Source organism: Silene latifolia, chromosome 7 (genome assembly GCF_048544455.1).
Source record: "Silene latifolia isolate original U9 population chromosome 7, ASM4854445v1, whole genome shotgun sequence".
NCBI classification, from domain to species: domain Eukaryota; kingdom Viridiplantae; phylum Streptophyta; class Magnoliopsida; order Caryophyllales; family Caryophyllaceae; genus Silene; species Silene latifolia.
Genome location: NC_133532.1, coordinates 37,594,836 through 37,883,193, shown reverse-complemented (window position 1 = coordinate 37,883,193; position 288,358 = coordinate 37,594,836). Strand labels below are relative to the sequence as shown.

Sequence of the window (288,358 nt, the reverse complement as noted above, 5' to 3'; positions counted from 1 at the left end):
TCATTTTACCTTCCCAAAAACCGTGTAAGAGGGGCTTTAGGGTGAGCCAATGCATGGAGAAATTGTTCTTCACAAGGAACAATAGGCTTGCATGGCTAGGTTGCTTTATAATCAATGTGTTTTCCACTAATTACACACAACATATAATTAGCTCAATTTCCTTCTAATTTTCGGCCCACTTAATAATATGGATTCCATATTATTTTTGTCAATTGTCAATATGTTACATATCATATGTCACATATATTTGTCATGTATTTTTAACATATTAAAAATCAACGTATTAATAAAAATACGTCACATACAAAAATCGACTTAGTAATTTCATAATTACTTGTGCCAAAATATTTTACCATTTATAAATCACAACAGATTGTATTTATAACAATTCATTCAAATTAATTGTTACATTAAACAATTATTTCATCCGAGTAATGATACAATTCAATTACTCAGACCGTATCTTATTAAATCACATTTCAATATGATACGTAAATTTTACTTCCAAAATCGTCCGTCAATTTTCTAGTAATTTAATTAACTCGTAACATTATACGATTAATTAAATAATCAATTAAGAGTATTGCCCTTTAGGTATGACCTAGGGGTCAACTGATCACCACCGTCACACGACGTAATGTCAAACTCTAGTCGACCAATCATTACCGATATATGTTGACCACTTGATGCGAACAATATTACTTCCCAATTGTATTCATTTAATGAGACTTAAACATGTGATCATCATGATCAACAGTCGTGATCGCATTATTGTCGGAGGACACATATTCCAACAATCTCCCACTTGTCCTCGACAAGTGTGCGTCACCAATTCTCTTGTCCTATTACTATCTCCCACTCAATGCAAGGTGTCTTTCAGGTCGTACTTGCAAGTGATCATATCGAGAGTGGTTTCCTCGATCCGGAGAATAACGATTGACCGGATTTATCCACTGGATGCCATCCGAGCGTGGCCACGCATTTCCAGTTCATTACTCCTCGAGTGGCCCTGAGATATTGTTATAACCCTGACAAGGGGTGGACAATTCCTATCGCACTCATTCCCTTCGACTAGCCACAGCCATCATAACCCAAAATATGCCCATTTGACCCCATTTACGAAGGTCGTAGTAACACAAATCAAAGTTAATCGAAATCGTGCCATCTTAGGAGAATAGTCTTTAGTCAAAAGAATCGACTCATTCGAATACTATAGTAGCTCTCGCCACGACCAGGCTATATAAATTTGCCAGAACTCTATAAGCGGTCATAAGGCCCGACAGAAAGTTCCTAACAATCTGCCTATGTGATCGACTAGTCATCTCACATGACTCTATGGCACTTGAACTTGCCATCAATCGCATCACACTCTAGTCACTTCGAGACGTCACCTCATATAAGTAACTATGGGCAAAAACAATGTTAATCCATGTTCACTTTAACGGGGTTCAATTGTCTCTACAACCCGTTTGGATATAACAATGTTCAAGGTGAGTTAATAATAACTCAAACGACAAGTGTCGACATCACACCCGGGTAGTCTATATCATATTACAACCATGTGATGTTTATCATAAGTGTAAACACTTATTGATTGCAATAGAAGTTTAACATCCCATGTGTCCATGTGTTCAAACTTCTTGCACTTGCAATTTCCTTCACATTCATGTTCTCATAGCATGAATCTTACCAAGTACACATTAAGGTTCTTGACCTTGGTTTTGGTTCTTTAACTTGAAAGAACTTTCTCATCGCTCATCTCATAACGAACGAATTTGCGATGAATAATACAACTTGTACCGATCAAGTATTCCATCCACACACAATGCACTAAGTATATGTTTTGTAGAATCTTGTAACAATTGACAAGATTATTAGCTTAGTACTTCTCACAAGTCCTAGCTTTATTAGGAAAGATTGTTTTTGAATAACCTCTTATTCAACCAAGCATCTTTCCAAAGCTTCTCATTTCTCTTTCTAGCTCGAAAGTTTTAGGATTCTCATAAATCCTTACCTGTGTTCGGATTTCATATATATGTGCAACCTATTGTCACATAATCGAGTATTCCGTCAAACACCGAAATCGCTCATCGGATTCTACTCGAGAATTCATGACGTTTCTATTATGGCTCACCAACCAATCATCATGCTCTTATGCATATGATTCATAATTGACATGTACATGATTATTCTAATGGCGGAAACATTAGTTACTAATAATCATGAGATCAACCGTTCTCAGGTTCAATGAACTACCATGACTGCTAATGGTAATCCCATTTTCATTCATATGAATAACCTATGTAAATGTTGATACGATGTGTATCTCTTTAATACTAATCCAACATCCCATGATGTAATTGGATTCATCATTGTCCATTTTCATCCTGAATTGAAAACTCAAAAGCTTCTTTATGAAAGAAGGTATTAGCTTCATTCTTTAATGAGTAATGAGTTTTATACATTCAAGGATGATAGCTCCCACTAAATTCTATGTCTTCACATGAGAATTTCCTAACTCCCACTCAATTCTACATATTTCGAAATTGACTTCTTAATCGAAATTTGTCAAGAATATAAATATAAATCGCTTTGCCAAGTTACTAGGATAAAACCATATATGTTCCCATCATATCCTTTCAAAATGCCTATTTTGAAGTGGTCTCATCTCAACCTTATGGAAAGAGATTTTAAATCTCTAACACACTCATGTCATAATGATGTGTAGCAATGTCATTATTCAAATACAAATAATATTTAGAATAGGTCCTTTGGAATACCCTTTCGGAAGGAGGTTTAACCATTTCATAGCGAGGTTAAACAATGACATTTGCGTGGTTAAAACGTTGGCTATTGAAGATATCGGAATATCAATCTTTGCAACTTGATCATAACTAGTACGTTACTATGATTCATTTAGGCTCTTAAGTAAAACTCATGATTGAAACTATTGGTCAAATGATTCATAACCTTAGTCAAAAGCTTGTTAAGACTTTACATTAGTCATTTTTCTACCAAAACTTCTTTTGGTCTCCTCGTGTAGTTATCTTGAGAATAAACTCTTATGATTACTTCACTTGGTCTCTTAAGTCATTTAGAACTAACTTGAGACTATAGATCTCATCTATTTGGTATACTATGTAAATAGATATACCTTCATTCAAATCATTCTCTCTTGCGTAGATCTTCATTTACACAAGTACACAATTATATCTTGCCTTGTGGGTTGTGTCCTCATTTTTCTCCCACTCTATCTTTAGAATGAATACACTAAACATTCAAAGATAGCATATGAGACACAAATTAATGATGTTGAAGTATAAGGAGGACTACCTCATAGGTTGACTAATTGTTATTGATTTCATATGTGTACTTGGTGGTTGACATACCTTTAAGAGAGTTCATAGACTCAAAGTCACTTTATAAATGATCATACACAAGCCTTAAGCATGTGGACATATAATGAAACCCGTCATTATAATTGTCTATTAGATCACTTTTAGTGAATAATCTTATGTTTCAAAACGCAAGCATTTAAAGATGAAATTTTTAGAACATAAAGGATAAATGATAAAACGGGTGACTTGGGTTGTAAACCAAGTCACCATCATCCAAAATACAAACCATTATCCAAAATACCTTTCCATGTCGAACACGGAAATTCAAAGTTCTAAAAATTCAAAACATAACTTAAAATAAGACAATGAAAAACAAAGCTCCATAAAAGCTATCCTTAGCTTCTCCATGGTTTCTCATGCTTGTTTTTCTTTTCCCTTGTCTTTGCTTGGTGGAGGCCCTATTTACAATAAAAAGGGAGATACATTATCACAACTTTGCATCATAATACCATAGTTGAATTTAGAAACATAAAAGAAGGTTAGTCATCTACCTACTGGAGTGATCTTTCCAGCTTTGATATCACCAAGGTATTTGGAACAATTTCTTTTCCAATGTCCCATGCCATTACAATAATGGCACTTATCAAGAGGACCCTTCTTGACTTTGGATGTGCTAGCTTCACAAGACTTAGCTTTGGTGAATGTGGGAGCTTGCTTCTTGCCCTTTCTCCCATTCTTCTTGAACTTCCCCTTACTCTTTGTGCTTATGTTAAGCACATCCTTGGGAGGGTTCACATTTAACCCCATGTCCCTCTCGGCTTGCACAAGTAACTTGTGCAACTCCTCAAGAGACACATCCTTGTCTTGCATATTGAAATTCACCCGGAATTGCACATATGCCTTGACCTTAGACAAGGAGTGTAGAATCCTATCTACGATGAGTTCTTTGGGGATTTCAACTTTTTGAATCTTCAAGGTCTCGACAAGCTCCATGAGTTTGAGCACATGAGGGCTAACTTTTTGGCCCTCTTTGAAGTCGAGATCAAAGAATGCCGCGGCCGCCTCATATTGGACGATCCGCGGAGTTTGTGAAAACATGGTCACAAGCTTGGAGTAAATCTCATTAGCATTGCCCATTTTGAAGGCTCTCCTTTGGAGTTCCGCCTCCATCGCAAATATCAATACATTTTTCATTGCGGCGGACTCCTTTTGGTAAGTCTCATAGGCTTCCCTCGTGGCCGCGGTGGACCTAGTGGAGGGTTCGGGTGGAGAGGCCTCGGTAAGGTAACGAAGCTTGTCGTCACCTTCGGCGGCTAATTTGAGTTGGGCATCCCACTCGGAGAAATTTGACCCATTCTTTTCAAGTTTACATCGATCCATAAAGGATCGGAGCCAAGATGAAGTAGCGAGTGGTGTAGCATTAGGAGTTGGTGTTGCCATTTGTTATGAAAAAGAAGTGGTCTACAAAAACAAAATATAAGGAGTAAAACAATTGTCGTTTTAATAATACTCGTAAAAGTATGACTTAAACAAGTTATATGCATTTTTCTAGTGACCTCTACCCAACTAGATAAATGATTCCAAGACCCAAATTCATATCAACTTAGGCACGGGATAGCCGATGCAACCTTTATCGATATAACTCGGTGGATTAACCTTTTAATCGATTCTACTTTTAGAACTCTTGGTCGATAAAATTACTCTAATGTTTATCAATAGCCCAAAACACATCAACAAGGGCACGGGATAGCCGATACAACCCTTATTAAATACTTTTGTTGAGTTCAATCCAAATTTCGAATAAATGTGTCCATGATCCAAACTCATATTAATTTGGGCACGGGATGGCCGATACAACCCTCATTAACACGAATTCGGTGAATAAACATTCATCACCCACTTCCCCTACGTAACAAGGTTTGTACCCCGGGATGGCCGAGTGCACTCCCTCGCGAAATAGGTTTTCATGGTTTCTACTATTTGGTAAGGCTATGTCTCAATTAATTGTTTTAGCGAGAGGTCATGTCAATTTATTATCTATCACGTTTTAAGTGAACTAAAGCGGTGAACTACGATAATTCTAATTGACACGGTCGATAAACTCGATAAATAGACAATGCATGTTTAGTTATGGCGATTTAGCGATGCATGTGACATAAAATAAGATGCAAGCATAAAATAAATAAATCCTAGTATGGCCTTTCCTATAATAGAAAAACTCTTTAACTATTACAAATTCGGAAACCAACTCCATTGGTCCCTTGAACTTCGGTTGTGGCACGCATCTCGAGGTAACACCGTCTTTATGTATCGCCATTCTTGAAGAAATCCGTCTTTAGGAACTCCTAATGAATAAAATTACATAATAAATTACATAATTTCCTATTATACATTTGTAACTAAAATAAAATAAATCTATTAAATTACAAAACGGTGATACGAGATCACAATAAAAATTACAACCGAATCGATATTCCCATACATTTCGGGAAATACCAATTAAAATCTAAGGCCATACTAAGTAAAATTACATAATTCAAAATTACATAAATTAAAATTATGACAATCATAAAGGAAAAATGCAGCATTATAATATGTATGAACATGCTCAATTTTTATGCTAAATCGCCTTTAAATTGCCAATATCGTATATTACTCGGTTTTTACGGATTTGCGTGATTTCAACATTTTATAATCACAAAAATACATAAACTCATATTTATGCATAAGTTAATTACCCTAACCTCTTAGGACTCAAAATATAGTCTTCACTAATAATTTGACCATAATTAACTTTTATTTACAAATTTGTTCATAAATGGACCAAAAATACAAAAATAAGCTATTTAACTTCAAATAAATCACAAAATTCCAAATAAATTCAAAATTTGAAATTTAAATTCATGAACATTCTGGAAAAATTCCATGACACTCATAATTTTCAAAATCTTAGGTTAAAAATTTCGAAAAGTTTTCGGAAAAACAATGTTGCGCTTTATCGATATTTAATAAAATAATCATAAAAACATGGAAAAATTATTATCATTAACTTTTCAATTTTAGATCAGAAAAATATAATAAAATGCAACATTAGACGTTTTTCCTAAGTCATAGATTATGTTTTATTAATTTTACACTAATAATGTCACTATTTATGCTAATTTTTCTTCAAAAATTCATAAATCATGCAAAAAGACTTCTTTATAGCCAATTATTTTACACACATCTTGTAAAATTGCATGTTACAACATATTAATTTTCTATGACCAGATTCGAAATTTAACTCATATTAACCTATTTTTCTCTTAAATCCGTATTTAATAATGAAAAATTCATTTTTCGAGCATAACAAGTGCAACAATTATGAAAAATTACAGGTTATCTCAAAATAATATATGTGATAACATATCCAAAGATCAACTTAAAATTCGAAGTATAGCTAATTTTCGACCAAAAATGACATTTTTACTCATAAAATCACATTTAAATGCCATTATTGTAAATTATGAACAATAAAAATCCGAAAAATTAACCAAAATATCCTAAAACACTTTAGGACCAGAAATATTAACATGCATGTAATAATTTCGTGATATATCATAATAACACAAATTTTACAAGTTTTATTTGTTATTCATATAACTCGGAAAAACTTTTAACCAATTTGCATGCAAACAACCGTGGCTCTGATACCAATTGAAAGAAATGTAGATTCATATACATATTAACATACTCTTATATGTCTAAGTAATTTGTCATAAAATTAAAACGGATCTTATGCATGCAAACAATATAATAAAATAGAGGAGAAATCATGTCCTTACATAGTAGATTTCGGCTAATAGGGCACAAGAGAGATCACCTTTCTCTTCTTGTTCTTGAGCTTTTCCAATGGAAGAACAAAGATCTAAGTGTAAGATCTCTCCCTATGTAATATACCCAAGGCTCCTCTTAATTTAATTAATATTACAAAACTAGTATAATATTAATTATAGTAGAAAATTGAACCAAAAATATTTATAAAACACTTAAGTATTTTCGGTTTGATGAGAGATAAAGAGAGGATTTTATTTCTCTAGAACTTATGTTTTTGGATGAGTTGAATGAATGAATAATCTAAAACATTTTAGAGTATTATTAGGTAAAATTATAAGAGAAAACAATGATCATTTTACCTTCCCAAAAACCGTGTAAGAGGGGCTTTAGGGTGAGCCAATGCATGGAGAAATTGTTCTTCACAAGGAACAATAGGCTTGCATGGCTAGGTTGCTTTATAATCATTGTGTTTTCCACTAATTACACACAACATATAATTAGCTCAATTTCCTTCTAATTTTCGGCCCACTTAATAATATGGATTCCATATTATTTTTGTCAATTGTCAATATGTTACATATCATATGTCACATATATTTGTCATGTATTTTTAACATATTAAAAATCAACGTATTAATAAAAATACGTCACATACAAAAATCGACTTAGTAATTTCATAATTACTTGTGCCAAAATATTTTACCATTTATAAATCACAACAGATTGTATTTATAACAATTCATTCAAATTAATTGTTACATTAAACAATTATTTCATCCGAGTAATGATACAATTCAATTACTCAGACCGTATCTTATTAAATCACATTTCAATATGATACGTAAATTTTACTTCCAAAATCGTCCGTCAATTTTCTAGTAATTTAATTAACTCGTAACATTATACGATTAATTAAATAATCAATTAAGAGTATTGCCCTTTAGGTATGACCTAGGGGGTCAACTGATCACCACCGTCACACGACAGTAATGTCAAACTCTAGTCAGCCAATCATTACCGATATATGTTGACCAGTTGACAGTAACAATATTACTTCCCAATTGTATTCATTTAATGAGACTTAAACATGTGATCATCATGATCAACAGTCGTGATCGCATTATTGTCGGAGGACACATATTCCAACAGTTTATGCTATATTTCTCCCTATTTCCGTCTACTTCCGTATTTTGTACTTTATTGCAGAAATGTGAGGAATTCAACGGGAAATCAAGCCAAATCCGCCCCCAAGTAATCCGCATTGCAAATGACATAAAGGAATCACGTAAGGAACAAGCTTGGTGCGCAATTCAAGGCCCAAAAGACAAACCCACGAGTTTAAGAAGTCAAGTAGCAGCTTATCCTGTCGATCGACTACCACTTTCAGTCGATCGACCAATGCTCGGGTTCCGAAGCTACTTTATTGTTGAGGAGCGATCGATCGACCACTGATTAGTCGATCGACCAGATTTCTATTCCGGCATTTAGATTTAGAAGGTCGTGAATCTCAAAGCCCGTGAAGTTTAGGTTTTAGAAATAAGTTGTTACGTTGATTGCTATATAACGTAACATCAACATCCAAGTTTGGCATCGAATAACACATCACATACTTTATCAGTTTTAGTTCTATTTCATAATTAGGGTTCTTAAGACTATTGTTCTTCCGTTAATAAAGTTCGGTTTACAGTTGGTTTTTGCTCTCTTCTTTACAATCCTTTACGCGTATTCTTCTCGCTCTTATTTCGGTTTTACTACTTTATTGTCATTCATAGTATAGGAATTGCTAGGATAGTCTCCCGAAAGCCAACTTATCGTTCTTTATTAATTGTTTATTTCCTTGCTTTGATCATGAATTCTCCTGTGTTATTAGTCAATTTTATTGCTATTGATATTCCCAGTATGAGTAGCTAATTTCATTGTGCTAGGATGTAGGCGATTTATGGCATAGGCGGCATCAGTTAGGGAAGGTCATTTTTTCGCGTGTTGGTCGATCGACTGACCTTATCAGTCGATCGACTGACCTCGTAGGGTTTATTTTCGTTTTAATTGAATTTAATCTTGTATTTAACGAATCGAATGCATACGACTAGTTAGATACCTATTTCGTGACTGACCCATTAGATCGAAAGGTAGGGGAGGTTACTAGACCATCAATTAATTCGACTAAACTGTGCTAAGATCGAAAGATAGGTATAGTTTAGACCGTTAGTCACTTTTCAGGACGAGAGTTAGTATTAGTGACATTAGGGACCTATAGCGAGATCGAGAGATGCTATTTGTTAAGAGTGGACCGAGAGGACCTCTTTATTTCCCGCCTTACCTGTGTTTGATTCAGACCGACTTAGTTCGCTGCCGCCGAAGCTATAATGACCCAACCATCCTAGTACCCTTCTTTTATCTGTTTATTTCGTTTATTTAGCTTATTATCTTCGTTCACTTTAGCTTTCGACCAAATCAAATCAACCCTCATAATAGTTACCTCAGACTGAACATAAATCAACTAAAGTTTACAACTGCCTCCTTGTGGTTCGACCCTGTTACCACTAGCCTAGGTTAGTCTTAATAGGAGATTATAAATTTTATCTTTGGTACTCACAACGACGGGTATCAAATTTTGGCGCCGTTGCCGGGGAGGCAATAGTCCTAATTTTAGTTGTTTTTATTTTTTAGTCTTTCTTAGTTTAAGGGACATCCGTTCCTTAAACTCTTCTTATATTCTTTTTGTAGTTTCTTCTTATGCGCAGGTCACAGGGTGGAGAATTAGTACCATTGAACCCTGAGCTTGAGAGATCCTTGCGCGAGTTGAGACGAACACAAAGGGTATTACCGACGAGGAAGAGCCGAGTACTCAGTCAAGCTATCACGAGAACGATCTGTCAAGAAGACCCACAATCTTCACCCGTTTCAGTTCTTGGTAGAGATTACTTCTCCGGAAATTCCAGTCATGGCCGAGGAAGCAAGTATAGCTAGTTTTTCTGAGCCGACAGCCGACAATTTATACAAGGGGTTCGAGTTACCGGGAGATGCCAGGAAATTCGAACCAAAGCCTGCTTACATTACTATGGTCGAGAGAAATCAGTTTGGGGGAGCTGCAAATGAAGATGCAGCAAGGCATATGGAGACCTTTATTGACTCATCACGCTCCATTCCCCACCAGGGGGCGTGGCCCGTGGATCAAATAAAAGAGACCATGTTCATCTTCTCCCTTCGTGATGCTGCAAGGGAGTGGTATAGAGATTTGGACCGGACCGCTCAGGAGATCACTGATTGGAATACATTGGCATTGGCGTTCTACAAGAAGTACTTTTCTGCTTCAAGGACGATCGCTATTAGAGCTCAAATCACGGGTTTTAAACAAGGGCCAGATGAGAATTTCCACGAGGCATGGGTCCGATTCAAGAAGTTAGTGCGAACCATACCGCACCATGGGTTCGAAAAGTGGAGTTTGTGCAATCATTTCTACAATGGGTTGTACGACGATCAGAGGGCCATTTTGGATGCTGCTGCCAATGGAAGATTCGCTGAAAATTTGGGAGCAACCAAGGGGTGGAAGATCATTGACGATCTAGCTACCCACAAGGCCGAGTATGGGAATTCGAGAGGGAACCAGAGGAGAGCTGCTGAATCCTCTTCTGTTGCTGCACTTGAGGCTCTCACCGCGAGATTTGACAAGTATGAGCTAGGAGGAGCCTCTAAGGGTGGGATATACCAAGTTAATGCCGTGTCAGACGGACCCTTCATCTGTGAAAGGTGTGGAGTTGAGGGCCATGTCTCGAAAAATTGCCCCAGCCCCTTTGAATCTTGTGTTGCCTTTCAACACTATAGGCAGACAAACACCTACTACGAGCCAAGCCACCCAAACTTGAGTTGAAGGAGCCAAAATGTCCAAAATCAAACCCAACATCCGCCGCAGCAACAACCCTATGTCCCGCCTCATCAAAATCAACAGCAGTATCAAAAGCCTCCTTATGTGCCGCAACAACAACAATCACAGAATTCTGAGTTCTCCGAGCTTAAGAATCTGTTGCTAAAGGAGTCCCAAGCAAGAGAGGCCGGGATGAAGTTACTTGAGAGCCAAATTGCTCAACTGGCTAGTAAAAGTAACACTCGAGCTCCCGGACACTTACCCACTCAACCCGAACAAAAGGAGACCCTAAATGCCATCACTTTGAGGAGCGGGTCCACCCTTGATGGTCCTGCAATGGTTGAGGATGCTGTTGAGAAAGATGAGCCGAAAACAAGTCAAGAGAATGCTTCAACGAACAAATCAAAGAAAAAGACGTCTGCCAGGCATTTCAGTCGATCGACTGAAGTACCTAGTCGATCGACTGACTCACGGGTTACGAGCTTCGAATCAGTGCAACCCAACGATCGATCGAGGAGGTTGGTCGATCGACCAATATCACTGCTGATGTTGAAGAATTTCGTCCTTTAATGCCAAATAATCTACGAGACCATTTGTTTCGGGGAACCACGGTCCCGAAGATTTCAGGACAAGACCCGAGTGCTGATGGGTCAGTCCCGGCTCCGAAGTTCGATCCAATGACGGTCAATGGTTCTCATTTGAGACGGTCTGAGGAGGGGTCCAGCTTCAACAAAGAGAAGGTGACGGACTTTCAGCCTAAGTCCAAGGATACCGGCACACGCGACTTAGAGGAGAGGGCTAAGGTACTCCTTACAGCCCCATATCCGGAGAGACTCGTGCCGACGAAGGAACAGGTATCTTTTAGTAAATTCGAGAAAGTTATTCGTAGCTTGAATGTTCAGGTACCCTTCCTTGAGTTAGTTAACCAAGTGCCAGCATATACTAAATTTATGAAACAGTTGTTGTCAAAGAAAAAATCGCTTGAACATGTTCACACTGTTGCGTTAACTAAAGAGTCTTGCTCCTACTTGTCTCACACTGCGCCCCATAAGTTAGAAGACCCGGGCAGTTTTTCAGTTCCTTGCAGCATAGGTACCTTTTCTATCGAAAAGGCATTATGTGACTTAGGAGCTAGCATAAGTGTCATGCCCTTGAGCCTAGCTAGAAAGCTTAAGTTGACCAGGTTTGCAATAACTGAGATGACAGTTAAGATGGCTGACCGATCTGCGGTCGAGCCTATAGGAGTTCTAGAGGACATACCCGTCCAGATAGGGAAGTTTTTCTTCCCTGTTGACTTTGTTGTCCTTGACATGCCTGAGGATGACCATATTCCCATTATTTTGGGTAGGCCATTTCGCACACCGCCGGTGCGATTATTGATGTCGGTCTAGGAACCTTGACCTTCAAAGTGGGAAAGCACTCTATTGTCTTTGCCCAGCCGGCTAAGAAAAAGGATCCCATGTGGCCTGTTACTTGTAATACGGTCTCTGAAAAGAGATCGTACTTTGTGCTTCCTGAATCAACTGTCCCTATTACTACTGCTGTGTTAACCCCTCCGCCCCAGATTGGGAGCAAGAAGGAGGAAGAATTTGTTGTCTCAGATAATGCAGGAGCTGGTTTGGGGAAGGAAGTGCTACAAGTTATGCCAGCTGTAAAGAAGCCTATCATTCAAAGAGGAGGTCTTGGGTGCCTAAGCTATGGGACCGATGAGGAAGTGGAAGATGAGCCAGCCAAGGTGAGATGGTCAGATTTGGAGTCTGACGATCCCAAGGAAGCCCTTGATTGGGGAGGTGACGAAGCTGATCAGCTGAGTTCTCCGACTGCTGAAGCTAAGAAGGGTGCAACCGATAAGATGAGCACCATTGAGGCTACCTCTAGTAGCCAGAAGCCGACGAAATGGGCCATACCGTGGTCCTTCTTGATCAACTATTAGTTGATCAAGCTCGTTTTAAACTTCTCTTTATTTGCTTTGTTAAGAAAATTTTATTGCTTTTGTGTGCGCGAAAACTTCGCTCTTATTTTATTTGCTTAGGATTTTTAAGTACTTTAGACCTCGTTCTGGGTTTTGCGCAATTTTGGCGCGTATTATTGTGCTTTTGCAGGTATTTAGAGCTTATTAGCTCAAACCATTGGGCAATTACGAAGAAATAAGACATCTGCAAGAAGATGTTTTGATCGATCGATCGCACCATTGGTCGATCGACCAATTGCGGTTTACAGGAGCTACTGTTCACGTCCACCTGGTCGATCGACTGATCCCCATGGTCGATCGACCACTGCTGCTGCTATATTCGTTCACGACCTCTCCCCTGCTGTGTTTGGTCGATATGCGGACCTAAGGGAGTCTTCTACTCCACTTTATTTTCCGTCGAATTATCCATTTCTTCTATTGTCTCACTTGTGCACAAATTTTTACGCTTCAAAATTGTTTTCTTCGGTCTTATGCGTGGTTTTTTAACTGTCTTTTCAGGTCCTTATTGGTAGCACTGCTGGCTACTGAAACCTCCTAGCTCACGCTGGTTTGGGGAGGTTTCCTTTGCTGCGCTTAAGTCTTGTGAGTTCCATATCTTTCTTTTATGTCTTGCTTAGTTGTTTTCTCGCAAATTCCCATTTCTCTTTTCTTCACTACATGATTTTGCACAATGGGGACATTGTGCGATTTGGTTTGGGGAAGGGTTTTGCGTCGCATATCATTTGCTTGCATTCACGTTTATATTATGTTTTTGCATTGTTGTTTCTTTATTCATATTTACACAAAAATTCAAAAAATTGAAAAATTTCAAAAATTCCATAAAATGCACGTTTATTTTTAGCATATAGGTCGAGTCGGAACGGTAGTATTTCTATGATGATTTTGCATTTGCACCTGTTTTGCCTGAGCCTTGCTTGATTAACATGTTATTAGTAGAATCGTATAAGTGCATACCTACGAGTTTTCGTTGAATTACTTGCTGAACTTGAGACTTGACTTTGAAAATTGGCAAGCTACATCATATTTCTAAGAATTAGAGCCTATAACTGGTGGCATTCATGACCAGTTCATCTAGGAATGTGAGTAGTACTCCTTATGAGACATGTTTCCTTAATTTGCATGAATATGAATTTGATCTACTTAATACCTGTATGCATTCGGTCTGTGGTTTGTTGACACATGTGGTAGAGGTTGCCTTTTCTCATTTTACCCATAAGCTTCACACTGCCAAAAATACCCCTTTTTGTCCCATTACTACATCCTACATATAGCCTGCCCTTGTCAAGCTAGTAGTCTATGTTCTTGGGATTGTTATTTCATTTTTGGTGGTATTTGCTCGATTGAGATGATTGTTGGGAAAAGAAAAGAAGGAAAGAAAGAAATAGAAAAAAAAAAAAGATGAAAAAATGATTCGAAAAAGAGAAAAAAAAAAAAGAGTTATGTACTATAGAAGCAGTCGATCGACTGCCCCTATAGGTCGATCGACTGCCAATTATAGTCGATCGACTGTGATTCGAGAAAAGAGATCAATTCGCATAATTTAATCCTTATCTTTTGGCGATTTTTGCTCCCATGTTTCATTTGTATCCTATGGGGAGTTTTATTGATTTGATAGTTTGGAGATTGTGAGTTTTGTGCTTGCCATAGCACCGTTTCATTTATTTATGAGAAAGAAGTTGGATGTTGTCCTTTGGTCCCGTTTTGGTACTAGCTTGATCACCTGTACCTCCACTTTACCATAAAATGTTTTGCCTCTTCTTACCCATACCTCACATATCCCATATATACCTCGGCATGTGTCATTGGTCATCTGTTCGGTTGAAATGCGTATGTATGGTCGTAGAGGTCACTTTCATATTTTATTGCTGGCATGTTTTCATAGGTCGTAGTTAGGTGAGAGTCACTACAAAATTACTTCTCTCCATCTTACAAATTTATCACCTGTGCTTAATTGAGTGATTTGAGCGACCCGCGAGAGTCCAATTTGATAGGCCTCTATAGTCAAAGGTTCAGCAGTTTTTGACGACTTTATAATTCGTTTGCATGATTCACATTACTAATTGATTGTTGGTTGTGCATTAAATCGGTTTAGGCTTAACAGTTTGCATTTCGCTCTGAGATTGAACTCGTTCCATTAGGTCATTAGATCGAGTCTAGTTCTTGCTTGGGGACAAGCAAGGTTTGGTTTGGGGAGATTTGATGCGTGTCATTTATATGATGTTTTACATCCCATTTTACACGCATTTCAGAGCTCATTCTTGTAGTTTATGCTATATTTCTCCCTATTTCCGTCTACTTCCGTATTTTGTACTTTATTGCAGAAATGTGAGGAATTCAACGGGAAATCAAGCCAAATCCGCCCCCGAGTAATCCGCATTGCAAATGACATAAAGGAATCACGTAAGGAACAAGCTTGGTGCGCAATTCAAGGCCCAAAAGACAAACCCACGAGTTTAAGAAGTCAAGTAGCAGCTTATCCTGTCGATCGACTACCACTTTCAGTCGATCGACCAATGCTCGGGTTCCAGAAGCTACTGTTGCTGAGGAGCAGTCGATCGACCAGCCTGATTAGTCGATCGACCAGATTTCTATTCCAGACGAGATTTAGAAGGTCGTGAATCTCAAAGCCCGTGAAGTTTAGGTTTTAGAAATAAGTTGTTACGTTGATTGCTATATAACGTAACATCAACATCCAGTTTTGGCATCGAAAAACACATCACATACTTTATCAGTTTTAGTTCTATTTCATAATTAGGGTTCTTAAGACTATTGTTCTTCCGTTAATAAAGTTCGGTTTACAGTTGGTTTTTGCTCTCTTCTTTACAATCCTTTACGCGGTATTCTTCTGCTCTTATTTCAGTTTTACTACTTTATTGTCATTCATAGTATAGGAATTGCTAGGATAGTCTCCCGAAAGCCAACTTATCGTTCTTTGTTAATTGTTTATTTCCTTGCTTTGATCATGAATTCTCTTGTGTTATTAGTCAATTTTATTGCTATTGATATTCCCAGTATGAGTAGCTAATTTCATTGTGCTAGGATGTAGGCGATTTATGGCATAGGCGGCATCGTTAGGGAAGGTCGTTTCGCGTGTTGGTCGATCGATCGACCTTATCAGTCGATCGACTGACCTCGTAGGGTTTATTTTCGTTTTAATTGAATTTAATCTTGTATTTAACGAATCGAATGCATGCGACTAGTTAGATACCTATTTCGTGACTGACCCATTAGATCGAAAGGTAGGGGAGGTTACTAGACCATCAATTAATTCGACTAAACTGTGCTAAGATCGAAAGATAGGTATAGTTTAGACCGTTAGTCACTTTTCAGGACGAGAGTTAGTATTAGTGACATTAGGGACCTATAGCGAGATCGAGAGATGCTATTTGTTAAGAGTGGACCGAGAGGACCTCTTTATTTCCCGCCTTACCTGTGTTTGATTCAGACCGACTTAGTTCGCTGCCGCCGAAGCTATAATGACCCAACCATCCTAGTACTCTTCTTTTATCTGTTTATTTCGTTTATTTAGCTTATTATCTTCGTTCACTTTAGCTGTCGACCAAATCAAATCAACCCTCATAATAGTTACCTCAGACTGAACATAAATCAACTAAAGTTTACAACTGCCTCCTTGTGGTTCGACCCTGTTACCACTAGCCTAGGTTAGTCTTAATAGGAGATTATAAATTTTATCTTTGGTACTCACAACGACGGGTATCAAAGCTAATGTCACTCTGCTCTTGCATTTTGACAAATTTGTCATCCTCATATCATCGAATAAACTAAACTGCACCTTCAGAGTAAGCAAAAAGCTCGTGCCTTTTTTTCTAAGTTCATTACAAGCTCTTGCTTAGAACAATTATTCTTTTACATTTACTCGAACTACGCGCAAGGGTTTGATTTCAGTTTCTAAATGAATACGTAGGCAATCCTTCACAGGATACAACCCATTATTTCAAAATGTAAATAGAAGGACATTTGCATTGCATTTGGAATTCGACAAGAATAATAAATGGAAAATCACAACGGTTTCATAACCAATTAACCTTTTTATTTCATTCATTTTCTAATAATAATACGCTACATAATAAAAATAAAAATAGGCTAGGATTCTAAAAACCCCACCTTTTTATTACAACAATAATAATAATAATAATAATAAATAATAATGAAGACTTGGGCTATTCCTCCATCTTCCCTTTGCCCTTGTCATTTTTGTCATACTTATTGTCACGACCTCGAGCCGGACGCTCTTGCGCCACTTCGGACCTAATCACCAACGGTCTTTCTCGAGGCCTAGACTTCCCATTCTTGTCAATCACTTTATCCACGACAGGAGAGGTCTTCGGTTTCTTCGAAGGATGAACGACTCGAAACTCGGCTTCTTCCTCTCCCTCAGTCAGATGCTTCTCTTTCTCTTTTTCCACCTCGCGCACCTTGTAGTCAACAGGCTCGCGCTTCCTCAATCTCTCGCGCTCCTCCGGAGTAGTAGCTTTCCTCCATCACAGATAGAAATCCGACACCCATAAGGCATTAGCAGAAGAGTTCAAGAACCACACGTTTCTTTGGGCCCATTTAATGGCCCACTCCCTTCGACTCTCAGTAGTAAGCGCCACGGCAGTCTGCGGGACGGTGTCAAGCTTCGGGATCGTCTGCTTTAGTCCAACGTGTCTCATCAGCCTTTCCGGGAAGATGCACACCATGAATTCCAAGCCAGGAATGCGCACAGATCGAGTAGGATCCAAGGAAGACACTCCAGTGACAGATTTGAGGTGCCACCATGGTACAATCCACCTAATCAAGGGGCCATCATCACTCTTCAGTTTGTTCCCCCAATAATTACAAACTCGAGTGAAGTCCACCATGTAAAGCCTGGTCCTCATTGCAATCGAACGAGCATAATAAGAAGGAACATGAACTGGGGGCTCGATCAATCGAAGACGCTCCATAAGCCAAACCTACCAAAAGCGGGTATTAGGACAAAGAAAAAAAACAAAAAAAACAAAAAAAAACGAAAAAACAAAAAAAAAAACGAAAAAAAAAAAGAAGAAAAAGAGAAAAAGTTCTTTTACCTGCAAAATAACGGGACTTCCCAAGTACGGTAGGTCGCGATTGGCTTTCCTATTATCCAAGCCCAACATGATCTCTCCTAGGCATAAACAAGCTGGGCTCCTGCGCAGCTCCATTTGCTCAACTAGGCCCAAGAGACGGGGATCACCTCTCTAATCTTCATCAACATGCCCTTGAAGGACATACACATGCAACAAGCAAAATCCAAATGCCCTTCGCCTAGCAACATAAGAAACGGTGGGGTCGGCCCTGTTAATGAATCGATCAATGAAGTCCAACATTCGCACTCCCTTCGAGGTCACTAAACGGTCCACCTCAATTCTAGTCAATCCAAGCAAGTCTCTAAATTTGCTCTTATACCCTTGCGAAGTAGAAGGAATGGCAGGTAAGTATTCTGGGTCCCACCCACCGATCGCAGCAATTTCTTCAGGAAATGGGCAAATGTCGCCTCCGGGAAACGCAAAAACATGATAATTTGGGTCCCAGTAATCAAGACAAGCATCTAGGAATGGTTTGACAACCTTGATAAGCTTCAAACTCAACAAATATCCAAGATTAAAGGCGCCCATGTCGTGCTTCTCCATATTGGAAAACTCGTTGGTCGACTCTTTTAGGCGAATCTCCAAAGTATTCATGATGAGTGCTTGTATTGAGAGTTTTATGTAATAAGACGAAGATGAGACGGAAGAATTGTGTGAATAAAAGCTCTATCGACGTCTCTATTTATACTAAACTCTGTTTCCAAAAATCGCGAACGGAACGCTTTGGGAACAAAGGCGCAAGACCTGCGCCTCTTCAAAGGGACGCAGCTGATGCTGCGCCTCTTCCTCAGCTAGGTTTCTGTTATTTTCCGCGTTGGATCTTTCCTAAATTCCTTGACGAATAATTTCCTATTCCTACGGGTTATTATTTTGGTAAATACGAGGAAATTACCATATTCCATGTTTCCTAATTCCGCGGGCACGCATTTCGAGGCGATATCAACATTTTCGTCATTTTACCACACTTGTATATTTCCATTTTAGGAAATAATTTTCATTTTAATGTAATTCATTTTAGGAAATAATTTTCATTGCAATTTAATTAATTTCAAAATTTATATATTTATGTCATTTATATACTTATTTCTTTCTTAATCATTTCATTCCTAAATTATAGGTTTCTTTTTTCTTCTTTTTTTAGGGGTAACCCTCCCTACCGTCCGGTCATTTCTGGTAAATTTTTTGCATTTTTGCATTTTTTTTTGAGTCATTCGTTTTGCGCTAATTCAGGCCATGTGTATATACAAATGTATGTTCTACATGATTTCTATGTAAATTTCGGCAGCATGACGGCATAAACCGTCATCTACCAAACCTATTCAAAGCTAACCTGCAGATACAAGCAACGCAACCCAGCAGCAAAGGCACTCAGGCCATCATATATACAACAAAAAAGGGAAATGTACAACAAACTGTGGGCTCGAGCCCCAAGCAAAGTCCAAATGTCCAAAATGAAGGTCCAAAATATACAAATGTACAAGATACCAACAACAACAAAACAAAACTACTGTCGGTCGCCCTCTAGCTCCGCAACTCTTGCCGCGAGAGCAGCAACCTCGGCGTCGCGAACCTCGAGCTCCCTCAACAAGCGAGCTGTCTCCTCCCGAGACTGAGCCAACTCTCGCTCCGGCTCACGGTCTCCCTTTAAACAACAAAATTGGCTCATGTCAATCATTTCAAGCAATTACAAGAAAAGTCGGAAATTCAAAATTCAAAAATGAAATAGACAGAAGGTTCATACCTGACGACCTCGACCGCCGACAAGTGCCTCGATGGCAGTAGCTCGCAGCCGGTTGGCCACCCTCCATAACGCCACAAACCGAGACGGCGCAACCTGCATTTTCAAAAAAGAAGTTCTCAATAATTGAACAAGTTCAATCAAATGTGTTCTTACACAAAAATCATGCGAATTAGAGGCTCACCCTCCGAATCGGATCTTTTGCCGCGATCGTCCGGGCCGGATCCGTCACAGCCACGTCAAAGTCACGCAGCTCGGAGATCGTCGTCCTCCCGGTCGCGTCAGTGTACTCAAGGGTCTCGGGGTACTCTGGGGGCTCGATGCCCGCCGCCTCAACCTCCTATAAAGTCAAATGTTTCTCATTAATCGATGATCTTTCATCGTATTCTCAAAATCAAGAATAAAGGAGAGTAAAGATGCTCACCACAACCGGCCAGTACGCCAACCTCCCATAGAGGAACGCCGAGTAGTCCTCACCAGGAAGAAGGAGGGCGTCACCACCAACGCCAGCCAAGTCAGCCTCCCTCTCAGCCTCAGAAGGCTTCCTGAACATCGTCCTAGGAGGATCGATGGGAACCGTCAACACATCCCGAGAGCACTGACGAGCCAAGCGCTCGCCCAAGTACCACACAGGACCCATCGACGTCCTCAGCAGCAGCCGGCTCGAGCTCCTAGGTCGAAGGACCTCAGCCACAAAAGGAGGCGCTCCAGCGTACTCCACCCAAGGCCTGGGCACCCATTGGGACAAGAAAAACAAGGAATCATTCTTATGATCGGTTAAAAGAAATCAAGAAGCAAAATGAAAATAAGTAAGATGCTCACACTGTCCAGCCGAAGGGCGTTCACGTCCCGCCGGTAGACACCGAGAGAGGAACGCTTGCTCCTCGTCCTACACATCACCCAATCCCTCACCACGGGATAGGCCTTCTCCAGCGGCTCCGTCCTCTTGGGCGAGAGGCTCGAAAAGTAAGAGTACACCCATGCCTGTGAAGCAAAATAGTCAATAACGATCTTTCGTAATTTGATAAGGAAAAGAATTGATTTTAGTCTAAATGAAGGTTCATACCTCCAACAGTAGTCCAGGGCCGACATCACCAAGAGAAGTCCCCTTCTCCATCAACTCCGGACGAACCATGGCCCTCATGAAGCGGATGAGGACCGCAAAACCAAGAGACCCCCCCAACGCCCTAGGGAGCTCAGGTCAGAAAGGAAGGGAAGAAGCTTCATCGACAGCCTCTCTCCCTTGTCTCCGAGGTAGATCGAAGACAGAAACCACCAAAGCCACAAACGAGCCCTCTACTCAGCTGTACAGGGAGGAGGGGTCGTCTCTCTCCCGTCAATCGTCACCAGCGCCGGGGTCTTCCCCGCAAAGTAGTCTCGGACATAGGAACTGGGCACCAAACCAGGCACTGTAACAGCCTTCAACGACAGGTTCCAGCCGATCAGCCTTCTAGCCTCGGCCGAGTCCACCCTCATGGCAGTCTCCGGCCACTCCACAGCCTCAGACCCACACGGCAGACCGGAAATCATGCCGTAGTCCTCCAACGTGACTCCCACCTCACCAAAAGGCATGTGAAACGTGGAAGTCGTGTCCCAGAATCGGTCCAAGAAAGCACGGACCAAGCTAAGGTTAGGCCGCAGCTTCCTCTTCGCGATATCCCTCTAAGCCTGCACCAAGGCACCAAACGCTCCACGCTCGATCATGGCGCGCTCCTCCGCCGACAGCCTCTCGTAGCACTCCATCGCCGTCGTATAACCCGAGAACGGCCTGATGTTCCCGACCTCCTATCGTGATTTGAAACAAAAGCTATCTTTAGTTTTGAACAAAAGTTGGATAAAATATGAGCAAATGAAATGAAAAAAGATGAGTGATGAGTAATGAATTCAAGATTACCAAGCTCTTCACCGTCCTGTAGGACAGGTGACCCTCCGCAGCCCAAAGCAAGTGCCTGCTGTCCCAGGTCTCAGCCCACGCGGGTGCTCCCCTCAGCTGACGACCTCCTCGTCCAACGTTGGCCCGCCTTGGGGCCTCCTCGTCCTCAACGGCCTCCTCCTCGTGGACCTCGTCCCCAGCAGTCATCACCGCAGCGGTGAAAGCCTCCTCCAAAGCCTCCTCGATGACACGAGAAGGGTCAACAGCATTGTCTATATCCATGGGAGCTCTCCCAGAAGTAGAAGCCTCATCACCTGCAACGTTAAAGTAAATTAAGGCCGCGTCACGTGACGACAAGCCTTAGTTAAGGGATTTTCGAGCCTTCGGAAGCCCTGAAATCGCTCTTTTCTCGCCATCTTTGGCCATATTCTCACAAACCCGGTCACTCATGTAGTAGTTAGGGTCAATTCAAGTCTAAGTTGAAGCCTAGTTCCGGGTTCGAGTCGAAATTTCGGCAGCATTTCGTTATAACGACGATTATGCCCTAGAAAAGTGTCCTGAAAAAGCCGTCACAAACCGAAATTCCGAGATGGTAGGAAGTTTACCCATCATCCAAGGATCCCAAATATCAAGTATCATCGCAAATGGGCAATCCTAAGGCTATTTTCGAAGCAATTTACGGTTTAGCTGTGAAACCGTCTCAATTTCACTCAAATGCTCAAAACTCAACGAAAATTTGAAACAAATACATGGTTATGTTCCTTATATTACCAATTATCCGTTTCTAATACCAATTTTACAAGGCAAATCCATTTGGGGGAAAAGCCCCAAATTTTCGAATTAATTGGGTTGAAAACCCTAATTTTTTCGATCCAAATTAAGCAAAATATAGAAGATTGATGCAAGAATGAGACACATACCTCGATTAGTCATGATAAATGCAAGCTTTTGGATCAAATTTTGGCGGAAATGGTTAAGATTTGAGAGAGAAATTGAGGAATTTGTGTTTCGAACAAATGAATTGAAATCCCTCTGTTTATCGCGTTTTTACGCAGAAAAGACACACTCAGGAACAGACGCATCAGGCGCTGCGCCTCTTCCAAGAGACGCAGCTCTTGCTGTGCCTCTTCCTGGTATTCCCTCCATATGAGTTTTCAAAAATTCGTTATGAGTTCGTTATTTGTGGGCCCATCTTTGGTGCGCCTATTCCCCGATGCCATTTTATCTTTTTTGGTCCGTTTGACGATCATTCTTCGTTCAGACCTGCATTTCTAAGCCAACAGCAGACTATCATACGTTATTTATCGCTCCCAAGACCTTGTTTGTCACAACGAGCAAGTATCCCTTCACAGCTGTTTCGACACACCTCCATTAAGTTTCCCCAGCGAGAGTACACGGATAGACTTTCCCTCTCGAGACATGGAGATTAGTTCCCGATTAAGTTCCCCAACGAGAGTTCATGACCGACAGTCACTTCCTCTCGAGACATGGAGATCAACATCGACCCCGAATTCTTCCGAAGTTTGTTTGAAGCTGAACACAAACAGATTTCTCCCAGCGGTTCCAGACTGTGTCCTGCTGTCTTTCCCAAAACCTTCATATCTTTTAGGTAACCCTTTTTCAGAACAAACCCTTCAGATCTTTCAGAAATTTACCTTAATCCTTCAGACAACCCCTTTCAGTCCTTTAGGGTAATCCTTCCTTTCCTTTAGTGAGAGATAGCCTTCAGAGTTAGCCTTCAGAAGTATTAAGAAGTTTCTTCAGAATCCCTGTGACCCCCCTAATGCCTTCAGACACTAAGTAATCTTCAGACCGAAGAGTTTTTGCCGAAGCGTCTTCAGTCCCATTTCACCCAGGGGTATCTCAGGTATGATCTCTTCTTATGGCTGGCGAGCCTCCTTACGTAGTCTAATGGACTTTAAACGACCTTCCCCGATAGTCGACAGACTCTAAAATGTTCCCGACGACAGGTCCTTGGCTCAGACCCATTGAGCCGCCTCGCGTCGCCATAGTCGTCAGGTTGTAATCTTCGATTGACCTGATGGCTATACTTTGACTTTCGCCTTGTCCAAGCCTCAGTCAAAGTGGGGGCTCTGTAGATACCTCATTTCTGCACCTCCCGCAAACCACCCGGTGATGATTGGGCCGCATGTTTGGTACGCGGAACGATTTGTGACAGTTCATAAGTCTATCGTCAAGTGATTGCTCAAACACTAATGTCTACCTCTTAGTTGTCATCTACGCACCGATACGGTCGTTTTGACAGTAATTAGAGTACATTTGGAGTCCGGGCCTAAAACCGTCTTCATTTTCTGATAACCGTTAAATCCCGAGTCAGAATGTTCTGGAATGTTCCGGATATTTCTTTTCCATATTTTATGAATATTTCACAATCTTTATTCTTTGGTAAACAATTTCCCGTAATATTCATACAAAATATTAAGGAAAACCAAATTAATCCGTTATTCCATAACTTAAACACGGAAATCTTTCTTCCGCAGGAGGAAACCACTTGGGAACAGACGCAGCAGGTGCTGCGCCTCTTCCAAGAGACGCAGTGACTGCTGCGCCTCTTCCCAGGTCCTTTTCTGCATATTTTTCGTATCTCTTTTCATATCTTTCCGAGATTCACTTCCAAAGTCTCTCCGAAAACCCTATTCCTTCACGTGATTAGTATAAATAGGAGCCTTCGCTCCTCATATTTCTCACGCAAGTGTCCGCCCTTCTCTTCTCCCTTTGTATTCTAGACCTTTGTTCTTACTTTTTGGCGTCTACGTGCTTGAACATTCGACCACGTAAGCTCGGATCCTTCTGAGTACCAGCCTCGTTTGCATGACCGACCAATTTGACCAACTCCACAATCAATCAACTTAATTAATCTAATCGTTTTCCTCTTACGAGGGCACTTTCATATTTGCATTATAGTTCGAGTCGAGCATCACTAATCGTAAACTTAGTTCATCTCGTTTCGTCAAACATGTAAGTCTGAGGGTGTAAATCCCTATTTTATTTATTGTTATTTACTTTTTGTATCACAATTGTAAGGTTTATGTCGAAAATATCTCTTAAAACCGATTTATAAAACCGTGCTTTAAAATCCTTTTTACGGATTTCCAGAAGACAAACCGTCGAGAAAGGACGCAACAACTGTTACGCCTCTTCGAAGGAGCGCAGTGCCTGCTGCGCCTCTTCGTGAGGCTGCCGCAGTTCCTGCTTCCTTTTTTCTTCCTTCGTCCTCTGTAATTCGTCTTCTTTATTTGTTTCGTTTGTTTTTGCTAATTCTTTGATACGACATCATATTAATTTCACATGTATATATTGTTCATCATTAACAAGTTTAATTCATCATTAAAATCCGACTTAAATCCCTTATAATCCAATATTTGCGGGTTTTCGTCATTAAACTCAATCCGGGTTGTAGAAATTCGATTCGTTCATATTGAGTTTCTGGAATTCGACCTTTGATATATTTCCATCTGTTTATTCATCATTAATTCGTCACTAATTTGTCATGTTTAAACTATTTAGTTCACCTATGTCACTAATCAATCATTTAATCATGTAATTAATTCGTTTACATTCGTTTCATCCATGTTTTATTGCTTTTATGACTCATTCGTATGTAAGTAATTAACGTGTTAATCACTTTCATCCGAATAAATATATTAATTAATCCTTAAATTCACCAATTAACATTAACGATTTGCAGTTCCGGCTTCACAGCCAGAACTCACCCTTGGAACAGACGCAACAACTGTTGCGCCTCTTCCAAAGGGCGCAGTCCTGCTGCGCCTGTTCCATGTTGATTTCTGTCTCTGAACTTCCGTTCTGCCTTGACCTAGTTTAGATTATATATATAATTAACTTTTATCCGTGTTATCGCCTACTGATCTGTTCGTTTATTCATTCCTTTAGTCTTTTCTTTTTTCTCAAATTATCCGTTTTAAAGGTATTTTCGACATAAATCAATCAACCCGATGTAATTATTTTAATTTTCATTGTTGTAATTTTTATTTATTATATTTATCATATTTCTTGTATCATTTGTATGCCTTCACATGTAATTGAGCATTAAATTCTACTTCGACATTAATTGTATGCTAAATTACGTGTTAACCGACTTAGTCTAATCTTCACATGCTAGGATCAAAACTTGGATGTTGCATTGCATGCATATAATCGACGATATATCGAGTATAAATGATGTCCCTAATCATTAGTAGAGGCCGCTATCGAGGCGGGCGGGATTAGGTGTTCGATCAAAAGAGCTTCCTAATACGTACCCTCACCCCTTACTCCAGATCTCTGTGAACATCCGTGTTCATTGGCATCCACGAGAGTCATTCTAGACAGAGAATGCTAAGGGTAACGATTGCTTGGTGTTCATGTCTCTACTTTGTGTCTTGACATGGCACGAGGTATTCGAACGGTTCCAATTTCCCATAAAAATTGGTGGCGACTCCACAAAATGCAGACGCTTGTTCTCTCTCCCAAGCGCCCCCGTGGGCCCATTGTCCACAGATTGGAATACCCGGATTCTTTGGGACCCGCAAAAGTACCTTGGGATGCATGAGGAGACCTCAGGAACGGTGGGGAACTACTCGGAAGCAAGGGATGACAGTATACAAGACCAAGTGTGACCTAGACTAGACCTAGTGGGGTAGCAGTTGTGACACCCCGCGATAACGCGAAAATATAACTAATAAATTATAGCGGAAATTTATGAGATTTTAAAAACTTTTAAATTACTAGATAAAGAATTACACGCGGGTGCCAAAAATGAAATGAGATAAATACAACAATAAGCCAATTTAGGTTATTACAACCCAAGTCTAGAAAGCGGGGAAAGGATATCCCACGAATAAACATATAAGGGGTTTCTAAACTAGCAAACTAAGGTCCAAGGGTTTAGTTCTCGCTAGCCCACACGTCTTCCCCACGTAAGCATCTTCACAACCTGTCATTCATGTAAACATGAACGCCACAGTCAGTCGGGAGTAACTCAAGGTTCTCCCAGCCACAATATGTCGAAATGCAAGTAAACAAACACCAATTAAACATATTGATCATGCAACAAGTTCGAACAATAAAGAACAAGGGAATGTAATGGATAATCATGATGAGATAGGCATAATACTTTCTTAAATGAATAGGCATGATACAATAGAATAAACATGCAATCAAGGACATAGAATAATCAAGTCAACCAACTCATATTGACACGACTCACAAGTGTAAGACCAACACAAAGTGTAGACGGGGTATCCGACTCAGAGGCTACCTCTAAAGCATGTCCGAGATACCACACACAAGACTACATCCTAGACTCCAACCTCCTGGTAGAACGACGATCATAATACGGTCCTAGTCTAAACCTGGATCCAGACTCTCGGGATGGACGACACCCGATTCGACAAACGATATACCAATCGTATCTAAGACTCGAAACATGGCACGCACTCGTAACCAAAGGTCGAGTAACCTCTAATCGGAAACATGGCACGCACCCGTAACCAAAGGTCCGAAGAATGGCGGAAGGATATCCTAGTTCGGAAACATGGCACGCACTCGTAACCAAAGGTCCGAAGAAGGAAAGATAACCCAATCCGGAAACATGGCTCACACTCGTGACCAAAGGTCCGAAAGGGGAAAGATAACCCAATCCGGAAACATGGCTCACACTCGTGACAAAAGGTTCGAAAGGGGTAAATAAGGAATGTCAAGTCGTCACACAATGTAAAACGTCACACTTGAGTCACAATAAGAGTAAGAAAGATCATGCAAATATAAACACGATAGAATGTCATATGACACGGGATCACTAATGTCACATTCATACTTATGGCTTGCATCTCACCATAAGTACGGATGGAACATCAATCCCGAAGATCATATCGCAACTAGAGGGCTTATAGCTCACCTCTAGTATCCGATAGGACCTAGACTCTCACACTGAACAATACAAGACATTATCAAGGATACGACTCTTACAATTACTTATTTATAGTGAATGTCTCATACTTATGTTATATTACCAAATGTTCCACTTTACAATTTAACACGCCGGTTAAATAAAATATAATACGTGATAATGAATAATTTACGTAAGGTGAAATTTACGAAATAAAATGAAAATGAGCACAAGGGACCCATTCATGAGTCCACCACAAAACATAAGATGGCCCAAACTAAAAACATGTGACAAATCCAACAATGAGACATGGTAACCCAACAATTAATTCAAATTAGCCCAACTTTTAAATTCAAGTGAGCCCAACTTTTAAATTCAAGTGAGCCCAATTTTGGGTCCTCATAAACCCGTCACAAGCACCCATTTTGAGACCCAAAAGTTTAGGATGGAAAAATAGTTAAATGACGGGATTCCACGATTATAAATCATGACAGAAAATCTATGTAAAGAAACAATATCTAACGAATTACGTTATATAAAAACACGACACGGAAATTTAATTAATTCAAATGAACCAAAATTGCGCCAGGGACAAACGATAATCACGACCCAAAGGGAGCCTTTTGGGCAATCCTTCCACGCCACAACAACCACCCACAACCAGCCAGAGTCAGTCCATAAACGGCCTGTAAACAGACCACCCACGCACCCGCCCACGACTGCCAAACAGTCAGCTCAACCAAACAGTCAGTCAATATACAGGTGACGATATTGACACGAGGAGGACAAGCACGGAAACAGTTCGAAAGGCATATTTGGTCTGTCCAAAAACAGTCCAATAGTCACGGTATAACCCACATCCACCCTGTTTTCGATTCAGTTTTTAGGACACAACTAAGAACGGGGTTGGGGCGAACATGAGCAAGCTTGAGACATGAATAAGACCCTCATTTACAGCATAGATAAACTCAGGAAAATCCAGCAGTACGAAAGCACAAATTACTCAGCACGTAGGCAAGTAGCTCTCCATTTTCGAACTCAACCGTATAAAAATGAGAGGTACGCAGTGAGACACAACAACCATGAAAGTTAACCATTAACACCCCAAATTTAACCACATACATGAGTAAGACCAAAGGACCAAATATTATGACAAATAAAAGTGGAAATAGAGTAGAAAAGGCGAAATATCGACTCATTGTCGAGTAACCTATCACCGTTACCTTAGCTCTCGAATTCCCGAGTAAAAACATCCAAAAACATGAGCCTTTCTTCAGTCTTCAAGGTCTTCAACTAAAAGGAGGAAAAACGAGTTGTTTTGAGTCATAAAACCGAGTTTGTCATAAGATGCCTGACACGTCTATCGCGTACCTGTTAAAAATACCAACTGGCTCTAACTAATATAGCTAGGGAAGTCGGGTCGAATCCACAGAGAGGTAGGAAATTGTCAACTTAATCTAAGTTCGTCAAGGTAACCAAATGGGGGGTTTTTAATTGTGATATTCTAAACTAATAAGAAGGCAAGGAAGAGAAAATAAGAGAATAAAGATTAACCAAGAAGAGAAAAACAGCTAGGACAGACGGTTCACCATAATCATCCGGTCAAGTAATCTAGGTCTCAGGTCAATGCGAATACGGTCTAAGGGGCAGCGAATATCTCCTTTCGGTCTCAATTCGCCCTAAAGCGTAAATAGCTTAGCTTTCGCCCTAACTACAATACCCTATTGTTCACTATTAGTCTCGCCTTTTCCAACCTTTCGGTCCAGGTCAAGGATCACTAAGATACAAATGTCTAATTGCGTCGACTCAATTAGACAGATACAGATAAATGCAGCATTTAAACAACAAAGATTATACCAGCATTAACCCAATAAATCGATTACTATCCCTTCATGATTATGGATCCCCTATAGTCTTAGCAGAAGGAAATTAGCTACTCATTATTATCGAATTAACAATAACAACAAATAAATAATTGAAACTAAACATAATGACAGAACTAACAAGAATCGAATTAAAGCAATTATGATAAAAATCAGAGAGAGAAGGAATTAAAGCGATAAAAAGGATCAAAGGATGAAGGAAGAATAATAGTACCAATACAATCTTAATCCGAGTAGCAAAAGTATATCAAGAAAAACAAAATCCAATGAACAGTAGCCAAGTATAGAGTAAAAATGAACGAACGAAGAGAAGAGACAAGTAACGTAGTCCCTCTGCTCTGTCTTATACGAAAAATCCATCCTAAAACCTAATCTATGGACTAGTTACAAAAGCCCATAAAATAATTAGGCGGAAAATAACTAGAGCAGGACAAACCACTCAATCGAGTGGAAATAAACCACTCGATCGAGCAATTATGCACCAATCCTCTCGATCGAGTAGAAATAAACTACTCGATCGAGCACTTCTTGCTTTGTCTCCTCTTGTGTATACTTGAAAGTGGTCGATCGAGCATCCTTAGGCATATAAAGCATTCGAGCGAGTATAAAATCTACTCGATCGAGCTGTTTAAGCACGTTAGACCTTGAATCACTTCCCGAATCCAGCTCACGCGTCTTCCAAGTGTTAGATTTCCAAGCTTCGGCTCCTCATCCTCCATAAATGCATGCAAATGGGACGGATTAAGGCTCGGTTTAGCTCCTCTTTGGTCAATTCCTGCAAATTACAATAAACGGACCAAAGTAGACTATTCGGGGGTATTTGTAGCTAGATGCTACATAAAAAGTACAGAAATGCGTGTAAAAATGAGGTAAAACCCTTATATAAAAGACACGCATCAAATCTCCCCAAACCAAACCTTTGCTTGTCCCCAAGCAAATATGAATGCAACTAAGAATAAACAATGGAACGGGACCAATGCGTCAGCTACAAATCACCCACTAAAACCAATTTAATGCAACAGCTGACAAAGTGGCAAAAGAAAAGTGCAAACGAGTTAAATCAAAGTTTCAAACTTACTGAACCGTCGACCTTGCAAGACTCAAAAGATATCGGACTCTCACGGGTCGCTCGTCACTCAAAATTAGACACAAGGTAAGTATAAATGTGAAAGATAGAAAGGAGTAAGACACTCACCTAACTCGACCTATAAGAGCATGCATGCAGTTAACATAAATAAAGTCTCTACAACCGTGCATATGCATTCCAACCATACTAGTGACCAAGACACATGCCGAGGACTTACATTTGGGTAAGTGAGGTAATGGGTAAGAAGGGGCTAAAATGAATTTGGACATGTGGTGTTAATAGCCAGGCTAGCAACAACGAATCCAAATATAACTGCATCCCATCTTCATACTAAAACAGTGCAAGTTCCATGCACTAAACTCACTAAACACCAATACTTGTCAACTCCCCATAAAGTATAGATAGAACATGGGAGTGAAAATCATTATCCAATTTCCTTTTTTTTTCATATGACTTTTCTTTCTTTTTCTTATTTCCATGTTCCGTTCTCTTTTTTTTTCTTCTTTTTCGTTTCATTTTTTTTCGACAATTCTTTTCTTTCATTCCCCTCAATTCTTCCACCATCTTCTGAAAATCAGACAAAAATAACCAAACTGCAGTAAAACATTCCAAACGGCTACTCATCACTAGCTCGGCTAGGGTAGGAAGTATTATAGAAAGTAGTTAATAGGACAAAAAGGCAATTTGGCTATGTGAGGCTCATGGGTAGGATGAAATAAAGGGAACTGCCTCTCCTAACATGTGTCACCATCCACAGACCGAATGCATACAGGTATTAAGAAGACTAGACTCATGCTTATGCAAATTGATGTTACATGCCCTAAAGAGAGTACTACTCACATCCTAAAATGAAACCGGTCATGAATGTCACCAGTTATTAAAGCTCTAACCTCAGAATGTAATGTAGCTTGCCGATATAATGAATCAAGTCTATTCGTTCAGATAAGAGGGAAACAAAAACTCGTAGATTATGCACATAATCATGCCAACTAAATGTCAAGAATATGCAAGGCTCAAGTAAGGATTCAATGTAGCGTCAATGTTCAAACGTTCCGACTCAAATTAAACATGAAATTTTCGAAACTTTTTTTGAATTTTATGGTTTTTATATGATTTTTGGAATTAAAAGCAACAATGCATGCGAAAATAATTAAACGTGCAAGCAAAAATTCAAGAAAAACATGCAGACAGACACAGATATGGATGCATACCTCCCCAAACCAAACCATACAATGCCCTCATTGTGCCTAAAATAGGGAAGGAAAAGCAAACTGAAGAGAAAAGGAGGAGTGGAGTCGGAAAACTTACAAAACGTCATATAGAGGGACCTCCCCAAACCGACCATGAACATGGGAGGTCAAAGAAAGTCAAGCAGTTGCTCCAAAGACGTAAAACAGCCGCTGGAAGACATAACTACTCGATCGAGCAACTTGGAACAGCTCGATCGAGTAAACTGGTATATGGAAGGACTCGATCGAGCAGAAAACCAGTCGATCGAGTAAACGTTTTTATTGCATTGGTCGATCGAGTAGAAATATCACTCGATCGAGTGAATTCTACACAGAAAGTGCTCGATCGAGTAGAGAAACTACTCGATTAAGTGCTTGGACCTGCAACACACACATTAAAAAGCAAGGAAGGCATAGAAAGTTCGTAAAACAGCGTCTAAAGTTCAACAAAAAGCTAAAGAAAAATAAAAAGTTCAACAAAAGTACAATAAAACAGTCCGGGCTGCCTCCCGGAGAGCGCTGGTTTAAGAGGTCCCGCACGACCTTTCTGGCATCAATTAACTGGCGCGTCAAGCGTGTCGAAATACAAGACTTCAACACGATTGTCTGTTTCAGTCGCCTCGTGGTAATGCTTCACATATTGGCCATTCACCTTGAACCTATGACCTTCGGAATCTTCGAGCTCCACGGATCCAAATTTGGTAACAGCTGTCACCGTATAAGGACCACTCCACCTGGACTTCAGCTTGCCAGGGAATAATCTCAATCGGGCATTAAAAAGCAACACCTTTTGCCCAACATGAAACTCACGAGGTAGAATCCTCTTGTCGTGCCATCTCTTCGTCTTTTCTTTGTAAATGCGCGAGCTATCATAGGCATTAAGCCTAAACTCTTCCAACTCATCTAGCTGCAAAAGACGATTCTGAACACAACTTAGGATCATAGTTAAGCTCACGAATTGCCCACCAAGCCTTACATTCCAATTCAACAGATAAGTGACATGATTTTCCATAAACTAGCCTATAAGGTGATGCACCAATTGGTGTCTTAAAGGCAGTTCTGTAAGCCCATAATGTGTCATCTAACTTAAGACTCCAGTCTTTCCGTGATTTAGAAACTACCTTAGACAAGATCTCTTTCAGCTCACGATTAGAGACCTCAACCTGACCACTAGTTTGGGGATGATACCCCAAACCACGCCGGTGTTGGACACCAACTTTAGACAGAATAGAAGTGAGTTTCTTTTCTTTAAAATGCATTCCCCCATCACTAATGACGACCCTAGGGACACCAAATCGGGGGAATATGATCTTTTTAAACATCCTTATCACGGTCTTAGCATCACAATGAGGTGAGGCAATTGCCTCAACCCATTTTGACACATAGTCTACAGCCACTAAGATATACCTGTTACCTTTACTGGATGGGAACGGTCCTTGGAAATCAATGCCCCAGACATCGAAGACCTCAACCTCTAAGATGCCGTTTTGTGGAATCTCGTGTCTCTTTGAAATGTTCCCTGATCGTTGGCAAGCATCACAAGCTGAAACAAAAGACTTAGCATCAATAAACAAAGAAGGCCAGTAAAAACCAGACTGAAGTACCTTAGCCACGGTGCGCGATGGACCGTGGTGACCACCATATGAAGAGGAGTGACAGCCTTCCAGGACTACTTTGGCCTCCCACTGCGGAATACACCGTCTGTAGAGACCGTCTGCACATTCCTTAAACAAGTAAGGATCATCCCGGAAATGCTTTGCTTAGCGTTATACGTAAAACGCTTCCTCTGCTGATGAGAAAGGTCGGGCGCGACTTGCCACTGACAACGAAGTTAGCTATATCTGCATACCAAGGTTCTTGGTTAACAATAGACGATATAACAGCAATTAAAGTATCATCAGGAAAGGAATCATCAATAGGTAAAGAATCTTCCCCTTCTTGTCGCATCAGTCGCGACAAGTGATCAGCTACAACGTTCTCAACTCCTTTCTTATCCTTAATCTGCAAATCAAACTCCTGAAGAAGGAGTATCCATCTCAGTAGCCGTGGTTTAGCCTCCTTCTTAGCAAGGAGATGCCTCAAAGCTGCATGGTCGGTAAAAACAAGAACTTCGACCCAACTAAATAAGTACGAAACTTCTCTAAGGCATAAACTACAAACTTGCTAGCGACTTTTCTCGATAGTAGTGTACTTCACTTGAGCCTCATCCAGAGTTCGGCTCGCATAGTAGATAACATTCAAAGCTTTGTCTTTCCTTTGGCCTAGCACCGCTCCTAGTGCATAGTCACTCGCGTCACACATAATCTCAAACGGCAAGTCCCAGTCGGGAGGCTGTATGATCGGCGCAGAGACTAAAGCCTGCTTTAACCTGTTAAAGGCAGAAAGACACTCATCAGTAAACACAAAAGGGGCATCCTTAAGTAGCAACTGTGTAAGTGGTTTAGCGATTTTTGAGAAATCCTTGATAAACCGGCGATAAAAGCCGGCGTGACCAAGGAAACTCCTCACCCCCTTAACATTAACAGGAGGTGGCAATTGCTGAATTACTTCCACCTTTGCTTTATCAACCTCTATTCCCCTATCAGAAACAAAGTGCCCTAAGACAACTCCTTCGTTGACCATAAAGTGGCACTTCTCCCAGTTCAGCACAAGATTAACCTCAATACAGCGCTGCAACACTTTCTCAAGGTTAGACAGACAATTAGAAAAATCACTTCCATATACACTGAAATCGTCCATAAAAACTTCCATAATAGACTCAATATACTCTGAAAATATCCCCATCATGCACCTTTGAAAGGTGGCAGGGGCATTACACAAACCAAAAGGCATCCTGCGATAAGCAAAAACGCCCTGAGCACAAGTAAATGTAGTCTTAGCTTGATCGTCTGGGTGGATTGGGATCTGAAAGAACCCTGAATACCCGTCTAAATAGCAGAAAAATTTATGAGAGGCTAACCTTTCTACCATTTGATCAATAAAAGGAAGGGGAAAGTGATCCTTCTTGGTGGCGGCATTAAGCTGTCTGTAATCTATACACATCCGCCAACCAGTCACTACCCGAGTAGGTATTTGTAGACACCTCATTTCTGCACCTCCCGCAAACCACCCAGTGATGATTGGGCCGCATGCTTGATTCGCGGAACGATTAGTGACAGTTCGTAAGATTATCGTCAAGTGATTGCTCAAATATAAATGTCAACCTCTTAGTTGTCATCTACGTGCCGACGGTCGTTTTGGCGAATTAGAGTACATTCGAGTCCGGTCAAAAACCGTCTCCATTTTCTCGATAGTTGTTAAATCCCGAGTCGAATGTTCGGAATGTTCCGGATATTTCTATTTCCATATTCATCAAATTTTATCTTTTGGCAAATAATATCCCGTAATATTCAAAAGATAATCAAATAAATCCGTCCTACCATAACTTAAACGCGGAGATTCTTTCTTCAGCAGGAGGAAACCTCCTGGGAACAGACGCAAGCAGTGTCTTTGCGCCTCTTCTTCCAAGAGACGCAGTGGGCGCTGCGCCTCTTTCCAGCCCTTCTTTGCATGATTTACGTATTTTTTCATATCTTTCCGAGATTCACTTCCAAAGAGTCTCCGAAACCCTATTCCTTCACGTGATTAGTATAAATAGGAGCCTTCGTTCCTCATATTTCTCACGCGAGTGTCCGCCTTTCTCTTCTCCCTTTGCATTCTAGACTTCGTTCTTACTAATTGGCGCCTACGTGCTTGGACTTCCGACCACGTAAGCTCGGATCTTTCCGGGTACCAGCCTCTCCGTTGCATGACCGACCAATTTGACCACTACACTCAATCAATCTAATTAATCAACTTGTTAAATCGTTTTCCTCTTACGAGGGCACTCTTTCTTTGCATTCGCGTCGAGCATCACTAATCGATCTTCTTAGTTCTTCTCGTTCCGTCAACATGTAAGTCTGAGGGTGTATAATTCCTTTTGTTTATTGTATTTTAATTATTGTATAACAATTGTAAGGTTTATGTCGAGAACACCATTAAAACCGATTTCTAAAACCGTCTTTAAAACCCTTTTTTTGCGGATTTCCAGTAGACAGACGAAGAGAAAAGACGCAGCAACTGCTGCGCCTCTTCGAAGGAGCGCAGCGTCTGCTGCGCCTCTTCGTGAGGCTGCCGCAGTTCCTGCCTCTTTTCTCCTTCTTCGTCCTCTGTAATTCGTCTTTCGTTTATATTTACTTTCAATTGTTTTCTGTTGATTCGTTCACATCATCATTAATAATTCATATGTATATTATTCATTCATCATTAACATGTTTAATTCATCATTCATCCGACTTAAATCCTAGATAATCAATATTTATGGGTTTTCGTCATTAATATTCAAACCCGGATTTTAGAAGTTCGATCCGTTCATATTGAGTTTCTGGAATTCGTTGTTGATAAATTTGCATCTGTTTATTTATTGTTCATCACTAATTCGTCATCATTCATCATGTTTAGTTAGTTAATTCGTTCGTTAGTTTAATCATTCATTAACATCGACCCTTCACATGTTTAATCCGTCTTTGTTTCCGTCTCATCCATGTTTTGCTATTTTATGACCTCAATCATATGTAAATAATCTGTAAATCACTTTCATCCGACTAAATAATATCGATCAGTCCATTAAATTCACCAATTAACGTTAACAATTGCAGTTTTGGCTTCACAGCCAGAGTTCGTCCTTGGAACAGACGCAGCGTCTGCTGCGCCTCTTCCAAAGGGCGCAGTGTTTGCTGCGCCTGTTCCAGGACGACTTCTGTCCCTGAACTCCTTTTCTGCCTTGACCTAGATTAATTAGTTTACGTATCAATTAATTAATATTCGTAATATCGCTAATTCCTGTTCGTTAATTTGTTATTTTACTCTTTTATTCATTTTCTCAAATTATCCGTTTTATTGGTATTTTCGACATAAATCGCCTAATCCGTTGTAATTAATGTAATTCTTTTTATTGTAGTTATATTGATTTATTGTATTCCTTTCATTTATCATTTGTATGTTTTCACATGTAAATCAACATTAAATCCTACTTCGACCCTAATTGTTTGCCTAATTAATTGTTCACCGACTTAGTTAATTCTCACATGTTAGGATTAATCTATGGATGTTGCATTGCATGCATTATAACCGACGATATATCGAGTATAAATAACTTCCCTAATCATTAGTAGAGGCCGCTATCGAGGCGGGCGGGATTAGGTGTTCGATCAAAAGAGCTTCCTAATACGTACCCTCACCCCTTACTCCAGATCTTCGTGAGCACCCGTGTTCATTGGCATCCACGAGAGTCATTCTAGACATAGAATGCTAAGGGTAACGATTGCTTAGTGTTCATGTCACTACTTTGTGTCTTGACATGACACGAGGTATTCGAACGGTTCCAATTTCCCATAAAAATTGGTGGCGACTCCTTACAAAATGCAAACGCTTGTTTTCGAGCACCCCTTCGCTCCCGAGCGCCCCCGTGGGCGGCCCGCTGTCCACAGTTTGGCGACTCTGCTGGGGATCATACACTTACGTGTAGCTAGGGTGAAACTTGAACAAGGTTAGGGAATAAGTTTGTGCAAGACAATTGTCGGTTTTCATAACTCGGTCTTCCTAGATCGTTTAATTCGGCCTTCCTAGGCCCAACCCAACCTATTCGACCAATCGTCCCGTCTAAACGGTCCTAATTCTTATTTGGGCCTAAGGATGGATAGCGATTGACGTCATCCATACCATGATGCTTACTCTTGTTTGTATCAAGGGCCTTCACTACTTGAGGAAATGGACTAGGAATCGGCCTTACTCTTGTTTGGCACGAGCCTCTCCACAGACTTCGGGTTTGATGGTTCGGTATGGCAACCCACCCTTTAAACCAAAACCTTTCTAAATGCACTCAGCATCCCGTTATAATGCTTGTATAAATATGCAAAACCTTATGTGATCACCATTTCTAAACAAAACCATGACGAATTTTCAAAAAATCAAAACCCGTTTTCAATCAAGAATTTCGAAAATAGGGCCTTTAATTAGTACAAAGTCCAGTCAAAACTCCGTCCGTTTGTCGTGTCAAAATTCGGGCCACAAGCCCATTTCAAACCTCACTTCGAGTCCACTCCTACAACTACACTACAGTTGGCTAGGACACACATTTCCAAAAACCTTGTCTTTCTTCAAAACTCACTCAACACAAGTGGCACACGCCCACTTCACGAGTCAAAACTTTTCCGCTTTTAGCAAGTGTGATAGAATGGTCGATCGTGTTTTGATTCGTCGCCGGTCTCTTATCCAGTTTCCAAGATGCCTGGGTCAAGTGATGATACGAACCTCCAAAGAAATTCAAGAGAATAGTAATCAAATCTTAGCCGCTACTGCCCAAATGCAAATTACCCAGAACCAAACCTATGACCGCCTCGAGCTCATCGAAGGCCGTATCTTTGACGTAGAAGGAAGGTTGCCTCCCATTAAAGGTGAAGTACTACAATTTTCCGATGACGAGTCTAAGGATGAGAATCCTCTCATGGGGACAACTCATAGCCTTGAGAGAAAAGACTCCAATACCTAGAGGGGCAATTGATGTACCTTAAGGGGGATGACATTTACAGGGAGAACAATCGTAAGTATGAAGCCGTCAATTCCAAATTGCCCACTAACTTTAGCATGACGGATATCCCTAAGTTCAAGGGACATGAGAACCCTTTGAACCATATCCGTGCCTTCAAGGATTACATGTCTATCAAAGGCATCAAACCCGAGATGTTCTTAAGGATCTTTCCTTCATCTCTTGACACCATCCCAAAGCAATGGTTCTACACTTTAGATCACAAAAAGGTCGCTACTTGGGAGGACGCCGCGATCGAATTCTCAAAACAATACGCGGATAATGCCGAGATCCAAGTCAACATGCGCACTCTAGAGGTTCTTACCCAGAATGACAAAGAAGGATTCACCGACTTTCTAAGTAGGTGGAGGAAGACTAGTACTCAACTAGTAGAACGCCCGGATGAGGCCACTCTCGTGGAGAAATTCGTGGACAATCTCAAGCCCATATATGCCAACCATTTGAGATATCAAAACATCAAGACTTTCAAAGACTTAACCGTGTTAGGGACACGAATTGAAGATGACATCCGCAAAGGACTCTTGTCCAAAACGGTAGGTCGAGGATATCAAGGGTCCACAAGTCGTTCATACGGCTCTACTAGCAAGACCGACGAAGTTAACCTTCTCGAACCATCCAAGAAAACTAGCCCACCAAGGAAGTTCACAAACCTTGGGGATACATACTCCAATGCTCTAAAAAGGCTAGTGAAGCAAGGCAAACTCCAACCCATTGGACCTACTCCCGAGCCCGAAAGGAAGTCCAAATTCTGGGACGAAAATTCCTACTGTGAATACCATAGGGGTAAGGGGCACGACACCGAAAAATGCTACAAATTGAAACACGTGCTTCAAGATATGATCGAAGATGGTCGACTTCCAATTCCACCAGGAGGTAAGCCCAACAACACTCAGAATCCTCTTGGAGTTCTAGTGATTACAAGTGATGAATCTACCTTAGATTGCTCACATCTCATTTCTCCCGCCGAGGATGAAATTCAGGCAATTGAGAAAGAAAGACTCTACTCTACCATCTCCCCTACCATTTCCGACTTCATCGCTTGGGCAAGGAGTGTAGATAGACAAGTGTGGGAATTAGAAAGCATGGCAATGATCTTGCGCAATCCCAATGCAACACCTAAAGAACGCGTACCATTGATCTTCTCTCAAAATGCTACTATGCAAGAAGTCATCACCACGGTCGATAAACTAGTCGATCAAATCATACAACTAGAAAGTGACATCATGAGGATGAGGGAACTAGCCGCGATCAATGGAGTTTGGGCCGATGACGATGAAGACGAATATCTCATTGAAAACTCTTTAGTCAAAGAAATAGTCCAAAATAGCGAAGACCAAGATGTGGATCACCTAACTCGCTCGGGTCGTCCATACCAAAGCACTACTCAAAACGGTCCCACCAATGTCATCACACCAAATGACAACGAAGATGACTCCACTGATCATTTGCTCAAGCAATTACGAAAAACCAAGGCTGATCTTTCGGTCCGCAACTAGTGGCAAGCTCATTTCCACACCGCCAAGCTTTACTGCAAGCTTTGGCCAAATTGAATGTGGCACATAACTCTACTCCCAAGATGTAGTCAACTTGGTCTTCCAAGAATCCCAAAACTAAGTAACCCCTGTTACTTTCTCGGATGAAGATTTGCCACCTTTTGGCGCCAAATCCACAACCTTGCTCTATACATCACCGTCATCTGTCTAAAGAAGAATGTGCCAATGACCTTGGTAGATGATGGCTCCGCGGTCAACGCCATACCCCTCAAAACGGCACACAAACTAGGCATGAGAGAGTCGGACTGGACTCCTACAAATCAAGGTGTACGTGCATATGACGGTACACGACGAAAAATGGTAGGACTTGCTAACCTAACCATAGCAACGGGACCAATCGAACGAAAGGTTAACTTCCAAATAGTGGACATCGAAGCTTCATTCAACATACTTCTGGGAAGGCCTTGGATTCATGCTTCTAAAGCCGTAACATCCACCCTTCATCAAAAGATCAAGATCCCACTAAATGGCAAAGTTGTGACAATCACTTCGTCACCCATCAAGGCCATAATCGAGAAGCAATCAAATAATCAAGTCCTTGCGGATCCCATATACGAACTTGGAGGCTTCCAGAGTGTAAATGTCATAGAAAGCGAGTTGGCACCTTTATACTATAATCCCTACTCCAACTTGGTGGTCAACCACATTCTCAAAAACCAGGGATACTTCCCTGGAATGCCTTTGAACCCAGTTCGGAAAAACACCTTCGCGCCATACAAGAAAGGCAACTCATCGAGAATACCACTTGGACTAGGGTACAAACCCACAACGAAAGAAGTTCTCGAAATGCTCGCCCAAGTCCAAAACCGCAAGTATGTAGGAGTCCAAATGAGGCCATATCTCCCTACCCTCAATGGATACTTCGTTCAAGAAGGAAGTTCGGAACCCTTTCATGGATTTCCCGAACCTTGGCATTACCTCGAGAAGAAGTTAGCCGGAATCGAGATCTTTCACGATTGCTACTTCATCCCTCCAGAAACGGTTCCTACCGTCAAAATCCGTCAAGCACCTTGCTTAGACGAACAAGCTGTTAGCCTCCTGTTTGGAGAGGACCGATTTGTTAGGGCCGCGCAGGATGAGATCATTACTACGATACTTCAAGACGATCGCTTCAACCCCACCGCTTTGATCACGGAAATCGACACAAAGCAGCAGAAAGGGTGGAGGAAATCAATCAAATGGACGAACAATCAAGGAAGACTCTTCAAGCTCACCACTGGAGAAGGAGAGATGTTCAAAGAAGAACCAGAAGACGACGAATTCGAATCGAGTCGGAGTCGGAGTCGAGTCGAGTCTAGAGAAGTCATTAGAGAGTCTACTCCTGTCGTCAACCCCACTCCCTTCGTTTCTCCTAGCTTATTTTCGAGTAGTCACAGTAGTTCGGGAAATGCCCCAATTACTGTCCCTTTGCCGCCACTATCCTTGGATCAGTTGGCTTCTTTGTTTCAACTTTACTCAAATCTTAATATGAATAAATCAGGTTCTGCTTACTCTTTGCGTTATCTTGAGTGCAATTCTGTTTATGATGATACTGAGGATGACCAAAACCCAGACTTGACCGAAATACCTCCCTACGTAGCCAAAGAAATACTACAGGAAGGGGAAGGGGGACCTGTAATCGAGGACACCGAACCCATCAATGTTGGAACCGAACTAGAACCCAAAGAACTTAGGATAGGGACTACCTTGAGCTCAACCGAAAGAACCGATTTCATAGACCTCCTAAATGAATTCAAAGACGTTTTCGCTTGGTCCTACAAAGACATGCCAGGGATCGACAGGGATATCGCCGAACATAGGATTCCGATTAAGCCAGGTTTCAAACCTGTGAAACAGAAGCTTCGACGAATGAGAACAGAGTGGGCTCTGAAGATTAAGGAAGAAGTCGACAAACAATTCAAAGCCGGGTTCATCAAAGTTTCCGAGTATTCTGACTGGGTAGCTAACATAGTACCCGTGCCCAAAAAGGATGGGAGAATCCGAGTTTGTGTTGACTTTAGGGATTTGAACAAAGCGAGCCCAAAAGACGACTTTCCTCTACCTCACATCGACATATTAGTGGACAATACTGCAGACCATGCATTACTATCCTTCATGGATGGATATGCGGGTTACAACCAAATCAAAATGGCCATGGAAGACATGCATAAGACCGCGTTCGTCACCCAATGGGGAACCTATTGCTATACAGTAATGCCGTTCGGATTGATCAACGCCGGAGCTACATACCAACGCACCGCGACTACACTCCTACATGACATGATGCATAAAGAAGTCGAGGTATACGTAGACGACATGATTGTCAAATCCAAGGAAAGAGAGGGACATATTGCGAACCTTCGCAAGTTCTTCGCAAGGCTACGGAAGTACAATATGAGACTCAACCCTCAAAAATGCACATTCGGGGTGACATCTGGCAAACTCCTAGGGTACGTCGTTAGCCAACGAGGCATAGAAATAGATCCTTCCAAAATCAAAGCTCGATTGAAATGCCACAACCTCAAACAAAAAAGAAGTCGAGGATTCCCGGGAAAAGTGCAATACATAAGTCGATTCATATCGAAACTCACGATGATTTGCGAGCCTATCTTCAAGAAACTCAAGAAAACAGACCACACCATGTGGGACGACGATTATCAAAAGGCATTCGATCGAATCAAGGAGATATTGGCTAAACCACCGGTGCTCATGCCGCCACAACGAGATCAACCTCTTGGTTTATATCTCACAAGAATCGAAATCGCCATGGGTGCTATGCTAGCTCAAATTGTAGGAAGTGAAGAAAGAGCTATTTACTATCTAAGTAAGAAGTTCTTGGAATACGAGTGCAAATATTCACAACTCGAAAAGACATGCCTCGCTCTTGTGTGGGCAACAAAGAAGCTACGTCATTACATGCTTAGCTACTCTGTCAAGATATTCTCCAAAATGGATCCAAATCAATACCTCTTCGAGAAACCCGTTCTCAACGGACGTCTGGCAAGATGGACCATGATGCTCTCCGAATTTGACCTCAAATACGTGCCACTGAAAGTAATAAAGGGTCGCGCCGTCGCCGAATTCTTCGCAGAAAACCCCATCAACGACGCACAAACCATAGATACTTGGTCATTTCCCGACGAGGATATACTTCAAACTGATGTAGACTCTTGGGATCTATACTTTGATGGAGCATCAAACCTAAGAGGATTTGGGATAGGAGTGTTGCTCATTTCTCCTGAAGGTGAGCATACACCGATCGCCGTCAAACTCGACTTCGAGGTGACAAACAACGCTGCAGAGTATGAAGCTTGTCTCATTGGACTACAAGCGGCAGTAAGCTTAGGTATCAAAAACCTACGAGTGCATGGGGATTCGTCACTAATCATCAACCAAGTTACGGGATCCTGGAAAATCCGAAGTGAAAGCCTTGCACCCTATCAGGCTAGGATAGACCAAGTGGCTCAATTCTTTGATCATGTAACCTACTTACACCTACCTCGAGAGGAAAATCAATTTGCAGACGCTCTTGCGAAACTTGCATCTTTGATAAACATGCCAGATTACATGATGGAAATGCCTTTGTGTATCGAACGACGGTCGGAGCCAGCGTATGTCCATCAAATTACCGATGAAGAAGAAATCGCACAAGAACCCTGGTTCCAAGCAATCCTAAACTTCAAGCTTAACGGTACCTATCCGCCAGAAATGGACAAAAGGGGACAACGAGCTATACGCCTACTGGCTTCCCAATACATCCTGATGCAAGGAGAATTGTACAAAAGAACACCTCTTGGTGTAGTCCTACGTTGCCTTGATCATTCACAGGCACGAAAAGTAATGGAAGAAGTCCACGACGGAGAATGCGGTCCTCACATGAGCGGGCCTATGATGGCAAAGAAAATCACACGTCTAGGGTACTATTGGACCACAATGGCATCCGATTGCATCAAATATGTGAGGCATTGCCACAATCACAAATCTTCGAACGTGCAACACGTCCCTCCTTCGTTGCTCTATACAATGACATCTCCTTGGCCATTCTCCGCATGGGGAATTGATATAATTGGGAAAATAACCCCACCTGAACAGGAGGTCACTGTTTCATCCTAGTAGCGATTGACTACTTCACCAAGTGGGTAGAAGCGGCTTCTTACACCGCTCTTACAGCTAAAAATGTGGCAAAGTTCATACAAAACAACATCATCTGTCGATATGGTTGCCCGCATGAGATCATTAGCGATAATGGGTCCCACTTCCAAGCCGAAACCGAACAATTGCTAGCCAAGTACAAGATCAAGCATCATCACTCCTCGCCCTATAGACCACAGACTAACGGCGCGGTAGAAGCAGCTAATAAGAATGTCGTCACAATTCTCAAGAAAATGACTGACAATTATAGAGATTGGCCAAGCAAAATACCCTTCGCTTTATGGGGGTATCGTACATCAGTCAGGACGCCCACTGGGGCTACTCCTTTCTATTTGACCTACGGCATGGAAGCCGTACAAACCGATTGAGCTAGAAATACCATCCTTGCGTATTCTACTAGAAAGTCAAATCCCGGAAGCCGATTGGAAGAGGGATAGATACGAAGAACTCATCCTCTTGGATGAGCGTAGGCTACGTGCCTTACATAATGTCCAAACATATCAAGCACGTATCAAACGAGCTTTCAACAAAAGAGTTAGGCCAAGAAACATCAAAGAAGGAGATTTAGTTCTCAAATCGGTTAGAGCTCTTTTACCTGTCGACCCGAGAGGGAAATTCAAACCTAATTGGGCCGGACCATATCTAGTCAAATCCATACTCCCAGGGGGTGCGGTTAGAATCACAGACTTAGATGGGAATGAGTTTTCAAACCCCACAAATCTCGACCAACTGAAACGATACTATGCCTAGGATAGAACAGAAACGCGCCTCGCGTAAACCTACGTGTCGCTCTTGCGGCGCTAAATAAACGGCCCCCGGCCTATTTGAATGTCACTATGCTCTTGCATTTTGGCAAACTTGTCATCCTCATATCATTAAACAAACTAAATTCGCACCTCCCGAGTAAGCAAAAGCTCATGCTTATTTTCTATGTTCATTACAAGCTCTTGCTTCGAACAATTATTCTTTTACATTTACTCGAACTACGCGCAAGGGTTTGATTTCGCTTTCTTTAAGTGAATACGTAGGCAATCCTTCACCGGATTCAACCCGCCATTATATATAAAATAAATGTAAATAGAAGGACATTTGCACTGCATTTGAAATTCGACAAGAACAATTAAAGAAAATGCCAACGGTTTCATAACCATTTAACCTCTTTTATTTCATTCAATTTCTAATAATGATAGTACGACAAATAATAAAAATAGATAGGCTAGGATTCTAAAAATCCCTCCTTTTTATTACAACAATAATAATAATAATCAAATAATAATAACTAGGACTTGGGCTATTCCTCCATCTTTCCCTTGCCCTTGTCGTTCTTGTCATATTTCTTGTCACGACCTCGAGCCGGGCGCTCTTGCACCACTTCAGACCTAATCACCAACGGTCTTTCTCGAGGCCTGACTCTCCCGTTCTTGTCCACCACCATCTCTCGCGGAGTAGTCTTTGATTTCTTCGAAGGATGAATGACTTGAAAGCCGGCTTCTTCTTCTCCTTCGGTCAGATGCTTCTCTTTCTCTTTCTCTCCCTCGCGCACCTTGTAATCAACGGGCTCGCGCTTCCTCGCCTCTTCGCGCTCTTCCGAGGTTGCAGCCTTCCTCCACCTCAGATAAGAGTCCGACACCCACAAAGCATTGGAGGAGAAGCTCAAGAACCACATGTTTCTCTGGGCCCATTTCATAGCCCACTCTCTTCGGCTCTCGGTAGTCAACGCCATAGCGGTCATGGGACGGTGTCAAGCCTAGGGATCATCTGCTTCAACCCAACTTGCCTCATCAATCTCTCAGGGAAGATGCACACCATAAACTCCAATCCAGGGATGCGCACGGACCTAGTGGGATCTAAAGAAGACACCCCAGTGACAGACTTGAGGTGCCACCATGGTACGACCCACCTGATCAAAGGGCCGTCATCGCTTTAGCTTGTTCTTCCAATAGTCGCAGACCCGGGTGAAGTCCACCATGTACAGCCGTGTCCTCATCGCAATCATACGGGCATGATAGGAAAGTGCATGAACTGGGGGCTCAAGCAATCGGAGCCGTTCCATGAGCCAAACCTACCAAGACAGGTATTAGACACCAAAAAAAAAAAAAAAAAAAAAAAAAAAAAAAAAAAAAAAAAAAAAAAAAAAAAAAAAAAAAAAAAAAAAAAAAAAAAAAAAAAAAAAAAAAAAAAAAAAAAAAAAAGAGAAGAAGGTGTCTTTTACCTGTAGGATGACGGGACTCCCCAAAAATGGAAGATCGCGGTTGGATTTCCTATTATCCAAGCCCAAGATAATCTCCCTAAGCATAGACAAGTGGGCTCTGCGCGCAGCTCCATTTGCTCAATAAGACCCAATAGGCGAGGATCGCCTCTCAAGTCCTCATCAACATGTCCCCGAAAGACGTACACATGCAACAAACAAGCCAAATGCTCTCCTTCTAGCAACATAAGAGACAAGAGGGTCGGCCCCGTTGATGAATCCTTATAAAATCCAACATCCGCACACCTTTCGAAGTAACAAGACGATCTACCTCGAGTCTAGTCAGCCCAAGCAAATCTCTAAACTTGCTCTTATACCCTTGAGCAAAGAGAAGGGATGGCGGTAGGTGTTCGGGTCCCACCCGCCAATAGCAGCAATTTCCTCTGGAAAAGGACAAATATCACCTCCTGGAAAGGCGAATACATGATAATTTGGATCCCAATAATCAAGGCAAGCATCCAAGAACGGTTTCACCACCTTGATGAGTTTCAAACTCAATAAGGGCCCAAGATTATAAGCACCCATGTCGTGCTTTTCCGTGTTCGAAAACTCGTTAGTCCATTCCTTCAAGCGAGCCTCCAAGGTATTCATGATGATAATTTTCTCTTGAAAATTTATTCTAGGAGTTTTAGGAGAAGCGACGAAGAAAAGACGGAAGAATTATATGATTCAAAGCTTCGGCAGCGCTTCTATTTATACTAATTTGCTGTTTCCAAAATCCGTCAGAACAAACCCCTCTCGGGAACAAAGGCGCGGCACCTGCCGCGCCTCTTCAAAGGGACGCACTCATGCTCGCGCCTCTTCCCCAGGCTCACTCCTGTGATTTCCGCGTTCGGATCTTTCCTAATTCTATAACACGCGTGATTTCCTATTCCTATGGGATTTTATTTTGGCTAAACTACGGAAGTTTACCATGTTTCGGGATTTCCTAATTTCACGGGCACGCATTTCGAGGCGACATTGACATTTTCGACATTTTATCACATTTGTGTATTTAATTGTCCATTTAATTCTTTTTGTTTTTCAAACTTTTATATATTTATTTCATTTTCTTAATTTCTATTTTTACATTTTCTAACTTATAAATTTCTATTTTTCTTTTTTTCCGGGGGTAACCCTCCCTACCGTCCGGTCATTTCCGGTCATTTCCGGCAAAATTTTTGCATTTTTGCGTTTCCTTTGAGTCTCTTTGTGCGCTAATTTAAGGCCTTATATGTATATAAAATGTATGAATCGCGTGATTTTCCATGTAAATGTCGAAAGATAACGGCATAAACCGTTATCTACCAAACCTGTTCAAAGAACTAACTGCAGTACAAACAAACAACCCAAAGAAGAAAAGGCACTCGTGCCATCACATATACAACAAAAAGCAAATATACAAGAATCGGGGCTCGCGCCCCGAACAAGTCCGGATGCACAGCAACAAGCGGGGCTTGCGCCCCGACCAAATCCAAAATCCAAGAAAACTGGGGGCTTGCGCCCCGAACCAAGTCCAAAAATGTTTCAAAATCAAATCTACAAAACTACACAGACTACTGCTGGGCACCCTCCAACTCAGCAACTCTCGCCATCAGAGCGGCGATCTCGGCATCCCGAAACTCGAGCTCCCTCGACAAGCGAGCCGTCTCCTCCCGAGCCTGGGCCAACTCTCGTCCTGACTCGCGGTCACCCTGCAAACAGCAACGAATTGGCTCATGTCAATCAACTCAATTGGAATAACCAAAAATCAAAAAAGAAGATCGAAAAATGGATATAAAGGTTCATACCTGACGACCTCGACCGCCGACGAGTGCCTCAATGGCCGTAGCTCGTAGCCGGTTGGCCACCCTCCATAGTGCCACGAACCGGGATGGCGCGACCTGCATTTCAAAAGGAAACTCTCAGCAAATTAAACAAATTCAGTCAAACGTGTTCTTACACGAAAACCATGCAAAATGGGAACTCACCCTCCGAATCAGATGCTGCCAGTCATCTAGGCCAGCATCCGTCACAGCTACGTCAAAATCACGCAGCTCGGAGATCGTCGTCCTCCCAGTAGCGTCAGTGTACTCGAGGGTCTCGGGGTACTCTGGGGGCTCGATGCCCGCCGCCTCAACCTCCTGAAAAGACGAATAGCTCTCATCAATCGACGACCTTTCGTCGCAAGTCTCGAAATCAAATCAACAAGAAAACAAAGGATACTCACCACTACCGGCCAATACGCCAACCTCCCGTAAAGGAACGCCGAGTAATCCTCGTCGGGGAGAAGAAGGTCGTCGCCACGGCACCGCCAAGTCCGCCTCCCTCTCGGCCTCGAAGGCTCCTAAACATCGTCCTAGGAGGATCGACGGAACCGTCAACGCGCCCCCGAAAGCACCGACGAGCTAACCGCTCGCCCAAATACCATACAGACCCATCGACGTCCACAACAAAGAAATGACTCGAACTCCTAGGACGAAGGGTCTCGGCAACAAAGGGAGGCGCTCCAAAGATACTCCGCCCAAGGTCTAGGCACCCACGTGCAATACGAAGACAAAGGTCATTCCTATGATCAAGTGAAAACAAAATATGAGAAGATGTGAATGAATACAAATGGGATACTCACGCTTTGCTCACCAAGGGCGTTCACATCCCGCCGGTAGACATTGTGAGAAGAACGCTTGCTCTTCGTCCGGCACATGACCCAATCCCTCACCACGGGATAGGCCCTCTCCAACGCTCCGTCCTCTTGGGCGCGAGGCCCGGAAGTAAGAGTACACCCACGCCGTAAACGAAGTAGTCAATGACGATCTTTCGATCTTTGATGAAAGAAAGGAATTTACGTTGATCTAAAGGAAGGTTCATACCTCCAACAGTAGTCCAGTCCGACAGCCGCCGGAGAAGTCCCCTTCTCCATCGGCTCGGGCGAACCATGGCCCTCATAAAGCGGATGAGGACCGCAAAACCAGCAGTGACCCAATCCCAACGCCCTAAGGAACTCAGGTCAGAAAGAAAGGGGAGAAGCTTCGTCGACAGTCTCTCACCCTTGTCTCCGAGATAAATCGAAGACAAGAACCACCAGAGCCACAAGCGAGCCCTCTCGCTCACCAGGTTGTCTGAGGAGGAGGAACCGTCTCCCTCCCATCGATCACCACCGATGCCGGGGTCTTCCCCGCGAAGTAATCTCGAACATAGGTACTGGGTACCAAACCCGGCACCGCAACAGCCTTCGGCGACAAGTTCCAGCCAATCAACCTCCTCGCCTCGGCCGAGTCCGCCCTCATGCCAGCCTCCGGCCACACCATCTCCTCAGTCCCGCACGGCAGACCAGAAATCATGCCGTAGTCCTCCAAAGTGACTCCCACCTCACCAAAAGGCAGGTGAAATGTGGAAGTCGTATCCCAAAATCGATCCAAGAAAGCGCGGACCAGGCTAAGGTTGGCCCGCAACTTCCTCTTCACGATATCCCTCCAGACCTGAACCAGAGGACCAAACGCTCCACGCTCGATCATGGCCCTCTCCTCCTCCGACAGCCGCTCGTAGTGCTCCATCGCCGTCGTGTACCCCGAGAACGACCGGATATTCCCGGCCTCCTATTAAAATTTGAAACAAAGCTATCTTTAATTTTGAAGTAAATTTGAAGGAAATTTGAGCAAAAAGACAGAAAGAGGATAAGTAATGAGTTAGGGAATTCCTATTTACCAAGCTCTTCACCGTCCTGTAGGACAAGTGACCCTCTGCAGCCCACACAAGGTGCCTACTCTCCCAGGTCTCAGCCCACGCAGGAGCACCTCTCAGCTGGCGACCCCCTCGTCCGAGGTGGGCCCGTCTCGGAATCTCTTCCTCGTCAGCAGCCTCCTCCTCGGGGACCTCCTCTGCAGCAGCCATCACCGCGGCGGTGAAGGCCTGCTCTAAAGCCTCCTCAACAACAGCGGCGTCTACGTCCATAGGATCTTTCCCAGAAGTAGAAGCATCGTCGCCTGCAACGATTAAAGCAAATCCAGGCCGCGTCACATGACGACAAGCCCTTGTTAAGTAGTTTTCGAGCCTTCAAGGCCCAGAAATCGCCCCTTTCCGGCCATCCTTGGCCATGTTCCCGCCAATTCAATCACTCATGTGATGAATAGGGTCAAGTCAAGCCCAAGTCAAAGCCTAGTTCCGAGTTCGAGTCGAAAATTCGGCAGCATTTCGCTATAATGGCGGTTATGCCCTAGAAAAGTGTCCTGCAAAAGTTGTCACAAGCCAAACTTCCGAGATGACAGGAAGTTTACCCATCATCCAAGGGTCCTTAATATCAAATTTCAGCACAAATGGGCAATCCTAAGGCCGTTTTCGAAGCCATTTTCGATCTAGTTGTGAAACCGTCTCAAAATTCGCTCAAGGGCTCAAAACTTGATGAAAATTCGAAGTAAATACATGGTTATGTTCCTAACATTGCCTACTACTCATTTCTAGCATCAATTTGGCATGGCAAATTCATTTGGGGGAAAAGCCCCAAATTTTCGATCATTTGGGTCGAAAACCCTAATGTTCGCGGCTCAAAATTCGACAAATATGGAAGATTAATGCAAGATTAAAGCACATACCTCGATTAGTCATATTTTAAGCAAGCTTTTGAATCCAACCTTGATAAAAATGGTGAAGATTTGAGAGAGAAATTGAAGGATTTATGTTTCGAAATAATGAATTAAAACCCTTCTGATTTCGCGTTTTTACGCAAGAATTGCCGAATTGGGGAAAGGACGCAGCAGGCGCTGCGCCTCTTCCAAGAGACGCAGCTCTTGCTGCGCCTCTTCCTTTTGTTCCCTCCTTACGAATTTTCGAAAATTCGTTATGAGTTCGTTATTTGTGGGCCCATCTTTGGTGCGCCTCTTCCTCGATGACATTTTTATCATTTTGGTCCGTTTCGACGATTTCTTCGTTCCGGCCCGCATCTTATCCAAAGCGACAATATTTCGCAAAGATATCGTCCAAATTCATTTTATCCCTCGCAGCGGTATTTTGCGGTATTGCTCTTTTTATCCCAAATAGATAGTATTTTGCGATCCGCTCGCTCAAGACCTTCTCTTTCGACGATCAAGATGTTCCTAATCGTCGATATATTCCCCAACGAGAGTTCGCTTGAGACCAACGCAAGCGGATTCCCCACAGCAGTTTCTACCGACGTCCTGCTGCTTTCAAATGTTTCTTGTTTCCCCGCGGAGTTCGACAGGGTGTCGCTCTCCCGGAAGTTCCTACACTCAAACCTTAGGTCGAAACTTATATTTGGCCTCCTTCCCGTCAATGCTTTCCTTTAGGGTCCCACACCCTAGCACCCATCCTTATTTATCTTTTAGGTCTTACCCTTAGCTCCTATGCACCTCCGAAAGCATCTCGAGAAAGAAGTCTCGGTATGATCTCTTCTTATGGTCAAGGCGAGCCTCCTTACGTAGTCTAATGGACTTTAAACGACCCTCCCCGATAGTCGACGGACTCTAAAATGTTCCCGACGACAGGTCCTTGGCTCGGACCCCTTGAGCCGCCTAGCGTCGCCATAGTCGTCAAGTTGTAATCTTCGATTGACCTGATGGCTATACTTTGACTTTCGCCTTGTCCAAGCCTCAGTCAAAGTGGGGGCTCTGTAGACACCTCATTTCTGCACCTCCCGCAAACCACCCAGTGATGATTGGGCCGCATGCTTGATTCGCGGAACGATTAGTGACAGTTCGTAAGATTATCGTCAAGTGATTGCTCAAATATAAATGTCAACCTCTTAGTTGTCATCTACGTGCCGGTACGGTCGTTTTGGCAGTAATTAGAGTACATTCGGAGTCCGGGTCAAAAACCGTCTCCATTTTCTGATAGCTGTTAAATCCCGAGTCAGAATGTTCTGGATATTTCTATTTCCATATTCATCAAATTTTATCTTTTGGCAAATAATATCCCGTAATATTCAAAAGATAATCAAATAAATCCGTCCTACCATAACTTAAACGCGGAGATTCTTTCTTCAGCAGGAGGAAACCTCCTGGGAACAGACGCAGCAGGTGCTGCGCCTCTTCCAAGAGACGCAGTGGCTGCTGCGCCTCTTCCCAGGCCCTTCTTTGCATGATTTACGTATTTTTTTCATATCTTTCCGAGATTCACTTCCAAAGAGTCTCCGAAACCCTATTCCTTCACGTGATTAGTATAAATAGGAGCCTTCGTTCCTCATATTTCTCACGCGAGTGTCCGCCTTTCTCTTCTCCCTTTGCATTCTAGACTTCGTTCTTACTAATTGGCGCCTACGTGCTTGGACTTCCGACCACGTAAGCTCGGATCTTTCCGGGTACCAGCCTCTCCGTTGCATGACCGACCAATTTGACCACTACACTCAATCAATCTAATTAATCAACTTGTTAAATCGTTTTCCTCTTACGAGGGCACTCTTTCTTTGCATTCGCGTCGAGCATCACTAATCGATCTTCTTAGTTCTTCTCGTTCCGTCAACATGTAAGTCTGAGGGTGTATAATTCCTTTTGTTTATTGTATTTTAATTATTGTATAACAATTGTAAGGTTTATGTCGAGAACACCATTAAAACCGATTTCTAAAACCGTCTTTAAAACCCTTTTTTGCGGATTTCCGGTGAGATGACGAAGAAAAAGACGCGGCAAGCTGCTGCGCCTCTTGAGGAGCGCAGCGTCTGCTGCGCCTCTTTCGTGAGGCTGCCGCATTCCCTGCCTCTTTTCTCCTTCTTCGCCCCTCTCGTAATTCGTCTTTCGTTTATATTTACTTTCAATTGTTTTCTGTTGATTCGTTCACATCATCATTAATAATTCATATGTATATTATTCATTCATCATTAACATGTTTAATTCATCATTCATCCGACTTAAATCCTAGATAATCAATATTTATGGGTTTTCGTCATTAATATTCAAACCCGGATTTTAGAAGTTCGATCCGTTCATATTGAGTTTAAAATTCGTTGTTGATAAATTTGCATCTGTTTATTTATTGTTCATCACTAATTCGTCATCATTCATCATGTTTAGTTAGTTAATTCGTTCGTTAGTTTAATCATTCATTAACATCGACCCTTCACATGTTTAATCCGTCTTTGTTTCCGTCTCATCCATGTTTTGCTATTTTATGACCTCAATCATATGTAAATAATCTGTAAATCACTTTCATCCGACTAAATAATATCGATCAGTCCATTAAATTCACCAATTAACGTTAACAATTGCAGTTTTGGCTTCACAGCCAGAGTTCGTCCTTGGAACAGACGCGCGGCGTCTGCGCTCTTCCAAAGGGCGCGATGTTTCTTTGCGCTGTTCGGGACGACTTCGTCCCCGAACTCCTTTTACGCCTTGACCTAGATTAATTAGTTTACGTATCAATTAATTAATATTCGTAATATCGCTAATTCCTGTTCGTTAATTTGTTATTTTACTCTTTTATTCATTTTCTCAAATTATCCGTTTTATTGGTATTTTCGACATAAATCGCCTAATCCGTTGTAATTAATGTAATTCTTTTTATTGTAGTTATATTGATTTATTGTATTCCTTTCATTTATCATTTGTATGTTTTCACATGTAAATCAACATTAAATCCTACTTCGACCCTAATTGTTTGCCTAATTAATTGTTCACCGACTTAGTTAATTCTCACATGTTAGGATTAATCTATGGATGTTGCATTGCATGCATTATAACCGACGATATATCGAGTATAAATAACTTCCCTAATCATTAGTAGAGGCCGCTATCGAGGCGGGCGGGATTAGGTGTTCGATCAAAAGAGCTTCCTAATACGTACCCTCACCCCTTACTCCAGATCTCCGTGAGCACCCGTGTTCATTGGCATCCACGAGAGTCATTCTAGACATAGAATGCTAAGGGTAACGATTGCTTAGTGTTCATGTCACTACTTTGTGTCTTGACATGACACGAGGTATTCGAACGGTTCCAATTTCCCATAAAAATTGGTGGCGACTCCTTACAAAATGCAAACGCTTGTTTTCGAGCACCCCTTCGCTCCCGAGCGCCCCCGTGGGCGGCCCGCTGTCCACAGTATTAACTCATCCTTATCATTCTTAACTACAGTTGTCCCTCCTTTCTTCGGGACCACCTGTACTGGACTCACCCATTTAGAGTGACCAACAGAATAAATAATACCTGCATCTAGCAGCTTCATTACCTCAGCCATCACAACATCCTGCATCTTTTGGTTCAGTATGCGCTGACCCTGTCTGCAAGGTTTGTGATCTTCTTCCAGCTCTATCATGTGCATACAAACATCGGGACTAATCCCCTTGATATCGTCCAATGAATAACCTAGTGCTTTCCTGTTTTTCTTAAGTACAGCTAACAAAGAAGTCAGCTGACCATCATTAAGCTTAGCACTAACAATGACTGGATATTGCTCTGTATCGTCTAAGAAAACATATTTAAGATGAGAAGGGAGAGGCTTATGTTCCGGTACCTTTACCTCAATGGAGCAAAGAGTGCTAATCATTTGTTCCACTTGCTCTCCCTCATGCTCATCTAAATCATCAACAAGCAAATCCAACGCAGCGTCATCGTCGTCTGGGCTATCTGCACACTCATCAAAAAGCATAAGGGCTTCTACAGGGTCCTTCATAAAAGAACCCGACCAGAAGTCATAAATAGACTCGTCGATAATATCAACCGAATAACAGGTATCCTCTATCATTGGTCGAGCCAAAGTGCTAGACAGACTGAAAGTGATCGCGTCATCCCCTACTGCAAGGGTCAAACGCCCTTCTCTGACATCAATGACATCCCCAGCTGTACAAAGGAAGGGTCTTCCTAAGATAATTTGGGTCCGGGTGTCCTCAGCTATATCTAAAACAATGAAATCTACTGGGATAAAGAGCTTGCCTATTTTCACAGGCACGTCCTCTAAGACACCTAAAGGCTTCCTAACAGATCTATCAGCCATCTGTAGGGTAATGTTAGTCACTTTAAGACGACTCATGTTCAGTTTCTTGCAGATAGGCAGGGGCATGACACTGACACTGGCTCCTAAATCGCAAAGAGCCTTATCAATAACCACGTTGCCTATAATACAGGTAATAGTAAAGCTACCCGGGTCTTTCATTTTTGGAGGAGCCTTATTTAAAAGCAAATTACTAGACTCTTCCATAAATGAATCGTCTCAAATTCACTTAAATCTCTCTTACGCGTCACAATATCTTTCATAAACTTAGCGTAAGTAGGTACCTGAGTAACAAGTTCGGTAAAAGGGACAGTTACCTGGAGGTTCTTCACAACGTCCACAAACTTACCGTACTGTCGCTCGATCTTTGCGTCCTTCAGACGACCTGGGAAGGGCACTCTGGTAGCTATGAGCGAACCCGCAACTTTTTCTTTACCTTTATCAATGCGTGACGTCTCCACAGCAGGGTACATGACACGGTAGCGGAATTAGATAGTAAAATAGGATCTCCGCCACTTCTGGTACTTGATCGAGTACTTTTATAACTCGATCGCCCGTTTTCTCTTTCTGTTTCACTCGATCGAGTGATTTCTTCAGCAGACTTACTCGATCGAGTAAGAATATCACTCGATCGACCAGTATCAATTTGTGCACTTCTCGATCGACCAGTATTTTCACTCGATCGAGTGATGGGATGAATAAATTCACTCGATCGAGTAGATGAATCACTCGATCGAGTGTCTTGAGCACACGCAGCAAGTAATTCGGCTAAGAATTCATCCATATCGTCCTCCGGGGTATCTTCAGCTATCAAAACCCCGTCTTCTGGTACTTTTGGCCCTTCATGAGTAAGGCCATCTTGAAAATTCATTGCACTAACTGGATTGCATGTCGGTAGAAGCTTGGCTAGGTCTTTCGCGAGTGTTAACTGCGCGACTTGTTCTTTCAACTCCGATATGACCGTTTCTTTCCTATTGCACTTTTCTTCAAAGTGTTGTGATATGCTCATCACAATGGATTTTAATTCGGCAATTTCTTCATTTGCAGAAGAAGAAACCGGTTGCGGCGCTGGCGTGGAAGGGGTAGAGACATTCTTTATTTCTTCATACAACTGAGAGAAAGGAACTCCCTACTTGTATTTCTGGTAAGCAAGGACGCGCTCTACACTTTCCATGCATCCAATAGGGTCATGCCCTTCCGTGCCACATCTACCACATGGCTCTATATGCTCAGTAATCGTAGGCATCCTGGCAAATAGTTTTTCAAAGCAACGACTAACCTGCAAAACTAATCAAAACTTTGCAGAAATGAGATCAGCCTCAAGGAATAAATTCCTTGAGACGAGAGACAAACTTAATTAAAGCAACAAAATTGCGCCACCTCCCCTGCAACGGCGCCAAAATTTGACACGTCTATCGTGTACCTGTCAAAAATACCAACTGGCTCTAACTAATATAGCTAGAGAAGTCGGGTCGAATCCACAGAGAGGTAGGAAATTGTCAGCTTAATCTAAGTTCGTCAAGGTAACCAAATGGGGGGTTTTTAATTGTGATATTCTAAACTAATAAGAAGGCAAGGAAGAGAAAATAAGAGAATAAAGATTAACCAAGAAGAGAAAAACAGCTAGACATTTGTTCACCATAATCATCCGGTCAAGTAATCTAGGTCTCAGGTCAATGCGAATACGGTCTAAGGAGCAGCGAATATCTCCTTTCGGTCTCAATTCGCCCTAAAGCGTAAATAGCTTAGCTTTCGCCCTAACTACAATACCCTATTGTTCGCTACTAGTCTCGCCTTTTCCAACCTTTCGGTCCAGGTCAAGGATCACTAAGATACAAATGTCTAATTGCGTCGACTCAATTAGACAGATACAGATAAATGCAGCATTTAAACAACAAAGATTATACCAGCATTAACCCAATAAATCGATTACTATCCCTTCATGATTATGGATCCCCTATAGTCTTAGCAGAAGGAAATTAGCTACTCATTATTATCGAATTAACAATACCAACAAATAAATAATTGAAACTAAACATAATGACAGAACTAACAAGAATCGAATTAAAGCAATTATGATAAAAATCAGAGAGAGAAGGAATTAAAGCGATAAAAAGGATCAAAGGATGAAGGAAGAATAATAGTACCAATACAATCTGAATCCGAGTAGCAAAAGTATATCAAGAAAAACAAAATCCAATGAACAGTAGCCAAGTATAGAGTAAAAATGAACGAACGAAGAGAAGAGACAAGTAACGTAGTCCCTCTGCTCTGTCTTATACGAAAAATCCATCCTAAAACCTAATCTATGGACTAATTACAAAAGCCCATTAAATAATTAGGCGGAAAATAACTAGAGCAGGACAAACCACTCGATCGAGTGGAAATAAACCACTCGATCGAGAAATTATGCACCAATCCTCTCGATCGAGTAGAAATAAACTACTCGATCGAGCACTTCTTGCTTTGTCTCCTCTTGTGTATACTCGAAAGTGGTCGATCGAGCATCCTTAGGCATATAAAGCATTCGAGCGAGTATAAAATCTACTCGATCGAGCTGTTTAAGCACGTTAGACCTTGAATCACTTCCCGAATCCAGCTCACGCGTCTTCCAACTGTTAGATTTCCAAGCTTCGGCTCCTCATCCTCCATAAATGCATGCAAATGGGACGGATTAAGGCTCGGTTTAGCTCCTCTTTGGTCAATTCCTGCAAATTACAATAAACGGACCAAAGTAGACTATTCGTGGGTATTTGTAGCTAGATGCTACATAAAAAGTACAGAAATGCGTGTAAAAATGAGGTAAAAACCTTATATAAAAGACACGCATCAATGCCATTTTCGAAAATTCAACAAAATCGAAGCTTTCTTACCTTAAAAGAATGAGGAAGGAACGAGGAAGAGAATGGCGTAAAAATTTAGGGGAAAAGGTTGAGAGACGAGAGAGAAATCTGGGATTGAAGGAAACGGTTTCAATGGAGTACGGAGCTCTGTTTGTGTTTTGTTGCTGCTGCTGCATCTTTCGAAAAAAGAAGAAGAAGATGGAAAGAGGGGGTGGGGACGGGTAGGTGAGTGACAATAATAATAATAATAATAATAATAATAATAATAATAATAATAATAATAATAATAATAATAATAATAATAATAATAATAATAATAATAATAATAATAATAATAATAATAATAATAATAATAATAATAATAATAATAATAATAATAATAATAATAATAATAATAATAATAATAATAATAATAATAATAATAATAATAATAATAATAATATATTAATATATATATTAATAATAATAATAATAAATGAATTATAATAATATACATAAAGGAGATATTTAAAGGTAGGGTGTAAGAGGGTAGGTGAGTGTGTTGTCCATATAGGATAGGTCGAGAAAAGATTAGTCTCACAAGTGGAAATGTGACGGTCTATTGCTAGACGGAAGTTGAGACGGGGATTATTATTATTACTGTCACTATTATTGTCCGACCAAAACTATGTATACATATATTCTTATATAAATTATGCCTCAAAAATATAATTTAATAATATGTATTTTTATATAAATGAGCTTTTATATATTACTTTTATGAAAATCGTGTTTGACATAAAATTAATTAAATCGAATAATTCAAAAATATGAAATAAAGTAATCAAACGGTTTAATAAATTTTAAATGTCAAAATGGGAAATTCGCGGGTGTTACAGCACTGAACCGAGTTGAGGGTTTACTTGATCGAGTGGCTGACACTCGATCGAGTGGACGAGCACTAGACCGAGTGAGTGGCACTCGACCGAGTGGACTCGGCACTCGACCGAGTTCAAGTGAACAGCACCGATAAATGCTAATTTCGGGATTTCACCTTATCTTATACAAATCATTTCATCCTCTTTCCTTCTTACTTTAAACTCTCTCCCTTCTCTCTAAAACCCTCACAAACACATTCTTATGGGATCCAAGCTTGATTTGGTGGATTGTTCATCTTCTTCCTTTCTTCCTCCTACCTTGTAAGTGAGATCTACCCCTCTTTCATTTAGTTTGAACCCTAACTTTCGGGGGTTTTGTCTTGGGTGATTAATTGGTAGTTAGTACATGTAATATGGGTAATTAGTGGGTGATAATAAGGGATTTTTTAGTGTATTATAGTGTAGGATGTATTTGTGATAGTATTGTGTGGATTGTATAAGATGAGACGGTTTCATGAGACGGAATCGGGTCGGATTCGAGTAGGTTATGAAGATATGCTAAAAGGTTGGTTTATCCTAATCGGTTTCAATAATGTGTGTGCATATTTATGTGTCTTTTACATCATTTGCATATTATGAGTTGTATTGCATCACATGGTAAGGTTTGAGGATCTTAATGAGTCTCTTATATTGTTGGAAATGCCTTATAACATGATATTGGTTTATGAGGACTCAAGGAGTTCGGATAAATGGAGAAATAGATGTCTATGGCATGTTGGAGAGTGTATTCCATAATTAGTCTTACTTTGATGTATTGTGTTGCATATTATATCATTGTTGTTGTTGTTGTTGTTGTTGTTGTTGTTGTATATGTTGAGGATATGGTTGTTGTTGAGGAGACGTAAAACGGTTGGGAGACCGTCTTACACTTGAGTCGCCTCTTGGATCTTCCCACTCCAAGGGGGATGTGCACATTAATGACTTGAGTACGGAGGGACTCGTGTGGTTGAGGCACGACGCCTGGCAAAAGATCTGAGTCGCTCTCGGGCCCGGTACCACGGACGTGTTCCGAGTACCTATTGGTGAGTTGTGGTGTCGTGGGGATGTCCCTGGCACTGGTGGTTGTGGGTATGTCTAGGCGTGTCCCAGTACCGGCTTGGTGATGGTATAACAATGTCTCGTTCATATCATTAGCATGTTGCATATTCATATATTATGTTGTGTCTTATATTTAATATTGAAACTGACGTGTTCTGTGTCTGTGTAAATTATTGTCACCTATTTCCGGGTGGCCCGTGTCGATCCATATGATATTTCTGATCATATGGGGAGCAGGTTAAGTACAGGTTGGTTTGATGTCACGCGGGAAACGAGACGAGTACCGGACTTGAAGTCGAGTAGCATAGATAGATAACTTAGATGGTAGACAAGTTGTATAATGTCTAGTTCACATTTATTAACCATTTATTTAATCATTTGTAAATCACTAAATTTGTTATTTATTTAAGTTGTTTCTTAATTGCAACTCTAATTCACCGCCTTGGGAAAACGAGATGGTAACATCCTTCCATTACCTTGGCCGGGTAAGAAAGAGGTTTTACACTAATGATTCAACATGGTAAGAGTTTTTTTATCGACTAAGGAATATATTTTTACAGATAATCCTACTGGGAGTCTCGTGCATCACATGGGCTTTCCAACTAATATACAAAATATAGGAATTTTTTTTCTTTTTTGAAGCAAGAAGTAGGAAAGTTGACTTAGTTTTTATGGCAAGTTTAAATACTATTAAGGGATATTCTACGATGTACCCCTGAGTTTTTCAGTTTTCTATGTTGTACACCTCCTTTTTTTATATTCTACATTGTACCCCTAAATTTCTTACTTATTTCTCCATCATGACCTCGTTTAACTCTTGATTAACTTTATCACTATCACATAATCGTACTTTGACCTTTATTCTGACTTATTAATGTTGTGTCACTATCCTATATGAGAAACATCACAAATCACTTTTAATAAGCACAAACTACTATTAAAAATATCTGTTATGATTCATGACACGATAATGGAGATTTGATGAACTTTAAGTTAGATTCGTATACTATTTGGTGGGTTAATTGGTAATTCGGCCAATTAAGAAATAAATAAATAAGTTATCGAGTAATTGAAATGGTAAATAGACGATTTAATCGATCAATTAAGAAACTAAGTTAGACAATAAATAAGATCATGATATAAAAAATTGATAAAATTTAGGTGTACCTAATAGAATTTCAAAAACGTAGGGATACAACAAAGAATACAGAAAAACTTGAGGATACACCGTAGAATATCCCTACTATTAAACAATTAAGTTTCAAAATTTAGGAAAGTATTAAGCAATAAAGTAAGTGGATTTAAGGGGAAAAAAAAGTGGGTCATTTTGATGTGATCAAAGAGAATTGCCCAGAAAAAGCAAGTGCTGATTAAGAGAAATTAGCGAAAACGTAAAAGCGGATTAAGTCATCGAAAACAGCATTTGGACATTGTTGAACTAATTTGTTATTTGGTCATCAATTCGACCGAGTCATTGTGAGTATAAAGGTCAATGTTGGTCGGTTTCATGTGTTGGAGGCTTTGACGAATTGTGTTGTTGGTAGGGATGGCAATGGGTAGGGTCTGGGTAGGGTCCGCCTAGATCCGGACCCGACCCGAGATTTTCCCGGACTCGTCTCGACCTGGACCCGAAGGTCTAAAATTTGAGGACCCATACCCGGACCTTATGGGTAAGGGTAGGGTCTGGGTCTACCCGTGGGTCCGAGTTTCAGCCACTTTAGTAAAAAGATTAACAGTTATAGGGTCTATAATATTAAAAAAAAAAAATCATACTACTTGTTACGGTGTAAATTCATGTTTCATATTGGTAGTGTACGGTGAAAACTCATCTTTAGAAGTGTCCGCAAATATAATAGTAAGAGGCATTTTGGGAAGGAGCTTAAGAGTAAATTCGTGGGGACTTGGCCCAAAGCGGACCATATGGTACTATTATGGGTTTTGGACACAGATGCAGCAGAGGACCCAACACAAGTTATTCACGCTTCCACACAACAAAGATTTAATGTCAAGTAAATTTTGAGTTCTATTAGATTGGTGCCTGGGCATTTTAGGTCACTTAACTTTTCCCGCACCTAATCCTAACTTAGCCTGCTCTTTTCTTTTCTGAACAATTTCGATTCATTTAAGTTAAGCTTATCTCGATTCCGTTAAGTTTAGTTTAGTTCAACTTTAGTCAGTTCTGTTCAGCTCATTTCTACACAAAATTAACTTTTACTTCAACTGCATTCACTTCAGCTCAGCTCCATTCAATTTAGTTCAATTCAGTTAAACTCCGTTTAATTCAATTCAGCTCATTTCAGCCGAAAAGAACAGAGCTTAAATGGGTCCAAAACAGTTGCGACAACTCTTATATACTTAACTCATCGACCGTACTTAACTCCTCGACCAACTTTTTCTTGTAATTAACTTTTTCGATGACTGACTACACGTGTAAAAATTAACTTTATTAAAAAAATGAGTAAATTCTCATTTGTGACGGCCATATCTGTGGCAAGGCTGTGACGGGTCAAATTCTCATTTGTGAGTAGGTTCAGTCTCGGCTCGAAATTTTTAGCTCGAGCTCGGGTTCGGCTCGAAACTCGCCGAGCCAAAAAAACTGAAGGACGAGCTCGTTTTATCATTATATTATTTTCACTTTCTCGCCATTTGAATCTAACTAAATATAATAAGATTATAAAATATTAAAAAAATATTATATTATAATATACTAATAAATGTCTAAATAACATATAATTTGAAATAAAATTAATATTATAAGTATAAAATCTTATAAAAAGAGGTCAAACAAGCTTTCGAGCCAAGCCTTGTTGAACTCGGGCTCGGCTCGTATTTAGTCAAGCTCGACTCGAGCTCGAGCTTGAGCTTGGTTTCAGCGAGCACGAGCCGATTCGGAGGGTTTGACAAGCCGGCTCAGATCATTTATAGCCCTACTTACGAGTTTCATTTTTTTTAAAAATATTTATAATCAATTACTCCCGCCAAATATATATGTTCTTCTCATTTCTCTATTATAGGTGAGTAGTATTTTAATGAAATGGGAAGAATATTAAAATTTGGAGGGAGTATTATTTTGCTATTGCTACAAGTCTAGAACTTCCACTGGGGTCGAAGCTCCCAAGTCCTTAGTACACAAACCGCCCCCGCCAAATTCCTCTCGTCCCCTCTTGGCCGCCATTGTTAAGCATCACATTTTAATCCATGTAAACTTATCTTTCAGTTGTAACCTCGAACTGCTTTATAATTAATGACACAATACTGTATACTAATTGTTTATTTATTGACTGTATATAGTTATTAATTTCAATTCAGGGAAGTGTTACACAAGATGATAGCAGCAGTATCATGGGTGCCCAAAGGGGTCGCGAAGATGGTCCCGAAAGTTCGGATCCTCCTTCTAGAGGAAATGGAAGAGATGCTGTTATCTAGTGCTCTTGATGCTCCGTATGTTCCCCTTTTTCACTAAACTGGTTGCGCTTCTTTACGTTCTTATTATGTTTGTACTTTTATATTTCCCCGTCATTTTGAAATAGTCTCTTTTCAATAGTATTAGGGCAGTGTTATTGTGCTTGTATGTTTTACATGGTTTGTCCAATTTACGTGACAGCATTACCTCAGTACCTCAAAATTAGCTCTTTTTAAGTTGGAACGGGTCATATGTACGCAACCTTAGGTTTCTAATGGATCCTTGATGAACAATGTGCCAATTGTTTACTTATAATATTATACAACATTATGTTCGTTTTCAGAAAAGAAATCTAAAGTCGTGGTGGTGTATAATGGGTTATATGATGTTTTAATGTGGCTCTCTTTAATCTTGTATTGCACTCATACAGTAGGGTAAACTATTGTCTATGTGTGGTCTAAATCGGAGTTGGGCGAAGGGGGGCCTCTTTTTTTATACTGCACTCATATGTTTCAAGCACATGTTTCTTGGGATTCAGTACATGTAAATGCTAGTGACAACATGGTGGTTGCATGCTCTTCTTTTAGACTATCTTTTTAAATTTTATGTTTAGATTGTTGTTTTTATAGAATTATCTTTAAATGGTGCATGGAACTGGTAGGTATGGGGATCATGAAGAAGAAGAAGAAGAATTAGAAGAAGAAGAAGAAGAAGAAGAAGAAGAAGAAGAAGGAGAAGTGGACATTGCCAAGAGGGCTGATGAGGTTGCACTTGCCTCAACCGCCGCAGAAGCACTAGGCAAACATTTAAATGACATAGCAGAAGCACTAAGGGAACTTGACATGGACATTCATGATGATGACGGAAATGATGGTAGATCTTAAACTTATAGGGTGTTTTGTGCATTGTACTGCTGTGTTGGTACTCTTTGTAGCTGACTATAAATTCTTTTGTCATTTAGATGAACTTTAGTATAACTTTCTCTTACCTTCTCTTTCGGTTTTCCTCTCTCCACATTTTTTCCCGCCTATTGTCATTTTACCATTGTATCTTTTTCTCTCTCTATTTTGTAATTGCATTCGCCCTCAATTTGGGACCCCATTTTGACTTGTAACTTATCATTGTTGTCGCTAGTGTGGCCTTGTGATCATGCTTTCTTTCATGAAATCTAGGCATTGAAGTATTCAGCATAAGGCTTGGTGATCCTTTCTAACCAAGTAATGAATTGGATCCATACCTAAAGGATGAGGCTGTAAGTAATACACACCATATCTCCCTCCGTATAGATATATTGTTTGCAATTTGATTACAATGTTGAATTATGTTTTCTTTTCAGCAGGATGACTCTGAGGATGAAGCGGACATTTTCAGAAAAGCAAAGGATTCTGTTATTGCTTGTGCTCGAAAAGACGAAGAACTAAGTCAACTTGAGGTATGTGGTGATCTTAAATGTTTCTTCTTCTGTATGTGCACATTCTTTAATATGCCTTTTTAGTTACTCCTAGATCGAGAAATGGGCCACGAAATATGCCTGGATTACTGGATACTCTCTGGAACTTGCATCATTTCTTTGTCATGGATCGTGGGTTATTGATGTGTAAATGTGTCGTTGATCTTTTTGTATGGTCTTAGTCGATGCTTGCTGGAACTTGCATAATTTCTTCGTAGTAAGTATTTAAATAACACCCACAAGGCCACAAGGAATGTTAGCAAATGAATTTGAAAGAGAATTGGGTTTCTGATATGGAAAATGAAAGACTAAACAAAAAACTATATATAATAGGAGATCAAGAGGTTTTAATAGTGCAAAAATGAAGACAGTATGCAAAAAGCAGCCCAGGGAGCCACTGAATTATCTAGCAAATTTTACCATTTGAAGGACCTGCGAGATCCCAATAAACCCGATGGCCTCTGGTTGTGCCTTGTGAACTCGCTGTAAGAGTGCATAGAACCCAGTGAGAACGAGTAATACGACCGGTGGTTGGGCTATACTCCCTATAGGTTTAGTGTGATTTTACCGTGCCTTGTGGTCTTCACTTATTCCCTGTTGCTGGCAATTAAGCCAGCAGACTTGTCTTCTGTTTTCACTCCTCCAAAAGGTTAATCCATACAACCTATATCCCTTGTAAGCTTCTTAATTTACTTTTACAGCTATCTATTAACTCTGCATACTTCTCTAGTTCAATGGTGACTGATTGAATGATGTTGGCTCCTATCAAAAAATTAGGCAAAGCCAAATTCTTGAGGAAAATATGCATTTGTTTACTCGAGAAGACCAATAATGCAAATACCGGCATTGAGCACACAAAGGGAATTGTGGGGCAGTTTTAGAACAGTAAGAGACGTCTAGACTCAAGGATTCAGAATATATATCAAACACTTGTATGGTCATAGTCATCCTTTAGTTGGGAGGAGTGGTGTCTTTGTGCATGCAATTAAGTGGCGTAGATCACACACTTCTTTGACTCTGTTAATTTCAACTAGTTTATGGTATCTCGACAATTGGGTTTATATCTTAGAGGAAATAGAAGATGGTCCAAATTTGTACATTCACCATGCTATCATCATCTCAGCATTCCCTTTATGCACAGCATGACTTGACTATCCGCTGAAGGGTGGCGAAAGAGGTATGACACTGATAAGTTTCTCATATTTGTTACTCAATTATTTAGTCCCAAATCTTACTCAATCACCCATAGTATTAAATCTTGGTATTGGTCATGATTGCGGAATTGGTAGCCGAAGCCTTATCTCACTGCATGCAATGATGCATGTCATCTCTCCTCAAAACCCAGTAAAACTTGTTTGCAGTACGCTATCTTACAAAACCTATATATCTCAGTCGCTTTTGGGTGTCGTGGCCGATATTAAAACATGGGTTCACCCACTGATTGTTATTTATTGGAGATGTAATTATGGGTTACTCCCTCTATCCAGTTAATTTGTTGTCCTATTCCATTTTAGGGTGTCTCAGTCAACTGTTATCCTTTATATTTTAAGAATGAAATTGATGAGCAATTTAATCATTCACATACAATGAGAATCGAAAGTGGACACTTCCAAGAGAGCTGATGAGGTTGCACTTGCCTCAGCCACTGCAGAAGCACTAGGAAAAGAATCAAATGACATAGCAAAAGCACTAAGGGAACTTGACATGGACAAGTATGACAATGACGGAGATGATGGTAGATCTTAGACTTATAGGATGGTTTGTGCATTGTACTGCTGTGTTGATACCAGGGTTACCGGATTCGCAATTCGTTCAATTCGCTTTCTTAATTCTAATTCGTGATTCGCTCAATTTAGCGAATTCAATTCGCTGGCGAATTACATTATTTTAAAATTCGGTAATTCGTCGAATCCAATTCGCAAAAGGATTATCCTTTTATATTAACAAAGCTAAAAAAAAATAATCTTCCTGTCAGAAATCAAAATCAAATTAAAGCTAAATCTACAAATCTACAATAGTGAATCAAATTATTGTGCTTGGCTTCAAAGTTCAAACTTCAAAATAACCAAGTATCTTGTCTATACTTCAATTTTTCCTCAATTTTTTTGGTTTTTAGCATAATCATATAATTCGCTCATCTCAGCAAATAATTCGCGAATTGGGGCGAATTAAGAAGAAAATGAATTGCGAATTAATTCGTTCGAATTAATTCGCAATTCGGAGGGGGGCGAGCGAATTAGGTAACCCTGGTTGATACTGTTTGTAGCTGACTATAAATTCTTTTGTCATTTAGATGAACTTTAGTATCTGTAAACTTTATCTGGCCTTCTCTTTCGGTTTTTCTCTGTCCACATTTTTTTCCCGCCTATTGTCATTTTACCATTTTATCTTTTTCTCTTTCAAATTTGTTATTGCTTTCGCCCTCAATTTAGGACCCCATTTTGACTTGCAACTTATCATTGTTGTCGTTGCCCGCTGGTGTGGCCTTGTGATCATGCTTCCTTTCATGAGATCTAGGCATTGAAGTATTCAGCAAAGGGCTTGGCGATGCTTTCTATCCAAGTAATGAATTGGATCCATACCTAAATGATAAGGTTGTAAGTAATACACACCATGTATCCCCTCATATAGATATATTGTTTGCCATTTGATGACAATGTTGAATTATGTTTTCTTTTCAGGACGATGACTCCGAGGAAGAAGCAGGCATACCCATAAAAGCGGAGGATTCTATTATTGTTTGTGCTCAGAACGACGAAAAACTCAGTCAACTTAAGGTATGTGATGATCTTAAATGTTTATTTTTATGTATGTGGACATTCTTTATTATGCCTTGCTAGTTACTCCTAGATCGAGATATGGGCCACGAAATATGCCTGGATTACTGGATACTCTCTAGAACTTGCATCGTTTCTTTGTCATGGATCTTGGGTTATTGACGTGTGATTGTGTGATTGATCTTTTTGTATGGTCTTAGTCGTTACTTGCTGGAACTTGCATAATTTCTTCGTAGTAATTATTTAAATAGCACCCACAAGGCCACATGCCCACAAGGAATGTTAGCTAATGAATTTGAAAGAGAATTGGGTATCCGATATGGAAAATGAAAGACTTAACAAAAAATCCTTTATAATGGGAGATCAAGAGGTATTAATAGTGCAAAAATGAAGATAGTTCGCAAAAAGCAGCCCGAGGAGCCACTGAATTATTTAGCAAATTTACCGCCTGAAGGACCTGCAAGAGCCCAATATGCCTGATGGCCTCAGGTTGTGCCTTGTGAACTCATTGTAGGAGTGCATATTACCCAGTGAGAACGGGTAATAGGGCCGGTGATTGGGCTATACTTCCTGTAGGTTTAGCGTGATTTTATCGTTCCTAGTGGTCTTCACTTATTCCTTGTTGTTGTGCAATTAAGCCAGCAGACTTGTCTTCTGTTTTCACACATCCAAAAGGTTAATCCTTGCTACCTACGTCCCTTGTAAGCTTATTAATTTACTTTTACACCTATCCATTAACTTTGTATACTTCTCTAGTTCAGTGACGACTCATTGATTGATGTTGGTTCGTATCAAAAAATTATACAAAGCTAAATTCTTGAGGAAAATATTCATTTGTTTAATCAACAAGACCAATAATACAAATACTGGCATTGAGCACACAAAGGGAAATGTGGGGCAGGTTTAGACCAGTAAGAGGCGTCTAGACTCAAGGATTCACAATATATATCAATCTTCTTGTATGGTCATAGTCAACCTTTAGTTGGGAGGAGTGTTATCTTTGTTGAAGAGTCTATCGATCCGAAATACTCAAGAGGGGGGTGAATTGAGTATAAAAACTTTAGCCCACTTTTTCGAATGTCTGTATGAGCGTGAATTATTAATTAATTATTTAAAGTTTATTGATTAATCATTAACTAATTAACTAAACAAATTAAAACGTAAAGAAACGAACGAAGGAAAACGAGTGACACACGTGATTTTGAAGTGGTTCAGTTTCACAAGTCGAAACCTACGTCCACTATTCTCGATTAATAATTTTAGTACCTTTCTACGGATTATAAAATTACTAACCCACTCGTACAACTAACTCTAGTTGTAACTCAATTGAGTACCGTTAAATACTTAATTTTGTCTAACTTACGTTAATAAGAAAGCACTAGATTGTTCTTCTAATTTGTTCACACAATTGAACGAGTAAGAAACAATGTAAAGTACTATTATCCAATAACGTAATCAATGAAAGTAAATGACAATATGAAGCACGACTTTTCGTAAGGATTTTCGAATTGCAAAAACAAATTAATTACTCGATAAAGCGTTTACTCGATTTGTTTACAAAAAGGATGTTTATAATTGCGAAAAGTTGTTTTTAAATATTGAAGCACTTGTGTATATATAGTAGATAGGAGAGCTAGGGTTTAGTGAAACCCTAGAGGTGTCGTGCGATCCTAATAGATTGTTTCACAAGAAACAAATCTTATCTTCTCTTACCTTAATTCAATTAATATTTCATATAAGTAAATAAGGTAAATCTATAAAATTGTTAAGATAAGAAAGTATCTTACAACAACTTTATTCTAGAGTTAATCCAATAGATTACTTGTACAAAGGGCTAGTGCAAAGTTGACGACGACTCATAAGCCTGCCGTCTTATTTCGAAACTCTATATAAAATATTAATGCGTGAATTAGGGTTTAGATCTTAGATAAATTTGAGAATTCTAGATAGCATGACAACTCATAAGTTGTTTTACTACTCAATAGGATATCCATCAATTTATTTGATCTAGTCAAACTCGTAGCTCCTTTCTAATATATTCACACATATTTTCGAAAAACATATTAAAGATTTAACCTTCGAAAATCAATTTTAAAACTCTAAAATCGTGACTTCATATTGTAGCCTAAAGTTATAGGTCAAATGACTATACCATTAAGCTCGGTAAGTAAAGTTATAGGTGAAATAGCTATAACTTTAGCTATAACTTTACCTTCTCAACATTACTTCTATAAATACCGTCAATGGACGATGTCCTATACTAGCTAATCTTCCTGGAGATCTTAAGTATACGGATCATCTCTTCATTTTGATCATAAGCTCTTCATCTTGAGCTTCTTAAAGACTTGATCATGCCTTTTGCTTAAGTGATCATTGTAGTCAACAATGCTTTTAAGAATCTTCAATGTTATAGCTCTAGCAGCTATAACATTACCTTAATGATGCTTCACAAATCGTCAATGTTATAGACATGAATGCTATAACATTTCTGGCTTATATTGTAGTCCCTATTTAATCTAACCAAGACTAAACAAACGATTACGAGCAACAGATATATACATATTACAAAGTATACTTGTCATTATCAAAACACAACATATAACTATATGGTCCAACATTTGTGCATGCAATTAAATGGCGTAGACCACACATTTCTTTGACCCTGTTTCAACTAGTTTGTGTTATCTTGACAATTAGGTTTATATCTTTGAAGAAACAGAAGATGGTCCAAATTTGTACATTCACCATGATATCATCATCTCAGCATTCCTTTTATGCACAGCATGGCTTGACTGTCCGCTAAAGCGTGGAGAAAGAGGTATCACACTGATAAGTTTCTCATATTTGTTACTCAATTACTTAGTCCCAAATCTTACTCAATCATCCATAGTATTTAATCTTGGTATTGGTCATGATCGTGGAATTGGTAGCCGCAGCCTTATCTCGCTACATGTAGTGATGCATCTCTCCTTAAAATCCAGTAAAACGTGCTTGCGGTACGCTAACTTACAAAATCAAGAAATCTTAGTCGTTTTTGGGTGTCGTGGCAGATATTAAAACATGGGTTCACCCACTAAATGCTATTTATTGGAGGTGTAATTATGTGTTAATATTTTGTACAATAAAATTAAGCATAAACATGAGGGCATGATTCCAAGTATGAGAACTCTTTGAATCCTATATTGTGTAGGACATAGGAGATCCAACTAAGAAGAGGCTAGATTTTTGAGTTGCTTATTTTGTGTTGTTGGTTAAATAAATCCTCAAATAAAAACTATTGAAATTGAAGAAACTTGGTTGCTGCCACTATTCATTGCATTGTCTAGGTAGTGTTAGGAAATATTCACCCCTGTCGACTGTCGTATAATATTTTTTACAATTCCATTGCTTGATTTGTCGGAATTGGTTTACTAATGGTAAGTAGAAATGAGACACGACTTTGTTTTGGAACGCCTTGGAGGAAGGCACATTGAGGTGCCGACAATATCCTTGCATGATGCCTGAGCGGTACTCGTACACAATATGCATATTTTCTCATCATTAACTTATGGCCCTTTTACCTTTTGTCTGTTTGTTGATTAGTAAGCTTGTTTTGAAATTAGTTTTAATAATTAACTGTAAAAATGAGTAAAAACAGAATGTTTATTTTGTTCCATAAATTACGTTCTTATATGGTTGACCTTGTTGCTCCAACTGATGTCATTCTCTAAACTTCCCTCACTTATTTTTTTTTGTCCTCGACAGGAAATTTCATTGCTGCAGCCTATCGGCTCGATGGAACCTTCAATTGAAATATGGGACCTTGATACTGTGAGTTTTATACCTTGTGCTTGTTTGGTCACCCCTAGAAATTCATGGTAGTTGAGAAATCCCATGAATTGAATAAATGTGACTTGTTTGGTTGACATTATTTTTGTCAAAATGGGTGAATTGCAAACTCATGTGATTTTTCAATGCCTACAAAATGGAGGAATTAAACTACCTACTTCACCCTTGGTCATTCAAATTTCCCATGAATTGAATGCCTACATGGTTAACTAAACAAATTTATAGAATGCACATGAAATTAGATGAAGAAATTAATTCATGTGAGTTGAATTTTCCTAGGAATTTTCATTACCTATGTCAACTAAACAAGCACCTTATGACTGGAATTTTAATGAACAGTAGGTTGTTTAAGCTAATAAGTTTATGAAGTCTGTTACATGATTATTATGTTTGTAACAGATTGATGAGGTTGAGCCCTCATTAGTATTGGGTGGTGTTATTGAGATGAAGAAAAAGAAGAAAGGAAAGAAGGTAAAATTTTGAAACACCCTCAAATCTACTGTTTTAATTATGCACTGCCTTAATTGAAACACCCTTCACCCCTTCACGTTCCCATTTGTCTGACTTTTTGCGTCATTGTTCTTCCTTTCCCTCAAAAATCTATCAAGTATGAAGAATACATCCACACTGACTCGGTTCTTGGTCTGGCATGGAACAAAGAATTCAGGTTTGCCAGTTTTTCTATTTGTTTTAGTTTAGTTTCTCTTCCATAGACTTCTCCTGCAGGATTCTTGAAAGGCAAAACGTGCTTAATTCTTTTTATTCAACACTATAGGAATATACTTGGTAGTGCTAGTCTGACAAACGAGTGAAGATATGGGATGTTGCTATCCGGGCATCCCGAGCTCAGCCCGAGCATTCTGAAGAGCAGCTCGAGTGGCCTGAAGAGCAACCCGGGCGTCCCAAGGCTCAGCCCGAGCGTCCCACACGCGGGACGGGCGTTTCCCTGAGCAATATGAGCATCCAACATGAACAGGACGTGGGGCTCCTTAGGGACTTGTAAGGCGTTAATCTTCATCTTAGGGACTTAATCGTCATTTAAGCCCTTAGTTACCCTAATACTTGTACTTAGTATAAATACTCCATTGTATTAAGAGATGAGCACCAAGTCATTAGAATAGATTAGGAATCAATTAGCTGAATTACATATTAATCCTTCCTTAATTATTGTTGAAGAATCCTTAGATCTAGTTGGGTAATTGAAAGATTATTTGGGGTTTATTGAAGAATTGACAACTCTTCATTCATCAATCAAGTTTTCTTCTATTATTCTTTCCTTTCGTTTGTTCATCATAAGTTTGGTACATTTCTTTTACTCCTTGCTTAATTAATTGTTCATTGCTTTACTCATTCATCATGTTTAGGCTTGTTAATATGATTGACACCCTTGTTAGCATGTTTCCTATGACCATGAGTGAGTAGTCTCCTAGCTAGGGTTAGTGAGGAATTAGGGGAATTAATCATGGGGGTAGATCTATACTTAATATAATATGTTTTCATATGATTGCTTGCTTGTTATAGTTCCAACTTATGCACATGTTATGCTTGATGAAATGCTTGATTGACAACCTAGCATGAATCTCTTATCCATTCAACAAGACTTGTAAGATATAAACTAACTCAACGCTTGTTAGACCATGCATATATTTGAATAGGAAGAAACTAAGTCGACTTGTAGGTGTTGTAAAGTCTTGACCGACTCGGCTCCGAGACCCAAATCTTTCTAGGAATTGTAAGACATAAACTAACTCGATTCCATTACAACAATAATTTGCTTGTATCTTTGTAAACTTGTTTGTATGATTTTCACCATGATCCCCTTATAATCCCATGACACCCTACTGCCTTTTATCAATTATTTACATTCCCATTTACTTTACTTGCTTTGTTTTTCCATTCATTTTCTTTTACTTGTTTCGTAGTTTAGATAACCATCTCAATCCAAACTAAATTGTGACACCCTAAGACATAGCTACTTGCAATCGGTAACTTAATCCAATACCCGTCCCTTAGGATCCGACCTTTACTCACCACTCTACTAAGAGTAGTTTGTTAAGTTTATAAATAGTGTTTGATAGGGAGAATAGACGACAATTCGACCTTCATCAAAAAGGGCGTCGTTGCCGGGGACGGTGTTCAATTGAATTGTTATCATTTGTTGCTTTTAGTTGTGTCTTTCTTTGCCTTGGGGAAAAACATTTCCTCAAGGTACTTCTCACCGTTTTCTCTTAGTTTACATTGCAAGATGGACCTTATAGATTGTTGTGTAGAGGACCATGCAAGTTCTACTCTCATCAAAGACACTTTGAAAGTATTGGAGGCCTTGGAAGCAAGTGAGGCCAACGATAAACATTGGGCATTGGAAGTAGATCTCCTTGAGGCCGCTCTAGCCAACAAAGAGCTTACCTATGAGAAATCCATGAGGATAGATAGCATCCTCAAAGAATCATCACAACCCATTAAGGTGGAACAAGCAATGAGGGTAGAAAGTGTGATAGAGGAGGAAAGCGTAATGGAGGTGGAAAGTATTCCCAATGAACCTTCAAAGGTAGAAGTTGAGATACAAACTCCATCCTTTAAACCCCTTCCCCCTAATTTGAAGTATGTTTACCTTGATAAGTCTAAAACCAAACCCGTGATTGTCAATGAAAAACTTGATGATAGTCAATTGGAAAGTTTGCTTGATATGTTAAGAGAACATGAAAAGGCTATAGGCTATAGTCTAGATGGCCTTAAGGGAATAAGCCCCGACTTTTGTATGCATAGAATTCATCTAGAAGAAGACCATAGACCTACAATCCAAGGACAAAGGAGACTAAATCCCCATATGCAAGAAATTGTAAAAGCGGAGGTTATGAAATTGCTTGATGCGGGAATCATCTACCCTATATCGGATTCCTTGTGGGTTAGCCCCATTCAAGTGGTACCCAAGAAAGGAGGTACCACGGTGAAGAAAAATAACAAGAACGAGCTAATACCCATGTTGGACCATATTGATATATGATTAGTTTTGATAATGACAAGTGTGTACCTTATATTATATATACTCTTGCTCGTAATCGTTTGTTTAGTCTTTAATAGATTGATTAAAGTTTATAATTTAAGCAAGAAATGTTATAGCAACCTTGGCTATAACATTGAATATTTGTGAAGCATCGTTTAAGTAATGTTATAGCAGCTTGAGCTATAACATTGAAGATTCTTAAAGCATCATAGTAACTGTAACAAGTTTCAAGTATGACGATCACTCAAGCAAAAGGCTCGATCAAGTCTACAACAAGCTCAAGATGAAGAGCTTATGATCGAGATAAAAAGAAGATCCAACCACTGAAGATATCAAGGAAGATTAGCTAGTATAGGACTTCATCTAATAACAGTATCTTAAGAAGTAATATTGGGAAGGTAAAGTTATAGATATTTCACCTATAACTTTACTTACCAAACTTAAAGTTATAGCCATTTGTACTATAACTTTGGGTTGCATTTTAAAGCACGATTTTAATAGTTTTAAAATAAATTTTCAAAAGATGAAATTCTTCAAATATGTTTTGAAATCATGTGTATATATGATAGAGGTGAAATACGGGTTGTTTAGAGTGAATAATTTACGTTATCCTATTGGTTAGTAAAACGACTTATGAGTCGTCATGCTACCTAGGGTTTTGCTAAATTATCTAAACCTAACCCTAATCTACCCCTTGATATTTTGACCTAGGGTTTCGGCCAAGGAAGGCTTATGAGCCGTGTGGAGGCCGAACTTACTCCATATGCAAGTAAATCCTATTAGGTCAAATCTATATTTTATTGCCATAAGATATTTTCATATCTTATCAATTAGATTAGATTTACCTTATTTTCATAATCAAAATATTTAGTAGATTAAATTAAAGAGAGATAAGATTTATTTCTTATGAAGCAATCTATCTTGCCTCACGGCATCCCTAGGGTTTCGACTAAACCCTAGTGTTTCTCCTCTACTATATATACTCATGATATTCATCAATTCAAATAAGCTTTTCGAAATATAAAAATCCCTTTCAAACAATTTGAGTTTAATTTCAATTAAGTATTTTTATTGTCTTGCAATTGAAAATCTTTTACGAAAAGTCGTGCTCTTTAATTTGCGTGTTATTCTTAAGATTACGTTATAAGATAATAGTACTTCATATTGTTTCTACTCGTTCAATTGTGTGAATACTTAGAGAAACAATCAATTGCTTTCTTAGTAACTTAAGATAGTCAAATCCAATATCTAGTGATATTCAAGTCGAGTTATAACTAGAGTTAGTTATACGAGTGGGTTGATAATTTTGTAATCCGGAGAAAGCTACTAAAATTATTAATCGAGAATAATGGACGTAGGCTTCGACGTGTGAAGCTGAACCACTTCAAATATCGTGTGTCCTTGCATTTTTGTTTATCGTTCATTTTATTACACTTATAATCGTTTAGTTAATTAGTTAAATTTAAATCAATAAACTTTAAATAATTAATTACTTAGACATAAAATAAAAAGTGGGCATAAGTTTTTAAAATACTCAATTCACCCCCCCCCCCCCCTCCCCCCCCCCCCCCTCCCCGGGTATTTCGACCTTGATAGACTCTTCAATTGGTATCAGAGCCTCGTGCTCTTGATTGCGTAACCGCAAAGAGGCTGATCCATCTATCTTTTTATCTTTTTATTTTATTTTAACTTCGCTGCTTTACTCGTGTGAAATGGACTCCAAATACCTTAAGTGTCCCGTCTTTGATGGAAAGAATTATGGGCTTTGGAAGAACATGATGACACACTACATAAAAGGACATGATTGGGAGTGCTGGACGATTATTAAGAATCGACCACACAAAATTTTGGTCGCATCTTCGGAAGGCACTACCTATGAGAAAAAGGAAGAAGACTATATTGAGGCTGATTTCAAGAAGGCAGAGAAAAACTCGAAAGCGATAAGCCTGTTGCAAAACGGCATGACATCGACCGAATTCGATCGTTTTTCTTCTTGTACTTTGGCCAAGGAAATATGGGATGGTCTTCAACTGGCCTATGAAGGAACGTCGGTTGTTAGAAAATATCGTATTGACCTACTAATTCAAAAATACGAACTTTTTAAAATGGAAAAGAATGAATCACTCGATAGTATGTCAGCACGATTTTCTACTACAATTAATGAGCTTAAAAATCTTGGTAGAACGTTTAACTCCGAGGATATTGCTAGGAAAGTACTTAGGAGTTTGACCAAGAAATGGCGTCCAAAGGTCACGGTTATGGAGGAAGTTAGAGATCTCACCTTTTTGCCTTATGCAGAACTAATTGGAGCTCTTATGGCCCATGAACTCGTCCTGGATGATGATGAGGCCGAGTCCAGTAACACTAACAGCATGGCTCTGCAAGCTTCTGCTAAGGAAGACGTCGATGCTGAAATAGAGGACGAAACAGTTATGTTTACTAAACGATTCAATAAAAGAATTTTTAGAAATAAGCAAGAAAAATCGTTTAATAACAACAACAAGGCCTATAATAAGAAAACTTCGGAGTCTAAGAACACGTTTGCTAATAGAGGATGCTTCAAGTGCGGAGAATCCAGTCATATGATTAAGGATTGTCCCACATGGAAGAAAATTAAAGACAAAGCAAAGCGTCAGAAGTCTAAGAAAGAGTTCAAGCAAGTAATGATGGCATCGTGCTGGGGAGATCTTGACACGGAGGACGACGAAGGATCTGAAGAATAAGAAGTTGTTAATCTATGCCTAAGCAACGTAAGTCTTGACCTATTTTAAGACGATGATAATGTTGGAGTATGTGTCCTCAACAATGGTGCGATCACATTATTGAAACTCATGATAAGAATACGTAAGGGATGATTCATTTATATAAGTCAACTGGTCAACATTAATCGGTAATGATTGGCTGACTAGAGTTTGACATTACTGTCGTTTTAACGGTGGTGATCAGTTGATCCCTTAAGGTCACTCCACCATTCCTTCAATTGTAAAGTTAATCGATTGTATGACGATACAGATTGATTGAATCCTTAAATTGAACAAATTGATATTTATAAGAGAGAATACTATATCTTATTTTAATTTGATTAAATAAGATTCAATTTAGTAATTAATATGTTATATTACTAAAATTGATTAATGTTAATGAAACATTTAAGATAAGAGAAATTAGTTAGCTATAATTACAAAATGTTGTAGATTATATTAACTAGACTTAATATGACCCATTTTATATACATGTAATTGTGAATTACTTGTTAATTTGTTAATTATAATTTATTTAATATATAATGATATTTAATTTGTTAAATATGCATTATTATGCCTAATGACATGTTACATGTCACATGTCACACAAATTACAAATGACAAATTACAAAGATAAAATGGAGGTCCATTTTATGTGCTCAAACCGATTTTATGGGGCTTGTAGTGTAATGATTGTTGTTCTTTTTCATGCAAATAGACAACATGATTACACTTACACCCTACTTCCTAGCCTATTGCATGGGTATGAAAAAAAGCATGAGCATGCTAATAAAATAAGAATAATCCACACCCACTCACATAGGGAGCCGGTTTTGGTGTGTTAAAATGGACAATAAGTTGTTCATTTTGATATACTTGATTCTTATGAAAAATCTCTCTTATTTCTCCTTCTCTCACAAAATAGTTTTATGCTAAAAACTTGTTCAACAATTCTAATAATGTAAACATATTACTAGAGTAGTAATAATAATAATATTAGAATTAAATTTAAGGTAAACTACATCTATTATCTAGTTAGTAATATTTGTAGGATTGTAGGATAGTCTTAGAGCAATTGAAAGGAGGTTCTCATACTATTGAGACAAGGGAATCATCCAATTATTTTGAGTTCAAGAACAAGTAAAGGAAGGTATCCTTGCTTGTGCCCATTACCGTCTCATCACCATTGTAAGAAAATCATTTTCTCCTCGTTCTTGTTTTAAGTTATGCATGCACTAGATTCACAAAGACCAAATCAATGGTTAATTTAGATCTAGTTAAAATGAGTTTAATTAAGGTGTTAATGAATCCTATCAAGTGGTATCAGAGCATTTGGTTGTCGCATGCATAATCGGTTTGGTTTTTTCGAGTTAAATGTAACTTAATTAAAACTAAAATTTGTGATTTATAGGGATAAAGCCACGAAATTTTATTGCATGTAATACATTCTGGTCCTAATATATATTTAGGTCATTTTGATGATTTATGGTAATTTTTGCTCATTTTAAATAATTTTTAGTGATTTTATTACATTTTAGTAAGTAAAATGGTATTTAAAATGCTAAAATTAGTTAGACTTAGTTTCTGACCTTGAAATTTTTATATGACCTCACATGCATATTTTACTTATTGTATGTAAAATTTCGTATAATATTGATTTATTTTGCATGATTTATGATTTTTATGTGATAAAAATGGAATAAATGGAGGTAAATTGGTTAAAAATAGTTAAATTTCGAAACACGCCATAAACTTTTAATATGTTGTCACATGCACCTTTTACTCACTGTGTGTAAAATTTGACATGAACACGATTCACCTTGCATGATTTATGAATTTTTAGTGTAAAAATGACATAAATAGTGACTATTTTTAGCAAAAATAGCTAAAACGAATTACATGGCATGAGAAAATTATTTTAAGTGGAATTTCTATCCCACATATCAGATCTAAACTTGGAACATTGATTAGATTAATTTTCATATGCTTTAGATGTTTTATTTGATAAAACCGATAAATAGCAACTATATTTTTCTCGAAATAAATTCGAAACTTTTAACCTTGATTTTTAATATTATGAGTGTTATGGAATTCCAGAATGTTCAAAAATTTATAATTCAAATTTTAAAATTATTGTAATTTAATTTGGATTTATTTCATAAAAGGTTATGATTTTAAGGTCTATTATGAGCATGAATGTTAAATCAAGTTGAATTATTGTCAAAAATTGAGTAATGACTAATTTTTAAGTCCTAAGATGTTAGGGTGATTAACTTGGACTAAAATTAGATTTTAGTATTATTTTGTAATTTTAATAATTTAAAAATCACAAATTTCCATAAAACCGGATTATATACGAAATAAGATTTAAGTAGGGTGATTTGGCACATTAATTTGGCATGTTATATACATATTATAATGCTTCATATTTCATTGATGAATGTCATATTTTATTTATGTAATTTTGAATTATGTAGTTTTATCTTAGTATGGCCTTAGTTTTTAATTGGTATTACCCGTAATGAAAGGGAATATCGATTCGGTTGTAATTTTAATGTGATATCGCATCACCGTCTTGTAATTTAATAGATTTAAATTTTTATTAAAAATGTATAATAGGAATAGCTATATATTTTTATTATTATTTTGTAATTCCGGAGTTTCCTAAAGACGGAGCCATTCGGAAAGGAGTTCCGATCAAGACGGTGTTTCCTTGGGAGGCGTGTCACTTGAACCTCAAGGGACCAATGGAGTTGGTTTCCGAATATGTAATAGAATATTAGATTTTCTATTTTAGAAAGGCCATAATAGGAAATTTATTTATTGCTTTGCATTTTTCCTTTATATGTTTGCATGCATTGCCAAATCGCCATAAACAACACATGCATATCATATCAAGTATTCGACCGTGTCAATTATGATTATCGTTAGTTCGAAAATTTAGTTCACTTAAATTTGATAGATAATAAATTGACTCGGCCTCTCACATTATTAAAAAATTGAGATTAAGCCTTACCAAATAGTAGGACCCATGAATCCCCGTGACATTTGGGGTAGATTCGGTTTTTCCGGGGTTCTTTCATTTATCATTGGGTAAGTGGGGTAATAAAACGTTATTACACGCGAAATTTGGTTGGACTCAACGGGACATGAAGACTAGTCTTATGTTTCGGGGCTAGAGATGAACTTAACGTAATTTCATCGACCGAGAGTTCTAATTGTAGAATCGGTTAAAGAGTTAACCCACCGAGTTATATTAGTGAGGGATGTATCGGTTTCCCCGTGCCCGAGTTAATATGGATTTGGATCTCGGAATCATTTATATAATTGGGTGGAGGTCATTATATAAATTCTAAAACATGCTAAAATGTTTTCATATATTAACGATGAATGTTTCTTTTCCCATTATTTCGTGTTTTATGTTGTTCTTTATCATTTCTCCTATTAATATATGATATAAATTCGATTGTAACACGAGTCTCCGCTAAACCACTATTACTAACGACAAAAAGGATCTCTTTCTAAATCCTCAAATGAATTGTATCATAGGTAATGGACTAGCTCCATAGGCATCGTTCTATTCCATAGAACTCCATAGAAGTTGTCCTATGTCATATAAGATTAGCATCTTAGATTCCTAACATACCTATGTATGATTTCTTGTGAAGAAATATGAATAGAGGTAAAGATTAGTCAAAATATGTTTTGATAATATCTTCTATGCATCCACGGTTCAAAAAGTCTTATTGCTCAACCTAAACACTTGTCATTAAGCACTTAAGTTGCTAAGAACATGACAATGTTAAATTGGTAAATAGATTTGCTAGAAATTTTGATTGACCAAATACCACAATAAAAGTTCATCCTTGTGAAGGATTAAACTAGGAATTTATATGAAGATAAGTCTTCATCAAGTAGAAATTCTTGAAGTAAGTGGGAGCAATAAGAAATAAGTACCTATCTTAATTGTTAAGGATGGAACTAGGCTCGAAAGAGAAGGTGTTAGACACTAAAATAGATACAAACTCCAAATAAGTAAAGATCAAGGAAGTTGGTCGTGTGACTCCAACATATTCCTTCTTGAATATCAATGACATTGACATTGCATTCTTGCGAATTATCACGTCATGAGTATTTGATACAAATCTGTGAAACATGTTAGAAATTGCCACATTTCATGATTATGAAATATGGCAAAAGGATGTCAAAACCACCTTTCTAAATGGGTATTTAGAGGAGGATGTGTTCATAACACAATCTGAGGGTCTTGTAAATCCTTAGAATAATAACATTGAATAATCGTACGACGACTAGCATGAATAAGTTTAGAAATTTGCATGAATGGAACTAGGGTAGTTGCCATTTCATCCATGAACATATGAATATTGTAGTGTAGTCATTTTAGTTTCGTATTTAGAAATGTATCGCAATAATTGTGCAATTAAAACAAGCGTTGTGCCCTTATATACCACGATTAAGTTTATGGTGAGACCATAAAAGTCAAGGTAATTATATTCAAACTAAAAATAAATGTCATATACGCAAGACTCAAGTTGGTGACCCCAATCATTTCTCAATTCTTGATTGAAAATTGCATTTAGAAACTAGTTTTGACTAGTGTCCCAAACCATTTGATTGGGAATCTCTTGGTGTGTGCGATTCTTGTATTCAAAGCAAGATTAATTCATGACTTCTTTCTAGAAAAGAATTATGAATAGAACAAGATATTTGCCCTATTTACACTTTGAAGTGTATGGTCGAATACATTTTCAATCAGAAAAGGTTATTACTTCTTCATCTCTTCTACCAACGAACTAGGTAGATACTTGGTATCCACCTAATGAGGTTAAAAGAGAAATTATTTGAATGAGTTCAAATGAATGTTTAAAAGGTATCAAAACCTATAGGTTATGAAACCAAAGTATTAGTACTTTGTTAAAATGGGGAACAATAAAGTGAAGATTTTTATCTGCACCAAAAGGAGTATGATATGGTATCACAAGTTCACCTTCATAATATTAGAAAGTGACAAAGAATCCTATACGATATGATTGAATCTTTACTATAAAGTTGGAAGTAGTTTCTATCACAATTTGTCTAAGTATTTATTTTTTCCACTAAAATAAAACATAGTTAAAGCAATCAAGTACAATTCATATATGAGAACAACATGTTTGTGGCTCGTAAAGCTGTCTTTTGACATAAGAGGATTATTTCTAAAAGACAGAGTGGGAGAAAATGTTCAAGAGCCACAAACTGAGAGCATAAGACATAGGAAAATGTTCCATCTTTGTCTAAGTCAGTTGATATTTCTTTTAAACCTAAGTTGACATGAGTCATGTTAACATTTGAAAGTAACAATCGTGCAACTTATTAAGATGCTTTATCTAGTCTCAACTCTACAAGAGTCCGAAGTGAGCATAAACATGAAGTTGTTTATTTAGCTTGGTTGATTGATGGCAAAGGGTTTTGCATGCAACAACAACGCTTCATTGTATTCGGATATGATTTGATATAATTGTATTTTAAAATCATCTTGCATGAGTTTTATAAATCGCAAATATCCTAAGGTAGGATGCGAACTTAAGAATAAATCTTAAGTAGATGCCAAAGAGTTGAATTTTATGTTTTGGTCATGAGTCATGTGATAAACCCTTCTCGAATTGTCGAGTAGCTATGTTTATACATGAAGTTTAGTGGGAGTAAGGTAGTGTTAATAGTCTTATATGTGAACGACATATTGATCATTGTGAATGATGAAAGAAGTAGGAGAAGAATAATACCTCTCTAAAATATCCAGTTCGATGGATGTTAGCATAAAGTTAATATTACAAGTTCAAAAGTATTGAACATGAAGAAATTGAATCCACTTGCTTCCGCTGCGGGATTATTTCATTACGCTAAGATGTATCGCCATTCTTAAAATTCGTATACTTAGAGTATGACGAAAGGTTATAAATCGAATTTATGTGAAAGTCACTATATAGCCATATAGTCTATTCATTATTACTCAAGAAGCACTAAGGATTTGTCATCCATGTCTCATATGTAGATAACATATTTTTCATTGAAAATGATGGACCAATACTCTCTTCCGTGAAGAAGTAATTGGGAGACTAGGAAGAGGTACAAGTGGTTCGTCGGTTTTGTTACTTGTCGTCAAAAGTTACCTTGACCAAAACAATATTTATAACTTCACAAACTACTCTACTCTTAGTAAAGAGGTAAGAAAGGTCGGATCCTAAGGGACGGGTATTGATGTAGGATTTTCGATTGCAAATGGTTGTGTCTAAGGGTGTCACAATTTGGGTTGAGATAGGAGATCAACTAAACTAATCAACAATGTAAATAAAGTAATGAAAATATAAGTAAGATGATTAAAATGAGATGTAAACAATTGATTAAAAGCACTAGGGTGTCATGGGTTCATAGGGGATTCATGGGATTTGATCATACAAACATGTTTTCTACTAGATGCAAGCACTTATTGTTGTGATTGGATCGAGTTGGTTTATGTCTTACAATCCCTAAGAAGGTTTGGGTCCCGGAGCCGAATCGATTAGATTGTACAACACCTACAAGTCGACTTAATCCTCCCTATCCAACTATATGCATGGTCTAATGAGACTCGAGTTGGTTTATGTCTTACAAGTCTCATTGAAAAGGTAAGTGATGAGTAAAAAATGCAAGGATTCATAGGCTCGCATTTCATCAAACATAACATGTGCATAAGTTGAAATCACAACAAGCAAGCAAATTAATTATGAAAACATATTAGATTAAGCATGAATCAATCCCCATGTTGGTTTCCCCTAATTCCGCATTAACCCTAGTTAAGGAAACTACTCACTCATTATCAAGTTTAACATGCTAACAAGGTTGTCAATCCTACTAGCAAGGCAAAACATGATGAACAAATGAAGATGATTAACAATAATTAAAAAGGGATTAAGAGAGAATTATACCTATAAAGATGATTTCAAATAATAAAGCAAAGAATAATAGAAGTACTTGATGATTGATGGAAGGTTGTCAATCCTCCAAATAAACCCAAATAATCTTCTAATTACCCAAAATAAATGATGAACAATAGAGAAATTAAGGAAAGATTAAGAAATGAGATTTGTATTAATGCTAAATTAAGAGTTGATTACAAGATTAAGAGAGTATTAAGATGAGATAAATGAGTATTAAGACTTGATGATAATCTAAGTAGTACAATGGGGTATTTATACTAAAGATTAGGTACAAGGATTAGGGTTACTAAGGGCTTAAATGACTATTAAGACCCTTAAGAAAATTTGATGAAGTGCTCCTCTACAAGGAGATGCTCATCTCCGTTTTGCTAGTCCCCAGTGAATATGCTCGTCCCGAGCATCTAGGCAGTAGGCACGGTGGAGTCTGCAAGGGAATCCGAGCGGATCAGGGGAGAGATGCTCGGATTGCTTGGCTTCAAGACCAGCGTCTTGGCATCGGGACGCTCGGATTGGTTGGCAGGGAGACGCTCGGATCCTAGGTCAGGCACTTCTCTTTTCTTCTTTCCTCAACGATCCTCGGGGATATTGTTGAGGATGTGTGGACGCGGGCCCACGGGGGCGAAAAGCGAGCAAGCTTTTCTTGTGCATTTGTGGAGTCGCCACCAATTTATTGTGGAAAATTGGAAACCGTTCGAATACCTCGTGTCATGTCAAGACACAAAGTAGTGACATGAACGCCAAGAATTCGTTACCCTTAGCATTCTATGTCTAGAATGACTCTCGTGGATGCCAATGAACACGGCTGTTCACAGAGATCTGGAGTAAGGGGTGAGGGTACGTATTAGGAAGCTCTTTTGATCGAACACCTAATCTCGCCCGCCTCGATAGCGGCCTCTACTAATGATTAGGGAAATTATCTATACTCGATATGTCGTCGGTTTATATGCATGCAATGCAACATTCATTAGATTAATCCTAGCATGTGAGAATTAACTAAGTCGGTTATCACGTAATTTAACATGCAATTGAGTCGAAGTAAGAATTTAAGATCGATTACATGTGAGAGCATACAAGCAATACGATAAAAGAAATACAATAAAAAAATACAATAAAGAAAATTACAATAATTACATTGGATTAATTGATTTATGTCGAAAATACATTTAAAACGGATAATTTTAGAAAGAAAGAATAAATAAACAAACGAATCAGATTATTAGGGATAATACGAGTAGTAGTTAATTAAATACGTAATTAATAAACTAGGTCAAAGCAGAAACGGGAGTTCAGAGACAGAACTCAACCAGGAACAGGCGCAGCAGAGCTGCGTCCTTTGGAAGAGACGCAGCAGACGCTGCGTCTGTTCCTGAGTGCAGTTCTGGCTGTGAAGCCGGAATTGCATCTCGTTAATATTCATTGGTGATTTTAATGCTTGATTATATTATTTGACTCAGATAGAAGTGATTTAACAGATTATTTACATGTGATTGAGGTCATAAAAACGATAAAACATGGATAAAAACTAATTAGGACGAATTATTTACAAGATTAATAAGATTAATTATGAGAATTAATAACACAAATAAAACTAACTAATCGAATTAATTATTAAACAGGTTATTAATGACGAACTAATGATGGCAACGAATGAATAACGAATGAAAATATATCAAAGATGAATTCCAGAGACTCAATATGGATGAATCGAACCTCTAAAAACCCGAATGACGAAAACCCGCAAATATGGATTATAAGGGATTTAAGTCGGGATGTTAATGATGATAAGTATTAATGAATTACAGGCTAAAATTATCATATTAGAATTATTGTGTTGAAAGAAACATGAACAATTGAAAGCAAAATAAAACATACAGACGAACAAAAGACGAAGGAAGAAGAAAGGAAGCAGGAATTGCGGCAGCCTCAGGAAGAGGCGCAGCAGGTGTTGCGTCCTTTCGAAGAGGCGCAGCAGGTGCTGCGTCCTTTCGAAGAGGCGCAGCAGGTGCTGCGTCCTTTCTCGACGTTTGTATCCTGATAATCCGTAAATAGGGTTTGAAATAAGGTTTTACAAATCGGTTTTAAGTGTATTTTCGGCATAAATCTAACAATTGTGATTACAATAAATAAAAAGAAGGATTTATACCCTCAGACTTACATGTTTTGATGAAACGAGATTGACTAAGTTAATGTTTAGTGATGCTCGACTCGAATGTACGACGAAAGTGCCCTCTTAGAGGAATTAAACAGATTGATTAAGTTGATTGATTGTGGAGTTGGTCAAATTGGTCGGTCGTGCAAAACGAGGCTGGTACTCAGAAGGATCCGAGCTTACGTGGTCGATAGTTCAAGCACGTAGACGCCAAAAAGTAAGAACGTGGTCTAGAATGCAAAGGGAGAAGAGAAGAGCGGACACTCGCGTGAGAAATATGTGAGACCGAAGGTCTCTATTTATACTAATCACACGACGAAAATTAGGGTTTTCGGAGAAACTTTGGAAGTGAATCTCGAAAAGATACGAAAAATACGCAGAAAAGGACTGAGGAAGAGGCGCATCAAGCACTGCGTCTCTTGGAAGAGGCGCAGCACCTGCTGCGTCTTTTCCTCAGTGGTTTCCTCATGCGGAAGAAAGATTTCCGTGTTTCTATTATGGAATAGTGGATTAATCTTATTTCCTTAATATTTTATATGATATTTTACCAAAGGTTAAAAGATTGGAAAATATGGAATAGAAATATCCGGAACATTCCAGAACATTCTGACTCAGCATTTTAAACGGTTATTAGAGAATGAAGACGGTTTTTTACCTGGACTCCAAATGTACTCTAATTACTGTCAAAACGACCGTATCGGCGCGTAGATGACAACTATGAGGTAGACACAAGTGTTTGAGCGATCACTTGACGATAAACTTATGAACTGTCACAAATCGTTCTGTGTACCAAACATGCGGCCCAATCATCACCGGGTGGTTTGCGGGAGGTGCAGAAATGAGGTATCTACAGAGCCCCCACTTTGACTGAGGCTTGGACAAGGCGAAAGTCAAAGTATAGCCATCAGGTTAATCGAAGATTACAACCTGACGACTATGGCGACGCGAGGCGGTTCAAGGGGTCTGAACCAAGGACCTATCGTCGGGAACATTTTAGAGTCTGTCGACTATCGGGGAGGGTCGTTTAAAGTCCATTAGACTACGTAAGGAGGCTCGCCAGCCATAAGTAGAAACCATACCTGAAATTCCTTGAGACTCCAGGGGAAGCAAAACGCGATACTGAAAAGATGGGGCAGCAGGACGTAGGCAGGAACTGCTGGGAGAAATCTGCTTGGGTCGTCTTTCAAACAAACTTCAATAAGTCTTGGGGTCGATGTTGATCTCCACGTATTGAGAGGGATGATTGTCTATCCGTGTACTCTCGCTGGGGGAACATAATCGGGAACTGATCTCCATGTCTCGAGAGGGACGATTGGCTGTCCGTGTACTCTCGCTGGGGGAACATAATCGGGAACTAATCTCCATGTCTCAAGAGGGACGATTGGCTGTCCGTGTACTCTCGCTGGGGGAACAGAATAAAGGTGTGTTGAAACACCTGTCAAAGAATATTCGCTCGTTGTGGCAAGCGAGGTCTTGATAAAGTACTGCTTCTGATACTTACCTGCATGGTTAGTAGCCACACAAGAATGCAATCTAATATATGCACGTAAGCGATTATCACATGGACCTCGAATGAGGAAACACAAAAGTTGTTTCTTTAAAAAGTTGTTTAAAACTTGTTCAAAGAAATTTGTCGTTTGTAATGCATTATGCATACTCAATGGGCTTTAGACATAGGACTTGTCATGACACAGACCTTATACGAACGTGAAATATAGACTTAGGTTGGACACAGGGATAACTTTGACAGACTTTGCTTAAATATGCGCAACCCCTAGCCAAATATGGGTGATAATGCATATCAGTTCCAAAGGTAGAAGAATTGCAAGAAAGATGAAGGCATATAAAGGCAAGGCATAAGCCATGGATCATCTGTCTACCTGGACATCTTTCACAACCGTTTGCTGTAAAAGAGAGCCCTCTTGAGGCACGATAACTTGGAGAATCGATCTAAGATTTTTGTCATTATCCGGACCGAGTACTAGCTTGACTCAAATGAGAAAGGAATAAAGGAAGGGTTGCATCTCGGAAGAGAAGCCCCAGGATGAGAAGATGACTCTGGAATTTTGGTAAAAGAGACTGGGCGACAATAAGGAGCCCTCGGTATTGAGGTGCTGGTTGTGGAAGGGATGTTAATTAAGGTTGGAAGGTTGGGATGGAAAATTTGAGGTTGAAAGTTGGGATGGAAAATTGAGGTTGAAAGTTGGGATGGTTGTGTCCTTGAGGACTGCCTACGTATTCACGTGAAGTGAAATCAAACCAGATCGTAGTTCAAGTGTGTGTCTAAGCTATGTTGTTAGGACCTTAAAGTGCAGGGGTCGCAAGGGTAATATTCCTTTGGTGACTCGAAGAATTGATTTGAGATAACTCCCTCTGATCATATACCAAAGAGGTATAATTAGGTTTGTAAAAATTTCCTTGTCGCGTGAGCACACTCAAAGGTGGACCCTAAGGATGGATATGGGTATGTCCCGTTCTGGGTAGCGAAGTATTTGAATACTCCGTGTATGGGTCAAGGTGAAACTGGATTGGATGTTTCGAATGTGAAGCTCGGAAATAAGAGGCTTTGATGAACAAATCTCTGGAGCTTGATTTTGTGGAGTTAAGGCTTGATGGGGTTATGGCTTGTAATGTGGCTTGGAAATGGAGTCTCTTGGCTTGATGTAGCCTGAGCACATAAAGGTAGGTTAAAATGACTTGGGTTCAAGTTTCCATGTCTTGGCCCTAAAGGATGGGTATATTCGACGAGCTTGAGAGGATTCTCAAAATTCCTAACCATCTCCCTGTAACGGTGTCGAGAAGGACTTAGGGTGTGTGATGTGTGGAAGGCTAAATGAGGGTGCTAGCTGACCATCTTCATTGATGTCTTGATTCTATATAGAATTCAGCATTGATTTCAGGCTTGTTCTTGATTCAGACTCAGATTCTTGGTCTAGAATATATCTCGGCTTTTTGCTCAAATTCTGGATTCAGGTTTTTGAGGATAACTTTGACTTTTGATATTGACTTGACTTGCTCGATTGAGCCTTCTTCTTTTGACTCTTTTGTCTTGGGCTATAGGCATAACTACGGCTTTGGATATTGATTTTGGGTATTTCTCTTGATTGAGCCTTTGTCTTCGTATTGTCTTGGATTTGATTGCTACCATGGATTTGGGTTAGACTAGCACCTTTTGATGTGAAAAGGGTTGGTCTTTAGTAAAGAGGTTGTTTATTGTGGGGAATGGGCTTGCCTTCCGTCATAGATTGTTAACAAGGGAGATGGTCTGGATTCGTCCTAGAATCTCTAGAGATAGGCTCGTGCTAAACTAGGGTTATATTGTGGTTTCTATTGCCAGACATGGAATAGGTAAGGAAAATGAACACGGAGTCTTAGGTCCTTTACAACATAGAACGGAACATCATTTAAGTGTACTCACATTGACTGTCATGCGTTGTTGTTCATTTTAAAATGTCTCAAATCGATTCTTGTTGTCGCAGGAAAAGGATAAAAGAAGAGATATGATAGAATATGTGGAGTGAAAATTGTATTTTTATTGAAATGAATAATGAATGTATTTAACGTAGACTCGAGAAGACATGTGACTCGTGCGACAGCCCCTAGGTTGTCACTAGAAATGGAAATTGACACGAATAAAGGCACTAGAACAAATATGAGATAGAAAGCCTAAGACTCGGACTCGGACTCGGACTTTGACGCGATCTTAGATCTAGACTCGTAATCATCGGCCCACGCTTGAGCGTTTTCTCTTCCAGCAATTGGCTTCGGTATCCGGCTTTGAGCATTCACCCATTTGAGCACCCCGTCCTCATCATTGGGAATACTAGAAGGGTAAAGGCCCAAGAGACCTTCCTGTCTTTGAAGAGTAAGACACCCATGAGGGTCATTCTTTTCTCTTAACGGATCGATGGTCGATAAAGATATCTTGCCTTGATCGAGCATATAGTGGATGGTATATTTGAGTTTGGAGCATTCTTCAGTGTCGTGTCCATTACCCCTATGGAATAAGCAATATTGAGAACCGTCCCAGAAGCGACCTCTCCTCTCGTACTTAGGGTCTGGGGTTGGACCGATTGGTTGGATCAGTCCTTTGGCAAAGAGTCTTTTAAAGGCAACCGTATAAGGCATGCCTAAATTGGAGAATGACCTCGAATGCCGAGTTCCTCTTTCTGGTGAAGGTTCTATAACCTTTACGTCGGTAATGTAGATTGCTTGATTGTTGGGTGTAGATGTGGGCGGTGAACCTCCTTGGATGACTTCATTGATACGAACAATCTCTGCCGATAAGTTTTCGACGGTTTTGATGCCACCTTTCAAATGAGAAGTGTAAACTGGGTGTAGATAGTCAATAACGTCCTCAACCAATGTCGCCTCCTTCGATTGGTCTGGTATATGTGAATCTATTTTTCTTCTTTTCACCAAATGATTGGTGGGTCGTTCATCTTTTTGATCATCTGTGAGATTGAACTCCCTATAAGATCGCTTAACTTCTGTACCCGAACATTTCAGGAGTGAGACAGAAATCCTACCATCCTTAATCCTATCTTGTATGACATGCTTGAGCTTATAACAATCTTCGGTACCATGCCCCCTACCCCTATGGTATTGACAATATGAATTGCCATCCCACGATTTAGATTTCTTTTCTGGATCTGGTATAGGTCCTATTGGTTGAAGAAGACCTAGAGAGGATAATTTGTTCAAGGCTAGGGCATAAGGTATTCCTAGATTTGTGAATGACCTGGGAGAGTTGTTTAATTTCTTTGACGAAGGCTCCATGAGGTTGCCTTTGATTTTGACTCCTGGATGAGAAGAACTAGGAATAGATCGCTCACTTTTTGCTTTCTCCTCGAGACCATGAGGTTGAGGGTTTGTCTGGACACTCTTCATCTTGAAAGAATGGTCTCAAGCTTCTTATCCATTTCAGCAAATTGATTCCCCATGTTGGAAAGTCGAGAGTTTAGAGTATCAATGGCTCCCTCTATCTTGGAAAGCATGAGAATTCCACTTTGGACATCGTCCTCCTTCAGCGCTTTGATTTCTTTGCCATCATGATGATTGAGGAGATGAGAACAATCCAGGAATGATTATTCATCGTGTTTAGTGCTGTTAGACCCAAGAGTGTCGGTCCCATCAAATTGCTCCACAAATGGTGGCATTGGAAGCTTGCCAACCTCGATCATATCTTGAATAATATGTTTTAGACAAAAGCATTCCTCCGTATCGTGTCCCCTACCTCGATGGTACTGACAATATGAATTTCCCTTCCATCTAGGCAGTATCTTTTTGGGGTCCGGGGTTGGGCCAATTGGATGAAGTTTTCCTTGGGAAATTAATCTTTCTAGAGCTACTTCATATGTGGTTCCGAGGTCAAGGAATTCCCTATGGGCTCGTCCCGGCCTTCTGAGTGGAGTTTCCAAGAGGCTGACTCCCTTGTCTTCATTGGCCTTCTCAGATGGGTGAGTCGTGTTGACGCTATAACTTGGCCTTGGGGTATGAGAGGATGGTAAAGGTTTCATCATGTCTATCTTGTCTTCCATATTGGTGACACGAGTTCTCAAGTCTTCGACGGTGGCCTGAAGCTTAATGACTGCAGCACTTAGTTCTTCGACTTCGACAGATAAACGTTCTTGAACGCTTTCATTGGAAATTGCAGAATTCCTACCGAGAAGAAAATGACGCGCATTACAACTTTATTTGACATGGGATCACGCATACTAAGGCAACAAACAAAGGATACATGGCGAGACGAGATGACTAGACTCTTGACTTGCGAATCCAAGAAATGTCGTGAGTGACTTCTCGCGTTTGGATTCAAGGTGTTTGACCTTGACCTTTAGACTCGAGTGTTGACTTTGACAGAGCGACATTTATGTGGTTGACTTGATTGACGGGATTGGCGACACGTGTTAATTCTAATTCGTGTGTTTAAGACAGACTTGACTCGAGGTTCGGGTTTTTATCCCGAACGTGTCATTAGGAGAATTCAAGAGACCGAAATGGGAATGACTCGATGTGTTAGCCTCGAGTGTGTGAGTCGAGGTGCGGAAATGTTTAGATCCTAATTGAGTTGGGGTAGGGAGTCCAAAATGACGGCGTGACGCCTTAGGACTTGACTTGAATTTGAAAAGACCCAAAATATAAAGGAAGACGGGTTCATGACTCGACGGAGTTCCGACTAGGACATAGTCGGTTTGAACTTTGACTCTAACTTAGCCCAATTGAATTTACACATTTACATTTACACGATTTGAAAATCTTTTGATTAAAACATTTTTGTTTTTTTTGGACTCTTTTTTTTTTCTTTTACGTTTTTTTTTTTGAAATGGTTTAAGGCCCGAAGTTTGACTCGACATTTGGACAGAGTTTCGACTGGTTTTGCGCTAAATTTGGTCTTTTTCGAAAATTTACATTTTAAAAGAGGTTTTGATTTTTACAAATTTCGCCGTGGTTTTGTTTAGAAAATGGTGATCACATATGATACAAACATTCATACAAGCATTATAACGGGATGCTGAGTGCATTTAAAAGGGTTTTGGTTTAAAGGGTGGGTTGCCATACCGAACAATCAAACCCGGGGTCTGTGGAGAGGCTCGTACCAAACAAGAGTAAGGCCGATTCCTAGTCCATTTCCTCGAGTAGTGAAAGTCCTTGATACAAACAAGAGTAAGTACCATGGTATGGATGACGTCAATCGCTATCCATCCTTAGGCCTAAATAAGAATTTGGACCGTCTAGACGGGACGATTGGTCGAATGGATTGGGTTGGGTTGGGCCTAGGAAGGCCGAATAAACGGTCTAGGAAGACCGAGTTATGAAAATCGACAACTGTCTCGTATAAACTATCCCCTAACCTTGTTCAAGTTTCACCCTTGGCTACACGTAAGTGTATTATCCCCAGCGGAGTCGCCAAACTGTGGACGCGGGCCCACGGGGGCGAAAAGCGAGCAAGCTTTTCTTGTGCATTTGTGGAGTCGCCACCAATTTATTGTGGAAAATTGGAAACTGTTCGAATACCTCGTGTCATGTCAAGACACAAAGTAGTGACATGAACACCAAGAATTTGTTACCCTTATCATTCTATGTCTAGAATGACTCTCGTGGATGCCAATGAACACGGATGTTCACAGAGATCGTGAGTAAGGGGTGAGGGTACGTATTAGGAAGCTCTTTTGATCGAACACCTAATCTCGCCCGCCTCGATAGCGGCCTCTACTAATGATTAGGGAAATTATCTATACTCGATATGTCGTCGGTTTATATGCATGCAATGCAACATTCATTAGATTAATCCTAGCATGTGAGAATTAACTAAGTCGGTTATCACGTAATTTAACATGCAATTGAGTCGAAGTAGGAATTTAAGATCGATTACATGTGAGAGCATACAAGCAATACGATAAAATAAATACAATAAAAAAAATACAATAAAGAAAATTACAATAATTACATTGGATTAATTGATTTATGTCGAAAATACATTTAAAACGGATAATTTTAGAAAAGAAAGAATAAATAAACAAACGAATCAGATTATTAGGGATAATACGAGTAGTAGTTATTTAAATACGTAATTAATAAACTAGTCAAAGCAGAAACGGGAGTTCAGAGACAGAACTCAACCAGGAACAGGCGCAGCAGAGCTGCGTCCTATGGAAGAGGTGCAGCAGACGCTGCGTCTGTTCCTGAGTGCAGTTCTGGCTGTGAAGCCGGAATTGCATCTCGTTAATATTTATTGGTGATTTTAATGCTTGATTATATTATTTGACTCGGATAGAAGTGATTTAACAGATTATTTACATGTGATTGAGGTCATAAAAACGATAAAACATGGATAAAAACTAATTAGGACGAATTATTTACAAGATTAATAAGATTAATTATGAGAATTAATAACACAAATTAAACTAACTAATTGAATTAATTATTAAACAGATTATTAATGACAAACTAATGATGGCAACGAATGAATAACGAATGAAAATATATCAAAGATGAATTCCAGAGACTCAATATGCATGAATCGAACCTCTAAAAACCCGAATGACGAAAACCCGCAAATATGGATTATAAGGGATTTAAGTCGGGATGTTAATGATGATAAGTATTAATGAATTACAGGCTAAAATTATCATATTAGAATTATTGTGCTGAAAGAAACATGAACAATTGAAAGCAAAATAAAACATACAGACGAACAAAAGACGAAGGAAGAAGAAAGGAAGCAGGAACTGCGGCAGTCTCAGGAAGAGGAGCAGCAGTTGCTGCGTCCTTTCTCGACGTTTGTCTCCTGATAATCAATCCGTAGAAAGGGTTTAAAATAAGGTTTTACAAATCGGTTTTAAGCGTATTTTCGACATAAATCTTACAATTGTGATTACAATAAATAAAGTACAATAAATAAAAAGAAGGATTTACACCCTCAGACTTACATGTTTTGACGAAACGAGATTGACTAAGTTAACGTTTAGTGATGCTCGACTCGAATGTACGACGAAAGTGCCCTTTTAGAGGAATTAAACAAATTGATTAAGTTGATTGATTGTGGAGTTGGTCAAATTGGTCGGTCATGCAAAACGAGGCTGGTACTCAGAAGGATCCGAGCTTACGTGGTCGAAAGTTCAAGCACGTAGACGCCAAAAACTAAGAAGGGGTCTAGAATGCAAAGGGAGAAGAGAAGGGCGGACACTCGCGTGAGAAATAGGTGAGACCGAAGGTCTCTATTTATACTAATCACACGACGGAAATTAGGGTTTTCGGAGAAACTTCGGAAGTGAATCTCGAAAAGATACGAAAAATACGCAGAAAAGGACTGAGGAAGAGGCGCAACAAGCACTGCGTCTCTTGGAAGAGGCGCAGCACCTGCTGCGTCTTTTCCTCAGTGGTTTCCTCCTGCGGAAGAAAGATTTCCGTGTTTCTATTATGGAATAGTGGATTAATCTTATTTCCTTAATATTTTATATGATATTTTACCAAAGGTTAAAAGATTGGAAAATATGGAATAGAAATATCCGGAACATTCCAGAACATTCTGACTCGGCATTTTAAACGGTTATTAGAAAATGAAGACGGTTTTTTACCCGGACTCCAAATGTACTCTAATTACTGTCAAAACGACCGTATCGGCGCGTATATGACAACTATGAGGTAGACACAAGTGTTTGAGCGATCACTTGACGATAAACTTACGAACTGCCACAAATCGTTCCGTGTACCAAACATGCGGCCCAATCATCACCGGGTGGTTTGCGGGAAGTGCAGAAATGAGGTATCTACAGGATGCAAGGATCCTTTCATTATTGCCCAATCTACTTTATTATCTACATAGGCCTTCTAGTATCGTCTTCCCTTTGATGCTTGGTCATTGAATTCGATCAATTTAGCTCCATTTTGCCATGAAAATGCAAGGTTTGCACTCCTCTCCTACCAAGGAAACAAAACCTCAAATAATATGCAAAATGGGAAGCTAAGGATAGTAAATGACCCAATTATGCACTAAAAAGCATAGGAACGAGGCTAATTCGGGGACTAAATATGCTCAAATATGAGTCACATCAAATATCCCCAAACCGAACCTTTGCTCGTCCCGAGTAAAGAGGTGACAAAACTAGGACTCTTATTCAAACTAACCTACTAATATAGCCGATGTGAGACAATTAGCGGGTCTCACTCCGCCCCTTCAACTCACCACAAGACAACCATGAGGTAGGGTGCCTTCTTGCAAGGCAAGGTGGGGCTTGCCAAAATGGCGACACATCCAAGCATTAAAGCACACAAAACAAGTAATGGATGCATCTACAAAAATGAATAGCTACTTTCCTCATCTAAGTGGCGGAAATTATCTACAAGGGAAGCAATCTAAGGGTACATATTCCATTATAGATACGGTTTCTTCAAACTACTAAGCCTAGAAGGATACCAATAAATCACCTCCAAGTTGTGTCAAGCTAGGGTACCTTTGTCCTCAATTGTTAAATGCTTTCGTCACGAGTAGACTCCCTATGGTGTTAGAAACACTTGAGGATAGCTGAATTCCACTTCTTGCCTAAACAAGAAGAAGGGTCGTCCCCTCTCTACCATGCACAAAAGTGGATACGATGGAAAAGGGATCAATAGTATTTGAGTTTCATGTGGGAGTTTGCTTTATTGTTGTTTTTTTCCCCCTAATTTGTGGCATTTGAAATTTTGAGAACATTTCTTTTGCCATTTCTTTCATGTTTGGCATTTTTAACACTTAACAATTTCAACTTTTTCTTGCATTTCTTTTGAACATTTTGAAAGTCACCCCATTTATAGTGAGGGTTCTTATTTTTGAAGCATAGGAGTTTTCATTTTTGTTACTTCTCTTTTCTTTTGATGTAATTGCAAACTTTTTGACTTTCATTTCAATTCTTTAACTCAAATTTTGAACACTTTTTGTGCCCATTCCCTATGATGACAAAAATGTGGTAGCATATAGATGATGGTTGCATGGTTTCAAGGGTCACCTTGGAATAAACGGTAGCCAAGGAGTTATCACACCACAAGGTACTCTTGACTAGGTCTTAATCCATGGGTCAAAGGATACTAGCATGACACATCCTAGGGTGTTTTACAAGTATTCTAACAAGCAAAGTCTTAAGAAGAAAAAGTATCTACAAGGGCCTTATATACACTTATCAAGCTTCCAAATAGATGGTTTCACAAAATTTTTCCTAAATGCAACTAACATTTATACAACCTAATGCATATGATTCTACTAACTAGTATGCCAAATAATCTAAATGCAATCCTAAATTCACATTGTTTATACCGCATCAATCAAAATAAAGCCACATAGTCATTAACATAAAGAGAAAAAAGGAGATTGGAAAGATCATACCATGCGGTCTTCTATATCCTCATGTCTCGGATGTGGCGTAGTCGATCAATGTGAAAAAGGATGAACAAACACAATATATACAAGACTACACTATAAAGAAAAAGAACATGTTTTTGGATTTTTGAATTTTTCAAATTTTTATGGTTTTTATGATTTATGAAATAAAAAGACATGTTTTTGTATTTTTCAATTTTTTTTCAATTTTTATTTTAAAAAGTCATGTTAGAATTTCCCATCCCCACACTAGTATGGGCATTGTGCTCAATGGCCAATACGATAGGAAATTATGCAATTTATATGAAATGCATGATTTCTAAACTAAATGCAAACTATATGACATATAAACAAGTGATGCAACTAAACTATACTATATGATGCATGAGTTTTTATTTTGGTTGGAGAGCATAATTTAGATTAGCTCCCAATGCATATGCATAAACTTCCCCAAACCAAAATAGACACTATTTCTAATGTCAAAAATTGGGGGAGTTCATGCATAAGGATGCTATGCATGAAACTACAATTGTCATTTTGGATTTTGAATGTGGGAACAATAAAAGAAACACCTCAATGGGACCGAGGTGTGAGTCCTCTAAATGATGCTAGGACTCAAAATCATGATCAAGATAAAAATTATATGAAAAACAAGAGAATAAACAAACCTTAAAGGAGGTGTAGGAGACTAACAAAGTATTGTGGCATCCTCCCAAGAGCTTGCTAATCCTCAATCATCGCCCATGGCGACATCACTAGCATCTCCATCATCATCACCAACTTCTTCACTAGAATCTTCATCAACCTCCATAGATCCGGAGTTATCATCACTTGCACTTGAACTTCCTTCTTCTTCCTCACTACCCTCTTCTTCTTCACCTTCTTCATTTCCTTCATTTCCTTCACCTTATTTTCCACCACTCTCAATAACAACCTCCTCTTCACCCAAGCTAACACCCCTAGAAGCACTAGGAAAGAAGACTTTCCTATCCGCCCAACTAGGCAAAGGACAAGATGGGTTAAGAAGTCCTTGCCTAGCTAGGTGTAAGAGAGGCGGATATTGTGCTCTATAAGAATCGACTCTATCCTCATAGGCTTGCTTGTGCATTTGTTGCATCAAAAGAGTCAAGTAGTCATTTCCCGCCTTAACATTTTCGGGTTGAAATTCATGGTAGGTGAATGGGTAGGGTGGAGTGATAATAGAGGAGGAGGGCTCGGCAATATCCTCCCTTTGGTGTTGTATAATGTACTTGGCTTCCTCGGAGAGTGGGAGAAGGTAGTTTGGCCTATGGACATTTAATCGGCAAATTTTGTTCGGTAAAGTGAAGGATTTGGCATCTTTTGTTAACCACCCAAATTTGTTGTCAAGAGTGTCATTCTTGAGCCATTTGAATTTTTGAACCATGGTGGCTAGATCAATGATATGAACTCCCTTAACCGGTTTATAGGTGTCATTCTTGTTGAAGTTCCGGTTGAAGTGTTTTGCCAAATAAGTTACCAATCCTCCATTAACAATAAAGGCCGTACCTTCCTTGCCATGATCGATATTGAGCCACCTCTTAATTAAAAGTTGAAAAATGTTGTACTTTGTGGTGAATGTTAGAAATCTATATCTCATATTTCGACATATTCATATATGTTACAATTTAATTTAGTCATAAAATTAAATACAAATCTTATGCATGCAAACTTAAATTAAAAAGAGAAGAAATCATCAACCCTTACAATGATAATTTCGGATTATTGGGCACAAATGAGTTCTCCTACTCACTTTTTCTTGAGCTCTCCTAAAATGGATGAACAAAGAATTCAAGTATAGAATCCCTCCCAAGGAATAATACCCAAGATAACCTCTTAATAAAATTAATATTATTGATACTAGAACAATATTAATTTTAAATAAAATTGACCCAAAATATTGTTTTGGTCTCTTAATTTTCGGTTTAAGAGAAAGGGAGAAGAGAAGTAATTTTATCTCTCTAAAACTCTATATTTTAGATGATGTTAGAATGAATAATACACACTAGCTTTTTGCATGTAGTGTGTGAGTGGAAAAATAAGCAAAAATAGTTTGCTCTTTTCTTATGGGAAAACCGAAAATGGGGAGAGGGAATAACCCAATGCATGCTCACCTTTTCTTCCCAAGAGAAAGCTATGTATGCAAAGCTATATGTAGGCATTATCATTATGTTTTCCACTTATAAATAATCAACACAATTTTATCCTAAATACCCCTTCATTTCGGTACACATACATAAAATGGATGAGTCCATTTTATTTGTGATTTTGTCAATATGTCACATGTGACACATTTCATGACATCTTATTTATAAAATGTATTTTTAACCATTAAAAATCAACATATTAATAAAATATGTCACTTATAAAAATTAACATAGTAATTCACAATTACTTGTACCAAAAATGGTTTATCAATTTATAAATCACAACATCTTGTATTTATAATAAATTATTCATTCCGTTTCAATTGTTTCCGTAAACAATAATTTCATCTAAGTAATAAAACAATTCGATTACTTAGACCGTATCTTATTTAATCAAATTACAATGAGACACGTAAATATTACTTCTAAAATCGTCCGTCAATTTTAAGTAATTTAATTAACTCGTATCGTCATACGATCAATTAAACATTCAATTAAGAGTGTTACCCTTTAGGTATGACCTAAGGGGATCAACTGATCACCACCGTCGCACGACAGTAATGTCAAACTCTAGTCAGTCAATCATTACCGATATGTGTGGACCAGTTGACAGTAAAATATTACTTCCCACATGTATTCTTAAAATGAGACTTAAACATGTAATCATCATGATCGACAGTTGTGATCGCATTATTGTCGGAGGACACATATTCCAACAATCTCCCACTTGTCCTCGACAAGTGTGGGTCACCAATTCTCTTGTCCTATTACTATCTCCCACTCAATGCAAGGTGTCTTTCAGGTCGTACTTGCAAGTGATCATATCGAGAGTGGTTTCCTCGATCTGGAGAATAACTGATTGACCGGATTTATCTACCATAGATACCTTCCGAGCGTGGCCACGCATTTCCAGTTCATTACTCCTCGAGTGGCCCTGAGATATTGTTTTAACCCTGATAAGGGGGTGGACAATTCCTTTCGTACTTATTCCCTTCGACTAGCCACAACCATCATAACCCAAAATATGCCCATTTGACCCCATTTACGAAGGTCATAGTAACACAAATCAAAGTTAATCTGAAACTGTGCCACCTTAGGCGAACAGTCTTTAGTCAAAAGAATCGACTCATTAGAATACTATAGTAGCTCTCGCCACGACCAGGCTATATAAATTTGCCAGAACTCTATAAGCGGTCATAAGGCCCGACAAAGTGTTCCTAACAGTCTGCCTATGTGATCGACTAGTCATCTCACATGACTCTATGGCACTTGAACTTGCCATCAATCGCATCACACTCTAGTCACTTCGAGACGTCACCTCATATAAGTGACTATGGGCAAATACCATGTTAATCCGGGTTCACTTTAACGGGGTTCAATTGTCTCTACAACCCGTTTGGATGTAACAAAGTATGAAAGGAGTGTTTTTTAGATTTAAAAACTCGAACGACAAATGTGATTATCACATATGAAGAGTCAATACCTGATTACTACTTCATATTTTTATAATCCATTTTCATCTTATGTGTAGTTGTTCATCTCAATGTAATTGAAATGACATATGACATGACTTATCATGTTAAGCCTATGAGAAGGCTTTGGTTAGTAGGTTTTATCAACTTCTTGTACCTAACTCAACCTTACTACATACTCGTTTTCCTTTGTAATGTATACATTTGCATTACAAAACTTTCTGAGTACGTGTCGAGATCCAATCAAGACATAGGCCCTCTAGCCTTAGAATAGTTCCCACCGTTTTCACAGTGTGCGGGACTCATCCTTCTTGCACATCTCATGATTGCAAGTGTACTCAATTTCCGTTGTGAGCATCCTCATTGTTCTTTATTGCTTAGAACGATTCTAACAAATCCATTTCTAAAATAACATGGCCACTATGGTATCTTAACCATCCTAATGTGTTTTGATTATGGTCTTGTCGGAAACCATGCGCAATCTCAATTGTCAATTGTCATTTGTGTAACACCCTTACACAAAATTGCTTCAAAAAAACACTTTGCATTACATCCTTAATGCTTCTGCAAGCACTTAAGGGTAATCTTTATGGCTTACTTGGTAATTATTACTTAAATTCGATTTGAAACAATTCATCATACTCAAAGTATGTGAAGTGTTATACATCATTTCCTATTTAATTGATTCGGCAGCGGAAGCAAATGGAATCAATCAAATATGTTCAACTTGATTGAACTAGTCATGAATCTTATCAACATAAGACTTCTTATTTGACGCTAATATCATGTGGATTTATCTCCATAAATCCGGATATTAAAGATGTACTATGTTTCTCCAAAGTCTAAAATCATTCGCAATGATCAATATGTCATCCACATATTAGACTAATTAAAATTACCGTAACTCCCACTAAACTCTATGTATAAACACAACTTCTCGACCTATCGAGAAAAGGTTTATAACATGATCAAAACATTGATTCCAACTCATTGATGTCCTACTTAAGACAATCTCTTAAGTTGCACATTATCTTAGGATTGTAAGAATCTATAAAACTCATGACATGTATTGAATACATTCCTTCTAATTGAAGAAGTGGGTTTTAGATTCACTCGTTATATGTATATCATCATAATGAAATACAATCCCTAAGAAGATCCGAATAGTGCAAAACACTTTGCAACTAATCAAGCTTTGATATCTCTCTTTGATATCCAACAATTCCATTCGGAATTTATTTCGGATTTTCATGGCTCTAAGCCTTGTATTGAGTTGTGACTTAAACACTCTTATGTAAGTCCTATATTCATTAATTTCCAGAAGTAACTTGAATCAAACAATTTCTTTGTAAGTTGTAAGCTATTTACTTTAAGCTCTTTACTTTCTTAAAAGTAACACTAATTCATCATCTTCAACAAGTGATGGCTTTAACCTCCTAGGTTTTGAAGAAACAACGTCATACACAAAACGTACAACGTCTTACACAAAACGTCTCATGTAGCCAAGAAAGACCAGTTTCTTGTGACATAACATTCTTTGTGGCTTTTGAATAATTTCTCCCACTCTGTCTTCTAGAAATAAACTTGTATTCTAGAAAGACAGCTTCACGAGCCACAAACTCGTTGTACTCGTGATTATAATAAGGAAAAATGAGCATTTGTTTCTTTTGAAAACTTACAAACATGGTACCCTACCATTTCATATCTCATAGGATTCGTTCTAGGTTTAGTGGAAAACTAATTTAGACAAAATGATAAAATCCCGAAAAGGATCAAGTAACATAAAGTAACTTGATTAAAGTTCAAACCATATCAAATAGTGTTTGATTTCTTTATCCAACCACACATTATCCCATAATGTGTGCTAGGAGAGATTAATTTGTGATACTTATATCACATTTCCTTTGGCTTATATCAAAGTCTTCACTTTGATAATCACATCACGACTAAATCATGATTCTTTGAACTCTCTGAACTTTTTCAAAGATTTCTCTATTTACCTTATTAAGTGAACACATTAGTGTCAACTTAAATCGTTGGTAAAATAAAATGATCAACCTATTTTGTATCAATGATTTACAACCTCGATCTCCTTTTCAACCAAAAGGCACGAGACATCTTGCTTTGAATACAAGATACGCATATACCATAAGATTAACAATCTAATGGTTTCAAGAGTACTCGATTACTCTTTGCGTTCATCATTCCAGAATTTAAGGTTTAATCTTGTGATACCAATTTGAGTCTTGCATCATCTTCATGATGTATCATTCTAATTTGGTTTAGAATATAATCACCTTGATAATGGGCTAGCCATACATCAAATCATGGTGTATAGGGTCACAAAAGTGAAACCTCTTTTGTATCTCAACAAGTTTATATTCTTATTTAGAGTTTATGCACTTAATAGTCACAATTAAGTACAACTCTAAACCCAAAACTAGATTGATTACACAATGACTCTATCTCTCAACATCATTGTTGCTAGTCGTCATATAATAATCATCCTATGTATCAAGTACAATTATGAAAACCACCACCGGTTTCTAATATTGACGAAGTAGTACTAGCAAAATTTATGTCAATCAAATAAACATTTAAAGAAGAAGGTCCCATTAGATGTCCCACAACTAACTTGTTGATCCTTCAATAATTTGGGGTAGTTTCCTTACTAGCGTCCAACAATTAAGACAATGGAAACTTTATCGGTCGGGATTGATAGGTTTAGTATTGTTATTCTCAATAACGTTACTTTTAACATTACCTTGTATCAATTCCATTCTAATTTTACTTCTTTAAAACCTTATCCTTTTCTTAACGGTTTAAGAGAATGCTCCCACTCATTTCAATTAGTCTTTGCTTTGAGAAGCAAAATTGAAATTCATGAAGACTACTCTTCAATTTATTCGTTTAGTCTTAAAACTTTCATTGAAGTGGTTGCGGTATTTTGGACAATTTTGATTTCAAACAAATCTAGTTACCAAAATGATGTAACGTTTCAAGGTACTTAACTCAATTAAGCATATGAGAAACAATTCATTGTAAGTAGATATGTTAGTCAAGAATCAAAAACCCTTTTGATCACAAATAACTTTTATCTATACTCTTCACATGAGATCCTTACAATGGATAATACGAGGTTTTACAAGAAAAATAAACTTTGTCTTTAGTTACGATGTTTTAATGGAGATTTGAACTAAAAATCGAAATGATATCGTATATGAATTGTGGTAAAGGAACAATATGATAACGGAATAGTGGAAAACTTAACATTTTATCGTTTTATTAATACTTGTAAATAACAAGTAAAGCATTTACATAGTGACCTCTACCCAACTATGATAAATGATTCCAAGATCCAAATTCATATTAACTTGGGCACGGCGTGGCCGATTCATCCCTTATCAATATAACTCGGTGGATTAACTCTTTAATCGATTCTACTTTTAGAACTCTTGGTCGATAATATTACATTAACATTTATCTTTAGCCCAAAACACATCCGACAAGGGCACGGTGTGGCCGATTCATCCCTTATCAATACTTTTGTTGAGTTCAACCCAAATTTCGAATAAATATGTCCATGATCCAAATCCACATCAACTTGGGCACGGTGTAGCCGATTCATCCCTTATCGACATTGTAACACCCGCGAATTTCTCATTTTGACACTTAAAATTTATTTAACCGTTACTTACCTTACTTCATAATTTTAAATTATTTAATTTTATTAATTTTATTTTAAATACGATTTTTATAAAAGTAATATTTTTAAAGCTTAATTTATATAAAAATACGTATTTTAGTCGGATAGTATTAATAATAATAATATTAATGATAGTAAACTTCCGTCTGAAATTATAGTAGGTTTAACACGAAATTCCGTCTAGCTATAGACCGTCACATGTTCACATGTGAGACTAGACTTATCTACTCTCGACCTATCCCGTGTCGACAACACACTCTTCAATTTTGGCACCCAACTAATATAATAATAATTAAGTTACTCTCTCTCTCACACTCCCCTGACCAATCCCAACCCATCAAAACCTCTCTTTATTTTTCAAGTTTCCCTGTGAATGCATAAAGTACCTGCAACCAACATTTGCAGCAGCCAAAAACGTAACCCAAGCAAGCTCAAAAAAAAGAAACCCATTAATGGCGACCTTAAAAACCTAGATTTCTCGCTCAATTTTCGACCAAATTCAATAATTCTTGCACCATTCTTCTCCTTATCTCTTCCTTCATCTTTTAAGGTAAGAAAGATATAGTCTTGTGGAGTTCTCGTCTCGACCCGTCTCATGAATGTGACGTTTTTAAGCTAACTCGGCTGTTATTACGGTTTCTAGGTGAAGACTTTGAGGACCCAGAAGGAAACTCGTTCATAATAGACCATTCTCTCGAAGATTGAAAAAAGTTAAGGTAACGGTGATAGGTTACTCGACAAAAATGTCGAAATTTCCGTCTTATGGGTCGTTTAGATGCCCTTTTTTTATAAAGTTTGGTTCTTTATACTTTTCTCACTTGTATGCTCGAATTTATCGTGTTAAATTCCGTCTTAAACCTTGTCTTAATGGGAGTCGAAATATTGCTAAAATGGGGCTGCTCAAACGTGATGGAGCTGTGAGACGGTCTTATACACGGTTTTTGGTCAATGTTTAGTTGGTGGTTCGAGCCAACTTTCTTATTTCCGTCTCTTCCTTTATTTGATGTACTGGTGTGTTTTGTAGTTCACTGCAAGTCCTTACTTTCGGCTGTTGAATGACAAAATTTATGAAGCTTAATACTATCTTCATAAACTAATGATGAGCGTTCATTTTCTTTCATTTTTATTGCTCTTCAATCTTGATTTGTCAAATATTCTTGCTCTTATTCATAGAAGTACATTAATGATACTTTTGAATGTCCAGTGTGTACTCTCGTTAATTTACGCTTTCAATTGAGTGACTTCTTGCTTGGTCACGGTTGGTCGTTGAGGTCGGGAAAGGGGCTGCCTAGACAGTCCTTGAGTCATGGATTTGAATCGTTTTGACGCTATTTTAATTTATTTGAAATATTTGAATTTCCGTCTCATGTTTTATAAAAAGCAATTCGTTAAATATCGTTCATTTATATATTTTCCTCTCATGATTTATAATTGTGGAATTCCGTTATTTAATTATATTATATTTCCGTCTTAACTTTGGTCCCCAAATGGGTGCTTTTGGCGCCAAGTTTGGTTTACTCGAATTGTTTAATTTCCGTCTCGTATTTTATATGACGTAATGCGTTAATATCGTTCTTTTACATATTTTTTCACATTTGGCTTTAAGTATTGGGCTCTTTTGCTTTTGTTAGTCGGGCTCACTAGAAGTTACATGTTTGACTCTTTTGGTCCTAAATGTTGGGCTCAATTGGTTTTATTTGTTAGGTTCCTTTGGTTTTATTTATTGGGCTTGTTGTGTTGAAATTGTTGGATTTGATATGAGTAAAATGTTAGGCTCTACATGATTAATTTGTTGGATTTCACATGTTTCCATTGTTGGACTTGAAATGTTTTATTTGTCGGGCCAATCTCATAATTTGTTTATTGGGCTCATGAATGAGTCACTTGTGCTTGTCTCCATTTTATTTCGTGAATTTCACATGACGTAAATTATTCATTATCACTCTTTATATCTTATTTAACCGGCATGTTAAATTATAAAATGGAATGTTTGGTAATATAATACAAGTATGAGATATTTATTATAAGTACTTGTAAGAGTCATATTCTTGTTAATGTCTAGTATTGTTCGGTTGTGAGAGTCTTGGTTCTACCGGATACTAGGGGTGAGCCTGAGGCCCTCTAGTTGCGGTATGAACGTCGGGATTGATGTTCCCATCCGTACTTATGGTGATGCAGGCCATAAGTATGAATGTGACATTAGTCATCCCGTCACTGAGTCACGGTCCTATCGGATACTAGGGGTGAGCCAGAGGCCCTCTAGTTGCGATATGACTCGTCGGGAGTGATGTTCCCATCCGTACTTATGGTGAGATGCAAGCCATAAGTATGAATGTGACATTAATAATCCCGCTCTATGTGCTTGTTTGTTGTCCTTGTTTGTTATATTTGGCCATGTTTTAAAGGTAACCGCTGAGCCAGATACTTGTTTGTTGTGCCTCGGACATGTTTTAAAGGTAACCTCTGAGCCGGGCACTTGTTTGTTGTATTTGGCCATGTTTTAAAGGTAACCGTTGAGCCAGATACTTGTTTGTTGTACCTCGGACATGTTTTAAATGTAACCTCTGAGTCGGGTACTTGTTTGTAGTATTTGGACATGTTTTAAAGGTAACCGCTGAGCCAGATACTTTATATGTTATGTCTCGGACATGTTTTAAAGGTAACCTCTGAGTCGGACACTTGTTTGTAGTATTTGGACATGTTTTAAAGGTAACCGCTGAGCCAGATACTTTATGTGTTGTGCCTCGGACATGGTTTAAAGGTAACCTCTGAGTCAGGCACTTGTTTGTAGTATTTGGACATGTTTTAAAGGTAACCGCTGAGCCAAGGTACTTAAGGACTTGTGTCTCGGACATGCTTTAAAGGTAGCCTCTGAGCCATATGCTTTGCTTATTATGTGATGTTAGTAGTCCCATTTCGTGTATTGTATGTTATTTGGTTTTCAAAGTTCATGGCTAAGGTTTCCATTCACGTGTATTATGATGTTAATCTTATTTATCCGTGACATATGATATTCTATCGTGTTTATAGTTGAATTATCATTTATGACATTTTGGTTGGATTGTCTCATATGTATGTATCATATGCCTTATCTATGATTGACTACGCATATTTTGAATGTTAGTCTCATGTTTCAATACTTGAATCAAATGTTTATATTCATGATGTTCTAATATGTTCTTGTTTATCTGTGTTTCGACATTTTGTGGCTGGGAGAACCTTGAGTTACTCCCCACTGACTGTGGCGTTCATGTTTACATGAATGACAGGTTGTGAAGATGCTTACGTGGGTAAGACGTGTGGGCTAGCGAGAACTAAACCTTGGACTAGTAGTTGGTTTATTAGGATTTCTTAGACTCACCTTTTATCTTTTGTCATTCGAGGGATATATTTTCCTTCACCTTTCACTATCGCGTTTGTATAATTTAATCTTTATTTCCGCATTCTTTATTTGTCTTTTAGATTTTTATGAACCCGCGCTTTATAAGCTTTAAAAGTTTCAAAAATTTCCTAAAATTCCGCATTTTATAAGTTATATTTTCCGCGTTATTGCGTGGGTTCACAGTTGGTATCAGAGCCTTTGTTGCTCCCGACGCACACACGTGTACCCCAATCTTAGTTTGAACTTGACCTTGAATAATGAATGAGAGATGGGTAGAACTAAGGACCTAAGTTGGTAGTCTCTTTGTGTATGTTATTTGTTAGGTGCTAACTTGATTGATTTATTTGGTGTCTTGAGAAGATGGTGCGACCAACCAAGGTGGAGAATACTATCATGGAAGCTCTTACTCAAATTCTCCGGAATCAACAAGATGCCAATGCTCAAGTCAATCATCGTCCTAACTCCTGTGGCAAGAGATCCTTTGTACCCTCATCTTCGTCATCTGCTAAGAAGAAGAAGCCTTTTCCAAGAGGACAAGTACCAAGTGGACAAGTGCAAAGTGGACAAACTCCCTCATCGGAAGACCACCCTGAGGAGACCCGCAAGTGTTTTAAGTGTAGGCAAGCTTATCACCCCGGAATTGGATGCTACGATATGCCCTTGAAGTGTTACCTTTGCAAGAAGCCCGGTCATTTCATCAAGGATTGCCCCGAGAAGAAGAAGACTTCTCCTCCTCATGACCCGGAAGCTGAGCCAAGAGGAGCCGTTCGTGTCGAGAATCAAGTCGGAGCCGCCGTTCCTCCCGACACCGTTACGGGTGTGTTTTCTATCCTTGATCAACTTTATCTTACTTTTATTCCGTGATGCTCATCCTTCTTCTAAACTCCTTTTTGTTTTACCTTGGGAGTTCCTCTCATATCATTGTTTCCGTCTTACCCTTGGAATTCTTGTTGTGAATCTTTCCTCTCGATTCACCTTTGTACCTTTCCCTTTTCCTTGACCATAAGCTTTATCGTTCATGCATCTCCTATTCTTTTGGTTGTGCTTTCCCTTTTGTTTCTAATCTAGAGGCTTATGAAAATTCTACCTTTGACATCTTTGTTGACCTTACTTCGACTCTTACCCTGGGAAGTTCATCATAACTCTTTTAATTAGTTAAGTTGAATCCTTTTTGCATACTGGTATCTATGATGTCTAAGTTACTTTTCTTTTATTCAATTTCTAAATATTTCAAGCTACCATTTTATTCATTGTTAAAAGTTGATGTTACTTTTGCAAAACCTTACCTATTTTAAAGATTTGAAAATGAAAATTTGATTTAATTCCATATTTGTTCTTGGAATATAAACTTAATTATCATGATTTTAATTGCTAAACCCGAAATTTCTTTAAATTTTATCAAATTTCGGTTAACTTTGATCTGTTTATGATCTTGGTGAAAGTTTAATGTTATATTTTCAGGAATTTGACTCCCTTTTCGAGTTTAAAAGTGGAACTTTTATTTTTATATTGGCTTTTGTAAAAGGAAAATTTGAATAGGTTACCTTTTTCGATTGTTTTTAACGTTGATGGAATGTTAGGACTCGTTATTAAAGGCGTCTAATAACTTGTCCTGCACTTATCGATGAATGATTTTTGTTTAAAACTTGTCTTTGACTTGGAAAGTTAGCGTTCTTGTGTGCACGACAAGAACAATTTCGTTCCATAAAGGAGGCTTATAGTTTTGAAAACTCTTCATAAATATTTTTGAAAGTATTCTGATTTTGGATTTCTGCAAATGATTTGGTATTTTGACCTTATCTTTGATTCGGAGTGTGATGTTCTTGAATGCGCAACGAGAGCACTTTCGTTCCTTTGATGAGAATCGGGTTATGTGGAAAATTCTACCTAAAACTTTTGAAAGAATTTTAGTTTTTACAATAAGTAACCTTTTGATATTTTAATTACCAATTTCAAAAAGTCCAGCTTTATTTTTATAACCTTTCATTTCTACTTTCAAGTTTCGAGGGCGAAACTTTTTAAAAGATGGGGTGATTGTAACACCCGCGAATTTCTCATTTTGACACTTAAAATTTATTTAACCGTTACTTACCTTACTTCATAATTTTAAATTATTTAATTTTATTAATTTTATTTTAAACACGATTTTTATAAAAGTAATATTTTTAAAGCTTAATTTATATAAAAATACGTATTTTAGTCGGATAGTATTAATAATAATAATATTAATGATAGTAAACTTCCGTCTTAAATTATAGTAGGTTTAACACGAAATTCCGTCTAGCTATAGACCGTCACATGTTCACATGTGAGACTAGACTTATCTACTCTCGACCTATCCCGTGTCGACAACACACCCTATAATTTTGGCACCCAACTAATATAATAATAATTAAGTTACTCTCTCTCTCACACTCCCCTGACCAATCCCAACCTATCAAAACCTCTCTTTATTTTTCAAGTTTCCCTGTGAATGCATAAAGTACCTGCAACCAACATTTGCAGCAGCCAAAAACGTAACCCAAGCAAGCTCAAAAAAAAGAAACCCATTAATGGCGACCTTAAAAACCTAGATTTCTCGCTCAATTTTCGACCAAATTCAATAATTCTTGCACCATTCTTCTCCTTATCTCTTCCTTCATCTTTTAAGGTAAGAAAGATATAGTCTTGTGGATTTCTCGTCTCGACCCGTCTCATGAATGTGACGTTTTTAAGCTAACTCGGCTGTTATTACGGTTTCTAGGTGAAGACTTTGAGGACCCAGAAGGAAACTCGTTCATAATAGATCATTCTCTCGAAGATTCAAGAAAGTTAAGGTAACGGTTATAGGTTACTCGACAAAAATGTCGAAATTTCCGTCTTATGGGTCGTTTAGATGCCCTTTTTTGATAAAATTTGGTTCTTTATACTTTTCTCACTTGTATGCTCGAATTTATCGTGTTAAATTCCATCTTAAACCTTGTCTTAATGGGAGTCGAAATATTGCTAAAATGGGGCTGCTCAAACGTGATGGAGCTTTGAGACGGTCTTATACACGGTTTTTGGTCAATGTTTAGTTGGTGGTTCGAGCCAACTTTCTTATTTCCGTCTCTTCCTTTATTTGATGTACTGGTGTGTTTTGTAGTTCACTGCAAGTCCTTACTTTCGGCTGTTGAATGACAAAATTTATGAAGCTTAATACTATCTTCATAAACTAATGATGAGCATTCATTTTCTTTCATTTTTATTGCTCTTCAATCTTGATTTGTCAAATATTCTTGCTCTTATTCATAGAAGTACATCAATGATACTTTTGAATGTCACAGTGTGTACTCTCGTTATTTTACGCTTTCAATTGAGTGACTTCTTCCTTGGTCACGGTTGGTTGTTGAGGTTGGGAAAGGGGCTGCCTAAACAGTCCTTGAGTCATGGATTTGAATCGTTTTGACGCTAGTTTAATTTATTTGAAATATTTGAATTTCCGTCTCATGTTTTATAAAAAGCAATTCGTTAAATATCGTTCATTTATATATTTTCCTCTCATGATTTATAATTGTGGAATTCCGTTATTTAATTATATTATATTTCCGTCTTAACTTTGGTCCCAAAATGGGTGCTTTTGGCGCCAAGTTTGGTTTACTCGAATTGTTTAATTTCCGTCTCGTATTTTATATGACGTAATGCGTTAATATCGTTCTTTTACATATTTTTTCACATTTGGCTTTAAGTATTGGGCTCTTTTGGTTTTGTTAGTCGGGCTCACTAGAAGTTACATGTTTGACTCTTTTGGTCCTAAATGTTGGGCTCAATTGGTTTTATTTGTTGGGTTCCTTTGGTTTTATTTATTGGGCTTGTTGTGTTGAAATTGTTGGATTTGATATGAGTAAAATGTTAGGCTCTACATGATTAATTTGTTGGATTTCACATGTTTCCATTGTTGGACTTGAAATGTTTTATTTGTCGGGTCAAACTCATAATTTGTTTATTGGGCTCATGAATGAGTCACTTGTGCTTGTCTCCATTTTATTTCGTGAATTTCACATGACGTAAATTATTCATTATCACTCTTTATATCTTATTTAACCGGCATGTTAAATTATAAAATGGAATGTTTAGTAATATAATACAAGTATGAGATATTTATTATAAGTACTTGTAAGAGTCATATTCTTGATAATGTCTAGTATTGTTCGGTTGTGAGAGTCTTGGTTCTACCGGATACTAGGGGTGAGCCTGAGGCCCTCTAGTTGCGGTATGAACGTCGGGAGTGATGTTCCCATCCGTACTTATGGTGATGCAGGCCATAAGTATGAATGTGACATTAGTCATCCCGTCCCTGAGTCACGGTCCTATCGGATACTAGGGGTGAGCCAGAGGCCCTCTAGTTGCGATATGATTCGTCGGGAGTGATGTTTCCATCCGTACTTATGGTGATATGCAAGCCATAAGTATGAATGTGACATTAATAATCCCGCTCTATGTGCTTGTTTGTTGTGCTTGTTTGTTATATTTGGCCATGTTTTAAAGGTAACCGCTGAGCCAGATACTTGTTTGTTGTGCCTCGGACATGTTTTAAAGGTAACCTCTGAGTCGGGCACTTGTTTGTAGTATTTGGACATGTTTTAAAGGTAACCGCTGAGCCAGATACTTTATGTGTTGTGCCTCGGACATGTTTTAAAGGTAACCTCTGAGTCGGGCACTTGTTTATAGTATTTGGACATGTTTTAAAGGTAACCGCTGAGCCATATACTTTAGAGGTCGTGCCTTGGACATGTTTTAAAGGTAACCGCTGAGCCAAGATACTTAAGGACTTGTGTCTCGGACATGCTTTAAAGGTAGCCTCTGAGCCGGATGCTTTGCTTATTATGTGATGTTAGTAGTCCCATTTCGTGTATTGTATGTTATTTGGTTTTCAAAGTTCATGGCTAAGGTTTCCATTCACGTGTATTATGATGTTAATCTTATTTATCCGTGACATATGATATTCTATCGTGTTTATAGTTGAATTATCATTTATGACATTTTGGTTGGATTGTCTCATATGTATGTATCATATGCCTTATCTATGATTGACTACGCATGTTTTGAATGTTAGTCTCATGTTTCAATACTTGAATCAAATGTTTATATTCATGATGTTCTAATATGTTCTTATTTATCTGTGTTTCGACATTTTGTGGCTGGGAGAACCTTGAGCTACTCCCCACTGACTGTGGCGTTCATGTTTACATGAATGACAGGTTGTGAAGATGCTTACGTGGAGAAGACGTGTGGGCTAGCGAGAACTAAACCTTGGACTAGTAGTTGGTTTATTAGGATTGCTTAGGCTCACCTTTTATCTTTTGTCATTCGAGGGATATATTTTCCTTCACCTTTGACTATCGCGTTTGTATAATTTAATCTTTATTTCCGCATTCTTTATTTGTCTTTTAGATTTTTATGAACCCGCGCTTTATAAACTTTAAAAGTTTCAAAAAATTCCTAAAATTCCGCATTTTATAAGTTATATTTTCCGCGTTATTGCGGGGGTTCACAGACATGAATTCGGCGGATAGACATTTATCACCCACTTCCCCTACGTAACAAGGTTTGTACCCCGGTGTGGCCGAGCGCACTCCCTCATGAAATAGGTTTTCATGGTTTCTACTTTTTGGTAAGGCTAAGTCTTAATTGTTTATTTTAGCGAGAGGTCATGTCAATTTATTATCTATCACGTTTTAAGTGAACTAAAGCGGTGAACTACGATAATTGTAATTGACACGGTCGATAAACTCGATTTAAAATGCATGTTTAGTTATGGCGATTTAGCGATACATGCAACATATAAATAAAATGCAAAGCATAAAAATAAATCCTAGTATGGCCTTCCTAAAATAGTAAATCTAATAAACTATTACAAATTCGGAAACCAACTCCATTGGTCCCTTGAACTTCGGTCTTGACACGCATCTCGAGGTAACACCGTCTTTAATGGATCACCTTCTCGAGTGGCACCGTCTTCAAGGAACTCCGGAATAAATAAATTACATAACAAATTACATAATTTCCTATTATACATTTGTAATTATAAATAAAATAAATCTATTAAATTACAAAACGGTGATACGAGATCACAATAAATTACAACCGAATCGATATTCCCATACATTTCGGGTAATACCAATTAAAAACTAAGGCCATACTAAGTAAAATTACATAATTCAAAAATTACATAAAATAAAATTATGACAATCATAAATAAAATGCAGCATTATAATATGTATGAACATGCCCAATTATATGCTAAATCACCTTTAAGGAGCCAATATCGTATATTAATCGGTTTTTACGGATTTGCGTGATTTAACCCTTAATAATCACTATAATTACATAAATTCATATTTATGTACAAGTTAATTACCCTAACCAACTTAGGACTCAAAATTAGTCTTCACTAACTATTTGACAATAATTAACTTATATTTCTAAAAATTGTTCATAAAAGGACTTAAAATTACAATATAAAGCCTTAAACTTCAAATAAATCATAAAAATTTCAAATAAATTCAAAATTTGAAATTTTAAACTCATGAACATTCTGAAAAAATACCATGACACTAATAATGTTCAAAAAACTTAGGATAAAAATTTTGAAAATTATCAAGGAAAAACTATGTTGCGGTTTATCGGATTTATCAATTATAACCATAAAAATATGAGAAAAATTATTTTTATTAACTTTTCACTTTTAGATCTGAAATAGGTGATAAAATGCAACATGTGACGTTTTTTCTTAGTCATGAAGTATGTTTTAGCAATTTTTCACTAATTAAAGTCACTATTTATGTTATTTTTCATCAAAAATTCATAAATCATGCATAAAGACTTCATTATAGCCAATTATTTTACACACATCTTGTAAAATTGCATGTGACAACATACTAAATTTCTATGACCAGATTCGAAATATTACTCATATTAACCTATTTTTTATTTAAATTCGATTTTTATATTGAAAAATCCATATTTCGAGCATAAGACCTCATAAAATTATGAAAAATTACAGGTCATCAAAATATAATATATGTGAAAACATATCCAAAAACTACTGGAAAAAACGAAGTTTAGCTAATTTTAGTCCAAAAATGACATTTTTATCATAAAATCACATTTTAATGCCATTATTATACAAAATGAACAATTAAAAATCCATAAATTAACCAAAATATCCTAAATACATTTTAGGACCAGAAACTTTAACATACATGATTGATTTCGTGATATATCATAATAAACACGAATTTATAAGTTTTATATGTTAATCGTATAACTCGGAAAAACTATAACCGATTTGCATACAAACAACCTAAGGCTCATGATACCGCTTGTTAGAAATCTATATCTCATATTTCGACATATTCATATATGTTACAATTTAATTTAGTCATAAAATTAAATACAAATCTTATGCATGCAAACTTAAATTAAAAAGAGAAGATATCATCAACCCTTACAATGATAATTTCGGATTATTGGGCACAAATGAGTTCTCCTACTCACTTGTTCTTGAGCTCTCCTAAAATGGATGAACAGAGGATTCAAGTATAGAATCCCTCCCAAGGAATAATACCCAAGATAACCTCTTAATAAAATTAATATTATTGATACTAGAACAATATTAATTTTAAATAAAATTGACCCAAAATATTATTTTGGTCTCTTAATTTTCGGTTTAAGAGAAAGGGAGAAGAGAAGTAATTTTATCTCTCTAAAACTCTATATTTTAGATGATGTTAGAATGAATAATACACACTAGCTTTTTGCATGTAGTGTGTGAGTGGAAAAATAAGCAAAAATATTTTGCTCTTTTCTTATGGGAAAACCGAAAATGGGGAGAGGGAATAACCCAATGCATGCTCACCTTTTCTTCCCAAGAGAAAGCTATGTATGCAAGGCTATATGTAGGCATTATCATTATGTTTTCCACTTATAAATAATCAACACAATTTTATCCTAAATACCCCTTCATTTCGGTACACATACATAAAATGAATGAGTCCATTTTATTTGTGATTTTGTCAATATGTCACATATGACACATTTCATGACATCTTATTTATAAAATGTATTTTTAACCATTAAAAATCAACATATTAATAAAATATGTCACTTATAAAAATTAACATAGTAATTCACAATTACTTGTACCAAAAATGGTTTACCAATTTATAAATCACAACATCTTGTATTTATAATAAATTATTCATTCTGTTTCAATTGTTTCCGTAAACAATAATTTCATCTAAGTAATAAAACAATTCGATTACTTAGACCGTATCTTATTTAATCAAATTACAATGAGACACGTAAATATTACTTCCAAAATCGTCCATCAATTTTAAGTAATTTAATTAACTCGTATCGTCATACGATCAATTAAACATTCAATTAAGAGTGTTACCCTTTAGGTATGACCTAAGGGGATCAACTGATCACCACCGTCGCACGACAGTAATGTCAAACTCTAGTCACCAATCATTACCGATATGTGTGGACCATTGTGACAAAAATATTACTTCCCACATGTATTCTTAAAATGAGACTTAAACATGTGATCATCATGATCGACAGTTGTGATCGCATTATTGTCGGAGGACACATATTCCAACAGTGAACTCTCTACCAATATTCAAGGTTGACTCGAGATAAATAAAATCAAGTTCGGTGAAGTGGTTTGTTCCCTTTCTAGCAATCAAAGTATGCCCAACAACCTTGTGCGATACCCTTATGCCCGGATGATGGACATAAAGGGCACGACAATCATGGTAAGATGTAAACCTTCTCCCGGTAATAGCCTTCCATAAGGGAGCAGGATCATATTTGGTTAAGGGTTTCTTCACATAGTCCGAGTCATTTCTAAGGCCGAAAACTTACCAAACTCGCCAAAAGACATTTTCCTATCAACATTCTCGAGGCGGAATTCAATGTTTGTTCGAGTCTCCACCTTCGTAACTTTCAATGAGCTTAAAAACTCCAAGGTGAGGGATGACTAGGTCAACTCCTGCATATTAAATAAAGTAAGCAATCCCATGGACTCGAAGAAATTCTTGGTTTGTTCAAAGACACCCAATTTGGTCAAGGTCTCTTGGCATATAAACGTGGTGGGTAAAATAGATTTCTTAGCAAGGGATACAAATTTCTTCCTATGAGCATCGGATGTGAAAATTACCTCCGGATAATCATCTAGTTGTTCAACAACCAGAGTAGAAGTAGTGGTTTCCACCCTAGGAGGAGTAGTCTCTTCAATTTCCATCCTTGCACTTTGAACCACCAAAGCCTTTGAAGCTTGTAGAGCTTATTGCCTTTTTGAGAGATCCTTCTTCGGAAGTGCCTTGTTTCCACCTTTTGTCCTAGCCATCTTCTCCTTGTATGTAGTAACACCCAAAAATTTGCTTGAATTCCTCAAGTTTCAATAAGACCCAAATCGATTTAGGATTTTTTTGAATTTTGCCTTGTACCCTAGAAAATCGATTCAAACCTTGAGGATTTTGGTGTTTTAATTGCTTGTTGTTGACAAAGGAGTGATTTGTTTGAGTTTTGAGGGAGTTTGGAATTTATTTGGGTGAATTTGGTTGAGAAAATTGATTTTGGTGGATGGAGGGATTGAGGGTTTGGAGGTTTTGGAGATGTGTTTGTGTTTTGAATGAGTAAAATGAATTGGGAAAGGTGGGGTTTTAATCCCGTTATATTTGAATTGCACAGGGGAGACGAGCGGATCTGGGTCGGGAAGCTCCGATTCTGTTTCAGCTTGTTTCAGAAAATAAGACCGTGCTGAGACGAGCGTCTTCTGATGAAGACGAGCGTCTTTCTGAAGGGAGACGAGCGGATTTCCTTGAGGACGCTCGGATTCCTTGTCAGGGAGAAATCCCAAATTTTACCAGTAGTAGGACGAGCGGATCCTCTGTGAGACGAGCGTCTTGACTAAGACGAGTGGATTCTATATGGAGACGCTCGGATCTTTAGTCAGACCAAAAATTTTCTTCTCCAGCTCTCCCAGGACGAGCGTCTTCTTCCCAGGACGCTCGGATTCTCTTCAGGACGAGCGGATTCGTGTCGGGCCGCTCGAATTGTCCCTGTACCTCACGGATTCAGTTCCACCCGTGGGTATTTCATAACCCGTGTCATTTACTCTTTATTCCCTTGGTCTTCATTGTGGGGGCACTACGAAGGCTTGGATAGCCTAGGCAATTGCTATCCCTGTTAGGAATTATTAATCTCATTAATTTAACATATTCATATATGAATTAATTTATTTAGTCATAAAATAAATTGTTGATCTTATGCATGCAAACTAAATAAGAAGAGATAAGAAAATCGTTTTCTCACCATTATAAATTCGGTCAAATGGGCACAAATGAAGGTCACCTACCTTCATTTGTTCTTGAGCTAGAAAAACATGGGATGATCATCCATGACTTCAAAATAGAAGCCCTCCAATAAGTAGCACCCAAGACTATCCCAAAATCCCACAAAATATTTTGTACTAGATATTTGTAATGTGGTTTACCTTAAAATCGGTTACTAATACTCATATACTACTACTAGTATTATTAGTGATTGATTTGAACAAATTAGATTCATAAAAATGATTTTTATGAAGAACAAGAGAGAGAGTAGTAGTTTTTCATAAACATGAGAGAATGGAAAAATTGAGAGAAAAATCTCTCAATTGTACACACCAAAAACCGGTGGGTAGGGGAGTCTAAGGACTCTTTTTCTTTTTCCTTTTTGTCTTCACAAGACAAATTGTGTAAGCCTTTGTCCATACTCATGTCACTATCAAGCATATTAGACAAATGAATAAGACAAAGACTTCTCACACAACCCTCAAAATTTCGGTCAAGATGTGTAATATGGAGTCCATTTTATTTTTGTCAATTGTACAACTGTATGTCATGTGACATGTGACATGTCTTATGTCATGTTTTAATTTAAAATGCATATTTAACAAATTAAATATCATTTACAAATTAAATAAATCACATTTAACAAATTGACTAGTAATTCAAAATTACTTTCACATAAAATGGTCATTTAAATACTAGTTAATATAATTCACAACATCTTGTAATTATAACTAACTTATCATTCTCATCTCGCGTGTTTCGCAAACACCGATTAATTTTAGTAATATAACTTCTTAAATTACTAAATAAAATCTTATTTAATCACATTATAATAAGATGATATTTTCTCTCTTATGATAATAATTTGTTCAATTTTAAGGAATTAATTAATCTGTATCGACATACAATTAATTAACTTTTTCAATTAAGGGAATCGTCCTTTAGGTGTGACCTCAAGGGATCAACTGATCACCACCGTCGCACGACAGTAATGTCAAACTCTAGTCAGCCAATCATTACCGATATGTGTGGACCAGTGGACTATATATATGTAATGTATCATCCCTTTCGTATTCTTGTTATGAGATTTAAATATGTGATCAATATGATCGACAATTGTGATCGCATTATTGTCGGGGACACTTACTCCAACAATCCCCACACTATGTCAAAACACTACACATCAATAAAAATTTAAGTCCCTCCCTCACTCTCTCTCGAAATGAAAATCTTGATCAAGGCATAAAAATACAAATCCAAAATTGACAAAAATGCAATACAATAAGTAAAATGCAAGTTAAGGGGTTAGAATATTTACAAATGGTGGTTTAGGGAGGACTCCACCAAACTCTCATCCATGTATGAGATGTCAAGGGGGCATAGCCAAGGTGTTATTGATGTTGCTCAACACCTTGAAGAAGTAGTCAAAAGCTTGTTCATTGTTATGATAAAGATCTTCAATAGACCTTTGCACATGTTGTTCTTCATTGTAGTCTTGGGTCATAGCATTACCAATATAAGGATTAAATATCCCTTCAAACTCATCATCCCAAAGACCGCATACTTCGTCTACTTGTTCCGCAATAGTATCATGAGTTTATGAGAACAACTCCTCTTTCTTCTTGTCATTATGGCCAATGAGGCCTTTTTCTTCTCTTGTCATGAGTGGTGGTGAGCTATTCATGCTCTCATTCTTGTTGAAACATTCTTGCTCTTTGGATGGAGCATCTTGGAGATTACCCATTTTCTTCTCCCATATGGGTGGCGATTCTTTACCCGTAGCTTGTTCTTTGCATTGAGATGCCAACTTCTTCCTATCACTTTCTCGGCTATAATGATCAACCATGGAACATGGCTCATGTAGTCGGGGAGCTCTCATTGTCTTGTCAAGATTAAAAGTGATCGTTTCATCTCCCACTTTGAGTGTGAGCTCTCCATGTTTCACGTCAATCACCGCTCCCGCGGTGTGTAAAAAAGGTCTTCCTAGAATGATAGGAATGTTGGAATCCTCCTCCATATCAACAATAACAAAGTCCATCGGGATGAAAAACTTGCCAATTCTTACCGGCACATCTTCCCATATCTCTAAAGGTGTCTTCGTTGATCGATCCGCCATTTGAAGTGTGATATTAGTGCACTTAAGCTCTCCCATTCCTAGCCTCTTGCACACCGAGTATGGCATGACACTCACACTTGCCCCAAGGTCACATAGAGCTTTGTTGATTGTGGTGTCGCCAATGGTGCATGGAATAGAGAAACTTCCCGGATCCTTTAGTTTTGGAGGTGAACTTCCTTGTAGGATGGCACTACTCACCTTAGTGAAAGCAATAGTCTCAAGCTTCCGGATGGATTTCTTCTTCGTAAGAATATCTTTCATGTATTTTGCATAGGCCGGAACATGATTGATTAATTCCGTAAATGGAATTGAAACTTCCAAGTTTTTCACAATGTCCATAAACTTCCCAAGTTATTCATCAAACTTAGGCATAGCTTGACGACTTGGAAATGGAAGTCGAATCACAATAGGCTCCTTCTCTTTAGCCTTTTCTTAATCCTTCTTTGAAACTTCTTGAATGGTGGGTTCTTCTTCCCTAGAGTTTTCCACAACTCTTTCCTTGTCACTAGCATTCACAACATCTTCATCAACGGGCCTCTTCGGCCCTTCATACCTTGTACCACTCCTTAAATGGATGGCACTCACCGACTCTTGTCTTGGGGGATTACCTTGAGGTGGCAATTGCCCCTTTTGTCTTTGTGAACTAGAAGATGCTAATTGAGACATTTGGGTTTCCAACATCTTTGTGTGAGCTAGTATGTTGTTGATGGTGATGTCTTTTGCTTGACTATCCTTTTGCATTTGAGTGAAAAACTCTTGTTGGTTCTTTTGCATTTGAAGGACCGCTTTTTGAACATCAAAACCTTGGTCATTTTTTTGATTGTATGGAGGTTGATTTTGATAACTTTCGTTTTGATTGTAAAAGGGTCTTTGAGCTTGGTTTCTCATTGGAGGTGGGGTGTATGTTGTTTGAGGGTTTTGAACATTTTGGCTTTTGTATGAGAGGTTGGGATGGAATTTGGTGTTTTCATTGTAATAGTTGGAATAAGGGGTACCACTCTTGTATGCTTGAAAAGCATTCACTTGTTCACTTGTTCCCCTACATTCACTTAGGTCATGTCCCAAAGTTCCACAACTTTCACATACTCCACTTGGAATTGATGAAGATGCCACCATGGCATTAACATGTTGCTTAGGTGATTTGGAGGCCTCTTCAAGTTTAGCCATAGCCTTCTCAAACTTCAAATTAATGGTGTCAATATGAGCACTAAGTTGAGCACCCAATTGAGTAATAGAGTCCACTTCATGCTTTCCTCCTCTAGTAGCCTTCCGAGGTCTACTATATTGCGAGTTATGGAACGCCATTTCCTCAATCTGGTTCCATGTTTGATTATCATCAACTTCGGTAAACATACCATTTGATCCCATATTGAGAATGTTTCGGGAGTCTTAATATAGACCATTCCAAAATTGTTGTACAAGGAACCACTCGCTAAGTCCATGATGTGGACAAGATCGACAAGTATCCTTGAATCTCTCCCATGCTTCATACAAAGATTCCTCATCTATTTGTTTGAACCCGGTGATTTGGGCTCTCAACATGTTAGTCTTTTCCGGAGGATAGAACTTTTTGTAGAAAGTAAGTGCCAATTTCTTCCAAGAGTCGATACCCCCAAGAGTAGCCTTATTTAGGCTCTTCAACCATTGTTTCGCGGAACCAATCAAATAAAAAAGAAATAAGACCCATCAAATTTGGTCTTGAGTAACTCCGATTTGAGAAATCGCATCACAATAGTCACAAAAAGTCTCCATATGAGAATGAGGGTCTTCACTAGGCATCCCCCAAAATTGACTTCTCTCAAATAATTGTATAAATGCGGATTTTGCAATGAAATTACCGGTTAAGTGTTGTAGTGTAGGAGTACCATTTGGTAGGTTCTCCTCGGTTGGTACGGAATGTGATGAAAATTTAGGCATTGTGGGTTGATTTTGTGGTTGGTTTTGTGTTGGGTTATCCTCTCCTTCTCTTGCAAAAGGGTTGGTAAACACAATATTGTTTGTTTGAATGTCCACAATCTCACCAATACCTCTCAAAGTATTTCTAGCAAGTCTTCTATTGTTGGTCAAAGTTCTTTCAATTTCAAGATCAATGGGTAACAAGTTACCTTGTGATCTCCTAGACATGCAAAATATCAAACAACTCGAAAATAATTAGAACAAACCTTGAGGAGTTTGACTTCCCCAAGGTAAAGAAAGACACAATTAAAAACAATCAAAGAAAATCAAATCAAGTTAACATCGTCTCCGGCAACGGCGCCATTTTTGGTTCGTCGGTTTTGTTACTTGTCGTCAAAAGTTACCTTGACCAAAACAATATTTATAACTTCACAAACTACTATACTCTTAGTAAAGAGGTAAGTAATGGTCGGATCCCAAGGGACGGGTATTGATGTAGGATTTTCGATTGCAAATGGTTGTGTCTAAGGGTGTCACAATTTGGGTTGAGATAGGAGATCAACTAAACTAATCAACAATGTAAATAAAGTAATGAAAACAAGCAAGATGATTAAAAGGAGATGTAAACAATTGATTAAAAGCACTTGGGTGTCATGGGTTCATAGGGGATTCATGGGATTTGATCATACAAACATGTTTTCTACTAGATGCAAGCACTTATTGTTGTGATGGGATCGAGTTGGTTTATGTCTTACAATCCCTAAGAAGGTTTGGGTCCCGGAGCCGAATCGATTAGATTGTACAACACCTACAAGTCGACTTAATCCTCCCTATCCAACTATATGCATGGTCTAATGAGACTCGAGTTGGTTTATGTCTTACAAGTCTCATTGAAAAGGTAAGTGATGGGTAAAAAATGCAAGGATTCATAGGCTCGCATTTCATCAAACATAACATGTGCATAAGTTGAAATAACAACAAGCAAGCAAATTAATTATGAAAACATATTAGATTAAGCATGAATCAATCCCCATGTTGGTTTCCCCTAATTCCGCATTAACCCTAGTTAAGGAAACTACTCACTCATTATCAAGTTTAACATGCTAACAAGGTTGTCAATCCTACTAGCAAGGCAAAACATGATGAACAAATGAAGATGATTAACAATAATTAAAAAGGGATTAATAGAGAATTATACCTATAAAGATGATTCCAAATAATAAAGCAAAGAATAATAGAAGTACTTGATGATTTATGGAAGGTTGTCAATCCACCAAATAAATCCAAATAATCTTCTAATTACCCAAAATAAATGATGAACAATAGAAAAATTAAGGAAAGATTAAGAAATGAGATTTGTATTAATGCTAAATTAAGAGTTGATTACAAGATTAAGAGAGTATTAAGATGAGATAAATGAGTATTAAGACTTGATGATAATCTAAGTAGTACAATGGGGTATTTATACTAAAGATTAGGTACAAGGATTAGGGTTACTAAGGGCTTAAATGACTATTAAGACCCTTAAGAAAAGTTGAGGAAGTGCTCCTCTCCAAGGAGATGCTCATCTCCGTTTTGCTAGTCCCCAGAGAATATGCTCGTCCCGAGCGTCTAGGCAGTAGGCACGGTGGAGTCTGCAAGGGAATCCGAGCAGATCAGGGGAGAGACGCTCGGATTGGTTGGCAGGGAGACGCTCGGATTGGCAGGGAGCCGCTCAGATCCTAGGTCAGGCACTTCTCTTTTCTTCTTTCCTCAACGATCCTCGGGGATCTTGTTGAGGATGCAAGGATCCTTTCATCATTGCGCAATCTACTTTATTATCTACATAGGCCTTCTAGTATCGTCTTCCCTTTGATGCTTGGTCATTGAATTCGATCAATTTAGCTCCATTTTCCAATGAAAATGCAAGGTTTGCACTCCTCTCCTACCAAGGAAACAAAACCTCAAAGAATATGCAAAATGGGAAGCTAAGGATAGTAAATGACCCAATTATGCACTAAAAAGCATAGGAACGAGGCTAATTCGGGGACTAAATATGCTCTAATATGAGTCACATCAGCAAGACATCTTTAGTATCCGAATCTATAGTGATAGATAAGAGAGGATAAGTGTGTATAAATAATTAATGGATTTATGTGCAAAGAGTTACACAAAAACCATATTTAAAACACACAAGGATGGTTAGAGAACCATCTTGGCTATATTATTTAGGAGGACATCTACTAGAAATGTTCTAGGCAGTTGAACAAGGAGATATATACAACGGAAATTGAATACACTTGCAATAATGAGATATGCAAGAAGGAAGGGATGATATTAGGATTCGGTTTTGTGAATTGGAGAAACTATGGTAGTTCGTTCCAATAACCGAAGGTCCTATCCCTACTCACTGTGAGGTCAGTGGGAGCTATTCTAAGGCAGAGAGCCTATGTCCAGACTGGATCTAGACACGTACTCAAAAGTTTTATAATAAAGATTATACATAACAAGGGGAAAAAGTATATAGTAAGGCTAGGAAAGTGCAAAAGACTTACTAACCAAAGCCTTCTCATAGGCTTATCATGATGTCATGCCATTTCAATTGAATTGAGATGATCAACTATATACCAGATTAAAAATGAATTATAGATTATGTAGTAATTGATATTGTATCGATTTTACATAAGTGATAATACACTCATCGTTTGAGTTTTATTCAAAACTCTTTTCTTATAATACTTTGTTTTCCAAATAGGTTATCGAGACAATATTGAACCCTATTTAAGTGAACTGGATTAACATAGTATTGGCCCCTAGTCACTTATATGAGGTGACGTCTCCTAGTGACTAGAGTGTGAGTCGATTGATGGCAAGTTCAAGTGCCATAGGGTCATAAGGGATGACTAGTCGATCACATAGGCAGACTGTAAGAGACATTCTGTCGGGCAATGACCGCTTATAGAGTTCTGGTAATTCATATACAGCCTGGTCGTGGCAAGAGCTACTATAGTATTCTTATGAGTAGATTGTTTGACTAAAGACTGTTCGCCCAAGTTGGCACAGTTTCTGATTGGGTTTGATTTATGCTCTACGACTGTTGTAACTGAAGTCAAATGGGTATCTTTTGGGTCATGATGAACTATGGCTATACGAAGGGAATAGTGCGATAGGAATTGTCCATCCCCTTGTCAGGGTTATCTAAATCTCAGGGCCACTCGAAGAGCAGTGAACTGAAAATGTGTGGCCACGCTCGGAAGGTATCTACGGTAGATAATTTCGGTCAGACAGTTACTCTCCAGATCGAGGAAACCACTCAAGATATGATCAAATGCATGTACGACCTGCAAGACACCTTGCATTGAATGGGAGATTGTAATAGGACAAGAGAATTGGTGACACACATTTGTCTCGGACAAGTGGGAAATTGTTGGAGTATGTGTCCTCAACAATGGTGCGATCACATTATTGAAACTAATGATAAGAATACGTAAGGGATGATTCATTTATATAAGTCAACTGGTCAACATTAATCGGTAATGATTGGCTGACTAGAGTTTGACATTACTGTCGTTTTAACGGTGGTGATCAGTTGATCCCTTAAGGTCACTCCTAAAGGACGATTCCCTCAATTGTAAAGTTAATCGATTGTATGACGATACAGATTGATTGAATCCTTAAATTGAACAAATTGATATTTATAAGAGAGAATATTATATCTTATTGTAATTTGATTAAATAAGATTCAATTTAGTAATTAATATGTTATATTACTAAAATTGATTAATGTTAATGAAACATTTGAGATAAGAGAAATTAGTTAGCTATAATTACAAAATGTTGTAGATTATATTAACTAGACTTAATATGACCCATTTTATATACATGTAATTGTGAATTACTTGTTAATTTGTTAATTATAATTTATTTAATATATAATGATATTTAATTTATTAAATATGCATTATTATGCCTAATGACATGTTACATGTCACACAAATTACAAATGACAAATTACAAAGATAAAATGGAGGTCCATTTTATGTGCTAAAACCGGTTTTATGGGGCTTGTAGTGTGATGATTGTTGTTCTTTTTCATACAAATAGACAACATGATTACACTTACACCCTACTTCCTAGCCTATTGCATTGGTATGACAAAAAGCATGAGCATGCTAATAAAATAAGAATAATCCACACCCACTCACATAGGGAGCCGGTTTTGGTGTGTTAAAATGGACAATAAGTTGTTCATTTTGATATACTTGATTCTTATGAAAAATCTCTCTTATTTCTCCTTCTCTCACAAAATGGTTTTAAGCTAAAAACTTGTTCAACAATTCTAATAATGTAAACATATTACTAGAGTAGTAATAATAATAATATTAGAATTAAATTTAAGGCAAACTACATCTATTATCTAGTTAGTAATATTTGTAGGATTGTGGGATAGTCTTGGAGCAATTGAAAGGAGGTTCTCATACTATTGAGACAAGGGGATCATCCAATTATTTTGAGCTCAAGAACAAGTAAAGGAAGGTGTCCTTGCTTGTGACCATTTCCGTCTCATCACCATTGTAAGAAAACCGTTTTCTCCTCATTCTTGTTTTAAATTATGCATGCACTAGATTCACAAAGACTAAATCAATGGTTAATTTAGATCTAATTAAAATGAGTTTAATTAAGGGGTTAATGAATCATATCAGATAAAGATAGCGTGGACCCCTATTGCTGCTTCCTAGGAAATTCAGATTCAACAGAAGAAGAAGAAGAGGTAAGCTATCTTGAACTTAAGAAAAGTGTTAAGAAATTGCCTAAGAATGCTTTAATCGAATACTTTGAGCAATCTCTTGATAAGTGTCATGAACAAGATTTGGAGTTGAAAGATTTAAAAGAACAAATTCTCGATATTGCTGAAGAGAATCATCTCCTTAAAGCCAAGGCCAAGAAGCTAAAATCTAAAGTTACAGCCAATATGGCTACAACTTCAGATGTGACAAATGCTGAGAAAAAGGTTCTTGAGTCTTAAGTTATAGCTAATGAAGCTATAACCTCATATCTGAAACTCAACATTAAGAATCTTCAACCCAAGGTTACAGCTAGTGAAGCTATAACCTTAGAATTGAGGAAAGTCAAAGAGCTTCGTGAGTCAAAGGCTACAGCTAGAGAAGCTGTGATCTCAGATCAAAAGAAGGAAATTGACTCTTTAACTTAGCAATTGAAGGAATCTAAAACCGTTCTCTTAAATACTAAAAGAACGCATACTGAGATGGTACGAGTTCTTAACGAGAGATTCCAAAACTTTCGTGACAATTATGAAGAGACTCATCCTCCAAAGGTTGTTGAGTCAGACCATTCCAAATGCGATAAAGAGATTCAGTCTTTAAAAGACTGACTCTTACATGCTAGAAAGGTCCACGACAAGTGGGAAGGTAGCACACGTGTCCTAAATTTCCTAACTGAGCAATCAGATAATAATATGAAAATGAGATTAGGACATGAGTGCTATGGTCGTAGAGACCACTCTAAATGCAAATCAACACCTTCCGAACGAGATTTCAGGAAGAGAAAATACGTTAGTCTACCAGAATATTTGATTTGTAATTACTGTGGTCATACGGGTCATATCCAAGAAAACTGTGTCAAATACGCTCAGGATTTAAGAAAAGGAATCAACTTTGTTAAAGCAACTGACACGGTTTTAGAAGATAATGATTTCTCCCCATATGAACCTAGTACGAGTGAAGAACATAACAATAATCACCGTTGGTTCTATGATATGAGTTTTGACTTTAAGAAGGCTACCGAATCAAAACAATCACCTAAGCCTAACGGCCCCTTCAAAACCAAAACTCCCCCAAAATAACCTGAAAGACCACGTCATGAAGAACCCAAAACATAACCTAAGACGATCCCTAGACGAACCTATACGTCTCCAAAACGAAAGACTTTTAGACAAGTTTGGGTTATAAAAGATTTAGTTTTTACAGTGACTAACGTCAAAAGACCCAACTTAGCTTGGGTACCTAAAAACTGTATCTAATCATTTTGCAGGTTGTGGTGAAAGAAAATAATCTATGGTACCTTGATAGTGGATGTTCAAGGCACATGACTGGAGATGTAAATTTATTTCTTTCACTTGAACCCTTCGATGGAGGTAAAGTTATATTTGGTGACAATAAGAAGGGTAAGGTTATCGGTATTGGTAAAGTTGGAATATCTTCTTCTCATGCTATTAGCAATGTTTATCATGTTAGTGGTCTCAAGCACAATTTACTGAGTATCTCTCAATTATGTGACAAAGGAAATAAAGTTGTTTTTCATTCAGATTCCTGTCGAATAATAATTGAAGGAACAAGTAGTGTTGTGCTTGAAGGACAGCGTAAAAGGAACGTCTATATGATTGACTTAAATAACATTCCTACTAACTCATTTACATGCATGAAAGTTACAACAGATGATCCTTGTCTTTGGCACAAAATATTTGCTCACATTAGTTCAACTACCATGAATAAGTTAAAGAGATGGGATTTGGTTGAAGGACTTCCCTCAATCAAATTTGATCAAGAAACTTTATGTGACTCGTGTGCTCGTTGCAAACATGTGAGATCATCGTTCAAGCCTAAGAGAATGGTAAGCACCAATGAACCACTAGAACTCGTGCACATGGATCTATGTGGCCCAATGAAGGTAAGAAGTAGAGGCGGATCCAGGTATGTCTTCGTTCTAGTTGATGATTACTCTAGATATGTTTGGCCAATTTTTCTCAATTCAAAAGATGAAACTTTCGATGAGTTTGCAGTTCTAATGAAGCTTGCCCAAAATAAGTATAAATCAAAATTAGTTTCTATTCATACGGATCATAGCACCGAATTTGATAACCATGCCTTTATAGAATATTGTAGGGAGAATGGTGTTGGGCATAACTTCTCATCACCACGAACCCCATATCAAAACGGTGTTGTTAAGCGTATGAATTAGAACATTGGAGGATATGGCACGCACTATGTTGTTATGTAGTGGTCTACCTCGTAATTTTTGGACTGAAGCCATTAGTACTGCATGCTACATACATAATTGATACGTGCATTTTATATAGTCTTTTTGGCCTATTTATGCACGTATTTCTATGCTAATATCGTAGTTTATTGCTACGAAATGCCCCGAATATGCTACTTTGGTTTATTTTGTCTTAATTGCAGGACTGGACCAGAAAGTAGTGAAATCAAGCCATTTACCGTCCGTTTTGCATGCATTTGGAGGAAGAGTGAATTTGGAGCGAAAATATTGATGTCTTGGGATGCGTGAAGCCATTTCGGGAGCTAAAAGGATAAGTCATAGCTGAACTAACGAGAATTATGAGCTGCTGAAGTTAGTTTTCACTCGATCGAGTACTTTATTGGTCGATCGAGTGGATTTAGATCAAATAATTAGTCGATCGAGTAGATTAACTGGTCGATCGAACAATGTTTATTTAAGGTTTAGTCGATCGAGTGCTTTTACTGGTCGATCGAACGGTCTGAGCTCTGATTTGCTCGATCGAGTGGTTCTAAACCACTCGATCGAGTGGATTCGCTTATGGGCTTGGTCTTTTTAGTTTATTTCCGTCATTAGGTCAAATAAATCCTATTTTCTTATAAATAGGAAGGTATTACGTCATTTGTAATCTCTCTTCTCTTCGGCTGGACCGGTGACGATCCTAATACACTGCTTCTGTTACTTTATTTCTTATTTTCCGGATCTATTTCTACTGTAACTCTTTCTCTTCCCTTTCTCCTTAATTTATTTAAATGTTTATTGTTCCTAATTCCTTTATTCTCGTTCTTCCTTTACCTATGTCTAGCTAAATTCTCCTGTTAGGATTAGGTGATTCAATAGACCGATGTTAGTTGCTAATTAGGTTATTAGATCTGTCGTTGTTGTTGTAGTCTATGTTGTTAATCGTTGCTTTAACTGTATCCTGCTAGTTGATTCGAAGCAATTAGCCTTTTAATATCGGTAAACCTTGACCTGGACCGAAAGGTTGGAAGGGGTGAGACCTGCAGTGAACAATATGATGCTTTAGTGAGGGCGAAAGTTAAGCTAATAGCATTTTAGGGTGAATTGAGACCGAAAGGAGATATTCGTTGCCCCTTAGACCGACACATCGACTGATCTGTGACCTTAACTGTGATTGACTGACGTTTATTGATGACCCGAAGTCCTAGTTCTTCCTTCTCTTTCTTTTAATTTCTCTTATTCATCTCTCTTGCCTTAATCTCTCTAGTTTAGTCAAAACAACCAAAACCCCCAATAGTGACATTAGACAGATAGAATAGACAAGTAGATAGTAAACCGCCTCCTTGTGGAGATCGACCCTACTTACCGCTGACTTCTGTTAGTAGTACTTAGGTATTTTATTTTTAGTACATAACGACCGTATCAAATTTTGGCGCCGTTGCCGGGGAGGCAACTATTTATTTATTTGTTTAATTACATGTTTTTTTAGCCTCGGGGGATTTTTCCCTTGAGGCGCTTCTTATCTTTTTCTTTAGTCTTTGTTTTGATAGGCCTTACAAGTTCTACCTAGACAGTTCTAGGTGAAAGATTGTCAAAGGGAAGGCTTGAGTACCTTTGACTCGTCACCTATGTTCCATTATATGGCGCATCGGGTGATTTATCGCGGAGATGTGGTCTTTGCAAAGACAATGCCTTTTGCATGGCGAGAAAATGACGAAGTTTACGCGTTCCAGCAGCGCGATCGAGCTAGTCAAGCAAATTGTAGTTGTGCCGCCACATCCACCCTATCAACGAGGCTACCAAGAGCCTCCGTTTGTCCAGCCACCACGCAACAAGTTCCTCCCGATATACGGAAAAAAGAGATTGCGGAGCTGAAATCTTTGTTGGAGACGTTTGCACTCCAAGCGCAAGAAGATGATAGACGCACTTTTTCGCGATTTGATAAGCTCGAGTCTGTAATAGCTCAGTTAGCAGCTGAGTCGGATAATGGGCAACCAGAAGAGGTATACCTTACCCAGAGCGGTTCTTCCCATGAAGAAACCATGTTGCCCAATGCTGAGGATGATCTTTATGACTCGGATTGCGAATTTCTATCATATTTCAATGCCTTACGCGAGGATTTCAGCCCTGTACAGGAAGAATCACTCGATCGAGTGACTTATAATAGTCGATCGAGTGAATTTCCAGAAGAACCGTTCGATCGAGTAGTTCAAAGCACTCGATCGAGTGAAAATCAGGAAGAAAGTTCTCGATCGAGTGATAATTCTACTCGATCGAGTAGTCTGGCCAGTGGGAGCTTTGATTCGTCACTTGGGTTCATTCTAGATGACGATTTTGATGATGATAATGGTTACGGTGAATCACCCCTTTTCAAGGCCGAGCTGGATGCACTTGAGGCTGAGATTTACGGGATGAAATCCACTGAGGAGGTTGACGAAAAAGCAGCTGAGTCGGTAATTGCTCCTAGCACGGAAGAGGTAATAAATTCTTTTATCTATGATTCCATCGTTGAGAGCAACCAACCGGAGGTAGTTAACGATAATTCCATTATTGTTTGTTTGAATAATATAATGCCTCATACTACTCATGCTTCGTATTTCAATAATATACCCTCTCCCAGATGGTTAATTAATTTAACTGTCTTTCACCGTACTTGTCATGTCAAAATTGCTAATCTGAATCGGGACCTTAATTTATCGTTTATTGCTCCCGCGCTCCTATATTTTGTGGATAAATTTAGGAGCTCTCATAGGAAATTTGTTAGACTTAAACAGTTAAACATTTTTATTTCCTATATCTTTATTCCACTATGATGCTACTTACATTTTTGTGTAGCACATGCGCAGATGTACGATCTCATGCTGCGCGCTTTGAGCTGTTTTGATTGTGATTGATTAGAGAGCCTCGAAGAAAAGAAAGGTCGAGCTGGGACCTGTCTAAAGCTAGCGCTACCCGGGAGGCAACCCGGGAATTTATTTTTAATTTTCTATTTCATTTCAGTTGTAATAAATGGTTTTCATACCATAAACTATATCAGTATGCTTGTTTTGTTAGTTTACGGGTTGTTTTTATTTGCGTTTTGCAGGAACACACTGAGGATCGCTCGATCGAGTACTTTTTGTATTCGATCGACCACTTTTGCTGATAAATCCTCTCGATCGAGCAATTTTTCTACTCGATCGAACACCTGCAAAGAGAGAACTACTCGATCGACCTAATTTCCTTTCGATCGAGCAGTTTTGGATGCCCATTCCACTCGATCGACCACTGTTCGAGTGCCATCGAGTGTTTTTGACTTGGATTAGCTTCCTGTGACGGTATCCCGGGCCTTTAGCAACCTCCCATGTTCATGGCTGGTTTGGGGAGGTCCCTCCTTCACGTATCTTGTAAGTTTTCCGTATTTACTCTCTTTCTCCTTTAGTTTGCATTTCCTTTCCATGTTTTGGTACAATGAGGGCATTGTACGGTTTGGTTTGGGGAGGTTATGCATCCATATATGTGTCTGCATCTTGTCTTTAATTGCCTTTATGTTATCACGTTTAATTTATGTATTGCATTGTTTTTATTTTCATATAAAATTTAAAATCTCATAAAAATTGAAAAATTAGAAAAAATTCAAAAATTTTACGTTTATTTTTGCATATAGGTTGAGTCGGAGCGGTTGATTTCAATGATGAAATTGCTCTGTAATTTGTCTTTTTGCTTAAGCCTTGCATTAAACTGTTATCTTTTAGCTTTGTCTTATTGCATATCTACGAGTTTATGTTTAAATTTAGCTGAACGAATAGACTTGACCTGAAATTTTGGCAACCTACTTATAATTTCTAAGGATTAGAGCCTTATAAACTGGTGTCATTTATGACCGGTTTTATGTAGGATTGTGAGTAGTTACTCCTTGCATAACATGTTCATTAATTTGCACATATATGAAATTTAATTGCTTTTTGCCGTCATACATTCGGGTTAGTGGTTGGTGTCACATGCAGGGAGGTGCTTACATTCCCTTTTCTTTCATTTTTACCCATTTAACTCCACATTAGCCAAATTTGCCTGTCGACCCTTAGCTACATCCCAAATTTAGCCTGCCTTGTCAAGCTAGTTTAGTGTATGTTTTGCAGTATATATTTCATTGTGCCAAGTTTGGCTCGTATTCTGTTAATTCGGAGTTGGTAATCTAAGAAGAAAAAGGAGGATGAATTGAGGAAAAGGTTGATGAAAAAAAAGACGTGAAAAAGAAAAAAAAGAATTTGAAAAAGGAATTCGGAAAAGAAAAAAAAAAGAAACCGAAAAAAAAAGAAAAAAAAAAGAAAGAAAAAAAAAGATGATGTTTGATGAGACGGTTCTACTCCTATGCTTTATTTACATTTATTGAGGAGTATTTTCACTTAGGTTTGGTGAGTTTTGTGCCAAATAAAGGGCACTCGTGCTTAAATCTATAATTGAGTTGGAAATGGATGTTGTCACGTGGTTTTGTTTAGGTACTAGCTTGATCATCTATACCTCCACATTCCCATAAATGTTTTGCCTTTTCTTACCCATTGCCTCACTTTACCATATTTTTGTAAGCCCTCGGCTGTGACAGGACCTTGTTTGGTTGGAATGTGTGTACGGTAGCTAGAATTGTCTATCATATTAGTTGCATGCATGTTTATGTGGGTCGTAGTCTAGGTGAGTGACTATCTTTCTTTCTCTCTTACATATATATGTTCACCCTTTTCTTCATGAGAGAAGAGTGACCCGTGAGAGTCCATTTTTAAAGGTCTTGCAAGGTCGATTTATTCTGACTTTATTATAAACATCTTACAACTCGTTTGCATTTGACTGTTTAGCTATAAGTGTTAGTTTGCTTGCATTAAACTGGCTTAAGTGGGCATTTGTAGCTAGCTCTGAGTTATCTTTTCCGTTCCATTAGTTGCATTTAGTTTACTCGAGGACGAGTAAAGGTTTGGTTTGGGGAGATTTGATACGTGCATTTTATATAGTCTTTTTGGCCTATTTATGCACGTATTTCTATGCTAATATCGTAGTTTATTGCTACGAAATGCCCCGAATATGCTACTTTGGTTTATTTTGTCTTAATTGCAGGAATGGACCAGAAAGTAGTGAAATCAAGCCATTTACCGTCCGTTTTGCATGCATTAGGAGGAAGAGTGAATTTGGAGCGGAAATATTGTTGTCTTGGGATGCGTGAAGCCATTTCGGGAGCTAAAACGACAAGTTATAGCTGAACTAACGAGAATTATGAGCTGCTGAAGTTAGTTTTCACTCGATCGAGTAGTTTATTGGTCGATCGAGTGGATTTAGATCAAATAATTAGTCGATCGAGTAGATTAACTGGTCGATCGAACAATGTTTATTTAAGGTTTAGTCGATCGAGTGCTTTTACTGGTCGATCAAACGGTCTGAGCTCTGATTTGCTCGATCGAGTGGTTCTAAACCACTCGATCGAGTGGATTCGCTTATGGGCTTGGGCTTTTTAGTTTACTTCCATCATTAGGTCAAATAAATCCTATTTTCTTATAAATAGGAAGGTATTACGTCATTTGTAATCTCTCTTCTCTTCGGCTGGACCGGTGACGATCCTAATACACCGTCATATTTTTATTTCTTATTTTCCTGGATCTATTTCTCTTCAGTAACTCTTTCTCTTCCCTTTCTCCTTAATTTATTTAAATGTTTATTGTTCTTAATTCCTTTATTCTCGTTCTTCCTTTACCTATGTCTAGCTAAATTCTCCTGCTAGGATTAGGTGATTCAATAGACCGATGTTAGTTGCTAATTAGGTTATTAGATCCGCTGTTGTTGTTGGTAGTCTATGTTGTTAATCGCTGCTTTAACTGTATCCTGCTAGTTGATTCGAAGCCATTAGCCTTTTAATATCGGTAAACCTTGACCTGGACCGAAAGGTTGGAAGGGGTGAGACCTGCAGTGAACAATATGATGCTTTAGTGAGGGCGAAAGTTAAGCTAATAGCATTTTAGGGTGAATTGAGACCGAAAGGAGATATTCGTTGCCCCTTAGACCGACACATCGACTGATCTGTGACCTTAACTGTGATTGACTGACGTTTATTGATGACCCGAAGTCCTAGTTCTTCCTTCTCTTGCTGTTAATATCTCTTATTCATCTCTCTTGCCTTAATCTCTCTAGTTTAGTCAAAACAACCAAAACCCCCAATAGTGACATTAGACAGATAGAATAGACAAGTAGATAGTAAACCGCCTCCCTGTGGAGATCGACCCTACTTACCGCTGACTTCTGTTAGTAGTACTTAGGTATTTTATTTTTGGTACATAACGACCGTATCAATAATCGAGCTTTGATTAGACATATTCTCAAGAAGACTTCTTATGAGCTTCTTAGGGGACGTAAACCTAACATATCACATCTACGTTGCTTCGGGAGTAAATGTTTTGTCCATAATAATGGTAAAAGTAGATTAAGCAAATTCAATCCCAGAAGTGACGAAGCTGTATTTGTCGGTTATTCTAATCATAGCAAAGCATATAAGGTTTTCAATAAGAGAACCTTATGCATCGAAGAAAGTGTTCATGTTATTTTTGATGAGAATAATGTGTTTGATAAAGCTGAACGGGATGAGGAAGAAGATCTGAACGAACCTGATTTCCGACTATCTAAGGATGATCTTCCAGAATTGGATGAGGAAGATAAAGAAATTGAGGGCACATGATGCTATAACATCAAATCCAAATCAAAGAACAGGATCCAGAGTTATACCTGATTCTGTTATAACCCCAGGATTGGATTCAGGGGGAACGAGGCTTGAACCTCGATCATTCGAAGAAGGTGAGCCAAGTTCAAATGACGATGTGCCCCCAGTTTCTAAGAAATGCAGATATAAGGACTCTCATCCAATGAAAACTATCATAGGCAGTTTAAATGAAGGAGTTCGAACTCGTAGAAAGCTTAACAACTTTTGTTCAATTTACTTCTTCCTCTCAACCATTGAGCCAACAAATATCAAAGAAGCACTTGCAGAACCAGATTGGATCATTGTTATGCAAGAAGAGCTACAACAGTTCGAACGGAACAAAGTTTGGCATTTAGTTCCGAGACCTAAAGACCGAACTGTTATTGGTACAAGAAGGGTTTTCAGAAACAAGTTGGACGATACGGGAGTTATTGTACGAAATAAAGCCAGATTGGTCGTACAAGGGTATAATCAACAAGAAGGAATTGACTATGATGAGACCTTCGCTCCTGTAGCCATATTTAAGGCTATTAGGCTATTAATAGCCTTTGCAGCTCACAAAGGAATTAAACTGTATCAAATGGACGTTAAGACAGCATTTCTTAACGGTTATTTGAATGAGGAGGTTTTTGTTGAGCAACCTCTGGGATTTCCTGATAGCAAGTTTCAAAACCATGTTTTTAAATTAGATAAAGCTTTGTATGGTTTTAAACAAGCTCTTAGGTCTTGGTACGACAGATTGTCAAAATATCTTCTTGAAAGCGGTTTTAAAAGAGGATCTGTCGACAAAACCCTATTCTTGAAATCTGAAAATTCTGATTTATTAGTTGTACAAATTTATGTTGACGATATTATTTTTGGTTCAACTAATAATCATTTGTGTAAGTATTTTTCAGAATTGATGACCTCTGAATTCGAGATGAGCATGATGGGAGAACTCAAGTTCTTTCTTGAGCTTCAAATTCAACAAACTAATGAAGGAATTATGATACACCAACAAAAATACATCAAAGAGCTAATCAAGAAATTTGGTATGGAAAATTCTAAATCTAAGCCAACTCCTATGGTTACTGATAAGAAGTTGACTAAGGATGAAGACGGTAAGTCTGTCGATGAGACAACTTATCGAGGTATGATTGGCTCACTTCTTTATTTAACTGCAAGTCATCCTGATATAATGTTTAGTGTATGCGTATGTGCTTGATTTCAATCGTGCCCTAAAGAATCGCATATGATTGCAGTTAAGAGAATTTTGAAGTATTTAATTGGTACATCGAAATTATATCTGTGGTACCCTCTTGAGTGTAATTTCGATCTCATATAATATTCAGATGCAGATTATGCAGGTTGTTCACTTGATAGAAAAAGTACTTCCGGCATAGCTACGTTTGTTGGACCGTGTATTATTACATGGGGGTCAAAGAAGCAAAATCCGTTGCGTTATCTACAGCTGAAGCCGAGTATATTGTCGCTGGGTTGGTATGTTCTCAACTTTTATGGCTTAAGCAACAGTTATGTGATTACGGTGTTAATGTTGGGTGTATTCCTATTTTGTGTGATAACACGAGTGCCATAATTATATCTAAGAACCCCGCACGCAAAGACTCGCGTACTAAGCATATAGACATTAAACACCATTTTCTACGTGACCATGTAGATAAGGGCAACATAAGACTGGAATTTTGTAGTACAGAAAAACAATGGGCTGACATTTTCACCAAAGCATTGGCTAGAGAACGTTTTGAGATTTTACGGTTGGAAATTGGTTTAATTGGTGGCAACTAAACTTGTCACAAATATTTTATTTTTCGTATGAGTAACTAGATTTGACGAGATTGTATGACTGTGTCTGTATTCTTCGTTGCAAGTTTATTTGTGTTAAATGTTATATTATATTACGAGAATATTCTGTTTGCTAGTCATGTATATCTTGTGTCTTATTACGAACCATATTTTCGGTAACAAATTATTATTTTATATCCCCTTTTACCGAAATTTTTCATCGAAATTCTATCCTCTTGCCTAATTTTATCTTATCATATTTGCCAAAAGATTTACCCTAATAATATTTCCTAATCTTTTATAATTGATATGTAAACAAAAAAAAAATCTATCAAAATCTTCTTTACCTATTTCTACACGCCACCATACTCCACTTTCCTAATCCTACCCAACCACACAATTACCATCACCATAAATACTCCTCCTTTTTCCACCGCCTATCACCATCATTAATACCTCAAAAAATTTTACGCAAAAATTTACCAACTCTCAACCTTCATCATCATCATGTCTCCCAAACCTAAAACCCGGTTTCACACAACTCGGTCTTCCACTAAGGCCGAGACTCCAAAAACACCATGCAATCCCTCCAATCAATCTCAAACCGCTGCCTCACCACCATCCACCCAAACTTTATCCAATCCTAACCTTAACCGTGCGGATATTGACATAAGTGGGAAGAGACGGAAGCTCGCAAAGGCGAAATGGGTTGTTTTTAAGGAAGGTGTAGTCGAAGATGAGGTCAGTGAGGTCGTTGTGCGCGATAGGTTTCAGCGTACTCTGTTTCGGGAAGCTTTGGAGCATGCTACTCTTGTCGGGTTGGATAAAGTCTGTCTTACCAATGATGAAAGAACTCGGATTAATCGTACTCTCCGCTATCCTATCCATGGAGGTCGATTTTATCCTTCTTCTTGGTACACGAAAATTGATGCTATCAAGTTCTTTTGCTATTTCTTGAAATTTCAAGAATGGGAGAAAATTAGTCAGTTTCAGGTCCGGTTTATCCGATTGAAGTCATTCAATTCTTTGCCTCTGTTTCGGCAAACAATGGGGTCTTGCATGCAATTGTGAATAATGGTCATGAGGTTGAAATCTCCATTGAAGATTTCTGCTCGGCTTTCTCGATTCCTAGAGATGGTTTGGAAATCAATCCGAGTCAAGAATGGCGCAATGTCACGAATGAAAAGAAGATGATCATCAAACGATATTTTGATGACGGTGCTACATTTCATAGCAATGTCTTAGCCGGTTTGTTTCCTCCAAAATTGAATTTTTTTCTCAATTATTTGTGAAACACTATTGTACCGAGGAAGAATGGCCGAGACAAGGTGTCAAGCTATGAGTTAATTCTTCATTATTCGTGGCTTGAAGGTGAAAAAGTAAGTCTTCCATTACTCGTCTTTTATAAGATTATTCAAGTTAGTTTGTCGGTGACCGGTGAGAAGTTCTTGACCACTTTCGATTTACCGTATGAGATGTGGATATCCCGTCTTTTGGAAATTAAAAGGGTGGTCAATCCGGGTAGCTATGGTGTTAAGGCTTTGGATTCAATGGGTGATAAGTATCTTGGTTTAATGGGTATTATGACGGTTGGTCCCGAGTTGGTTTTTACACCAAAAGGTGGTGTTAAGGAAAAGACGAATGATTCGGTTGTTGCTTTGGATAAGAAATTGTATTTGTTTATGGAGACTATGGGTGCCGTCATGGGAAATCATACTAGGTTATTGGAAAAATTGGTCTCCGGTGCGGGTAAGGAACCGGTTGTGGCTCCTTTGGCTTTGGGTCGTGGTTTTGATGAGGTGCTAGCTCGTTTAAACGAGTTTGAAGCACGTCTCAAGGTTGTGGAAAGGGTTGCTAACTCGTGTATGCATGAGGCCATTCGCCAATCTACTTCGTTGGCCAATTTGTGTAGTCAAGGAGGTGCGGTGATAATGGCGGGTCGGGCTATGAGGGAGGAGATGGGTTTGATCTTTGAGGCAACAAAAGCTTTATCAATGAAAGTGCTCAATTTTGATTGGTGTCTTACCGCTCAAGCTGCACACGTGAGTTCTTGCCTTGATCGTCTTTCTTCACTCGAGTTTCGAACTCGTCCCGATTATGTCAATCCTCATCGTGTTAACCACCGCATGCCCTAAACCATTTTTATCCTTGCTTTTCCTTGCCTTTTATCATTGGAATTTATATTTTGGATAATTTGTCTAATTTCGGCCCATTTTGGCTTAATACTTTATTCGGCCCATTAGGCATTAAACTTGTTATCTATTCGGCCCTTTGGCATTAGACTTCATGGTTTGTAGTAGAAGTATTTTATATTTTGCATGCTTATCGTAGATTACCTTCTCGTTTTATAATCTTTCTTTCCATGATTAATACGTTTCTCGATCTATATTAGTCTAGTTGTTTTATGTCTTTTCTCGTCTTTTCGATGATGTCAAGAGGGGGAAGAAATGATCGTGACTTAAGTATTTGCCTAAGCTTGCTCCTTGTCACTTTAATCTCTTAAGGTCATTAGATGCTATACTTTGTATATAAGTGGATTGTTCTTGCGTTCAACTGACTATGACTTTTATAGTATTATGTTGAGGGGGAACTTACACTTAGTCACAAATCGTAAGAGACTTGTCATCATCAAAAAGGGGGAATTTGTTGGACCATATTGATATATGATTAGTTTTGATAATGACAAGTGTGTACCTTATATTATATATACTCTTGCTTGTAATCGTTTGTTTAGTCTTTAATAGATTGATTAAAGTTTACAATTTAAGCAAGAAATGTTATAGCAACCTTGGCTATAACATTGAAGATTTGTGAAGCATCGTTTAAGTAATGTTATAGCAGCTTGAGCTATAACCTAAACCTAATATACCCCTTGATATTTTGACCTAGGGTTTCGGCCAAGGAAGGCTTATGAGTCGTGTGGAGGCCGAACTTACTCCCTATGCAAGTAAATCCTATTAGGTCAAATCTATATTTTATTGCCATAAGATATTTTCATATCTTATCAATTATATTTGATTTACCTTATTTACTTAATCAAAATATTTAGCAGATTAAATTAAAGAGAGATAAGATTTATTTCTTATGAAGCAATCTATCTTGCCTCACGGCATCCCTAGGGTTTCGACTAAACCCTAGTGTTTCTCCTCTACTATATATACTAATGATATTCATCAATTCAAATAAGCATTTCGAAATATAAAAATCCGTGGCAAACAATTTGAGTTTAATTTCAATTAAGTATTTTTATTGTTTTGCAATTGAAAATCTTTTACGAAAAGTCGTGCTCTTTAATTTGCGTGTTATTCTTAAGATTACGTTATAAGATAATAGTACTTCATATTGTTTCTTCTCGTTCAATTGTGTGAACACTTAGAGGAACAATCAAGTGCTTTCTTAGTAACTTAAGATAGTCAAATCGAATATCTAGTGATATTCAAGTCAAGTTATAACTAGACATAGTAATACGAGTGGGCTGATAATTTTGTAATCCGGAGAAAGGTACTAAAATTATTAATCGAGAATAGTGGACGTAGGCTTCGACGTGTGAAGCTGAACCACTTCAAATATCGTGTGTCCTTGCAGTTTTCTTTATCGTTTAGTTAATTAGTTAAACTTTAATTAATAAAATTTAAATAATTAATTACTTAGACATAAAATAAAAAGTAGGCATAAGTTTTTTAAATACTCAATTCACCCCCCCCCCCCTCGAGTATTTCGACCTTGATAGACTCTTCAACCCACAAGGAAGATCACCGGTTGGCGAATGTGTATTTATTATCGTAAATTGAATTCCGCAACAAGAAAGGATCATTTCCCTCTTCCATTCATTGATCAAATGCTTGAGAGGCTTGCCTCTAACAAATTCTTTTGCTACCTTGACGGGTACTCGGGATTCTTCCAAATCCCGATACACCCGGATGACCAACATAAGACCACCTTCACATGCCCTTACGGAACATTTGCATATAGGAGAATGCCCTTTGGGCTATGCAATGCTCCCCCTACTTTTCAATGTTGCATGATGAGTGTCTTTTCCGACTACTTAGAGACCATAATGGAAGTTTTTATAGATGATTTTAGTGTTTATGAGAAAGACTTTGAGTCATGTTTGCATAATCTATCTCTCGTCTTGCAAAAATGTGAAGATGTTAGCCTTGTTTTGAATTGGGAAAAGTGCCATTTTGTGGTCAATGAAGGCATTGTCTTGGGTCATTTGATTTCGGAAAAGGGCATCGAGGTTGATAAAGCTAAAGTTGAGGTGATAGAGAAATTACCGCTGATGCGTGTCTAAAATATGATGTTTCACACTTTATTCTACACGCATTTCAGAGCTCAAATGTGCAATATATGCCATTATTTCCCTATTTTCCTCTACTTTTGTGTTTTTGTCTATTATTGCAGAAATATGAAGAATTGAGCGGAAATCAAGCCGAATCCATCCCTAAGTAATTAAAATTGCATTTGACATGAAGTATTGACTCGAGGAATGAGCTTGGTGCGCGTTTCAAGGCCTAAAGATAGCAAAAGCATGGGTGCGTACGAGTTTAACAAGTGAAGAAGTGCTTCTCGACATTGCAGCCTGCTTCAGATGGCTATATCTCGAGTTCTAGACTTGATAAACGAGTAATTCCAGTTGGAGGTGAAAGCTTATCCTCTTAGCTTTCCAACGCCGCGTAGAACGCCTAATTTGACCGAGTAACGAAGAAATGACAGCTGTTTTAAAATCAGTGCGCGCTGCAGAATTCGTCAGAATGCACCACTGTACAGCACCTTTGGTCGATCGACTGATGCCTATGGTCGATCGACCAGAGCGCGATTCTTAATAAAGATCAGAAGCTACTGTTCAGCCATGCTCAGTCGATCGACTGGGTCTTGTGGTCGATCGACCAAGCTTCGAATCTGACGCAAATTAAACGAGAAGTTAGAAGCCCAACGCAATTAGGTTTTAGAAAATAAGAAGTTGTGTTATTCCTATATAACCCGAGTGCTATCAGATTAGGAGGTATCTCTCCAGACGGAGACATTAGTTTAGAATTCTCATAAAAGTTTGTACTTTGCTTTCGGATTCATCTTGTTCCTTTGCTTCGGTAATTCTAATCTTTTAATTCCAGTTTTGTTATATCGTTTTTAGTATTAATTCTTGCTAGTTAGGATTCCCAAAGCCGTATTATTGATTCATGCTGATTATTTGCTTAATTATTTCGATTATGAATTCTACTGTTATTATCAATCTCGTAGTTGTAGGTAGATTAAATATGCGAAGCTAATTACCCCGTGCTAAGATGTGAGGGGACCTGCGGCGAAGACGATGTAGATTAGTAGACCTGATGTCGGCCTTTGGTCGATCGATCGATTAGTCGATCGATCGATCGATTGTTGGTCGATCGACTAGCTTAGCTGGTCGATCGACTGACGCGCGATAGAATAGCACAGTTTCAATGTTTTAATTGCAATATTTGACAACGAGACCGAGAGGAGACTTGTTAAATACTTAGGAATTGACCAACCCACAGATCGAGAGATAAGGAAGGGAAATTGACTAAATTGAAACGACTAAATCTTACTAAGATCGAAAGATAGGTAAAGTTTAGGCATTAGGAATCACTTTTCGGGGCGAGAGCTAGTATTAGTGAGACCTAGGGACCAGTAGCATAGGCTGAGAGGCGCTACTTGTTAAGTTGGACCGAGAGGACTTCTTATTTGCCCACCTATCGTGATTTATCAGACTTACTTAGATACCATCGTCGTAGCTGCAGTGAACCGACCGTCTTAGCATTCTTTTTATTATTGTTTACATCTCTTTTTATTACTTGCCTTTTATTTATGCATTTAGGCTTAGAAATAATCCAATCAAAATCCCCCTCATTGTTACCCTCAGACTAAAATTGAAAGCAACTATTATCTCCCTACCTCCCTGCGGATCGACCCTTACTACCGCTTGCTAGTTGTAGTTTGGAAATTATAAATATTATTTTTGATACTCACTTCGACAGGTATCAAATTTTGGCGCCGTTGCCGGGGAGGCAATAGTCCTAATTTTAGTTGTTTTTTATTTTTTAGTCTTTCTTAGTTTAAGGAACATCCGTTCCTTAAACTGTTCTTATATTTTGTTGTAGTTTCCTCTTATGCGCAGGTCTCAGGGTGGTCCATTACTGTCGTTTGACCCAGAGATTGAAAGATCTTTGCACGTTAAGAGGAGATTATTTCAAGAGCAACAACTGGAAGGGCCAAGTTCTCATTCTAGCTTTTACGAGAACGAGCTGTTCGAGGAAAATCCACCTTCTTCACCCGTTTCTACATCTTCACCGAGACAGTTACTTCTCCGAAAATTTCAATCATGGCCGAGGAAGCGAGTATAGCTAGTTTTTCCGAGCCGACACCGCCGACTTGTACAAAGGGTTCGAATTACAGGAGAAGCCGGAAATTCGAACCAAAGCCCGCCGCCTACATTACTATGGTCGAGAGAAACCGTTTGGGGAGCTGCAAATGAAGATGCAGCTAAGCACATGGAGACTTTCATTGACTCTCGCAGCGCCATTCCCCCACCACCGGGCGTGACCGAGGATCAAATCAAGGAGACCATGTTCATCTTTTCCCTTCGTGATGCCGCAAGGGAATGGTATAGGGATTTGGACAAGACCGTTCGAGATCACCGATTGGAATACACTGGCATTGGCGTTCTACAAGAAGTACTTCTCTGCTTCAAGGACGATCGCCATTAGAGCTCAAATTACGGGCTTTAAACAAGGGCCAGATGAGAATTTCCACGAGGCATGGGTCCGATTCAAGAAGTTGGTGCGGACCATACCGCATCATGGGATTGCAAAGTGGAGTTTGTGCAATCATTTCTACAATGGGTTGTACGACGATCGAGGGCCATTTTGGATGTCTTTGCCAATGGGAGATTCGCTGAAAATTTGGGAGCAACCAAAGGGTGGAAGATCATTGATGATCTCGCTACCCACAAGGCCGAGTATGGGAATTCGAGAGGGAACCGAGAGGAGAGTCACGAGTCTTCCTCTGTTGCTGCACTTGAGGCTCTTACTGCAAGATTTGACAAATATGAGCTAGGAGGAGTCTCTAAGGGTGGGATATACCAAGTCAATCTTTGTGTCGACGGTCCCTTCTGTCTCGTGAAAAGTGTGGAGTTGAGGGCCATGTCTCGAAGAACTGCCTAGTCCCTTTGAATCTGCGCCTTTCAACACTATAGGCAGAACAACACCTACTACGAGCCACCGCATCCGAACTTGAGTTGGAGGAGCCGAGAATGTCCAAAACCCAACTCAACCTCCGCCACAAAGAAGAGCCGTATGTGCCTCCGCATCAAAAGCAACAAAGAATACCAAAAGCCTCCTTATGTGCCGCAGAAAGAACAAACACAAAATTCTGAGTTTTCCGAGCTTAAGAATCATTCTTCAAGGAATCCCAAGCAAGAGAGGCCGGGATGAAGTTACTTGAGAGCCAAATTGCTCAACTAGCTAGCAAAAGTAACACTCGAGCCCCCGGACACCTACCCACTCAACCCGAACAAAAGGAGACCCTAAATGCCATCACCTTGAGGAGCGGGTCCACCCTTGACGGTCCTGCCATGGTTGAGGATGTTGTCGAGAAAGATGAGCCAGAAACAAGCCAAGAGAAAGCTTCAACGAACAATTCAAAGAAAAAGACGTCTCACAAAATCGGTCGATCGATCGACATACCTAGTCGATCGATCGAAACACGGGTTCCGGGAGCTTACGAATCAGGCAACCCGATCGATCGATCGAGGAGGGCGGTCGATCGACCATAATCATCTGCGATCTTTGAAGAATCTCGTCCTTTAATGCCAAATAATCTACGAGACTACTTGTTTCGGGGTACCACATCCCAAGATTTTGGGGCGGACTGAAAAGTGCTGATGGGTCGATCCCGACTCAAGTTCGACCCAATGACGGTCAATGGGTCTCATTTGAGACGGTCCGAGGAGGGATCTAGCTTCAACAAAGAGAAGGTGACGGACTTTCAGCCTAAGTCCAAGGACGCCGGCACACGCGACTTAGAAGAGAGGGCTAAGGTGCTCCTTACAGCCCCATATCCGGAGAGACTCGTGCCGACCAAGGAACAGTATCTTTCAATGTAAGTTTGAGAAAGTTATCCGTAGTTTGAATGTGCAAGTCCCCTTCCTTGAGCTAGTTAACCAAGTACCCGCTTACACTAAATTTATGAAACAATCGTTGTCTAAAAAGCGGTCACTTGAAACAATGCACACACTGTCGCACTCACCTAGGAGTCTTGTTCTTATCCTGTCTCTGCTCACGCCCCTTAAGTTAGAAGACCCGGGCAGCTTTTCCGTCCCTTGTAGCATAGGTACCTTTTCTATCGAAAAGGCTTTATGTGACTTAGGAGCTAGCATAAGTGTCATGCCCTTGAGTCTAGCTAGGAAGCTTAAACTGACCAAGTTTGCTATTACTGAGATGACAGTTCAGATGGCTGACCGATCTGCGGTCGAGCCCATAGGAGTCCTAGAGGACATACCCGTCCAGATAGGGAAGTTTTTCTTCCCTGTCGACTTTGTTGTCCTTGACATGCCTGAGGATGACCACATTCCCATCATTTTGGGAAGGCCATTTTTGCAGACTGCTGGTGCGGTCATCGATGTCGGTCTAGGTACCTTGACCTTCAAGGTGGGAAAACACTCTATTGTTTTTGCTCAGCCGGCTAAGAAAAAGGATCCCATGTGGCCTGTCACTTGTAACACGGTCTCTGAAAAGAGATCGTACTTTGTACTTCCTGACATGCCTATTACTATCGTTGATTAACCCCTCCGCCTTGGATTGGGAGCAAGATGGAGGAAGAATCGTTGTTTTAAATAATGCGGAGCCGGTTTGGGGAAGGGAGTACTACAAGTCGCGCACCGTAAAGCGGCCGATCATTCAAAGAGGAGGCCTAGGACGCTTAAGCTATGGGACCGATGAAGAAGTAGAGGATGAGCCAGCCAAGGTGAGATGGGCTGATTTGGACTCCGATGATTCTCGAGGGAGTCCTTGATTGGGAGATGACGACGCCGATCACCGAATCCTCCGATTGTCGATCTTTGAGAAGGGTGCAACCGATAAGATGGGCACCATTGAGGCTACCTTTAGTAGCCGTTAAGCCAACGAAGTGGGCCATACCATGGTCCTTTTTGATCAACTACTAGTTGATCAAATTCGTTATAAACTTAAATTTTATTGCTTTCGAACTATTTTTTTTATTGCTTTTGTGCGCGCGATAACTTCGCTTTTATTTTGTTTTGCTTAGGATTTTAAGTACTTTAGACTTCGTTCTGGGTTTTGCACAATTTTGGGCGCGTACTATTGTGCATTTGCAGGTATTTAGAGCTTATTAGCTCAAATCATTGAGCAAAAGAGGAAATAAAACACTGCAGCAGTGTTCTCAGTCGATCGACTGGCATCCTTGGTCGATCGACTGAGTTGCGGGTTACAGAACTACGTCACGACCAATTGGTCGATCGATCGCTCTTTTTAGGTCGATCGACCATCTCTCTTGCTATATTCGCTCACGACCTCTCCCCTGCTGTGTTTGGTCGATATGCGGACTTCAGGGAGTTTTTCTACTCCACTTCATTTCCGTCGCATTATCTATTTCCTCTTTTGTCTCATTTATGCACAATTTTTAAGTTCAAAATTGTTTTCTTCGGTCTTACGCGTGGTAATTTTTGTCTTTCAGGTACTCTTATCGGTATCACTCACTCATCAAAACCTCCTAGCTCACGCTGGTTTGGGGAGGTTTCCCTTTGCTGCGCTTAACGTCTTGTGAGTTCCCAAGTCTTTCCTTTATGTCATTATGTTTTTATTTCCCTTTTCTCGCAAATTCCCATTTCTCTTTGCTTTCATTACATGATTTTGCACAATGGGGACATTGTGCGATTTGGTTTGGGGAAGGGTTTTGCGTCGCATATCATATGTTTGCATTCACGTTTACTTTTTGTTTTGCATTGTTTATTTCATTTCACATATACAGAAAAATCAAAAAAAAAAAAATTGAAAAGTTTCAAAAATTTCCATAAAATGCATGTCTATTTTAGCATATAGGTCGAGTCGGAACGGTAGTATTTCAAGGATGATTTAGCTTTTGCACCTGTTTTGCCTGAGCCTTGCTTGACTTACATGTTATTGGTAGAATCGTATATGCATATCTACGAGTTTTCGTTGAATTACTTGCTGAACTTGAGACTTGACTTTAATAATTGGCAAGCTACATCATATTTCTGAGGTTTAGAGCCTATAACTGGTGTCATCTATGACCAGTTTATTTAGGAATGTGAGTAGTTACTCCTTATGAGACATGTTCCCTTAATTTGCATGAATATGAATTTGATCTGCTTAATACCTGTATGCATTCGGTTTGTGGTTAGTCGACACATGTGGTAGAGGTTCCCTTTTCTCATTTTACCCATAAGCTCCACATCTGCCAAAAATATCCTTTTTGTCCTATTTACTACATACTACACATAGCCTGCCTTTGTCAAGCTAGTAGCCTAGTTTTTGGGATTGTTACGCGTTTTTGGTAGCATTTGCTCATGTTTGAGATATTGTTGGGAAGATGAAAAGAAGGAAAGAAAAGAAACAAAAAAAAAAAAAAAAAAAAAAAAAAAAAAAAAAAGAAAATGGAAAAATGATTCGAAAAAAGAGAAAAAGAAAGAAAAGTTCCTGTACTGTTCAAAGTAGTCGATCGACTGATCCTTTAGGTCGATCGACTGACGTTCGAGAAAAAGAAAAAAAAAGAGAAAATCAATTCGCATGATTTAATCCTTATCCTTTGGCGATATTTGCTCCCATGATCCATTTATATCTTGTGGGGAGTTTTATTGATTTGATAGTTGGAGATTGTGAGTTTTGTGCTCGTTATAGCACCGTTTCGTTCGTTATTGAGCAAGAAGTTGGATATTGTCACTTGGTTCCGTTTTGGTACTAGCTTGATCACCTGTACCCCCACTTCACCATAAAATGTTTTGCCTCTTCTTACCCATACCTCACAATTCCATATATATACCTCGGCATGTGTCAATGGTCATTTGTTGGTTGGAATGCATATGTACGGTCGTAGAGGTCATCTTCATATTTTATTGCTGGCATGTTTTCATAGGTCGTAGTTAGGTGAGAGTCTTTACAAAATTAATTCTTTCTATCTTACGAATATATCACCTATGCTTATTTGAGTGATTTGAGCGACCCGTGAGAGTCCATTTGATAAGTCTTTACTGATCAACGGTTCAAGACCTTTTAACGACTTTATAATTCGTTTGCATGATTCACATTACTAATTGATTGTTGGTTGTGCATTAAATTGGTTTAGGCCCTACGGTTTGCATTTCGCTCTGAGATTGAACTCGTTCCATTAGGTCATTAGATCGAGTCTAGTTCTTGCTTGGGGACAAGCAAGGTTTGGTTTGGGGAGATTTGATGCGTGTCATTTATATGATGTTTTACATCTCTTTTTACACGCATTTCCGAGCTCATTTGTTTAGTTTATGCTACATTTCTCCCTATTTCCGTCTACTTCCGTATTTTGTGCTTTGTTGCGAAAATGTGAAGAATCCGACGGGAAATCAAGCCAAATCCGTCCCCGAGTAAGTTGCATTGTAAATGACGTGAAGAAATTGCTTAAGGAACGAGCTTGGTGCGCGATCCAAGGCCCAAAAGACAAGTCCACGTAGAATAAAGAAGTCAAGTAGCAGCTAATCCGGTCGATCGACCATCCACATCAGTCGATCGACCACCTATCGGGTTCCAGAAGCTACTGTTGCTGAGGAGCAGTCGATCGACCAGCCTGAGTAGTCGATCGACCAGATTTCGATTCCAGACGGAATTAAAAGATTGAGAAACTCAAGGCCCGTGAAGTTTAGGTTTTAGGAAATAGTTGTTGCGCTTATTTGCTATATAACGTAACATAACTTTCGTTTTTATCATCAAGTTTCATATCACATACAAGATTTTTTTAGTTCTAGCTTATTTCCGAGTTAGGGTTTTGGGTTATCGACTTTAACGTTGGATTTCTGCCTTTGCTCTTAATCTTTCCTCTGAAATTCTCGGTAATCATTCTGCTTTAATTCCATTTATTTGTTTCGCTTTTTCATTAGTATTAGAATTGCTAGATTTGTGCCCAAAGCCAATTATTGTTATTGTTATTTGCTATCTATTTCAAATCATGAATTCAGTACCATATTGTCTTAGTTTATTTGTTGTTTTTACCTTCGTCATGAGTAGCTAAACCCATAGTGCTAGGATGTAGGCAATTTATGGCTAGGCGGCAATAGGTTAGACACGGACTGAACCCGCGTGTCAGTCGATCGACTGACATTGTTGGTCGATCGACTGACCTTGTAAGGATATCTTCGTTTTAATTGTTTTTAATCTTGTATCTGACGAGTTGAATGCATGCGACCAGTTAGATACCTATTTTGTGACCAACCCGTTAGACCGAAAGGTAGGGTAGGTTATTTGACCGTCAATTAATTCGACTAAACTGTGCTAAAGATCGAAAGATAGGTATAGTTTAGACCATTAGTCACTTTTCAGGACGAAAGTTAGTATTAGTGACATTAGGGACCTATAGCGAGATCGAGAGATGCTATTTGTTAGGAGTGGACCGAGAGGACCTCTTATTTCCCGCCTTACCTGTGTTTGATTCGGACCGACCTAGTTTCTTTGCCGCCGGAAGCAGTAATGACCCGACCATCCTAGTACCTTTCTTTTATCTGTTTAAATCATATCTTTAGTTCATTTTCTTCTTATTGTTATTAGTTATAGACCAATTCAATCAACCCCATAATAGTTACCTCGGATCGATCATAGAACAACTAGAATTTACAACGCCTCCTTGCGGATCGACCACCATACCACTAGCCTAGGTTAGTCTTAATAGGAGATTATAAATATTATCTTTGGTACTCACAGCGACGGGTATCAAATTTTGGCGCCGTTGCCGGGGAGTGTGAGTAGTACTCCTTATGAGACATGTTTCCTTAATTTGCATAAATATGAACTTGATCTACTTAATACCTATATGCGTTCGGTCTGTGGTTTGTTGACACATGTGGAAGAGGTTTCCTTTATTCATTTTACCCATAAGCTCCACACTGCCAAAAATAGCCTTTTTGTCCCGTCACTACATCCAAAATTTGATACCCGTCGCTGTGAGTACCAAAGATAATATTTATAATCTCCTATTAAGACTAACCTAGGCTAGTGGTAACAGGGTCGATCCGCAAGGAGGCAAAGTTGTAAATTCTAGTTGTTCTATGATCGTCCAGGTAACTATTATGGGGGTTGATTGAATTGGTCTATAACTAATAACAATAAGAAGAAAATGAACTAAAGATATGATTTAAACAGATAAAAGAAAGGTACTAGGATGGTCGGGTCATTACATAAATCCTGGCAAAAGAAACTAGGTAGGTCGGTCCGAATCAAACACAGGTAAGGCGGGAAATAAGAGGTCCTCTCGGTCCACTCCTAACAAATAGCATCTCTCGATCTCGCTATAGGTCCCTAATGTCACTAATACTAACTTTCGTCCTGAAAAGTGACTAATGGTCTAAACTATACCTATCTTTCGATCTTTAGCACAGTTTAGTCGAATTAATTGACGGTCAAATAACCTACCCTACCTTTCGGTCTAACGGGTTGGTCACAAAATAGGTATCTAACTGGTCGCATGCATTCAACTCGTCAGATACAAGATTAAAAACAATTAAAACGAAGATATCCTTACAAGGTCAGTCGATCGACCAACAATGTCAGTCGATCGACTGACACGCGGGTTCAGTCCGTGTCTAACCTATTGCCGCCTAGCCATAAATTGCCTACATCCTAGCACTATGGGTTTAGCTACTCATGACGAAGGTAAAAACAACAAATAAACTAAGACAATAGGGTACTGAATTCATGATTTGAAATAGATAGCAAATAACAATAACAATAATTGGCTTTGGGCACAAATCTAGCAATTCTAATACTAATGAAAAAGCGAAACAAATAAATGGAATTAAAGCAGAATGATTACCGAGAATTTCAAAGGAAAGATTAAGAGCAAAGGCAGAAATCCAACGTTAAAGTCGATAACCCAAAACCCTAACTCGGAAATAAGCTAGAACTAAAAGTACTGTATGTGATATGAAACTTGATGATAAAAACTGAAAGTTATGTTACGTTATATAGCAAATAAGCGCAACAACTATTTCCTAAAACCTAAACTTCACGGGCCTTGAGTTTCTCAATCTTTTAATTCCGTCTGAATCGAATCGTCGATCGACTACTCAGGCGTCGATCGATCGCTCCTCAAGAATAGCTTCGAACTGATAGGTGGTCGATCGACCGATGTGGATGGTCGATCGACCGGATTAGCTGCTACTTGACTTCTTTATTCTTCGTGGACTTGTCTTTTGGGCCTTTGATCGCGCACCAAGCTCGTTCCTTAAGCAATTTCTTCACGTCATTTACAATGCACTTACTGGGGACGGATTTGGCTTGATTTCCGTCGATTCTTCACATTTCTGCAACAAAGCACAAAATACGGAAGTAGACGGAAATAGGGAGAAATGTAGCATAAACTAAACAAATGAGCTCTGAAATGCGTGTAAAAAGAGATGTAAAACATCATATAAATGACACGCATCAACCGCCACCCGTGAATGTCAAAGGGGTGCGGAGTTTTCTCGGTCATGCCGGGTTTTACCGACGATTCATAAAAGATTTTTCCAAAATTGCAAAACCCCTTACTCAACTTTTGCTTAAGGATGCCCCGTTCCAATTTACTCATGAGTGTGTTGAATCTTTTGATAGGATCAAGAAGGCTCTAATTTCGGCACCAATCATTCAACCGCCAAATTGGGAGTTACCTTTTGAGATAATGTGTGATGCAAGCAACTATGCCGTTGGCGCGGTTCTTGGTCAACAGGAGGGCAAAGCTTTACATGCTATATACTATATAAGCAAGACCCTTGATGCCACACAAGACAATTATGATACCACGGAAAAGGAACTTCTTGCTATAGTGTATGCTTTGGACAAATTCCGCTCCTACTTACTTGGATCAAAGGGGATAGTGTTCTCGGACCACCGTGCTCTTAGACATCTCTTGGTGAAGAAAGTGTTGGAGCTTGTGTCCTCCACAATTAGTGTGATAACATTTATAAATCTCTTATAGGTTCACAAGGGTATACTTTGTATTTTATCAGTTGATTAACGATTACCTAATAACGGTTGGCTTGCTGGAAAGTTTTACGTTATTATCATACTGATGGCGGTGATCAACTGGTCCCTAAAAGTCACACCTAAAGGATGTGTTTGAGAGATGTGATTATGGAAATGTAATCACATTGATGCCTAATATGACTAAAAGGTTAGTCCATGTATTTGACTAAACAGTTAGTCAATGTGTTGATGAGACGATTATTTAATCTAATTAAACAATATTAGCTGAGACGAATTAACTGTCAATTCGTAAATTGAATATAATATGTTATATTTAATTAATGTATATAATGTTAGCTTGAACGAATTAAGATGTTAATTCGTAATTAAATGTAATCGGTTATATTTAATTAGCTAATTATAAATATGCGATATTTATAATTAAAGTATATATTATACAATATTGTCATAATAAATGTTGACAGACTGGTATTGATAAATCGACTGCAAGCTGTTATAAGTGGACTTATTAATACATGTCGATATATATGACAATTGATAAATAATACACAAAATATACAATTAAACAACAACCAAAAATAAGAAGATTATATCCTCATTTTTGGTGGTTGTGGTCTCGGTCAAAACCGAAAAAAAGGAAGAAATATCTTCCCTTATTCCTCTCTCCCATATTTCGGTTATAATAGGGAGAGAGGGAGATCATTTTCTACTAATCCTTTTAACCTAATTTTGACCTAGCATTCTTTCATCAAACAAAACACAAAAAAACCCTAAATTAATTAGTAAATTTGGGGATCTCATTCTAGCAATTTGAGGGGCATTTCTCGGAGCATCTTGGGTGCAACGATTAGGCGAATATCATTTTGATATTGTTCTTAGGCCGAATTTGCTAGGACCAAAGGTTGATTCTTTATCTTTTCTATTTTGTTTATGCTATTTCATTTATGACTCGTATTCATAATCATAATTTCGTTATAATCCGTAATTTCTTAAAGGAAGTATACTGATATTTCCTACAAGTGGTATCAGAGCATAGGCCACGAAATTATTTTATTGTGATTTTCATAAATGATTTAAACAAAAGAATTTCGAAAAGAAAAAAATTCGGCCGTGGAAAAAAAAAATTTTGCCGTGAAGAAAATTTTTTGCCGATTGGTTTTCTGTTTTTTTCTTTGGTTTTTGATGTTTTGTTCCATTTTGATTTAGTCATATTGTTGTTTTAATCGGTTAAGATGATAATATGATAAATTTGTAGATGTTTTGATTTAATTAGGATTAAATTGAAATGTAAATGGAATAGTTTTGATTGATGATGATAATTTGTTTTTGCTATATAGTTTTTGGCGTATAAGTTAATTTGACAAATGTTCAAATCAATTGTGATAATCGATTTAATCATGATTTAGATATTCATTTTAATAGGTTAAATTGAATAATCTAGTTTGAATATATGTTTAAATTAAAAGTTGTTTATGCCAATCTTGTTCTTATAGCAACATTAAACAATTTGTTCATCTTAATTTTTTTTTTTCTTATAAAGGGGTCTGTTTTTTTTTTATTCCACCGTGAGCTTCAAAAAAAAAAAAATTTTTTTTCGTTTTTTTTTTGAATTGCCGAGACATAAAAAAAAAATGGGCTGTTTTTATTTTTGCAAAATGCCGAATGCACAAAAGAAAAAAAAAACCTGGTTTTTTGTTTTTTATGGATGCCGTGAGCATTTTTTTTAAGGAAATTTTTTTTCTTTTGTTGTTGTGATTTTGGCCAATTATTATTATATCTATAATGAATAATAATTATTGTGAAAAGGTTCACAAATATAAGATACCTAATTATTTTAAAGAGGTTTAAAATAATGGTAGATTAATTCATATTATAGGTAAATGTGAATTAAGATTAAAATTATTGTGAGTAATTGAGGAATTGTCACATAATTTAATCATTTAAATAGGTGGTTTGGATAAATTACTCTACATAATAAAGGAATTATGTCTTGAATGTTTAATTTATTAGTTGATGCATTTTTATTTTGTTGAATGTTTTGTTGAATGGTTTAATTTACGTATTTTTGCAATCGGTTGTAATTTGTAATACCTAGTGTGGCCTTAGCTAATTATGTTTTCGTAATGAAGGAAACATAATTTTAATGTAATTTGAGATCTCGAATCTCCTTTATTTTTCTTTAGTTTTATGGTTTTGAAATTAGAATGTAAATAGGTTTATTATGTAATTTATTTATTGTAATTTTCAAAGAAGACTAAAGATGGAGATTGGATTGCTCACTCCCGCTACATGGACCAAGATGGAACATCAAGACAAGCTTCTCGGGTCCTAGGAAGGATTCCAAAGTTGTATTTATGTTCATTTTGGTAGATAGGCCACACTAGGACTTTATTTTGTTTTGCGTTTTTTCATTCTTATTGCTTTTCATTAGCATGATAATTATTGCATCATATTCCGCCTAAACCAAACCACCTACTAAAATGCATGAAAATTGATTCATATAGATTGTATGTTAGTTTTCATAGACATACAGATGTCACTCATTTAAGCCATCACCTTAGTTTATTCATTCTCGCATGCTAGATATTAGTTCACTTAAAATGAATTAAATAAAGTTGATGGGATCTTCCTCTAAAACTGAAATTGAGATTAGTCTTAATAGGCCAAACATCTATGAATCCCTTCTTCGTCGGTAGGCATATAGGACCTTACTCTCCATATGACCCCTTCTACGTTGGGTAAGTAGTTTGTGTTGACTTAGTTACCTCAACATTATAGTCCGAAGAGTTTCTCGTGATTATGATGGACTAAAGATAAAATTTACAGAAATTTATCGACCAAGAATTCTAAAAGTAGAATTAGCCAAGAGGTTGGCTTATCAATTTACAGATAATTGAGTCTTGGGATCATTTATATAATTCTTGAGGGAGGTCAATTGTATAAATGCTTGAGTCTTCGCGTTATAACAGTATTTCATTAGACTTAAATCTTAAACGATGAGTATGCTTATTATATTTTTCTTCTTTCGCAGTGTAGAATACGTTTTATTTCGATAATACTGTTACAACAAATGGCTGGAAATAACGAAATCCCTATGCCTAGTGCCACACTTGGACGCGAGTCCTGGCTGAAAGCTTTCATGGACCACATGAATAAGTTCACACGTCTAAAAAATGACGGGTCAAATTTTGCGGACTGGGAGGCATCATTGCGGAATGCTGCCATTGCTGACGGTAAGCTCAAGTACTTAACTGAGCCAATACCGCCAAACCCAAGCCCAAATGCAAGAGCTAACGAGACAGTTGCTTATAGTGACTTCGTTATGGAAGCGGGTGCGATAAAGAACGTACTCATTTTTGCAATGGAAACCAATTTGCAAAGACGCTTCATTGCCCAAGGTGCAAACAAGATTTTCACCATGCTCACTAACGAGTTCTCAAAAGCACCGAGAATCGTTACTTATGAGCATACCTGTCGCTTCTTTGATGCGAAACTCCAGAAGGGCCAACCGGTTAGCCCACACATTCTCAACATGATTGAGAATGTCGAGAAACTGGATGCACTTGATTGCAAAATCAGTGAGAGCATAGTCATTGACCGTATGCTTCATTCACTTCATGATGGTTTTACCCTTTTCAGGGCAAATTACTACATGATTGACATGAAGAAAAGTCCTCATGAGCTACACTCACTTCTCGTACAGACCGAGAAGGATATGAAATTGAGTGGGAGCATGAAGCAAGATGTTCTCATGATTTCCAACAAGAATAAGGGTAAGGGTAAGGCTCATGGCGACCTAACTGTAGGAAAGCCAAAGTTTAAAAAGCCAGGAAACGGTAAGAGTGGGCCTGGTGAGACTAGTGGCTCACTAGGCAAGGCAAAGAGCAAGGGCAGTGACATTCAGTGCCACCATTGCCACAAGACTGGGCATTGGAGGAGGAACTGTCCCGTGTACCGTGAGGACATAAAAGCAGGCCGCGTCACTCCTGTTGGTATGTCATCTTATATTCATATGATTGAGATTAACCATGCAAGTTTCGGAACTTGGGTACTTGATACTGGTTGTTGTTCTCATCTGTGTAATCATTTGCAGGGCCTAAAGAACATCATACCTCTCGAAAAAGGTGATGTGGACCTGCGAGTCGGGAATGGAGCACGAGTTGCTGCAGTCTCGAAGGGAACATACGTGATCCAACTCCCAAGTGGTTTCGAGTTATATTTATATAACTGTTACTATGTACCCAGTTTATCTAAGAACATTATTTCTGTTTCTGTACTTGCTAAAGACGGTTTTTCATTTTTTTCTCAATTATTTGTGAAACACTATTGTACCGAGGAAGAATGGCCGAGACAAGGTGTCAAGCTATGAGTTAATTCTTCTTTATTCGTGGCTTGAAGGTGAAAAAGTAAGTCTTCCATTACTCGTCTTTTATAAGATTATTCAAGTTAGTTTGTCGGTGACCGGTGAGAAGTTCTTGACCACTTTCGATTTACCGTATGGGATGTGGATATCCCGTCTTTTGGAAATTAAAAGGGTGGTCAATCCGGGTAGCTATGGTGTTAAGGCTTTGGATTCAATGGGTGATAAGTATCTTGGTTTAATGGGTATTATGACGGTTGGTCCCGAGTTGGTTTTTACACCAAAAGGTGATGTTAAGGAAAAGACGAATGATTCGGTTGTTGCTTTGGACAAGAAATTGTATTTGTTTATGGAGACTATGGGTGCCGTCATGGGAAATCATACTAGGTTATTGGAAAAATTGGTCTCCGGTGCGGGTAAGGACCCGGTTGTGGCTCCTTTGGCTTTGGGCCGTGGTTTTGATGAGGTGCTAGCTCGTTTAAACGAGTTTGAAGCACGTCTCAAGGTTGTGGAAAGGGTTGCTAACTCGTGTATGCATGAGGCCATTCGCCAATCTACTTCGTTGGCCAATTTGTGTAGTCAAGGAGGTGCGGTGATGATGGCGGGTCGGGCTATGAGGGAGGAGATGGGTTTGATCTTTGAGGCAACAAAAGCTTTATCAATGAATGTGCTCAATTTTGATTGGTGTCTTACCGCTCAAGCTGCACACGTGAGTTCTTGCCTTAATCGTCTTTCTTCACTCGAGTTTCGAACTCGTCCCGATTATGTCAATCCTCATCGTGTTAACCACCGCATGCCCTAAACCATTTTTATCCTTGCTTTTCCTTGCCTTTTATCATTGGACTTTATATTTTGGATAATTTGTCTAATTTCGGCCCATTTTGGCTTAATACTCTATTCGGCCCATTAGGCATTAAACTTGTTATCTATTCGGCCCTTTGGCATTAGACTTCATGGTTTGTAGTAGAAGTATTTTATATTTTGCATGCTTATCGTAGATTACCTTCTCGTTTTATAATCTTTCTTTCCATGATTAATACGTGTCTCGATCTATATTATCTAGTTGTTTTATGTCTTTTCTCGTCTTTTCGATGATGTCAAGAGGGGGAAGAAATGATCGTGACTTAAGTATTTGCCTAAGCTTGCTCCTTGTCACTTTAATCTCTTAAGGTCATTAGATGCTATACTTTGTATATAAGTGGATTGTTCTTGCGTTCAACTGACTATGACTTTTATAGTATTATGTTGAGGGGGAACTTACACTTAGTCACAAATCGTAAGAGACTTGTCATCATCAAAAAGGGGGAATTTGTTGGACCATATTGATATATGATTAGTTTTGATAATGACAAGTGTGTACCTTATATTATATATACTCTTGCTTGTAATCGTTTGTTTAGTCTTTAATAGATTGATTAAAGTTTACAATTTAAGCAAGAAATGTTATAGCAACCTTGGCTATAACATTGAAGATTTGTGAAGCATCGTTTAAGTAATGTTATAGCAGCTTGAGCTATAACATTGAAGATTCTTAAAGCGTCATAGTAACTGTAACAAGTTTCAAGTACGACGATCACTCAAGCAAAAGGCTCGATCAAGTCTACAACAAGCTCAAGATGAAGAGCTTATGATCAAGATAAAAAGAAGATCCTACCACTAAAGATCTGCAGGAAGATTAGCTAGTATAGGACTTCATCTAATAACGGTATCTTAAGAAGTAATATTGGGAAGGTAAAGTTATAGCTATTTCACCTATAACTTTACTTACCAAACTTAAAATTATAGCCATTTGTACTATAACTTTGGGTTGCATTTTAAAGCACGATTTTAATAGTTTTAAAATAAATTTTCAAAAGATGAAATTCTTCAAATATGTTTCGAAATCATGTGTATATATGATAGAGGTGAAATACGGGTTGTTTAGAGTGATTAATTTACATTATCCTATTGGTTAGTAAAACGACTTATGAGTCGTCATGCTACCTAGGGTTTTGCTAAATTATCTAAACCTAACCCTAATATACCCCTTGATATTTTGACCTAGGGTTTCGGCCAAGGAAGGCTTATGAATCGTGTGGAGGCCGAACTTACTCCCTATGCAAGTAAATCCTATTAGGTCAAATCTATATTTTATTGCCATAAGATATTTTTATATCTTATCAATTATATTAGATTTACCTTATTTACTTAATCAAAATATTTAGTAGATTAAATTAAAGAGAGATAAGATTTATTTCTTATGAAGCAATCTATCTTGCCTCACGGCATCCCTAGGGTTTCGACTAAACCCTAGTGTTTCTCCTCTACTATATATACTCATGATATTCATCAATTCAAATAAGCTTTTAGAAATAAAAAAATCCCTTGCAAACAATTTGAGTTTAATTTCAATTAAGTATTTTTATTGTTTTGCAATTGAAAATCTTTTACGAAAAGTCGTGCTCTTTAATTTGCGTGTTATTCTTAAGATTACGTTATAAGATAATAGTACTTCATATTGTTTCTTCTCGTTCAATTGTGTGAACACTTAGAGGAACAATCAAGTGCTTTGTTAGTAACTTAAGATAGTCAAATCGAATATCTAGTGATAGTCAAGTCAAGTTATAACTAGAGTTAGTTATACGAGTGGGCTGATAATTTTGTAATCCGGAGAAAGGTACTAAAATTATTAATCGAGAATAGTGGACGTAGGCTTCGACGTGTGAAGCTGAACCACTTCAAATATCGTGTGTCCTTGCAGTTTTCTTTATCGTTTAGTTAATTAGTTAAAGTTTAATCAATAAAATTTAAATAATTAATTACTTAGACATAAAATAAAAAGTAGGCATAAGTTTTTTAAATACTCAATTCACCCCCCCCCCCCTCCTCGAGTATTTCGACCTTGATAGACTCTTCAACCCACAAGGAAGATCACCGGTTGGCGAATGTGTATTTATTATCGTAAATTGAATTCCGCAACAAGAAAGGATCATTTCCCTCTTCCATTCATTGATCAAATGCTTGAGAGGCTTGCCTCTAACAAATTCTTTTGCTACCTTGACGGTTACTCGGGATTCTTCCAAATCCCGATACACCCGGATGACCAACATAAGACCACCTTCACATGCCCTTACGGAACATTTGCATATAGGAGAATGCCCTTTGGGCTATGCAATGCTCCCCCTACTTTTCAATGTTGCATGATGAGTGTCTTTTCCGACTACTTAGAGACCATAATGGAAGTTTTTATAGATGATTTTAGTGTTTATGGGAAAGACTTTGAGTCATGTTTGCATAATCTATCTCTCGTCTTGCAAAAATGTGAAGATGTTAGCCTTGTTTTGAATTGGGAAAAGTGCCATTTTGTGGTCAATGAAGGCATTGTCTTGGGTCATTTGATTTCGGAAAAGGGCATCGAGGTTCATAAAGCTAAAGTTGAGGTGATAGATAAATTACCGCCACCCGTGAATGTCAAAGGGGTGCGGAGTTTTCTCGGTCATGCGGGGTTTTACCGACGATTCATAAAAGATTTTTCCAAAATTGCAAAACCCCTTACTCAACTTTTGCTTAAGGATGCCCTTCAATTTACTCATGAGTGTGTTAAAGCTTTTGATAGGATCAAGGAGGCTCTAATTTCGGCACCAATCATTCAACCGCCAAATTGGGAGTTACCTTTTGAGATAATGTGTGATGCAAGCAACTACGCCGTTGGCGCGGTTCTTGGTCAACAGGTGGGCAAAGTTTTACATGCTATATACTATATAAGCAAGACCCTTGATGCCACACAAGACAATTATGATACCACGGAAAAGGAACTTCTTGCTATAGTGTATGCTTTGGACAAATTCCGCTCCTACTTACTTGGATCAAAGGGGATAGTGTTCTCGGACCACCGTGCTCTTAGACATCTCTTGGTGAAGAAAGTGTTGGAACTTGTGTCCTCCACAATTAGTGTGATAACATTTATAAATCTCTTATAGGTTCACAAGGGTATACTTTGTATTTTATCAGTTGATTAACGATTACCTAATAACGGTTGGCTTGCTGGAAAGTTTGACGTTATTATCATACGATAAGCGGTGATCAACTGGTCCCTAAAAGTCACACCTAAAGGATGTGTTTGAGAGATGTGATTATGGAAATGTAATCACATTGATGCCTAATATGACTAAAAGGTTAGTCCATGTATTTGACTAAAAGGTTAGTCAATGTGTTGATGAGACGATTATTTAATCTAATTAAATAATATTAGGTAAGAGACAATTAATCATCAATTCGTAAATTGAATATAATATGTTATATTTAATTAATGTATATAATGTTAGCTTGAACGAATTAAGATGTTAATTCGTAATTAAATGTAATCGGTTATATTTAATTAGCTAATTATAAATATGCGATATTTATAATTAAAGTATATATTATACAATATTGTCATAATAAATGTTGATGATGGTATTGATAAATCGATTAAAGTCATTATAAGTGGACTTATTAATACATGTCGATATATATGACAATTGATAAATAACACACATAATATACAATTAAACAACAACCAAAAATAAGAAGATTATATCCTCATTTTTTGTGGTTGTGGTCTCGGTCAAAACCGAAAAAAAGGAAGAAATATCTTCCCTTATTCCTCTCCCATATTTCGGTTATAATAGGGAGAGAGGGAGATCATTTTATACTAATCCTTTTAACCTAATTTTGACCTAGCATTCTTTCATCAAACAAAACACAAAAAAACCCTAAATTAATTAGTAAATTTGGGGATCTCATTCTAGCAATTTGAGGGGCATTTCTCGGAGCATCTTGGGTGCAACGATTAGGCGAATATCATTTTGATATTGTTCTTAGGCCGAATTTGCTAGGACCAAAGGTTAATTCTTTATCTTTTCTATTTTGTTTATGCTATTTCATTTATGACTCGTATTCATAATCATAATTTCGTTATAATCCGTAATTTCTTAAAGGAAGTATACTGATATTTCCTACAAGTGGTATCAGAGCATAGGCCACGAAATTATTTTATTATGATTTTCATAAATGATTTAAACAAAAGAATTTCGAAAAGAAAAAAATTCGGCCGTGGAAAAAAAAAAATTTGCCGTGAAGAAAATTTTTTGCCGATTGGTTTTCTGTTTTTTTCTTTGGTTTTTGATGTTTTGTTCCATTTTGATTTAGTCATATTGTTGTTTTAATCGGTTAAGATGATAATATGATAAATTTGTAGATGTTTTGATTTAATTAGGATTAAATTGAAATGTAAATGGAATAGTTTTGATTGATGATGATAATTTGTTTTTGCTATATAGTTTTTGGCGTATAAGTTAATTTAACAAATGTTCAAATCAATTGTGATAATCGGTTTAATCATGATTTAGATATTCATTTTAATAGGTTAAATTGAATAATCTAGTTTGAATATATGTTTAAATTAAAAGTTGTTTATGCCAATCTTGTTCTTATAGCAACATTAAACAATTTGTTCATCTTAATTTTTTTTTCGATAAAAGGGGCAGTTTTTTTTTTATTCCAGCCGTGACTTTCAAAAAAAAAATTCGGTTTTTGTTTCGGTTTTTGCTGAATTGCCGAGACATAAAAAAAAATGGGCTGTTTTTATTTTTGCAAAATGCCGAATGCACAAAAGAAAAAAAAACCTGGTTTTTTGTTTTTTATGGATGCCGTGAGCATTTTTTTTAAGGAAATTTTTTTTCTTTTGTTGTTGTGATTTTGGCCAATTATTATTATCTATAATGAATAATAATTATTGTGAAAAGGTTCACAAATATAAGATACCTAATTATTTTAAAGAGGTTTAAAATAATGGTAGATTAATTCATATTATAGGTAAATGTGAATTAAGATTAAAATTATTGTGAGTAATTGAGGAATTGTCACATAATTTAATCATTTAAATAGGTGGTTTGGATAAATTACTCTACATAATAAAGGAATTATGTCTTGAATGTTTAATTATTAGTTGATGCATTTTTATTTTGTTGAATGTTTTGTTGAATGGTTTAATTTACGTATTTTTGCAATCGGTTGTAATTTGTAATACCTAGTGTGGCCTTAGTTAATTATGTTTTCGTAATGAAGGAAACATAATTTTAATGTAATTTGAGATCTCGAATCTCCTTTATTTTTCTTTAGTTTTATGGTTTTGAAATTAGAATGTAAATAGGTTTATTATGTAATTTATTTATTGTAATTTTCAAAGAAGACTAAAGATGGAGATTGGATTGCTCACTCCCGCTACATGGACCAAGATGGAACATCAAGACAAGCTTCTCGGGTCCTAGGAAGGATTCCAAAGTTGTATTTATGTTCATTTTGGTAGATAGGCCACACTAGGACTTTATTTTGTTTTACGTTTTTCATTCTTATTGCTTTTCATTCGCATGATAATTATTGCATCATATTCCGCCTAAACCAAACCACCTACTAAAATGCATGAAAATTAATTCATATAGATTGTATGTTAGTTTTCATAGACATACAGATGTCACTCATTTAAGCCATCACCTTAGTTTATTCATTCTCGCATGCTAGATATTAGTTCACTTAAAATGAATTAAATAAAGTTGATGGGATCTTCCTCTAAAACTGAAATTGAGATTAGTCTTAATAGGCCAAACATCTATGAATCCCTTCTTCGTCGGTAGGCATATAGGACCTTACTCTCCATATGACCCCTTCTACTTTGGGTAAGTAGTTTGTGTTGACTTAGTTTACCTCAACATTATAGTCCGAAGAGTTTCTCGTGATTATGATGGAATAAAGATAGAATTTACAGAAATTTATCGACCAAGAATTCTAAAAGTAGAATTAGCCAAGAGGTTGGCTTATCAATTTACAGATAATTGAGTCTTAGGATCATTTATATAATTCTTGAGGGAGGTCAATTGTATAAATGCTTGAGTCTTCGCGTTATAACAGTATTTCATTAGACTTAAATCTTAAACGATGAGTATGCTTATTATATTTTTCTTCTTTCGCAGTGTAGAATACGTTTTATTTCGATAATACTGTTACAACAAATGGCTGGAAATAACGAAATCCCTATGCCTAGTGCCACACTTGGACGCGAGTCCTGGCTGAAAGCTTTCATGGACCACATGAATCAGTTCACACGTCTGAAAAATGACGGGTCCAATTTTGCGGACTGGGAGGCATCATTGCGGAATGCTGCCATTGCTGACGGTAAGCTCAAGTACTTAACTGAGCCAATACCACCAAACCCAGGCCCAAATGCAAGAGCTAACGAGACAGTTGCTTATAGTGACTTCGTTATGGAAGCGGGTGCGATAAAGAACGTACTCATTTTTGCAATGGAAACCAATTTGCAAAGACGCTTCATTGCCCAAGGTGCAAACAAGATTTTCACCACGCTCACTAACTAGTTCTCAAAAGCACCGAGAATCGTTACTTATGAGCATACTTGTCGCTTCTTTGATGCGAAACTCCAGAAGGGCCAACCGGTTAGCCCACACATTCTCCACATGAGTGAGAATGTCGAGAAACTTGAGGCACTTGATTGCAAAATCAGTGAGAGCATAGTCATTGACCGTATGCTTCATTCACTTCATGATGGTTTTGCCCTTTTCAGGGCAAATTACTACATGATTGACATGAAGAAAAGTCCTCATGAGCTACACTCACTTCTCGTATAGACCGAGAAGGATATGAAATTGAGTGGGAGCATGAAGCAAGATGTTCTCATGATTTCCAACAAGAATAAGGGTAAGGGCAAGGCTCATGGCGACCTAACTGTTGGAAAGCCAAAGTTTAAAAAGCCAGGAAACGGTAAGAGTGGGCCTGGTGAGACTAGTGGCTCACTAGGCAAGGCAAAGAGCAAGGGCAGTGACATTGAGTGCCACCATTGCCACAAGACTGGGCATTGGAGGAGGAACTGTCCCGTGTGCCATGAGGACATAAAAGCAGGCCGCGTCACTCCTGTTGGTATGTCATCTTATATTCATATGATTGAGATTAACCATGCAAGTTTCGGAACTTGGGTACTTGATACTGGTTGTTGTTCTCATCTGTGTAATCATTTGCAGGGCCTAAAGAACATCATACCTCTCGAAAAAGGTGATGTGGACCTGCGAGTCGGGAATGGAGCACGAGTTGCTGCAGTCTCGAAGGGAACATACGTAATCCAACTCCCAAGTGGTTTTGAGTTATATTTATATAACTGTTACTATGTACCCAGTTTATCTAAGAACATTATTTCTGTTTCTGTACTTGCTAAAGACAGTTTTTCATTTTTTTCTCAATTATTTGTGAAACACTATTGTACCGAGGAAGAATGGCCGAGACAAGGTGTCAAGCTATGAGTTAATTCTTCTTTATTCGTGGCTTGAAGGTGAAAAAGTAAGTCTTCCATTACTCGTCTTTTATAAGATTATTCAAGTTAGTTTGTCGGTGACCGGTGAGAAGTTCTTGACCACTTTCGATTTACCGTATGGGATGTGGATATCCCATCTTTTGGAAATTAAAAGGGTGGTCAATCCGGGTAGCTATGGTGTTAAGGCTTTGGATTCAATGGGTGATAAGTATCTTGGTTTAATGGGTATTATGACGGTTGGTCCCGAGTTGGTTTTTACACCGAAAGGTGGTGTTAAGGAAAAGACGAATGATTCGGTTGTTGCTTTGGACAAGAAATTGTATTTGTTTATGGAGACTATGGGTGCCGTTATGGGAAATCATACTAGGTTATTGGAAAAATTGGTCTCCGGTGCGGGTAAGGAGCCGGTTGTGGCACCTTTGGCTTTGGGTCGTGGTTTTGATGAGGTGCTAGCTCGTTTAAACGAGTTTGAAGCACGTCTCAAGGTTGTGGAAAGGGTTGCTAACTCGTGTATGCATGAGGCCATTCGCCAATCTACTTCGTTGGCCAATTTGTGTAGTCAAGGAGGTGCGGTGATGATGGCGGGTCGGGCTATGAGGGAGGAGATGGGTTTGATCTTTGAGGCAACAAAAGCTTTATCAATGAAAGTGCTCAATTTTGATTGGTGTCTTACCGCTCAAGCTGCACACGTGAGTTCTTGCCTTGATCGTCTTTCTTCACTCGAGTTTCAAACTCGTCCCGATTATGTCAATCCTCATCGTGTTAACCACCGCATGCCCTAAACCATTTTTATCCTTGCTTTTCCTTGCCTTTTATCATTGGACTTTATATTTTGGATAATTTGTCTAATTTCGAACCATTTTGGCTTAATACTCTATTCGGCCCATTAGGCATTAAACTTGTTATCTATTCGGCCCTTTGGCATTAGACTTCATGGTTTGTAGTAGAAGTATTTTATATTTTGCATGCTTATCGTAGATTACCTTCTCGTTTTATAATCTTTCTTTCCATGATTAATACGTGTCTCGATCTATATTATTCTAGTTGTTTTATGTCTTTTCTCGTCTTTTCGATGATGTCAAGAGGGGGAAGAAATGATCGTGACTTAAGTATTTGCCTAAGCTTGCTCCTTGTCACTTTAATCTCTTAAGGTCATTAGATGCTATACTTTGTATATAAGTGGATTGTTCTTGCGTTCAACTGACTATGACTTTTATAGTATTATGTTGAGGGGGAACTTACACTTAGTCACAAATCGTAAGAGACTTGTCATCATCAAAAAGGGGGAATTTGTTGGACCATATTGATATATGTTTAGTTTTGATAATGACAAGTGTGTACCTTATATTATATATACTCTTGCTTGTAATCGTTTGTTTAGTCTTTAATAGATTGATTAAAGTTTACAATTTAAGCAAGAAATGTTATAGCAACCTTGGCTATAACATTGAAGATTTGTGAAGCATCGTTTAAGTAATGTTATAGCAGCTTGAGCTATAACATTGAAGATTCTTAAAGCGTCATAGTAACTGTAACAAGTTTCAAGTATGACGATCACTCAAGCAAAAGGCTCGATCAAGTCTACAACAAGCTCAAGATGAAGAGCTTATGATCAAGATAAAAAAGAAGATCCTACCACTAAAGATCTGCAGGAAGATTAGCTAGTATAGGACTTCATCTAATAACGGTATCTTAAGAAGTAATATTGGGAAGGTAAAGTTATAGCTATTTCACCTATAACTTTACTTACCAAACTTAAAGTTATAGCCATTTGTACTATAACTTTGGGTTGCATTTTAAAGAACGATTTTAATAGTTTTAAAATAAATTTTCAAAAGATGAAATTCTTCAAATATGTTTCGAAATCATGTGTATATATGATAGAGGTGAAATACGGGTTGTTTAGAGTGAATAATTTACGTTATCCTATTGGTTAGTAAAACGACTTATGAGTCGTCATGCTACCTAGGGTTTTGCTAAATTATCTAAACCTAGCCCTAATATACCCCTTGATATTTTGACCTAGGGTTTCGGCCAAGGAAGGCTTATGAGTCGTGTGGAGGCCGAACTTACTCCCTATGCAAGTAAATCCTATTAGGTCAAATCTATATTTTATTGCCATAAGATATTTTCATATCTTATCAATTATATTAGATTTACCTTATTTACTTAATCAAAATATTTAGTAGATTAAATTAAAGAGAGATAAGATTTATTTCTTATGAAGCAATCTATCTTGCCTCACGGCATCCCTAGGGTTTCGACTAAACCCTAGTGTTTCTCCTCTACTATATATACTCATGATATTCATTAATTCAAATAAGCTTTTAGAAATATAAAAATCCCTTGCAAACAATTTGAGTTTAATTTCAATTAAGTATTTTTATTGTTTTGCAATTAAAAATCTTTTACGAAAAGTCGTGCTCTTTAATTTGCGTGTTATTCTTAAGATTACGTTATAAGATAATAGTACTTCATATTGTTTCTTCTCGTTCAATTGTGTGAACACTTAGAGGAACAATCAAGTGCTTTTTTAGTAACTTAAGATAGTCAAATCGAATATCTAGTGATATTCAAGTCAAGTTATAACTAGAGTTAGTTATACGAGTGGGCTGATAATTTTGTAATCCGGAGAAAGGTAATAAAATTATTAATCGAGAATAGTGGACGTAGGCTTCGACGTGTGAAGCTGAACCACTTCAAATATCGTGTGTCCTTGCAGTTTTCTTTATCGTTTAGTTAATTAGTTAAAGTTTAATCAATAAAATTTAAATAATTAATTACTTAGACATAAAATAAAAAGTAGGCATAAGTTTTTTAAATACTCAATTCACCCCCCCCCCCCCCCTCCTCCTCGAGTATTTCGACCTTGATAGACTCTTCAACCCACAAGGAAGATCACCGGTTGGCGAATGTGTATTTATTATCGTAAATTGAATTCCGCAACAAGAAAGGATCATTTCCCTCTTCCATTCATTGATCAAATGCTTGAGAGGCTTGCCTCTAACAAATTCTTTTGCTACCTTGACGGGTACTCGGGATTCTTCCAAATCCCGATACACCCGGATGACCAACATAAGACCACCTTCACATGCCCTTACTTTAACATTTGCATATAGGAGAATGCCCTTTGGGCTATGCAATGCTCCCCCTACTTTTCAATGTTGCATGATGAGTGTCTTTTCCGACTACTTAGAGACCATAATGGAAGTTTTTATAGATGATTTTAGTGTTTATGGGAAAGACTTTGAGTCATGTTTGCATAATCTATCTCTCGTCTTGCAAAAATGTGAAGATGTTAGCCTTGTTTTGAATTGGGAAAAGTGCCATTTTGTGGTCAATGAAGGCATTGTCTTGGGTCATTTGATTTCGGAAAAGGGCATCGAGGTTCATAAAGCTAAAGTTGAGGTGATAGATAAATTACCGCCACCCGTGAATGTCAAAGGGGTGCGGAGTTTTCTCGGTCATGCGGGGTTTTACCGACGATTCATAAAAGATTTTTCCAAAATTGCAAAACCCCTTACTCAACTTTTGCTTAAGGATGCCCCGTTCCAATTTACTCATGAGTGTGTTAAAGCTTTTGATAGGATCAAGGAGGCTCTAATTTCGGCACCAATCATTCAACCGCCAAATTGGGAGTTACCTTTTGAGATAATGTGTGATGCAAGCAACTACGCCGTTGGCGCGGTTCTTGGTCAACAGGTGGGCAAAGTTTTACATGCTATATACTATATAAGCAAGACCCTTGATGCCACACAAGACAATTATGATACCACGGAAAAGGAACTTCTTGCTATAGTGTATGCTTTGGACAAATTCCGCTCCTACTTACTTGGATCAAAGGGGATAGTGTTCTCGGACCACCGTGCTCTTAGACATCTCTTGGTGAAGAAAGTGTTGGAACTTGTGTCCTCCACAATTAGTGTGATAACATTTATAAATCTCTTATAGGTTCACAAGGGTATACTTTGTATTTTATCAGTTGATTAACGATTACCTAATAACGGTTGGCTTCTTTGGAAAGTTTGACGTTATTATCATACTGATGGCGGTGATCAACTGGTCCCTAAAAGTCACACCTAAAGGATGTGTTTGAGAGATGTGATTATGGAAATGTAATCACATTGATGCCTAATATGACTAAAAGGTTAGTCCATGTATTTGACTAAACAGTTAGTCAATGTGTTGATGAGACGATTATTTAATCTAATTAAATAATATTAGCTGAGACGAATTAACTGTCAATTCGTAAATTGAATATAATATGTTATATTTAATTAATGTATATAATGTTAGCTTGAACGAATTAAGATGTTAATTCGTAATTAAATGTAATCGGTTATATTTAATTAGCTAATTATAAATATGCGATATTTATAATTAAAGTATATATTATACAATATTGTCATAATAAATGTTGACAGACTGGTATTGATAAATCGACTGCAAGCTGTTATAAGTGGACTTATTAATACATGTCGATATATATGACAATTGATAAATAACACACATTATATACAATTAAACAACAACCAAAAATAAGAAGATTATATCCTCATTTTTTGTGGTTGTGGTCTCGGTCAAAACCGAAAAAAAGGAAGAAATATCTTCCCTTATTCCTCTCCCATATTTCGGTTATAATAGGGAGAGAGGGAGATCATTTTATACTAATCCTTTTAACCTAATTTTGACCTAGCATTCTTTCATCAAACAAAACACAAAAATACCCTAAATTAATTAGTAAATTTGGGGATCTCATTCTAGCAATTTGAGGGGCATTTCTCGGAGCATCTTGGGTGCAACGATTAGGCGAATATCATTTTGATATTGTTCTTAGGCCGAATTTGCTAGGACCAAAGGTTAATTCTTTATCTTTTCTATTTTGTTTATGCTATTTCATTTATGACTCGTATTCATAATCATAATTTCGTTATAATCCGTAATTTCTTAAAGGAAGTATACTGATATTTCCTACAAGTGGTATCAGAGCATAGGCCACGAAATTATTTTATTATGATTTTCATAAATGATTTAAACAAAAGAATTTCGAAAAGAAAAAAATTCGGCCGTGGAAAAAAAAAAATTGCCGTGAAGAAAATTTTTTGCCGATTGGTTTTCTGTTTTTTTCTTTGGTTTTTGATGTTTTGTTCCATTTTGATTTAGTCATATTGTTGTTTTAATCGGTTAAGATGATAATATGATAAATTTGTAGATGTTTTGATTTAATTAGGATTAAATTGAAATGTAAATGGAATAGTTTTGATTGATGATGATAATTTGTTTTTGCTATATAGTTTTTGGCGTATAAGTTAATTTAACAAATGTTCAAATCAATTGTGATAATCGGTTTAATCATGATTTAGATATTCATTTTAATAGGTTAAATTGAATAATCTAGTTTGAATATATGTTTAAATTAAAAGTTGTTTATGCCAATCTTGTTCTTATAGCAACATTAAACAATTTGTTCATCTTAATTTTTTTTCGATAAAAGGGGCTGTTTTTTTTTATTCCAGCCGTGACCTTCAAAAAAAAAATTCGGTTTTTGTTTCGGTTTTTGCTGAATTGCCGAGACATAAAAAAAAATGGGCTGTTTTTATTTTTGCAAAATGCCGAATGCACAAAAGAAAAAAAAAACCTGGTTTTTTGTTTTTTATGGATGCCGTGAGCATTTTTTTTAAGGAAATTTTTTTTCTTTTGTTGTTGTGATTTTGGCCAATTATTATTATCTATAATGAATAATAATTATTGTGAAAAGGTTCACAAATATAAGATACCTAATTATTTTAAAGAGGTTTAAAATAATGGTAGATTAATTCATATTATAGGTAAATGTGAATTAAGATTAAAATTATTGTGAGTAATTGAGGAATTGTCACATAATTTAATCATTTAAATAGGTGGTTTGGATAAATTACTCTACATAATAAAGGAATTATGTCTTGAATGTTTAATTATTAGTTGATGCATTTTTATTTTGTTGAATGTTTTGTTGAATGGTTTAATTTACGTATTTTTGCAATCGGTTGTAATTTGTAATACCTAGTGTGGCCTTAGTTAATTATGTTTTCGTAATGAAGGAAACATAATTTTAATGTAATTTGAGATCTCGAATCTCCTTTATTTTTCTTTAGTTTTATGGTTTTGAAATTAGAATGTAAATAGGTTTATTATGTAATTTATTTATTGTAATTTTCAAAGAAGACTAAAGATGGAGATTGGATTGCTCACTCCCGCTACATGGACCAAGATGGAACATCAAGACAAGCTTCTCGGGTCCTAGGAAGGATTCCAAAGTTGTATTTATGTTCATTTTGGTAGATAGGCCACACTAGGACTTTATTTTGTTTTACGTTTTTTCATTCTTATTGCTTTTCATTCGCATGATAATTATTGCATCATATTCCGCCTAAACCAAACCACCTACTAAAATGCATGAAAATTAATTCATATAGATTGTATGTTAGTTTTCATAGACATACAGATGTCACTCATTTAAGCCATCACCTTAGTTTATTCATTCTCGCATGCTAGATATTAGTTCACTTAAAATGAATTAAATAAAGTTGATGGGATCTTCCTCTAAAACTGAAATTGAGATTAGTCTTAATAGGCCAAACATCTATGAATCCCTTCTTCGTCGGTAGGCATATAGGACCTTACTCTCCATATGACCCCTTCTACTTTGGGTAAGTAGTTTGTGTTGACTTAGTTTACCTCAACATTATAGTCCGAAGAGTTTCTCGTGATTATGATGGAATAAAGATAGAATTTACAGAAATTTATCGACCAAGAATTCTAAAAGTAGAATTAGCCAAGAGGTTGGCTTATCAATTTACAGATAATTGAGTCTTGGGATCATTTATATAATTCTTGAGGGAGGTCAATTGTATAAATGCTTGAGTCTTCGCGTTATAACAAAGATTTCATTAGACTTAAATCATAAACGATGAGTATGCTTATTATATTTTTCTTCTTTCGCAGTGTAGAATACGTTTTATTTCGATAATACTGTTACAACAAATGGCTGGAAATAACGAAATCCCTATGCCTAGTGCCACACTTGGACGCGAGTCCTGGCTGAAAGCTTTCATGGACCACATGAATCAGTTCACACGTCTGAAAAATGACGGGTCCAACTTTGCGGATCGGGAGGCATCATTGCGGAATGCCGCCATTGCGACGGTAAGCTCAAGTACTTAACTGAGCCAATACCACCAAACCCAGGCCCAAATGCAAGAGCTAACGAGACAGTTGCTTATAGTGACTTCGTTATGGAAGCGGGTGCGATAAAGAACGTACTCATTTTTGCAATGGAAACCAATTTGCAAAGACGCTTCATTGCCCAAGGTGCAAACAAGATTTTCACCACGCTCACTAACGAGTTCTCAAAAGCACCGAGAATCGTTACTTATGAGCATACTTGTCGCTTCTTTGATGCGAAACTCCAGAAGGGCCAACCGGTTAGCCCACACATTCTCCACATGATTGAGAATGTCGAGAAACTTGAGGCACTTGATTGCAAAATCAGTGAGAGCATAGTCATTGACCGTATGCTTCATTCACTTCATGATGGTTTTGCCCTTTTCAGGGCAAATTACTACATGATTGACATGAAGAAAAGTCCTCATGAGCTACACTCACTTCTCGTATAGACCGAGAAGGATATGAAATTGAGTGGGAGCATGAAGCAAGATGTTCTCATGATTTCCAACAAGAATAAGGGTAAGGGCAAGGCTCATGGCGACCTAACTGTTGGAAAGCCAAAGTTTAAAAAGCCAGGAAACGGTAAGAGTGGGCATGGTGAGACTAGTGGCTCACTAGGCAAGGCAAAGAGCAAGGGCAGTGACATTGAGTGCCACCATTGCCACAAGACTGGGCATTGGAGGAGGAACTGTCCCGTGTACCATGAGGACATAAAAGCAGGCCGCGTCACTCCTGTTGGTATGTCATCTTATATTCATATGATTGAGATTAACCATGCAAGTTTCGGAACTTGGGTACTTGATACTGGTTGTTGTTCTCATCTGTGTAATCATTTGCAGGGCCTAAAGAACATCATACCTCTCGAAAAAGGTGATGTGGACCTGCGAGTCGGGAATGGAGCACGAGTTGCTGCAGTCTCGAAGGGAACATACGTAATCCAACTCCCAAGTGGTTTTGAGTTATATTTATATAATCATTACTATGTACCCATTTATCTAAGAACATTATTTACTTTTTAGTACTTGCTAAAGACAGCTTTTCATTTTTTCTCAATTATTTGTGAACCACTATTGTACCGAGGAAGAATGGCCGAGACAAGGTGTCAAGCTATGAGTTAATTCTTCTTTATTCGTGGCTTGAAGGTGAAAAAGTAAGTCTTCCATTACTCGTCTTTTATAAGATTATTCAAGTTAGTTTGTCGGTGACCGGTGAGAAGTTCTTGACCACTTTCGATTTATCAGTATGGGATGTGGATATCCCATCTTTTGGAAATTAAAAGGGTGGTCAATCCGGGTAGCTATGGTGTTAAGGCTTTGGATTCAATGGGTGATAAGTATCTTGGTTTAATGGGTATTATGACGGTTGGTCCCGAGTTGGTTTTTACACCGAAAGGTGGTGTTAAGGAAAAGACGAATGATTCGGTTGTTGCTTTGGACAAGAAATTGTATTTGTTTATGGAGACTATGGGTGCCGTTATGGGAAATCATACTAGGTTATTGGAAAAATTGGTCTCCTAAAGTGCGGGTAAGGAACCGGTTGTGGCACCTTTGGCTTTGGGTCGTGGTTTTGATGAGGTGCTAGCTCGTTTAAACGAGTTTGAAGCACGTCTCAAGGTTGTGGAAAGGGTTGCTAACTCGTGTATGCATGAGGCCATTCGCCAATCTACTTCGTTGGCCAATTTGTGTAGTCAAGGAGGTGCGGTGATGATGGCGGGTCGGGCTATGAGGGAGGAGATGGGTTTGATCTTTGAGGCAACAAAAGCTTTATCAATGAAAGTGCTCAATTTTGATTGGTGTCTTACCGCTCAAGCTGCACACGTGAGTTCTTGCCTTGATCGTCTTTCTTCACTCGAGTTTCAAACTCGTCCCGATTATGTCAATCCTCATCGTGTTAACCACCGCATGCCCTAAACCATTTTTATCCTTGCTTTTCCTTGCCTTTTATCATTGGACTTTATATTTTGGATAATTTGTCTAATTTCGAACCATTTTGGCTTAATACTCTATTCGGCCCATTAGGCATTAAACTTGTTATCTATTCGGCCCTTTGGCATTAGACTTCATGGTTTGTAGTAGAAGTATTTTATATTTTGCATGCTTATCGTAGATTACCTTCTCGTTTTATAATCTTTCTTTCCATGATTAATACGTGTCTCGATCTATATTATTCTAGTTGTTTTATGTCTTTTCTCGTCTTTTCGATGATGTCAAGAGGGGGAAGAAATGATCGTGACTTAAGTATTTGCCTAAGCTTGCTCCTTGTCACTTTAATCTCTTAAGGTCATTAGATGCTATACTTTGTATATAAGTGGATTGTTCTTGCGTTCAACTGACTATGACTTTTATAGTATTATGTTGAGGGGAACTTACACTTAGTCACAAATCGTAAGAGACTTGTCATCATCAAAAAGGGGGAATTTGTTGGACCATATTGATATATGTTTAGTTTTGATAATGACAAGTGTGTACCTTATATTATATATACTCTTGCTTGTAATCGTTTGTTTAGTCTTTAATAGATTGATTAAAGTTTACAATTTAAGCAAGAAATGTTATAGCAACCTTGGCTATAACATTGAAGATTTGTGAAGCATCGTTTAAGTAATGTTATAGCAAATGAGCTATAACATTGAAGATTCTTAAAGCGTCATAGTAACTGTAACAAGTTTCAAGTATGACGATCACTCAAGCAAAAGGCTCGATCAAGTCTACAACAAGCTCAAGATGAAGAGCTTATGATCAAGATAAAAAAGAAGATCCTACCACTAAAGATCTGCAGGAAGATTAGCTAGTATAGGACTTCATCTAATAACGGTATCTTAAGAAGTAATATTGGGAAGGTAAAGTTATAGCTATTTCACCTATAACTTTACTTACCAAACTTAAAGTTATAGCCATTTGTACTATAACTTTGGGTTGCATTTTAAAGAACGATTTTAATAGTTTTAAAATAAATTTTCAAAAGATGAAATTCTTCAAATATGTTTCGAAATCATGTGTATATATGATAGAGGTGAAATACGGGTTGTTTAGAGTGAATAATTTACGTTATCCTATTGGTTAGTAAAACGACTTATGAGTCGTCATGCTACCTAGGGTTTTGCTAAATTATCTAAACCTAACCCTAATATACCCCTTGATATTTTGACCTAGGGTTTCGGCCAAGGAAGGCTTATGAGTCGTGTGGAGGCCGAACTTACTCCCTATGCAAGTAAATCCTATTAGGTCAAATCTATATTTTATTGCCATAAGATATTTTCATATCTTATCAATTATATTAGATTTACCTTATTTACTTAATCAAAATATTTAGTAGATTAAATTAAAGAGAGATAAGATTTATTTCTTATGAAGCAATCTATCTTGCCTCACGGCATCCCTAGGGTTTCGACTAAACCCTAGTGTTTCTCCTCTACTATATATACTCATGATATTCATTAATTCAAATAAGCTTTTAGAAATATAAAAATCCCTTGCAAACAATTTGAGTTTAATTTCAATTAAGTATTTTTATTGTTTTGCAATTAAAAATCTTTTACGAAAAGTCGTGCTCTTTAATTTGCGTGTTATTCTTAAGATTACGTTATAAGATAATAGTACTTCATATTGTTTCTTCTCGTTCAATTGTGTGAACACTTAGAGGAACAATCAAGTGCTTTTTTAGTAACTTAAGATAGTCAAATCGAATATCTAGTGATATTCAAGTCAAGTTATAACTAGAGTTAGTTATACGAGTGGGCTGATAATTTTGTAATCCGGAGAAAGGTAATAAAATTATTAATCGAGAATAGTGGACGTAGGCTTCGTGTGTGAAGTGAACCACTTCAAATATCGTGTGTCCTTGCAGTTTTCTTTATCGTTTAGTTAATTAGTTAAAGTTTAATCAATAAAATTTAAATAATTAATTACTTAGACATAAAATAAAAAGTAGGCATAAGTTTTTTAAATACTCAATTCACCCCCCCCCCCCCCCCTCCTCCTCGAGTATTTCGACCTTGATAGACTCTTCAACCCACAAGGAAGATCACCGGTTGGCGAATGTGTATTTATTATCGTAAATTGAATTCCGCAACAAGAAAGGATCATTTCCCTCTTCCATTCATTGATCAAATGCTTGAGAGGCTTGCCTCTAACAAATTCTTTTGCTACCTTGACGGGTACTCGGGATTCTTCCAAATCCCGATACACCCGGATGACCAACATAAGACCACCTTCACATGCCCTTACGGAACATTTGCATATAGGAGAATGCCCTTTGGGCTATGCAATGCTCCCCCTACTTTTCAACGTTGCATGATGAGTGTCTTTTCCGACTACTTAGAGATCATAATTGAAGTTTTTATAGATGATTTTAGTGTTTATGGGAAAGACTTTGAGTCATGTTTGCATAATCTATCTCTCGTCTTGCAAAAATGTGAAGATGTTAGCCTTGTTTTGAATTGGGAAAAGTGCCATTTTGTGGTCAATGAAGGCATTGTCTTGGGTCATTTGATTTCGGAAAAGGGCATCGAGGTTGATAAAGCTAAAGTTGAGGTGATAGAGAAATTACCGCCACCCGTGAATGTCAAAGGGGTGCGGAGTTTTCTCGGTCATGCCGGGTTTTACCGACGATTCATAAAAGATTTTTCCAAAATTGCAAAACCCCTTACTCAACTTTTGCTTAAGGATGCCCCGTTCCAATTTACTCATGAGTGTGTTGAAGCTTTTGATAGGATCAAGGAGGCTCTAATTTCGGCACCAATCATTCAACCGCCAAATTGGGAGTTACCTTTTGAGATAATGTGTGATGCAAGCAACTACGCCGTTGGCGCGGTTCTTGGTCAACAGGTGGGCAAAGTTTTACATGCTATATACTATATAAGCAAGACCCTTGATGCCACACAAGACAATTATGATACCACGGAAAAGGAACTTCTTGCTATAGTGTATGCTTTGGACAAATTCCGCTCCTACTTACTTGGATCATAGGGGATAGTGTTCTCGGACCACCGTGCTCTTAGACATCTCTTGGTGAAGAAAGTGTTAGAGCTTGTGTCCTCCACAATTAGTGTGATAACATTTATAAATCTCTTATAGGTTCACAAGGGTATACTTTGTATTTTATCAGTTGATTAACGATTACCTAATAACGGTTGGCTTGCTGGAAAGTTTGACGTTATTATCATACTGATGGCGGTGATCAACTGGTCCCTAAAAGTCACACATAAAGGATGTGTTTGAGAGATGTGATTATGGAAATGTAATCACATTGATGCCTAATATGACTAAAAGGTTAGTCCATGTATTTGACTAAACAGTTAGTCAATGTGTTGATGAGACGATTATTTAATCTAATTAAATAATATTAGCTGAGACGAATTAACTGTCAATTCGTAAATTGAATATAATCTGTTATATTTAATTAATGTATATTATGTTAGCTTGAACGAATTAAGATGTTAATTCGTAATTAAATGTAATCGGTTATATTTAATTAGCTAATTATAAATATGCGATATTTATAATTAAAGTATATATTATACAATATTGTCATAATAAATGTTGACAGACTGGTATTGATAAATCGACTGCAAGCTGTTATAAGTGGACTTATTAATACATGTCGATATATATGACAATTGATAAATAATACACATAATATACAATTAAACAACAACCAAAAATAAGAAGATTATATCCTTATTTTTGGTGGTTGTGGTCTCGGTCAAAACCGAAAAAAAGGAAGAAATATCTTCCCTTATTCCTCTCCCATATTTCGGTTATAATAGGGAGAGAGGGAGATCATTTTCTACTAATCCTTTTAACCTAATTTTGACCTAGCATTCTTTCATCAAACAAAACACAAAAAAACCCTAAATTAATTAGTAAATTTGGGGATCTCATTCTAGCAATTTGAGGGGCATTTCTCAGAGCATCTTGGGTGCAACGATTAGGCGAATATCATTTTGATATTGTTCTTAGGCCGAATTTGCTAGGACCAAAGGTTGATTTTTTATCTTTTCTATTTTGTTTATGCTATTTCATTTATGACTCGTATTCATAATCATAATTTCGTTATAATCCGTAATTTCTTAAAGGAAGTATACTGATATTTCCTACAAGTGGTATCAGAGCATAGGCCACGAAATTATTTTATTATGATTTTCATAAATGATTTAAACAAAAGAATTTCGAAAAGAAAAAAATTCGGCCATGGAAAAAAAAAATTTGCCGTGAAGAAAATTTTTTGCCGATTGGTTTTCTGTTTTTTTTTTGGTTTTTGATGTTTTGTTCCATTTTGATTTAGTCATATTGTTGTTTTAATTGGTTAAGATGATAATATGATAAATTTGTAGATGTTTTGATTTAATTAGGATTAAATTGAAATGTAAATGGAATAGTTTTGATTGATGATGATAATTTGTTTTTGCTATATAGTTTTTGGCGTATAAGTTAATTTAACAAATGTTCAAATCAATTGTGATAATCGGTTTAATCATGATTTAGATATTCATTTTAATAGGTTAAATTGAATAATCTAGTTTGAATATATGTTTAAATTAAAAGTTGTTTATGCCAATCTTGTTCTTATAGCAACATTAAACAATTTGTTCATCTTAATTTTTTTTTCGATAAAAGGGGCTGTTTTTTTTATTCCAGCCGTGAGCTTCAAAAAAAAAAAAAAAAAAACTGTTTTTGTTTCGGTTTTTGCTTAATTGCCGAGACATAAAAAAAAATGGGCTGTTTTTATTTTTGCAAAATGCCGAATGCACAAAAGAAAAAAAAAACCTGGTTTTTTGTTTTTTATGGATGCCGTGAGCATTTTTTTTAAGGAAATTTTTTTTCTTTTGTTGTTGTGATTTTGGCCAATTTTTATTATCTATAATGAATAATGATTATTGTGAAAAGGTTCACAAATATAAGATACCTAATTATTTTAAAGAGGTTTAAAATAATGGTAGATTAATTCATATTATAGGTAAATGTGAATTAAGATTAAAATTATTGTGAGTAATTGAGGAATTGTCACATAATTTAATCATTTAAATAGGTGGTTTGGATAAATTACTCTACATAATAAAGGAATTATGTCTTGAATGTTTAATTTATTAGTTGATGCATTTTTATTTTGTTGAATGTTTTGTTGAATGGTTTAATTTACGTATTTTTGCAATCGGTTGTAATTTGTAATACCTAGTGTGGCCTTAGTTAATTATGTTTTCGTAATGAAGGAAACATAATTTTAATGTAATTGAGATCTCGAATCTCCTTTATTTTTCTTTAGTTTTATGGTTTTGAAATTAGAATGTAAATAGGTTTATTATGTAATTTATTTATTGTAATTTTCAAAGAAGACTAAAGATGGAGATTGGATTGCTCACTCCCGCTACATGGACCAAGATGGAACATCAAGACAAGCTTTTCGGGTCCTAGGAAGGATTCCAAAGTTGTATTTATGTTCATTTTGGTAGATAGGCCACACTAGGACTTTATTTTGTTTTACGTTTTTTTATTCTTATTGCTTTTCATTCGCATGATAATTATTGCATCATATTCCGCCTAAACCAAACCACCTACTAAAATGCATGAAAATTGATTCATATAGATTGTATGTTAGTTTTCATAGACATACAGATGTCACTCATTTAAGCCATCACCTTAGTTTATTCATTCTCGCATGCTAGATATTAGTTCACTTAAAATGAATTAAATAAAGTTGATGGGATCTTCCTCTAAAACTGAAATTGAGATTAGTCTTAATAGGCCAAACATCTATGAATCCCTTCTTCGTCGGTAGGCATATAGGACCTTACTCTCCATATGACCCCTTCTACGTTGGGTAAGTAGTTTGTGTTGACTTAGTTTACCTCAACATTATAGTCCGAAGAGTTTCTCGTGATTATGATGGAATAAAGATAGAATTTACAGAAATTTATCGACCAAGAATTCTAAAAGTAGAATTAGCCAAGAGGTTGGCTTATCAATTTACAGATAATTGAGTCTTGGGATCATTTATATAATTCTTGAGGGAGGTCAATTGTATAAATGCTTGAGTCTTCGCGTTATAACAGTATTTCATTAGACTTAAATCTTAAACGATGAGTATGCTTATTATATTTTTCTTCTTTCGCAGTGTAGAATACGTTTTATTTCGATAATACTGTTACAACAAATGGTTGGAAATAACGACATCCCTATGCCTAGTGCCACACTTGGACGCGAGTCCTGGCTGAAAGCTTTCATGGACCACATGAATCAGTTCACACGTCTGAAAAATGACGGGTCCAATTTTGCGGACTGGGAGGCATCATTGCGGAATGCTGCCATTGCTGACGGTAAGCTCAAGTACTTAACTGAGCCAATACCGCCAAACCCAGGCCCAAATGCAAGAGCTAACGAGACAGTTGCTTATAGTGACTTCGTTATGGAAGCGGATGCGATAAAGAACGTACTCATTTTTGCAATGGAAACCAATTTGCAAAGACGCTTCATTGCCCAAGGTGCAAACAAGATTTTCACCACGCTCACTAACGAGTTCTCAAAAGCACCGAGAATCGTTACTTATGAGCATACCTGTCGCTTCTTTGATGCGAAACTCCAGAAGGGCCAACCGGTTAGCCCACACATTCTCAACATGATTGAGAATGTCGAGAAATTGGAGGCACTTGATTGCAAAATCAGTGAGAGCATAGTCATTGACCGTATGCTTCATTCACTTCATGATGGTTTTGCCCTTTTCAGGGCAAATTACTACATGATTGACATGAAGAAAAGTACTCATGAGCTACACTCACTTCTCGTACAGACCGAGAAGGATATGAAATTGAGTGGGAGTATGAAGCAAGATGTTCTCATGATTTCCAACAAGAATAAGGGTAAGGGCAAGGCTCATGGCGACCTAACTGTTGGAAAGCCAAAGTTTAAAAAGCCAGGAAACGGTAAGAGTGGGCCTGGTGAGACTAGTGGCTCACTAGGCAAGGCAAAGTGCAAGGGCAGTGACATTGAGTGCCACCATTGCCACAAGACTGGGCATTGGAGGAGGAACTGTCCCGTGTACCGTGAGGACATAAAAGCAGGCCGCGTCACTCCTGTTGGTATGTCATCTTATATTCATATGATTGAGATTAACCATGCAAGTTTCGGAACTTGGGTACTTGATACTGGTTGTGGTTCTCATCTGTGTAATCATTTGCAGGGCCTAAAGAACATCATACCTCTCGAAAAAGGTGATGTGGACCTGCGAGTCGGGAATGGAGCACGAGTTGCTGCAGTCTCGAAGGGAACATACGTAATCCAACTCCCAAGTGGTTTTGAGTTATATTTATATAACTGTTACTATGTACCCAGTTTATCTAAGAACATTATTTATGTTTTTGTACTTGCTAAAGACGGTTTTTCATTTTCAATAAAGGATAATAGCTGTATTTTCTCTTTTAATGAAATGGTTTATGGCAAAGCAGTTTCCATGAATGGAATTTAAATCTTAGATGAAACTACAGATATATTACACGTGAATAATAAGAAATTAAAGGTTGGTGACAAAGATCAAACCTATCTATGGCATTGTCGAATGGGACACATAAATGAAAAACGTGTAAAGAAACTCGTCGAGAATGGGACTATTCCCGCATTCGATTTTTCTACATTTGGCACGTGTGAATCATGTCTTATCGGCAAAATGACTCGAATTTCATTCAAAGGTGTTGGAATGCGCGCTAGTGACCTATTAGGACTCATACATACTGATGTATGTGGACCTATGTCAATTACCGCTAGAGATGGCTATAGATATTTTATCACTTTCACGGACGATTTGAGTAGATACGGATATGTCTACTTAATGAAGCATAAAAGTGAGTCCTTTGAGAAATTCAAGGAATACCAGAATAAGGTTGAGAACCAACTGGGTAGAAAGGTTAAAGCACTTCGTTCAGATCGGGGTGGCGAATATCTTTCAAATGAGTTTGATCAACACCTTAAAGACTGTGGAATCGTTTTACAGTTAACTCCACCTGGAACACCTCAATTAAATGGTGTGTCCGAACGGAGAAATCGAACATTACTTGATATGGTTCGATCCATGATGAGTCACACGGTAGTACCTGATTCATTATGGGGTTTTGCTCTTTTGTCACCGCTCTTATACTTAACCGAAGTCCGACTAAAGTCACGACAAGACTCCATATGAAATGTGGAAGGGAACGATCCCTAACTTGTCCTTTATTCGGGTTTGGGGCTGCGAGGCTTATGTCAAGTGGAGACACGAGGATAAGCTCGGCCCGCGATCGGTCAAGACATACTTTATTGGTTATCCAAAAGGAATGTTTGGTCATTACTTCTATTCGCCTACCGAACATCGAGTTTTTGTTGCGGCTAGTGCAAAGTTCTTAGAGAAAGAATTTCTCGAGAACAAGACAAGTAATAGAACCTTCGAGTTGTCGGAGATTCAAGAACCAACAACCGAGGAATAGATGGAGGAAGTTGTTCCTTCAACTGATGATACGGTTAATATTCCTCAGGAACCTAGGAGGTCGGGTAGAGTCTCTAATCCTCCAGACAGATACATTGGTATGGTCGAGAAGAATGACGTTTTGCTCCTAGAGAGTAATGAACCCGCTACCTATAAAGGTGCCATGGCCTGTTCCGACTCAAAGCTATGGCTTGAAGCCATGCAATCCAAGATGGACTCCATGTATGATAATGACGTATGGGATCTTGTTGATTTACCTAACAATGTAAAACCTCTAAAGTGCAAATGGCTTTACAAAATAAAGCATTCTGTAGACGCGCAACCAGATACCTATAAGGCACGACTAGTGGCAAAAGGTTTCACTCAAGTGCACGGATTGCATTATGATGAAATTTGTGCACCCGTGGTTATGCTACGTTCCATTCGGATAATCTTAGCGATTGCCGCTTTTCATGACTATGAAATTTGGCAAATGGATGTGAAAACCGCCTTCTTAAACGGTTATTTGGAGGAAGAGTTGTACATGGTGCAACCCGAAGGTTTCATAGATCCTGAAAATCCTAAGAAAGTGTACAAGCTTAAGCGTTCCATTTATGGACTTAAGCAAGCTTCTCGGAGTTGGAATCATCGTTTCGACCAGGTGATAAAAGAGTATGGTTTCACTCGATCGGTCAAGGAACCATGCTTATATATCAAGTCGAGTGGGAGCAAGATTTTTTTCTTGATATTGTATGTTGATGACATACTCTTGATTGGGAATGACATTCCTCTCTTATCTTCGGTTAAAGGATGGTTGAAAAACCATTTCCAGATGAAATATCTGGGTGAGGCACAACGCATATTGGGAATCCGTATCTATCGAGATAGATCACGACGGATGTTATCACTTAGTCAGGAGTCTTATTTGGATAAGATTCTTGATAGGTTCAGCATGACCAACTCCAAGAAGGGGAACCTTCCAATGACGTCTGGGATGCAGTTGAGCAAGTCTCAGTCACCCACGACGCCTGAAGGGGTTGAACACATGAGTCGTGTTCCTTATGCATCAGCCATAGGATCGATCATGTATGCCATGATATGCACACGTCCAGACGTGGCATATGCATTGAGTATGACGAGTCGGTACCAACGCAATCCAGGCGAAACACACTGGATGGCTGTTATAAACATTCTTAAGTAGCTACGGGGGACTAAGGATTGGGTATTGACTTATGGAGGTGATACTAAGCTATGCGCAATCGGTTACGCAAATGCTAGCTTCCAAACAGATCGAGATGATTCAAAATCTCAGTCTGGATTCGTCTTTACTCTTAATGGTGCTGCGGTCAGCTGGAAGAGTTCCAAACAGGATGTTGTAGCAGATTCTACTACTGAATCCGAGTACTATGCCGCTTCGGAAGCAGCAAAGGAAGCTATATGGATGCGTCAATTCTTACAAGGACTATCCATAGTTCCTAGTTCGAATGACCCGATCACCATCTATTGTGACAATAGAGGTGCCATCTTCCAGGCTAAGGAGCTAAAGTCTAGCAACAAGTCTAGACATATACATCGGAAGGCTCACCTAATTCGTGATTACGTGGAGCAAGAGGAGATAGTGATTGACAAGATAGCTTCGAATGACAACATCGCGGACCCTCTCACTAAACCGTTGAATTATGATAAGCATGTAGGGCACGTTATTTCTATGGGAATTAAACGTGTTCCTGAGTTGTAGTAGTTGATTATGGATTCGATACATTATCTTTTTCATATACTATTTATAACTTCATCGTTTTATTTCATATTTTGTTTTTCATGTGGATTGTACTGACAACATTGAACGCCACAAAGTGAACTGAATTACATTATATTTGTTTTGGTCCGTAATCGCCTACGTGAGCTGATAACTCTGGGTATTATATTGTGCAGTCGATTGATGGTGGGTTCAACGAGCCATAAGTCAAACGGTTGGCTGATCGATCACATATGCGAGTTATAACGATACCTCGTAGGACAATAAATTGTGACAACGTAATGGAGTCCTAAATATTTAAAAACATTTGGTGTCAGGTCGTGGATTGGACGTCCATTGTGTTCCTAGAGTCGATTCTTTTGACTATCGACTGTCTCTTGAGATTAAGGCAGTTTTTGGGTGACTTTGGTTTCTTTCTCATGGTCTGCCGTAACAGGAGGCTAAGCAGATTTTTTCCGGGTGATTTCATACTGTGCTTAAATCTGCAGGATTCGAGTTGAAGAAAATACCCAACCTTTATCGGGTTTAGTTATTTCTCAGGGCAACTCGAGGAGTTGTAACTGAAATGCATGGCCATGCTCGAATGATGATTCGTTTATCAGTTAAGTTACTCTCTAGTCGGGGAAACCACTATTGATATTGATCACTTGTAAAATACGACCTTTGTGAATACGGATTTTGCAAATTGTTTTACATTAAGTGGGAGAAATTTTAGGATATGAGAATCGGTTATCGCACATACACTTGTGAGGACAAGTGGGAGTTTGTTGGAGCTTGTGTCCTCCACAATTAGTGTGATAACATTTATAAATCTCTTATAGGTTCACAAGGGTATACTTTGTATTTTATCAGTTGATTAACGATTACCTAATAACGGTTGGATTGCTGGAAAGTTTGACGTTATTATCATACTGATGGCGGTGATCAACTGGTCTCTAAAAGTCACACCTAAAGGATGTGTTTGAGAGATGTGATTATGGAAATGTAATCACATTGATGCCTAATATGGCTAAAAGGTTAGTCCATGTATTTGACTAAACAATTAGTTAATGTGTTGATGAGACGATTATTTATTCTAATTAAATAATATTAGCTGAGACGAATTAATCACAATTAAATAAATTGAATATAATATGTTATATTTAATTAATGTATATAATGTTAGCTTGAACGAATTAAGATGTTAATTCGTAATTAAATGTAATCGGTTATATTTAATTAGCTAATTATAAATATGCGATATTTATAATTAAAGTATATATTATACAATATTGTCATAATAAATGTTGACAGACTGGTATTGATAAATGTTGGAATAAGTGTCCTCCGACAATAATGCGATCACAACTGTCGATCATGATGATCACATGTTTAAAGTCTCATTTTAAGAATACATGTGGGATGTAATATTTTACAGTCAACTGGTCCACACATATCGGTAATGATTGGCTGACTAGAGTTTGACATTACTGTCGTGCGACGGTGGTGATCAGTTGATCCCCTTAGGTCATACCTATAGGGAAATACTCTTAATTGATTATTTAATTAATCGTATGCCGATACGAGTTAATTAAATTGCTTAAAATTGACGGATGATTTTTTGAGTAAATTTAACGTGTCTTATTCTAATTCGATTAAATTGGATACGGTCTAAGTAATCGAAGTGTTTTATTACTTAGATAAAATTATTGTTTACGAAACAATTGAAATTGAACGAATATTTTATTATAAATACAAGACGTTGTAATTTATAATTTGATAAACCATTTTGGCACAAGTAATTACGAATTACTAGTCGATTTTGTTAATGACATATTTTATGAGTATGTTGATTTTTAATATGTTAAAAATACATTATAATTTCATAAGTCAAGTAACATGTCACACATGTTACAATTGACAAATGACAAAATAAAATGGTCCTCCATTTTATATTTATATGTGCCGAAAAAAATTGGAGGGTTTTAGTGGATAATTTGTGTTGATTATTTTAATAAGTGAAAACACTATGATTACTACCTCTCATAGCCTTGCATGCCTATGTTTTCTTGGGTAGAAAAATTAGCCCATGCATTGGGCACTCTAACCCCCTCCAACCGGTTTATCCAAGAGAAAATGATAGAGTTTTTCTCTATTATTATTCATTCACACTTCAACTCATTTTTCTAGTGTAAGAAATTGCTATCAAACTCTCTACAATTTATGATAATTCTAGAGAAATAAACTCACAAAACTCTATCTCTTGAACCGAAATTTCAAGAGCAAAATTAATATTTTTGTGTCAAATTTTAAGTAGACTAATCTTAATACTAGATCATATTATTTTAGTCTTTAAGATGTATTCCTTGGGTATTCACTTTTGGGAGAGATTCTATACTTGAATCTATGTTCATCCATTATTGGAAAGCTCAAGAACTAACAAGAAGGAGATCTTGTTGGTGCCCTTTTAATCCGAAAATCATATGGTGAGAAAACGATTTCTTCACTTATCTATTTTAGTTTTCATGCATAAGATTTGTAATTAATTTTATGACTAAATTAATTTGAAACATATATGAATATGTTAAGTAATGAGATCTAGATTTCTTACAAGTGGTATCAGAGCCTTGGTTGTTTGCATGCAAATCGGTTATAGTTTTTTCGAGTTATACGATTAACATATAAAACTTGTAAATTTGTGTTATTATGATATATCACGAAATAAATTATGCATATTAAAGTTTCTGATCCTAAAGTGTTTTTAGGATATTTTGGTTAATTTATGTATTTTTATTGTTCATCTTATATAATAATGGCATTAAAAATGTGATTTTATGATTAAAATGTCATTTTCGGACTAAAATTAGCTAAACTTCGAATTTTCCAGTGATTTTTGGATATGTTATCACATGTCTTATTTTGAGATGACCTGTAATTTTTCAGAATTTTTTGAGTTTTTATGCTCGAAATATGGATTTTTCATGATAAAAATCGATTTTTAATGAAAAATAGGTTAATATGAGATAAATTTCAAATCTGGTCATAGAAATTTAGTATGTTGTCACATGCAATTTTACAAGATGTGTGTAAAATAATAGACTATAATGAAGTCTTCATGCATGATTTATGAATTTTGATGAAAAATAGCATAAATAGTGACTTAATTAGTGAATAATTGCTAAAACATACTTCATGACTAAGGAAAAACGTCACATGTTGCATTTTATTATCTATTTCAGATCTAAAATTGAAAAGTTGATAAATATAATTTTTCTCATGTTTTTATGATTATATTTGATAAATCCGATAAACCGCAACAATGTTTTTCCCGATAAATTTTCGAAATTTTTAACCTAAGTTTTTGAACATTATGAGTGTCATGGTTTTTTTCCAGAATGTTCATGAGTTTAAATTTCAAATTTTGAATTTATTTGAAATTTTTGTGATTTATTTGAAGTTTATAGCATTTTATTGTAATTTTGAGTCCATTAATGAACAATTTTAAGAAATATAACTTAATTATAGTCAATATGTTAGTGGAGACTAATTTTGAGTCCTAAGTTGGTTAGGGTAATTAACTTGTGCATAAATATGATTTTATGTAATTTATTGTGATTTTAAAAGGGTTGAATCACGCAAATCCGTAAAAACCGTTTAATATATGATATTGGCTCCTTAAAGGCGATTTAGCATAAAATTGGGCATGTTCATACATATTATAATGCTGCATTTTATTTATGATTGTCATAATTTTATTTTATGTAATTTTTGAATTATGTATTTTTACTTAGTATGGCCTTAGTTTTTAATTGATATTACCCGAAATGTATGGGAATATCGATTCGGTTGTAATTTATTGTGATCTCGTATCACCGTTTTGTAATTTAATAGATTTATTTTATTTTAATTACAAATGTATAATAGGAAATTATGTAAGTTGTTATGTAATTTAATTATTTTGGAGTTCCTTGAAGACGGTGTCACTCAAGAAGACGATACATAAAGACGGTGTTACCTCGAGATGCGTGCGAAAAACCGAAGTTCAAGGGACCAATGGAGTTGGTTTCCGAATATGTAATAGTTAATTAGATTTTCTATTTTAGGAAGGCCATACTAGGATTTAATTTATGCTTTGCATTTTATTTATATGTCGCATGCATCGCTAAATCGCCATAACTAAAACATGCATTATCATTTAAATCGAGTATATCGACCGTGTCAATTATAATTATCGTAGTTCACTGCTTTAGTTCACTTAAAACGTGATAGATAATAAATTGACATGACCTCTCGCTAAAAAAAATAAACAATTGAGACTTAGCCTTACCAAATAGTAGAAACCATGAAGTACCAGTTTCGCAAGGGAGTTGAGCCGGCTTTACCGTAAGACAAACCTTGTTACGTTGGTGAAGTGGGTGATAAATGTCTACCCACCGAATTTATAAAGATGAGGGTTGTTTTCGGCTTTACCGATGCCCAAGTTGATGTAAATTTGGATCATGGACACATTTATTCGAAATTTGGGTTGAACTCAACGAAAGTATTCTCGACGGTTGCCGGATGTGTTTCGGGCTAAAGATAAATATTAATGTAATTTTATCGACCAAGAGTTCTAAAAGTAGAATCGATTAAAGAGTTAATCCACCGAGTTATATTGATGAGGGTTGTATTCGGCTTTACCGATGCCCAAGTTAATATGAATTTGGATCTTGGAATCATTTATCATAGTTGGGTAGAGGTCACTATGTAAATGCTTTACTTGTTATTTACAAGTATTAATAAAACGATAAATGTTAAGTTTTCCACTATTCCGTTATCATATTGTTCTATTTCTTTACCACAATTCATATACGATATCATTTTGATTTTTGATTCAAATCTCCATTAAAACATCGTAACTAAAGACAAATATGAATTTGCTTCTAAAACCTCAAATGAACCATTGCTAAGGATCTCTTGTAAAGAGTATAGATTAAAGTTATTCATTATCAAACAGGTTTTTGATTCTTGACTAACATATCTACTTACAATGAATTGTTTTTCATATACTTAATTGAATTAAGTACCTTGAAATGATAAATTGTTTTGGTAATTAGATTTGTCAGAATTTGTAATTGACCAAAATAACGCAACCACTTCAAATGAAAGTTTTAAGACTAAAACGAACAAATGAAGAGTAATCTTCATGAATTCAATTTTGCTTCTCAAAGCAAAGACTCATTGAAATGAGTGGGAGCATTCTCTTAAACCGTTAAGATGAGGACGAGGTTCAAGAAGTAAAGATTATAATGGAATTGATACAAGGTAATGTTAAAAGTAAAGTTATTGAGAATAACGACACTAAACCTATCAATCCCGACCGATAAAGTTTCCATTGTCTTAAATGTTGGACACTAGAAAGGAAACTACCCCAAATTATTGAAGAATCAGCAAGTTAGTTGTGGGACATCTAATGAGACCTTCTTCTTTAAATGTTTATTCGATTAACATAAGTTTTGCTAGTACTACATCGTCAATATTAGAAACCGGTGGTGGTTTTCATCATTGTATGCGATACATAGAATGATTAGAATATGACGACTAGCAACAATAATGTTGAGAGATAGAGTCATTGTGTATTCAATCTAGTTTTTGGGTTTAGAGTTGTACTTAATTGTGACTATTAAGTACATAAACTCTAAATAAGAATATATACTTGTTAAGATACAAAAGAGGTTTCACTTTTGTGACCCTATACACCACGATTTGATGTATGGCTAGCCCATTATCAAGGTGAGTATATTCTAAACCAAACTAGAATGATGTATCATGTAGATGATGCAAGACTCAAATTGGTAACCCAAGATTAAACCTTAAATTCTCGAATGATAAACGCAAAGAGTTATCGAGTACTCTTGAAACCATTAGATTGTTAATGGTATATGCGTATCTTGCATTCAAAGCAAGATGTCTCGTGCCTTTTGGTTGAAAAGGAGATCGAGGTTGTAAATCATTGATCCAAAATAGGTTGATCATTTTCTTTTACCAACGAATTAAGTTGAAGCTAATGTGTTCACTTAATAAGGTAAATAGAGAAATCTTTGAAGAAGTTCAAAGAGTTCAAAGAAGCACGATTTAGTCGTGATGGGATCATCAAAGTGAAGACTTTGATATAAGCCAAAGGAAATGTGATATAGTATCACAAGTTAATCTCTCTTAGCATGCATTATGGAATAATGTGTGGTTGGATAAGAAATCAAACGCTATTCGATATGGTTTGGACTTCAATCAAGTTACTTTGAATTACTTGATTCTTTTGGGGATTTTATCATTTTGTCTAAGTTGTTTTTCCACTCAATCTAAACGAATCATATGAGATATGAAATGGTAGGGTACCATGTATGTAAGTTTTCAAAAGAAACAAATGCTTATTTTTCTGGCTCGTGAAGCTGTCTTTCTAAAATACAAGTTTATTTCTAGAAGACAGAGTGGGAGAAATTATTCAAGTCAAGAGCCACAAAGAATGTTATGTCGCAAGAAACTGGTCTTTCTTGGCTACATGAGACGTTTTGTGTAAGACGTTGTTTCTTCAAAACCTAGGAGGTTAAAGTCATCACTTGTTGAAGATGATGAATTCATGTTACTTTTAAGAAAGTAAAGAGCTTACAACTTACAAAGAAATTGTTTGATTCAAGTTACTTCTGGAAAGTAATGAATATATGACTTACATGAGAGTGTTTAAAGTCACAACTCAATACAAGGCTTAGAGCCATGAAAATCCGAAATAAAAAGGCTTGATTAGTGACAAAGGGTTTTGCACCAATAAAGAGAGATTTCAAAGCAAGATTGGTGGCAAAGAGTTTTGCACTGGTTGAAATGCTTAAGTCTATTTGGATTTTCTTAGGGATTATGTTTCATTATTATGAAATACATAGCGGGTGAATCTAAAACCCACTTCTTCAATTAGAAGGAATGTATTCAATACATGTCTTGAGTTTTGTAGATTCTTGCAATCCTAAGATAATGTGAAACTTAAGAGAGAATCTTAAGTAGGACATAAATGAGTTGGAATCAATGTTTTGATCATGTTATAAAACTTTTCTCGATAAGTCGAGAAGTTGTGTTTATACATGGAGTTTAGTGGGAGTTACGGAAATTTTAATTAGTCTTATATGTGGATGACATATTGATCATTGAGAATGATTTAAGACTTTTGGAGTATTATAATACATCTTTAATATCCGGATTTATGAAGATAAATCTACATGATATTAGCGTCAAATAAGAAGTCTCATGTTGATAAGATTCATGACTAGTTCAATAAAATTGAACATATTTGATTGATTCCATTTGCTTCCGCTGCCGAATCAATTAAATAGGAAATGATGTATAACACTTCATATACTTTGAGTATGATGAATTGTTTCAAAATCGAATTCAAGAAATAATTACCAAGTAGCCATGTTGATTACCCTTAAGTGCTTGCAGAAGCATTAAGGATATAATGCAAAGTGTTTTTGATGCAATTTTGTGTAAAGGGGTTACACAAGTGACAATTGACAATTGAGATTGCGCATGGTTTCCGACAAAACCATAATCAAAACACATTAGGATGGTTAAGATACCATTGTGGCTATGTTATTTAAGAAATAGATTTTCTAGAATCGTTCTAGGCAATAAAGAACAATGAGAGATATTTATAACGGAAATTGAGTACACTTGCAATCATGAGATGTGCAAGAGGATGAGTCCCGCACAATCGTGAAAACAAAGTGGGAGCTATTCTTAGGCTAGAGGGCCTATGTCTTGATTGGATCTCGACACGTACTCAGAAAGTTTTGTGATGCAAATGCATACATTACAAAGGAAAACGAGTATGTAGTAAGGTTGAGTAAGGTACAAGAAGTTGATAAAACCTACTAACCAAAGCCTTCTCATAGGCTTAACATGATGAGTCATGTCATTTCAATTGAATTGAGATGAACAACTACATTCAAGGTCAAACTGGATTATAGAATATGAAGTAGTAATCAAGTATTGACTACTCATATAATAATCACATTTATCGTTCGAGTTTTTAAATCTAAAACCTCCTTTTATACTTTGTTACATCCAAACGGGTTGTAGAGACAACATTGAACCCCGTTAAAGTGAACCCGGATTAACATGGTATTCGCCCATAGTCACTTGTATGAGGTGACGTCTCGAAGTGACTAGAGTGTGATGCGATTGATGGCAAGTTCAAGTGCCATAAAGTCATGTGAGATGACTAGTCGATCACATAGACAGATCATTAGGAACACTTTGTCGGGCCATATGACCGCTTATAGAGTTCTGGCAAATTTATATAGCCTGGTCGTGGCGAGAGCTACTATAGTATTCTAATGAGTCGATTCTTTTGACTAAAGACTGTTCGCCTAAGGTGGCACAGTTTCAGATTAACTTTGATTTGTGTTACTACGACCTTCGTAAATGGGGTCAAATGGGCATATTTTGGGTTATGATGGCTGTGGCTAGTCGAAGGGAATAAGTGCGATAGGAATTGTCCACCCCCTTGTCAGGGTTAAAACAATATCTCAGGGCCACTCGAGGAGTAATGAACTGGAAATGCGTGGCCACGCTCGGATGGTATCTATGGTAGATAACTCCGGTCAATCAGTTATTCTCCAGATCGAGGAAACCACTCTCGATATGATCACTTGCAAATACGACCCGAAAGACACCTTGCATTGAGTGGGAGATAGTAATAGGACAAGAGAATTGGTGACGCACACTTGTCGAGGACAAGTGGGAGATTGTTGGAATAAGTGTCCTCCGACAATAATGCGATCACAACTGTCGATCATGATGATCACATGTTTAAAGTCTCATTTTAAGAATACATGTGGGATGTAATATTTTACAGTCAACTGGTCCACACATATCGGTAATGATTGGCTTACTAGAGTTTGACATTACGTAAATGCATTTACCTGGTGGTGATCAGTTGATCCCCTTAGGTCATACCTATAGGGAAATACTCTTAATTGATTATTTAATTAATCGTATGCGATCTGAGTTAATTAAATTGCTTAAAATTGACGGATGATTTTGTGAGTAAATTTAACGTGTCTTATTCTAATTCGATTAAATTGGATACGGTCTAAGTAATCGAAGTGTTTTATTAGTTAGATAAAATTATTGTTTACGAAACAATTGAAATTGAACGAATATTTTATTATAAATACAAGACGTTGTAATTTATAATTTGATAAACCATTTTGGAACAAGTAATTACGAATTACTAGTCGATTTTGTTAATGACATATTTTATGAGTATGTTGATTTTTAATATGTTAAAAATACATTATAATTTCATAAGTCAAGTAACATGTCACACATGTTACAATTGACAAATGACAAAATAAAATGGTCCTCCATTTTATATTTATATGTGCCGAAAAAAAATTGGAGGGTTTTAGTGGATAATTTGTGTTGATTATTTTAATAAGTGAAAACACTATGATTACTACCTCTCATAGCCTTGCATGCCTATGTTTTCTTGGGTAGAAAAATTAGCCCATGCATTGGGCACTCTAACCCCCTCCAACCGGTTTATCCAAGAGAAAATGATAGAGTTTTTCTCTATTATTATTCATTCACACTTCAACTCATTTTTCTAGTGTAAGAAATTGCTATCAAACTCTCTACAATTTATGATAATTCTAGAGAAATAAACTCACAAAACTCTATCTCTTGAACTGAAATTTCAAGAGCAAAATTAATATTTTTGTGTCAAATTTTAAGTAGACTAATCTTAATACTAGATCATATTATTTTAGTCTTTAAGATGTATTTCTTGGATATTCACTTTTGGGAGAGATTCTATACTTGAATCTATGTTCATCCATTATTGGAAAGCTCAAGAACTAACAAGAAGGAGATCTTGTTGGTGCCCTTTTAATCCGAAAATCATATGGTGAGAAAACGATTTCTTCACTTATCTATTTTAGTTTTCATGCATAAGATTTGTAATTAATTTTATGACTAAATTAATTTGAAACATATATGAATATGTTAAGTAATGAGATCTAGATTTCTAACAATAAATCGACTGCAAGCTGTTATAAGTGGACTTATTAATACATGTCGATATATATGACAATTGATAAATAATACACATAATATACAATTAAACAACAACCAAAAATAAGAAGATTATATCCTCATTTTTGGTGGTTGTGGTCTCGGTCAAAACCAAAAAAAAAGGAAGAAATATCTTCCCTTATTCCTCTCCCATATTTCGGTTATAATAGGGAGAGAGGGAGATCATTTTCTACTAATCCTTTTAACCTAATTTTGACCTAGCATTCTTTCATCAAACAAAACACAAAAAAACTCAAATTAATTAGTAAATTTGGGGATCTCATTCTAGCAATTTGAGGGGCATTTCTCGGAGCATCTTGGGTGCAACGATTAGGCGAATATCATTTTGATATTGTTCTTAGGCCGAATTTGCTAGGACCAAAGGTTAATTCTTTATCTTTTCTATTTTGTTTATGCTATTTCATTTATGACTCGTATTCATAATCATAATTTCGTTATAATCCGTAATTTCTTAAAGGAAGTATACTGATATTTCCTACAGAAAGAATCAAAGCCACGCTTGTTGAGGTGTATATAATTACTCCAAGAATTTGACTTAGAGATAAGAGACAAGAAAGGAGCCGATAACGTAGTAGCGGATCACTTATCAAGGATTCACTTTGACAATAATGAAGAAGATACACCAATCAATGATTCCTTTCCCGATGATGTTCTAATGGCCCTCCACACATAACTTGAGAGACATACAACACCATGGTTTGCCGATTTTGCAAACTACATTGTAGGAGGAGTCCTTCCTCCGAAATTAAATTACAATCAATGAAAGAGATTCTTGTTTGAAGTGAAGAGATACTTTTGGGATGATCCCAATCTCTACAAATCATGTAGTGATGGAACCGCAAGTGTGTGCCGCAATGGGAAGTTCAATGAGTTTTGGAAGGTTGTCATTCATCTCCTTAGGGACGACATCATGGAGCAAGAAGGACGATTGCCAAAGTCCTACAATCGGGCTTCTATTGGCCTACCATGTCTGAAGATGCTAGAGAATTCATCCTTCATTGTGATGCTTGCCAAAGAACCGGGAACATATCTTGGAGGAATGAGATGCCACAATGAGGCGTTTTGGAGGTTGAAATCTTTGATGTTTGGGGAATTGATTACCTAGGTCCCTTTGTATCATCTCAAGGCAACAAGTACATTCTAGTTGTCGTTGATTACATGTCCAAGTGGGTAGAAGCAATTGCTACCCCAACCGATGATGCAAAGACGGTGACCAAGATCTTAAAGAAAGTGATCTTCCCAAGATTTGGAGTTCCTAGAGCAATTATTAGTGATGGTGGAACACATTTCCATGAAAAGAAACTTGAATCTCTCTTGACAAAGTATGGTGTTCAATATAGGACCGGCTTGGGATACCACCCTCAAACAAGCGGTCAAGTCGAAGTTTCAAATAGGGAGATCAAGCAAATTCTTGAGAAGGTTGTTAACAAGACTCATAAGGATTAGAGCATGAAGCTTGATGACACTCTTTGGGCTTATAGGACGGCCTATAAGACACCCATAGGAGCTTCACCTTACAAACTAGTCTATGGAAAGGCTTGTCACTTGCCACTTGAATTGGAATACAAAGCATTTTGGGCAATCAAAGCCATCAATCTTGATCTCATGCTAAGTGGAGAGAAGAGGATCTTGCAAATTGAGGAATTGGAGGAATTTCGGCTTCACTCTTATGAAAATGCAAAGATCTAAAAAGAACGAACCAAATTGCTTCACGACAAGAGAATCAAGCAAAAGGCCTTGCACAAGGGAGACAAAGTCCTTCTATTCAACTCTCGATATCTGCTCTTCCCCGGAAAGTTGAATTCAAGATGGACGGGTCCCTTTGTAATCACCAATGTCGGAAAGTATGGAGACTTTGAGCTAATGTCGGAAGATGGGAATCGGTTCAAAGTCAATGGTCAACGTATCAAGCCTTACTATGAAGAAGCTTTTGTAGGAGAAGTTGAGGCCATCCGCCTTGAGCCTCTCCCACCTTCATCTAGCATTAAAATGGAGGAGAGTTTGGTGGAGTCCTCCCTAAACCACCACTTGTAAATATACTAACTCACTTACTTACACTTAACTTTATTGCATTGCATTTTAAATTCTTGTTTTAATCAAATTTTTGACATGAGAGTAAGTGAGGAAGGGTTATTAATCAAGTTTGATATGTGAAGAATTTAAGATTCAAGTGTGGGGAAGCTTTTGTCTAGGCTAAGAGAGAGTCTATGTCACTCATTCAAGGAAGAAGAAACTATAAAAGAGCAAAAAGGAGGATCCCCACGACCTAGCCTCGACTCGTGGGAGCTGGAGCCAAGAGAGATTGAAAGATTTTATGCTGGAAAGAAATCCGGGCATCCTGGCACCAGGACGGGCGTCCCGATTTTTCGAGACGGACGTTCCACCCTAGGGACGCACGTCCCTATCTGCTCATCCAAGAAATTTTTCACTCTACTTCAAAATTCGGGCATTCTAGCATCAGGACGGGCGTCCCATTGCTTGAGACGGGCGGACTGACTCCAGGTCGCGCGTCCCTTATGCGTGTACAATTTTTCCTAGAAAGCAGAAGACGCCCGGCTCCTTAATTGAACCGCGCGTCTCCCTCCTGTGCCGCTCTTCTATTGGTTATAACCTTTCTTTCTTCTCCTAATTTCCACCACACATATCAAGGCACATCAACTCATCTCACTTAGTAAACCCAAAACCTCCTCACAAATACACAAAATTACCCCACTTCATCCCAAAGAAAACAAATCAACCTCTCTAAACTTGAAGTCACTCAATCTAGGGTTTTCAACAAAGCAAAGATATCTAATTTGGAAGGTTTTATTTCACTCTCACTCAATCATAATCAAAGTCCTTTAACCAAAATGAGTAACACAAGGAGATTCATGACAAGGGAACAAAGAAGAACAAGGATTATAGGGAGTTTTTCTACCTCACATCTCAACACAAGGAGGAGAGAAAATGAAAAAATTATTGATCTTTCAATACTCGACCGGTTCCCTCATATCGAGTTTATTAATGATGCTCAACGAGTCGTCTTTCATCGACTACTAGGTAAGAACATCCTCCCAACCAAGTTTCTTTGTCATGATACACTTAGAAAGCTAGGGATTTATCACCAAACTGAAGCATTGTTCGACTTATTCGGACTCTCTACCATGTTTCATATGTATGAGCCTACTTACAAATCACTTGTACTTGAATTCCTAAGCTTTCTAAAAATTTCAACTCTCAACAACACCATATGCATAGAATTCCGATTGGAAAATGTCACTAGAATGGTAACATTGGTTGAGTTTACGGATATTTTGGGCCTAGATGTATGAACCCTCTCGATCATCCAAGCCTCGAAAATATAGTGTAGAACCACTTTAGAGAGCCCTAATGGGCCGTGACTTGACAAAGATTAAAGATTTTTTGGCCTCCGTCATCCAAAACCCGGTCATAAGACTCACCTACCGTTTCCTAACGAGCACCGTACTTGCTCGACGTGACACCGCGGTCGTAAATGAGCTTGACCTCACTTTTATGGGATCATACTTACAAATCCAAGGTAAAAGTAGATACCACTTCAATGCTCCTTTGGTACTAATTGAGAGATGGGCACGTTTTCGAAATGGGTGTGACAACGGAATGAAGCATATTGTGAACGGAGGCTTGATAACAAGGATTGCAAAGTGGTTTAACCCAAACTTCAACAATGACAATTCATATGTCCATCTCCTGGGCAATACTAGGATTAATGAATGCCTTCTTTTCAAACAACATCATTGGATAGCCTATGAGGGCTATGAAAGATAAATCAAATGGCTAACAAAGGGAAGCGATCCGCTAATCCTTCCAATGGAAGGTTTGATAAGAATTTCACCAAGAAGAGGACCCCATTCCCATCTACCTTCCTACCTAGTCCCCAGAACCTCAAGGCAAGAGAACCAAGCCCCACCCCCTCCACAACAACAAGAAAATGAGGACAAAGATGAAGGGGAAAAGATCACTATTCCTCCTTACCCCTTCCCTTACCAAACCTACAACCACCCTAACCCGTTCATTCTACCCAAGGATGACTTTGCTACGGGTCTACTTCAAGCGTTGCACCAACAACAATATAATGATAGGGTGGATGCCTATTATGCTTTATACCCTAGTTTCCATCATTTGGCCCGTCAAGGGCGCATAAATGAAGAAGGAATGCTTCCCTCTTGGGCTCAAGTCGATATACTCTATCCAAATTCGGCCCATGGGAATGGTGGAGCTAATGGAAATGGTGAGGGACGGGAGAGTGATGGCCACACCGTTGAGGTTAATAGTGAAGGGGATGAATTCATGGACTTCTATAAAAGTGATGAGTCTAGAGCGGAATGGAGTGCTGAAGGTGGCGGCGATGATGACGATAAGTGAAGAGTTCTTTGGCTAGATGGAGCGGGCAAGAGGCACCCATCAAAGCTTATGTGAGCTCTTTCTTCCTCTCTTATCTCTATGACAAAATTTGATTTGTTTAACTAACTTGTTTTGAATAATCATTGTTGTTCCGGCATTTTGCCTAGTGAAGTGTCCTAGCAACAACAAAGGACTTTTTCCACCTTAGCCACACCAAGGTGATGACAATTTTTGTTCTCATTAGGAAAAATCCAAAATGACAATTAGCATAGCATTGCATGCATGGCCTTGTGGCCAAACTTACCCCATTAATTTAACTGGTTTGGGGAAGTTTAGTCATAAGCATCCCGAGTTAATCTAAATTAGCTCTCCAAACAATAGAAAGCATGCATCATTTAGAATAGTTTAGCTTGCATCATTTTGTAATATATACCATGTAGTATGCATTTAGTGTAGACTCATGCATTTCATGACATTGCATTTGCACAATTTCTTACTGTTTTGTCCATTGAGGACAATGTCCATACTAAGTGTGGGGATGAGAAATTATAACATTCTAACTTTTAACACCTAACTCAAAAATTTTGAAAAATGATAAAAATTGAAAATTTTCAAAAATTCCAAAAACATGTCCTCTATTTATAGTGTAGAATTGTATATATATGTTTGTTTATTGTTCACTCCTATCACTTGGGACCGACTACGCCACATTCGAGGCATGACGAATATGAAGACCGCATGGTATGATCTTTCCAAATCTCATTTTTCCTTCTAAATGTTAATGACAATGTGGCATCTTTTTGTTTGATGCGGTATAAACCTATGTGATTGTAGGAGTTGCATTTAGATTATGTGGCATACTAGCGATAGAAGCATATGCATTAGGTTGTATATATATATGATAGTTGCATCATGGCATGTAGTTGCATATAAGGAAAAATTTTGTGAAAATGTCTAGTTGGGAAGCTTGACAAGTGTATATAGGGCCCTTGTAGATAATTTTTCTCCTTGAGACTTTGTTTGCTAAAATACCCTCAAGACACCCTAGGATGTGTCATATTAGTATCTTTTGACCCATGGACTAAGGCCTAGTCAAGAGTACCTTGTGGTGTGATAACTCCTTGGCTACTATTTATTCCAACGTGACCCTTAATGCCATGCAACCGTCCTTTCATTTCTATCATCATGTTTTGTCAACAAAAAGGGAATAGGCGCGAAAATCTCCAACTTGAGTTCAAGTACCAAAATGAAAGTCAAAAAGTTTGCAAAAATTTCACCAATGAAAAGAGGAGCAAAAATAGACTCCTATGCTTCAATAAAAGTACCCTTGCTACAAAATGGGGTTACTTTGAAAATGTTCAAAAGAATGCAAAAATTGAAAAATTGCCAAGTATCAAAATGCCAATCATCAAAAAATGGCAAAAAATGTTCTTCAAGTGTCAAAAGCCACAAGAAATTGGGGGGAAAACAAATCAAAAGCAAACTACTATTGTGAAACTCAAAACATATTGATCCCTTTTTCCATTGATCTCATTTTTGTTGCATGGTAGAGAAGGGACGACCCTTCTTCTTGCCTAGGTAAGAGGGGGAATTCCGCAATCCTAGAGAGTTTCTAACACCATAGGGAGTCTACTCTTGATAAAAGCATTTAGCAATTGAGGAAAAAACTACCCTAGTTTAACACAACTTGGAGGTGATTTGTTGGTATCCTTTTGGGCTTAGTAACTTGGAGATGTCACTATAATTTGGATGTTAGTTATCATGGACATAAAGATGTCACTAAATTTTAAGCCATCATCTTAGTTTATTCATTCTCGCATGCTAGATATTAGTTCACTTAAAATGAATTAAAATAAAGTTGATGGGATCTTCCTCTAAAACTGAAATTGAGATTAGTCTTGATAGGCCAAACATCTATGAATCCCTTCTTCGTCGGTAGGCATATAGGACCTTACTCTCCATATGACCCCTTCTACGTTGGGTAAGTAGTTTGTGTTGACTTAGTTTACCTCAACATTATAGTCCGAAGAGTTTCTCGTGATTATGATGGACTAAAGATAGAATTTACAGAAATTTACCGACCAAGAATTCTAGAAGTAGAATTAGCCAAGAGGTTGGCTTATCAATTTACAGATAATTGAGTCTTGGGATCATTTATATAATTCTTGAGGGAGGTCAATTGTATAAATGCTTGAGTCTTCGCGTTATAACAGTATTTCATTAGACTTAAATCTTAAACGATGAGTATGCTTATTATATTTTTCTTCTTTCGCAGTGTAGAATACGTTTTATTTCGATAATGCTGTTACAACAAATGGCTGGAAATAACGAAATCCCTATGCCTAGTGCCACACTTGGACGCGAGTCCTGGTTGAAAGCTTTCATGGACCACATGAATCAGTTCACACGTCTGAAAAATGACAGGTCCAATTTTGCGGACTGGGAGGCATCATTGCGGAATGCTGCCATTGCTGACGGTAAGCTCAAGTACTTAACTGAGCCAATACCGCCAAACCCAGGCCCAAATGCAAGATCTAACGAGACAGTTGCTTATAGTGACTTCGTTATGGAAGCGGGTGCGATAAAGAACGTACTCATTTTTGCAATGGAAACCAATTTGCAAATACGCTTCATTGCCCAAGGTGCAAACAAGATTTTCACCACGCTCACTAACGAGTTCTCAAAAGCACCGAGAATCGTTACTTATGAGCATATATGTCGCTTCTTTGATGCGAAACTCCAGAAGGGCCAACCGGTTAGCCCACACATTCTCAACATGATTGAGAATGTCAAGAAATTGGAGGCACTTGATTGAAAAATCAGTGAGAGCATAGTCATTGACCGTATGCTTCATTCACTTCATGATGGTTTTGCCCTTTTCAGGGCAAATTACTACATGAATGACATGAAGAAAAGTCCTCATGAGCTACACTCACTTCTCGTACAGACCGAGAAGGATATGAAATTGAGTGGGAGCATGAAGCAAGATGTTCTCATGATTTCCAACAAGAATAAGGGTAGGGGCAAGGCTCATGGCGACCTAACTGTAGGAACGCCAAAGTTTAAAAAGCCAGGAAACGGTAAGAGTGGGCATGGTGAGACTAGTGGCTCACTAGGCAAGGCAAAGAGCAAGGGCAGTGACATTGAGTGCCACCATTACCACAAGACTGGGCATTGGAGGAGGAATTGTCCCGTGTACCGTGAGGACATAAAAGCAGGCCGCGTCACTCCTGTTGGTATGTCATCTTATATTCATATGATTGAGATTAACCATGCAAGTTTCGGAACTTGGGTACTTGATACTGGTTGTGGTTCTCATCTGTGTAATCATTTGCAGGGCCTAAAGAACATCATACCTCTCGAAAAAGGTGATGTGGACCTGCGAGTCGGGAATGGAGCACGAGTTGCTGCAGTCTCGAAGGGAACATACGTAATCCAACTCCCAAGTGGTTTTGAGTTATATTTATATAACTGTTACTATGTACCCAGTTTATCTAAGAACATTATTTCTGTTTCCGTACTTGCTAAAGACGGTTTTTCATTTTCAATAAAGGATAATAGCTGTATTTTCTCTTTTAATGAAATGGTTTATGGCAAAGCAGTTTCCATGAATGGAATTTACATCTTTGATCAAACTACAGATATATTACACGTGAATAATAAGAAATTAAAGGTTGGTGACAAAGATCAAACCTATCTATGGCATTGTCGAATGGGACACATAAATGAAAAACGTGTAAAGAAACTCGTCGAGAATGGGACTATTCCCGCATTCGATTTTTCTACATTTGGCACGTGTGAATCATGTCTTATCGGCAAAATGACTCGAATTTCCTTCAAAGGTGTTGGAATGCGCGCTAGTGACCTATTAGGACTCATACATACTGATGTATGTGGACCTCTTTCAATTACCGCTAGAGATGGCTATAGATATTTTATCACTTTCACGGACGATTTGAGTAGATACGGATATGTCTACTTAATGAAGCATAAAAGTGAGTCCTTTGAGAAATTCAAGGAATACCAGAATAAGGTTGAGAACCAACTGGGTAGAAAGGTTAAAGCACTCCGTTCAGATCGGGGTGGCGAATATCTTTCAAATGAGTTTGATCAACACCTTAAAGACTGTGGAATCGTTTTACAGTTAACTCTACCTGGAACCCCTCAATTAAATGGTGTGTCCGAACGGAGAAATCGAACATTACTTGATATGGTTCGATCCATGATGAGTCACACGGTAGTACCTGATTCATTATGGGGTTTTGCTCTTTTGTCAGTTGCTCTTATACTTAGCCGAAGTCCGACTAAAGCTGTCGACAAGACTCCATATGAAATGTGGAAGGGAACGGTCCTTAACTTGTCCTTTATTTGGGTTTGTGGCTGCGAGGCTTATGTCAAGTGGAGACACGAGGATAAGCTCGGCCCGCGATCGGTCAAGACATACTTTATTGGTTATCCAAAAGGAATGTTTGGTCATTACTTCTATTCGCCTACCGAACATCGAGTTTTTGTTGCGGCTAGTGCAAAGTTCTTAGAGAAAGAATTTCTCGAGAACAAGACAAGTAATAGAACCTTCGAACTGTCGGAGATTCAAGAACCAACAACCGAGGAACAGATGGAGGAAGTTGTTCCTTCAACTGATGATACGGTTAATATTCCTCAGGAACCTAGGAGGTCGGGTAGAGTCTCTAATCCTCCAGACAGATACATTGGTATGGTCGAGGAGAATGACGTTTTGCTCCTAGAGAGTAATGAACCCGCTACCTATAAAGGTGCCATGTCCTGTTCCGACTCAAAGCTATGGCTTGAAGCCATGCAATCCGAGATGGACTCCATGTATGAGAATGACGTATGGGATCTTGTTGATTTACCTAACAAGGTAAAACCTCTACAGTGCAAATGGCTTTACAAAATAAAGCATTCTGTAGACTCGCAACCAGATACCTATAAAGCACGACTAGTGGTAAAAGGTTTCACTCAAGTGCACGGATTGCATTATGATGAAATTTTTGCACCCGTGGTTATGCTACGTTCCATTCGGATAATCTTAGCGATTGCCGCTTTTCATGACTATGAAATTTGGCAAATGGATGTGAAAACCGCCTTCTTAAACGGTTATTTGGAGGAAGAGTTGTACATGGTGCAACCCGAAGGTTTCATAGATCCTGAAAATCCTAAGAAAGTGTGCAAGCTTAAGCGTTCCATTTATGGACATAAGCAAGCTTCTCGGAGTTAGAATCATCGTTTCGACCAGGTGATAAAAGAGTATGGTTTCACTCGATCGGTTGAGGAACCATGCTTATATATCAAGTCGAGTGGGAGCAAGATTGTTTTCTTGATATTGTATGTTGATGACATACTCTTGATTGGGAATGACATTCCTCTCTTATCTTCGGTTAAAGGATGGTTGAAAAACCATTTTCAGATGAAATATCTGGGTGAGGCACAACGCATATTGGGAATCCGTATCTATCGAGATAGATCACGACGGATGTTATCACCGAGTCAGGAGTCTTATTTGGATAAGATTCTTGATAGGTTCAGCATGACCAACTCCAAGAAGGGGAACCTTCCAATGACGTCTAAGATGCAGTTGAGCAAGTCTCAGTCACCCACGACGCCTGAAGGGGTTGAACACATGAGTCGTGTTCCTTATGCATTAGCCATAGGATCGATCATGTATGCCATGATATGCACACGTCCAGACGTGGCATATGCATTGAGTATGACGAGTCGGTACCAACGCAATCCAGGCGAAACACACTGGATGGCTGTTAAAAACATTCTTAAGTAGCTACGGAGGACTAAGGATTGGGTATTGACTTATGGAGGTGATACTAAGCTATGCGCAATCGGTTACACAGATGCTAGCTTCCAAACAGATCGAGATGATTCAAAATCTCAGTCTGGATTCGTCTTTACTCTTAATGGTGCTGCGGTCAGCTGGAAGAGTTCCGAACAGGATGTTGTAGCAGATTCTACTACTGAATCCGAGTACTATGCCGCTTCGGAAGCAGCAAAGGAAGCTATATGGATGCGTCAATTCTTACAAGGACTATCCATAGTTCCTAGTTCGAATGACCCGATCACCATCTATTGTGACAATAGAGGTGCCATCTTCCAGGCTAAGGAGCCAAAGTCTAGCAACAAGTCTAGACATGTACATCGGAAAGCTCACCTAATTCGTGATTACGTGGAGCAAGAGGAGATAGTGATTGACAAGATAGCTTCGGATGACAACATCGCGAACCCTCAAACTAAACCGTTGAATTATGATAAGCATGTAGGGCACGTTATTTCCATGGGAATTAAACGTGTTCCTGAGTTGTAGTAGTTGATTATGGATTCGATACATTATCTTTTTCATATACTATTTATAACTTCATCGTTTTATTTCATATTTTGTTTTTCATGTGGATTGTACTGACAACATTGAACGCCACAAAGTGAACTGAATTACATTATATTTGTTTTGGTCTGTAATCGCCTACATGAGCTGATAACTCTGGCTATTATATTGTGCAGTCGATTGATGGTGGGTTCAACGAGCCATAAGTCAAACGGTTGGCTGATCGATCACAGATGCGAGTTATAACGATACCTCGTAGGACAATAAATTATGACAACATAATGGAGTCCTAAATGTTTAAAAACATTTGGTGCCAGGTCGTGGATTGGACGTCCATTGTGTTCCTAGAGTCGATTCTTTTGACTATCGACTGTTTCTTGAGATTAAGGCAGTTTTTGGGTGACTTTGGTTTCTTTCTCATGGTCTGCCGTAACAAGAGGCTAAGCAGATTTTTTCTGGGTCATTTCATACTGTGCTTAAATCTGCAGGATTCGAGTTGAAGAAAATATCCAACCTTTATCAGGTTTAGTTATTTCTCAGGGCCACTCGAGGAGTTGTAACTGAAATGCATGGCCATGCTCGAATGATGATTCGTTTATCAGTTAAGTTACTCTCTAGTCGGGGAAACCACTCTTGATATTGATCACTTGTAAATTACGACCTTTGTGAATACGGATTTTGTAAATTGTTTTACATTGAGTGGGAGAAATTTTAGGATATGAGAATCGGTTATCGCACATACACTTGTGAGGACAAGTGGGAGTTTGTTGGAGCTTGTGTCCTCCACAATTAGTGTGATAACATTTATAAATCTCTTATAGGTTCACAAGGGTATACTTTATATTTTATCAGTTGATTAACGATTACCTAATAACGGTTGGCTTGCTGGAAAGTTTGACGTTATTATCATACTGATGGCGGTGATCAACTGGTCCCTAAAAGTCACACCTAAAGGATGTGTTTGAGAGATGTGATTATGGAAATGTAATCACATTGATGCCTAATATGACTAAAAGTTTAGTCCATGTATTTGACTAAACAGTTAGTTAATGTGTTGATGAGACGATTATTTAATCTAATTAAAGAATATTAGCTGAGACGAATTAACTGTCAATTCGTAAATTGAATATAATATGTTATATTTAATTAATGTATATAATGTTAGCTTGAACGAATTAAAATGTTAATTCGTAATTAAATGTAATCGGTTATATTTAATTAGCTAATTATAAATATGCGATATTTATAATTAAAGTATATATTATACAATATTATCATAATAAATGTTGACAGACTGGTATTGATAAATCGACTGCAAGCTGTTATAAGTGGACTTATTAATACATGTCGATATATATGACAATTGATAAATAATACACATAATATACAATTAAACAACAACCAAAAATAAGAAGATTATATCCTCATTTTTGGTGGTTGTGGTTTCGGTCAAAACCGAAAAAAGGAAGAAATATCTTCCCTTATTCCTCTCCCATATTTCGGCTATAATAGGGAGAGAGGGAGATCATTTTCTACTAATCCTTTTAACCTAATTTTGACCTAGCATTCTTTCATCAAACAAAACACAAAAAAACCCTAAATTAATTAGTAAATTTGGGGATCTCATTCTAGCAATTTGAGGGGCATTTCTCGGAGCATCTTGGGTGCAACGATTAGGCGAATATCATTTTGATATTGTTCTTAGGCCGAATTTGCTAGGACCAAAGGTTGATTCTTTATCTTTTCTATTTTGTTTATGCTATTTCATTTATGACTCGTATTCATAATCATAATTTCGTTATAATCCGTAATTTCTTAAAGGAAGTATACTGATATTTCCTACAGAAAGAATCAAAGCCACACTTGAGAGACATACAACACCATGGTTTGCCGATTTTGCAAACTACATTGTAGGAGGAGTCCTTCCTCCGAAATTAAATTACAATCAATGAAAGAGATTCTTGTTTGAAGTGAAGAGATACTTTTGGGATGATCCCAATCTCTACAAATCATGTAGTGATGGTCTTTACCGCAAGTGTGTGCCGCAATGGGAAGTTCAAGGAGTTTTGGAAGGTTGTCATTCATCTCCTTAGGGACGACATCATGGAGCAAGAAGGACGATTGCCAAAGTCCTACAATCGGGCTTCTATTGGCCTACCATGTTTGAAGATGCTAGAGAATTCATCCTTCATTGTGATGCTTGCCAAAGAACCGGGAACATATCTTGGAGGAATGAGATGCCACAATGAGGCGTTTTGGAGGTTGAAATCTTTGATGTTTGGGGAATTGATTACCATGGTCCCTTTGTATCATCTCAAGGCAACAAGTACATTCTAGTTGCCGTTGATTACATGTCCAAGTGGTTAGAAGCAATTGCTACCCCAACCGATGATGCAAAGACGGTGACCAATATCTTAAAGAAAGTGATCTTCCCAATATTTGGAGTTCCTAGAGCAATTATTAGTGATGGTGGAACACATTTCCATGAAAAGAAACTTGAATCTCTCTTGACAAAGTATGGTGTTCAATATAGGACCGGCTTGGGATACCACCCTCAAACAAGCGGTCAAGTCGAAGTTTCAAATAGGGAGATCAAGCAAATTCTTGAGAAGGTTGTTAACAAGACTCATAAGGATTAGAGCATGAAGCTTGATGACACTCTTTGGGCTTATAGGACGGCCTATAAGACACCCATAGGAGCTTCACCTTACAAACTAGTCTATGGAAAGGCTTGTCACTTGCCACTTGAATTGGAATACAAAGCCTTTTGGGCAATCAAAGTCCTCAATCTTGATCTCAAGCTAAGTGGAGAGAAGAGGATCTTGCAAATTGAGGAATTGAAGGAATTTCGGCTTCACTCTTATGAAAATGCAAAGATCTAAAAAGAACGAACCAAATTGCTTCACGACAAGAGAATCAAGCAAAAGCCCTTGAACAAGGGAGACAAAGTCCTTCTATTCAACTCTCGATATCTGCTCTTCCCCGGAAAGTTGAATTCAAGATGGACGGGTCCCTTTGTAATCACCAATGTCGGAAAGTATGGAGACTTTGAGCTAATGTCGGAAGATGGGAATCGGTTCAAAGTCAATGGTCAACGTATCAAGCCTTACTATGAAGAAGCTTTTGTAGGAGAAGTTGAGGCCATCCGCCTTGAGCCTCTCCCACCTTCATCTAGCATTAAAATGGAGGAGAGTTTGGTGGAGTCCTCCCTAAACCACCACTTGTAAATATACTAACTCACTTACTTACACTTAACTTTATTGCATTGCATTTTAAATTCTTGTTTTAATCAAATTTTTGACATGAGAGTAAGTGAGGGAGGGTTATTAATCAAGTTTGATATGTGAAGAATTTAAGATTCAAGTGTGGGGAAGCTTTTGTCTAGGCTAAGAGAGAGCCTATGTCACTCATTCAAGGAAGAAGAAACTATAAAAGAGCAAAAAGGAGGATCCCCACGACCTAGCCTCGACTCGTGGGAGCTGGAGCCAAGAGAGATTGAAAGATTTTATGCTGGAAAGAAATCCGGGCATCCTGGCACCAGGACGGGCGTCCCAATTTTTCGAGACGGACGTTCCACCCTAGGGACGCACGTCCCTATCTGCTCATCCAAGAAATTTTTCACTCTGCTTCAAAATTCGGGCATTCTAGCATCAGGACGGGCGTCCCATTGCTTGAGATGGGCGGGCCGACTCCAGGTCGCGCGTCCCTTATGCGTGTACAATTTTTCCTAGAAAGCAGAAGACGCCCGGCTCCTTAAACGAACCGCGCGTCTCCCTCCCGTGCCGCTCTTCTATTGGTTATAACCTTTCTTTCTTCTCCTAATTTCCACCACACATATCAAGGCACATCAACTCATCTCACTTAGTAAACCCAAAACCCCCTCACAAATACACAAAATTACCCCACTTCATCCCAAAGAAAACAAATCAACCTCTCTAAACTTGAAGTCACTCAATCTAGGGTTTTCAACAAAGCAAAGAGATCTAATTTGGAAGGTTTTATTTCACTCTCACTCAATCATAATCAAAGTACTTTAACCAAAATGAGTAACACAAGGAGATTCATGACAAGGGAACAAAGAAGAACAAGGATTATAGGGAGTTTTTCTACCTCACATCTCAACACAAGGAGGAGAGAAAATGAAAAAATTATTGATCTTTCAATACTCGACCGGTTCCCTCATATCGAGTTTATTAATGATGCTCAACGAGTCGTCTTTCATCGACTACTAGGTAAGAACATCCTCCCAACCAAGTTTCTTTGTCATGATACACTTAGAAAGCTAGGGATTTATCACCAAACTGAAGCATTGTTCGACTTGTTCGGACTCTCTACCATGTTTCATATGTATGAGCCTACTTACAAATCACTTGTACTTGAATTCCTAAGCTTTCTAAAAATTTCAACTCTCAACAACACCATATGCATAGAATTCCGATTGGAAAATGTCACTAGAATGGTAACATTGGTTGAGTTTGCGGATATTTTAGGCCTAGATGTATCACCCTCTCGATCATCCAAGCCTCGAAAATATAGTGTAGAACCACTTTGGAGAGCCCTAATGGGCCGTGACTTGACAAAGATTAAAGATTTTTTGGCCTCCTTCATCCAAAACCCGGTCATAAGACTCACCTACCGTTTCCTAACGAGCACCGTACTTGCTCGACGTGACACCGCGGTCGTAAATGAGCTTGACCTCACTTTTATGGGATCATATTTATAAATCCAAGGTAAAAGTGGATACCACTTCAATGCTCCTTTGGTACTAATTGAGAGATGGGCACGTTTACGAAATGGGTGTGACAACGGAATGAAGCATATTGTGAACGGAGGATTGATAACAAGGATTGCAAAGTGGTTTAACCCAAACTTCAACAATGACAATTCATATGTCCCTCTCCTGGGCAATACTAGGATTAATGAATGCCTTCTTTTCAAACAACATCATTGGATAGCCTATGAGGGCTATGAAAGAAAAATCAAATGGCTAACAAAGGGAAGCGATCCGCTAATCCTTCCAATGGAAGGTTTGACAAGAATTTCACCAAGAAGAGGACCCCATTCCCATCTACCTTCCTACCTAGTCCCCAGAACCTCAAGGCAAGAGAACCAAGCCCCACCCCCTCCACAACAACAAGAAAATGAGGACAAAGATGAAGGGGAAAAGATCACTATTCCTCCTTACCCCTTCCCTTACCAAACCTACAACCACCCTAACCCGTTCATTCTACCCAAGGATGACTTTGCTACGGGTCTACTTCAAGCGTTGCACCAACAACAATATAATGATAGGGTGGGTGCCTTTTATGCTTTATACCTTAGTTTCCATCATTTGGCCCGTCAAGGGCGCATAAATGAAGAAGGAATGCTTCCCTCTTGGGCTCAAGTCGATATACTCTTTCCAAATTCGGCCCATGGGAATGGTGGAGCTAATGGAATTGGTGAGGGACGGGAGAGTGATGGCCACACCGTTGAGGTTAATAGTGAAGGGGATGAATTCATGTACTTCTATAAAAGTGATGAGTCTAGAGCGGAATGGAGTGATGAAGATGGCGGCGATGATGACGATAAGTGAAGAGTTCTTTGGCTAGATGGAGCGGGCAAGAGGCACCCATCAAAGCTTATGTGAGCTCTTTCTTCCTCTCTTATCTCTATGACAAAATTTGATTTGTTTAACTAACTTGTTTTGAATAATCATTGTTGTTCCGGCATTTTGCCTAGTGAAGTGTCCTAGCAACAACAAAGGACTTTTTCCACCTTAGCCACACCAAGGTGATGACAATTTTTGTTCTCACTAGGAAAAATCCAAAATGACAATTAGCATAGCATTGCATGCATGGCCTTGTGGCCAAACTTACCCCATTAATTTAACTGGTTTGGGGAAGTTTAGTCATAAGCATCCCGAGTTAATCTAAATTAGCTCTCCAAACAATAGAAAGCATGCATCATTTAGAATAGTTTAGCTTGCATCATTTTGTAATATATACCATGTAGTATGCATTTAGTGTAGACTCATGCATTTCATGACATTGCATTTGCACAATTTCTTACTGTTTTGTCCATTGAGGATAATGTCCATACTAAGTGTGGGGATGAGAAATTATAACATTCTAACTTTTAACAGCTAACTCAAAAAATTTGAAAAATGATAAAAATTGAAAATTTTCAAAAATTCCAAAAACATGTCCTCTATTTATAGTGTAGAATTGTATATATATGTTTGTTTGTTGTTCACTCCTATCACTTGGGACCGACTACGCCTTATTCGAGGCATGAGGAATATGAAGACCGCATGGTATGATCTTTCCAAATCTCATTTTTCCTTCTAAATGTTAATGACAATGTGGCATCTTTTTGTTTGATGCGGTATAAACCTATGTGATTGTAGGAGTTGCATTTAGATTATGTGGCATACTAGCGATAGAAGCATATGCATGAGGTTGTATATATATGATAGTTGCATCATGGCATGTAGTTGCATATTAGGAAAAATTTTGTGAAAATGTCTAGTTGGGAAGCTTGACAAGTGTATATAGGGCCCTTGTAGATAATTTTTCTCCTTGAGACTTTGTTTGCTAGAATACCCTCAAGACACCCTAGGATGTGTCATATTAGTATCTTTTGACCCATGGACTAAGGCCTAGTCAAGAGTACCTTGTGGTGTGATAACTCCTTGGCTACTGTTTATTCCAACGTGACCCTTAATGTCATGCAACCGTCCTTTCATTTCTATCATCATGTTTTGTCAACAAAAAGGGAATAGGCGCGAAAATCTCCAACTTGAGTTCAAGTACCAAAATGAAAGTCAAAAAGTTTGCAAAAATTTCACCAATGAAAAGAGGAGCAAAAATAGACTCCTATGCTTCAATAAAAGTACCCTTGCTACAAAATGGGGTTACTTTGAAAATGTTCAAAAGAATGCAAAAATTGAAAAATTGCCAAGTATCAAAATGCCAATCATCAAAAAATGGCAAAAAATGTTCTTCAAGTGTCAAAAGCCACAAGAAATTGGGGGGAAAACAAATCAAAAGCAAACTACTATTGTGAAACTCAAAACATATTGATCCCTTTTTCCATTGATCTCATTTTTGTTGCATGGTAGAGAGGGGACGACCCTTCTTCTTGCCTAGGTAAGAGGGGGAATTCCGCAATTCTAGAGAGTTTCTAACACCATAGGGAGTCTAGTCTTGACAAAAGCATCTAGAAATTGAGGAAAAAACTACCCTAGTTTAACACAACTTGGAGGTGATTTGTTGGTATCCTTTTGGGCTTAGTAACTTGGAGAAATAATATCTACAATGGAACGTGTACCCTTAGATTGCTTCCCTTTTAGAAGATTTCCGCCACTTACATGAGGAAAGTGGCTATTCTTTTTTGTAGATGCATCCTTTACTTGTTTTTGTGTGCCTAATGCTTGGATGCATCGCCATTTTGGCAAGCCCCACCTTGCCTTGCAAGAAGGCATCTTACCTCATAGATGTCTTGTTGCGAGTTGAAGGGGCGGAGTGAGACCCGCTAATTATCTCACATCGGCTAGTAGTATTAATAAAGGTCGTAGTTTTAGTCACCTCTTTACTCTGGACGAGCAAAGGTTCGGTTTGGGGATATTTGATGTGACTCATATTTGCACACATTTAGTCCCTGGACTAGCCTCGTTCCTATGCTTTCTAGCATGTATTAGGGTCGTTTCTTATCTTTAGTTTCCTACTTTGCATATTCTTAGAGGTTATGTGCCCTTGGTAGGGAAGGAGCGCTAGCCTTGCGTGTATGGAGCAAAAACGGAGCTAAATTGATCGCATTTAACGACCAAGCATCAAAGAGGAGACCAATACTAAAGGCCTAAGTCAATAAATCAAGTAGAATGGGCAATGATGAAGACCCCCACGACCCCTCAATGATCCTCACGGATCTTGAGGCAGTCACAAGAGGAGGAAGCCAAGCTGATCCACGATCCGGGCGTCTTGAGCTCAGTCCGAGCGTCCTGAAGAGCATCTCGAGCGGCCTGAAGAGCAACCCGGGCGTCCCAATGCTCAGCCCGAGTGTCCCACACACGGGACGGGCGTTTCCCTGAGCAGTATGAGCATCCAACATGGACAGGACGTGGGGCTCCTTAGGGACTTGCAAGGCGTTAATCTTCATCTTAGGGACCTAATCGTCATTTAAACCCTTAGTTACCCTAATACTTGTACTTAGTATAAATACTCCATTGTATTAAGAGATGAGCACCAAGTTATTAGAATAGATTAGGAATCAATTAGCTTAATTACATATTAATCCTTCCTTAATTATTGTTGAAGAATCCTTAGATCTAGTTGGGTAATTGGAAGATTATTTGGGATTTATTGAAGAATTGACAACTCTTCATTCATCAATCAAGTTTTCTTCTATTATTCATTCCTTCCATTTGTTCATCTAAGTTTGATACAATTCCTTTACTCCTTGCTTAATTAATTGTTTATTGCTTTACTCATCCATCATGTTTAGGCTTGTTAATATGATTGACACCCTTGTTAGCATGTTTCCCATGATCATGAGTGAGTAGTCTCCTAGCTAGGGTTAGTGGGGAATTAGGGGAATTAATCATGGTGGTAGATCTATACTTATTATAATATGTATTCATATGATTGCTTGCTTGTTGTAGTTCCAACTTATGCACATGTTATGCTTGATGAAATGCTTGATTGACAACCTAGCATAAATATCTTATCCATTCAACAAGACTTGTAAGATATAAACTAACTCAAGGCTTGTTAGATCATGCATATAGTTGAATAGGAAGAAACTAAGTCTACTTGTAGGTGTTGTAAAGTCTTGACCGACTCGGCTCCGAGACCCAAATCTTCCTAGGAATTGTAAAACATAAACTAACTCGATTCCATTACAACAATAATTTGCTTGTATCTTTGTAAACTTGTTTGTATGATCTTCACCATGACACCCCTATAACCCCATGACACCATAGTGCCTTTTATCAATTGTTTACATTCCCATTTACTTTACTTGCTTTGTTTTTCCATTCATTTTCTTTTACTTGTCTAGTAGTTTAGATAACCATCTCAATCCAAACTAAACTGTGACACCCTAAGACATAGCTACTTGCAATTGGTAACTTAATCCATTACCCGTCCCTTGGGATCCGGCCTTTACTCACAACTCTACTAAGAGTAGTTTGTTAAGTTTATAAATAGTGTTTGATAGGGAGAATAGATGACAATTCGACCTTCATTAAAGACAAGTATGTAAAAGGGGGGGTGGTGGTTTGGTTTTCAAAGTCACAATTCAAACAAGAGTAAAGAACAAGTAACAAACAAGCAAGCAAGCAATTTTTAAGATGGAAATTTATCAATTTTAAGAAGAACTTAACCCAATCCCATTGATAAACCTCTAATGGTTGATCCTTGACACAAATAATTCCCCAATTAATTATTAACCTCTAATGGTTGATCCTTGACACAAATAATTCCCCAATTAATTATTATTACCTTATTGTAGAGATCACTCTCCTAAACCTCCTTAATAGTGGCACTTAATCAATCATCAACCCAACTCATTAACATAATCAAAGTAGAAATCACATACATTGGTTTAATTAAGAAGCAGATAAAAGCATGAGAGCTTCAATAAGGGTAACTAGACACAATGAACACAATTAATGCCTAATTACAAGTTAACCCCTTTCTTGTTGATCAAGTTGGGAGGAAATCACACTCATTAATTCAAACACAAGATGTTGCTTTAATAGAATTGCAAGGAAATCACACTTAACAGTTCTAACAACAATGAATTATGGAAATTGATAAGATAAAGCAACAAGGAAATCATACTTAATTACTTTAATCAAACAATAATTCAAAGATCTAACATTAAACACAAGGGACTAAAAATAATAATAACAATTAAGGAAATATTAGAGTGTCTTACAACCAAAAGATTACACCTTTAGCATTGGATTAAGAGAATAGATTAGTTCTCCATTCTAGATCTAAAAACACAATAATAATTCCCAAGATTACAACTTTGATTCTTGATAAGCCTCCACTAAGATGAGATGTCTTGAAAATGTAATGTCTTCATCCTCTTATAGCCTAGAAATACATGGGAGTAATGGGTCTTGGATTGTGTGCATGATCCGTAACAAAACGGAAGTGGAAGAGGAATAGGCTCACGGTGAGCTTTTTACAGAGCCAGAGGGCTCACGGTGAGCCTTTTGGGCTATTTTCACTCTTTTCTTTGTTCCTTTCTCCTTCTCATGCCTTGGTTAGTATTCCTTCTTTCTTGCTTGTAGATGTTTTGCACCATAGTAGAATTTAAGACATGTCCTTGCCTCCAATTGTTGACCAAACTCTATACTAGCCCGACATTTGGAAGTTGGGATTTAGAGAAGTAAGTCATGTAAAAATCGCTTCCAATGCCCCTTATTATGCATAAAATAAGTGAAATAGATTAATAATATAATGAGCTTATCAGGATGCCATTAATTTTGAGGTGTAGACGTGTAGTTATAACCAATCTCTTGTGCAGGGCATGAGTACATTTTAAGTGATACAGTTTGATGTTCAATTTATTGTCATGTCTATTTCTGGTAGGCGTTCTTTGAGCTGTCTGATAAATTTCTTTCTTATGCGTTTCTTGCAGGTCCAAACTGTTGCTTTCAGCCATCATGTGCCACAGATTCTTCTGAGTGGATCATTTGATCATTCAATTGTCATGGTAGTGAGACATAGCTTTTGGCTAAACTTGTTTTTCCTTTTTTTTCCTCTTACCCATTCGGTTCAATCTGAGCACTATGGGAGTATCGGTAGAAAATTATTATCTACTTATATATAGTTTCCATGTGAAACATCTTAAGCTTGCCTTCGTTTAGGTGGCAGGAGAGTGGGGGTTTGAGGAGTCATGTTCACAATCTGATTTTCTACTTGATGTTTGGAGAAATAATCTGGGACATTTCGACATCCAATAACCTCTCCCTCAATAAAACCCTGTTTCTTTCTCAATAATCTGGGACATTTAATTCCAAATCGCCAAATGTAAATTGATTAATTAATTTGTTGTTTCTCACATGCTCACACATCATATTAATCATAATATCTACTGTCTAACGTCAAATTATCCTAAATAATCCCTTGTACTTCTGTTTGATTTTGGTTTATCATTTTGTGTGGGAAAAGTTTTTTTTTTCTTATTGATATGAAGGAACCGAAATGTTTATTTAAGGGGTTTTTGGTTTAGTAAAGAGTAATGGAATGAAATCAGGGAAGGGTTACAAAGGGAATGGAATCAGATTCCCTTTGATGTTTGTAGTTATTTGGTTTGCAATTTTCATAAAAAACTAGGTTTGGTGCCCGGCTACGCTCGGGCTACCTTTATTTACCATTTAAATTTTATTTTCTATGAAATGTGATTCGCTAATTTTGGTTAACACATACATTTACAATTTATATCTTGAAATTATGATGACATGTGAAATTAATCAACAAATTATGAGACACGTTCACCACTCCCGCTGTTAATATTATTACTTTCACTACATCCCGTGTTAATACTATTACGTTCACTACTTCTTCGGTTACTGTTGTTTCTTTAACTACTCCTGCTATTTTTATGGTTAGCCCGTTAGTTTTGTCAAAATCATATATTTAAATAAATACTCTCTCCGTTATTCCTACTGTTACTTTCATTACATGTGTTGTGACTCCTATTACTTTCGCTTTTCCCGCCGTCATTATTTTTTCTTTCACTACTCCCGCATTTATTATTGTTAAATTTCACTACTTGCGTTGCTGCTAGTATGACTTTCACTACTCCCGTTGCCATTATTGTTGCTTTTACTACTCACATGGGTGGTTACTATTATATTAGTTGATTATCTAGTTGTATTAGAGTTATATATTTAAATAAATCTGAAATATTAGATTAAAAAATTATTTAAGAGTAATCGTCATTATTTACTAATTAAATTACAAATATAATGAATTAGGGAATATTATATTTTAAACTAGATTGATTTATTTACCTTTTAATAGTTTTCAAAATATAACATACTTATATTATATTTGTGTATGTTAAATAATTAACATCTTTATACTAATTAATACCATAAGTGGGCCCTGTTTATATTAAGGAAACTCACTATATTCTGGTGTTCTTTAAATTTATACTTCAACCAAAACTATATACTCCGTAATATTTACATTGAAATCCCTTGTTTAGGTCCATCACACAACATTATGATTAAAAATTACATAGTATAATTAATTTGTATAAATTTATTTAATTACATAGAAGTCCATTGGTTTTCGGATATATATATATATATATATATATATATATATATATATATATATATATATATATATATATATATATATATATATATATATATATATATTCGGGATCCTATGAGAACCAACAAGATAATGAGAACCATGAGAACCACTCACATCCCTTAGATCCCAAAATTCAAGACTCGATCATTTTACCAAATTTCGTTTCTCTCTCCTATTTTTTCTCTCTTTGACTATCAAATATTTCAACGCATTCAAGCTCCTGCTTTCTCTACTTCGATCGTCAGAAATATTCCGATCAAACTATTCGACGATCGATCAAAATCTTCCACGCTTCTTCTAGCAATGGATTCTAGTACTTCGATGAGGTAAACTTTTGATAGTGTTGATTAATTTTTGCGAAATTAAGGTTTACATCTTTTTTCTCTTTTAAATTTTTTTATTTGTCGATACAATTAATGGAATTTAGGCCTAGATTAATGTGTTAAAGTCGTAATGAGGAATTATGTTTGTGAAATTAGAGTTTTTGTGAATTAGATTGGGGAAACTAAGAAATTAGGGTTGGGGAAGTTGAGAAATTTGCTAAATTGGTTGAAATCATGAAATTAGAGACTGAATTTATTTATTTGCTAAGTTGAACTGTGTGCAACTTTGGAGAAGTTATTTATTTGGCTTGTGTTAGTACAGTGATGATGGGTTGTATGTATGTGTCGGCGAAATTGCAGAAATGGAGCCAGGGAAGCTTTTTATAGGTGGGATTTCTTGGGACACTAATGAGGATCGTCTGAGAGAATACTTCAAAATGTTTGGGGAGGTTGTGGAAGCTGTGATCATGAAGGATCGTGTTACAGGACGTGCTCGTGGGTTTGGTTTTGTTATCTATGCAAACCCGGCTGTTGCAGAACGGGTTGTCAGGCAGCAGCATGTCATTGATGGTAGAACTGTAAGTCAATCATGCATATCAACTTTGTCATGCTCTTTATTGCATCAATAGTACTCGTAATAGACTAATCGCTGGTAGTAATAGTAACGGGGCATATCTGTCTGTCGAATGTGCCTGAATGTAATATTTGAGTATCTCAGAATGCTTACTTTCTGTAAACTGATGTCCAGTACAGCTGTAAATGTATAGTTGGCGGAAGTACTGTCTTCGGTTGTTAATTATCCGCCACTGTCTTCATGTTTAAATTCTATGTAAGTATGCCATCATGCATATGTTTAGGTTGAGGCAAAGAAGGTTGTTCCTAGAGATGACCATCAAATAGTGAGCATAAACCATGGCAGCCCTATTGCATCACCAATGCGCACAAATAAGATAATTGTTGGAGGCTTAGCATCCAACAATGCTTAGGTTGAGGGAGACTTTAAAAGGTATTTCGATCAGTTTGGGACTATCACTGATGTAGTTGTCATGTATGACCATAATACCCAAAGGCCAAGAGGCTTCGGATTTATCACCTTTGACTCAGAAGAAGTAGCAGAGAGAGCAATGATTAGAACTTTTCATGAGCTTCATGGTAAAATGGTTGAGGTGAAGCGAGCCGTTCCTAAGGATGTATAACCAGGGCCTAAAAGTCCATTATGTGGTGGGCTTAATAGGGTTAATAGTTTTCTCAGTGGTTATGTACAGGGATTCAACTTGCCTATTGCTGGGCTTAATAGGGTTAATAGTTTTTTTTTTTGTCTTTGATCCATTCCCACAAATAATGGCAAGGGTTTAGGATGCAATAGCCTTATCAGTGCATGAAGAAGCTTTGTAGATGTATGAAAAAGCAATATATGTGCATTAAACAACCACGTACATACATGAAATAAGGTTCTATGTGCATAAAATAAGATTATATGTGCATTAAAAAGTGAAAGGGGACGGTATCCTAAAATATAGGACGGGAAAGGGTTTAGGGTTGGATTAAGCGGACCTAAACTTGAAGAAACAATGATTAAATTAATCACATTTTGGTGTTGGGTTATTTTCATTTTAGCTTTAAATGTCAAATTTAGATAAATAATAATTAAATTAATCACATTTTCAGGTTTCTTAATACTTGTCTTCTCTGTGCATTAAATAACCTTGTATGTTCATGAAATGACCTTGTATGTGCATGAAATAACCTTACATGTGCATGAAATAATCTTATACGTGCATGAAATAACCATGTGCATGCATGACATATTAAATGAGCTTATCAATGTCTGAAGTAGCCTAGTAGATGCATGAAAAAGCAATATATGTGCATCAAACAACCGTGTATATGCATGAAATAAGTGTGTTATATGGGCATGAAATAAGATTATATGTGCATGAAATAAGGTTATATGTGCATGAAATAAGGTTATACGTGCATTAAAAATTTCTCCAATTGCATTAAAGACATTATTTATTTATTTTGATAGTGTGCGTAGATGAGCTCAAAACGTAGCATTACGGGCTAGATTATGAGCCATCCTATAAGGACATTAATTATATGTTTTGATTTATCTCTTTGGAGCAATTGTGTTATGTACGGCGTATATTAAAGGCTATTAGCTCAATGGTAGAGCGAGGTGCTAATTTTGCACAAAGATATGGGTTCAAATCTCATATAGCCTATCAAACAACAAATTCCATGATTGCATCCCACACATGCCATACTTGAAATAGAAGAATTCCCACAAAGAGGATTTCTAGAAGATAGTTGTACTGGCAGCAAAACCATAATTAAGAGAACAGTTGGAAAAGGGGTTCAAAGTCTAATACCCATACAAGACATAACTATTCTACTGTGAAACTTTGTTTTCCATCAGAGTAAGATTCTCTACAATGGTTATATTGTTGTCAGTTTATGAGTTGTAACTCTTTGTGACAGGGAGAGCATGATATAGCAATCATTAGTCAATGCATTCAAGTAATTAGGCTACATATCCTAGCTTGTTAGTTTTGTAGGAAACTTGTATTTGGATAAACCTTAGTTAAAATTTAGAAGGGCTAATAGAAAATTTTCTTGACTGAAAAAAAAAAGTAAAAGAAAGAATGGTATTTCATAGCCAATATGGGAGTCGAACCCATATTTTGTGCATTGCACAATGCTCTACCATTTGAGCTAATTGGCTTTCGGAGTTGGATCCAAATGATGCGCTTTTTAGGTCTATGTTGTAGCATATCATGTTTCAAAACAATTGTAGTTAAAGCTGATATTTTGTGCATTTTGCTCATCTTTATGCTAAAAAGTAGTATATATAGTTGATCACTTCATATACCTTAAGCTGGAACAGAGTATGACTGGTAATCAATAGCAGTGAGTTTTATGACTAAGAGATCTGGTGTGCGCCGGAGTCTGAACCTGAGGAGGTGAACATATGGGGTGATACGTGCATTTTATATAGTCCTTTTAGGTCTTTTATGTACGTATTTCTATGCTATTATCGTAGTTTAATGCTACGAAATGCCCCGAATATGCTACTTTGGTTTGTTTTGTTCTATTTGCAGGAATGGACCATAAAGTAGTGAAATCAAGCCTTTTATCGTCCGTTTTGCATGCATTTGGAGGAAGAGTGAATTTGGAGCGGAAATATAGCTGTCTCGGGATGCTTGAAGCCATTTCGGGAGCTAAAAGACAAGTCAAAGCTGAAACTAACGAGATTATGAGCTGCTGAAGTTAGATATCACTCGATCGAGTACTTTACTGGTCGATCGATCGAATACTTTCCTTAGTCGATCGAACAGTTGCATATTAGGGTTTACTCGATCGAGTATATTTTCTACTCGATCGAACGGTTTGAGTCTGATTCTGCTCGATCGAGTGGTTTTAAATCACTCGATCGAGTGGTTTCTCTTATGGGCTCGGGCTTTTTAGCTTTAATCCGTTATTAGGTTAAATAAAATCCTATTTTTCTTATAAATAGGAAGGAGAGACGTCATTTAGAACTCTCTTCTCTCTCTTATCATCGAATACTGGATTGGAGGCAATTTTTCTCCTGTTACTTTGCTTTTCTCTTTATTTCGGATCTACTGTAACTATTCTTTCTCCCTTTTCTCTCATTTTATTTAATGTTTATTTCTTTTCCCTTTGCTTTTGTTCTTTCCTTTATCACCATGTTTAGCTAATTCTCTCTGCTAGGATTAGGGAAGTCGATGAATGGATGTTAATTGCTAATTAGTTCATAGTTTTGTCGTTGTTGCCTAAGTCTATGTTGTTAATCACTGCTTTAATTGTTTCTAGCTATTTGAATCGATGCATTTAGCCTACTTAATATTGGTAAGCCTTGACCTAGACCGGAAGGTTGGAAGGGGTGAGACCTGCGGTGAACAATAGGATGCTTTAGTGAGGGCGGAAGTTAAGCTAATAGCATTTTAGGGCGAATTGAGACCGGAAGGAGATATTCGTTGCCCCTTAGACCGACACATCGACTAATCTGTGACCTTAACTGCAATTGACTGACGTTCATTGATGACCCGACATCCTAGTTCCCTCTCTTTTCCTTGTTAATTTCTCTTATTCCTTTTTTCTTGCCTTTATTTCAGTAGTTTAATTAAATCAATCAAAGCCCCCACACTGTGACATTAGACAGACCGAGTAGACAAGTAGATAATGACCGCCTCCCTGTGGAGATCGACCCTACTTACCGCTGACTTCTGTTAGTAGTATCTAGGTATTTATTTTTGGTACTGAAACGACGGTATCAAATTTTGGCGCCGTTACCGGGGAGGCAACTATTTATTTATTTGTTTAATTCTGTCTGTTTTTAGCCTCAAGGGATTTTTCCCTTGAGGTCGTTCTAATCTTTTTCTTTAGTGCTGTTTTGATAGGCCCTATAGGTCCTACCTAGACAGTTCTAGGTGAAAGATTGTCAAAGGGAAGGCTTGAGTACCTTTGACCCATCACCTATGTTCCATTATATGGCACAGCAGGTGATTTACTGCGGGAGATGTGGTGCTGCTGAGCACAATGCAGCCTTTTACATGGCAGAAAATGACGAGGTCTACGAGTTCAGGCTCCGTGGACGAGCTAGCCATTCCTCTGTAGTTGTGCCGCTGCATCTACCCTATCAGCGAGGCTATCAAGAGCCTCCGTCCGTCTGGCCACCGCAACAACAAGTTCCTCCTGATATACGGAAATAAGAGATTGCGGAGCTGAAATCTTTTTTGGAGACACTTGCGTCCAAAAGGCAAGAGTATGATAGACGTATAGAAGCTCAACTCATCGAGCTGGAGTCTCAAATAGCTCAGCTAGTAGCTGAGATGAATAGTAGGCAATCAGAAGAGGTATACTTTACCGAGAGTGGTCTTTCCCATGAAAGACCCGAGTTGCCTAGCGCTATTAATGATTTGGATGACTCGGATTACGAAGATCTATCCGAAAATGAAGCGAGTTATGAAGATTTCTGCGATGCATTGCAAAGATCACTCGATCGAGCTCATAAAAGCACTCGATCGAGTGAATTTCCAGGAAAAACGTTCGATCGAGCAGTTCAAAGCACTCGATCGAGTGAAAATCAGGAAGAAAGCTTTCGATCGAGTAACATTTCTACTCGATCGACTGAATTGGCCAGCGTGAGCAATGATTTGTTACTTGGGTTTGTTTTGGACGACAACTTTGATGATGATAATGGTTACGGTGAATCGTCCCTATTCAAAGCCGAGCTGGATGCACTAGAGGCTGCGATTTACGGGACGAATTCCACAGAGGAGGGTGACGAGAAGGAAATTGAGTCAGTGATTGTTCCCAGCACGGAAGAGGTAATATCTTCCTTTATCAGTGATTCCGACATTGAGAGCAACCAACCCGAGGTAGTTAACGATAATTTTATTATTGTTGGTTCTAATAGTACATCGCCTCATTTGACTCATGCTTCGTATTTTAATGCTATACCCCCTCCTAGTTGGTTAATTAATTTAACAGTTTTTCACCGTTCATGTCATCTTAAATCTGTTAAACTAAAACGATACCCTAATTTATTGTTAATTGCTCCTGAGCTCTTATACTTCGGGGATAAATTTAAGAGCTCTCATAGGAAATTTTTTAGACTTAAATATTTATATATTTTTATTTCCTATGCTTCTATTCTACTGTGGTGCTACTTACATTTTTGTGTAGCACATGCGCAACTATTTGATCGGTTGCTGCGCGCTTTGAGCTGTTTTGATTTTGACTAATTAGAGAGCCTCGAAGAAAAGAAGGTCGAGCTGGGACCTGTCTGAAACTAGCGCTACCCTGAAGGCAATCCGGAGATTTATTTTTAATTGTTTTTCAAAACATTGCATTTTATTTCAGTTTTAGTTGTAATAATCGGTCTTCGTACCATAGACTAGATCAGTTAAGCTTGTTTTGTTAGTTTGCGGGCTGTTTTCATTGCATCTTTGCAGGAACATATTGAGGATGACTCGATCGAGTACTTTTTGTACTCGATCGAGAACTTTTGCTGCTGCATTTACTCGATCGAGTATTTATTTTACTCGATCGAGTACCTGCAAAGAGAGAACTACTCGATCGACCACTATTCCTCTCGATCGAGCTGTTTTTGATGCCCATTCTACTCGATCGATTATTATTCCCTTTCAATCGAGTGGTTTTGACTTGGATTTGCTTCCTGTGATGCTGGTGGAGTTATTTAGCGACCTCCCATGTTCATGGTCGGTTTGGGGAGGTCCTTTATTCGCGCAATCTTGTAAGCTTTCCGCATCTCTTCTCTTTCTATTTTAGTTTGCATTTCCTTTCCATGTTTTGGTACAATGGGGGCATTGTACGGTTTGGTTTGGGGAGGTTATGCATCCATATTTGTGTCTGCATTTATGTTTTTATTGCATTTCTGTTATCACGTTTAATTTCCGTATGCATTGTTGTTTAATTTTTATAAAATTCAAAAATCTCATAAAAATTGAAAAAATTAAATAATTCAAAAATTTCAAAATTTTCACGTTTAATTTTGCATATAGGTTGAGTCGGAACGGTAGATTTCAATGATGAAATTGCACTGCAATTGCCATTTTGCTTAAGCCTTGCATTAAACTATATATTCTTTTAGCTTTGTCTTTTGCATACCTACGAGTTTATGTTAAAATTTAGCTGAACGAATAGACTTGACCTGAAATTTTGGCAAGCTACTTATAATTTCTAAGATTTAGAGCCGTATAAACTGGTGTCATTTATGACCAGTTTCATGTAGGATTGTGAGTTGTTACTCTTTGCATATCATGTATCATTAATTTGCACGTATATGAAATTCAATTGCTTTTTGCCTGCATACATTCGGGTTAGTGGTTGGTGTCACATGCAGGGAGGTGCTTACAATTTCCTTTTCTTTCATTTTTACCCATTTAACTCCACATTTAGCCAAATTTGCCTGTTGACCCTTAACTACATTCCAAATTTAGCCTGCCTTGTCAAGCTAGTTTAGATTGTTCTGCGGTATATTGTCTATTGTATCAAGTTTGGCTCGTATCTGATTATTTGGAGTTGGTAGAAATGAAGAAAAGGAGGATGATGAAAAAAGGAATTGAAAAATGAAAAACAACGTGAAAAGGAAAAAAAAAGAAAAAAAAAGAAGTTGAAAAAATTCGAAAAAGAAAAGACGAAAAATGATGAAAGAAAGAAACCGTAAGAAAATGAAAAAAGATTGGTTGACGGTTTCGCTCCTACGCTTTATTTATATCTTTTGAGGAGTATGTTCAGTTCGGTTTGGTGAGTTTTGATGCCAAATGAAGGGCATATGTGCTTAATTTATAATTGAGTTGGAAATGGATGTTGTTATATGGTTTTGTTTAGGTACTAGCTTGGACGCCTATACCTCCACATTCCCATAAATGTTTTGCCTTTTCTTACCCATTGCCTCACTTTACCATATTTTTGTAAGCCCTCGGCTGTGACGGACCTTGTTTGGTTGGAATGTATGTACGGTAGCTAGAATTGTCTATCGTATTGGTTGCATGCATGTTTATGTGGGTCGTAGTCTAGGTGAGCGACTATATTTCTTTCTCTCTTACATTTAATTGCTTGCCCTTTGCTTCATGAGAGAAGAGTGACCCGTGAGAGTCCATTATTAAAGGTCTTGCAAGGTCGACGGTTCAGCTATTTTATAAACATCTTATAACTCGTTTGCATTTGACTGTTTGCTATAAGTGTTAGTTTGCTTGCATTAAATTGGCTTAAGTGGGCATTTGTAGCTAGCTCTGAGTTATCTTTTCCGTTCCATTAGTTTGCATTTAGTTTACTCGAGGACGAGTAAAGGTTTGGTTTGGGGAGATTTGATACGTGCATTTTATATAGTCCTTTTAGGTCTTTTATGTACGTATTTCTATGCTATTATCGTAGTTTAATGCTACGAAATGCCCCGAATATGCTACTTTGGTTTGTTTTGTTCTATTTGCAGGAATGGACCATAAAGTAGTGAAATCAAGCCTTTTATCGTCCGTTTTGCATGCATTTGGAGGAAGAGTGAATTTGGAGCGGAAATATTGTTGTCTCGGAATGCGTGAAGCCATTTCGGGAGCTAAAAGACAAGTCAAAGCTGAAACTAACGAGATTATGAGATGCTGAAGTTAGATATCACTCGATCGAGTACTTTACTGGTCGATCGATCGAATACTTTCCTTAGTCGATCGAACAGTTGCATATTAGGGTTTACTCGATCGAGTAGATTTTCTACTCGATCGAACGGTTTGAGTCTGATTCTGCTCGATCGAGTGGTTTTAAATCACTCGATCGAGTGGTTTCTCTTATGGGCTCGGGCTTTTTAGCTTTAATCCGTCATTAGGTTAAATAAAATCCTATTTTTCTTATAAATAGGAAGGGGAGACGTCATTTAGAACTCTCTTCTCTCTCTTATCATCGAATACTGGATTGGAGGCAGTTTTTCTCCTATTACTTTGCTTTTCTCTTTATTTCGGATCTACTGTAACTATTCTTTCTCCCTTTTCTCTCATTTTATTTAATGTTTATTTCTTTTCCCTTTGCTTTTGTTCTTTCCTTTATCACCATGTTTAGCTAATTCTCTCTGCTAGGATTAGGGAAGTCGATGAATGGATGTTAATTGCTAATTAGTTCATAGTTTTGTCGTTGTTGTCTAAGTCTATGTTGTTAATCACTGCTTTAATTGTTTCTAGCTATTTGAATCGATGCATTTAGCCTACTTAATATTGGTAAGCCTTGACCTAGACCGGAAGGTTGGAAGGGGTGAGACCTGCGGTGAACAATAGGATGCTTTAGTGAGGGCGGAAGTTAAGCTAATAGCATTTTAGGGCGAATTGAGACCGGAAGGAGATATTCGTTGCCCCTTAGACCGACACATCGACTAATCTGTGACCTTAACTGCAATTGACTGACGTTCATTGATGACCCGACATCCTAGTTCCTTCTCTTTTCCTTGTTAATTTCTCTTATTCCTTTTCTCTTGCCTTTATTTTAGTAGTTTAATTAAATCAATCAAAACCCCCACACTGTGACATTAGACAGACCGAGTAGACAAGTAGATAGTGACCGCCTCCCTGTGGAGATCGACCCTACTTACCGCTGACTTCTGTTCGTAGTATCTAGGTATTTATTTTTGGCACTGAAACGACGGTATCATGGGGGATCTTTGATTACAAGAGGACGGAGTGGCACCTAACTGGAAAAACACATGAACCTCTTACCATGTGGCAATGTAAATAATCTATCAAACTCACGAACAGTTATTACGACACGGCTAAGATCAGCAACAACTTCAACCCATGTATGCGACCTCAAATCATATGCAAGAGGAGGTTTTGAAAGTCCCATTCACGGAAATAGATGATGTTGTCTGCAACAGCAACGACATTACACCACAAACAAATATTGGTAGCGATCCTAGACCAAGTACCACCAAAAGAACTAGCGGGTAGCGGGAGAGAAATAGTCATTCTTAGGTGGACAAAAGCATAGAGGTGTTTCAGTAACACTTGATGGGTGCAAATATACGAATATAAAACAAATGGCATTCAGAAAATCGCATGCTTAGACACTTAGTAATTTATCACAACAAACTTAACTTTAATTCCGAAGTTAAACCTCAATCTGTTGTTCACAAAATGAATAATGAATCTTTGGTTTAATTCTAGGGTCAATTAGTTGATCTCGCATATAAGACCGTCACCATAAGCCGTGAATTTTGAGAATTGAACTCTTCGTTAGCAAGTCCATCCAAAGGTACAAATTTGAAAATGACCGCGATAGAGGGAGTATTAACTTTTAACAAAACTGCCTAAATTTTGAACTCGTATTTGGAATAGCTAAACAACTGTCCGGGGCGAAGGGAAAATATAGTCAATTACTCCTATATGATTAGAATCCGAAAGCAAAGTAAAAAGAGAAAATAAAGAGGTGGAACCTGATGAAGGTAGTAAAACAGAGATGATCAAGGAAATGATCCATGATAAAGAAGAAGGTTGACTGAAAGTCAGTGAGACCGTCTGATATTAAAGTCATGGATTTGGACCGTCGATGTTGTTGATAAGCAGAACCCGTCTAAATAGGAGATCACTAGTGCTCCTGCAAAGGATGCGTATCATGTCGAACCTGCCATTTATGTGGAGATTAACATATTTGCTAGGTTCAAATCATCATGTTTTCACTTTTCAAGTACTGGTTGTTAGTAACATCACCATTATCTACTCAAGTTTGGAATATAACAATCATGGATTAACACATATGGGCTGTCTTTTTCATTTATGTAATTTCTCAATTTCCCTAACTCTAATTCTCAGTTTCCCCAATTTAATTCGAGAAACCCTAATTTCACAAGCATAATTCATCAATTCCGAAAGTTTATCACGAATTAACAATTCGTCAACCCTAATTTGTTGACGAATTAACAAATTCATAAAACATAAAATGGAAATTCAAGGAAATTGATTCAGAAATCAAACAAACCTTCTCGAAATTGATGAACGGTGACGGATGGTTCGATTTTGCGTCTCCATTAATGAAGGAAGTAGCAGATATTGAAGTTTGTTCTTCAATTACAAGAAGCTTGGTGATCGTGAAGAGAGAGAGAAATTAGAGACAAAAAGTAAGAGATAGCGTAATTTTGTTAAATGACCGAGCGTAGGACGGAGATGTGGTATGATCTCAGCCATTCATTTATTTAAGATCTATAGCTGTGAGAGGTTCTCACAGTTCTCATTATACTAGTGGTTCTCACCGGATCCCGACCCTATATATATATATATATGGTAAACAGCGGATTAATTTCAGCATAAGCAGATTGCAACGGCAGATTATAAATGATAGATTCTAACAGAAGATTTGACTAGCATATTATAATTAGCAGAATTAATTTGAGTGTTTAGTAGCCGGCAGATTACGATTAGTAGATTGTTAATTTTCTTTGTAAAATGTAGTAAAATTTCCTAGTTTAGAATATGCTAACCAATATGCTGGGGTAAGCAGTATATTGTAAAATAGCATATTGAGCTCAAATATGTTGTTTCAATATGTTGTTTACCAAACACTAAAATTAGCATATTAACTGATCAAACATGCTAAAACCCTTGGATATGCTAAAAATTGGCCAATATGCTGTTTACCAAACAGAGCCATAGTATTGATTGATTGATAAGTGAAGCCGGTTTATTTTATGGAAACTCACCATATTCTAGTGTTTTCTAAATTTATATTTCAACCAAAACTATATAATATTTACATTGAAGTCATTTGTTCAGGTCCATCATACAGCGCTACGATTCAAAATTATATAGTATAATTAATTTGTATAGCTTTATTTAATTACATAGAAGTCCCTTAATTTCTGGAATATATATAGTAATGATATTAAACAGTCATCTTCATCACTCAAACCAAGTACCACCACAATGGGACCATGAAAATCCACCGCCTGCTCTGTCGTCGTGCGACGACCTCCCGATCTGTTTGTCGTTGGGGTTTCCTCCGCCCCAGTTCAATGGGATTTTTCGGTGGTGAAGGAGGGTGAGGTGAGGATGACGGTGGTCTGGCGCGGGGTGGGGATAAGTGTAGAGGTCGGGGTAATGAGAAGGGTAAAGGGAATCATTGATATGGCAAAACAAACACGAACAAAGATCAATTTTCATTCCCTTCCCCGACCCCCAATCAAATGCCCCCCTGAGTGCCTGCAACTCTGCATGATCATTCACATTTTCTTTTATTTTTGTCTAATTTGTCTACCATACAATCTTCACTTTTTAACGTGGCTATAGAATTTTACAGAAGGATGGGAGGAACCATTCCCACTCTGGATATAGATGGTCTGTTGAAGCCGATGTCGAGAGCTTGGCTTGGGATCCTCACAGAATACTTTATTCAATGGACATCAGGAGCAAGGTTTTGGGGATGTAGAAGTAACACCAAGCATGGTTAATCAGGAATATGTGCGTAGAATACAAAAGAGTGAAGTTAGAAAGGCGTTAAGGAAGATGGGGTCAAAGAAAGCAGAGGGACCGAATGGTATACCCATAGAAGTTTGGAGGTGCTTCGGGGAGAAAGGAATCGAATGGGTAACCATGCTCTTCAACAAGATTTGGAGGAGCAACAAGATGCCATCAGCTTGGAGGAGAAGCACTCTTGTCCCTTTGTACAAGAACAAAGGTGATGTTCAAGAGTGTTCCAATTATCGGGGAATTAAACTTATGAGTCATACGATGAAGTTATGGGAGCGGATAATCAAGCAAAGGCTTAGGAGATGTGTAGACATCTCGGATAACCAATTTGGATTTATGCCAGGGAGATCGACTATGGATGCGATTTTTATCATGAGACAGTTGATGGAACACCATCGGGACAAGAAGAAGGACTTGCATATGGTTTTTATTGACTTGGAAAAGGCATATGATAGGGTACCAAGAGAAGTGCTTTGGTTGGATTTGGCGAGAAAAGGGTGTGTCTCGAAAATATATTGACCTCATAAAGGACATGTATAAGGGGGCTAGTGCAAGTGTTCGCACTAATGTTGGGAGAACGGAAGAATTTCCCATTACCATCGGGGTGCATCAAGGTTCCGCACTTAGTCCTTTTCTCTTTGCTATAGTTATGGATGAGTTGACAAGGGATATTCAGGACGACATCCCTTGGTGTATGATGTTTGCCGATGATATTGTGTTGATTGATGAGACGAAAGAGGGGGTGGAGAGAAAGTTGGAATTGTGGAGGCATACTTTAGAGACTCGTGGGTTTAGGCTGAGCAGGAGTAAGACCGAGTATTTGAGATGTCAGTTCACTAAAGTGGCGGGGTCGAGGTCGACAGAGGCGGAGAGTATTATTTTCGATGGGGATGTTGTTGAGGGGTCAGATTTCTTCAGATATCTAGGATCTATTATTCAAAAAGATGGGGAGTTAGACGGAGATGTGGCTCACAGAATTAAAGCGGGATGGTTGAAATGGAAGAGTGCTTCAGGGTTTTTATGCGATAAAGATATGCCCCAAAGATTAAAGGGAAAATTTTATCGCACGGCAATTAGGCCTGCCTTACTTTACGGTTCCAAGTGTTGGGCTGTGAAACATTGTCACATTCAAAAGATGAGTGTGGCAGAGATGTGTATGTTGAGGTGGATGTGCGGACATACAAGGAAAGATCGATTAAGGAATGAGGTGATTAGGGAAAAGGTAAAAGTGGCGCCAATAGAGGACAAGATGATGGAAAATCGACTAAGATGGTTTGGCCATGTGAGAAGGAGACCTATGGACGCACCAGTTAGGAAGCTGGAGACTTCGAGGACAGAAAAGGTCCCTAGAGGTAGAGGGAGACCGAGACAGACATGGTTGAGAGTGATAGAGCACGATATGAGATTTCTGGGGCTTGAGGAGAGTATGGTGACGAAGAGGGCACAATGGAGGGAAAGGATACATGTGGATTTTTAATATTTGATTTTTTTGACATATTTAGTGTTTTTATTTAATTTTTAAAAAAAATTATTTGTTCTTCTCTCCTTTATTACACCTTTTTTACCAACCACTTTCTAATATATTTTACTAGGTTTACTTTTAAGGCATTCCGAATCCTTAATTCTATTTCGGTTTTCAAAATCGTTTTCATATATTCTCTCGATTTAAATTTTAAGTTTTTATAAAAGAAATCCGGAATTCGATTTTTAAAACCTGTAAGTTTACCTTGACTTTGTATTACATTTTCGCTCTCCCTTTTGTTTTTCATTTTTCCCTTTTCTATTCGCATTTTGAGGTGTGCGTTCACCCGGTTCTAAAGGATGACTCATGTCAGCCGACCCCAAATCATTTTGGGATTAAGGCTCTGATGTTTTTTTTTTTTTTAGAGGTGAAAAGATGTATTACATAAGGTTCGGACTCTCGGAGCCCTTAATACATCCATTACTAGTAGCTAAAACAGTATGAGGAATTCAAACTAATAAACCTAAAATAGAATGGAGTAAAACGGAATATTGATAACGAGCGATTGCACCAGCTTCACCGTCAAAACTAACTTTCAGAGTCCGCTGATAAATACGAGCCGTCGGGTGACAATAACAAGGTGTACTTACGCTCTTGCGAAAAGAACGTAGATAAAAAAGGTGAAAAGCTAGACGACGAAGTCTGCCATCAGTAGAGATAACTCTCCTACACCAAAGAAATCGAACCCAGTGATCATAGCACCAACAAACCAAGAAAACCAGCATGGTAGATGAGAACAAGGACAACCCCGCAGCCAAACTCCACTCCACAGGGTCCAAAAGGCACCGACATTGATTCCAAGACTGCAGCAAACCCCAAATGGTAGCGGGACAGGACACTAGGACACCCAAGACCATTGAAAGTGAGGCTTTCTCAAGGAGATCTTTATTAAGGAACAAGATAAAGAAAATAAACAGATAAAAACAAACATGACATTTATAACCAAAAACATGGAAAAAGAGGAAAAAACCACCACAACCACCAGACCCAACACTACAAAACGCCCCATATTGAGACTGCCCAGTCAGACCAAAGCAAAAAGAATGGTTAAGACCAATAACACAGATGAACCCGTGTCAAAACAGAAGAAAGAGTCTCCCTAAAGTCAACAAATTCAGATCAAAAACTCCCACAACATACCCAAGCCGACAGACAAAACCTAACACAACAAGTCCGGAAAACCGCAAAGCCCCAAACGAACCTTAAAAAGGCGACACAAAAGGACATGCAAAACCCGAAAGATGGGAAACACACTACAAAGCCACCCTTTACACCAACCGACTCCTCCCACGACCACCGCCACACCATGCAAACCGACCAAACAAAGATCGAAGAGACACTGACGGACACAACGGAAGAGGAAATGGGACCGATAGGTGGAGGAATGGGGGGATCACCATATCTGACCCAAATCGCAACCACATGAGACAACAATGCAACAGAAAGATGAGCCATACTCATCGACACAAGCAACACAAGACCAAAAAACCAACCCAGAGGTGGGGGGAATGGGGGGGATCACCCCTGGGAGGAAGACCAAAGAAACGGAGACATGACAAGGAGACGGGGGAGGGGGCATGCAAGACCACCAAAAACCGGGGAAGGACAAAAAGATCAAAAAGACCCGAGAAGAGGAACGAAACTGGCTAAAAGGAAGACCGTGCAACGACAAAAGCCAAAACGTCGAATGATCGGACAAGGGAAGACGAAAAAGACCGGAAAAAATGATCGAATCGTTGACCGCGACAGAGGAAAAAACCCCATCCAAAGAAAGACGATCGGAAACCAAAAAGTAATTGGTTTAACCAAGAGGCGATGGTCCGACCTCCGGAGATGGGCCAAAGAATGGCCACATCTCCGGAGAGGCAGTATAAATATAGGGGAAAGTAGAGGGGTAGGTAGCTAGTGGTGGAGCAAGAACGGAAAGATGAGTTTTTTTGGGGGGTTTATTTAGAGATGAAATTTAGAGAGAGAAAGGATGAGAAGTTGAGAACCACTTTAAGGCTCTGATGTTGTTGTATTTGCAGGTTAGTCTTGAGAATGGTATGATCCAGGGCTTTGATATTTGGGGTGCTAGTTCTAGTTCTAATTCAAATTCAGATTTAAAGACGAATTTCACCATTTATGCTCATGAAAAGGCTGCTAGTTCTATCTCATACAATTTCTCATCTCCTAATGCAAATGTTCATTCTTATTGTTTAATTTGAAATTTTGAACTGATTACTAGCTTTACCCTTTGCCTTACTTTCCTCTTACTGCTTTTCGCAGCTCCTCGCCAGTGGTTTTGTCGACAAAACAGTGAAATTGTGGGATCTGTCCAATAATCAGCCTTCTTGTGTCGCCTCTAAGAATCCGAAAGCATTAAGTGTTTCTGTTGATCGCTACGGGTCTAGGTAGACCAAGCAAAATTGATTTGACCATACCCGATCCTGAATTAACCGGTCCTAAAAAAGTAAAAATGACCGGATCCGAGATGACCCAACGTCTAACCCATTACCAAACAGCCGAAAACAACCTAAGCCAAATTGACTCGTATCTGAAATTATCCAATAAATGATCACACTTGTAATGATCCAAACCCGTAACGACCCAACCCTATTCTGACTCATCAACCCGCTTGTTTGGTCTTGATCACTGATCTATGATACGAAATAGCTCACTTCTGTCCGTAGCGATGGCTCTTACTTTTTTTACTGTAGATATTGCGAATTTTGACATAGCATGACATATCTGAGTACGTTGTGTTTCTCCGCTTCCTTGTGTTACAGGGAGTTGTATCTGAGTATGTTGTGTCGGAGGCTGGGGTCACTAAGAGGCGTAACAGTAGCAGTAGCAATAGCAATGCTAAGAGTCATTGAGATTCTCATCATAAATTTCGGTCCTTCTGTATTTTTTTTTTCTTATGCCTTCTTTATTCTACTTTCTTTTGCCCTCGTGTACACTACTATATAGGACTGGGAAGAACAGATGTTGTAGTCTTGTACTGACCCCAATGAAAAGGAGTACTAAATGTATATACACAAACGAAGTATAAATCACCCACTACAACTACACAAATTCTTGTTTGTGACGGCACATATCCGTCACTCACGGACTCTTGAGTGACGGATATCATTTTAACTCACAAAGTACCCACTTTTTCTCTCTCTGCAACACTATTCATGTGGTCCCCTTTCTCCACTAACCCATTTTGTTACCATTTTAACTCACAAAATATCCGTCACAAATGATAACCCGTCACAAGGAAAACCAATTGCTACAACTAAGAAACACAATCCGAAGCGACAAGGCTCAAAAAACCCATTGTGAACATACTCCTGCTATGTATGTATATTTTAAAAAGCATTATTATAAGGCAAAGGAATTAATCTGTATGTCAAGTTTTAAATCAGACAAGCGTACACCCCAACTATTGGTGCAGGAGAGGTCGTTGCCCATAAATCAACACGAAGCTTTATAGCTCTCTTAAGAAGCTGTCAGCAAAACAAGTTTACCTCTTTCGTTCTGCACACTTAGGGATGGCAGTGGGTCGGGGACCCGACCCAGACCCTGAGGGTCGGACCCTAATGGGTCGGGTATGGGTCTCATTTTTTCAGACCCAATGGATATGGGTCGGGTATGGGCCTTAAGAAAATATTTCGGGTCCGGGTCCGGGTCTAAGTTATGAGACCCATACCCGACCCTTAGACCCTTTATTAAAAAAAAAAAAAAAAAAAAAAAAAAAAAAAAATCAAAATCACAACTTTTCTGAATTCATACTGGCAGACCGTAGAAACCCAACTAAAGTCTCTTTCTCTTCCCTCATCCCATAAAGTGATAAAACTCAACCAAACTCTTCTGACAATACCACCACTCCACCACTGACACAAGAAAACCACCACCACAAAGACGATACGCGACCGGCAACCACTTCTCTAATAGGCGCGACCGACAACCACCATTAACGGCAGCGGCCCGACGGTCAGATGGAGACGGCTATCAAGTACGGTATTGATTTTTGGGTTTCGAGTTTGATTCTTTCACATGTATTTGGATGTAAAATTAATTTAGGTCTTCTTTGTCTTTCTTAATCTCTTTGGTATGTATATTGGATTTGGTAGTGTACAATAGAGATTAATAAACTCATAATATTAAAGTAGTATGAATTTTTTTAATATTATAGGCCCCATACCGTTAATCCCGTTATTCTAAAAATGGCGGAAACTCGGACCATGGTAGACCAGACCCTACCCTTACCCATAGGGTCCGGGTATGGGTCCTCAAATTTTAGACCCTTGCGGGTCTGGGTCGGGTACGGGTCCAAAGGGAAAATCTCGGGTCCGGGTCTAGGCGGACCCTACCCAGACCCTACCCATTGCCATCCCTATGCACACTACAATGCTAATCTTAAATATCCCATGAATAAGCCACTGGGCAATAATACCTTGCATAAGAAGCATTCAATTTCCATTTTAAATCAGATTTCAAGCAGCACTGCAATTCTGCAGTTGTGTTATTGAACGCTTCAGCTTTTCGCCAAAGCAGAGTTGTGTATAAATCCTTACTTCGTCATACAACTATTTACGACAACACGGTCACGTTCATATCACTACTTGAAGATGGTATCCAGAATAGAGAGAAAAATAACATATTAAAAACACAATACAACAAACGATAGATCATAATTAGCTTCGTTCTTGATATCTCATTATCAAGCAGTCTGTATTTGCTCAGTAGCTCATACATACATCCGTACCTAACAAGTTATAGAAAAAACGTCTAGCGCTACTAAAGGCTAAAGCTCATGACCATTTCCTACTTCATATAACGACAGACTTTTTGTAAGAATTAACAAAAGAAAGAAACTTAGGCAAGTCCACACGCTTAGCATACCATATATCACCAATCCCAGTCACAACGACAACAAGCTCCAACAATTTGGAGCAAACGAAAGAGGAGACAACGGGAAAATAATTGCAAAATTTCTCTCATATCATGTCACAGTCACCAATGTACATTACGGCAAAAGCAATAGTACTATATTTCCTTCCTGTGATTGTTGTAAGAATGATTCATGTGAAAATTGTACACACTTCTGCCCGGGGGGGTTGGGATACAAAGACATGCTTAATGCCAATGTACACAATTGTTCCTATTTGCCGGTTGAATGAACAAGAGGTCCCAACTTGCTTAGATGCAAAAGGCAAAAAGATGGTTAACTATAGTAGAGATGAAAGCCCGAACCAAAAAAAATTAAGGAAAGAATATAAAGAATATGTAGCCGACGAGCTTTTCTACCATAGTTCGTCATCAAAACTTCTTTCAGCTGTAGACAAGAGAACAAGTCAAACATTAGCTAGAATATTCCAAAATAATCAAATTATTACACAACTATTCTCTTGAGTCTTGATAAGGTGGTCTCATATTCATATAATGTGAGACCAACTCATTTAACTACAATCTATTTCCGTGCAATAATTTTTTTTACAATGAATCGGATTATTCGTGATCGAAACCTGATCCAATCACTTACGGATCAGCAACCCAAATCCAAATCCGATCTATATCCAAAATTTTAAAATCCATACCCAATCCAGTATATTTTTATATGGTCCAAATCCATATCCGATCCACAACATAATCCAAAACCCGATAAGAATTCCTATATTGCAAAAAACTTTCAAGTCTAATAAAGCCTTTTTTTTAAGAATTTTGATTGTATCAGGTTCGGGTATGAATGGGTTCGTAATAGATTTGGTTCGGTTTTCCAATAGTGGGTTTGGATGTGTTTTTGAATAAATAAATCGGGTATGGGGTTCTATAAGTTGGTTTTGATCGAATTTTCCCTTTAGTTCGATTCGGTTTCATATCCCTGCTCTCATATGGGCCAATTCCATAATAATATTAGCCTGAAACTGTCTCATATGAGAATTTGTGAATGTCGTAGAGGGGAAAATAAAACACAAAATGAGACCTTACCCGAAAAACATGCAGCTTAGAGTGTAATAGTGATTCCCAAGGTAAATTGAGAACATACGGTAATAAGCAACATGACCATTGCTCGTTCTTACGACATCTTCAATGCTTGTTTCATTTGTGCAAGTGCTGCAGGATGCATTCTACCTATTGCAGCAGTAAAGGTCTCTCCATGAAGAGAAGCACATGTTTGGAGGTTCTCTCTCACAGCATTCTCTAGTGACATCTGATTAATAGGATCCGAGGACTTGATCTACCATGAAATATGTAGATTCATCAGCCTAGGCCCTAGAGTCATAAAATTGTTCCCCCATCCCCTCTTGTCACCCTTTCTTGAACTAAGTGACTTATGTTTAGTACTCACCTGCCTCTTCTTGAACTCTTTACTTGGAATAGTTCCTTCAATCTGAGGCCTGATGGAAGTTATGATATCACCACTGAATAAGGAAAGACCAATAATAGAAGGGAGATGGGGTAAACAAATTAACAAAGTCAGTTGATAAGCAAACAAACGTAAATGAGACAGTCGTACATACGAGACCAGCCCATTAACCCTATAACTAGATAAAGAATATATAAGGATACGGATTGGTCTCACATGCTAGACCATCTTATACAAGACTCACAGATAACTAGCCACCTGAATTTAGGAAAGCCTGAATATGTTATAGTGTCCATACCTTGACTCTCCCTCTGATAAGTCATCATTACTTCCCATTATCACACTGGTACACACGCTGGGTAATCAAAACCAGAATCAGGTCCATGTTATAGTTTCTTTTAATGAAAATGAATAAACTCATTTCCATCATCACACTACCTCAATATCTGATCAAGTTTATCGAGAACTTGGGGCAACCTTAAGGACAGGATGATTGAAAGAGCCAAGCCAATAGTCTTTCGCTGTACAGAGGTCATATTATCAACCTGTATCCAATGAAGTTTAACTGAGCAAAGATATGACAACTAGCTTCGTAGTTTATACCACAGAATATGAGAAGTAGCTTTGTTTCTCAGGCTTTTCAGTTTTCAGTAAATAAAAGGCTAATGATAATGAATGAAAGATGGTAGAAGTTCCCAACTAAATCAGCCAGACAGAACAGTTGACATAAATCATCAATTCTACAGCACTAAATCATACTGTACACGAAAGAGCAGCTTTTTCTCATGCTAAATTAAGAATCAGCCTTTGGCACAAGCACGTGGATAGAAGGTCTGACAATGATGTCGAGATTTTTCGTGCAAATAATATGGAGTCATGGACTAAGTCGTTAAAGTGTATCTGATCATTTAACTTGCACATCCGTAAGTCGTAAAAAGACATCCAGCCACCTATGTTGTTATGCTCAAAAAGGATGTTTTTTAAGTTTGTAAAATGCAGAGCACCGACCAATGGACTCCGAGAGGAATATATTTACCCTTTCGATGAAAAAAATGTTGACCGCTAAGAAAGGGCTCAGTAGCCTATGTTACTCAAATATTGATATAATCACGTGCCCGCCCCACTCAACACTCGGACATGAGTACGAGTGTTTGACCAGCCCACTTCAGCACTTTACTATAGGCCAAAAAAAATTAAAATTTTCATAAATTAGTTGAGCCCCACATTTGAAAACACACCCATGTTGAAGGTTTCTCAGTCAACATAGCTAAGAGAAGGAATATATTTATGCTTCCAATAGAAAAAAAATGTTGACCACTAAGAAAGAATTCAGTAGCCTATGTTACTCAAATATTGATATTATATATCACATGCCCGCATCCGTTCCTTGCCTTAGCTGAGAGCCCTTGGGCTAGTGTTGTTGGCGGTGGTGTGTGTGCGTGCACTGAGGAATAAAAAAAACTCATCCCTACATCCTAAGCTAGTCAGCTATAATTTCTTGTTAGACAGTTGGCCATACGACTTCTCCCGCACAGTAAAATATGCAGGAGATGTTAGAAAAGCAGATGACCTTTTGAGAAGCACGCACTACACAGGAAAATGCGCAGTCTACTGACCTTTTCTAGCCATATATCAACAAGGCAAAGAAGTATGTTTTCTTCAGCAGGAAATCCAGCACCTTGGAGTAGTAACAGAAGGGAGGGGTCCGATGTTAACTGTGCAAGGTAATTGGTATTAGTCACCAAAATTCTTGCCAGTATGGCAGCTGCGGAAGATTTTACAGCTGTTTTTGAAGGTTCACGATCATCTCCTCCGCACAGACAGACAACAATCAATTTCTGAAAAACCATAGAGAAAAATCAACTTGATAATGATATAATTAGAAAAGAACCCAAATTTTTAAGCAAAAGATATACGCACCTGAAGAGTGCTGCTGATAAGAGGAGGTACTTCCATAGGGTAACACTGCAATGCAACAAGTACCAACTCTCAGAGATACAAAGAATCACGAGCAGAACTACATTCTAAATATTTAGTTCGGGGTTTTTTCATTACAGGATATCAAGTAACAGAGGAATGAAAGCATCTTCATCAGAAACCATTTGATTTACACCTCAAGACAAAGGAAACAAATATGAGGGCACCTCTAAGAAACAATTGTCAAAGAGAGAGACAGAAGATACAAAAAGTTTTGTGTATGACCATCGTCCCTCGTATGGTCAAGGAAGATAGTAATTTATATTACACGTGGTAAGGTTTTAAGGTTTTGGAGGAAGCTTTTGACATGATCCGATAAACCTCACCTGCAGTGTTTTGGATTCTTACCATGTAAGACAGTCTTACCCAAAACTATTCCTGATTATAATGAGAGCACTTCATTCTCTAAGCTGAAAGGGTTACTTGCAAATTGGAAGAAACTTGTCAGGTTTTATTAGGTGTTGTTATACATTGTTCATTTTTACAGCAAGTGAGCGGTAAAGAGGCCAAATTTATTGAAAAAGTAAGTTGGACTGGCATTAAGTGTAAGTAAGATCGCTTATTCTAGAATTTTGCAAAGATAATGTGACATAACCCATTTAGTGGATGCAGACTGGAAGCCAACCACATAAGACTAAGAACAGTCTTAAATTTGGGCAGCTACACCGCCACAATTGAGTTATCAAGGTTTTGTTGGCCGTATTTATTCAGCATCTACTGAGATCACGCCACGACGACCGATCAAGGGATCAATCTCAAACCGTGATGTAATGCAATGCTAAGGAAGTGCTACTAACAAGAGAAATATGAATACACATGATCACATACGACGCACTCTTCATTCCAGCACTGGACGCAATACCTAATGTAGGAATAGAAACATTAAAAAAAAAAAAAAAAAAAATTACAAACTGGCCAATAGGCCTCTTCATGTTTTATTTTTCTTCATGTTTTAATTGACACGCTTTTTACTTAGACAAGTCAGTAACATGTACCTGCACTAAAATATCAATGACTGGAAGGACTGAGAGAAGGCCTCTATCATTTACATTGCCAACTATCATGTCCAGAAGCTGAGCTACATTAGAAGCATGCCGGCGCAAGAACTCAATTCCGCCCAAGATTATGTAGTCCTCCACTATTTCAACGGCAACCTGCATTGCAGATGATGACATATGGAAGCTCGCTGACTTTGTACATGCTGAAGAACACAATCAATTACAAAAGTTCACGAACGAAGCTAGTAACATGAACTTTGAAGAAAATCTAACCGTTAGATGATCGAAACTTCTTTCAATGATATCTACAAGACTTGGGAAGAAATCTAATAGCTGGGGAACCATTGATGGTGCATAAGCGAGTGTTGCCTCCCACAGCTGCAAAATTTTGCTGCATGATAAGCGTTCCATGTAGATTCCAGATGACACTAATGAGAAAAGACCGGAGCTTGTAAAACTCACCAACATGCTGTCCTCCAAAAGGTTAAGCTCATCCGGACCATTCACATCTATTCCCCTTTGCAAAATGGGCAATAGAATGGTGTAGCAAATAGGTGATTGATAACCAAGAGCCATTACAAAGTTCCTAAGTGCAAAAAGAAGCTGCATTTGAAGAAGACTTTCTCCAGATGACTCCTCCCAGACCTTAAGAAAATAGAATACTGTTAAAAAGATAACAATCTTACCTGAACTAACTGCCTAAAACAGCAATTGACTTATTCTCCAAGGCAAACTTGAAATAAGACACATAATTGGAAAGAGAAAGATTACAAAAGGTGCATCCTACTTATATACAAATCATATTCACCACATCACCCACAATGGAAGCATATAACCCTTTAGTGAGTCTAAATATTTCAGAAGCAGCAATTCCTTGGCCATTGATATTAAAAACAGAAAAACTGGCTTTTGTTACCATTGGCATTTCGAATTTCAAAACAATTACCAGAGCAAGAGAAAAGGGAGGGGGTTTTAGAGAGATGCTTGTTTAGGAAGCTGTTGACCAGGGAATGTAATTTGGCATGGATATGTGATTGCTATTTTTGAAGAATCTGTTGCTATTTTTCTCTTGTTTTACAATTTTTTTTAAATGGTTTCACCTTCTTATTCAAAGATTGGCTCCCCCATGGTATGAGAGTGGTTTGGCGCTACCTTTTTGATGAATTGGATAAAAACATTCAGTGAGGAAGAAATGATCAAGGCCCATCGAATGAAGAGGATGTGTTATCTAAAAGAATTATGCAAATAAAACCACCATAGGTTATATCAAGAGACCCATCGCACAAGTTGTAAATAATTTGGCTTGGAGATGCAAAGATAAAGTCTAGTCAGTACCTTCTGGAAGAATAAGACCAATTTGTCAGCATATGGAATGACTTGACCAATGTGGCCAAGTAGGACAGAAATCAAATTAAGGACCTGGACCTGACAGAAGAGCAACAGAAGTAAAAAGCTGATAAAGAATTCATTATGAAAGCTAGCATAAACTCAGGGATCAAAGCCAAAGGAGATTCGAGATTATGAAATAATCACCAAGACTAAAAAAATAGAACATTGAGACTTAAATGAATAGAAGTTACTAGGATCATTTACAAAACCTCCAGATAAATACAAGTATACAAATGAATATCGGCTCCAACATCGAGAAAAGATATAACAAACACATTCTGTCATCTCTGTTTGTGCAACAAACTAAAATGGTGTTTCACTAGGATATTTTTCCATAATGAACTCTCTTAACATCTACAGGAAGGCAATGTAGTTGTTAAGATTTATGGTATGAATTGGGAATGGAATCAAGGTACTCATGTTACATGATCTTGAACGTTTTTCTCCTCTCGCATAATCATCTCAATAAAGGAAAAGAAAAAGTTATGTGGCTATGTTCATCTCTTAATTGAACAATCATTTCTACCAATAACATAATAATGTCCTTCCTGAACTAACATATATTTAACTGTTCAAGGCAATATAAAATTTTAGTGTATAGATTTTTGCAAGTTCAGCTTCAGACAAATAACAATCTTCAAGAAATAAATTCATAGTCATTTTCATCTACCACATCAATTTCAATTCAATGCATGAGCTTACAAGGATCACCAAGAACTTTAAAGTAGAAACACAAGATACTACAATTGTACAGAAAAATTGACCTCATAATATCAGAAGAAAAGATACTGTCCAGTTTTAACGGAGTGGAAGATATGTTATCATCTTGGCTTTTACGATATAACAGACTTAACTAAAAGTTTCGTAAAAACCCTCTACGCTTCTTTTTCATGACGTATTCACCTCATCTGCGATTCAGGTTAATTTGTTAACAATCTCCTTGTTATTTCACGGGAAAGGCCATGAACGTCAAATACCTGTTATCCCACCACCACCACCATCATCACCACCACCACCACCACCAACAACAACAACAACAACAACCACCAACAACAGAAATAATAAGACAGCCAGAATAACGACATACCTTAGAGTCAAATTCCAGAACTTCCTCAACCAGCTTAAAACACAAGTCCCAACATACAGGAAGAAGATCAGTAAAGTCTTTCTCAGAAAAGTTCGAGTCTTCGATAAGTAAGCACAACGTCCTACATGCAGCCAACTGATAGAAGTACACCCAAACTACTTTAACAGTGATATCATTTGGGCATTAAGAAATAAAAAGAGGAGAGAAATAAGCTGGCAGGACAGAGAGCAACGAATATCAGCGAAAGTGAGAAGGATCCATACCCTAACAGCAAGGTCTCTATCCTGGAGCAGCTTGATGCCAGCACAGTAAACTGCTCTCTTGGTATCATCCTTTATCTGTCAAGTTGGCTAAACACATTACTAGCAAAACTCAAAATTGTAGAGGGAAGTAAACTGAAGTAGGCAGCTTCTGGCACCACTTTAGCCAGCAAAAAGGACTACATATATTTCACGTTTCCAGCTATTTTATATAGGAGCAAAGATGAAAAAATATGCTGCATACCAACAAGCCCACATATTCAAATAAAGTGATGATATCAATTAAAGAAACTAAAGATTCCTATTTTTAGCATAGATAGGCGACGAGATATTTGTTACAAGACCGACAATGAAATAAATTTCTCATTTAAAAGATTGTACAATAAAAATTCAACCCAACCCCAACAAAAACTTTACGATGTAACTAACAAACTTTCATGTGATTGGCCAACTACTTTGAATAGGAAATGATAACATACATTTCAGAATGGAGAACCTCGGAAGCATCTAAAAACATAGTTAACGGTTTAGAGCCTCAAATATCTCAATTTAAATAAGTAAAACAAGGAGTGACGATACCTCAGAAACCCATTGACCAAGTATTAGTGCAACTTTCCGATGGATGATACGCATGTTAGGATGATCATTTGTCAGTTCTAGTGACAATGCACCATTAAACCTGAATGTTAATAACAAATCAGACAAGCTAAATGGAGTAATGGATCATAAATAAAAACTTTTGTTTTGAGCAAAAAAAAAAAGTAAAAAATAAACTCTTTTCAGGGTTTTTACTACCTTTGTGAATTCCTTAATCTACCTTTGTGGCTTCAATAAGAAGAAATATTAGCGTTCATATTCTCTATATATTTCTAATTTGTGCCTAACATTTACATCTAAGACGCGGAAAAACTTCACCAAAAATAGAACCAAGTCACTTTCTCTCATTTGCTGTTTCAAGACAAATTTATGACCTTTTCCGCCAAATCTTTAACCACTCAAATTACGAAGGCTACCCCATGCTATGCTACACAAACCCTCGCAATTCCTTTTGGAAGTTCAACACGGGATTGTAAAGTCACCTAGATACATTCTACTTCAAAATCAACCTCATCGTACGTTCAAGTCATCTCAATCTGGAAGAAACTAGTACTTGTACTGTAATAAGAGTGTTGAGCAGTAAAATACATAAAACTTGGAAAAAAGGAAAAGCACACACCAGTCTGTGAAGCTTAGGTAGTTTGAGAGTTCATAATAAACATATGCAGCTGCTCCATATGCAGCATCCTTGAGAAGCAATCCAGCAGTAATTTCAGTCACAGAAGTAGGACAGCTGTTCATTGCTTCTTGAAGAATAGAGACCACAACAGGACCTAGCAGCTACAAGAAAATCACAAAACAGTCATTATCACAACGGATCTTCGTGTCTGCAAGCAATGTACATTTGTAACAGTATGTACGCAAACCACCCAGATGAATGTGAATGGCAACAAAAAGACTTTCACTTCACCTACATGGCTGTACTGATGAAATAAAACAATGTAGAGCGCTTCAGCACAGGGCCTTAGTTTCTCAGTCCACTGGACCATATCTTGTTCATGATGAAAGCCTTCAGGATTCTGGGTCCACCCTTCCAAATCACTTGCTGATAAAACAAAGTACCTGTATGGTATCACAGATATAGCTAAATACACTAAAAAATATTAAACCTTACACCAGTTGAGAAGGAAATATAATTAAAGTCCAGCCACATTATCCATCTATACTGTGGTATAAAAATGCTCCCACTATGTGATGAAACCCCAGCTACATGACAGAACTCCCAAGACACTGATAAGTTATTTCCATTATGAAACAGCCCATAGGAAAATGTTGATACTTCAGCGGTTCAGCCACATCAATCAATGTAACAAAATATCTCCGCTAACTAACCATTGATATCACGACAATTTATACCACCTGTTATTTTAGATGAAAATATTGGGAAATATGTATATATATATATATATATATATATATATATATATATATATATATATAGAATTAGGATCACATGAGTCCACCCTATCTTTTTGAGTCCGTGAGTCCATGATACAATATCACACGTTATATTAAACAATATCACAGCTTATACTACAAAAAAAAAACGTGATATTGTTTTGTAATACAATATCACACGTTATGCTAAACAATATCACGCGTTATGCTAAACAATATCACAACTTAAACTAAACAAAAAAAAAAGTTTTCGAGAAAAAAAATAAAATATTCGAAAAAAAATTCAAAAAAAAAAAATATTTTGTGATATTGTTTTGTAATACAATATCACACGTTATGCTAAATAATATCACAGCTTACAATATCACACGTTATACTAAACAATATCACAGCTTACGCTAAAAAAAAAAAACCGAAAAAAAAAACACTCGTGATATTGTTTTGTATAGTGCGTGATATTGTTTTATGGACTCATGGACTCAAATATTTAGGTGGACTCTCTCTCTCTCTCTCTCTCTCTCTATAGACCATATCACAGCTTACAATATCACACGTTATACTAAACAATATCACAGCTTACGCTAAAAAAAAAATCGAAAAATAAACATTCGTGATATTGTTTTGTATAGTGCGTGATATTGTTTTATGGACTCATGGACTCAAATATTTAGGTGGACTCTCTCTCTCTCTCTCTCTCTCTCTCTCTATATATATATATATATATATATATATATATATATATATATATATATATATATATATATATATATATATGTTTGTCGATAAAGAGGTCACAAACACAAGGGCTATATAATGGAAAAATCAGCTCAAATTACAGATCTTAAGATGAAGTGAAGACTAAAACACTGGGTATTTTATCATTTCTAATGGAGTCAATTATTCACTATGCTTTGGTTCTCAATTATGACGAAACAAAGTAAAATGGTTCACTAAACTGTTTGAGCTTACTTTGTTGTAAAATAGTAATCATTCAATGCAATTTTTGGCACTATTTTCATTTTATGTTATCTCTAAACACTCTTCGTGTTGGTTAACACGGGGGTAAGACCCAGATATACCAAGACCGCCATCTCATGAACTATCAATACCACATTTTTATATCATTATCTATATGCAAATGTGTACCTGTTGGAAAACATGGAGGAGGTATTTAAAGTAATTATAGGACATAGTAGCATGTTTATAAAACAAAATAAAATTAAGCTAACAACAAATGAAGCTACACTTGCACAAACTAGAACAAAATCTGATGAGCTAACAATAAAGTGTTAAATAATGCAAACGGGTCTAGGCCACAATGGAGGAGAGAGAGTCCGCTTCATAAGCCCAACGAGGTTCCACTCATAAACCAATTGGCAATAGAGGGAGTAGCCCCTTAGCTTATAAAGTAGTAAACTCTCTCCTCTTTTATCTATGTGGAACACTCACACGTGGAACTTATTGGGTTTCTTCATACTCCCCCTCACATGTGATGCCCACTTTAAATCAGACCGGAGCCATCAATGGATGAACTTTTCTCCGACTGCAAACAAGCTCAAACCGGGCCAAATAAGAGGTACAGAAAGCCTTGCCCAGCTGGCAATTAGAGGGCCAGTTAGTCATCATACCCATCATACCCAGGTCATGGGCTGTGATACCATGTGAAAGTGGGCCTCCATATTCTACCAACTCCCATGAATTATAGCAGGAGTGTAAGTGCACAGCTCGCTTAGCCTTTGTCATTGTGCACACCATTGGCTATAGACTTAAGCTTATAATTATTAGCATAATTTCTTATACTCCTACATAAAGTCCATAAAAAATGTTGGAAAAACAATCACCCAGTACCAATACCATCACCAGTGGACCATGAGAGGTTCAAATCATACACCCAAGGTAAATGCTATAGACTGCCATGTTCTTGTATTGACATTCATGAAGGCACCGAAAGTAGAACAAATTAAACGTTCGTGCAGATTAAAACTGTAAATATAGTTCTCAGAATTTACCTTCGGACAAGTACATTACACAAAAGTACAACACGGTCATTGGGGAAAAGTGATGCAAGAGTTCCAGCTATAGTAGAAGACATATTCTTCTTCCGCTCTTCTAACGTAACCGCATTTTCATCCACCACACGACCAGTTAAACTAGGACTATATTCTTTACATTCCAGTGTTGATTTCACCAAGACCATACACTGAATTATGAACTGCTCAAATGATACAAGTTCAGCCTCTGGATTGGTGATTTTATTCAAACAAAAATCCATTACTGGTACAAGGACACTCTTGTCACCAAATGAGTATGGATGTCTTGCCAGAAAAGCTATTAGAACCTTGATCATTTTTGTGCATGCCCTTTTTATAAAGTCCCATAACTTCGGATGTCGTTCATGGAAAGATGAATCTGCATTTGAAATATGTTTCAGAAGTACAATAATAGCAAGCACAATAGCATGATATTAAAATATTTATGCTTCTACTAAACAGGAAAATCATGATTCATTGCCAGAATAAGCAGCACAGTAGCTCATGCTTAAAAACCTAGCTTAATAATAAGCGCACATCAATAGCACAACCAAAAAAATTCTTCTAGTGAAATAAAATTCAAACTTTTAAAAACTGTGTAGGAGCACATATACTACCAGTTCAGGCGCAAGAATGCACTATCTAAGGCTATTGTAAGATGACTACAAAAAGTACCAAATTTCCAACAGACAAAGCTGAAAAACTCGGCAAAGGTTCCTTCCAACTGAACATTCGAAGAAGGTTTATAGGGGAACTACATTTAAAAGGGCAACAGATGGCCACTGCCTTCACGAAAGGACACTGGCCTTTGCTGCTTTCAGATAATAACTTGTGAATGGCCAGAAAGGTCGCAATCTCATCAATGATCAATCAATAAAGTGTTGCTATTACTAACCAACCATCCGCAGCTTTCAGAAATCTAGAAAAGCAGACTATATAATGAACAAACAGCCAATCGGATGGTTGTGTTTCTAGGACATGATATTCAAGAGCGTAGCTGGAACACATTTATGCAGCATTTCTAAAAATGAAGAAAGCAGTTCTATTATCCACCATTTCGCATTATCTACAGAAACGACATGAGCAAAATGGAAAGTAGAAGTTAACCTAAGAAGATTCATTATAGAAAAGATCCACAATAAGAACATAGTGGATAACTCTTTCACGAAGTAAACGAATAATAACACATTAATGGGATCTCAAGGAAAATAAATTGAGACAAGTGGATCACAAAAACAACTTAAGAAAGGATGGCGAACAAAAGTTTAAATAAGTTGATACACAAGATCAAAACCATAAACTTCGAAAAATGTAACTAAGTACACAATATCACCAAAGGAAAAGTAGCCATCGATAGTGAGACACCAATAACCTCATCAGATGCAGACTGTCATACAAGAAATCTTACAATAAGGAAGAATTGACTGAATGGCACTCAGCAGCACAGGAGAGACATCCTTCACCTGCCGAACTTCCTAAAAAATGGAAGCAAATCGTTAGTCAATACAACACTATTATGTGTTAAGACTTAAGATTATATTTGAAAAGTTCGATTATGGTGCACCTGCATGGATTTTGAATCACTCTGGTGCCCAGATATTGTAAGTTGGCGAATAATTTTTAAACACAAATACCATCTCTCACATGTCAGATAAAGCTCATTATGACGCTGGTCCGAAATGTTTGAACTGAAGTTGTGCAATTCAGAAAAACCATGTAAGATTCTCGGCACATCACTTTGCCAAAGATGCCAGCAATAATCGAAGAAATGGGAAGATATCTGCCCAAAGTCCAACCAAATAAGAAGAAATTATGAGAGACTAAGCAACGAATATATGATCAAAATAGTCACAAGAACACAAACAAGCCTTAGTCCCCAAATGATTTGCAGGTCAATGTTGGATTAAAGGATGGATGAAGAAGGCTACCGAGAAAGACAATTTAAAGAGGAAACCAAGTCAATGATAACAATTAAGTAATTAACAAAGAAAAGTTGCAAAAGAGGAATGAAATTAGCACAAAATGACTAAATTGAGCATGCCTCTGCATAATTCCGTTGGTCCGATGTTAGCCTCTTAGTTGACAGCTCCTTCAGAATGCGGAATAGAATTAGAAAAATTCTGTGGGATGATAGAACATCTGCTGATTGAAGCTGCTGAGCTAGAATAGTAAAAAGGTCAGGCCTGAGACAATAGACAAGGAGCTGTCAAATTTCAGGAAAAGAGATCATAACTCCCAAGTGCGACATATTCTACACAGTAGCTTAAAATGACAAGGAGAATATAGACCCACAAAGTACAGTACATTGCTTTTGGAAAAAAAAAAAAGTAATAACGTAAGTATAAGAATCTCATACAGTTTTAAACTTTTAATACAGCTAGCATATGCTCGCTGGATATATCATTGAGGATGAGTTATTAGATTGAATTAAGTGTTGTAGAAATATTAGAAAGTGGTTAATGTAATTCTCAACAAGATTGAATCAACCATCTTCAACTTCAAAACACACGAAGCAGAGATGGTTTAGTGAGGTAGTTTTAATTCTTGGTTATATTCGGAAGTCAACCAATTATATTGGAAATGTATGGAGAAAAAGGGGGGAAGTCCATAACGTAAATTATAAAATAAAAATGTAATAAGGTGAGTGATAATTAGGTAAAATTTTCATGTCTCCAAATCAAAAGTTCTATATAAGCAAATTTCTCCCAAACATTCGCAGAGGGACATGTCTTCATGAAATTCTTTTACTAGTGTATGGTATATCTGCCAACATTCAGAGACGTAACTAAGTAAGCATACAGAAATGCAGCTCCCTACTTAAACTGCTTCAGAGACCATTCCAATGGGTTCTCTCACATCAAATACCCAAATCCTAGAAACAACGCAGCTTTGAAAAGTCCAACTAACAGCCAAGATAATGAAAATACATCTAAGGGAAAGATTGATTTTGCAAAAACTCTACATTCACAATCAATTGAAACACTAGTAGACAGGGCAAGAGTGAACGGCCAAAGAGCAGTAGGGACTAGGGAGGGAAAGGATCTTAATCAAAATAGGGTGTTTAACCTAGCACTATTTCTAGGTCACCCAGTGCATAATCTACAGCAACTTCTACATAGAGGAATATTCTAGTCATAACTTTCTCAACCGTAACAGGGTTTTTACACGATTTACATGAGACAATTTGAGAAGGAAAAATTACTTTTTTACACAAGACAAGCGTAGGTACATATTTACTAATTTACATGAAACTTCCGAACAGAACAAATCTTTTCAAAAGCATAGAGCCATTCACAAGAGTCACAAAGAACAGCATACTACATACTCAAATAAATTTCAACAGTAATTCAAAAAACCATCTAGTACTGCTTACCACTCTTTAGGATAATCGAAGCGTGCAATTTTTGATATCAGTACAGCCAAAATCAAAGCTATCTGCAACATAGAACATATTAGTTCTTCGCAATTAACAGCAACCCAGAACAAACTAAACAGACTCCCATAAACAAATATTATCTATGTAGCCAACTTTATCATGTCATTCATAATACAAAGCACGATATGGAACATGAGATCCAGAGTACAGCCTATTTGGGATGTTGGATAGCTTAAAATCTAGAACTCTTTAGTCTACATATAGGGGACATGGAAATGCAAAGTTCACGCATAACAATAAAGACATTACCTTATCATTTTCCTCCCTCAAGTAAGATAACAGCTTTTGCCTAAGATATATCTTCTCTTCACTGCTTATCCCCCTGAATAAGGAAGAGATACACTGACAATATCTTCCTTATACAAATAAAATAAACTATGTAGACACACACTATGCCTTTTGTCAAACGGAATATACGAGACATTTTGGTGGGATACTCTAAACTGACAAATATAAGAAAAAAAATTGAAATCGAGAATACAACATCAACAGTTAAACATAAATCTCCCTCTAATTACATCAGAATGTGATTTTCCATCACATATGATGGTTTATATGTTAACCTAAAGCCTGAACACTCTTTTTTACTTTCCAGTAATCTTCCCAACAAAAACCCTTGCCCTATATTATGAGTAACTCTTGGAGGAAATATAAGGAGCCCAGCCTCTGAATAAAATAAGTAGATGGATCCTGCGGAATTATTACAGCTTGCGGCTTCCCTCTTTGTTCGCAAAGAAGTTCGTTAACAAAATAGTATTCTCATTACCTAATGCACTTCCATTGCCTACAATAGAAACGGGATCCCCACAGATGATGACATTATCAATCTAATATACTTCCTCCGTTCACTTAGATTACATTGTAAAATCGTATAACGAAAGACTTTAATGCCCTTCTTATGGAAAGTGGTGATTGCTGGAAGTTATTTTAGTGGAGGTTTTTAGGTAAATAACCACTAGGTTTTACAATAACGCTTATGTAAAACGTTTTTATATAAGAATTATTGTTCATTAAAATACACCTCACATATATTAAACAAACCTATGGAATCTAAATGAACGGAGGAAGTAATAAGTTATATTCCCTCCGTCGCAATCATTTGTTAACCTTTGATTAAAATATTCCTCATAACGAATATAAAACGTAAACAAATGACTGAGAAGGAAAAAGTACGTCATAGCATTTTGACAAGGTATCGTTTGCCACACGACAAAAGTTCTAAGACAAGGAAAGTTGCAATACCAGTACACCATCCAACAAGTGTCATTAGGCCCTGTTCTTTTAGGCTGAAAGGAGCTGAATTGAACTTAATGGAGCTGAGCTGAAGTGAACTTAATTGAATGGAACTTCGCTAAATTAAATAGAGTTGAAGAGTTAATTTGTGAAGAGATTAGTTGAATTGAACTATATGAAACTAAATTAAACTGGACTCAATAGCGCTGAGGAGAAATGAAACGAGCTGAAATTAAGCCTGAAAGAACAGGTTCCCAACCTCAAAATCGGGGATTCAAACACCTAATAATCCAACATTCCACATCTCTACCTATTTGTTTGAACTCTTGGTACAAAAAAAAAAAACTACAGAACGACTTTCGACAAAGCAGATATACGCAAATGGCATCCTTAATCTATTCCACATAATTACATTCCCAAATCCCAATCAAACATTTCCAAGCTGCCCCCACACTCAATTCCATGGCAACAACTATCTAGTATAGTTTTATTCGCCAAGTCCGACTTAAAGCGCTCAAAAGTAGCAAGGTACTCATAACACAACCCTAGTATAGTTACACAACTTCCAAAGTAAAAAACTTAATAATGCATCACATTGAAATTCAATTCAATGTTTCACAATACAACAAAACCAGAAAACGAACTAGAATCATACATGGAATCACGCCGGTTTCGCCAATAACGATTAATACTATTCTTGAAATAAACAGTGGCCATCATACGAACATCAACCTGAGCCGCCAAGTCAGTAGCAGTGATCACCTCCTAAAAAATGCATTCACACAATCATGCAACATAAGCATCAACCACTAAACCCTAGAAATCACCAATTCAATCAAAAATACAAGATAATCCTCACCATAAGGCAAGAACAAAAACCGGACCGATTTTCGGAGTGGGAGAGTGCGTCTTCAGCTGGCTTTCGGACATTAATGTCGGGACTAAGAGAGTTGGCGAGCAATTGGTACATCGCCGGAAGGTCGGAAGCTGAAAGCGCCATAATTTTGCGCCGTTTAGATTTGTAATTGAGTTATTTAGTGTGATTGTTGCGGCGGTGGGTGAGACGCGGAGAAGTCGCCGGAGATGGCGGAAAGATGATCGGCAAAAATGGAGGAGAGAGAAAGGGGAGATGGAGAGTGTAGAAGACAAGAAGTGCAGGTGAATTGAAGAGGAGAAGGAAAAATGGGATTGGAAATGGTGTGAAGATTGAAGTCTATAAATATTAGACCCTTTCATCCACTATATTTTTCCCCTTTCTTGTGGGCACAAGAATTAGGGGGCGTTTATTTCGTACAGGGTATGGATTTGGAATCAGGAATCATACACCCGGGTGGTATGGATTTGGAACTTATTCCTCATACCTTGTGTTTGGTTCATTTTTGAGTGGTATGGGTTTGAACCTCAATTAAGGTTAAAATGCGTAAATTAAAATATTGTAAATAATATTTTTCAATATTATAAAATCATGAAAATGATTATTTAATCAAATAAGTATATAAAAAATTGGATTTACAATATGCTATAATTTGTTTTTTTTTTCATATTTTTATTCAATTTTAGTTTGATACCCCAGGTATTAATCTCATACTCACCCCCCTCCTTGGGTATGAGAAACTCATACCTCATGGGTTTGAGGTATGGGTATGAAACCCTTGTATTTGTCAAACAAACATTTGGTATGGGTTTGGCTCATTCCAAACTCATACCTCATACCTTTTTTGTGTGAATCAAACACCCCCTTAAGGGCTTGCTTGGATTGAGGGTAAAAGGGGGAAATGAATAGGGGAGTGATATGTAAGGTGCGTTTTCCATCATGTTTGGTATGAGAGTAATTATTCACCTTCCGAATCTATTACCCTCATGAAGGGGTAATACGTTACCCACCCTCCTCCCTAGGTAATGATTAAGGGAGTAAAACATCTCATCCGTAATCATTACTCCTATATGCCAAACTTATCTTCAAGGACTCATTACCCAAGTAATTAACTTCCCCAGTAATTATCACCCAATTAAAATTGGGTCTTGCTTTTTCACATACGAATTTTACTCTTTCACATACGTCTTTTACAATTTTACCCTTGTCATTTTTTTAATTCACTCATCCAACTGATTTTTCTCTGCCTTCCCTCAACTCTCTTCATCGCCAACACCGCCTCTGTTCACCACCTTTGATCTGTACAATTTTTAATATATATACATTGCCAGGTCCTATCTGTGTACATCATTGATGATCTTTAATCCAAATAATTATTTAAACCTGTGTATAACCGTTCCATGCTCGAGGAAAAAAATTGTGCAATGAGTTTTATTTGAAATAATTTATGTAGTTCTTGATTGTATGCATACTGATTTTTTATTCATAAAATTTGGGGTGCACAGATTATTTCGCAGCAAGGAGCCCAATTCCCAATTTATTCATGGACAAATTCTCCAATCCATTAAAGGTGCACAGATTATTTCGCAGCAAGGAGCCAACGAAGCCCTTCACAAATCAATATTCTAATTGAAAATTAATTCTGATAAACAAAAAAGATTAAATCAACTTAACCCATCAAAAACTAGAGTCATTTGTTAATAAAACGATAAAACGATCTAATTATTTGTTCCGGTATAAAAATTAAAATCCATAATAATTGAAGAATTTGGGAGGGATTTGGTTCGGGTTTAGGAGAAATGGAATTTAGGTTATTTAATTTGGGGAAGGGTAATATTTGGAAACCTTATGGGAAAATGTATGTGAAAAAGTAAAAGGCGTATGTGAAAGAGCAACTCCGTTAAAATTTACCCCCTAATTATTCCATGGATTCTAGGCAAACTCTACGGGTGAAAATGTGGGTGGGGTTTGGTGTTTGGAGAGAGGTGGAAGTAGTTAAGATTGTTAGGCCCAAAATCTGGATATGGGCTGACTTGGGACAGCAGGCCTGGAAGCATTGTGGGATGCAGGATATCAGGGAGCCAGGGTGACAGCATCAGCAAGCAGCGCGAGACGTGGGCTTTGATCCGCAGAAAAGAAGCATATGAGAGTCCTACTGATGCGTGTCTTTTATATGATGTTTTACATCCCATTTTACACGCATTTCAGAGCTTATTCTTGTAGTTTATGCTACATTTCCCCCTATTTCCGTCTACTTCCGTATTTTGTACATTATTGCAGAAATGTGAAGAATTCAACGGGAAATCAAGCCAAATCCGTCCCCGAGTAATCTGCATTGCAAATGACGTAAAGGAATCACTTAAGGAACGAGCTTGGTGCGCAATCCAAGGCCCAAAAGACAAGTCCACGTATTTTAAGAAGTCAAGTAGCAGCTCATCCAGTCGATCGACCGGCACTTTCAGTCGATCGACCAATGCTCGGGTTCCAGAAGCCACTGTTTGCTGAGGAGCAGTCGATCGACCAGCATTATCAGTCGATCGACCAGATTTCTATTCCAGACGTGAATCTTGAAGCCCGTGAAGTTTAGGTTTAGGAAATAAGATGTTGCGTTGATTGCTATATAACGTAACATAAAACCATCAGTTTAGATATCAAGTTTTGATCTATCAAGTTTTTTATCTAAGTTTCTATCACAAATACAGTACTTTGAGTTTTATTCATTCGGGTAGTTAGGGTTTGGAACATCGGTTGGCATTGGATTTTTCCTGTTCCTATTCTTAATCGTTCCGCTGAATCTCGGTATTCCTTCTGCCCTAATCCCAATTTTACTGTTTTACTTTCATTGTTAGTATAGGTTTGATAGTTAGTGCCCCAAAGCCAATTATCGTGTTATCATTGTTGTTATTTACTTTAAGCATGAATTCAGTAATCGTTATTAGTTTAATTGTTGTTTTTACCTTTAGCATGAGTAGCTAATTCTTCAGTGCTAGGATGTAGGCGACTTATGGCAGATGCGGCATTAGATTAGGGAGGACTGTCTCGCGTGTTGGTCGATCGACCGACCTTCTCGATCGATCGATCCGACCTCGTAGGGTTCATATTCGTTTTAATTGAATTTAATCTCGTATTTAACAAATCGAATGCATGCGACCGTTAGATACCTATTTCGTGGTCGACCCATTAGATCGAAAGGTAGGGAAAGTTATTTGACCATCAATTAAATCGACTAAACTGTCTTTGAGATCGAAAGATAGGTATAGTTTAGACCGTTAGTCACTTTTCGGACGAAAAGTTAGTATTAGTGACATTAGGGACCTATAGCGAGATCGAGAGATGCTATTTGTTGAGAGTGGACCGAGAGGACCTCTTTATTTCCCGCCTTACCTGTGTTTGATTCAGACCGACTTAGTTTGCTGCCGCCGAAGCTATAATAACCCGACCATCCTAGTACCCTTCTTTTATCTGTTTCAATCGTATTTTTAGTTTATTATCTTTGTTTGCTCTTAGTCTTAGATCAATTCAAATCAACCCCATAATAGTTACCTCGACTGAACTTAAATCAACTAAAGTTTACAACCTCCTTGTGGTTCGACCACTTTACCACTAGCCTAGGTTAGTCTTAATAGGAGATTATAAATTTTATCTTTGGTACTCACAACGACGGGTATCAAATTTTGGCGCCGTTGCCGGGGAGGCAATAGTCCTAATTTTAGTTGTTTTTATTTTTAGTCTTTCTTAGTTTAAGGGACATCCGTTCCTTAAACTTTTCTTATATTCTTTTTGTAGTTTCATCTTATGCGCAGGTCACAGGGGGGAGAATTAGTACCGTTGAACCCTGAGCTTGAGAGATCCTTGCGCGAGTTGAGACGAACACAAAGGGTATTACCGACAGAGGAAGAGCTGAGTACTCTGTCAAGCTATCACGAGAACGATCTTCAAGAAGACCCACAGATCTTCACCCGTTTCCACTTCTTCAGTAGAGACGCATTTACTTCTCCGGAAATTCCAGTCATGGCCGAGGAAGCAAGTATAGCTAGTTATTCCGAACCGACAGTAGACAATTTATACAAGGGGTTCGAGTTACGGAGATGCCAGAAATTCGAACCAAAGCCTGCTTACATTACTATGGTCGAGAGAAATCGGTTTGGGGGAGCTGCAAATGAAGATGCGTAAAGAAGGCATATGGAGACCTTTATTGACTCATCATTGCTCCATTCCCCCACCAGCTGGCGTGACCCAGGATCAAATCAAGGAGACCATGTTCATCTTCTCCCTTCGTGATGCTGCAAGGGAGTGGTATAGAGATTTGGACCGGACCGCTCAGGAGATCACTGATTGGAATACATTGGCATTGGCGTTCTACAAGAAGTACTTTTCTGCTTCAAGGACGATCGCTATTAGAGCTCAAATCACGGGCGTTAAACAAGGGCCAGATGAGAATTTCCATGAAGCATGGGTCCGATTCAAGAAGTTGGTGCGAACCATACCGCACCATGGGTTCGAAAAGTGGAGTTTGTGCAATCATTTCTACAATGGGTTGTACGACGATCAGAGGGCCATTTTGGATGCTGCAGCCAATGGAAGATTCGCTGAAAATTTGGGAGCAACCAAGGGGTGGAAGATCATTGATGATCTAGCTACCCACAAGGCCGAGTATGGGAATTCGAGAGGGAACCAGAGGAGAGCTGCTGAATCTTCCTCTGTTGCTGCACTTGAGGCTCTCACCGTGAGATTTGACAAGTATGAGCTAGGAGGAGCTTCTAAGGGTGGGATATACCAAGTCAATGCTGTGTCGGACGGTCCCTTCGTCTGTGAAAGGTGTGGAGTTGAGGGCCATGTCTCGAAAAATTGCCCCAGCCCCTTTGAATCTTGTGATGCCTTTCAACACTATAGGCAGACAAACACCTACTACGAGCCACCGCATCCAAACTTGAGTTGGAGAAGCCAGAATGTTTTGAATCCAACTCAACCTCCGCCACAAAGAAGACCATATGTGCCTCCTCATCAAAAGCAACAGCAATATCAAAAGCCTCCTTATGTGCCGCAGCAACAACAATCACAAAATTCCGAATTTTCCGAGCTAAAGAATCTGTTGCTAAAGGAGCCCCAAGCAAGAGAGGCCGGGATGAAGTTATTAGAGAGCCAAATTGCTCAATTGGCTAGTAAAAATAACACTCGAGTTCCCGGACACTTACCCACTCAACCCGAACAAAAAGAGACCCTAAATGCCATCACTTTGAGGAGCGGGTCCACCCTTGATGGTCCTGCCATGGTTGAGGATGCTGTTGAAAAAGATGAGCCAAAAACAAGTCAAGAGAAAGCTTCAACGAACAAATCAAAGAAAAAGACGTCACAGAATTTCGATCGATCGATCAAGTACCTAGTCGATCGATCAATTACGGGTTCTGAGGAGTTTCGAATCAGGCAAACCAACGATCGATCGATCGAGGAGGGTGGTCGATCGACCAATATCACTGCTGATGTTGAAGAATTTCGTCCTTTGATGCCAACTAATCTAAGAGACCACTTGTTTCGGGGAACCACAGTCCCGAAGATTTTAGGGGCAGACCCGAGTGCTGATGGGTTAGTCCCGGCTCCGAAGTTCGATCCGATGACGGTTAATGGTTCTCATTTGAGACGGTCTGAGGAGGGGTCTAGTTTCAACAAAGAGAAGGTGACGGACTTTCAGCCTAAGTCCAAGGATACCGGCACACGCGATTTAGAGGAGAGGGCTAAGGTACTCCTTACAGCCCCATATCCGGAGAGACTCGTGCCGACGAAGGAACAGGTATCTTTTAGTAAATTTGAGAAAGTTATTCGTAGCTTAAATGTTCGGTACCCTTCCTTGAGTTAGTTAACCAAGTGCCAAAGATATACTAAATTTATGAAACATTGTTGTCAAAGAAAAATCGCTTGAACATGTTCACATTGTTGCGTTAACTAAAGAGTCTTGCTCCTACTTGTCTCACACTCGCCCCATAAGTTAGAAGACCCGGCGGTTTTTCGGTTCCTTGCAAGATAGGTACCTTTTCTATCGAAAAGGCATTATGTGACTTAGGAGCTAGCATAAGTGTCATGCCCTTGAGTCTAGCTAGGAAGCTTAAGTTGACCAGTTTGCAATAACGAGATGACGATTCGGATGGTGACCGATCTGCGGTTGAGCCTATAGGAGTCCTAGAGGACATACCCGTCCAGATAGGGAAGTTTTTCTTCCCTGTTGACTTTGTTGTCCTTGACATGCCCGAGGATGACCATATACCGATCATCTTAGGTAGGCCGTTTACACACAATCGCCGGTGCGATTATTGACGTCGGTTTAGGAACCTTGACCTTCAAAGTTGGGAAACATTCTATCGTTTTTGCCCAACCTGCTAAAAAGAAGGACGCCATGTGGCCGGTTACTTGTAATACGGTCTCTGAAAAGAGATCGTACTTTGTGCTTCCCGAATCAACTCCCTCCCATTACTCTTCTTTGTGTTAACCCCTCCGCCGGATTGGGAGCAAGAAGGAGGAGGAATCATTATTTTAGATAATGCGGAGCTGGTTTGGGAAGGACGAGCCGTTGGATGCTCCAGCTGCGACAAAGCCTATCATTCAAAGAGGAGGTCTTGGATGCCTAAGCTATGGGACCGATGAGGAAGTGGAAGATGAGCCAGCCAAGGTGAGATGGTCTGATTTGGAGTCTGACGATCCCAAGGAAGTCCTTGATTGGGGAGGTGGCGAAGCTGATCAGCTGAGCTCTCCGACCATTGAAGCTAAGAAGGGTGCACCTGATGAGATGAGCACCATTGAGGCTACCTCTAGTAGCCAGAAGCCGACGAAGTGGGCCATACCGTGGTCCTTCTTGATCAACTATTAGTTGATCAATCTCGTCACGAACTTCTCTTTATTTGCTTTGTTAAGACATTTTTATTGCTTTTGTGTGCGCGAAAACTTCGCTTTTATTTTATTTGCTTAGGATTTTTAAGTACTTTAGACTTCGTTCTGGGTTTTGCGCAATTTTGGCGCGTACTATTGTGCATTTGCAGGTATTTAGAGCTTGTTAGCTCAAATCATTGAGCAATTACGAAGAAATAAGACAACTGCGGCGAAGTGTTTTTTGATCGATCGACCGGCACCATTGGTCGATCGACTGAATTGCAGGTTTACAAGAGCTACTGTTCACGCCCACCTGGTCGATCGACTGATCTCCTTGGTCGATCGACCACTGCTGCTGCTATATTCGTTTACGACCTCTCCCCTGCTGTGTTTGGTCGATATGCGGACCTAAGGGAGTCTTCTACTCCACTTTATTTTCCGTCGAATTATCTATTTCTTCTATTGTCTCATTTATGCAAATTTTCACGCTTCAAAATTGTTTTCTTCGGTCTTATGCGTGGTTTTTAATTGCCTTTTCAGGTACTTATTGGTAGCACTGCTGGCTACTGAAACCTCCTAGCTCACGCTGGTTTGGGGAGGTTTCCTTTGCTGCGCTTAAAGTCTTGTGAGTTCCATATCTTTCCTTTGTGTCTTGCTTATTTATTTCTCGCAAATTCCCATTTCTCTTTTCTTTCATTACATGATTTTGCACAATGGGGACATTGTGCGATTTGGTTTGGGGAAGGGTTTTGCGTCGCATATCACTTGCTTGCATTCACGTTTAATTTTGTTTTGCATTGTTTATTTCATTTCTTTTATATATACAGAAAAAATTCAAAAAAATTTAAAAATTTCAAAAATTCCCATAAAATGCACGTTTATTTTAGCATATAGGTCGAGTCGGAACGGTAGTATTTCCATGATTATTTTGCATTTGCAACTGTTTTGCCTGAGCCTTGCTAGATTAACATGTTATTAGTAGAATCGCATATGCATACCTACGAGTTTTCGTTAATTTATTTGCTGAACTTGAGACTTGACTTTGATTTTTGGCAACCTACATCACATATTCTGAGAATTAGAGCCTATAACTGGTGACATTCATGACCGGTTTATTTAGGAATGTGAGTAGTACTCCTTATGAGACATGTTTCCTTAATTTGCATGAATATGAATTTGATCTACTTAATACCTGTATGCATTCGGTTTGTGGTTTGTTGACACATGTGGAAGAGGTTACCTTTTCTCATTTTACCCATAAGCTTCACACTGCCAAAAATATCCTTTTTGTCCCATTTACTAGGGCTGAGCACAAAAAACCGAACCGCATTTTTAAACCGAAACCGGACCGAAACCCGAATAATGGAGACCGAAAAATTCGGGTTTTTTCCGGTGCGGGACCCGAACCGAATTTTTAAGCATAAATGAGGTGCGGGTGCGGGTCTAAATAAAATCAAACCGGAGACCGCTTTTAAAACCGGATTGACGTTTTTCTCAAAAATATAATTTCATCTATGAATTAAACACACCCAAGCCAAGACTTAAGCCCAAAACATCAAAACGCTATTTCTTTATGAAGTAATTTTAGATGAGTGACTCTTTAATTGTAGTTTTGAACATCATTTACATGTCTATGACTCTTTGAACTTTAATATGTATGACTTTTTTATGAAGTAATTTTAACATTTGACAACCAATGTTTTCAAAAGTCAAATTGGCAGCATGTTTATTGTGCCATTCAAGAGCATTCAACCAAAAACCGGGTTCGAAAACCGGTTCGGGTAACCGGTTTTCAAATCCGGTTTGAAAATTTCACAAAAACCGGTTAACCGGATTAAAAGAGGTGCGGGTGAGGTTTAAGAAATTTAAGGTTTTTAAAACCGGGGACCGAACCGGTTTGCAAAACCGGGCCGGGTAACCGGTTTTGCTCAACCCTACCATTTACTACATCCTACATTTAGTTGTCCCTTGTCAAGCTAGTAGTCTGTGTTTTCGGGATTGTCACTACGTTTTTGGTAGCATATGCTCTTATGAGATTTTGTTGGGAGAATGAAAAGGAGGAAAGAAAAAAAAAGTACAAAAAAAAAAAGGAAAGAAAGAAACAAAAGAAAAAAAATGATTCGAAAAAGAGAAAAAAAAAGAGAGGTTTTGTACTGTTCAATTGGGTCGATCGACTGCCAATCTTGGTCGATCGACTGAGATTCGAGAAAAGAGATCAATTCGCATAATTTAATCCTTATCTTTTGGCGATTTTTGCTCCCATGTTTCATTTACATCCTATGGGGAGTTTTATTGATTTGATAGTTTGGAGATTGTGAGTTTTGTGCTTGCTATAGCACCGTTTCACTTGTTTATGAGAAAGAAGTTGGATGTTGCCACTTGGTTCCGTTTTGGTACTAGCTTGATCACCTGTACCTCCACTTTACCATAAAATGTTTTGCCTCTTCTTACCCATACCTCACATATCCCATATATACCTCGGCATGTGTCATTGGTCATCTGTTCGGTTGGAATGCATATGTACGGTTGTAGAGGTCACTTTCATATTTTATTGCTGGCATGTTTTCATAGGTCATAGTTAGGTGAGAGTCACTACAAAATTACTTCCTTCTATCTTACATATATATCACCTGTGCTTATTGAGTGATTTGAGCGACCCGCGAGAGTCCAGTTTGATAAGTCTCTATAGTCAAAGGTGCAGCAGTTTTTGACGACTTTATAATTCGTTTGCATGATTCACATTACTAATTGATTGTTGGTTGTGCATTAAATCGGTTTAGGCTTAACAGTTTGCATTTCGCTCTGAGATTGAACTCGTTCCATTAGGTCATTAGATCGAGTCTAGTTCTTGCTTGGGGACAAGCAAGGGTTTGGTTTGGGGAAGTTTGATGCGTGTCTTTTATATGATGTTTTACATCCCATTTTACACGCATTTCAGAGCTTATTCTTGTAGTTTATGCTACATTTCCCCCTATTTCCGTCTACTTACGTATTTTGTACATTATTGCAGAAATGTGAAGAATTCAACGGGAAATCAAGCCAAATCCGTCCCCGAGTAATCTGCATTGCAAATGACGTAAAGGAATCACTTAAGGAACGAGCTTGGTGCGCAATCCAAGGCCCAAAAGACAAGTCCACGTATTTTAAGAAGTCAAGTAGCAGCTCATCCAGTCGATCGACCGGCACTTTCAGTCGATCGACCAATGCTCGGGTTCCAGAAGCCACTGTTTGCTGAGGAGCAGTCGATCGACCAGCATTATCAGTCGATCGACCAGATTTCTATTTCAGACGTGAATCTTGAAGCCCGTGAAGTTTAGGTTTAGGAAATAAGATGTTGCGTTGATTGCTATATAACGTAACATAAAACCATCAGTTTAGATATCAAGTTTTGATCTATCAAGTTTTTTATCTAAGTTTCTATCACAAATACAGTACTTTGAGTTTTATTCATTCGGGTAGTTAGGGTTTGGAACATCGGTTGGCATTGGATTTTTCCTGTTCCTATTCTTAATCGTTCCGCTGAATCTCGGTATTCCTTCTGCCCTAATCCCAATTTTACTGTTTTACTTTCATTGTTAGTATAGGTTTGATAGTTAGTGCCCCAAAGCCAATTATCGTGTTATCATTGTTGTTATTTACTTTAAGCATGAATTCAGTAATCGTTATTAGTTTAATTGTTGTTTTTACCTTTAGCATGAGTAGCTAATTCTTCAGTGCTAGGATGTAGGCGACTTATGGCAGAGGCGGCATTAGATTAGGGAGGACTGTCTCGTGTGTTGGTCGATCGACCGACCTTCTCAGTTGATCGACTGACCTCGTAGGGTTCATATTCGTTTTAATTGAATTTAATCTCGTATTTAACAAATCAAATGCATGCGACCAGTTAGATACCTATTTCGTGACTGACCCATTAGATCGAAAGGTAGGGAAAGTTATTTGACCATCAATTAAATCGACTAAACTGTGCTGAGATCGAAAGATAGGTATAGTTTAGACCGTTAGTCACTTTTCAGGACGAAAGTTAGTATTAGTGACATTAGGGACCTATAGCGAGATCGAGAGATGCTATTTGTTGAGAGTGGACCGAGAGGACCTCTTTATTTCCCGCCTTACCTGTGTTTGATTCAGACCGACTTAGTTTGCTGCCGCCGAAGCTATAATAACCCGACCATCCTAGTACCCTTCTTTTATCTGTTTAAATCGTATTTTTAGTTTATTATCTTTGTTTGCTCTTAGTCTTAGATCAATTCAAATCAACCCCCATAATAGTTACCTCAGACTGAACTTAAATCAACTAAAGTTTACAACTTCCTCCTTGTGGTTCGACCCTGTTACCACTAGCCTAGGTTAGTCTTAATAGGAGATTATAAATTTTATCTTTGGTACTCACAACGACGGGTATCACCTACCACTTACCATATCCAGGGAAGGAAAGTCCTATTCGGCATCAAATTAGGAGTAACTTGGAAAGAAAGCAAGAAACCCTAGCTAGACGAGCTCTCCCTATATAAAGAGCCTCAATGCAAAGAAGAGAGATCATCAGAAAATACGAGAACTACACCCTAGCATTCATAGCAAAACTACGAACTGTATTTCCTCCCGAATTATAGTGAAAATATTGGTGGGATTCCGTCTCCCCCCGCGGTTGTTTCCCACATCGGGTTTTCCGCGTCACCAAAATCGTTCGCGTTCTTTATTTACGTTGCACATACAGGTTAACATACAACAATCGATCAAATCATAATACAGACCTAACGCTAAGATCACTTTAACCCTAAATTGGTAGAAATTTACCAAAACAGTTTGGCGCCCACCGTGGGGCATAGTGGTCGTCTTCGTTAGCCAGTCTACTCAGCAACCAAAGCATGTCCGGACACAAGGAAACCAACTCGGGCGGACACCGGCGGTGCCCCGAAGAACACAGTGTACCGCCCCCTCGACAAATGACACGGCACCATCTCCCTCGGCGGCCGGCGGTGCATACGTACAACTTCTGGTTCGGACCACCACCACGCTCGGATACCAAATGGTCAAGCAAAGTCAAAGTTCCCCGAGCAAAGAAGAAGCCCATCTTCGGGGAGGATCCAGTCTAGAGATCCAGGAGTCGTTCAGGGACGGCAGGGAGTCACACAGTCTGAAAGAGGAACACAATCTAGGCAACAGGTTCAGGCTCCTCCGAGTCCCACCAGCATCATGATAAGCGGGTTGGACACATTAGCAAGGACAATCCGGACTATGCAGAACGAAAATAGAAGCATGAGATCCCAGATGGAAGAGGACAACAATCTCCTCCGAGCACAGATCAACGAGTTGAGGAGCCATGCCGCTAGTTCGACCCCTTGGATGCAAGAAGACGGATCTGGGAGGCCACCAGGAGAAAGTGGGGATCGAAGGCAGACACGGGTATTACCACGCGAAGTAGCACTCAGGCTGGACATGGACGCAACACCACAGCCAAGAGGAGGCCTGGTCCCAACAGGACTGGGGGCATTAACGCCAGATGAGGAGCCAGCACGCCAAGAGCCTACACCCACATCAGACGCAGAGGGACATCAGAGGAGCAGGGCTGCAGTTGCTGTCCCAATAACCAAGATGCCAGTTACGAATCAAGTTGAATATACCTGGGGAGGCACCCCGGCGGCAGCAGCGTCGCAGATGCGCCAAACAGCAATCTTAGAACAGCAAAACTTCGTACGAGGAGCAGAACATCAGTCACAGGAGCATCTGCGACCCACCAAGAGAGAGACATATATAGAACAGCAGTACCAGGAACTACGGAGCCTCCTCCGGAGGGTCCCAGGAATGCCTCTGCCTATGAAGATGGCTGCACCAGAAAGCTACGCTGACTCACCGTTTACTGACGATATAGCTACGGTGGCCTTACCAAAAGGATTTAGCGTCCCAACGATGACCCTCTTCGATAGAACCACGGACCCTGCGATCACATTAGTCAATTCAAGCGAAAAATGATGGTTACCATCACACGGAACCTCAAAAGAGGCATGTATGTGTAAAGGATTTGGTTCAACCCTAACCGAGCAAAAGATTACATTACGGTGGTTCGTCGGCCTGCCTAATAGGACCATATCTTCATTCGCCGATTTGGTCAACGCGTTCAATCGCAGCTTCTCCAAGAGAAGGAGAACACCCAAGCAGCCAAGTGATCTATACAGGATCGTTCAGGAAATAGGTGAATCAATCAAAGATTACGTCACCAGGTTCAATGCAAAAAGAGTCTCCATACGAGGCTGCGATATGTCCACTGCCATCAACGCCTTCAGGCAAGGCCTGGATAAGGAATCAAACCTCTACAAAGAATTAACGATGTATCCTTGTGAGAGATTCGAAGAAGTCCAGCAGAGAGCTACAGCGGCATTAAGGTTAGAAGAAGACATACAGGCTCGAAAGGGAGTAGCAAACTTCGACAAGCCAAGCAGGAAATTCACAACAGAAAAGAAAGATGAACGAGCTAAGTCATACAGCAGACCCAATATCAGCAGAATAGCAGAAAAAACTCAGCAAATTGACGACTCTCCGCATCCTCCTAAGCTATCTGAATACGGATTCAACACGGGAATGGAAGGGCTGCTGAAAGCACTCAGAAGCCTGGGTGATCAGGTGAGGTGGCCAAAGCCTCCCACTCAGGATCGACCCAACGACGACAGAGACAGCAGCAAGAGATGCGAATGGCATCAAGACATAGGTCACAGGACAGAAGACTGCTACAGGTTGCGAAAGGAAGTAAAGTTCCAGGTACGCAAGGGAAACTTGGACCACCTGTTATCACGTGGGGGCAAGCAGGACAGGAGGGAAGCAGCAAATCAGGTGCTTCCTTCTGCTCCACCCATATGCACGAAAATTATTAACGTGATAACAGGCGGATCCGAGCTATCATGTTTGACATATTCCGCCGCTAAAAGGAAAGCCACCGGAAGTAAAGGGGATCATCCAGAAACTTCATATAGGGTAAGCCAGAGTAATTTACCCCCGGTAACTTTCGACGAGACTGACATAGAAAGCGGTGCAGAACAACATGACGATGCCCTAACTATAACGTTATCCATTGGCAATTGCACCGTACGAAAAGCATTAGTGGATACAGGGAGCTCTGTGAATCTCATCATGCTCGAAACCTTCAAAACCATGGGTTTTGATAAAGAGAACCTGATAAAGAAATCTGTGCCCCTGGTAGGATTCAAAGGTGAAATCTGCGCATTCAAAGGTGAGATAACCATCCCAACATATATTGAAGGAGTTAATAAACTAGTGAGATACCTAGTCATTGAGGGTCCAACCACCTACAACGTGATACTAGGAAGACCATGGCTGCATCAGATGAAGGCGGTGCCCTCAACATATCACCAATGTCTCAAGTTCCCAACGCCATGGGGTACGGTCACAGTAAAAGGAGATCGAGAGGAATCCAGAAACTGCTACGCTCAAGCCCTCAAGGCTACAACCAAGCTTCCCTCATAGCAATTACAGGACCGGGGCACCTCGACAGGATACAAAGAGCCTCCCTCAGAGGAACTGGACCAGATACACCTGGACGAGGAACACCCGGATAGGACAGTATTGATTGGGGCAACTGCAGATGAAGAATCTAGCGACCACCGCCTCAATTTCTGAAAAACAACAGGGACTGCTTCGCTTGGTCCCACAATGATATGATAGGTATAGACCCATCCATTATTTCACATAAGCTAAGCGTGAACCCAAGCTGCACCCCGGTACAGCAGAAGAGAAGAAAATTTGAGGCAGAACGAAATGAGGTCATTAACAAAGAAGTAGACAGTCTCTTGGCAGCAGGTAAAATTAGGGAAGTTAGCTACCCTGAATGGCTTTCTAATGTGGTAGTTGTGCCCAAGAAGAACGGCAAATGGAGGGTGTGCGTAGACTTCACAGATTTAAACAAAGCTTGTCCCAAGGACCCCTTTCCACTACCATATATCGATGCAATGGTGGACGCTACTGCGGGACACGAGGTACTCACTTTCCTCAATGCCTGGAGCGGTTATAACCAGATCAAGATGCATCCACAAGATCAAGAGAAAACAGCATTCATGTCGGAAAGAGGCATATATTGTTACAAGGTCATGCCCTTTGGCCTAAAGAACGCCGGGTCCACTTATCAACGGTTGGTAAATAAAATGTTCAAGCAGCAAATAGGAAAGACCATGGAAGTATACATAGACGACATGGTGGTGAAGTCCAAAAAAGCGAAATGCACATGGAGCACTTGGCGACACCTTCCGGACGTTAAGGGAGTTTAAAATGAAACTTAATCCGTCCAAGTGCTCGTTTGGGGTATCTTCAGAAAATTCTTAGGGTATATGGTGACCCAGAGGGAATTGAAGCAAGCAAGGAACAGATAAAAGCAATACTCCAGCTGGAATCACCCCAGAAGCCAAAGGACGTGCAAAGGCTGGCAGGGAAGGTGGCGGCCCTAAACAGGTTCATATCAAGGGCCTCAGATAGGTGCAAGTTGTTCTATGATATATTGAGGAAGAGTCAGAAATTCGAATGGACTGAGGAACATGAAAAGGCATTCGCAGAACTCAAAAGCTACCTAAGCACGCCACCATTACTCGCAAAACCGGAGCAAGGGGAACCACTATTCTTGTACACATCGATCACGGCAAAGAAAGCGCGGTCTTGGTCAAAGAACAGGAAGGAGTGCAGCATCCCGTATATTACATTAGCAAGTCTCTGCTTCCTGCAGAGACCAGGTACACTTCCTTTAAAACTAGCATTGGCTTTGGTTACTGCTTCCTATAAACTGCGGCCGTACTTTGAATCTCACACCATCCATGTAATAACCAATTACCCGCTAAAGACTATTATGAGGAAACCTGAACTTTCGGGCAGAATGACTAAATGGTCAGTACATCTTAGTGGGTATGACTTGCAATTCGAACCCAGAACGGCGATAAAATCCCAAGCCCTAGCAGATTTCGTCTCTGACTTCTGCCCTGCCACCCGTGGGGAGGCAGAAGAGGGAATGCTGGCGATAACAGGGAGTCAGGATGGTGAGATATGGACCCTATACATTGATGGAGCCTCAAATGCAAGAGGGGCTGGTGTGGGTTTGGTCCTTCGATCTCCTAAAGGAGATATGATAGTACAAGCTATTAGGTGTGAGTTCAAAGCAACCAACAACGAAGCCGAGTATGAAGCCCTTATACTTGGGATGCAGATGACGTCAGGGCTCAAGGTAAGGAACCTGAGGGTATACAGTGACTCCTTACTTGTGGTAAATCATGTAAACAACGAATATGTAGCACGTGATTCAAAGATGATAGCCTACTTGAAGATAGCCACAGAGCAAAAGTCAAAATTTAGAACATTTAAGATAACTCAGGTGCCGCGGGAGCAGAACGTGGAAGCAGATGCCCTGGCCACGTTAGGATCCACCTTCCAGCCCACAGAACTATCAAACATACCGATTACCCATGTGTTGACCCCAGCCATCCAGAGGGAGCCAGATCAGAATCCGGTGAAAGGGGATGTACACATGCGAGTGCACAAGGAGCCGGGACGCTGGTTTCCACAAAGAGGGACAAACGGGATGCAGATTGGAGGGTTCCATACCTAAATTGGCTAAGGGATGGGACACTCCCTAAAGACAGAAAGGAAGCACAAAGTTTCAGAATAAAAGCTTCCAAGTATATCATGATTGATAATATTCTCTTCAGAAAGTCATTGGCAGGACCATGCCTCAGGTGCTTAAGCAAAGAGGAAGCAGAAACAGTACTGCAAGATGTGCACAGCGGAGAATGCGGGAACCATGCTGGAGGGCGAAGTCTGTTAAACAAAATCTTGAGACAGGGGTATTTCTGGCCCACCATGCGCGCAGACGCCGTAAATCATGCCAAACGCTGTGAGTCATGTCAAAAGGCGGCTCCAGCAATCCACCAGCCAGCAGAACCAATGCATCCGATTATCTCTCCATGGCCATTCATGATGTGGGGCATGGACATAGTGGGTAAAGCGCCAGGGCTCCGAAACAGTATATATGCTAGTTATGACCGACTAATTCTCAAAGTGGATTGAAGCAGAGGCAATGACAGAGGTAAAAGAACAGCAGGTGATCTCTTTCATCAAGCGCAACATCATAAGCAGATTTGGAATACCATCCGAAATCATATGCGACAATGGGTCCCAGTTCATATCAGATGGAACATAACGCTAAGAAAATCAGCCCCCAGATATCCACAAACCAATGGCCAAGCCGAATCCAGCAACAAAATCATTGTGGAGAATCTCAGAAAACGGCTGGAAGAGCTGGGGGGAAAATGGGCGGATGAACTACCATTGGTACTCTGGTCAGACAGAACAACACCGAAAATGGCAACAGGCCAAACTCCGTTTAGCCTTTTATACGGAGCAGAGGCAGTGATACCCTCAGAAGTTCTGGTACCCACGCACAGATACGGCTGTCAGACGGCAGAGCAAAACAAGGTCGAAATGGCTAGGAGCCTGGATACAGTTAATGAGCTGCGAGAAAGCGCCTACATACGTATGGCATCGTATAAACAGTCCGTAGCAAGGACATATAACAAGAATGTCAAAATCAGGACCCTTGAAGTAGGGGACCTCGTACTCAGAAGGGTATTCGAAAATACCAAAAACCACAAAGCAGGCAAGTTTGCCTACAAATGGGAAGGGCCATATCAGGTCGAAAGCGTTATCAAGAATGGGGCATACAGGTTGATGACCATGCACGGTCAAATCCTGGATAAACCCTGGAACATCCGTCACTTGAAACGGTACTTTGTCTGACAAAGTGCCAAAATTTTAGTGTACAAAGGACCTTTCAAAAGTTCGTGAAGAAAAAAAAAAAAAGGGGGTGGGGGTTAGTATATGCTTTAGGTGTTGGTGTGTTTCCAAAAACTTTTTTCTTTTGTCTTCCTTAGTTTTTCTTTAATCAAATAGAGTCGTTTTTAAACCAAGTAGTCCAGGCCGTGGCTTCCTGGATCCAGGTGTTGCCCTGGAACACCATGAGATAGCACCAGGTAATTTGCACTACTTTGGACTTTATAATGCTTCTACGAAGAAAGGCTTTGATACTAATGTTGGTTACTTGTCAGATAAGGAACACTTTGAGGGTCTAGCCCCTGCCATGTGAGGCTGCGAAGACGTTTATCTTAAGTCAAGCCACATGGAGAGCATACGCCGAGGTAGCGCGCAGGGTACGACATACTAAGACCACCCATACCTTAACGTTAACTCAGTAATCCCATAGCTATGTCGTAGATCAAAAGGTGCACGCACGGATTTCAAACGTCTGGAACCACAAGGAACGCAACATTCCTTGTTAGTCAGAAACATTTAATGAAGGTACGCTCTAATCAGCTAACCCTAGTGATAGGATATTTTACATCATGGGTAAAATATGTTATCAAAAGTCTGTCACCAGGAACAAGAGCTGTGCACCTGGAGCCAGGTCAGCTTCCTGGGTATACCTATGTGGAATCAAAACTCCAGAAATCAATGGCAAAAACGCAAGTATAACAAAAGCAGGGCCTAAAAACCTGGGCCCAGAGCTACTTTAAGTTAAGGCACCTGCTACCTTTAGCAGGCGCCATCAGAAGTTTAAAAGCCTGCATACCAGCAGGCACAAAACGAGCCGAAACAGGAAAAAAAAAATGAAAAAGAGTTTTTTACAAATTTGCGCCACACAGGGCCAAGTCCCCAGATAATTTGAATTAAAATTTAAGAGAGGTCAATCCTCTCGACAACTGCATCATGACCATTGCTCTGCTCCCCATGCTCTATTTGCTTCTCTATTGCAGGTGCCTGAACAGCCTCAGGAGTTGCAGTGGCACCATCACCAGTCTCCCCCGCCAGGATCTCCTCTACAGTCCCAGAGATGGCTCCAGAAATATCCATGGTCAGAAATCGGGCTCGGGTTAGCGGCTTCACTTCGGGAGGAAACAGGCGCTCGGTCCATGCCATTGGGAAATGCGCGGGTAAACTCGGCCAGCTCCTCCTCCAGGTTCCAGGACGTGTGCCTCCCCTCAGTATAAGCGCGGATGCAGTTAATCCGCCCCTCAAAAGCAGTGTAGGCTCCCACATTTTTGGCTAGCTCAGCCATCTCTTCAGCACGGGCCTCCGCCTTTGTCAGCCCAGAAGTCAGAACGCAGTTAACTTCCTGCGTCCTCGCCAGCTGGTCTTTAGCTGTCTCCTTCTCTTTTAGAGCCGCATGGAGCTGCTCCCTCAGTTTGGCACAGGTAGCTGTGAGCTCCTTATTCTTCCCCACGGAAGCCAGGCACTCAATCTTGGCTCTCTACAGCATCTTGCGAAGATAGAGAGATGATTGGAGAGCCTGAAATAAAGAAAATCATTAGTCAGGGAAGCACAGGGCCAGAGAAAGAAAGGGGCCAGTAAAGGAAGACTCATAAGGATGCAATGTTCAGCAGCCAGGTCAGTCATCTCCTGAGGGGCAGTTGAATCGAATGCCTTGGAGCAATCCGGAGTCAGGAGTCTCTCCAGCGCAGGCCAGTAGCTGGCGTGGTCAGCATCCCCAAAGTTAGCAGGGAGGCGCAGTAGCAGCTCGTCAGCATGGACATGGGACCCAGGGGCACGGGATATGGGAGTCACTTCGATAGGTTCTGGGGCAGGCCTTGAGGAGGACCTCTTCCTTGAAGAAGCAGGAGAGGTAAAGGAGTCAGCAGTTCTTTTCCTGGCATGGCGCATCAGGATCTCAGAAGCGGAGGGTCTAGCACTTCCTACGGAGGCGTCAGAACGCAAGGGATCAAAATGAAGAACCAATGGGTAAAGAGGGTTCTAAAGATTAAAAAAGGGTGTTTACCAGAAGACATGGTTTCTTCAGTGGCGGAATCGTCTAAACCAGAGAGCAGGAGGGGAAACAAATGATACGATCTTGAGGATGGAAAAGAGCTTGGCAACGAAGTGTCCTCGTCCTCGGATTTCTCGGGGTTCTTAAGTTCTGCATCAGATCAAAGAGTAAGAACAGTGAGCGACAGGGGCAATCAAGAATAGACATGCAAAATATACTTACTCTTAGCAAAAACCCAGTTCTCGAACAAGTAATCAGCGTGAATGTGAAGAGAATCAAGCTTGACATAGAAGAAATCCTCATACCACCCATCATCCTTCCCTTTAGCAGCCGACTGAAGAAAATTTTCAGTCTTCTCCACAGCCCTGAAAGTGTACTGGCCGTGCCCCAATGACCGACACTCGAACCTATGGGCCAGATCTGACAATCCAATTTCGGCGCCAAGACTGTTGTTCAAAGCAACAGTAGACAAGAGAATCCTCCATGCATAGGGGGAAATTTGGGCCATGGGGAGAGAGTTCAGACAGATGAACTCTTGAATCATCGAAGGGAAGGGAAATTTAAGACCAAGGACGAAAGGGTAAGTGTATAAGCAGATCCACCCCGAACGAAAGGCGTCTGCTTTCTGACCAGGTTTGGGGATGAGGATCACCACATCGTCGCCTAGCCCAAGCAAAGCTTTAATCCTGGGGATATCCTCTTGGGTTAGGTGGGAGTCGCCGGAATGCAGTTTTTTGAGAACTCCCTGTGAAGGGAAGTCATCGTTTTCGAGGTCGATGGTGGTGGAGGAGGATGATGTGAAACGGGTTTTTGCCATGATAAACAAGGAGAGAGAAGCAGAAGTACCTGAGAAGACGGAAGAAGGCGGCGCTGGCAGTGAAAGGATGTTGAAGAAAAGGGATTTGGGGAGACGGAAATTTGAAGATTTTGAGAAAGTGAAATGATGATGAAAGAGAAAAAGGCGGACGAGTGAGATTAAATAGGAGAGGGTAGTTGGGGTTTTGAAAAATGTGAATTGAAATGGAGTATACGAGAAGTCACTCAACGATACACTGCAATTTCCCGCTCAAATAATTAGGGTTGCACTTTCGCGGAAAATTGGGGGCAAACTGTTAGGCCCAAAATCTGGATATGGGCTGACTTGGGACAGCAGGCCTGGAAGCATTGTGGGATGCAGGATATCAGGGAGTCAGGGTGACAGCATCAGCAAGCAGCGCGGGACGTGGGCTTTGATCCGCAGGAAAGAAGCATATGAGAGTCCTACCACTTACCATATCCAGGGAAGGAAAGTCCTATTCGGCATCTGTGGACATGGGCCACGTCTCGGTCTACGGATTTGGGCCGCCTACCGGTCCGCGGTCACGGGTCACCTGCACGCCAGGCCAATCTGTGGACGTACAGCAGTCTTTTGAAAGGCACGCTCGGCGGCGTAAAAATGCTTTCGACCGGATCGCTTTAGATCGGTCGGTTTCGTCTCGGTAAAGGTCTCGAAACGATTAGAGATGTTCGGAGTCGCCACCAAGCATTTGTGGGATGCTTGGAACCCGTTCGAATCCACTTTATACCTAGGTCAACCAAGGCAAAAAGCGGTGTTTGACATAGGTACTAAAGATAAGGACTCGTCCCCCTTTTAGCATTCTATGCCTAAAATGACTCTCGTGCGCCCTGGATAAGGCCATCCACTATCCAAAGGTTCTGAGTAAGGGGTGAGGGTACGTATTGGGAAGCCCTTTAATCAGACACCCAATCCCGCCCGCGTTAGCGGCCTCTACTGATCGATCGTGGTTGTTTAAGTGCAAGAGTTGATAAAACGGTGTAAAATGCATGAATGTGCATCCTAAAGTTTAACCTAACATGTGAGCTTTCTAAGTCGGTTTGTTAATCCAAGTATCAAGTATAAGATGTCAAGTTGGATTTAATGTTGATTTGCATGTGAAAACGGAAATTAAACATCCATTTACCAAATTCGGGTTATGATGCTTAACACGATCCATTTATTGAAAGAGGGTGTCAAATGACAAAGTGTAAAAACACGTAAACTTGTCAATCTGATCCGTCATGTATACGGGTTAACCGTAGTCGGGATCGTCCTAGACAAGTGCTAAAAACGAGACAGAACAGTGCCAGGCAGCCCCCTTGGGGCGCGAGCCTATTGGCGATAGAAGGGGCTCTGCCCAGGTTTTGAAATATGAAAGCAGAAGGCCTCTTGGGGCGCGAGCCATGGGGCGAACCAAGGGGTGTCTCCTGGTTGTTAAAAAGGTTGTTTAAAACCGTTTTTTGTGATTAATGATTTGAAAGTATGATTTGCATGACTCGGAATAATTACTATCATATTAGTAATATTCGTTGTCGGATTTGCATATTTGAAAAGTATAGTTTACAAGTGAAAATGTAAAATATTTGATTTGAACTAATCATGTTAAGTTCATTTCTTTGTAATTAGTCAAGTTAATCACCGTACTCGGATTAAACCGACATGGTATAAAGAACCAAGGATGATTATGAATTATGACTAATATATTTACAAATGTAAATAAATGAGAAAAATGGTAAATAAAGAAAAGGGTGTTAAAATACCCATTAAAATGTAATTAACCAATAATATCATCGAGTCACGGAATAAACCGTCATGGTATAAAGAACCAAGGATGATTTTTATAATGGTCAAAATATGTTTATCATAAAAATGAATTACAATGGTAAAAACCATAAAAGGAAAGAAGTAAAAATAAAAGAAAGTGTTGAAGGAAAGACGAACTCAAACACGAATGAGTCTGACCCGAGACCCACAAGAGGCGCGAGCTCCCTTGCATAGCAAGGAGCTTCTGTCTCAGGCAAAAACTCAGTTTTGGCTCGTCTAACCTATATTTGAATCGTGTTATGCATTGTTCATGTTCATAAAGTTATGAAAACAGTAAAGACATGAATTAAAGTGAGATATTTACACCCTCAAACTTACGTGTATTGATGTTTGCGATGTAGACGACTTTAGAGACGGTTTTCTCGTTGCGACTACTCACGATCAAAGAAGTTTAAAAGAGTGCCTTAAAAAAGGATTTGGTTTTGAAAATATGTTGAAAATATGTTAATTAAAACATGTTGATTAATGAGTTGAGTTGGTCGAATGGGTCGGTCGAATGCACGGCGACGGTACCAAACAATATGTGTAAGGCTTGTGTTTACGATCAGTAGGTCGTAAACACGTGTCGATTTTGTGACTTAGGAAGTCGAGTATAGAAATTTAAGGGAGAGGTGAAGGGGCGGACGCTCGCGTGGATATTGTGGTGTGTGATGGTTGGTATTTATAGAGAAATGTGGGATGGTAGGTCGGTCGATTTTGCTTGGAGGCTAAGGAGACACCCCATTGAGGCGCGAGCCACCCCGTGACTCAATGGGGTGTACTGTCCCTTTCGCAAATTTGGATTTTGCATTTGTTCTAACCAATGTTTTGTTGGTTGTGATTTGTGGTCTTTGAGGTTTGCTTAGCCGTGTAAGCTTCCTCTTGGGTGATATTTGGGGTAGGTATTTTGTGTCTTTGACTCGGGTTTGACCCGTGTGAGTCGGGATTTGAATTTCGAGTCGGTTTTTGGCTCGGTGTCGGTTTAGACTCTAAATAGGGTCATTTTAATGGAAATGACATGATGAAAACATTCATGGCATTATTTTTGACATTCGAGATTTGGGTTGACTCGGGTTGACTCAGGTTGACTCGAGTTGCGGGTTTCTAAGTCGGTTTTGGGTCCGAAGACGGTTTAGACTCTAATTAGGGTCATTTTAATGGAAATGACATGATGAAAACATTCATGGCATTATTTTTGACATTCGAGATTTGGGTTGACTCGCGTTGACTCAGGTTGACTCGAGTTGCGGGTTTCTGAGTCGGTTTTGGGTCCGAAGACGGTTTTAACTCTAAATAGTGTTATTTTAATGCAAATGAAGTTAGAAAACTTTTGAAATCATTTTTCATATCCGAGTAGTGCATTAAACCGTCTCATGTATAGCCAATCCACGCACGCATATCAAAAACACGTTATAGTCCGATCATCATCGGGTGGTTTTTTGGAAGGTGCGAGATCTCGGGTATCTCTGAGCCCCCACTTTGACTGAGGCTTGGACAGGGTGAAAGTCAAAGTATGATCCCCAGGTCAATCGAAGATTACAACCTGAAGACCATTGCGACGTCGAGGCGACTCAAAAGGGTTTGAGCCAAGGACCTGCCGTCGGGAAGGGCGACGTCGAGGCGACTCGGCGATTCGAGTCAAGGACCTGCCGTCAGGAACATTTTAGAGTCTGTCGACTTCCGATTCGGGTCGTTTAAAGTTCATTAGACTACGTATAAAGGCTTGCCAGCCATAAGAAGGAGTCATACCTGAGGCATCTTCGGGATATGTCCTTGAGTTGTGTCTTGTTTGCGGATAAAGGCTCGCCAGTTGTGTGGAGGAGTCGTGCCCAAGGCATCTTCGGGATACGTCCTCGAGTTGCTTCTTGTGCGCGTGCAAAGGCTTGCCAGCTATGTTGAAGGTGGTGCGTTTTGAGGCTCGCCAGCCATAGGAAGGAGTCATACCTGAGGCATCTTCGGGATATGTCCTTGAGTCGTATCTTGTGTGCGTGCAAAGGCTCGCCAGCTATATGCATTGTAAGGCTTGCCAGCCATGATAATGAGTCGTACCCGAGGCATCTTCGGGATACGTCCTTGAGTTGTATCTTGTTTGCGGACAAAGGCTCGCCAGCCATATGCGTTTTAAGGCTCGCCAGCCATCTATGGTCGAATGATCGACTGTGGGAAATAGCATGTGTGACATCCATTTGAAAATCGGCACTCGCTGGGGAGTTAGAAACTTCTCAGGACTCGCCGGGGATATGAGTTGCTGCTCGCTGGGAGGTAGCGTATGCCATGTAATCGACGGGGTTAAAGCCCTTGGACTTGATGGGTCGCCGTTTGTTGGGAAGAACCCAGTACTTAATTGGAGTGAGTTTGTCTTCTCAAGATTATCTGCATGGTCAGTGACCACACAAATCCGCAGTCGCATAGACAAGCACGTTGAATGCAAGCATATAAGCACGTACGCACATAAGCATGTGAGCAATTAGCATAAAAGCAACTAGCATGTAAGCATATAAGCACGTAAGCACATAAGCATGTGAGCAGTTAGCATATAAGCAACTAGCACGTAATATCTCACGCGAGGGGAGATAGATATTTTGAATGTTATGAAGCTTAAAGGCGAGTCTTGTTACTCGTAGATCTGTGATTTGATAGATTGGAGACACGTGGCTGTTGGGACACTGACTCACACAGACGCATACCGACAGACTGACAAATGGGCAGTCGTGAACGTGATGCCAACTCAGTATTGACACGACACGGGGGTGACTCTGACAGACTTTGCACATGTAAGTGCAACTCCTAGCCAAGCAAGGGTGACAACGCGTATCAAATCCCTGGAGTAGAAGGTTCGCTCGGCTGGGGAACATGAATTGATTATCTTCTCCAGACATCTTCGCCACCATTTGCTTGCTTGAGATCTCTTCTCGAGTTTTGATGATTCGGGGAGCGGAACCAAGACCTGGTCATCGTTTGAACCGAGCACTAGGCTATGGGCGGTTTTATTTTGGACATTAGTTGAGACTCAAATGATGTTTGTGGATAAAGGACGGGTGGCGTCTTGAAAGAGAAGCCCCCAGAGTGAGAAGGTGGAATTTTGACAAAACAAGGAATGGGCGACGTCTTAAGGAATAAGCCCCCAGTAAAGAGGTATAAGATTAATTTTTGTAGCTGGGTGGGCTGCTTTTGAGGATTGATGTTGATGGTTGAGATTGAAATGGGTGTGCGGTTGTGTCCCTGTTTGGGACTGCCCACGTATTCGCGTGCGTGCGAAATCAAACCAGATCGTAGTTCTGAGCTGATTATTGAGGATTGAAAATTGGAAAGGGTTGTGAAAGGAGTATGCGGTTGTGCCCTTGTAATAGGACTGCTTACGTATTCGCGTGTTTGCGAAATCAAACCAGATCGTAGTTCTGAGCCGTGTGTGCAATGGGTTGCAAATTGAAGGTGTGAAAATTGAATGTGTGTGGGGGTATGGTTGTGTCCTTGAAGGACTGCCTACGTATTCGCGTGTTTGCGAAATCAAACCAGGTCGTAGTTCGGAAGGTGTGCCTAAGCGAGTTGTTAGGACCTTAATGTGATTTTGAGGTGTATGGTTGTGTCCTTGAAGGACTGCCTACGTATTCACGTGGTGTGAAATCAAACCAGATCGTAGTTCTGAAGGTGTGTGTGCCTAAGCGAGATGCTAGGACCTTAAAGTGTGAGGGTCACGACGGTAAAAGCCGTTTGGTGACTCGTCTGAATGTGTGCCTAAGCGAGTTGTTAGGACCTTAAAGTGTGAGGATCACGACGGTAAATACCGTTTGGTGACTCGAAAGTTGATTTGAGATATTCCCTCCTTGATCATGAATCGAAGAGGTGCAATTTGTGAAAATGTTCCTTATCATTTGAGCACACTAAAAAGTGGACTCTAAGGGTAGATTGGGTATGTCCCGTTCTCGGTAGCAACGCATTCGAGGACTCCGTATCTGGGTCGGGGTGAAAATGGCTTCGACATTATGGAATGTGGAGCTTGGTAATAATGGGTTTGTTTGACAGATAAAAATCTGGAGTTAAGGGTCACGACGGAAAATTCCGTTTGGTGACTCGAAGGTTGATTGGAGATAAATACCTCTTGATCATGAATCGAAGAGGTGTAATTTGTGAAAATGTTCCTTATCATTTAAGTACACTAAAAAGTGGACTCTAAGGGTAGATTAGGTATGCCCCGTTCTCGATAGCAAAGCATTCGAGAACTCCGTGGGGATTGTGGTGAAAAATGGCTTCAACATTAGGGAATGTGGAGCTTGGTAATAATGGGTTTGCTTAACAGATAAAAATCTGGAGCAAGAATTTTGTGGTGTTTAGGCCGATGGGTAACGGCTTGTAGTGTGGTGCGGAATGGGGTCTCCGGCTTGATGTGGCCTGAGCACGAAATGGTTGGTAAATAACACGGGATCAGATTTCCATGTCTGGACCTTAAAAGTTAAGGTGTGATATTACGAGCTTGAGGGGGAATCCTCAGAAGCCTAGATAGGTCTCCCTGCAACAGTCTCTAGAAGGACTTAGGGGTGAAGCAGTTTTGGTTATGATCTTGAGGGGAATCCCCAGGATCCTAGATAGGTTTCCTTGCAACAGTCTGTAGAAGGACTTAGGGGTGAAGGAGTTTTGGTCGAAGTTTTAGTGTTTGGTGTTTTGGACGTGTCGGTCCGGGATTTTGTGTGTTGGGCTCGTTGGTCCTAGGCTTTGGACTTGTTGGTCCTGGACTTTGTGTGGTTGACTCATGGGTCTTGGGCTTTGGACTTGTTGGTCCTAGACTTTGTGTGGTTGACTCATGGGTCTTGGGCTTTGGACTTGTTGGTCCTGGACTTTGTGTGGTTGACTCATGGGTCTTGGGCTTTGGACTTGTTGGTCCTGGACTTTGTGTGGTTGACTCTGAAGGAAATGTAGATTCATATACATACTAACATACTCATATATGTTTAAATTAATTTGTCATAAAATTAAATGTGGATTTTATGCATGCAAACAAATAAACAAAATAGAGAAGAAATCATCTTCTTACAATGGGTATTTCGGTTTTATGGGCACAAAAGAAATCTCCTTTTCTTTTGTTCTTGAGCTTTCCTTTAATGGAAGAAACAAGATCCAAGTGTAGGATCTCTCCTTAGGAATTATACCCAAAGCTAACTCTTAATAAGATCAATATTATATGAACTAGTATAATGTTAATCTTGTGAAAAATTGAACCAAAAATGGTTGGTTCTTGGCTCCTAAAACCGGGTAGGAGAAGAGGGATTATAGAGGATTTTCTCTTTCTAAAAACTCTTATTTTTGAGATGAATGAATAAATCTTCACTTAATGTTGTCAAAGTGAATAATAGGCAAAATAAGAAAAAATCACTAGGATTTTGTCTTCCCCAAAACCGGTGGGAGTGGAGGGAAAAGGAGAGCCAATGCATGCCCATGGTTACCTTCACAAGAATATGTAGGTGTGCATGGCTAGCAATAGGTTTTCATAATTATGTTTTCCATTAACATAATCAAACAATTTTTAGTCTAATTCTCCTCCTTATTTCGGCACAAAAGGATAACATGGATTCCATATTATTTTTGTCAATTGTCAATATGTCACATGTCAAATGTAACATAAAATTGTTATGTATTTTTAACATATTAAAAATCAACGTATTATTAAAAATACGTCACATACAAAAATCGACTTAGTAATTCATAATTACTTGTACCAAAATATTTTACCAATTTATAAATCGCATTTATAATAATTTATTCAAATTCAATTGTTTCCTTAAACAATAATTTTATCTGAGTAATGATACAATTCGATTACTCAGACCGTATCTCATTTTAATGAGATACGTAAATATTACATCCAAAATCGTCCGTCAATTTTTCAAGTAATTTAATTAACTCGTAACGTTATACGATTAATTAAATAATCAATTAAGAGTGTTGCCCTATAGGTATGACCTAGGGGGTCAATCGATCACCACCGTCACACGACGTAATGTCAAACTCTAGTCACCAATCATTACCGATAAATGTTGACCGATTGACAAGATATAAATACTTCCCAATGGTATTCTTTAAAATGAGATTTTAATAATGATATTTAAATCATATGATCGCACTATTGTTGAGGACACATTTCCCAACAATCTCCCACTTGTCCTCGACAAGTGTGCGTCACCAATTCTCTTGTCCTATTACTATCTCCCACTCAATGCGAGGTGTCTTTCAGGTCGTACTTGCAAGTGATCATATCGAGAGTGGTTTCCTCGATCTGGAGAATAACTGATTGACCGGACTTATCTATCATAGATACTTTCCGAGCATGGCCACGCATTTCCAGTTCATTACTCCTCGAGTGGCCTTGAGATATTGTTTTAACCCTGACAAGGGGATGGACAATTCCTATCGCACTCATTCCCTTTGACTAGCCACAGCCATCATAACCCAAAATATGCCCATTTGACCCCATTTACGAAGGTCGTAGTAACACAAATCAAAGTTAATCTGAAACTGAGCCATCTTAGGTGAATAGTCTTTAGTCAAAAGAATCGACTCATTTGAATACTATAGCAGCTCTCGCCACGACCAGGCTATATAAATTTGCCAGAACTCTATAAGCGGTCATTAGGCCCGACAAAAAGTTCCTAACAGTCTGCCTATGTGATCGACTAGTCATCTCACATGACTCTATGGCATTTGAACTTGCCATCAATCGCATCACACTCTAGTCACTTCGAGACGTCACCTCATACAAGTGACTATGGGCGAATACAATGTTAATCCGTGTTCACTTTAACGGGGTTCAATTGTCACTACAACCCGTTTGGATGTAACAAAGTATAAAAGGAGTTTTTAAAGAAAAACTCGAACGACAAATGCGATTATCACATATGAATAGTCAATACCTGATTACTATTTCATATTCTATAATCTAATTTGATCTTGCATGTAGTTTGTTCATTTCAATTCAATTGAAATGACATGACTCATCATGTTTAGCCTTTGAGAAGGCTTTGGTTAGTAGGTTTTATCAATTTCTTGTACCTTACTTAACCTCACTACATACTCGTTTTCCTTTGTAATGTATACATTTGCATTACAAAATTTTCTGAGTACGTGTCGAGATCCAATCAAGACATAGGCCCTCTAGCCTAAGAATAGCTCCCACTGTTTTCATAGTGGGCGGGACTCATCCTTCTCGCACATATCATGATCGCAAGTGTACTCAATTTCCGTTATAAATATCTCTCATTGTTCTTTATTGCCTAGAACGATTCTAGAAAATCTACTTCTTAATTAACATTGCCACAATGGTATCTTAACCATCCTAGTGTGTTTTGATTATGGTTTTGTCGGAAACCATGCGCAATCTCAATTGTGAATTGTCACTTGTGTAACACCCTTACACAATATTGCATCATAAACACTTTGCTTTACTTCCTTAATGCTTCTGTAAGCACTTAAGGGTAATCTTTATAGCTTACTTGGTAAAGATTACTTAAATTCGATTTTTGAAAACAATTCATCATACTCAAAGCATATGAAGTGTTATACATCATTTCTTTTTAATTGATTCGGCAGCGGAAGCAAATGAAATCAATCAAATATGTTCAATTTAATTGAACTAGTCATGAATCTTATCAACATAAGACTTCTTACTGACGCTAATATCATGTGGATTTATCTTCATAAATCCGGATATTCAAGATGTATTATAATACTCCAAAAGTCTTAAATCATTCTCAATGATCAATATGTCATCCACATATCGGACTAATTATAAATTCCGTAACTCCCACTAAACTCCATGTATAAACACAACTTCTCGACTTATCGAGAAATGTTTTATCACATGATCAAAATGTTGATTCCAACTCATTGATGTCCTACTTAAGATTCTCTCTTAAGTTTCACATTATCTTAGGATTGCAAGAATCTATAAAACTTATGACATGTATTGAATACATTCTTTCTATTGAAGAAGTGGGTTTTAGATTCACTTGCTGTATGCATATCCTCATAATGAAACACAATCCCTAAGAAGATCCAAATAGACTTAATCATTTCAATTAGTGCAAAACCCTTTGCAACTAATCTTGCATTGAAATATCTCTTTATTAGTGCAAGACCCTTTGTCACTAATCAAGCCCTTTCGTTTCGGATTTTCATGGCTCTAAGCCTTGTAATGAGTTGTGACTTTAAACACTCTTATGTAAGTCATATGTTCATTATTTTCTAGAAGTAATCAACTTGAATCAAACAATTTCTTTTGTAAGTTATAAGCTCTTTACTTTCTTAAAAGTAGCATGAATTCATCATCTTTAACAAGTGACGAATTTAACCTCCTAGGTTTTGAAGAAATAATGTATAATGTCTTACACAAAACGTCTCATGTAGCCAAGAAAGACCAGTTTCTTGCGACATAACATTCTCTGTGGCATTATTTGTGGCTCTTGAATAATTTCTCCCACTCTGTCTTCTAAAAATAAACTTGTATTTTAGAAAGACAGCTTCATGAGCCGCAAACCCGTCGTGCTCGTGATAATTGCAAGGGAAAAATGAGCATTTGTTTCTTGTGAAAACTTACAACCATGGTACCCTTACCATTTCATATCTCATATGATTCGATTTAGTGGAAAAATAATTTAGACAAAAATGATAAAATCCCCAAAAGGATCAAGTAACTCAAAGTAACTTGATTGAAGTCCAAACCATATCGAATAGCGTTTGATTTCTTATCCATCCACACATTATTTCATAATGCGTGCTAAGAGAGATTAACTTGTGATACTATATCACATTTCCTTTGGCTTATATCAAAGTCTTCACTTTGATAATCCCATCACGACTAAATCGTGATTCCTTGAACTCTTGAACTTCTTCAAAGATTTCTCTATTTACCTTATTAAGTGAACACACTAGCGTCAACTTAAATCGTTGGTAAAAGAGAATGATCAACCTATTATGGATCAATGATTTACAACCTCGATCTCCTTTTCAACCAAAAAGCACGAGACATCTTGCTTTGAATACAAGATACGCATATACCATTAACAATCTAATGGTTTCAAGAGTACTCGATAACTCTTTGCGTTCATCATTCCAAAATTTAAGGTTTAATCTTGGGTTACCAATTTAAGTCTTGCATCATCTTCATGATATATCGTTCTAGTTTGGTTTAGAATATTATCACCTTGATAATGGGCTAGCCATATATCAAATCGTGGTGTAAAGGGTCACAAAAGTGAAACCTCTTTTGTATCTTAACAAGTTTATATTCTTATTTAGAGTTTATGTACTTAATAGTCATAATTAAGTACAACTTTAAATCCAAAAACTAGATTGAGTACACAATTACTCTATCTCTCGATATTATTGTTGCTAGTCGTCATATTCTAATCATCTTATGTGTCGAATACAATGATGAAAACCTCCACTGGTTTCTAATATTGACGAAGTGGTACTAGCAAAATTTATGTTTAATCAAATAAACATTTAAAGAAGAAGGTCCCATTAGATGTCCCACAACTAACTTGTTGATTCTTCAATAATTTGGGGTAGTTTCCTTTCTTGTGTCCAACATTTAAGACAATGGAAACTTTATCGGTCGGGATTGATAGGTTTAGTATCGCTATTCTCAACAACTTTACCTTTAACATTACCTTGTATCAATTCCTTTATAATCTTTACTTCTTGAACCTCGTCCTCATCTTAACGGTTTAAGAGAATGCTCCCACTCATTTCAATGAGTCTTTGCTTTGAGAAGCAAAATTGAATTCATGAAGATTACTCTTCATTTGTTCGTTTTAGTCTTAAAACTTTCATTGAAGTGGTTGCGTTATTTTGGTCAATTACGAATTCTTTAACAAAACTAATTACCAAAACAATTTATCGCTTCAAGGTACTTAATTCATTTAAGTACATGAAAAACAATCCATTGTAAGTAGATGTGTTAGTCTAGAATCAAAAACCTGTTTGATAATGAATAACTTTAATCTATGCTCTTTACAAGAGATCCTTAGCAATGGTTCGTTTGAGGTTTTAGAAGCAAATTCAAATTTTGTCTTTAGTTACGATGTTTTAATGGAGATTTGTATCAAAATCGAAATGATATCGTATATGAATTGTGGTAAAGAAATAGAACAATATAAAAAACGGAATAGTGGAAAACTTAACATTTATCGTTTTATTAATACTTTAAAAACAAGTATAGCATTTACATAGTGACCTCTACCCAACTATGATAAATGATTTCAAGACCCAAATTCATATTGACTTAGGCACGGTGGGGCCGATACATCCTTTATCAATATAACTCGGTGGATTAACGTTTAATCGATTCTACTTTTAGAACTCTTGGTCGATAATATTACATTAACATTTATCTTTAGCCCAAAACACATCCGACAAGGGCACGGTGGGGCCGATACATCCCTTATCAAAAACTTTTGTTGAGTTCAATCCAAATTTCGAATAAATGTGTCCATGATCCAAACCCACATTAACTTGGGCACGGTGTGGCCGATACATCCCTTATCAACATGAATTCGGTGGATAGACATTTATGACCCACTTCCCCTACGTAACAAGGTTTGTACCCCGGTGGGGCCGAGCGCACTCCCTCGCGAAATAGGTTTTCATGCTTTCTACTATTTGGTAAGGCTATGTCTCAATTGATTGTTTTAGCGAGAGGTCATGTCAATTTATTATCTATCACGTTTTAAGTGAACTAAAGCGGTGAACTACGATAATTATAATTGACACGGTCGATAAACTCGATAAAATGACAATGCATGTTTAGTTATGGCGATTTAGCGATGCATGTGACATATAAACGAAATGCAAGCATTAAATAAATAAACCCTAGTATGGCCTTTCCTAAAATAGAAAAACTATTTAACTATTACATTTCGGAAACCAACTCCATTGGTCCCTTGAACTTTGGTTGTGACACGCATCTTGAGGTAACACCGTCTTTATGTATCGCCATTCTTGAAGAAATCCGTCTTTGGGAACTCCGGAATGAATAAAATTACATAAAAATTACATAATATCCTATTATACATTTGTAACTAAAATAAAATTAATCTATTAAATTACAAACCGGTGATACGAGATCACAATAAAATTACAACCGAATCGATATTCCCATACATTTCGGGAAATACCAATTAAAATCTAAGGCCATACTAAGTAAAATTACATAATTCAAAATTACATAAAAATAAAATTATGACAATCATAAAGAAAAAATGCAGCATTATAATATGTATGAACATGCTCAATTTTATGCTAAATCGCCTTTAATTAGCCAATATCGTATATTACTCGGTTTTTACGAATTTGCGTGATTTCAACGTTTTATAATCACAAAAATTACATAAATTCATATTTATGCACTAGTTAATTACCCTAACCACTTAGGACTCAAAATTTAGTCTTCACTAATAAATTGACCATAATTAACTCAAAATTTTAAAATTGTTCATTAATAGTCCAAAATAACAAAAATAAGCTATTTAAACTTCAAATAAATCACAAAACTTCAAATAAATTCAAAATTTGAAATTTAAACTCATGAACATTCTGGAAAAATACCATGACACTCATAATGTTCAAAATCTTAGGTTAAAAATTTCGAAATTTTTCCGGAAAAACAATGTTGCGGTTTATCGATTTTTAACTAAAATAATCATAAAACATGAGAAAAATTATATCCATTAACTTTTCAATTTTAGATCTGAAAATGATAATAAAAAGCAACATTTGATGTTTTTTTCTTAAGTCATAGATTATGTTTTATTAATTTTCACTAATAATGTCACTATTTATGCTATTTTTCTTCAAAAATCCATAAATCATGCAAAAAGGCTTCTTTATAGCCAATTATTTTACACACATCTTGTAAAATTGCATGTGACAACATATTAAAAAACTATGACCAGATTCGAAATTTAACTCATATTAACCTATTTTTCACCTAAATCCGAATTTAATAATGAAAAATCCATTTTTCGAGCATAACAAGTCCAAAAATTATGAAAATTTACAGGTTATCTCAAAATAATATATGTGACAACATATCCAAAAATCAATGGAAAATTCGAAGTATAGCAAATTTTAGACCGAAAATGACATTTTTACTCATAAAATCATATTTAAATGTCATTATTGTATAATATGAACAATAAAAATCCGTAAAATTAACCAAAATATCCTAAAACATTTTAGGACCAAAAATATTAATATGCATGGATTAATTTCGTGATATCTCATAATAACACAAATTTTACAAGTTTTATTTGTTATTCTTATAACTCGGAAAAACTTTTAACCGATTTGCATGCAAACAACCGTGGCTCTTGATACCGATTGAAGGAAAT

The 288,358-nt window shown here is 38.3% G+C and overlaps 1 protein-coding gene, 1 non-coding gene and 2 pseudogenes across 6 annotated transcripts; 3 read left to right on the top strand and 1 right to left on the bottom strand.

Moving 5' to 3' along the window:
* Window positions 1-64,328: 64,328 nt before the first annotated feature.
* LOC141589972 (uncharacterized) lies at window positions 64,329-234,479 on the top strand (annotated as a pseudogene).
* Window positions 121,895-122,001, top strand: LOC141593796 (small nucleolar RNA R71). Its single transcript, XR_012521859.1, has one exon. It is a non-coding gene; the product is annotated as a small nucleolar RNA R71 (small nucleolar RNA).
* LOC141593133 (heterogeneous nuclear ribonucleoprotein 1-like) lies at window positions 218,939-219,901 on the top strand (annotated as a pseudogene).
* Window positions 234,480-237,032: 2,553 nt separating the features above from the next.
* Window positions 237,033-254,038, bottom strand: LOC141592022 (uncharacterized). 5 transcript variants are annotated; one of them, XM_074412563.1, is made up of 24 exons: window positions 253,684-254,038; window positions 253,480-253,589; window positions 251,841-251,913; window positions 251,529-251,590; window positions 250,197-250,338; window positions 249,720-249,935; window positions 249,564-249,630; window positions 248,135-248,534; window positions 245,642-245,789; window positions 245,347-245,507; window positions 244,710-244,809; window positions 244,134-244,208; window positions 243,871-244,005; window positions 242,730-242,819; window positions 241,857-242,039; window positions 241,668-241,772; window positions 241,392-241,550; window positions 240,340-240,384; window positions 240,036-240,257; window positions 238,858-238,964; window positions 238,718-238,774; window positions 238,402-238,474; window positions 238,041-238,290; window positions 237,033-237,387 (listed from the first exon to the last, which is right to left on the bottom strand). In XM_074412563.1, exons 1-23 carry the CDS (start codon window positions 253,822-253,824, stop codon window positions 238,129-238,131), a joined length of 3,033 nt encoding a protein of 1,010 aa, XP_074268664.1. In that variant the 5' UTR covers window positions 253,825-254,038; the 3' UTR covers window positions 237,033-237,387; window positions 238,041-238,128. The 5 variants fall into 5 exon arrangements, with proteins under 5 accessions (XP_074268664.1, XP_074268665.1, XP_074268667.1 ...); XM_074412564.1 differs by having other exon boundaries at window positions 238,402-238,450; XM_074412566.1 differs by having other exon boundaries at window positions 238,897-238,964.
* Window positions 254,039-288,358: the final 34,320 nt, after the last annotated feature.

Excerpts from the sequence above, each read along its gene's own strand:
- LOC141592022 (XM_074412563.1), bottom strand. The coding sequence starts at position 253,824 with ATGGCGCTTTCAGCTTCCGACCTTCCGGCGATGTACCAATTGCTCGCC. Across the intron at positions 251,914-253,479 it reads CGAAACCGGCGTGATTCCAT|GGGGATAAGCAGTGAAGAGA; the intron begins GTATGATTCTAG and ends TTCCTTATTCAG. Across the intron at positions 238,475-238,717 it reads TTATCAGAGGGAGAGTCAAG|TGGTGATATCATAACTTCCA; the intron begins GTATGGACACTA and ends TTCCTTATTCAG.